The sequence below is a fragment of the Budorcas taxicolor genome, chromosome 19 (assembly GCF_023091745.1).
Source record: "Budorcas taxicolor isolate Tak-1 chromosome 19, Takin1.1, whole genome shotgun sequence".
Classification (NCBI taxonomy): domain Eukaryota; kingdom Metazoa; phylum Chordata; class Mammalia; order Artiodactyla; family Bovidae; genus Budorcas; species Budorcas taxicolor.
Window position 1 is genome coordinate 41,972,226 of NC_068928.1, and position 237,588 is coordinate 42,209,813.

A 237,588-nucleotide genomic window follows, 5' to 3' on the forward strand; every position below is an offset into this window, starting at 1 on the left:
GGAGTGAGCGAGGGGCCGAGGCAGTCGAGACTTGCCGTCGCCTCTCCTTGTGGTTTGCAGAACAGGGAGGAGAGAGAAGCTATATGCAGACAGTGAGCGTGCCTTTCAGTCACAATCTCTCCTATCAGGAGACACGGTCTCAGGAAAACTGAGGACAGCTCGGCCATGGGACACGCGCAGGAACCCCCAGGCTCCGGGCAGCCACTCTCCTGGGCCCCCATTCTCCCCAGCCCGGTGCTAACTGTGCAGTGAGAGCTCTGCCCTTGGCATGCCTGGGGCCGGGCCAGCCGCTCATCTGAACGTGTGTCACTCCCTGCCCCTGGGGTTGCTGGGACCACCAGGGTTGGCACTCAAGGTGCCTGGGTGACAGGGGCAACTAGGCTTTCTTTCCACCTTTCCCCAACACTCCTATCCTCGGTAAGGGGGTGCGGAGGGGGAGGCGGGGATTTTAATCAAATCTTGAGGACATAAGGGGCTAGTACGTCAGGGCTGGTATCCATGGAGGGGTCAGCCTGGTCATCAGAAGCAGAGACAGTCTACCGCCCAGCATAGAAAAATATTGATACATCAGTGTACGAAACTAAGCTAGGGCAAAGAGCAGCTTTTACAAAGTCATCTTCCAATAAATATTTACTACAGAGAAATATTTTCCTTTAACATTAAAATACTGATAAATTCAGAAGTTAATTTTGTAAAAAAAATATTTTCATTTCCCCACATGTATAAAAATAATGTTTTTAGGGCCATTCCCTCCTGGGTGTGGTCAGGCCCTTCTTTTTGAGGGGAGCTGGGGTGACCTTAAGGCTTAAACCCCAAAGCTATACCTGCCTCCCCCTTTGCCCACCTGCCTGCCACAGCCCATTCCTTCCTTCTGGTGTAAAGCTATGGAAGAAATTTTGGACAAAATTATGCTGAGGATTTTTTGTTTTGCTTTGTTTTTGCAGCTTACTAAACTTTCCCAGCAAACCTGCTGACTGTGTTTCCCCAAATTACCCCAATGCTGACACCCAGCACCCTGCCCAGGTGGGCAACACACAGGTCCTGGGTTCAGCCCACACTCTGGCCACCCACTCCCCAAGACACTGGGTGTGGACAGTGAAGGGAAGAGACGTGACCTGTGGTGAGTCAAAGGCACAGGCCCTGATGCAGGGAGAGAGAATTCCAACGTCAAATTGGGCTGAGAAGGGGAAACCGAGAAGTCCTGATTCAGAAACAAAAACACAAGTCAACATCTGCAAAAAGCTATTATCAATGTGCCTTTAGAAAACCTTGCTTGCGCCTCCACCAGCGCAGAGGAGGGCAGGCAGACTGATGGTTGTTCCCGGGGAACAAGGCGACATTTTCAGAGCCCGTGAGCCAGGGCCGGGCCGTTCAATCCGGCCACGGCATAAAGGACATCAACACTGAGAGCACTGGTTATGCGACCCTCGTGTCTTTCCTCTACTTCATCAAACGTGTCTGCACATGTGTACACACACAGGAACTAAGTGGCAATTCCACGGGGCGTGGGAGTGAGCGTGGGAGGCAGAGAACAGAAGATGGGCTACCAGTTATTTAGAAAGCCACTACCCACCGCCAAAGCCACGACTTCCCTTGCCCCAGCCACTTTTCCCATACCGACCCAGGAAAATGGGGCTTGGGGGAGAGGAAAGATGGAGGATTGACCTCCTTCATCACAAGACAGTTTCTATGTTTCAGAAGAAAAGCAGAGACCATCACGGTTATAGATCAATGGCTTGGCAAACACGGTGACACAGATTCACCAGACGGGAGGTGTTTCCACTTCCCTCTGTCCTTCCCTCACTTGAAGAGCCACGTGTCAGAGCCACTGGACCTCAAGACACATGGCCCAGGGTTCATGGAACTAACTGCCATTCTGCACAAGGTTAAAACCACCAGAGCCTCTGTTTGTGGCCCCAGTGCTGTAGCTAAACTCTGGACAGCAAGGAGGAGAAGCAGCACAGCGTGCAATCTCACACTCACACACACACACTCACACGCCCTTCACTGGTGCCACCATGCACAGAAACACTAAAGTCACAACTAGTATTAACACTTCACATTATGAGTATTGTTTCCAAAGAGAAGCGATTCATGGAATTAAAACATCCACAAAAGTAACTCCTCTGGCGAGGATGAAGAAGCTAGAGATGGCGATGGGGCAGGGGGTGGGGCGTCACGACTGTGCGTGGGGGATCCACTGACTGTCCATGGGTCGGCCTAGGAGCTCCTCCACACGCCGCGCCACGTCGATCGTGTCGTCCAGATCGAAGTCACCATCGTTGTCAAGGACGGGGTCGGGGCTTGGGAGGAAAAGAGGAGAGATTGAAGGAAGGAAGAGGTCAGAGGCCAACAAGGAGCAGCAGAGACCACCCTACACCCCACCAGGTGAGCAGCTCAGGCTGCCTGTACCCTTGGCCCAGGCCTGGCAGGCAGCTAGTAAGGTGACCTGAACCCTGGGGCAGAGTCGGCTGCCAGTCGGTTGGACACAGTGACCCAGACTAAAATGCCCAGCCTACCTAGCCTCAACACGGGCTGCCCGCACGTACTTAAAACCCATCTGCTTCGTACACAGAGCCAGAAAAATCTCCACTTTAGAAGAGTGGAGCAGGTGACATTGCCCAACCCTGTTGGATACTACCAATGCCTGTTGGTCAAATCTCTCCCTCCCATCTGGGCACGTGCCTGAGCCTGCCTGGCCGGGGTAGTCTCAGACCCAGACCAGCCCTGGTGTCCTTGCCCATCAGTCCTCTGGGCACCCAGCCTGAGGCTAGGTGCCTAGTTCCTCCCCATGGAGCCCCAGGGGAACACAACCTACTTCTGTGGGTACATGTTATAGTGAGGCTGGGGGCACACGGCTGGGGAGGGAGCCTGGTCCATGTAGGTGGCGCTGCCTCCGGCAGAGTCTGCAGAGGCGCTCACAAACCTGTGGGAGGAAGCGGAGCCTTAGCAAGGGGTAGCGGGGAGGGAGCACTTTTGTGTCTTTCTCGGGTGGGAAAGGACAAAGGACCTACTGAGCCTGGGGCTTTGGCTGTGGGAGCGGGGCCCTGGGTACCAGGTCCCCTCATGACCAAGGCCCAGTTCCCTCCCCAGGGCTGGGCCAGGTATGTGTGTGTGTGTGGGGAGGTGGTGGGGGGTGAGGAGAGCCAGGTGGAGGCGTAGGGAGGACATAAGAGGCCGCAAGAGACCAGCGCTGAACCCGGACACTTACTCAGGGACCACTTGCTTAATCTGTGGCTTCACGTATCCGTCCACTGCTTTAGCTGCCGAGGAGGGAAGATGGTGATGAGAACCAAAGTTCTCAAATGAAATGAAGATGCAGTCTCCCTTAAGAATCCCGTCTTTTCTTAAGATAAGACACAATCACCTCATTTTATCTTAGGATTTGGTACAAGCGTGTCTTTCATTTTTCTCTCATTTTTTTTGGTCTTACAGTGTGGCATGCGGGGTGTTAGTTCCCCAACTCAGGATCGAAACCATAACCCTTGCATTCGGAGCATGGAGTCTTTTAAAATAATTAATTAATTTTGGCTTAGTTGTGGCAAGTGGGATCTAGTTCTTTGTTCAGGGCTCAAACCTGGGGCCCCTCCATCGGGAATGCAGACTCTTAGCCACTGGAGCACCAGGGAAGTCCCACAAGCACATATTTTAATTCATTAGGAAGACCCAAGAGAGGAGAAGCCTCAATACTGACACTGGAAGTTAAGACAGCTTCCAAGTCGGCTTGGATGGGTTAATACATTCTTCAGACCATAAAAAAGGAAAACTTCAATACACATCTAAATCAAGCATTAACTGCACACTCACTGTAAAAAGAAAACACATCTTCAAAAGTTTCAAGCTGCAGATACAGAAGGACTGGCAACAAAGCGAGGACCAACATGGGGAGGTCGCAACTGGACAACTTCTCAATCATACAAGGAAGAACAGTGTCACCACTGGAACTCTAGAGAAACAGCCTCGGGAGGCCCTGACTTCCTTATCACTGGAGGTGTTCACATACAAGGTGGACCAACACTTGCCAGGGGTCATGCGGAAAAATCTAGGTATCAGAAGGGGATCACTCTTACTCAAGGACCCTGGGAGTTACTCTAGCTCTGAGCTTCTACTGTTTGGGGAAATGGAAAGCCACTCTGTCAGGTGTCTGCGTCTTTGTGTGGGTTTCTGTACTTGGGAGTCATGTGACGGCCGTGCCTCCCAGTGGGTGCCGTTTCTGCTGCATGGCTGGTTAGGAAAAAAGCACTCCACAGCATCCTCGCTGGGATGCGGTGGGCTAGGGATCACCCGAGGGGATAAGGCAGAGTTACCTTCTCAAAGGCTGGTTATGGAAATCCAGCTAAGGTCGGTAGTAGGACTGTGATAGTCTGAAGTTGGTGAAGTCCTGTTTCCTGGGTGTGTGAGGAAGGCAACAAGTATGTCTCAAGTCTATTAGACAGCGAAGATTCCGCTGAGGTCAGGAGGATGACTCAGTCTAAGAGACTGAACCGCGCCATGGGTTACACATCGCTTGTTATCCTGACCTGCTTCTTCTGGGGCTTCAAATGTCAGTGGCTGCCTTTTCATAATATCTCATGCTTTTTGTGCTTTACTGTCTACAGAGAATTTTATAGAACGGCAGAAAAGATAAGAAACAAAGAAATGCTATAAAACTAACATTTGAAAACCTAGATTAGCTGGGCTCATAAAAAGAAGCAGTGGCAGGTTTAATCCAAAATACCACCTAAGTCTAAAAATATTTTGGCTTACTTCCCCACCTAGAAATATAACCAGGTGGGAAGGCATGCTACAGAAGGCAGAATCTCTACAGGAAAAAGGTCAACAGATTGGGCTATGTAGAAAATACACATCTTTGCACTTCAGCAAAACAAAACCTAAATGTTAAAAGAACCATGACACAAAGAAAAAATCTCTGCTATATAAGATAAAGGCTTTATTTACTATATAAAGATCCTTGCACGTTATTAAGGAAAAAGGAACTCCAAAAGAAAACTGAACAAGGAATTGGAACGTACAGGAAAAATACAAATGGCCAATAACGTGGAGGCTAAGAAGCACAGGCTAGACTGAGCTGAAACCCTGGCTTGGCCTCTTCCTAGCTGTGAGACCACTGACCAGCTACTTCACTCCTCTGGGCCTCAGCTCCTCAAATGAAACCTGGGGATGGGAACAGTAGCTACTGCACAGGCCTGTTCTGAAGATTAAAAGAGAAACTATTTGAAACGTGCTCAGAAAGTGTCTGGTACTCAAGTAAGCATTTGACAAACATTAGCTGCTATTATTACTTCATTTCTTATCACTATTATTGCCATTACATGAAAAGATGTTTTGAGCTTATAAAGAATCGAAGAAATGAAAAATAAGAACTAAGACCTCATGTGTATGCCCTGACATGTAAGATCTCATGTCAGGCTGGCAAACAGGAAGCTGATGAAGAGATTCTATGCCTGGCAGGAGGAGGATGGAGAAACAGACACTCAGACAGGTGTCTGTGGGAGTGGAAACAGACTCCACTTTCGGCAGGGCAATTCTGGAAAGATGTGTCAAAATGCTTGAAAAGCACCTACCACGTGTCTCAAATTCGACTTTAGGAATCTGTCCTAAGGAAACAAGTTGAAAGAGATGCAGGTACTTGGTTATCTCAATATTAATCATCACAAAAAAACTGTGACCAACTTCAAAGTATCTTAAATAACCAACAGAGAATCGCTGCACAATGAAGTCTAGGCTATTGTTAAAACGATGCTGTTAGTTTATATTTACTGGCCTGTAACTCTGCCTGTGATGTATTTTTCAGTCAAAGAGTAATCAGATCATAAATGATGATGTATGGTATGGCCCAAACCCGCCAGGACCTGGTCCTTCCTGCTGCCCTGGCCCCGCCTCCTGCCATTTCTCCCCTGCTCATCCAGTTCCAGCCCCCCGGGTCCTTGTGAGATTTTCTAAACACGTCAACTTCACTCCCGTCTCAGAGTCTCTGCTCTTGTTCTCCCGGCCTAGAGCGTTCTCTCTTGAGATCTGTGTGCGGCCTCCCCACTTCATTCAGGTTTACTCTGATGATGCCTCCTCAGGGAAGCCTTCTCTGACCACCCGAGTGAACTGCCACCTCTCTTGGACTCCCTATCCCTTCACCTTATTTGTTTTCATAATGGCCATCACTAAATAGATATATTTATTTACTTGTTTATTGTCTTCCTTCTGCTATTAGATTGTAATCCCCACACAGGAAGTACTCAATAAGCCTCTGGTGACTGAATGCAGAAAACCTAGCTATGTGGACTGAAGAACATTTACTAAATTGTTTACATGGATGAGGTAAGACTGTTGTGTGATATCTATTTTCTTTTCTATACTTTTCTGGAAATTTTTACAATAAATACATAATACTTCTATGCTCAGAAAGCAATGAAACCATCTCTGTTTTAAAATACAAAATTTTACCTTCCTAACTTTGTTTGATCTAAACTTGTACATTGTAATACAGTGTAGCTGCTAGAAAAACACTACAGTGGTTCCTCAAAAAATTAAACATATGAATTATCATATAAACCAGTCCTTTCCCTTCTGGGAAAATACTCAAAAGAATTAAAAGCCAGGATACAAACAGACACTTGTTCCCTTCAGTTTGGTATTTGGGGCTGGTGGTGGATATGTTTTTTGTTTGACTAATGAAAACAGCCTGGGATTTATATCTGCCCTGCATAAAGCTCTAACAGCAACAACTGAGTATTAATTGTATAGATTTTCATACAGATAGACAGACACAGACACACTCACATCTAAAACAAAGCCCCAAGTCACAATGAAACCAAATCAGAATGCGAACATTGTTACCAGTGGCAGGCTCGCATGGAACTGGGGTGTAATACTTGGAGTACACTTCATCTTTGGGCCGGTCAGGAAACACGTAGATAAGGTAACTCAGATCTCCCAGGCGGTCAGCCAGGGACCGGATGGAGAAATCTCTGGTGGTAAAAGGCATCAGATTCCAAAACATTCTTTCCTCTAGATCAACAGACAGAATAATCATGGTCTAAATATGACTTCTGAACAGGAAATCTTAAAACCCAAAGAGACTACAAATAAAGCTCTCCATGAAAATTGTCCTAATAAAAATCTCCATTTAAAAATAACCGTGGGTTGTGGATTAAGCAGTTTTAAAAGTCACGGGTACATAAGCAGGTACCACATACCCTACTTCCCTTGAGACCTAATGATCTCAGGCAGTTTCCAGTTCAAACAGTATTCTCTCCCTTCCTACAAAAAACTTGTTTCTGACTCCAGTCCCTGATTCCCTGTACAAAAGCATGTAAGAGAGATAGGAAGTGTGTCCATAGCCAGAGGGTGTGTGAGAGTTATTAAAAGCTATTAAAATCTTTAAGTTACCAAAAACAATTACACTACTCTTGTCTGACTGTGAAGATCAGAGGAAAGAACTAATATTTCTAGATGGAAATGGTCAATAGCCGTGACCCCTTAGCTTAGCATAAACGAAAAATGAAAACAGCATATTATTTCCACTCTAATGACTCCAAACAACAGAGTAATTCTTTACTGAAATAAGCCCAAGGTTGAATAATAAGAAGGCAAAAAGTTCAAAGGTGAAGCAGCTGAGACTTTGGGCAGGATACTGTATTACAAAGGTAGCCATGTCGGGCTGTCCATTTGTGTTTCTCAAAATTAGTGCTTGTGTTTCCCATAATATTCTACACCAGCTGCAGTTGTGTCACGGTTATACACTTGTGCTTCCCGTAATTAGTACTGGCCCCAAGGAATAATAACAAGTACTCCATGAACTGGTGGTTACAGTATAATAATTTCCCAACGTAAGCACCTAACCAGAGACAAGATGTCCTAAAGAGGGAGAGACACTCACGAGAATCAAACTTCCAGGCAATGGTGATGCCACCGATTTCAGAGTCACTGAACCTCAGCAGGAAGGTCCCGTCTGGCTTGTTGATAAGCAGGTCGTGGGCCTGTTGCTTGTTCACGAAACCCAAGATAGCCCTGGATCATAAAGGCCAAAGGAGCAGAAGCAGAGTGTGATGTTTCAATGCAAGAAGGAAGATCTTACCACTCTCCTGCCAACTTAACAAATGACGATTCTCACCCGTCATTCCAATGAGGCTTGAGATGTTTCTTTAGCACTTCCATAACACCGTCAAACCACTGCCAGAAAGTGTAATTCCGTCCGGGTAAATTCTCCTGGTTGGAGAGACAACAGTGAACCCAAGAAGGCAAAAGCCACGCTCAGGGTCTGATTACCTGGATACGCTTTAACTGGACAAATTAAATGGAAAACATCCTCACTGTCAGGATCATACAAATATACACACCTGCCTGAGTTTGACCAAAGGGTCCTACAACCAAAATACAGTGCAGAAAGGAAAAGACGGAAGAAGGGGAAAACACCACGAAGCAATTACCAACACTCAGTGGGCCTGGCCACACACACTTTCCCCTGCATCTGGGCTGACTAGTCCTTTGCTGGTTGTGATTTGTGGCATGTGATGAACAGCAGCAGCACCGCCCAGGAGCTTCTGAGCTCAGGCCTGCTGTGTCCAAGCCTGCCCCTTAACAAGATGCTCCGGGATGCGTAAATGTGAATTGCATCAGATCACACTATGAGGCTGCAGAGAACACTCCATCCTCTGGGTGTTACTGACAATTATCAGCCAAATGCAGTGATCTGATTCTGCTGGAAGGCAGGAGCCGTACTGCAACAGCAAAGACAGACCACGGGGGCCTCCTGCTTCTCCTAGCAAAGCTCCCCTGATCACCAGCAAACCTCTTAGCCAGCTGGTTGGCACATAACCGTTCAAAAAAGACATACTCAGAGACTATGAAATCTCTGAATTAGGACACTTAAAATAAGTGGAGTGGGGGTGTAAGGAAGAGACTGAAGTTCAATTTAAAATCAACTTAAATTTCCTTCATCAGCGTCCTCTTTCTTGGACCAAGGGTTCCATGGGAGTCTGACTTTGTATTACGTATCAAGGAACATCAGAGGGTCAAGGGGACAGAGCCATGGAGCTCTGATCGTCACAAAAGCTTTACTTCTCATGAGTTACGTTACTGTTTGCTTTTCTGTTTCCTTTACAAAGGAGAAAATACACTAGCCGCATGCTAGTCCACCCCATCTGCTTAAATATTCAAGCACGTAATTTTGTACATAAGATGTATGAGGCTGTCCATCTGTTCAGAAGCTTCCTAATATCACGGGCACATCACATTAGAGACACGAGGAGTGAGGGCCTGGTGCAGGGCAGCTCCTGAGGGATCGGGTTTGCAGGGGCTCATCTAACCGCTGCAGGTGGCGCGTCCCTCACCCGGTTGAACTGGGACCAGGACACGGACATGCCGTTGTAGTCCTCGAGGTGGCTGTTGCTGCTGTTGAACAGCTTCTGCGCCAGGAACACCAGGTTCTCCTTGGTCAGGCCCCGGTTGCTCTGCACCTCAGCCTTGAATTTCATGTTGAGCGCCTCGCACAGCTGCGGCCACAGGACTTTGTCGGGCACCGCAAACGGCACCCTGCCCTGAGGGGGAGAGAAGCCAGAAACCTTAGGAGCAAACAGTCGCATGATTTATACCCTTGACGCGCAAGCGAAAAACACCAGGGACTGGATGGAGTTACAAACACTTGTCTGGCTGAGCCTGAGCGTCAACTCAAACTTCCTTGGGGTGTGCAGCTTCATGAAATTCAGAAGGTTCCACCTTATCTTCTTCACACACAGCTGGGAAAGTAACCTCGTGCTTTCTGTGGGGTTCTGTAAGTGAGCTGCTGGATGTCTCGTGTTTCAACGGTCATGAAAAAAGAAAAAAACATGACCAAGGTCTGGCTCTGATACTGGAAATTCAAAGGGAGTCGAGTCTACAAGTCTGGTTCTCTAGGTATATCCTTGCTCTTGACTCCTTCTGCCAAGAACGCTAGCTCAAAGTGAAATAACTTATATGGAAGAGTAGAAACTATGAGCTGACGATTTTACTGAGAAACAGATTAGGCTATAAATTTATTAAAAACTGCTTTCATCCCATTCAGGCACAGTACTTCATTTTATTTCATTATAAATTTTGTTGGAAAAGGCAATTCCTTCACATGATATAAAATTTAAAAAGCACAGAAGGGCATACGGTGAAGTCACTTTCCTATCACTTTCCTATCTGTGTCTGCCAGAAATCTAGTTCCCCTCCCCAAAGCACGTAATCTAGTCTACTGTGTATACTAACAAAGATATTCTATGCCTGTCAGCAAATATGTATAATTTCTTTAGAATATAAACCCCACATATTCTGCATCTCCTTTTTTTCACTTAATACTTTATCTAGAAGACCTCACATTAGCACATAAAGAAAATTTTCATTTTCTTTTGTGGCTGCTAAATATTCTACAGTGTGGAGGAACAATAATACATTTAACCAGATCTCCATTGGTGGACATCTGTGTACCATCCTTAAGTGTTTGGCTATTGTTACAAGCAATGCTGCAGTGTGTTTATGTCATTTCACACATAGGCAAATACATCTGTAGAATAATTCCCACAGGTAGGTATTTGTTCTAAAACAGCATAATGGAGAGGATGGGGAGAAAGGGGAACCCTCCTACAGTGCTGGTGAAAATATAAATTGGTGCAGGCACTATGGAAAACAGTATGGAGGTTCCTTAAGAAAAACTAAAAAGAGTTGCCATAAGATCCAGCAATCCCACTCCTGGGTATATATTGACAGAAAACTCTAATTCAAAAAGATACATGCGGCCCTATGTTCAGAGAAGCGCTATTTACAACAGCCGAGACATGGACACAACCTAAATGTCCACGGAAAGGTGAAGAGATAACGATGTGGTGGACACATACAGTGGAACACTACTCAGCCATTGGTAATGATGCCATCTGTAGCTACATGAATGGACCTAGAGCTCAGCGTACTACGTGAAGTCAGAAAGAGAACGACAAATACCATATGATGCTACTTGCATGCGGGATCGAAAACATGACACAAACTTGTTTACAAAACAGAAACAGACTCACAGAGAAAACAGACTTTAGAAAGGGGAGAGGGAGTTGGAGAGGGATAAATTAGGAGTTTGGGATTAGCAGATGCAAGCTACTATATATAAAACAGATAAACAACAAGGTCCTACTGTATAGCACAGGGAACTATATTCAACATCCTGCAATAAACCATCACAGAAAAGAATATGTGTATATATATGTGTGTATATATATATATGTGTGTGTATATATATATGTATATGTATATATATATAAACACTTTGCTTCAAGAGTGGGAATACCAGACCACCTTAACTGCCTCCTGAGAAATGTGTATGCAGGTCAAGAAACAACAGTTAGAACTGGACATGAAACAACAGAGTGGTTCCAAATTGGGAAAGGTCAAGGCTGTATACTGTCACCCTGCTTATTTAACTTATATGCAGAGTACATCATGTGAAATGCCAGGCTGGATGAAGCACAAGCTGGAATCAAGATTGCCGGGAGAAATATCAATAACCTCAGATACTCAGATGATACCATCCTTGTGGCAGAAAGTGAAGAGGAACGAAAGAGTCTCTTGATGAAAGTAAAAGAGGAGAGTGAAAAAGTTGGCTTAAAATTCAACATTCAAAAAACTTAAGAACATGGCATCCAGTCGCATCACTTCATGGCAAATAGATGGAGAAATAATGGAAACAGTGACAGATTTTATTTTCTTGGGCCCCAAAATCACTGTAGATGGTGACTGCAGCCATGAAATTAAAAGGTGCTTGCTCCTTGGAAGAAAAGCTATAACAAACCTAGACAGCATATTAAAAAGTAGAGACATCACTTTGCCAACAAAGGTCTGGCCAGTCAAAGCTATGGTTTTTCCAGTAGTCATGTATGGATGTGAGAGTTGGACCATAAAGAAAGCTGAGCACCGAAGAACTGATGCTTTTGAATTGTGGTGATGGAGAAGACTCTTGAGAGTCCCTTTGACTGCAAGGAGATTCAACCAGTCAATCCTAAAGGAAATCAGTCCTGAATATTCATTGGAAGCTGAAATTTCAATACTTTGGCCACCTGATGCGAAGAGCTGACTCATTGGAAAAGACCCTGATGCTGGAAAGATTGAAGGCAGGAGGAGAAGGGGACGACAGAGGATGAAATAGTTGGATGGCATCACCAACTCGACAGACATGAGTTTGAGCAATTTCCAGGAGTTGGTGATGGACATGGAAGCCTGGCATGCTGCAGTTCATGGGGTTACAAACAGTCAGACACCATGACTGAGTGACTGAACCGACTGAACACTTTGCTATACATCAGAAACTAACACAACATTGTAAATCAACTATACTTCAATAAAATTTTTTTTTAAAAAATACAGTAAGATGTATACTAGTTATTAACATGACTGAAAATGTTAAAAATGCTTATTTATTTAGATAAGATGCTTCGGGAATGACATATGGCAGGAGATGCCAGAGTTACACAAGGAGTGAGATTTGGGGACAGGCAGGGAGGGAGAAGGCGGTGGCACCCCACTCCAGTACCCTTGCCTGGAAAATCCCATGGACAGAGGAGCCTGGTGGGCTGCAGTCCATGGGGTCGCAAAGAGTCGGACACGACTAAGCGACTTCCCTTTCACTTTTCACTTTCATGCATTGGAGAAGGAAATGGCAACCCACTCCAGTGTTCTTGCCTGGAGAATCCCAGGGATGGGGAAGCCTGGTGGGCTGCCGTCTATGGGGTCGCACAGAGTCAGACACGACTGAAGTGACTTAGCAGCAGCAGCAGGGAGGGAGAGAAGAGCAGATGTGGCAATCCTATCCAGGAGGATCATCACGACAAATGGAGGCAGATTTTTTTTTTTTATTTTTATTTTTTTGTGCCGGGTCTTAGCTGCAGCATGTGGGATCTAGTTCTCTGACCAGGGATCAAACCCAGGACCCCTGCAGTGGGAGCATGGAGTCTTAGCTGCTGGACCACCAGGGAAGTCCCTAAGATATTTTAAAAATTTTTCAATTTTTCCTTGTCTTTTGATTCTCACTTAATCAAATTCTCTCATATATAGATACATTTCTATTCATATATTTATTTATTAAAAAGTCTAGTCAGTTGGTGAATAGTTGTCTTATAGTTTTAATTGATTGCTCCTCCCAAATCCTCTCTTGGATCAATCAAATCCAAGAGAGGATTTGATCAAATTGATCAAATGGATTTGCTCAAATCAAATCAATCAAATCCTCTCTTCGAGCTCCTTAGGTAGATATTTTTTAAAAGCGCCTCAAACGCAGGGTTCATAGCACAAGCATGGCAGAATTTCTGCTAAAAATCTCATCCCTGCAGCAAAAATATTGTTCTCTAAAGAGCCCTGTTGAAAATGCCAAGTCAGACTCTTCACGTTAAGAGCCACATTAGAGAAGGACATACTTTTCTGTCCCAAATAACAAGCATAACCTTTCCTCAGGTTCTTTGGACTAATTTCTACTGGAATTATGCACCACACAGAACTCTGTCTACTGACATGTTTTGAAAATGATCAAGCCAGCCACACACGAGTGGTACCCAGACAGTACTGAGGCGATACATCCGCAGAATCACACTCACTCACTCACACACAGCATCTCATTCTTCCTGAGACTTGGGATGAGTCATAGAGCCAAAATTTGGAAAAGACATGAAATGTCACCCTCAGTCACTGGAGGGATGATGACAGGAAGCAATTTCTAACAGAAAGTGACTTCCTGATAAAGTACACAATCACTAGAAGAAACTGGGGAGTCCCAAACTCCACGCATGGTTTTACCCAGGATTCAAAATAATATTTACAGAGTACTGACTATGTGACAAGCACTTTGTGGATGAATCTTCCAAACACCACTCCAGAGCATTACTCTCCTTGTGTTGCAGACACTCATGGGAAGCTTAGACTCGGAGAGGTCAAGTAAATTTCCTGTGGTCAGAGTGAGGAAATGGTGGGGCCTGAGTTGAAACCCTGGCCATTCTTCCAGCGCCTGCTCATTCTACTTTCTACATGCTCTCCATTCTGCCTCCTAAGGAACACAGCATTTTTTTTTAAGCCTTTTGGTGGGGATAGAGAGACTCAGGACACCAGTGTCAAGGTCTTGAGACCTTCAGGCCCAAGGAATGCACTCACAGGCTCTGCAAAAGCGTTGTCCCAGAGAACGGTGGCCGTCGCATTGTTATCCTGGCTGCCGTGAACAATCACCACCACTGGGAGAGACAGGGTCTGAAAGAGACACAGGGAGGGCTGAGAGCCCACAGCCACATGCTCTGCCCTTCTCTCCTTTTGTTCCCATCATAACACGTGCATCCTCTCTCCAAGTTTCAGTAAATGTCACCCTCAAACACAGAATAGGAACGACTCCAGGAACAACAAGACGTCACATTTGCACAGTCTTAGAAATTTAAGCTATTTTAGCAGAGATATTTCTGCATGACATTTTGAGATTTAGATATTCCTTAGATATTTCTGAAGTATGGAGAAAGTTTCTCGAAGTGAGAGAACAGATAGAAAAGAGAAAGAAGATGGAGACATCTCCGGGAAAAAAATAGCAAGAAACGAATGTCTAAAATTTAACAATAAGTGTGCTCAAATCCATCCTGAGTGGTGTTTCCCTGGGTTCACTCCTACCCGTAATCCTAGCTATTCCATTTCATTATCATGTATTCAAGTCTTAAGAGAATCGAGGAGACAGAGCCCTAAGGATGAGGTCTCCTCACTTTCTATTCGTCAGTAAGCACAAGCAGGTACACCTGACACTAACACAACGTAAGTACACTTCCAAAACAAAAATCAGAAGATATTCTGAGATCAAAACAATTCTTTTGGGATATAAAGTACACAGACACACACCTTGACTTGAAACACCAGCTCGTTTCCACCAACACTGAACTGTGATTCAAACAGGATGGTAAATTTCTCTTCTGTCACCGACTCCGCTCCACGTCGGTCAGATCTCTTAATTCGTTTCAGGGACTGCCAAGGAGAAAGATGAGAGGATAAAGCCCTCAAGCCACTAGAGGGAAAGCCTAGTCTTCCTCTTCTCCCATCCTCACCATGTTCCTGAAGTGGGCGCTGAGGGTGCCTGTGGCCTGGTGGTACTCCATCACACAGCAGTTGTTCAGGATCTCCCCGCTGTAATCACTGCAAGCGAGAGGCAGACTCAACTCTACACCCATACAGAGTCTCAGCACACATGGGCAGCAAATATATTGGGGGTGGGAGCAAATAAAGGAGACTGTCAAACACTTGAGTCATTTAAGAGGAAATGGGGGCTCCGCTGCATAAATGATATAAGAAGTAAACATACATAAAACACATAAGAAGTTTCCTTAGACATATGCCTACTACATCAGAGTTTCTTTACACAAGAACAGCCTTATTCCTTCTCTGAGAGCTGCTGCTGCTGCTAAGTCGCTACAGTCGTGTCCGACTCTGCGACCCCATAGATGGCAGCCCACCAGGCTCCCCCATCCCTGGGATTCTCCAGGCAAGAACACTGGAGTGGGTTGTCATTTCCTTCTCCAATGCATGAAAGTAAAAAGCGAAAGGGAAGTCGCTCAGTCGTATCCGACTCTTAGCGACCCCATGGGCTGCAGTCTACCAGGCTCCTTCGTTCATAGGATTTTCCAGGCAAGAGTACTGGAGTGGGGTGCCATCGCCTTCTCTGTCTCAGAGAGAGGAGAGGCCAGAGAGCTAGTGGTGCTCCTACACAAGAAGGGCCAGGCCTAGACTTGCCAGGAGGTGGGATCCCTTTCCTTCTGTTTCCAGGGCAACGTACTTGCGGGTGTTCTCGTTCTTGAGCAGTGACTTGGCCTGCTGCTCGCTGATGATGGTGGCCTTCACCTGGGGCGGGTTCATGTGCACGTTCAGCTTCCCGCCCACCAGCAGGCGCACGGTGGCCGCGAACTTGGTCTGGGTCTTCAGGACCTGAGGGGGCTGCTTCTCGATGATGAATGTGCTGCGGGGACAGGAGAGACTTCAGGGGACAGGACTCTGGCCCCACCTTCCACGTGGGGAGGCTGCCTTGCACCAGGCTGAGCAGGTGAAGGGAGGGCTTGGGGCACAGTCCACCCTCCCTGGGGGCCACAGTGAGTCAGGGGAGCTGGCGGGAAGGGAGGCAATGAAAGGAACTCAGCAGCTGAAATGAATTGCAGGAGACAAACACCTGTACAGTGTCCACAAGAAATACTGGGCGAGGTCAACAGCAAGAAGCCACAGCAACAAGGGATGCAGAGGGATGGGATGAGGGTGTGAGGCACAAACTGAAGGATTTAAGCCAGAGCTCCCCATCTGCAAAAACCCTGTTGCCCCCCTGCCACCCAGAGCAACCAGATGGGAGCGGGGCGTGGCCAGGAGTCACCTGGTCACCAGGGCTGAGATGATGTCAGTGATGGTGGCGTTGACCTCAGCCAGCATCTCCTCCACGGGGCCGGGGATGGGCAGCTGCTGGCAGAGGTGCTCGGCTCTGCGGATCTGCTGCCGGTTCTGCCAGATGATCTCCGCCAACTTCTCACACCTGAACGCGAGCCCCGGGGCCCAAGGGAAGGACACTGGCTTCACCCCCGTCCTCCAGGCCAGAAGCTGGCAGGCGCCCAGGCGGGGACCAGGCCCACACCCAGCTCCATCCCCAGGAAGGCCTGCCACCCAAGCCACCTCGCCTGTTCCCTGGGCACAGCAGAGATGCCCTGCCTTCCAGAAACCCAGAGAAACACCCAGGAGGAGTGACGCTGACTGGGGTCCAACCAGCCTGAGTGTCACTTTGCCACCTGGCCCCATCCCAGCATCCAAGCCAGTGATGCCCCTCCAAGGGGAGTGGGCACAGGAAAGGATGCCAGCTCAGCATCAAACCAGACCACTGGTGGGATAAGACCTGTGCCCAGACAGAGGGAGCCAGCTGCTCATGCAGACGTGGGCACAAACAGCAGCTGGCAGCACCACCCTGAGCCCCTGCTGCCTGCCCCTCCCTGCCCCCCACCCCTGGTACCAGGACTGTAGCACATCCAGGCTGCCCTCGGGGGGGCCTCCGTTCCCCGCCAGCTGCTGCCGCCGCTTCCACTGGATCAGCTCGTCATCCAGGATGATGGTCTGCTGCTTCCGCAGCAGCTGCAGGGTCTTCTGGTGCTTCTCGGCCAGCTCCTGAGGGTCGGGCGGTGGCTCAGGGGGCCCTTCGGGGCTCTCAGAACAGCCCTGCAGGGCCTCCTCCTCCTAGACTGACTCTGCCCCTCAGGTCCCATGAGGAAGAAGGCCCTGGCCTCATGCCTCACTGGGTCCTGTTCTCCTCCTGGCTCTCTGCCTCCCTCAGGGTCCCCAGGACAGCTCGGGGCGTCACCGCCCCCGGGGAGGGGAGGGACGCTGAGCCCACTCACCACGCGGTACTGCTGCAGCGTCTGGGCCTCGCGCTGCAGCCAGGCCTCCAGGGACACCTGCTTCTGCTGGAGGGCCGTCTCCCGGCTCAGTCGCTCCTGGGGGTTCAGCTGGGCCAGCTGGGCAAACTGAGCTGGAGGAGGGGACAGGACACCATGACCATGACCTCCCCGGTCCAGCCGGGAGCCTATCTGTTCCGGAGGCAAGACCCTCGAAGGGACGTGTCTGACCAGCAGCCGGTCAGGTTCCACAGCAACGGGGCCCAGAGATGAGAAGGCTCTGGCCCCTGTGCCCCGACTCTGAGCTCCCCTCAGGAGGTGGGGAGATGGAAGCCTGGGGACAGGTGAGGAGGAGCCTGCCCTGGCCAACCCCCTACTTAGCCCGCCTCACCCCATGCGTGGTCTGGCTTGGAGCCACCATGTCTGGTCTGAAGTGAACCCCACCCTTCACCAGGTGGGTGAACTTGGGCAAGTCACCCCCCACTCCTATGCCTCAGTTTTCCCATCTGTGAAAGGGGAGCATCATGAGACATCTGCCTCAGCGGCTGCTGGGAGGTTAAATGATGAGACAGAAATGCGCAGGAAGCTGCCCGGCACCACTGGCCCCAGAGGGAAGTCAGTCATGGTTAATGGGTTACATGAGGGGATGAAAGGCAGACGGAGCAGCTCTCAGCCCCAACCTCACGGGCACAGCCTCGTCAGGCTCTGACAGGGCTCTGTCCTGTCTCCCAGGCTCAGCAGCCTCTCCTCAGGGAAGGGGGGTTTCTTCAGGGGGTGAAGGTCCCTAACATGCTTATCCAGGTTGGTCACTGTGAGCTCAGCTGACCAACCAGAAGAGAAACACAGAGAGAGTTGGGGCCACTGGGAACACAAAAGCAGTGAGAGTCTCTCAGGAGAGCGAGGCAGTTTCTCTCCACATCAGCTCTCAGGCAGCTCATCAATGGCAGAATATGTAACCAGGCCTCACTGACTCCTTCTGCAAACAACCTGTGATGAAATACTTAAGACACAGGAAGTAGAGAGGATGATACAAGGAACACCTGTGCATCAAGAAGCCGCTTAAGAAATCAAGCACTTCCATGGTGAAGCACCTGTACCCCTCCCCTGCTGGTAACCCCATCCCTCCCTCCACAGGTAACCACTGTCCCCAGTGCTGGCATCCGACCCTGGCCAATGGCCTTTCTGAACATCTCAGGGGCCTCACTGGGGCTGAGTCTAGAAGACATGACCATCAGTCACAAGTCTTGGTCAAACTCCTGGCAGGCCTCTGCGGGCCATGTCACACGGCCGAGACCCTGTCCTGTGGACACACAAGGCTGGGACAGACTAAAGCAACTCTATTCAAGAGAACTTGGAAATATGGCTCCATTCTGACTGCAGGGGACTGAGCAGGCAAGGAACAGAGCAGAACAATCTGGACAGCCACTCGGAATCCTGCCACCCACAGGGAGACAGTGATAATCCCAACACTGGGACCTGGCTTCCTTATGCAAGTGACCCACTTAAGTCTCTCCTGGCAAATTGCAGAAGCTTCTGGGAAGGACGCCAGGAGACGTGAGGCAATTGTCTGCTCCACTGGAGGGAGCTGAGACTGCCCTCACACAAACAGATCAGTCATCTGTGTTTCTGATGTGTGCACTTGATAAATGAGACTGAACTGACATTGCAGGATGGGGACAAACCCAACCTCACAAGTAGGAAACAGAAAACCCAAGAATAGGATCATCCATTCTGTCAGCCAGTCAATGGCCTTGGGTAGAAATAAGAGCTTGAAATTTCCAAATTTAGGAGGGGGTCAGTCTGGTATGGATGCAGATGGGAGGAAGACATGCCAGGGTCATCCTCTTATCATTCACTCAACACCAGCTCTAACTTGGGCTGTGCCGACCTCAGAGTCCCTTGAACTATAAGGAGATCCAACCAGTCAATCCTAAAGGAAATCAATCCTGAATATTCATTGCAAGGACTGATGCAGAAGCTGAAGGTCCAACACTCTGGTCACCTGATGTGAAAAGCCAACTCATTGGAAAAGACTCTGATGCTGGGAAAGATTGAGGGCAGGAGGAGAAGGGGATGACAGAGAATGAGATGGTTGGATGGCATCACCAACTCGATGGACATGAGTTTGAGCAAGCTCCGAGAGTTGGTGATGGACAGGGAAGCCTGGCGTGCTACAGTTCACAAAGTCCCAAAGAGCTGGACAAGACTTGGTGACTATGACAACACCACCACCACCAACAACAAATCTTAGGGTACAGAGATAAAAGACTGTTTCCTCTCAACAAATTTATATTCTTCCGCAGAAGACAGAAAGAGTAAGTGGTGTTAATACAGTTCTAAGATGGAGCCCACAGGCACGGCAGTAGAGAAGGGCATGGCATGTGCAGGCATATGTGCTTTCACGGCTGGCTGGCTGAGCTGAAGCGTCTCTGAGGTTTTGAGCAGGGCACGTAACCAGGGAGAGCAAACTACAGGGCCACTTCATTTTATCCTGGTGCAATATATTGTACTTCACAGACACTGTGTTCTTTTTTAAATATAAATTGAATGCTTGCAGCAACCTTGTGGCAAGCAAGCAACCCTATTGATGCTGTTATTTCCAACAGCATTGGCTCATTTCTTGTCTCTGTGTCACATTTTGGTAATCCTTGCGCTATTTCAGAGTTTTTCATTATTACTATATTTGCTATGGTGATCTGTGACCAGTGATCTTTGATGTTACTACTACAATTCACTGAAGGTTGGGCTCATTAGCCTTTTTAAAATTAAGGTATGTACTTTTTTTTTTAGACAATGCTATTGCACACTTACTGGACTACAGTGTAGTATACACATATATACGCTGGGAAACCAAAACACTCATGCGAATTGCTTTCCTGCAATATTTACTTTATTGTAGTGGTCTGGAACCAAACGCTTGGCATCCCCCAAGCACCCCTCAATTAAAGTCACACTGCCAAACTCTGAAGGGTCAATAGAGGGTGCTGGTGGGCTCCACACCTTCCAGACTGATTCTGACCAAGGCACCAGCAGGATTTACCCAAGGTAGGGGCTCCTCTGTCTACAGGGCTAACTGAGATGCACGAGTTGCTCTGCCCCAGGACAGCCTGTCTGAATAGCCGAACAAAACAATACTAAATGGCTGCAGAACACAGCTCTCTGTCCCTAATATGCTCATACTGTTCAGAAAGTTTACCATTTCAATAAAGCGCCTGTTTGAAAATGCCTGCCACGTACAAAGTGCATCTGATACTGTTTCCTTACTCTGCGTGCCCCTCCCACAAGAGGAAATGCCTTTCCTCACAGACCAGCAGCTCCTTGGGTGTGGGGGGCCAGAGTGAGACCCCACCTTCTCTCCCAGGACCAGTGCCTGGATTTGCCCCTTCCAAAGCCTCAACCTCCGGCGCTGCCTTCAATGCAAAGTATTCTCTGCTACCTCAGAGAGAGGAAAACGCCTCTAAATGGAGAACTGGTTCTCTTCTAAGCCAACCAGCTTCTTGCCAGTCCTCACTCTGGTCCTCCAGACACGCACCACCCTCCCACACCAGGCTCACCCTGGATCCTCAGGCTCTCCTGATACTGGATGATGAAATACTCTTGAGTCTGCTGCAGCTTCTTCAGCTCATTCTCTGTGTCCTGCGTGACCAGTCGCAGCTCCTCAAATGTCTGGTTGATCTGAAGGTGTTTCTGGGACATGGCATCAGCGAGACTTCCAGCCGGAGAAGTACCCTGGAGACAGAGCAGAGAGACAGAGCAGGTGGCAGTGAGCCGGGCAGAGAGGATGGGAGGAAGCCTCAGGCCTTAGTCCCAGAGAAAGGGCAATGCTCGCACTATAACTGGGCCGAGATGCCAAAGGCTAAATTTTGAGTCAGAGAGCTGCAAATGTTCTCTGTGAGAGTTGGGGCAGAGTGGGAAGACGAGGAGCAACAGGAGGCCGGGTGGACTACGGCATCTTCATGAAGCGCTGCAGAAAGGCTCTGACCTACACACAAGAGACATCTGAGTTCTCTTTGGAGACCAGAACTCAACGTGTCTCAGGAGTTTTCCTACTAATAATGATGACCCCTCATTTCAGAGTCATTCACTGGATGCCAACTGTGCCAGGTGCTGGCGGCACAGCGGGGGACACAGCTGTGTGAACACATGTCATCTGTGTCCTCCCTCAAGACCTCGTGACTGGGCAAAGAGCGTGAATTGTTCAGGGGCGGCGTCCTGGAGACCCCAAGTGAGGTGATGGGCGGGGCACCAACAAGCGCTGTGTGGATCGAGTCATCGACCTGGCCTGGGTGGGTCTACTCCTTCAACACCGGGTTGAGGGGGGCTGAGAAGGGGCTATTCTTAAGCAATCTCACCTGAATATAAGCATGTGTGTGTGAGTTGCTCAGCTGTGTCCAGCTCTTTGTGACCACATGGACTGTAGCTCGCCAGGCTCCTTGGTCCACAGAATTCTCCAGACAAGAACTCTGGAGTGGGTAGCCATTCTCTTCTCCAGGGGATCTTCCTGACCCAGGGATCCAACCCAGGTTTCTCGCAATGTGGGCAGATTCTTTACCAACTGAACCACCAGGGATCCCTACATATCCCTGCCTCTCCTCAAACACTATTCAATTAGGGTTAAATTGTTTTGCACTTGTTCACATTGTTCTGTGGTTGCGATCTCATCAAGGTTACAAGCCAGTCAAGATCAGAGATCAGTTTTCTATTTCCTTTGCGCTCTTAGGACAAGGCTCTGTTTATAGACACCAACAGATGCACCCTGAGAGACCCTGACAAAGCTGGGCCAGAACGAGCTCGGCAGGAAAGGACTCCCAAGCCCGCGGGGCACTCACATTGGTGGCTTCTCGGACCAGCCTCTGCTCATTGTACAGAATGTGGCGAATGCAGCGCACCAGCTCCATGGGGCAGCGGTCGTACGTGTTCTGAAAGAATCCAAGAGCAAACGTCACTTTGTTCTGCTTCATGCTATGGGGCAGAACCTCACCGCAGAGCAGAGGGCCAGACCTCAGGCTGGAGGAGACGCTTGGCAACACAACCATGAGGACTGCTGCTCTTCCAGTGTGAATGGGGACAAGAAAAGCATGCTGTGGGAAACTCAATTACAAGAGGAAGGTAAAATTATTTTATTTCTTGCATCTTAAATTGCTTAAAGTAAGGGAACCATGCATGGAAACAGAATACATTTTTAAAAGGCCGTATCAGAGGAGAAACTGGACACCACCTTGACTGAGCAACCAAAATTACTGCCACCAAGGAGGACAAGGCGGATGCGGTACACCTCTGGATGTGATAGTCTGAGGAGGACACAACATCACTTCTTTCCAATTCTGATCAGGGGTGTGTACCCTGAATCTAATCATGAGGAAATGTCATACAAACCCCAAATAAGGTACATTTTACCTTTAAAAAATAGAGGAGCTGAATTATTTTTAAAATGTCAACGCAATGAAAGACAAAGGGAGACTGACAAATGGTTCCTTAAAGAGAGATGACAACTATATGCAATAAGCGATCTTGAACGTGATCCTGGACTGGAGGGGGAGAAAAATGTCCCAAAGGATGTTAGTAAGTCAGCTGGTAACTGTACTGCAACTACATAAGAGAAGGTTCATATGCTTAGAAAATGGACACTGGAGTGCTTTAGGGACAAAGGGGCATGCTGCATACAACTTTCGAGTGATGAAAAACTGTGTGCACGTCTATGTATGGCGCACCTGGGTGTGTGTGTACATGCAAGTGTGCAGAGGGAGAATGTTGTAAAGCAAATGTTAACAATGCTGAGTCTGAGCATACGTTCTTAGTATCAATCTTGTAACTGTCTATAAATTTGAAATGGTTTTCAAATAAAAGGTTTAAAAATGGCAGCTACAATCACAAAACCAAACAATAAGAACTTTACACGTTGTCACATGTGGCTTGGCAACATGTGAAAGGAGAGAGAGAAAACCTCTGAATGAAGGAAGAGCCCCTGCAGGGAAGAGAATGCAGCGTGGCCTGGGGCTCACATGGAGCGCGGCCCCGAACTCATGCCCACCTGGAGCTGCGTGGCGTAGTGCCCCAGCTTGATCTTCAGTAGGAACCCGTCTTCCCCCACTTGGTGCTCGGCCTTCTTCTGCAACTCCTGCACCAGGCCCTCCAGGAGCTGGGTGGCCTTAATGTTCTCCTGTGGATTATCAAGATCTATTGAGTCCCTAGGGGAAAGAAATTACATACATATGTATACATACATGCATACAGCCTGTATAAATGCAGCCTCAATGCACCATACCTTTTCTGGGGCTCAAGTGACTTCTTTACAATGCTCACTGCAAATTTTAGGCAACTGTCCAATTCAAACTGACTACATAGCTACATAAATCTATTTCCAATCCACTAGTTACCTTAGTGGAAGGTATAGCATATTTTCTTTTTTCTTTGCAGTGGACTGTCCATTCTCCCACTGACTCGCTCTGGTGCTTATGCTATTTGCTTCTAGGAATGAAGGGAAAAGGAAAGTGCTTTGTGTGCTCTGAAGGAAATAAGGACTCTGATAATTTCCTATTTATAGTCACCCCTTCAAGGGTGGAAGGGGGCACAGGGTCAAGAATGCTCTGTGTGTTTTTGCCAGCCTCAACTTGTATGTGTTGCTAATTTCACAGGGAGTATTTCTTCAGTAAAGACAGGTGAGTTAACGGAGTTACTTCTAAGAAGCCCTGGAAATATGATATTAAGACAGATGAAGCCTACAAGTATTCACACAAGGCAGGCATTTGTATCACTAGGTGCAGATTTGGGACATGTAGGCAGGGCTGACTCCTCCAATGAACCAGAAAAATCACTTTACAGGCTTCACAGTAATTCAGAGCCACTTAACTGGTGGCAGGGCTTGGGTGGTCTCCCTCCCTCCCTTCTTCCTCCTCTCTCTTCCTTCCCCCACTCTTCCCCCTCTCCCCATCTCTGACTCTCTTTCTTTTTTTAAACAACTTAATCAACAATTGCTATTGGGCAGTACTGTGTTACTTAACTCTGCTTGCTGAAGAAACCTAACAGCTGTCAGATTGAAATAACATTCATTACTGCTGGTGGGTCTGCAGCGAAACAAGACATCTGGTGATAGCTAAGCAGCTCTGTCATCTCTACACAGCCCTGAAGTTAGGTAGAAACTAATTTCTAACAGGGGCACAGACAGGTACACCAAAGCACTGGTAACATTACTTCATCAACTAACATGCTCGAATCTGCCCTCTTGAGAAGGCAGTAGAGGAAGCCAAAATTTAAATATGCATACTATGTACCAAATATGTCTAAATAAAAGCCTTGAAGGAATGGAGGCAGCCCTGCACCTCTGTTCTGAATGGCAATAATGCTCCTCATCTGAGGAATCCACTCTTCAAAAGAATATTTTGGAGTACAGTTGCTTTAGAATGGTGTGTTTGTGTCTATCGTAGAGCACAGTGAATCAGCTGTATGTATACATACATCCCCTCTTTTTTGGATTTCTTTACCACTGAGGTCACCACAGGTCACTGAGTAGTGAATCCACTCTTGAGAAGAGCCAATCTCCGAGCAAAACTCATGGTAATCAAGTACTACCAGTTCTTGGACTTTAAAACTTAATTCTCTTCCATAAATGTACACACATACATATATATACAGACACACACACACACACACACACACACACACACACACACACACACATATAAACTTTCTTAGCTTAAACATGAAGAACTGAAGATGTTTTACTTAAAATCTTTATATTCTTAAACCCAAAACTGAATAAACTTCAGGTTTTCCTTGACATAAACACAAGACTTTTAACATTCGTTTGATAAGAAGACTACATGGGAAATCTACTAAATGAAATTTTAGATCAACAGAAACTTCCTACTAATGTTTTCCTGAACTCTCCAAATCTTTAAAAGAAAATGAAAATGAAATAGAAAAGCACCAGATGAGGTGCAATTGACATGCTCACATTCAGTACCTTTTTTTTTCCTCACTTAATTGCATGAGGCTGAGATTTTTTTAATTGCCTAGAAAATTGCCTTCCTTTGGTGCGCTCCAGCTTTGGAACAGAAGTCTGCTACTAACACAAGATCGCAATGATTCTGAGGCAACATTACTGATGGGTATACAGCTCGCCTCAAATAGCAACATAAAGGCTGGTTTCTCCTGTTCTCCTGGCCATGATGATGGAGGCCTGAAGTACCCAACGAACATGACAGATCAGCTCCAGACTGGTAACTGGCATGTGCCCAGGCCCTGCTCAGAGCAGCAGACAGCCTGCGGCCTGGCGTGCAACAGCATTGCTGATTATAAGGCTTTGTCAACAGTCTACTGCAATGTACTAATTTTGAAATAATTTAAAAGCGATTCCCTCCCCGGATATATAAACAGTAATTTGAGAAATCAGAAAAATAAACATGGTTATTGAATCTGCCATTAAGAGTAATTATTGTTAACATTTTGGCGTATTATCTTTTAGTCTATATATATATATACAGATTACATATAAATTTGAAGACACCAAAGTCATCGTTAAACTTGTTAATAATACACTTTATTAAATTTTATGCATATGCATACCTTATCTGACCCGTTAAATACTAAACTCTGTGGACAAGGGCTTCAGTGTTTTCATATGAACTCCACTAACTACAACACTGCTAGATACTCAGTTTTGTTGACTTTTTAAAAAATTTTATTTTTAATTTGAGGATAATTACTTTACAATATTGTGATGGTTTCTGTCATACATCAGTATGAATCAGCCATTAGTATACACACGCCCCCTCCCTCTTAAACCTCTCTCCTTCCTACCTCCCTCCCCACCCCACCCTCTCTAGGATGTCACCAGCTTTGGGTTCCCTTGAGTCATACAACAAATTCCCACTGGCTATCTGTTTTACATATGGCAATATATATGTTTCAATGCTATTCTCTGAAATCATCCCACCCTCTCCTTCCCCTGTGTCCAAAAGTCTGTCCTTTGTGTCTCTAGAGAAGTTGTGGTTACATGTACACAATGGAGTATTACTCAGCTATAAAAAGGAACACATTTGAGTCAGTTCTAATAAGGTGGATGAACCCAGAGCCTATTATACACAGTAAAGTAAGCTGGAAAGAGAAAGACAGATACCATATATTAACGTGTATATATGGAATCTAGAAAGATGGTACTGATGTGTTAGTACCATAGTACACAGTACCACAGATGGTACCTATGTATTAACTGTTTTTTATGAGCAGCAATATTATAATGCTTTTATCCAGAATTTATTATTAAAGGAAACAAACCCTATTTTTAAAAAAAAATCCCAGTAGTTATTCCATCTTCTTAAAATTTAAGATAGAATACCTTTTCATGAGTCACATAGCTTTCTTTACAAATGTACAACTTTTAGAGTCTTCATTATGTTATCTTTCTGATAAAACTTCAATATGGTTGTGCCTCACAAAATATGACAGAAAAACCTTTATTCACTTACCAAGCTTGGCTTTCAATCCACTGGGATAAGTAATGGCGCACCTCAATGGGGAAATGCTGACCATACAGTGCTTGCATCTGATGAAGGGCATCTCCTTGGAGCTGCTGGGCTTGTATCCACACAGCCATGGTTTACAATCTGTTAAACAAACAGTGGTTTGCATTGGTTTCCCCGCCCCCCCCCGCCCCCCTTTAAATCCACTAGAGTAAATACTCGATTATAAAGGCTGGCGATAAATGCATTTAAGCCCTTTTTGATAGACTGAAGATTGGTATTCTTAAACTGAATTTTAGCTTCAAAATGCTTTCAAAATGTAGACATTCGGTGCGGCCATGGAAAGGTGTACAACTGGGTCTATGAAGCTCTGACTACAAAATGTACAGAAGCCCTATAATGAAAAATACAAATTCAGCATTAAGGAAAGAACTGCCTATAGTTTTGATATCACAGACATATTCTTTCTTTTACATGTGTTCCAAACTTGAAGTAACAGTAAGCAGCATTTCAACAGTAATGATAAATAAGTAGCACAGGGATTTTGTTAAATAATCACTTATTTTAGATTTCATATTTTTACTTTTAAAACGTGCAATAAAACACACTGCCATTTTGAAAAAGACCCAGTCAAAGAAAAGTGGTAATATCTTATGCATGGATTGAACCCTACGTATTATTACTATTTACCTAAACAGTAATTATTTGCACATCAAAAGAACAGATTTATCTGGAAAATAACCCCAAGGTTCACCTTCTGAGTTACTGCTAAGGAACTTATGAAGCAATGTTCTGTTAAAATTAAAGCATTTAAAAATCTTTCAGACACTGAAAACAATATATTCCAGCTAAGAGTTAGAAACAAAACCCATTATATTCCAATAGTGGGTAGATTTTTAAAACACTCACTTGATTTCAGGAAAACAGTTTTATAAAACTGCCACGATACCTTTTCAGACTCACCTAAGAATTTTTAATTCATTTGGCAGAAACTCTTTGGGGTGAAACCAAACGGTGGCAGCAGCATTACTTTCATGAGCACAGGGGCCTCCCTGCTGGCCCAGTGGTTAAGACTCCACACTTCCACTGCAGGGAGCTTCTGAGTTTGGTCACTGATCAGGAAACTACAATCCCACATGCCAAGTGGCCAAAAAATGTTGTACTTTCACGTACACAAAGGAGACTAAAACTGCATCTTGCTCTAACACTATGATCCACAGTGTGGAGTTTGATACAAGGCAGGGATATCTTGAATCCCTTCCAGAACTATCTGACGACTGATTTGTACAATTCTCCTATTAACCCGTGCTACAGTCAGGGTCTGGTGAATTAGAACTTTGGTTTTGTTGAACATCAGAGACCACACAAGTGTGTTATGAAACAAAAATCCCTTCTCTGTCAGTTGTAGTTGTCCGATCGCATAACACAGAGCTATTTATGGGACAAGTTAGTTAGCCAACAATGAGGTGTGGGGTGGCTGCCAGTTACCTATTTTAGATTTGTGCTATGCTATAGAACATTTGTGCAGTGTACAACTTTAATTAGGGCTTTTGAGCATTAAGGCTGGGATCACTGTAAGATCACCCAAGACATCAAATTCCAGCCTTGAAATTTGATGAAATTTTTCAAATTCTCACTACAAAGAGAAAGACTTGGATAAAACAGTTCTCTCCAGAAGGAATCCCACAGTAAAATCAAACACCCGGAAGACATTTAATTGTACAATATAATTTCTAATCAAATGACTCATCATATCTCAAGATTTTGGAAAACTGGAACAGATACCAAGGCATATTTTTTGGACAAAAGGTAAAGGGATGGATGTCATGGTTGAAGGTGCTTAGACAAGAATGATACAGGAATAAAGAAAATAATTCAGTACTATTAATCTCTCTTAGTGGTAAGGAACTGGAAAGAAGCAGGACCTCCTCATAGCTCTCTTGATGAATATGCGGATGATGCCAACAGATACAAAAATGATCTTGCATCCTGCGTTCATTTACTGAATTGACCCCAGAGACAAAGGAAGGAAAACTGTGGGAAAATGTTTATCTTCAAAATGTTTATCTCCTCAGTCCACCCAAATAAAATAGCAGTCTGCTAACTCTATCCTCTCAGTTCACTTTCTTTTTCTTGGTATCATTTATCACTTCCTGATGCTTTTGAACTGCAGTGCTGGAGAAGACTCTTGAGAGTCCCTTGGACTGCAAGGAGATCCAACCAGTCCCTTCTAAAGGAGATCAGTCCTGGGTGTTCTTTGGAAGGAATGATGCTAAAGCTGAAAGTCCAGTACTTTGGCCACCTCATGCGAAGAGCTGACTCATTGGAAAAGACTCTGATGCTGGGAGGGATTGGGGGCAGGAGGAAAAGGGGACAACAGAGGATGAAATGGCTGGATGGCATCACTGACTCGATGGACATGAGTTTGAGTGAACTCCGCGAGTTGGTGATGGACAGGGAGGCCTGGCGTGCTGCAATTCATGGGGTCGCAAAGAGTCGGACACGACTGAGTGACTGAACTGAACTGAACTGACATTTATTACGTATTTGTTTAATGACTTCCCACTAGGGAGAAAGCACCATGAACACAATGACTTTGTTTTGTCTTATGCTCTTTCTCTTGGGCCTAGAATTGTGCCTGGCAAATAAGCATTCAGAAAATGTGTTGTTGTTGCATAAATAAATGTATATACAGAATTTGGTTAAATCTATCAGCTCTTTCCAAAGTCATCATGGAACGAGATATCAGTATGAAATACCAAGTTAAGAAAATGAAACAGATTCTACACTTTGGGTGAGTCTATATTAATAACGGTCTGCTGCTGCTGCTCAGTCGCTTCAGTCTATCTGTCCCTTAATCACATATGGCACCGCTTGTAATTTTCTCTTTTAGATTTTATTAATTTTTGTCTGTTTTCCCCACTGAATAAGAACCATAAGTGAGCGAGTACCTACTATGCTGGCATGCCATGGAAGTGAAAAGTAGTATGCATTTGTTCAGTAAATAGACACATACCAAATATTTGCTAAATACGTCACAGGTTCTGCTGCCTGAGCATAATTCCAGGAGTCATTACTGTTTTAAGAAAGAAATACTACGCTGATATGCTACATAGGTAGGAATATTATATAAATGTCACACTGTTTTGTTAAGCTTTGTACTAGTTCTTGGTTTTTATAAAAGAGTACAATGCTGTACTCTTGGAAGTTTTCAGAATATTTTTTATGGTTCTAAATATGAACATGCCACAACAGTTACTTTCTAAAATGCCATCTGAAGGATAACAGCTGATAAACATAAGGTGGTAATCTCTTTATTTTGATAAATACAATATACGTTAATTTCACTACAAAAAAAAAATGCTTCGATAGAGCTGGAAAGTACACTTTGCCTACCACTGGCCAAAAATGTAAAATAAAAACACTAAGCAGTACAAATCATCTTTATTTTTAAACTAAGAGTTATTTACACATGGAATATGAGATGACCTACTGAGATTATCATGTAACAATTTAAAATATGCAGTTTAGAAAAAAAAATGACTTCCCCCTACCAACTGTGTTAATAAAGCCTGGACTCTAAGTGGTGCTTTTCTCCATGCACGTCAAAACTTCATACACGTTCTACACACATTATTCGGCTGAGCCTACACCTGGTATCAGCTGACTCCCTGTCCTTTCTCACTAGTGCTCATGCAGCCACTGAACGCTACCCTCCCCCCCACACAGTATAGTGTATGCGTGTATCACACATAGTGACGCTACCCCACACACACAGTAACTGCACGTCTGTCCTCAATACACGCTTTCTTCTGCTTATTTACGGGCAGCTCCATCTTCAATGTGTGATGTTCTGACAAGGGAAGTGGTTTGTATCTCTGGTAAATCACCACCTCTGAAGACTGGGAAATGGATATACAATCTTATTTTTAGCCAAAGATGAGAACTGTTTGAGCTCTGCGAGTTGCACTCTTATTGTTCATAAGCATTCCAAACAACCCCAAACCACCCTGGATACAGAATCTTGCGCTTTCGAAAGCATAAAGTATCTACATGGACCCCATATATATGGATATATCCTAGGAGTCCCAAATACAGCAGACCCACAGGCACTTGAAAAAAAGCGTTTCAAAGTCTAATAGCTCATAATGTTACAGACTTAATGAAAACTGAAGCAAAGACTGTCTGTTTACATAAATTAGACAATATGAGTGGGTGGGATTTAAGGATAATTTTTCCCGATAATAGATATCTTTTTATTAGATGCTTTCCCTTTGAGAAGTAAAACATAAACCTTTGAGGAAAAAAAAATTACTCTCTCTGAAGACCCTAAAATATTGTGGCTAAAGTCATGCTATAGCCAACTGTAGGGGAAGAGAAGGACCACAGAAAGTTCCCCAAGCGTATCTGTCACTTGCAAGAATGAATTCTGGCTTGGGATGAGAGTGGGAGTTTCAAATGAGCACAGGGGGAAATTCCCTGGTGGTCCAGTGGCTGGGACTCCGTGCTCCCAATGCAGGGGGCCTGGGTTCCATCCCTGGTCAGGGAACTAGATCCCCCATGCCATAGCTGAGGCTCCTGCCTTCCACAGTGGAGCCTGGGGGTCTTGTGTGCTGCAACTGAGACTCGGCCTAGTCAAATAAATAAATATTTCAAAAAGTGTGTGCAGGGATTTGGTCTGCCGGATTCACGTGTATAATTCAAGTATTCTGTAAGTCTTCTCCACCCCATCACAACCACTGTTCCATTCCATCCCAGGGCCAAACTCTCTACAATGGAGTTCAAGTTCTGGAGATAATGGCAAGCTCACCTAAATAAAGTTCTACAAAAGATTTAATAACCTTTTAAACCTCTCTGGGCCTCAGTTTCCTTACTTGTAAAATTATGTCTCTCGGGGGTTGTTGTAAGAATGAGTTAACATGGGCAAATGCTTAAAACAGTGCCTGGCTCATAGCAAATGCTCAATCTTATTCTGACTTTGCAACCTTAAACTGATAAAACGGTGTCCTTCTCCCCACCTCCTATTTTAACTCATTTCAAATAAGTACCTTCCGAAAGTCAATCCTCCCACAAAGCGCTCTTGCTGTCTTTCTCCTTAACCAATATCCTGCAGATAAATTTTACCCCCCTGTTAAAAGCCCATCTCTTAATCAATTTCACTGGCACCAGGACTTTCATGGATGAGAACTGATGGAGGCTGGTGGAAAGGCTTTGGGAGAACTGTTTCCTCACCTCTGAACAAAGGAATTAAGAATTGTGAAGGGCAGTGCAGTGAGAGCAAGCCTGTCATAAGTACACTCGACTCCAAAAAGGAACATCCATTCAGATGTGCTTGCTTGGCAGCCGGAGCAAAGCTTTCTCCTATTCCTTCCAAAGAAGGACTCCTACTAATTAAAAGTATGAATTACGAGCAACAAATATCTTGATTCCTCTAATAAATAAACATGAGAAATAAGAATGAAAACTGAATTAAAATAACATTTTATTAGTGTTTTTATCCACCATCCAGATTTATCATTTAATGTCATTTACTGAACACTTGCTGCATTGTTTTACAGCAATGAGGGCTTTTATGAGTCTACTCATACAACCCTCACAAAAACCCTAGGAGGTAGCCCTATTATTGTTCCTACTTTATAGATGAAGAAATTGAGGTTTAGCAAATGAAACAATATTGTAAAATGGTGTAATAACTTCAGAAAACCATCTGGAGGTTCTTCAAAAGGTTAAATATGGAGTTACTATATGACCCAGCAGTTTCACTCCTAGGTATATGCCTAAGAGAAATGAAAACATATGTCTACAAAAACTTGCACACAAATGTTCGTAGCAGCATTATACATAATAGCCAAAAGGCAGAAACAACCCAAATGTCCATCAGTACATGAGTGGATAATAAGGATATGAATGGAGAAATAAAGCAGATAAAATGGAATATTATTCAATAGTAAAAAGGCCTGAAGTACTGAAACATGCTGTAATATGAATAAACCTTGAAAACATGATGCTAAGTAAAAGAAGCCAGATACAAAGGGCCACATATTGCGCATTCCATTTAAAGGAAATGTCAGAAATACGCAAACCCATAGAAACAAAGTAGACAGGCGGTTGCCAAGGGCTAGGGGGATGGGCAGTGACTTTAATAGGTATGGGTTTCTTTTGGGGGTGAAACATTTGCCCCACGTCCCACTCTGCTGAGGTGTACCCTCTGGGCTGGGTCTGGGCAGCCTGGCCCCAGCCTGTACTCCACCACTGCACCATGCTGACTCTGTCCCAGGGACTTGTGGTCGTAGTCTGGCATACTGTGTTTTGTATTTTTCTGCATGTTTGTTATATTTCGTAACTTAACGGAAGAAAATGAGTAAGAAATTAGAATCAGAAACCTAATATTGCAGGGCTCTGATTTGGGCAAAGGCTTGGGCTACTTGGCAGATGAAACAGATGTATAAACATTGCTTGTGATCTGAAAAAGAATATGATCTGGCAAGGAGTTAGGATTCAAAACTGTTAATCATATCAGCACCACTTAGTGACTGAAGGACTTTGGATGCAATATAAACAGCAAGTTCTCTGTTGTTTTTTCCTGCTTTACTGTCAATACATATGTCCAGTGGCAGTGATTACCTAGTAGTAGGAACCTGGAGGGAGAGAAAACTATGAAATAGTGGCAATGAAGGATTAAGACTTTGTTCATACTAAAACTGGCCTAACATCAAGTAAGAAGGTTAGTGTAAAACTATCCCATCTAGAAGCAGGTCAACACTGGAGCCATCTGCTCTTTAAAAACATTTTTTTCTAAACACTACTTTATAAGCCATCGGAAAGGCAATTCTCTAATAAAATCAGATTATTAAACAGATGGGAAGAGAACAGAATGAATAAAAGTATTTGGCTCACAAAGAAACAAACAAGGAAAACTTTGCCAGGCAACACAGAGATGATAAAATTCTGGGAAGACAATCAGTCTTAAATCTTTACGTCACAGTGAAATTACTGCATATTACTTTGGGGAGAGGGGAGGAGGTGGGAGGAGAAGGTCTCCCCCATGCTACACTGGCTCACAGCTTGAACAGCGCCTGTTATCATTATTTCTATGTTGCAATCTATTTAGCAACTTGGACAGCCCGCTTGGGAAGAAGCTACATCAATAACATTTTTCAGGTAACTGAAAACGTTTACTGTAGCCCCCAAACAATGACTGTCTGCATTACAGAAGAGTGAGAAATGATCTGAGGCTGCTACGTAGCCCTATGTCAGTCTCAGAATTTCAAATGCAGGCTTTTAAATTTGTTTATTTAAAAAAATATTCATTTATTTGGCTGCACTGGATCTTCATCGAGGCATGTGGAATCTAGCTTCCTGACCAGGGACCAAACCCAGGCCCCATGCACTGGGAGCAGAGAGTTTTAAATACTGCACCACCAGGGAAGTCCCCCAAATGAGGGTTTATATATGTACCCATTTTATATTGTTAATCGAAACCAACTCATCTTAGACTGTCTTTTGAAAAAGTCAAATCCTTTAGTTCAGGACACAGAAATTCCTCAGCTACTTCAATATACTGAGTTTCTGCACCATTGAGATGAATTATAATCCCTTCCCTTCTGTTCTGAAGTTTTGTTTAAAAGTCAACTTATTAATAAATCTACACATGTTCCTAATATTTTCTGCATTAAAGTTCACAGACTCCCTCTTACCACTGAAAATTATAGTATTAAATTTCCACTTGGGGACTACCTTGGTGGCCCAGTGGCTAAGACTCTGCACTCTCAATGGAGGGGGCCCAGGTTCAACCCCTGGTCAGGGAATCAGATCCCACATACTGCAACTAAGAGTTTGAATGCCACAACTAAAAAGATTCTGCATCCCACAACTAAAAATCCCACATGCCGCAACTAAGACGTGGTGCAGCCAAATAAGAGAAAAAATAAAATAAAAAATTTTCCACTTAGCAAAATTTGCTTTGAAGAACCCTCAGCATGAGGTCAACTCCTAAGGACAATAGTTCAGTAGGATACACAACAGTGAGAAATTAGAAATACTCTAAATGTCCAAAATAAGAGACTGGTTATTAAACTATAATATATTCATCTGATGGAATACAGTGCAACAATTTAAGTGAAATCTAAAGGCTATATTAAAATATAAGGCTGTAGACACATTTTCTAGAAGTAACGGAATACTAAATGAAAAGTGTACACGTTTGCCAGAGGACACATACCAGAGGAAGGTCAGAGAGAACTATAAACAGCCATTACATTTAGGTGAAGAAGTTTTGGTACAATTTTTTGTAACTTTTTTTATCTATTGAATTTTGTTCGAAATGTAAAACCTGAAATGTAAGGTTAATAATTATGGGCAATTGGCACTGCTCCCTACCCCACAGGAGTTAAATATAAACGGATATGCAAAAGACATAGGTAGCAATGCTTCCCATCATGACAGTACCCAGGTTACGGCAGTTTCTTACAAGTTAAGTAGTCTTGAGATTTAAGCAGGGCATGAGATATTTATACGTTTTTTTAAAAGAGAAATACAATTCTATCACTTTCAATATATAGCAACAATGTGTTTTCAAGCAGTGGTTCAAGACTATTAATAGATAAGATTAATTTGTAATTTTAACATCTATTTATATTTTATTTAAATCCTTTATAATACCTTGCATTCATTAACTGTTCATACTATTCTTTTAATAAACCCTAGAAGAAACAAAAAGGTGTTTATGTGGGGAGTATATAAAAAGGGTTAACAAAATTTTGGTAGGTTATGAGCTTATTTAACTTATATGCAGAGTACATCATGAAAATGCTGGACTGGATGAAGCACAAACTGGAATCAAGATTGCCAGGAGAAATATCAAAAACCTCAGCTATGCAGATGACACCACACTCACAGCAGAAAGCGAAGAACTAAAGAGCCTCTTGATGAAAGTGAAAGAGGAGAGTGAAAAAGTTGGCTTAAAATTCAACATTCAGAAAACTAAGATCATGGCATCCAGTCCCATCACTTCATGGCAAATAGATGGGAAAACAGTGGAAACAGTGACAGACTTTATTTCTTTGGGCTACAAAATCACTGCAGATGGTGACTGCAGCCATGAAATTAAAAGACGCTTGCTCCTTGGAAGAAAAGTTATGATCAACCTGGACAGCATATTAAAAAGCAGAGATATTACTTTGCCAATGAAGGTCTGTCTAGTCAAAGCTATGGTTTTCCCAGTAGTCATGTATGGATGTGAGGGACTATAAAGAAAGCTGAGCAACGAAGAATTGATGCTTTTGAACTGTGGTGTTGGAGAAGACTCTTGAGAGTCCCTTGGACTGCAAGGAGATCCAACCAGTCAACCCTAAAGGAAATCAATCCTGAATATTCACTGGAAGGACTATGCTGAAGCTGAAACTCCAATACTTCGGCCACCTGATGTGAAGAACTGACTTATTGGAAAAGACCCTGATGCTGGGAAAGATTGAAGGCAGTAGAAGGGGACAACAGAGAATGAGATCGTTAGATGGCATCACCGACTCAACGGACATGAGTTTGAGTGAACTCCGGCAGTTGGTGATGGACAGGGAGGCCTGGCATGCTGCAGTCCATGGGGCCACAAACAGTCGGACAGAACCGAGCAACTGAACTGAACTGATGAATCTATGGAAATTCATTATACACTATATTTTGTGAGTGTTTGAAAATCTTCATACCAAATCATTCAGAATACCAAAAGAAAAAAAAAGTAAACTAGAACTTAGACCAGGTTGAAGATTATTGATCTCAGAGGGAGTAGAGCTGGAATGTAAAAAGTTTTCTTGTGACTTCTGGAAAAAAAAAGCAAAGAGAAAAGAAAAAAGAGGGTATTTGAGAAAGTCCTATTTCAAGGCAAGAAATAATACATACTTAGATTCATGTTTAGCTCTTATTCGTCTTTGACATGATTAAGCAATGGTCACTGCAAACTTGTGCCAACAGTAAATGGTATGAAATACATAGAAAACCACTGTCAGCAGTGCAAGAATTCCTTTTTAAAAACTCTATTTCCCTTACCCCTAGCAACATACCTGGACACAACTGCCCTAGGTGAAGGCCCTTGACAGTTTAAGGGTAACAATTCAAGGCCTCCGGAAGCAAACAGTTACCTGATCAGCTTCCAGAAAGCCTTAGCCACCAGTTCCTAACTTTACTCCTATTCAAAGGCCAACAGAACTGGAGGAGATCTTCCTTTTTTGTTGATATCAACTTATTTTGTGCCAGAACCTATACCTAAAGCCAAAACAAGGTTTGCACTCCGTTTTGGATTCTTCACTATCTCTAGAAGGTTGAACAGATGAGGCCAGCTTCCAAGAACGGGAAATAAGCACTGCAGGGCCACCTTGCTAAGGAGAGACCAGACGTCAATCTCATGAGGTTACTCTCTGCGCCTTTTTTGTACACTGACACTGATGCTCACTCAACAGTCTTTACTATTAACAGTAAATCTTGGAAAGAGACCAATAATACATTGGGAAAGCATGCCTATAAACTGAACTCAAATTAAATGCAGAAGAATATGGTACCTTGCCCTCTTTTCAGGTAGCTATGTTCTCTGCACTCTACAATAACCATAATCAACTTCACTTCTGTACTTGACGATAAATCCTTTCAGAAAACAAAATTTTGAAACTGAACCTAAATATGTTTGGGTTAAAATGCTGGAAGACTAAAATCTTTTAAGAGAGAAATGTTTCATCAGCTAGTTCCTTTGCCTTAGCAACTTGCCAAGCTAAGTTGCTTTGGTTGTGTCTGACTCTGTGCGGTCCTGTGGTCCATAGTCCACTGGGCTTCTCTGTCCTTGGAATTCTCCAGGCAAGATACTGGAGTGGGTTGCCATGCCCTCCTCCAGGGGTCTTCCCGACCCAGGGATTGAACCCAAGTCTCTTACTTTTACCTGCACTGGCAAGCAGGTTCTTTACTACTAATGCCACTTGGGAAGCCCTTGGCCTGCTCACTGGATGATATGCCAATTTGGAAGCCCAACTGAAGCTTCCTGAAGAAAATGCCAATGTGTGGGGTATAATACTCACTGTGTCTAAGTAAAACAACTCCTGCAGAAAAAGTGGATCCAACAATGGGCAGCAGATATGGTAAGAAGTTAATTCTAATTCTGAGATGAAATGACATTTATTATTATTTTTGAATTGTTTTTCAACTTTTTATTTTACATTGGAGTATAGTGGATTGACAGTGTTGTGATACTTTCAGGTGGACAGTAAAAGGACTCAGCCATACATATACATGTAACCATTCTCTCCCAAACTCCCCTCCCATCCAGGCTGTCACAAAACACTGAGCAGAGTTCCTTGTGCTATACAGTAGGTCCTTGCTGGTTATCCATTTTAAATATAGCAGTCTGTATATGGAAATGACATTAAACTAAGAGCTCATGTTTTAAAAAATAAAAATGGCCTCTCAGGAAAAAAAAGGTGATCCAGTGTAAGAAATAATACTGATATCAAGACATTCAACATCAAGATGAATTAAAACTGAACGCAAAGCAAGTGTCCATAGCATAAACACTGGAACTTGGCAATAAAATACAATTCTCTTTGCTAAAACAAACTACTTTTTCTGGAAACAGATACTCTTTTATCTACTGGCATATCTACACACAGCTCAGCTCCCTGAACCTGAGTACTTGTTCCTGCAACACACACAGCTGCACCGAGAGATGCCCACCTCTTAACTAACAGCTTACGCGCCAAGCCAGCAGCCAGGATAGCGGCAGAACCCTTCTGTGTATATGTTCTTTCACAGGCTGCACTGTTACAGGAAGAAACAAAGAGCAGCGATTTCCTTCCAAAAGGTCAGCTGCCTCAGACAGACCAAACAGAAAGCAGTTAATTCTTGCCAACTTCCCCTCCTGCTTCTGTAGCTAGTACGCAACAGCATTCGGTTTCCAGTAAAGCTCCAGAGAAAAACAAAGCAAATGTGAGACCTAGAACCTATGTAATGTGGTGTCTCACTTGACTAAGTTAAAGACAATAAGATCACATGGAGCTACACTCTTTAAACAGCAGTGGGACTCAGGAACTACCAGATTCCATGCGGACTTCAACACGAGGCTTGGACCCATCCTAGGCTTCATATCAATGCTAATGCTCAAGAAGTCTCCACCTAAAAATAAAGTGGCATTTTGTCTATAATAAATGTGGCCACATACAAGGCCCCTAGTTGACTGATTTAAAAATAAATCTTTAGCTTTCCTCTTCTCTAACTAAAGTCCAATCAGCTATCCAACATGTTAAGGCACTGGCCAGGTTCAGTGCTGACAATCAGCAAACGCACATATACAAGGGAGATATATTTCCTTAGACAAAACATGGTGAAAAGACTGTACAACTAGTAACAAAAGGGGGAAGAAGACAGAAAATATGATCTTAAATCTTTGTTAGGTAGTAACCCTTGATAGTTGTGGAACAATATTAAAGACCCCTCACCCCCAAAGAAACAATATCGCATTCTCACATAGACTTCAAGAGAGCATCTAGGCATTTAACCTTCCCAGAGGCAAAAAAATTAAATCTTTTTAGTTTAAAAGTGAAGAAGAGGGAAGGAAAAAGGAAGACTTTTTGTTTTCTGATCCAGATCGATTCCTGGCTTAGCTAGCTACATCCAGCTTATAAGAAAATGTGATGGGTCCTTCGGAAAGGCTCCTACAAGCATGTCATAGGGCTCTGTGTGGTTTCTAACTCATTAGTTTCAGGTTGTGGTAGCAACACAGACACAAGGCTTTTTGCGAGACAAGCTTTCATAAAGATTCTAGGCTTTGATGATGGAGGGTACATAATCCCACTCTGAGATTACCTCCTTTAAAATGACAGTTTGGAGTTCAAGGAGAAACTTATTAGGTTGTTATATATGCTGAATTAACTATTGCTATCCACACCAGAAACTATCTCATGTTGGAAACAACAAAAACTATTAAGTTTTCAAGACTTTTACATTTAATCAGCAAATCTTAAATAACAAAGGAATTAGCATGGGAAAAGAAAAAATAGGGAGTACTAGCAGCAGCAGTAACAGTAATAAGAGTAACGGTAGTAACATAAGCATTCAAGGAGCTCTTACTACATCATGTATTGTGGTATGCATGTTATATGCACCCTCATTTAATCCTTATGACAATCCTATGAGGCAATAGGATTATTATCCACGTTCTATTTAAGAGGAAGCAGGCTTACAGAAAGTCACTCAGTTGCGTCTGACTCTTTGCAACGCCACGGACTATATAGTCCACCGAATCCTCCAGGCCAGATTACTGCAGTGGGTAGCCACTCCCTTCTCCAGGGGATCTTCCCAACCCAGGTCTCCTGCATTGCAGGCAGATTCTGTACCAGTTGAGCCACAAGGGAAGCCCAAGAATACTACAGTGGGTAGCCTATCCCTTCTCCAGAGGATCTTCCCGACCCAGGAACAGAACCATGGTCTCTTGCATTGCAGGCGGATTCTTTACTGTCTGAGCCACCAGGGAAGTCCATTATCCCCATTCTATTTAAGAGGAAGCAGGCTTAAGAGGTGAAAAATTTGCCCACAGTCCTGCCACAAGTGGAGGAGATGGGATCAGCACTAGGCTGCCCATTTCCAGTGCTCACACTCTCAACCCTTGCTGCTGCTAAGTCACTTCAGTCGTGTCCGACTGTGTGTGACCGCATAGACGGCAGCCCACCAGGCTCCCCCGTCCCTGAGATTCTCCAGGGAAGAACACTGGAGTGGGCTGCCATTTCCTTCTCCAATGCATGAAAGTGAAAAGTGAAAGGGAAGTCGCTCAGTCATGTCTGACTCTTTGCGACCCCAAGGACTCTAGCCCACCAGGCTCCTCTGTCCATGGGATTCTCCAGGCAAGAGTACTGGAGTGGGGTGCCATTGCCTTCTCCCTCAACCCCTGGGCTTTATTTATTAAAAACTTCACCTAATCAAATGAGCTTTTCCTGACTATGATACCTGTGGTTTAAGATTGTTTTATGATAAAAGCTGCAAATTGAATTAACAAAGTGCAACTCACAGATAACAAAAATTATTTGATGATCTCCCAATTTTTAGGACTCCCTTCCCTAAAGGCCTGAGAACATCAGGATGCCAAGCTTTCAAGCAAAGGAAGCCATATTAGGAATCTGGTGGTTCACCTTCACTCTTCTCAATCAAATCAGAAATCAGCCAAAAGCTTTAGATTACAAAAAGGATTGGGAGAATAACGAGAATCGTGCTGGGGGTGGGTGATTTTTCAAAGAGGCCTAAACCTAGATCCTGACCACCGGTGGTCAGAATTAACTTTGTGGGGCTTCCCTAGTGGCTCAGTGGTAAAGAATATGCCTGCCAATGCAGGAGACAGGGGTTTGATCCCTGGTCCGGGAAGATCCCACATACCACAGAACAACTAAGCCTGTGTGTCACAACTATTGAGTCCAGGCTCTAGAGCCTGGGAGCCAGAACTGTTGAAACCTATGTGTCCTAGAACCTATGTGTCTCTTGTGCTCTGCGACGAGAAGCCACCACAATGAGAAGCTTGAGCACTGCAGCTAGAGAGTAGCCCCCGCTCGGCACAACTAGGGAAATGCTCTCACAGCAGCAGAGACCCAGCACAGCCTAAAATGAACAGATACATAAAGCAAAGAATTAACACCGTGACATTTCCTATGAGAAGCAGAGTGGTTACCTTTATTCTATTTGTTCCCAAATTCCTTATTGGGCTTTCATTAGCTGCATTATTATCTCTCACCAATATTTACCAGAGATCCTTCTAAACTCAGGCTATCTACTGGTAGAAACCATTTCTCATTAAAGGGACAATATCACTATTACAGACGTGAAAACAACTCGTGAAATATTCTAGTGGGTAAGATAGGATAGTAAACGATACGAAGTCAGTTACCCCGGTAACTATTTGGAGGATAACTAAACATCAAGTTACCTGACGCTGATGTGCATCTGAAGTTAGACACATGATGTGAATGATAAATTCCTATAATAATTGATAAACCTCACACAAAAAATGCAGAAATGACTGCGTCACTGTGCACAGTGCCCAGTAGATACTAGCTGAACTTTAGGAGATCATTTGGGGTTTACCAAGCCAAGGCATGGAGAGGTGCTCTGATGTGGAAGACCACATCTGAATTTAACAGGGTTGTCCAACTGTGACACCAGGAAATCTGGGACAGGGACACCTGGCAATTCCAGGGCCTTATGAAAGGAGCCTCATACAATCTTTAAAATATTTAGCTAAAACAACAACAACAACAAAAAAACAACACAATGCTTGTATCTTATGCCTTTTATCATTTTGAGCATCTGATTTTTAAAAAAAGATGGAACACTTTGCCTCTCTAGAATTAGAATTTACCCTACTCTGGGCATAAGAACCAAAGCATTTCTGAGTTATCTGTTAGTCACCTACTGGACTGTAAGTTATCCAGGGCAGGAATCATTCATTCATTTTGATTTCCTCAACATCGTACTAGGTACACGGTAGACAGTCAATAACTGTGTTTTAAATTAAATATAATTTTGGTAGACCTCCATCTTACAAAAAAGAACCTAAATTAGGGGAAAAAATGGCAGGTCAGTTATTTCCTTCAAGATGTTATTTTTAACACTGCAGAGGTCATTAACTTGAATCCTTATTACAGGAATAATGGGACTGAATCACACTTTATAGAAACTGTGATGGAGGTTTTGACTCATCACTGGTGCTAACCAAGGTAAATACAATTGCAAGCTGTACCATTCTATCAACATCGTGACAAGTGTGTAAAACAGAGCTAACACCTCCTTGCAGTGATTTCAAAGAGGAGAATTACATGAAATGTGATGATGCTGATATGAGCTGAAATTCCAAAGAAAGCTTCTTCTTTATCCAAACTAAACTTTCTTTCTATTAATTATTTCTCAAGAAAGAAGCTGAATATAATTGGAAAGCTCAAAGTATACCAACAATTCACTCCTTCGGTTACCATGCATACTACCAAATGCAAGCCAGAAAGATTTACTATTGTGACAAAACAAGATCATGAGCTTCTACATCTAGAATGTTCATTAACATTAGAAGGTTGACTCAGGACTAATGGCATCGGTCTGATAGACACTGAACCTTTGCTTTATCACCTGAGAGTCCTTCAACTACAGGACCAAATGCCAACTCAGGGAAATGTTTCAGCAAATACAGCCACCTTTGACTACAGACTATGTTTTAACTCAAGATGTATTTTCATGCAGCAAAGTAAATTTAGCAAATGAAAATATAGTCTTGAATTGCTATGGATGGTCCCTATCCCTGCCAAAAATGACAAGCTGCTTGCTCAAAAGCTGTCAGTAATTAGCAGCTGCTGCTGTAAAGAAAACCAAAGTAGGTGCCAGTAAAAGCATACTGAACTGAAAGAGGTCCCTATAAAGAGGGATGGGGATGCAAGAATCTATTTGTGACTGGCAAACTATAAATACTGGTGATCTAAATTTGGGAGAAGTGGGGACAACGCAATAATGGCAATATACATCTATTCACATTTAAGAAGGAAAGACTGGAAGATTCTCTAAGTGTTCTGAACTTCAGAAATCCCAGGGCCCTGAGGTTACCTGAATTCCATCATGACCATTTCCACCTTTCCAACAGGAGCCAGTCTGGGCGTTGGGTAATTTTTCATTGTTAATACTTCTGTCTCTAGCATACTAACACTTTCATTTGTTGACAACATAAAAACTGAATTTAAAGAAGACCTTTCATAGTCTCATGGCTTTGGCTTATGAGTTCTTATGGTTCTGAATCTGCTGGCCCTTCATTTTACAGACTGAGAAATGGAATCGGAGAAGGCAAGAGTGATCTGCCCAGAGCAATGAGCAGGGGATACAGAGAGAGAACCAACTCTATGTTTGCTGTTTTAAAAGGCTCTAAAACAGTCCTTGGGGATTCCCTGTAGCTCAAATGGTAAAGAATCTGCCTGCAATGCAGGAGATCTGGATTAAATCCCTGCGTCAGGAAGATCCCCTGGAGAAGGGAATGGCAACCCACTCCAGTATTCTTGCCTGGAGAATCCCATGGACAGAGAAGCCTGGTGGGCTACAGTTTATGGGGTCACTAAGAGTCAGACACAACTGAGCGACTAACACTACTATTCACTCTGCCTTAAATGGGAGTAGTGGCCCCAAGGCCCACGGAAAACAGTCCATGGATTAAGATTCTGCTTGAAATCTCGACTGCACGGGTTACTTTTTAAATCATCCTCCAAGATGCTCCCTCTCTCTTCCTCTTTGCTTTCTTGCTAACCAAACCTCCCAGTGTATTTCTCTTTTTTCTCAACAAGTTAGTTTACATCCTCTAAAAAAATAAGAATTTAGTTCTCTTAGAGTCAGACAAGACTGAGCAACTGAACTGAACTGAACTGAACTGAACCCTCTGTTTCCCTGTTCCTCCAGGTAGACTGGTGGAGTTCAGTTCAGTTCAGTTGCTCAGTCGTGTCTGACTCTATGCAACCCCATGGACTGCAGCATGCCAGGCTTCCCTGTCCATTACCAACTTCTGGAGCTTGCTCAAACTCATGTCCATTGAGTCGGTGATGGCATCCAACTATCTCATCCTCTGTTGTCCCCTTCTCCTCCTGCCTTCAATCTTTCCTAGCATCAGGGTCTTTTTAAATGAGTCAGTTCTTGACATCAGGTGGCCAAAGTATTGGAGTTTTAGCTTCAACATCAGTCCTTCCAATGAATATTCAGGACTGATTTCCTTTAGGATTGACTGGTTTGATCTCCTTGCAGTCCAAGGGACTCTCAAGAATCTTCTCCAACACCACAGTTCAAAAGCATCAATTAGGCACTCAGCTTTCTTTGTAGTCCAACTCTCACATCAATACATGATTATTGGAAAAACCATAGTTTTGACTAGACAGATCTTTGTCAGCAAAGTAACATCTCTGCTTTCTAATATGCTGTCTAGGTTTGTCATAGCTTTTCTTCCAAGGAGCAAGCGTCTTTTAAATTTCATGGCTGCAGTCACCATCTGCGGTGATTTTGGAGCCCAAGAAAATAAGGTCTGTCACTGTTTCCATTGTTTCCCCATCTACTTGCCATGAAGTGATGGGACCGGATGCCATGATCTTTGTTTTTGAATGTTGAGCTTTAAGCCAGCTTTTTCACTCTCCTCTTTCACTTTCATCAAGAGGCTCTTTAGTTCCTCTTTGCATTTTTGCCATAAGGGTGGTGTCATCTGCATATCTGAGGTTACTGATATTTCTCCCAGCAATCTTGATTCCAGCTTGTGCTTCATCCAGCCAGCATTCTGCTTGATATACTCTGCATATAAGTTAAATACTCCTTTTCCAATTTGGAACCAGTCCATTGTTCCATGTCTGGTTCTAACTCTTGCTTCTGGACCTGCATACAGATTTCTCAGGAAGCAGGTAAAGTGCACCGTCTGGTATTCCCATCTCTTTAAGAATTCTCCACAGTTTGTTGTGATCCATACAGTCAAAGGCTTTGGCATAGTCAGTGAAGCAGAAGTAGATGTCTTTCTGGAATTCTCTTGCTTTTTCTATGACCCAATGGATGTTGGCAATTTGATCTCTGGTTCCTCTGCCTTTTCTAAACCCAGCTTGAACATCTGGAAGTTCTTGGTTCACATATTGTTGAAGGCTAGCTTGCAGAATTTTGAGCATTACTTTGTTAGTGTGTTAGATGAGTACAACTGTGCAAGAATATGAACATCCTTTAGCATGCCTTTCTTTGGGATTGAAATGAAAACTCCTGTGGCCACTGCTGAGTTTTCCAAGTTTGCTGGCATATTGAGCGCAGCACTTTCACAGGATTATCTTTTAGGATTTGAAATAGCTCAGCTGGAATTCCATCACCTCCACTAGCTTTGTTCATAGTGATGCTTCCTAAGGTCAGCTTGACTTTGCTTTCCAGGATGTCTGGCTCCAGGTAAGTGATCACACCATCGTGTATCTGGGTCATTAAGATCTTTTTTGTATAGTTCTTCTGTGTATTCTTGCCACCTCTTCTTAATGCCTTTTGCTTCTGTTAGGTCCATACCGTTTCTGTCCTTTATCATGCCCATCTTTCCATGAAATGTTCCCTTGGTATCTAATTATCTTGAAGAGATCTCTAGTTTTTCCCATTCTATTGTTTTCCTCTATTTCTTTGCATTGATCACTTAGGAAGGCTTTCTTATCCCTCCTTGCTATCCTTTGGAACTCTGCATTCAGACAGGTATATCTTTCCTCTTCTCCTTTGCCTTTCACTTCTCTTCTTTTCTCAGCTATTTGTAAACCTCCTCAGACAACCATTTTGCCTTTTTGCATTTCCTTTTCTTGGGGATGGTTTTGGTCACTGCCTCCTGTACAATGTCACAAACCTTTGTCCATAGTCCTTCAGGCCCTCTGTCTACCAGATCTAATCCCTTGAATCTATTTGTCACTTCCACTGTATAATCCTAAGGGATTTGATTCAGTCATATATGAATGGTCTAGCGGTTTTCCCTACTTTCTTCAACTTAAGTGTGAATTTTGCAATGAGTTCATAACATGAGCCACAGTCAGCTCCTAGTCTTGTTTTTGCTGACTGCATAGAGCTTCTCTATCTTCGGCTGCAAAGAATATAGTCAATCTGGCTTCGGTATTGACCATCTGGTGATGTCCATATGTAGAATTGTCTCTTGTGTTGTTGGAAGAGGGTGTTTGCCTTTTTTTTGCTATGACTAGTACTGCTAAGATGGTGGAGTAGAAGGGCATGCACTCATCTTCTCCTGTGAGAACTCACTTGCAACTCACTGCTGAACAAACATTGACAGGAGAATGTTGGATCCCACCAAGAAAAGATACCCCACATCCAGGGGCAAAGGAGAAGCCCCAACAAGACAGTCGGAGGGGCGAAACTGTGTTTAGAATCAAAGCCCATACCTGCCAGAGACGCTCAGAGGGCTCAAACAAAACTTGTGTGCACCAGGAACCACGAACCCCACAAGACACTGAGGGAGAGCCACAGCTATTCTACTTACATTTGGATCACAGGGTCAGATTGTCTCTGTGGCACCTACTCAGGAAAATGAGAATGGAAAAGGAAGGAAGAAAGAGACGTTAAGGAGGGATGACAGGCTAGAAAGGAAGAAAAGGGAGAAAGGGAGGGAGGAGGATATAATGAGAATAGAAAAAGAGAGAAAAGTAATGAGGAGGAGCGTGTAATTTCTTAATGAGGCTGCAATCAAACTTCTCACGTCGCTATTGTCCTTGTGCAGAGTTTGTCTTCATGCCCGTATAAACAACGACAACAATGGACCAGTAATTTTCCAGTCCATAATCAGGCCATAAGAAGGAGAACAATTTGCTTTATGAAACAAGGAGAAAGACTAATCTCCAACAGCACTGTCAGTGCAGGTTTATCAGCAAGACTTGGAGGAGCTAAGCCTACAGACATACAGATTAGGAATCACAGCTTATTAAAGCTTCAAAACTTTAATAACCCCCTAACGACATGAAACAAGCTGCTGAATTAACTTGTCTTGGACACTGACAGTGTATGCATCACTTGCTAGGTCTAGGCACAAAGCAAAAACTAACAACAACAACAACAAAAATCAAGGGAAAAAAACTGCCAAGTCTCTAAGCAAAGGGGTCATATTTAAAAAAACAAAAAAGAAATAGGCCAGACACAAAGGGACAAATATTACATGATTCCACTTGCATGAGGTACCTAGAGTAGTCAAACTCATATAGAGATTAAGTAGAATGGTAGTCACCAGAGTCTGGGAGAGTGGGGAAATAGGGAATTATTGCTTAATGGGTATAATTTAGATTTGGGATGATGAAAAATTTCTGGAGATGGATGATAGTGATATCTGTAAGAGGATGTGAATATATTTAATGTCACTGAACAGTATACTTTAAAATAGTTAAAATGGTAATCACACATACAAACACAATTTTTTTAAATGGAGGGGGAAAAGCCAGTTCCTTCCTAGTAAACTAAAATTTCTTCCATCTTAAACTCTGAAATCCAAAGGAAACAAAGAGAATAGACTTTCCTCTCTCTTTTCTTTCCCCAGAGTAATAGACAGAACTTCAGCCCTACTGAGGGTTGAAGAGCTCTCTGTACACACCCTCAACACAGATTAATAGATGGGAATTACGGTACCTTCAACATAAACCAACCTTTACTATCAGAGATGAGGGTCTTCCTGCTATAAACAAAAGTAAGCAGACCGACCCAGTCATAGAAACAGTACTTACTGAGGATCTGTCACATGCCAAGTTCTATTCTAGGTACTGAGGATACAGCAGTGAAAAAAATAGACATGCCTGTTAGCGAACTTAGGTTCTAGTATCTGATATGAAACACTTTAAAGTTTAAATAAATACAGACTATGCTGTGCTTTCTATTTTTCACTTTTAATTCTCTTCTTTTTATTTCTGTTTCAGGAGAAGGGTACCATATCTGATTACCATAACATCTTACAAGTAAATAGCAAAGTCTGTGCATTCAAACCAATACTGGCGGGGTGGGGGTGGGGGTGGGGGGAAACAGTTTTAAAAGCATCTCAACAAAATCAGACAACAAGGGCGATGACTGGTTTTCATGAAAGGCGTGGCAATGGGAAAGCAATTTCTGATAAAGCCAGGACATCTGTTCATCCCTGGTGGAAGCTGATCAACTTTATGGAGCTGTAGGATGTGCGTAACAACGTGGATCTAATCAAGGATTCCACCGTTAAGGTCATTTCAGTATGGTATTAGTCCAGCTTTTTCCCAGGAGACACAGTATTATATAGAGGATAAATTTCATGCTTGTCACAATCAAATCAAATCATTTATCTCTCAGAGACAATTTGCAGATTCAATCTCCACAAGATACTAAAAATACAGAGCACAGAGTTTAAAATTTACAATAGGACTCAAGTTTCTCCTCACCAATGTATAGCAGTGCAAGGTGGCAGGTGGCCTGTAAACATTTGGCTTCTTCTTTTTCCCAAGAAATAAAATATATGTATGATTCTACTATAATAACAAATGCTATTACAGTGAAAATCTAGGTATAATAAAAGTATTTTTAAATATTTGAAAATGCCCTGTTTCTCAACTCAACACAACAATCTTTTTGTTCAATATAATGAATATAATAAATTTTAAGACAAAAGTGTCAGATTTCCCCTTGGAACACTATGATTTTTGTGCACACTCAAACCTTCACCTTTAAGGAAATATTTCAAATATTCTAAAATAGGTTATATTTGGGGAAAAAGGGATTTTTTTTCCTTTATAGAAATAATTCTAAATTTTATTAAGGAATAATTTACAATCAGTAAAGTATACCAGGATGTTTTGAGTTATAATTAACCTACTTTGGACACCATATTAAAGTAAAGGGTTTCCAAAAGGCTGCCTGGGAATAAAAGCTACCAAGTATTTTATTTAACATTAAACAGCCAACCAGGCTTTCCTGTTGGCTCAATGGGCTTCCCAGGTGGTGCCTAGTGGTAGAGAACCCGCCTGCCAATACAGAAATGTGGAGGAAGGCACGGCAACCCACTCCAGTATTCTTGCCTGGAGAATCCTATGAACAGAGAAGGCTAGCGGGCTAGTCTATAGGGCTGCAAGGAGTTGGACGTGACTGAGCATGCAGTGGTAAAGAATCTGCCCGCCAATGCAGGAGACCTGGAGTTCAAGCCCTGATCCAGGAAGGTCCCACATGCCAGGGAGCAACTAAGCCTGTCCGCAACAACTGCTGAGCCTGTACTCTACACCTTGGGAGCCACAACTGCTGAAGACCGAGAGTCCTAGAGCCTGGGTTTCCCAACAAGAAAAGCCGCCGCAGTGAGATGCCCTAGCATTGCAAGGAGAGAGCAGCTCCCGCTCACAGCTGCTACAGAAAAGCCACGCAGCAATAAAGACCCAGCACAGCCCAAAACAGTAAGTAAATAAATAAAGATTATTTAATAAATAAATCAAAAGCCAACTGAATTTGGCTTAGGTGTCAGCTAATGTTCAAAATAGCACAGTTCTATCCATTTCTTCAAAGGTTCTTTCTAGAACCAGGGATCTAAAAAATACCCATTAAGATAAACTAAGAAGGAGGGCCTGAGGATTGGAGGGTCGAGTTGGCCATCTGAAGCTGTTGCTTCAATCTTCCACATATATTAATAGGTGGAGTTATCACCATCTCAGGATGATAACTCAAAATTACTCCCCTCCATAAGATATGTCTTAAGATTAAACTAACATGGTGTGTGTGGGGGGTCTTTTCAAAGGAAAAATTTCATTTGTAACTAGATCTCAAATTTCATGCATCAACTTTATGTACACCATGAAGAGTAACTAAGACCAAAAGATAAGTAAGATTATTTTCCAGGCAAACCTGATGTCTAAAACACACACACACACACACACACACTCTGCTCCCTTGGAAAGCAATGACTTCAGTTCCCTGAGGGTAAGAGACCCTATCTGTATGTGAGCTATATGTAAACTAGATGTTAAAAGTAGGAGACAGCTGGTATTTTATTTTACTTCTTTAGAAGGCCTGTAACTGCACTGTCCAATTATGACAGCTACAAGCCACATATACTATTATTGGGGCACTTCAAATGTGGCTAGTGTCACTGAGGAACTAAATTTTTATTTCATTTCATTTTTAATCAACTCAAATGTTAAACTTAAAAACTGAGGCTCAACTTGGTTACTGGAAGACTTTCAAGTATGTTTGGTTGTTAGAATGACCTCACTATGTGAATCTACTTTATTAACTAAAAGTTTTATGAAATCTGAACATTTCATGTAGTTCTAGTAGAAACTTTGCATCTGAATTTAGATACGCTGTATGTGTAACACATATACCAGATTTTGAAGACTCAGCAGCAAATAAGGAATGTAAAATGTTTCCTTAGTAGTTTATTTTTTTAATTAATTAATTTTGGTGATTCATTCAGGTGAATGAATCATTGAGGGTATTCATTGAGGTGAGTGGGCTGGGTATTCATTGAGGTGAGTAGGCTTTCACTAGCTGCCCCTGGGGCATGTGGGATCTTAGTTCCCCAACCAGGGATGAAACTTGGGTCCCCTGCATTGGGAGGCAGATTCTTAACCACTGGACCACCAGGGAAGTCCCTCTTTAGTTCATATATTGATTACACGGGCTTCCCTGTTAGCTCAGCTGGTAAAGAATACACCTGCAATGAAGGAGACTCGGGTTCGATTTCTGGGTCGGAAAGTTCCCTTGGAGAAGGGATAGGCTACCAACTCCAATATTCTTGGGCTTCCCTGGTGGCTCAGATGGTAAAGAATCCACCCACAATGCAGGAGACCTGGGTTTGATGCCTGGGTTGGGAACGTCCCCTGGAAGTGGACATGGCAACCCACTCCAGTATTCTTGCCTGGAGAATCCCCAAGGTCACAAAGAGTTGGACACGACTGAGCAATTAAGCGTGCAGTGAGTATGTGGTCCTTGTTGAAATAATAACATTTGGGGTATACTGGGTTAAAGAATATATGTTATTAAAATTGGTTTCACCTGTTTCTTTTTGCTTTTTTAAAAGGTTACTCCTAAAATATGACATTTATATTGGACAAGCTTCTTATCTATAACCAAAATATTTCACGTATTCCTATATAACTCTTAACAATTTTCTAGTTCATACTCGTCTTATCAGTAACAATTATAACTCTGCTTCCATGTATTGCTTAGAAGGAAAAAATTTTGAAAGCAACCCTGAGGTTTTAAATTAAAATTTTTAAATATATAATTTTACTATACTTACTGAAATGTTAGCATGAAATGACACTATTTGAATTGAAAGCATTCAGAATATTGTTTTTTAAAATTACATTCTATTACATAATCTCTACAGAAAGATATGTTTAAGAAGACTAAATCTAGTGATTCTTTAATGAAACTACCAGTGATTATCCACCATCTGTTCAAAGAATGTGAAATTAATTTTGAATCATATTAAAAACCTATCCCAATGCACATTCTAAAGGAAATCCATGTGAATTCTCACCTGATTTATTCTCTGAAAAACAATTTTAGTGATCCAAATAAACAATGTGGTATAATAATTAAAACAACATGGTATATTCAGAACCACATTAATCTATGGAACAGGATAGACAAGAAGCAGATCTGAACATATAGAGGATTTAATAAACATTAAGATGGACTTTCCTATCAATGGGGAAAAGAGGAAGCTAATGGGAAGTGGTGGATTTTTCTGGATAACTCGCAAGCGATTTGGAATTGATTTAGGTTGAAACTGTTAACATTTGTGAAACACTCAGCTCAGTGCTCGGCATACAGTGAATGATCAATAATATTGTTACCTTGAGGAAAACTAATAAAGCTACAATCTCACCTCACTTCTTACACAGAAATAGATTCTAGATGGACTGAGCAACTTAATGCAAAAAAATTTAGAACCAGGCTTCCCTGGTGGCTCAGTGGGAAAGACTCCGCCTGCCAACGCAGGAGATACGGGTTCAATCCCTGATTGGAGAAGATTCCACATGCCTCGGAGCAACTAAGCCTGTGAGCCACAATTATTGAGCCTGTGCTCTAAACTGAGCTGCAACTACTGAAGCCCGTGTGCCCGAGTCCATGCTCCACACCAAGAGCAGCCGCCGCAATGAGAAACTCAAGCGCTGCAGCTGGAGAGTAGCCCCCAGTCTCTACAACTAGAGAAAAGGCCTGGCAGCAACGAAGACCCAGAACAGCCAAAAGTAAATACATTAATTGAAAAATTAGAACAATAAAATATTCTAAAAGAAAATACAAATGAAAATTTTACCATTTTGGGGTATAGGTATGGTTTCCTAAGTATGTCTTAATAGCCAGGTCAGAGAAGAAAAGATTTATCAAATTAGACTAGAAAAAAATTTAACAAGTTTGTACTACAAAAAAATAGTATACAAAGTTGAGAGCCAAAAAAAGAAAAAAAAAATGGGAGAAAATAATTTGTAATATGTAAGACAGAAAGATCTCTGAGGAAAACTCAAGCACCTGTAACAGAAAAGACAGGCTAATTATATACAGAGGCAAATCACAAAAAGAAAATAAAATGGCCAGCAAACTTGTGAAGCACTGTCCAGCCGTGGTAGAAATCAAAGAAATACAAACAAATATGGGAGACTAGCAAAGATGGAAAGGTTGCCAACACTTAGTAACCCCCCTTTCACGCACTAGTTACTGGTGGGCATGTCGACTGGGATAGTCTTTTTGGAGGGCAGTCTGGTACTATGACTATCAAATGACTCAGCAACTCCACTTCTATAACTCCACTTCTGAACATTAAGGAGATGGTCCAGTAAATGTGAAAAAAATCCACTCTGCCTAAGGAGCTGTACTACTGTGTTGTTTATAAAAGTGAAAAACTAGAAACAGCTATCAATTATTAATGGATTAACTAAATTATGGTACAGTTATACAATGGAATACACATCTTAAAAATGTTAAAGTATATGGTATCTATTAGTTCTCTGGGGAAACAAGTACCCCTTGAGCTCCCAAATAACAAGGCATGTCTAGAGGTTTGTTTTAACAATAAACTTGGGAGTATTTGTTATTTCTTCTCCATAGTCTCTCATCTCCATTACCTGTGTTAACTGAGAGCTGGCTGTTTACAGCTGAGTTGTAACCTGGGTCCACAAACCTCTTGAAACATATGCAAATCTTTGTGTGTGTGTGTATATTTTACTGGGAAGAGAGTCCATGGATTCATTAGTGCCTCAAAAGGCCCCCTAGTCCACCACTGGTTAAGAACCACTGGAGTATATAGCTTAATGGGCCAAGTTGTTGTCTAACTGTCCTCAAAAGCATATGTGATTGTACAGTGCGTGAGCTCAGCAGTCAGTCAATATTTACTTAGTATTTACTAAGTCTTACCTTGATTGGTAGCCCAATTATCGTAAAAATTTGGAATAGACTTCTTTAAACCCTTTGAAAGTATCTGAAACACACACACATACTCAAACACACGCATATACTCACACACACACAATCCCCAAAAGCTCTCTGGCAGCTAGGAGACAAAAAGTGAATTAGAAAGTTTCAAACAAAATTATAATATTAACTTTTAAAAGAAGTAATTATTTTTCACAGTCATTTGAATCTTACATCCATCTGAGCTCCTTTAAAGAGATAACTAAGATTTAAGGACTTAGAAAAAGACTTATCTTTGTTAGGACAGTCAAGTTCTCAAAATCAAATAAGGACTAGAACACTATCAGGTAATTAGTTCTAAATGAAGAAAGCAATAAATCACTTCATATATTAATTTTAAAATGTTCAATAATTTACTGATGCCATATTATGAAATATATAATACTAAATTTGAGGCCCCAATTTATATAATTTTTACAGTATTTCATGGTTTGGTAAAAATGATTCAGATATTTAAGGGAAGAAAGATTATCTACTGGCCACAATAATATCATAGTGATGCAAAATAGATTACAAGGGAAATCAGCAACTATAAATGAATTGAAACCAAAGGAAAACATAATTTTGGATTAAATGAGATTATCATATTTTCAGGAGGCAGGGGAGGTAAGAAGTGACAAGCAAAAAAGTAATAAAATCAACAGGATTTATTTATGAAGGCATGTTGGGCAATATACGCTTACAGTATTATTTTTAATACACAAAGATAATTATCTTCAAAATACTATCAGATTTCCCTGGTGGTCCAGTGATGAAGACATCACGCTTCCACTACAGGGGGTATAGGTTCGATCTCTGGTCAGGAACTACTAAGATTCCACATGCATCAGGGCCAAAAAGATAAAATAAAAACTTCTACTTAAAAAATAAAAATAAAATAATAATAATTATTATCTTCATGAACTGGAATTAACTACATACGGATTTAGGATTAAAACACACCCAAAGGTACTATATGATCTCTTTTAGGTTTTATTATTCCCAAAACTGACTTAAAATTCTGTTGTTGGAAATTCCATTATAATAAATTACAAGGTACAATCTAAGTTAAGGTAGATTTTTACTGAGTTAAATTTTACATAAAATATGTAGGTGTTATGCTGGGCTCAATAGTACATATTTAAGACTGTAATTTTATTTGCTGCAAAGTGATAAGACCTGGAGAGCTATGTTTCACAATTCTAAAACCTGTAATTTATTTTCATTTTTATTCCTTAAATGCCTTAAAATGTTGAATGCTTTTATACACTAGATTTCATTCCAAATAAACTATTTAATGCAAATTTAATTAAGGCAAAACACAAGTCTCCTGTATTAGCAATGACATATACCCAAAAGAGTCTTTCACCAGAGGTTTCCTTTACCAGATATTCCCAAATGAATATCATAAAAAACACAGAGAAGTCATTAAGCATGACTAATGGAATTACAAGAAAAAGAAATCTATACACCTAGCAACCTTTGCAGGTATCATCATGAATGAGAAAGCAATACAAAAGCAAATGCAGAAAATATATTGAAATAATGTTCAGCATTACTAGAAGTTAAATAAGACCATTTTCTCCCCAAAAGTTGAAAAAACAAACACATACCTTCAGTATGAAATGACTGGCAACCTAGTAGGGCATATACACAAGTAAAATAACAGAATTTCCTTATTATATTTATAAACAGTATTATAATTCTCCACCAGCTTATATATAAAAATATGAAGCACTCCATCAAATATAAGAAACAACTCAATCCTCAAGTTATTTTAACTCTTAAGAATATTAAATACAATAAAATGATTTTAATATCATTCATCAAAAAAAGATATATCATCATGCCAAATATTTAACACAAACATCACAATCTACTTGTTTTTCTGCTCCTAAAAAGGAAACACTAACTGAAAACAAAAACAGGTTTCTCATTCTGAGATAAATCAATATACAGAAGCCATTTAAAAAATAACTTTTTCCCCAACTTTATTGAGATATAACTGACATATAACATTGTGCAAACTTAAGATGCAGATGAAATGATTTGATATAAGTATATATTGCAAAATGATTACCACCATAAGGTTAGTTAACACATCCATCAACTCACATAGTTAACAATTTTTGTTTGGTGAGAACTTTTAGGTCTACTCTCTTAGCAACTTAAAATACACAATATAGTATTGTGTATATAGTAATATAGTCACGATGCTGTAATTTACGTCCCCAGAACTTATTCATCTTAATAACTGGAAATCTGTACCATTTAACCACCCTCATTCATTTCCCCACTGTGCTTGCCTGGCAACCACCAGTCTGCTGTTGCTAGGAGTTCAGTTTTTGTAGATGCCACAAGTAAGTGAGGTCAGATGACAGCATTTTCTTCTGTCTGACTTATTTCACTTAGCATAATGCCCTCAAGGTTCATCCACACTGTCACAATGGATTTCCTTCTTTTTATGGCTAAACAATATTCCATTATTATAGCGCTCTCACATGTTCTTCACCGATTCATTAAAAATAACTTTTTTTTTCTTGTTTACAGAAGTATTTCCTATTTATTGTTGTCGTTGTTTAGTTGCTAAGTTCTGTCCAACTCTTTTGCGACCCCAAGGACTTCAGCATGCCAGGCTTCTCTATCCATGGGATTTTCCAGGCAAGAATACTAGAGTGAGTTGCCATTTCCTTCTTCAGGGTTCCTATTTATTATCACCTATTTATTGTAGAAAAATGGGAAGCTACTAGCAAGTGGATACATACACCCAGAAACCCACAACTCAGAAGAAATCTTTTTTCAGGGCCTATTCTTATGCCGGGCCTATGTATTTCTTTTAGGAGTTATTTCCTAAAAGCCACTGTTTTTATATTTGTCCTGTTGAAATTTACCAATATAACTGGAATATGTTCTGTCCCAACTAGACCTCTTACACTTAAGGAATAAAGCTTCGAAACCATAAATTTTGATGATGTCACATTTCTGGGACAAAATTTAAAATACATGCTTAAGGTAATAAGTTATCTTATGGACCCATTCCTTTAAAATTATGTGTTTAAGCAAAATCAAAGGATTATGCTTCATTACCAATTCAGCATGTTCACTGCAGCCATGTCATTCAGGAAGCCAAACATTTTCTATTTTGTTTTGGTACCTTAAACAGTTAAGGAGGAAGGCCAATCTCTATTACACATTACAACACATTAGTATTTTTACTTGATGTTTAAACTCACTGAAGGATAAACTCATCTTTAAAATCTGCTCACATTCAGGGTTTAATATATCATTACACAATTGAAACAATAACAATAAAATAACAAGGAATATTTGCACTACATCCCTATGCACTCGACCTTCTGTATCTTCTGGAGTAAGACTCTACAAAGTTCAATTCTGACCAGCACTCTCTTACTTTCTACCAGAAACATCACAAATCCTAAAAACACAAATCCACAGGCTGAAGTAACTGTTTCATTATGTAAAGAGCTATATATTTCTGTAGATACCTTGGTTGCTACTTTTTTCAAGCCTAAAAGATGACCAAATGATTTTTAGAAACATGAAACTAAAAGAAAAATAGAATCAGCATTATTTCTGAGAGAATATTTTTGCCTAGTTTAAACCATGAATATATTGTAGAATGCTATATCATGAAGCTGATAAATCCTAATTTTTAGTACTCTAACAGATTAAGTACTCAACAGTTTCTTTTCTTTTTTTCTGCTACAATGATATTTTAAATTTCTCCCAGTTTGGATTTTTTTAAATCTCATTCTTTATAAAAACATATTGATTGCTACCAGCTACAGGCTCTGAATTTTAGACAACACAAAATAGTTTTTCACAAACTTTCTAATTGACTCTCACCTAAAGGCTGGAAACCCCCATTGAAGGCTTTTTAAACTCATCAGACATATACATATATACACTTCAAAAAAAAAGCTTTAATTGTAGGATCTCACTGACACAAACATAAGGAAATTCTGAGTTATGCATACTTCACATTAAGCTTTTTCCACTGACATTGTAGCTTTTGTCGATATTCAAAGAAAATTCAACCCTGGTCAAAGGTGACAGTTTGACAACCCTGGAAGCTAACATCCTCTGTTTATATGAACGAGTTCATACTGTCTGCTCAGGGAAATTAAGTTTTTCTCATCCCTGACTTGATCTCTCAAGTTCAAATCACTACAATTTAGGATTGTGAATTCTGTCTCCAAGATTTAACTTTACAATCCACCTCTAAAAAAAGAGATGAGAGAATAATATAAGCATCAGATATGAAAAGGAATACGTTCTGAGACTCCTTTCTAAGGGCCTTTGCACAACTAAACTAGAAACATATGCAGTAAGTTCAGCTGCCTTAAAAACTATCCCCTCAAATTAAAATTCTTCAGTCTTTCTATTTCAAAAACCACAATTACTGGCTTTAAAACAAGAATAGGACCATAAATCCCTTCAAAATAAAGCTGCAAATAAAATGGGCTGGATACTTGCATTCTCAGTCAACAAACATGCATGTCTCAAACCACACTGACACGGAAGATCCTTTTGTTTGTAAACAGAAGCCAAAGAGACAGCTTATAGCTTTTCCTCTATGATGTACATGGTAACATCAGTAGAAAGGAAACAAAGGACAACTTAAGAGTTAAAATGAAGACTTTCTCTATTTTAATCTAATTTCTATCAGGAATATATGAATTAGTTGTAAAACACCTACCATCGCCTTCATAAACTTAAAAAAATTCCAAACATACATTGAAAATTTTCTATTAAAAAAAGAGACAGAAAGTCCATTTTGGAACACAGAGAACCATAAACCTCTAAAGAAACCAAACGTCTCATTGCAAAGTGACAGTTGCCTGCTCTCCTTCGAAGTGCAGTGGGTAACAATACAGCTTCTGGATTCAGCTTGGCCTGTGTCTAGATCCAGCCCTGCCATTAGCAGCAGTGTGACCTTGGACAAATTACTTAACTTCTCTGTGGCCATTTCTTCCTCTTTCATCTGAGAATAGAACCCACCTCTCTGAGGATCATGAGTTAAAACACGCCAAGAGCTTATAACAGTGTCTGCTTGGCACTCTGTAAGTGAATGGTGTTAGGTATTATTTTTACTATCTTCATTTTTAGGTTTGGGGCATAATTCAAAGTACTTTTAAAGTAATTTTCTGATCACTTTTTGAAAGATAGTATAATAATCATTATGCAAATAATTAGTATACCTTCTCAAATGAGCCCAGGGTAAGTAGAGTTATAGCCCAGAGGGGTAAAGAGTTTTTTTTTTAAAGAGTTTTTCTTTTTTCATACACAAATCTTGGACGTGGCTGTTACTGGTAACTCTGGCTTGATTTCCCATATGCAAAAGAAAATCCCCTATCAGGAAAAGACAAGCAGCATTAGAGAACACTTGGGTTTGTCCTGATCATTGCAGGGTAAAGCCAAAGTCACTTTTACTAGCCTGATGGGCACTGAAAATATTAGTCACCAAATTAATCCCAACAAATAACAATAATTGATTGGCTCACTGATGTATTTCCCCTTGTCTTCCCCAACCTTTCTCTAAGTAGTCAGAAAGGAAAGTTTTCATATTTTCTGAGAATCTCATTATTGCTCTCAAACCATACTCTATATCTTAGTAAAATTAAAAAATGAGTCAGCATAAGCACCTCAAAAAACTAGTAGTGCACAGAATATGGAGATATTTCTCTTCATACTAGAAATAAATCTGGAAAATAATTTTAAAGAGTTCATCAGAATGCCAAAGGTAAAACAAATGGAGAATGAGTGTTGGATTCTGCAAGCTAGTTTCTAAAAAATTATCAATCAATATAAGTATTTTTCATCTTAGTAGTACTATAATACATGAGAAATGGAAGCAATTATTATGAATAAACCCAATGAAGAAAATATCCAGTATGTGACAAACTCATATGACTATGGGGGGCGGGGGTGGGAGGTCAAGACACTCATCAACCTTATTTGCAAATTGTATTATGCATAATCATGCCACACGCTAATATAGTACTGCCTTCAGTGATGTGATCTAAAAGAAAATTTACAAGACAGAAACTGTCCCTAAACTGCAAACATGTTTGAAGGCCAATTTAATCAGGAGTCTATTAAGTCATTACACTTCTTATAATAAAGTTAGTTGAAGGCGAGGAAAAGGCCACTTGGTTCAACTACTGAAACAATACTGTATGTACTTCTTTCAAGGATATTCTTCTCCGCAACACTCCACATAACTCAGAGTCCAACATTTATATTAAAAGTGACCTACCATGTTAATGATTATCCAGGAGGGTCAAGGAAGAGTTTTATGACTGAGGGTGATTCCTCCAAAGTTCTACCATCACCACAGTAAATTTCTCCTTGTTCTTATTTAACTCCTCCATGACATCCTGTACGACTTCTAGGTGAGGTCAGAAAAACTGGTACAGTCACTGCTAGATAGATGGAGTTCCATATCATATAAACCTATGGCAACACCCCCCTTGAAAGCTCTGACAGGCAAAGCTACACATAACATTTTTTCACTCTGTCTTAGTGCTATGCGTTTTCTAGGTACCTGGCAGGAAAACAGAAAGGGGCAGCCCCATTTTTCTGTTACTTGTACCTTTGTTGTGGTAGTTGTTGTCAAGACTTCTTCCAAGGCAGCTAAACCTTGAAGGAAGCTGGGAAGATCTGGGATGTCTTGTCTTTCCAGCTGGGTACTCAGTAGAGCTGTCATGAGGCAGTACGATGGGTCAAAGACAAACCTCATGGCATCTGATGCTCGTCTTTATGCGTATAAAAATGTGACACTACCAAAAGGTTTCCATGTGGACCTAATTTTGAAAATACAAACAGGAAGCACCCCCACCCCAATATTACCATTAAAAAAAAAAAAAGGAAACCAAACCTCAAAGATACCTTCCAAGGAAGTCATGGGTGTGACCAAAACTAACAAAAGTAATAAAACATCATCCAAAACCCTAAAACCACCAAAAGTGAGGGTCTCGTTCAACTAAAAGTCAAATGCCTAAAAATTACTCGTTTCTTTGGTTAGTAAACATAGCCTAGATTTAGATATGTAAAATCCTCTCCAAATGGGCTTAGGTTTTTTAATAGTAAAGGATCACTATTCATAAGAAAACATCCAATGTAAACAGGCTATTTAATTAAAACAAGGACATGACAATTAAGAGAAAGCAAAGTAAAAACATTTTTAATCGCTGTTATCACGATTTAAATGTACAAAATAACTGATCAGTGGAAACTAGATTGTTAAATCTGACTTTCCTATTCCCAGAAATAAGCACAAAACTGTTGTTTCGAACATTGCAGGGGAAAAAAATACTTCCGATCTTAGAACGGTTCTATTAACAAAGCGCAGATGTAAAGAAAAATATTTTCCTTTAAATACCACACAAAATCAGGGACAGTGATACTTTAGAACAAAATTTTAAACATTATTTTTATTAAGAAGTATCAAAGTATTTTGATACTTTATTATGCAGTAAAAGGATATTTTTCTGAAGAGCTCAGTAACCTAGAACTGTCAGATGACTTTTTCAAAGAATAAGTTTCAAAAAAACTAATAAAAAACAGGAGGTTTTCTGCTTCCTTTTGTAGGAATAATGTACACTACACTATTGTACACATAGAATACACAATAATGTACACAATAATGTACACTAGAGTGTAGGTAATCTACACTCTAATAGAAAGGGGAAAATACGTGTCACTGGTGGTCAGAACATCCAGGTATCTATGAAAATTCATGAGATACACACGTTTGTAGGGCACTAGGAGAGTTAAGCTTCCTTGGCTTCCACCTTCAACCTGCAATTTAATCTTGAGCATATTATTTACCTATTTACAACATCATCCTTTTCTAATAGACTACCTCTATCAATTACCTATACAAAAATAAGTCAAAGTAACTACCACAAGCACACTGATTAACCTAAACCTAACCTAATACAAATCACAAATAATTTGAATATGATATGAAATAACTTTAATATAATGATATAACTTGAAACAATTTGACATTAAGTACCCAAAGAGCAACAAACAAATGATACCTTTTCCTAGTCCTGATGTGGGTTTTGCATATGTAAATAAAATTGTTTAAAAAACATCAATCGAGAGCAAGAAAATGAAGATGAAATGAGAAGTTGGGGCATAATAGGAAGTGCTGACCAAAATATTCATGTTGTAACACTCCAAACAATGATAGCTCTTTCTCCCCCTCCCATCATGTATATCATGAAGCACCCGATTAAGAAACACAGCCACCTTAAACTTAACACAATTCATATTAACAGCCTGTGGGCAAACATGTGTATCCTGACTAGTGAGAAGAGGGGGTAATTTATTTAGTTGGGTGTACAGCAAAGATTTTGTGCAGTTTAGCTCCCAGTTGTGCAATAACCAAACTGCTGGTGATAGAAATCAACTCTTTTTTTTTTTTTTTTAATGTTTTGCTTTTTCAAAAAAAGATCTCTCCATTCTCTCCCTGTGTCTCAATCAGGTGCTTGAATTTTCCATCTTCCAAAGGCTACAGAAAACAAGCAATCTACCAGATAACACCAACCTGACCAAAAGTGTGGTGCTGTTTTGGTTAAACTCACAGACATCACAAACTGTCACATAATACATTTCCTTAAAGTCAGCAGCCCCCTTCTCCCCCTTACACTATGAATTCTAACAACTGTGATCTTCCAACAGATGGAAACTGGTACCAACACAAACAAGAACCCTGAAGCCTTGAAATAAAGTCAAGCAATAGAATTCCACCACATTACACTATCAAAACTGATCTAGTCTTCACAGTGTTAGGGAATGAAATTGTTAAAATGACAGGCACGCTAAATAAAGCACATAGTCAATGAACATCAACAATGTGATCAACAAAACGTAAACAAATAATCACAGAAAAACGTTGAGGAAAGAGGCAGAGTTCTATTATCTTTGCTGAACGATAACAAAATTAATTGAGATAATATACTCAACAGCTGAAAGCTTATTATGGCCCAGGCGGCTATCCAACCCCTTTGGAAATCTAAGATACAAGCGGACGATAAACACCATTTGAAGACTGAAAAAGGGACCTAAGCTCAGTTTAATAATTAGGTGATACACTGGCCCTTTCAAGGGGCATTCCCCGAGGGCATTCCAGAGACAATTTATGAAACTGTATTTAGGGAAAGATCTATTACTTCTCGATGCTTCGGGAAGAGCACTGATCTGAGAGTCTTCAGACCGACATTTCAGTTCCTGAAGTTCTGAACAGCTGTGCGAACGGAGCAGGCCGATCCTTCCACGTACCTGGCCTCAGTTTCCTCATTTGTTCAATACAGAAGGCAGCATTACCGCGGGGATCCTTTCCAGCTCTAACATTCTACGACCCACTTTGAGCACTATTTATTTGAATCGACGGTATCAAACACAATGACAGGATCAGAGGGGACAAGAAAAACAAACAAAAAAAGACGTGGCATGGCTCTTTAGGAAAGAGAGGATTGCTATCTCTTTTTGCCCCTAAATTTCCTGTGGTACGCATTAATCTTCCGAAAACTGGCGCTTGTTTTCCAGTCTTCGCCTTTTCCATCATTGCTGGCTACAAGTGTCTGCAAACGCCTCTTGCTCCACACAACTTTTCCTCTTTGATCCGCCTGACCATCTTGCCAGATTCCTTTAGCCTCAGACCAGCTGGGGTGATACAACGGACTACCCTTCCGACACTACATCTCTGCCCCCAACACCAGGAGCACTTTTTAAAAAACTCTTTATCCCCTGCTAGAAAACCAGAACGCGCCGCTTCCCACCGCCACACGCACCAGCCGGGGCTTGGCGGGTCCTGATGGGGGATTCTGCAACCCCCCGCCGCCCCCCGAGCCTGAACGAAACGCTCGTATTTGTTGTCTGGAGTCCTTATAAGGCGCTGTTCCTTGAAGCTTGGCTAAATCCCCCCGCCCCACCGCCCCCCCGCCCCCCGCCGAGCTCATCCCACCCCCTAAGAGTCGCTGATACCTCTCCTGAAATAAGGAGAAACGAGAGGAGCTGGCGGGGGGTAACTGCATCACGGAGGTGTGAGCTGCCGACAGCAGCCCACCCAGACACCCGCGCACGCACGGTCTCTGCCCGCTAACCATCCCGGCCCGCCGCAGCCTCCGCACGACGCCCCTCGCGCGGCCCTCCAGCCTTCGCCCCGCGTGGCTCCCCTCACCCAGCGCGCGGTCCCCGCGGCCGCCCTCCCGGCCCGGGGAGCGATGGCGGCGGCGAGGCCCTGCCGGGCGTCTGGGCGGCCGGGGCGCGGGGCCCCACCCGAGCAAGCTCCCCGGCCTCCCTCCGCGGGCCCCAAGCCTCAGACCGGCCCCGCAGTTCCTACCTCGCTCGGCCCCTCGGGCGCCAGCGGCTGCCTCCTACCCGCTCTCTGGCTCGCCCGCCCGCTCGCTCGCTCCCTCCCTCGGCCGGGCCGCCGCGCGTCGTCGCCTGCGCTCGGTCCCGCCCGGGGTGACGGCTCCGGCCGACGACTCTCCTCGCGCCGGGGCCCACGGGGGCGCGCGCGCCGCTCGCGCGCGGAGGCCCGACCGCGCGCGTCGCCCGCAGCCCCAAGCGCGCCCCGCGCCGGCGCGCGCCGCTTCCTGGTTCCGCCCGGCGCGCGCTCGCGAGCCCCGTGGTCCCTCGCCCCACCTCCTCGGCCGCCCTGGAGGGACCCGGAACCCCCTCCGCGAGTCCTGGGCGAGTGCGGGGGCGCCGGCGCCGCTGGCAGCCCCTCTTCGCGGTGCTGGAGCCGCTTTGCAGCTCGACTCCCGGGCGGGTTCGCGGCCCGCGAGCACATGCTGCTTTGTTTGGGTAGGGTCGGCTGCCCCCTGTTGTGGTCGTGTTGATTGCCCCCCCCCCCCGCCCTGCGGCCCGCCCACCTTGCTTCGCCCCGGCTGGGGCCCGCGTTCTGGGTCCTGTCACTCGCAGGCCGAGGTCAGAAGTCCACTGCTGCCCCATCAATAATTATCCCGGGTTTGCTCCCTGGAGGGCGTTTCCGCCTGGGCTCCTGCCGCTTACCACACGGAGGACAGGCAAGAGGAAAGCCTAAGGGACACAGCAGGAGTTTACGCGACCCTCCATCCGCTGTTCCAGAGTGAATCTATGGGGGCCAGAGGTGTCCGAGATATTTCCCTCTCTGGGGAATCCCACCAGTGGAACTACAGGAGGGACTGTCTATCCAGAGAGAGAATAGAGAGGATCAGCTGTGTAGGATCCAGAAGAAAGGGTCTCTGAGAGCCTTTTCCATGTAATGGGGATGGGGTGCAGTATCTGAGAAGGCAGCCGGAGTCACCCACTCTCCTCTGGCTACATCTCTGGAGCTGGCCGACGGTTTCCCTGGCAACCCTTCAAGGGCCAGCACTAAAGCAAGGCATGTCAGATCTCCAGAAACCCAGCTGCAGCAGCAGAAAGGAGAAGGACCCCCTCCCCCCCACACGCACAGAGCATGTCCCTTCCCTACAGTCTGAAAATCTTCCTGTCCAGAGATGACCACGATCTGCAAGTCCCCACGTCCTCCCATAATCCTACCTTGGCAGCTCTTCCCAGCAGCCTTGCCTTCACCTCCTGAATAACACCAGCCACAGAGATCTTTGCAGCTGATCACCAGCTCTTTCTCCGCCACCCAGGCTACCACTTTTCTCCCACATTCTGGGCCAACACCTGGCACAGTGCTTCTTATGGAGTAGGTACTGAGAGCTTGGAGGCCAGAGCTGGAGGACAGGCTGGAGCAGGAAGCTGGACGGAAGTGCCAGCCCTGAGCTCTCTGGCAACCCCTCTGACAGTTATTGTCCATGAGGTTTCAACACTTAGGCACACCATATCTCTTTCTTGTAAGCTTTTATATACCATTCCCTCTGCCTGGAATGTCCTCCTGCCACTTGATATCTGCCTTTCGGTGACACTTGGTCTAGGCAGTATGCACCTCACCCTCCCTGTTTCCAGCCACACATTTATGCTCGTATTATGGCACCCTCATGCTGAAGGACAATTTCTTGTTTACATACCTTTCTACCCTCAATGACACACAATATCCCATTCACCTTTAAATGCTCCCACGCTGTCCCAGCCCAGAGCAGACACTCAGTAAATATTTGAGGAACAAACCCTACCCTCTAGGAATAGAAATGGAAACCAGGATGACTGCATAGTAATTAACAGCACAGCACAGGTAAAGGTTCTGCCTGCCAATGCAGGAGTTGCAGGTTCAATCCCTGGTCCGGGAAGATCCCACATGCCTTGGAGCAACTAAGCCCATGAGCCACAACTATTGAACCTGTGCTCTAGAGCCCGGGAACTGCAATTACTGAGCCCACGCGCTGCAGCTGCTGAAGCCTGAAAGCTCTAGAGCCTGTGCTCCGCAACAAGAGAAGCCACCACGATGAGACGTCCGAGCACTGCAGCTAGAGAGTAGCCCCTACTCTCTGCAACTACGGAAAAGCCCGTGCAGCAACAAAGATCCAGCACAGCCAAAAATAAATAAATAAAATTATTAAAAAAAAAAATAAAAACACAGAATCTAGAACCAGATTCACCATCAGCGCCTTGAGTTGTGTGACCTGGAGCAAGTTTTCTGTCTTGATTTCCTCATTGTAATATAATAATGGTAATAGGACCTACCTCAAAGCATTGGGGGGAGAATTCAGTGAGTGAGTACATGTAAAGTGCTTCGAATGCTGTAAAGCACTATAGCGCTGTTAACTGTTGTTGTTGTTTTTAAGATTTACACTCCTCTTCCTAGGACTGGTCAAGTCTAGGATTCAGTGCAGTTGCCTTGGCTGTTGTTCACCAGCGTGGAAAGTGCTGGTCTGAATGCTGGGAGGGTGGGGCAGGTATGTTTCTTGACTCTTGCATCTCATAGCACGTCTCTGACTGACCACTAGGCACCAAGCTAGATCTGGCTGGCTGTGTGCACCGACATAGAGGACGGAATGTTCTGGCTACTACCTCTGCAAAACAAGAATGTTGTCAACCCGAGAGAGGGAGGAATGTTCACTACTTACCACTCCCTCCTTTCACTGCAGACGAGGTGAGACCCTACCTGGGTCTCCTGGTTTTCACAGGGCCTCAGGGACATAGACCCCTAAGTTGAGGGGACACCAGACTGACACATGACCCATAGGGAGTCACAGAAACAAAGAAACTGAATGGGAAGCCAGGATCCAGAAAGACCCTACAGAGAGCTCACATAGGAAGCTGCCTGAGACATAGCTGTAGGTGTACAGGTGTTTACTAGTCAAGAGAGTTGGGGGTCTCTCTTAGCCCACCCTGGCCTGACCAAGGAGAGAGAGACTTGAGAGCCTGGAAGTCTGGTGGGCAGCCCCGCTCAGGCATCCTGCCTGCTCTCCACCAGGGACTGACCCCAGCCTCCTCCCCTCACCTGCAGCACCTAGCTTCCACGGAGAACAGCCCCCATGCTTCCCATCCCCGCTCAGCCCTGCCCAACCACAGGGAGATCATGAGGGTATTTTCTGGAAATGTAGTTGAAACCACAACCACAATCCCCTCTAGCCAGAGACCCACGCTCATACGCTCATGTGGCGTCTCTCTCCAGAACTCTCTGTACCTTGGGAGTCGTACTGGTCCTGACCACACAGCAGCCACAAAAGGACACCTGCGGGAACTTTCCTTCTTCCATACCAGAGTGCTTCCTCCCTAGTAAGTCAGTACAGGCCCCTGGAGCCTCAGACACTCACCAAAGACCCCTGGCATCTCCAAGGCCTCAGAATGGAGGTTGATCACAGCCAGTGGTTCATGGTGGGCGGGGATGGGGGCTGGGGCTCTGTTGGTACCAGGGCTTGCTTCTGCCAGAGCACAGACAGCGAAAAGAGCTGAGTTTTACAGTTAGATCTGTTTGCAAATCCCAGCTCTGTCAATCTCACAATTGTGTGACCTTAGTCAAAGTACTTCACTTCTCTGAGGGCCTCAGTTTCCCTCCAATGTGACTCATAGGAGGTGTAAGTTGTGTTTGTAAATGTATAGACATTTTCTGGGAGTATACACAAGACTAAAACTGTAGTTGTCCCTGCGGAAGGGATCCAAGGGACAGGAAAAGAGAGAGACTAACTTTTCATTGTGTGTGTGTGTGCACGTGTGGGCACACACACACACGATCAGTCGTGTCCGACTCTTTGCGACCCCATGGACTGTAGCCCACCAGGCTCCTCTGTCCATGGGATGTTCCAGGCAAGAATACTGGAGCGGGCAGCCATTTCCTACTGGAAGGGATCTTCCTGATCCAGGGACTGAACCTGCGCCTCTTGTGTCTCCTGCATTGGCAGGTGGATTCCTTACCACTGCACCACCTGGGAAGCCCTAACTTTTCACCATTTATCCTTTTAAGTCTTCTGAGTTTTTGTATCATGTCCTGTGCTACCTATTTAAATATGGGGAAGTTGAACATTTTTTTGTTAATAAAAGAAAAAAGTAGAGAGATAGGGTTTGTGAAAGCATCCTGCCTAGCTTGATACATGAGTATTGTCTCCCCACCCCCACCCCCAACCACAGCTCAACCCCAGTCAGCCTGTGGGGCCAAGAGGGAGCTGGCAGGGGAAGCAGTAGTCAGTATGTGGGATGTGGGCAATGGATGTGTGGGTCCATGCAGACCTTGCCACCTGGAGATTCTTACACGCTCCCTGTCTTGCTCCTGTTTGCCTCACCTGTCTAGGCTCCCTTCTAGCCAGAGTTAAAGAGACGGCTCTCTAGAAAGCCCTAGGGGCCCCCACCTCCTCCTGGGACAGGGTCATCATGCCCTTTCCATGCAGAGTCCTGGGGCAGTGCTATCATCCAGAGAGGGTGAGGCTGACACAGAAGAAGGTGCAGAGGGCCATTCCAGCCAGGTAATTTAATGGCTTGGCAGGTGGATTAAGAACTCGAAAGACAGCCCAGCACGGGGCAAAGATGAGGCTACTGTTGGTGTGAGGGGGAAAGCAGGTCAGTAAGACCAGAGCAGGCAGAAGCCAAGGCAGCAGAGGAGAGAGCCTTCGGGATGCTGTGAATCAAGAATCTCCTCGGGTCACGACAGAAAGGACAGGCAAAGTGGTGGGGAGGTGGCGGAGAAGGAGACGCACAGCCCTCTCTCATGTACTGCCCTGAGGGCTCGAGGTCCATACTGGGCTGGCTGAGACACAGGAGATTTCTTGTTGGGCTAGAAGGAGGAGAAGGAAATGGCAACCCACTCCAGTATTCTTGCCTGGAGAATCCCAGGGACAGAGGAGCCTGGTGGGCTGCTGTCTATGGGGTCACACAGAGTCGAACACGACTGAGGTGACTTAGCAGCAACAGCAGAAGGAGGAGAAACTAGCTCAGCGGGAAGAGGGAACTGGTAATCAGTGGGCTTAATAAATGGGAGGGGACTGCCCTAGAGAAAGGGATCAGAGCTTGAGGAAGCCCTATGCTGTGACAGGGACCTTTATTAATCCAGCACATATTTCTGAAACACCGGCTTCTCTGGTGGCTCAGACGGTATAGAATCTGCCTGCAATGCAAGAGACCGGGGTTCAATCCCTGGGTTGGGAAGATCCCCTGAAGAGGGAATGGCTACTCCCTCTAGTATTCTTGCCTGGAGAATCCCATGGACAGAGGAGCCTGGTGGGCTACAGTCCATCGGGCCACAGAGTTGGACACGATGGAGCAACTCACACTCTTTCACAGATTACAAGTCAAGCAGTAAGACACAGCCCTTTAGGCAACTAGTTCAGGCCTTAAGAAGAGGCTTCTGGAGACTTCCCTGATGGTCCAGTGGCTAAGACTCTGTGCTCCCAATGCAAGGGGCCCGGGTTCAATCCCTGGTCAGGGAACTAGATGCCACATGCCACAACTAAGAGTCTGCATGCCTCAGCTAAAGATCCTGTATGCTGCAACTAAGACCCCACACAGCCAAATACATAAATATTAAGAAAGAAAGCAGAGGTTTGCAATACAGGATTGAGGGGCTCAAGGGTGCTGAGGAGAAAATACCTGGCTAAAGTCCCTGAGCACCTACTTGCTATGTGCTCGGCTCTGTGAGTGAGTCTTCATAGCAATTCCGGCAGGTAAGCCTTGCTGTCCTCCTTTTACGAAAGAGGCCGCTCAGCTCAGAGAGGCAGACTCATGTGCCTGGAGTCACACAGCAGAGCCGGGTTTGCTTTACAAAGAAGGAAAGTGGTTTCAGGTCACCCGGTTGCTAGGTTGGCAAAGTTGGGATTTGGAAGCAGATCTAACTCAGCTCTTTTTTTTTTGCTGCCCCCGTTCTGGCAGAAGCAAGCCCTGGCACCGACAGACACCTCCCTTCCCCATCCCGAATCACTGACTGTAACAAACTTCCATTCTGCCGTCTCTGCCTTCCTGTTGAGTGTCGAAGGTCCAAAGTCTTTGTGTTTTCCTCTCTGCCACTGTATGGAAGATGAAGAGGACGTCCCCAGGCAGGAAAGGGAGGAATGACATTCTAGGTAGATGCATTGGAGTTGAGAGGCCAGTGCACTGGGGGAACTGCATGGCTGAAGCCTGGAGCGAAGGGGACACGGGTGCTTGGGGTCCATTCTAGCAGCAAATGAAGACCAGGCCAGTGAGGAGGGGATGGAGCGCTGGACCACCCTTCATTTGGACTTTATACCCACACTGGCTCCTGGCTCTGGGGAGCCGATTTCGGAGGCTGGGAGCAGACAGGGAAGTTATCAGTGGGTTGGTGCCAGCCATAAGTCAAGAACAATGGAAAACAGAGCTGGAGAGAAAGGAACCTCCTCGGGTCATGACAAAAAGGACAGGCAAAGTGGTGGGGAGGTGGCAGAGAAGGAGATGCACAGCCCTCTCTCGTGTACTGCCCTGAGGGCTTGAGGTCCACACTGGACTGGCTGAGACACAAAAGATTTCTTGTTGGGCTAGAAGGAGGAGAAACTAGCTCAGCGGAAGAGGGGACTGGTAATCAGTGGGCTTAAGGATGGGGAGCCAGACCTGACCTGGGGCTGCTCAGGACAGTCACCAGGCCCATCAGCTGCCCATCTCAGTGCCCGTGGCCCACCTCTCCTCTCACCCGCCAGCCTCTCAGCCCTACCCCTGCTGTGAGGAGGGTGGGCTCCTCTCTGGCCTAGGACACGTGTGCTCAGCCCAAATGTTGCACCCCCCTGCTCTCCCTGCCCTGTGAGCTTCTCGCCCAAATCAGGTGGACAGGGCAGCTGGGCAAAGGAAGGCTGACTTCCCCCCTCCCACCCACTGGGTCACCCTCCCCTCACCCCATTCCCAGAAACAGAGGACAGTCACTATGCCTGAGGCTGGAAGGCCTCGTGTTCCCTTGGTGACTTCACTGTAAGTTGACTTCCCTGAAGAGTGGTAGAGGACAGGGGGCAGGGGCAGGAAGCGCGGACCCAGCAGCTCCTTTCCTTCCCCTAACTCACACCGAATTTCTCACGGCGCGTGCGCCCCCTCCTTACGTACCACTCTGTCTTCAGGGACAGGCATGGGCAGCATTTTCACAGTGGGGTACCCGAGTGTGGAAATTCTGGGAGAGGAAGAGACACTGGTCTCAGGGGTGCAGTCTGAGCATGAACCTGTGGCTCCCCCACTTCCAGGAGCCTTAAAGACAGGGGCTGGAGTGGAGGTGGACAGCCCCCTGCAGAGGCACCGTGGGGGTGAAACGGGATGCTTAAGAGCCCATGGACTTCGGCTTCTGCTGTGCCTGCTATGCTGGGGCACGGAGATACTTCCTGGAAGGCCTCCAGCTTTCCTGGGAAGACTCTTCACCCCCCACCTCCCCTCTGGCTCCTGCACAACAGGAACTCTCCTTGAAGAACAGACCTGGAGCAGAGGAGACAAAGGCATCTCTGTACCATCTCCCCCTGCCCCCGGGGACAGTTAGGTCAAGGCGACCTTAAGGTAGGGGCATCAGCAGGGCCCTCTTCACGGCTAACCTGTCTCCAAGGACCAGAAAGAGAACTTGGGATCATTGTTCCCTTCCTATGTGACTCGAACCCACATCCGTATAAGGATGGGGAGCCAGACCTGACTTGGGGCTGCTCAGGACATCAACACAGGGCAGGACCAGCACAGGGATGGACGTGCCACATTTGGTGTCACAAAACAACCATGGGCTGGTGGGTCTTCCCTGGGGGTCCAGTGGTTAAGACTCTGTGCTTCCAATGCAGGGGGCACAAGTCCGATCACTGGTGGGGGAACTAAGATCCCTCATACTGCATGGCCAAAACAAAACAAAACAACCATGGGCTAGAGTGAAGACTACGGCGTGTGCTCAGGGTAGGGAAAGTTTTAAAGGGTTGTATAGGGACAGTGCCCACAGAGCCGAGCAACTTGGATCCCAGTGCCAGCTATGCACTCACTGGCCAGACTGCCGTGGATGGGACGCTGTCCTGGACTAATCAAAGGGGAGGGCTCTGGCTCTGCCTACCTTCAAGGTTGTCACAAAGATCAACTGAGTTGAAGAGTTCAACCAGGTTTGCACACGAGTGTGCCACGGTTCAGTTCAGGATACATGCAGAGCGTGTGAACTACTGGCTCGGCTAGGGATTATTCTGATTCCTATCAAACTATGGCCAGTCTTCTTTTGGGGAATGTATTCCTGTGAGAATTTTTGTTTAAATCCTTCCCCATGTAATGCTGTGACCTGGAGTTGGTGATAAGGGGCAATTAGGGGCAGCAGCCTGGGACCCCAGCTCATCCAAACGCTAGGCAGGCTTTGATCTTTCTGAACCCCACCCCCTATGCCTCAGTTTTCTCCTCTGTCATCTGGGCCCCTAAAACCACCAGCCTGCTTTGCTTTGTGGTGGGAAATAGCAGAGACCAAACCAGCGGACTGAAAGCAGAAAGAAACCCCAAATTTGACATTTCCGGGTAGTTGCATTATCCAGAGCGACCACAGTCACCTCTGCCCCCAACCCAACTCTGACACCCTTCCGTCTTCCACTCTTCTCCGGTTGGCCGTTGCCCATCCTGGGAAAGCGCCAAAGCTCCTCCCCTCCCACTGCATCTCAGAAGGAGAACAGAGGCACAGAGAAAGAGAGAGAGAGAGAATGAATCAAGAGGAGGAGAATCCCAAAGCAAGAGAATGAAAACATGAAACAAAGGACACCCAGATGCAGGGCCTCACAGTGAGAGGCCAAATGGGGAGAGATCCAGAGGTGGGGGAAACCGCTGTTGCCACTGGACACAGGGGAGGAGGGAGGCACTGGGGCACACCCTTTGAGGCCAGTCCCTTCCATTTTGTTCCTGGGCACACCAATGCTAGCTTCTTAGGACCCAGGAGGACCCACCCCCTAGTCAAGCCCAGTCCAGCCCAGCCAAATGTTTGGTGGGTGTGGCTGCCAGCTGGAATAGCAGGCCCTCACAGGCCTTGAGGAGGAAGCTGGAGAGGCGGCTGCCAGGAAGTGGGCGGGCAGGACCCCCACTCTGAAGCCACTCTGCCATCCCACCCTCTCCAGATGCCCAGATGCTGGTGTCTGGCAAGAGTGGTCCTCTGCCTTCTAGATGTGGCTCAGAAGACTTGGAAGCCCAAGGGATCTGCTCCCACTGACTGACCTGCTCACAGTGAGAGGCTAGAGGGCACAGGTGCCATCTCAGACCCAGCCCCTGTGGGGTGACGGGTTTGAATCTGCCACCGACAGCCCTCGTGACACTGACCAAGCCACTTCCCCTCTCCAGCCTCTGTTTCCCCATTCGTAAAATCATCATTACGGTTGTTTCCAGCTCTGACACTTGGCGATCACTCCAGGTGACGCCTTAGCTGTGTGTCGGACCCTCCCCTGCCAAACCCTTTGCACAAAGTAGGGGAAGGAGAGAGAGAGAGGCACTGTGTTTCCTCCCCCCTAGAGCAAGGTTTGCCCCCTCCCTTGAACCCCTTCACAGTTTTCGATTCCTTTCCTCGTGATCCTGCCAACAGAGACTGTGACCACACGTGGAAGTGGGTCGGGGGGAGGTGATCCAGCTTCGGCAGCTTTAAACTTCGTTTTTTTTTTTTTTTTTCTGAAATAAAAGAATGAAAGTGGGGAAGTAATGAGTGGTGAGAAGATGGGGTGGGGGGTGGTGTGGGAAGGAATGGAGAGAAAAGGGCAAATCCAAGAAGGAATTGGGGAGGGAGGGAGAGGAGAATGATTGCCCCCAGGATAGCAGGTCTTGGCCCAGCCAGCTGTGAGTGGGCAGCAGAAGGGCCCCTCCCTTGGTGCTGCCAATACCAGTTGCCAGGCAGAGGGGAGGCCCCAGAGGAGACGGAAGCTGGGGAAAGGGAATGGAAGACTTCCAGGGTAGCCTTGCCCAACTCCCCCAGGGAGCTCTTGGGGAGGGGGCTGTCACCCAGGCCAGGCTAGGAGAAGGTGCTGCCTGTTCCCGCAAGGCCTGTAGTGGTGACCTTGCAAGCATTCGCGTCATCTCTCCCTGGACTTTCTGAAGATAGGACCAGCCTCAGATGTGACCGGGCTGGGGGTGAACGGAGAGGTAGGATCCTGTATGGACCATGGTTTGTGGACTTGGCCCTGTGCCCACTGTGGGACCCTAGGCAAGGCCCCCTCACCCCTCTGGACTCCATTTCTCATCTGCAAAATTTCCAGGGCTTGAAACATTTGACTGCCAGGGTTCTTTCCTGTTTCTGCTGCACAGGGGAGTGCACAGAAAAGTCGTGGAAGGAGGGGCAGGGCAGGGGGGCCTCTAAGTGAGCTGGCAATCTCTGGAATCCCCAGCCCTCCCCCTCAATACCGGCTTTGCCCCTGAGATCACAAAAGCTGTGTCCCCAACCCACACGCGCACGCACACACACACACACACACACACATTAGACTTCTTAAATCTAGAGGCTCAGAAGATGACAAACGCCCGCATCTCCAGCTGCTCCAACTCTTTCCTCCTCCCTTTTGACAGATGAGAAAACTGAGGCCCCGCGCTGGGATTTCCAGAGCCCGGGATTTCCCAGCCCTCCCACTCCCAGCCTCCAGCCACTCCCGCCCCTCTTGCCCAGCACGGTCTGCGGCAGCTCCGCGGGGTCGCCGGCGAGGGCCGGCTGGGACTCCCGGGGGACCCCGCCGTCGGAGCAGCCCCCCGCGCTCGGCGCCGCCCCGCCTCGCCGCTGTGCACTCGCCGGGGAGCCAGCCACCGAGGGCGGAGGCGGGGAGAGAGCGACCGAGCCTGGGAGGGGTGCTGGCAAGAGCTCGCGCGCTGTGTATGGTCTGTCAGAGGCAGCTGACCTTTGAGGAGGAAATCGCTGCTCTCGGCTCCTTCCTGTAGTAACAGCCGCCGCCGCCACCGCCGCCAGGAGCCCCGGCCGGGAGCGAGCGCCGGCCCCGTCGCCGGACCGCCCGGCACGACCAGGTGGGTGGCCCCGGCAGCGCGTCCCCGGCGACGCGCGCCCAGAGGGGGCACCCCGCTGCTGCTGCTGCTGCTGCTGCCGCCCGGGTCCTCGCCCCGCAGGCCCCGGAGCCCGACAGCCGGAGGGGCGCCGGGGACGGTCCCCGGGACCCAGAGGGAGTTTCGGCGACGCGTGGACGAGGGACGCGGGACGCAGATGGAGGGAGGAGGCCGAGGGTGGGCGCCGTCCTCACCCTCGGTGGGCAGGGGGCGCTGTCGGACTGGACAGTGGGAGACGTCGGGGCACAGCGAGGTGCGGGGGGCGCAGCCCGAGAGAGGGAGTGTCTTGTCTCCCCAGCCCTCCCTCCTGAACACCCCAGCCACGTGCCAGCGGTTGCCGAGCCGTCCAGGGGAAACCTTCGGTGCCCTAGCTTTGGGCTGGAATATCCCCGCGTTCCCAGAAACGGAGACTCGGAGTTCGAAGCAGGGTAGGGGGTGTTTGCAGTCCTCCCCAGAGGGCCCGAGGGCCTCCGCCATCAAGCTTCTCTTTCAGTTTCTAGCTGTTCCCCCCACCCCCACCCCGGGAAGCCCCGGTGGGGCGAGGGGAGAGGAAGAGGGGGAGGGCACCTGACTTTCGGGAGCCCCTCCCCAAGCCTCAGCGGGTTCCTCGCTGGAGGGAAGGACGGCCTTCCCCTCCTCACCGTCTTTCTTCCCGCACAGGAAAGCGTGTCTGTGGGAAGGGAGGGGCCTGGCCTGACCGCGGTCCAGGGATGGGTGGGCATGGCAGGGCTGGGGGCAGGCCCAGTCCACGCCTGTGCCGAGAAGGCACCTCCTCAGCGCTCTGCTCACCCTAGGTGAACGGACATGGCGGGCTGGATCCAGGCCCAGCAGCTGCAGGGAGATGCCCTGCGCCAGATGCAGGTGCTATACGGGCAGCACTTCCCCATCGAGGTCCGGCATTACTTGGCGCAGTGGATTGAGAGCCAGCCGTGGTAGGTGCCCCTGCCCGGCGCCTTGCTCTGCGGGTCCCTAACCATCCAGGCCCCTTGGCCTTTACGTCTCCTCTTGGTGGTTTGGGGAGATTCTGATCCTGGCTGTCCCTCCCTGTGTGGAAGGGGTGGTGTCCCAGGGAAAGGGGAACAGGGAAATGGGAGTCTGGGAGGGGAAAGGGGATGTTTCTAGACTCTGATGCCTGTGGAGCTGCAGGGAGCAAGTCTTGTGGGCAGGAGCCTGGGATTTTCCCGTCCTTCCTGGTACCTGACCTCCTCATACGAGGAGGCACCATAGCAGATTTCTCTTTCCTGACTTGCGCTAAGGGATGCCATCGACCTGGACAATCCCCAGGACCGGGCCCAGGCCACCCAGCTCCTGGAGGGCCTGGTGCAGGAGCTGCAAAAGAAGGCAGAGCACCAAGTCGGGGAAGACGGGTTCCTACTGAAGATCAAGCTGGGGCACTACGCCACGCAGCTCCAGGTGGGCGTGAGCTGCAAGCCATCTGCAGGGAAACAGTGTCCGCCTTCTCTTTCCAGCACCAGAACCCCTGGGTTTTTTCCTGGTTTGGCCACTGACTCACTGTATGACCCTGAGCTTATCTGTGCTTCAATTTCCCCCACCCCCTCTTTCTAAATCAGACCTGTCAGATTCCCTTAGCCCTATGACAAAGTAAGAGATGGGGCATGTTTGTCCCCAAGAGAAGGGGGATGGGTGAAAGCACTTTCTGGGTAGATCAGGCAGAAGGGATGGAAGTAGCCCGAGTCAAAATTCTGTTGTGAGAGAAAGGAACACCGACAGATACTAGAAAGGAGGGGGTAGGGCAACCAGACATCCCTCTTAGGGCAAGTGCGTGCGAGAGGAGCAGTGTTGTCCTGGAGCCTTGAATTAAGGGTTTAATGTAAGGTGAGGGTGTGGGAGGAAGGAGTATAGGGGAAAGAGGAAATTTTTGTGGAAATAGGAAAGGGATGTGGATGGTAATCATAGATGAGCGTTTATTGGAACTCACTTGAATTTTTAGAGAGCCTTCTTGAATACAAGCAGTAGGGTGCCAAGGAAATAAAAAGTCCATCCCAAAGAGGGCAGGAAACAGGAGAAACCTGGGGTGTGGGGGGTGTGGGAAGGGAAGTAAAATAGGAACCCAGGGCCAGGACTATAATGGAAAGTACCCTGACCTTGGCATTAGATGCCCCGAGTCTTGAGTCATCTGCTCACTCACTTGTTTGCCCTTGGACAAGTACTCAATCTCTCTGAGCATCAGTATTCTCATCTGTGAAATGAGGATAATGGTTTCTGCTTATGTCATAGGGTTTCTATGATGCACAAGTCAAAGGTGATGGCAGATTGGAAATACTTTGTAACCTGTGGCTTTCTAACGCACTGCGAACCGAATGTGAAGATCTGGGAGGGGAAATCAAGTCAAGGAGAGATAGAGGTTCTAGTGGCAGTTCCTGAGGCTTCCGAGTGGAAGCTGAGACGTAGGCTGGAGGAGAGGAAGGAGTGGGTGGCACTGCAGGGGGCATGGTGGGAGCAGAGGGTGGCCATTGGCAGCCGCTGTTGTATTCTTTCAGAACACGTACGACCGCTGCCCCATGGAGCTGGTGCGCTGCATTCGCCACATTCTGTACAATGAGCAGAGGCTGGTCCGAGAAGCCACCAATGTGAGTGCCCTGTGGGTTTGGGGAAAGATTTTGAGAAGTCCTCCCACCTGCTCTCCTCTCCAGACACAGCTCTGTTTTATAAATACTGGCAAGAGAGAGCACCAAAGAAATAACCTACACGGGCAAGTGTGAGAGGCCGTATTACATGCAGGTGTAGATTGACACCCCCTCCCACACACAAAGCTCCCACTCCCTCGCTCTACTATTTACTAGGTGTGTGACTTGAGCAAGTTACCTCACCTCTCTGAGCCTCCGGTTTTTTTCCTATTATAAATGAGGGTAGTCATAGTATCTACCCTATAGGGCTATTTTGAGGATTAAATGAGATGCCATGTGGGCAAAGGATGTGTGCTGTGTGTTTAATCGCTCAGTCGTGTCTGACTCTTGCAGCCCTGTGGACTGTAGCCTGCCAAGCTCCTCTGTCTATGGAATTTTCCAGGCAAGAATACTGGAGCGGGTTGCCATTTTCTACTCCAGGGGATCTTCCCGACCCAGAGATCAAACCCACATTTCTTGTGTCCCCTGCCTTGGCAGGTGGATTCTTTACCACTGCGCCACCTGGGAAGCCCAGAGCAAAGAACAGACATATACAAATGAAGAGGAGGAAGCCCTAAAAACACACACACATCTGGAAACTCAATCTATGTCCGAGGTGGCATTACAAATCACTAGGGGAAAGATTTGCCATTGAATAAATGAGGCCAGGGGCAAAAGAAGAAATATCGTCTGGTGGGGTCTATGAGGAAAAATGGAGGTCTGTGTCCAGAGAATTAACCTGGGCAAGCTCAGAGAAGCAAGGCCCAGGGAGGCAGAGCAGGGACCTGTTCCCCAGGTTCTGAAATCATAAAGTTCTCGGACATATGCTTGGACAGTGATGCAAATGGTACATTATCCCCAGTAAAGCAAAATGAATTTCATTAAGTGATATCCCTTAGGTAATGGCCACAGAGTAGTGGCCTGAAGCGAAGTCATAGTTATTATTTACTTGCGGTGGACAAGAATTTGATACCACTTGCGGTGGTATCAAGAATTTGAGAGGTCATTCAGTAAACATTTATCGAGGTCCTGCTGTGCGTCTGACACTGGACTAGGGTGGGAGAAACAGATAAAGTCCTGGCCTCCACCTAAAAGGAATTCAGGCTGTGATAGATCTTTAGGACTCTGCTGCTAAGTCAGCTTATATGCAAAAAGGACCCAACTCAGATTGCGGCAGGCTGGCCAGTAGTGGGAAGGGTGTCCAGAGGAAAAAGATGCCTGACTATAATGAGGAAAGAGGGAGGAAGAAGGTGGAGTGAGTTTTCTAGTGAAAAATAGCAGCAGTAGGATTTCCCTGGGGGTCCAGTGGTTAAGGCTTTACCCTCCACTGCAGGAGGCATGGGTTTGATCCCTGGTCGGGGAATTAAGATACCACATACCACAAGGTGCAGCCAAAAATAGAAATAAAGAAAATGCAAAATAAATAAATAGCAACAGTATATATGAGGGCAGGAAGGCACAAGCCATCTTATGACATTTGAAGAATTTTAAGTGTTTAGTGCTACTGGGGAGAAGGGAGCCAACTGGGCAGAAGCCAGGTCACAAAGGGTCAACTGGTACAATTCTTGACTTGGTGCAATTACAGAGCTATCTGTAAACATAGGAATGAGTCCAGTTCCAGTTAAGAAATACCTGCCTACAAGGCAGGTGCTGTTATGGTTGGGGGAAAAATAGTCCTCCAGTCATCAAGCTGTTCTTGGACACCTCTGATGTTCTGGGCCTTGAGGATTTTGTTGTGCACCAAACGGGACAAAGTCTTGGTCCTTAGGGAGCTCACTTTCTAGTGCAGAGAGGCAGACAAGAAGGAACATGCAGGAACATGACACGTTCAGTAGGGCAGTCCTATTTTAATGTAACTCTTCAGAAGAGGTCACTCTGAAAAGGTGCCAATGGAAGTGCCAACCTCAGGAAGATTTAGTGCCAGAATGTTCCAGGGTAATGGAACAAAACATGCAAAGGGCCTGAGGCAGGAACTCCCTGCGTATCCAAGGAACAGAAAGTGGCCAGTGTGGTTGGGCAACAATGGAGCTGGGGGTGGGGTAGGCAGAGGCTCCTGGCTAGGGCCGTGGAGGCTGTGAAGGGAGTTTGGGTTTTATTCTGAGAGCAGTTTACTGGAGAGGCCCTAAAGATTTGGTTGAGGACTGCCCTGGGAGTCCAGTGCTTAAGAATCTACCTGCCCATGGTGGGGACATGGGTTCGATTCCTGGTGCAGGAAGATTCCACATGCCATGGTGCACCTAAGCCCATGGGACACAACTACTGAGCTCTAGAGCTTGTGCTCTGCAACAAGAGAAGCCACTGCAATGAGAAGCCCTTGCACCACAATAGAGAGTAGCCCATGAGCAGTAACAGACCCAGCACAGCCAAAAATAAATAAGTGAGTAAAATTTAAAAAAAGAACACTTGGTTGAAGGAATAGATCCAACCAGGTTAGCTGAATGGCTGGATCCACAAAGCCTTTGTTGATGCCTCCTTGTACCTTCACTTGAGGGTCTTCAGGACTCCACCCATGAGCGGTTCACACTCTTCCCTCAGTCCTCAGGTCTTAGTGAGGACACAGATGACGTGTGTTCACATGGCTTTGTTCCCCATCATGTCCCCAGCATCCAACATCATGGCATGGGATCAGTGAATGATTCTGAAATGAGGGGCCATCATCCTTAGTAGGAAAACTCAGGTAACTCCTGGGATGGGTTGGGTTCTAGTCTCTCCAGAGAGAACTCAGATGGACCTTGTGTGGGATACTCAGATGGAGGTCAGAACTGCAACAGAAGTTTCTACCAGAGTCTGCCAGGTCACCTGTTTCGCCTCCTTTACCCCCTCCACCCCTATTTTGGCAAATGACTCTTCTTCTGACTCAAAGTACCCTTCCTTCTTATTCTAGATTTGGTGTCTGGGGTCTGTAGTATTGGTGGTGTTCCCCAAGGCCTGAGGTTTTTCTCCCATCCTCACTGCCCAGCTCACTGCTGCCTGCACCCTCCCCTGATATGTCTCCAGGGTAATTCTTCTGCTGGGATCCTGGTTGATGCCATGTCCCAGAAACACCTTCAGATTAACCAGACATTTGAGGAGCTGCGACTGGTCACGCAGGACACAGAGAATGAGCTGAAGAAGCTGCAGCAGACTCAAGAGTATTTCATCATCCAGTATCAGGAGAGCCTGAGGATCCAGGGTGAGCCTGGTGTGGGAGGGCGGTGCATGTCTGGAGGACCAGAGTGACACCACTTTGTGAACTCCTGCAGGGTTGGGGCTAGGTCCATGTCTGTCTCCCCAGAGCCTTACCCAAAGCTTGGTCCAAGTAACAGCTCCAGTGATGGAGCCCCTGCTGTGGGCCAGGCTCCAGGCTAAACCCTTATTCAATACAACCTTTACTCAATACGACTGTGTTATTCAATACAACTTTTACCATAGCCCTAAGAATTAAGTGGGGTTTCCCTGGTGGCTCAGATGGTAAAGAATCTGCCTGCAATGCAGGAGACCCAGGTTCGGTTCCTGGGTCGGGAAAATTCCCTGGAGAAGGGAATGGCTTCCCACTCCAGTATTCTTTATTCCTGTTTTGCAAATAATAAAACTGATGTTCAAAGAGAACATGCAGTTTGGTCTGGGCTTCTTGTAAGTTGCAGAACTGGATATTAACTAGAGATATTCATAAAATCCCTATATTTTATTAACCAGTATTCTGTATCTCAGTGAACGAATGAATGAATGTGGACAGAGTGTTCCCCAATCAGAGGGAAAACCTAGGTTGGGAGTCCCCTGGTTGAACCAGGCTGGGGAGAGGTGGAACTCCGGAATGCCCCTTCTTGAGCTTCACTAATAGGAGGTAAAGATGGGAGGAGGACGTGACAGTGGAAAACTCTGCTGTCTCTGAGGTCTATAATTTTCTAGTAGCTGCCATGATTAGGGTGTGGGGAAAAAAAATTAACCCAGAAGGAATTAACCCCACTACGTGTCCTTACGGTACCCTTTGAGGAGCCTTGAAACATGACTCATCTTCCTCTACTTCAAATTGACCCCAGAGCTGTATCACCCCCATCTAAGTGAGAACAGGAAGCCACCTTCTCCTTGTTCTTATTTTTCCGACTTCTTAAGGTAGAACCTTAGGTCATTGATTTTAGACCCTTCTTTTTTCTAATGTATATATTCAGAGCTATTGATTTCCCTCTCATTAATGCTTTAGCTGCATCTCATCTTGGCTATGCTGTATACCATTATCATTCAATTTGAAATATTTTCTAATTTCTTTTCCATTTATTTCACCCATACACTACTCAGACATATATTGTTTAATTTCCAAATATTTGAGTTTTTTCTAGGTGTCATGTCATTATTGATTTCATTTCATGGCTGAGTTCTATTGTTGTCAGAGAGCTTATGCGTATGATCTCCTCTCTTAAGTTTATGAAGACTTGCTCTGTGCCCCAGCATGTGCTCTATCTTGATGAATGTATTTTGTGGTCTTGAAAAGAATGTATGTTCTGAAGTTGTTTCATTTAAAGGTAGCAATAATAAATTCAGTAATGTTAACGTATTTAACATAGTATATAATGTTAACAGAATGAAGTAAAAAAACAAACAAACCGAGAAATCAAGAACATCTATGTTTTCCAAACATACTTTAGTGAGTAGAGTGGCATTGTTTTTTACATTTTTACAAATCTCTTTAATGTTAGGCTTAGTCGGAGAGAGCTGGATCTGGCTTTCAAGCTGTTGTAATATCACATTATCTTATAGCCTCTCGAAAACTCTGCTGTATACTTATAAGTGAATAAAAGAAAAAAAGGCAAATAAAGTCTTATGATTTTATGAAAGTAGTTCTGGCCTTGTGGACCTCCTATAAGGGTTCTAGGAAACCCTCAGGGGTCCCTGGTTCATACTTTGAGAACCACTGATATATATCTTTATTGATTTATTTTTGCCTAATTGCTCCTATAGATAGAGAGGTATCAAGATCTACTGTGTTGTGTAATTCTCCAATTACTTATGTAAATATTTCTTATGTAAATATTTTATGTTTTTGAAGCTTTATTATTAGATGCATATATATTTATGCCATGCTTAGTCGCTCGGTGGATTCACTGGGTCGGGAAGATATCCTGGAGAAGGAAATGGCAACCCACTCCAGTATTCTTGCCTGGAGAATCCCAAGGATGGAGCAGCCTGGTAGGCTACAGTCCATGGGGTGGCAAAGAGTCGGACACGACTGAGCAAATTCGCTCACTTTCACTTTTAGCCTCCCGGTCATATCCAATTCTTTGTGACCTCATGGACTGTAGTCCACCAGGCTTCTCTGTCCATGGGGATTTTCCAGGCAAGAATACTGGAGTAGATTGCTATGCCCTCCTCCAGAGGATCTTCCCAGATCCTGGACCAGATCAGATCAAACGCAGGTCTCCCAGATTGCAGGCGGATTCTTTACTGTCTGAGCCACCAGGGAAGCATATATATTTATAGTTATTTATGCTATGCTGTGCTAAGTCGCTTCAGTCGTGTCCGACTCTGTGCGACCCCAGAGACCCCAGCCCGCTAGGCTCCTCTGTCCCTGGGATTCTCCAGACGAGAATACTGGAGTGGGTTGCCACTTCCTTCTCCAATGCATGAAAGTGAAAAGTGAAAGTGAAGTTGCTCAGTAGTGCCCGACTCTTAGCGACCCCATGGACTGCAGCCTACCAGGCTCCTCCGTCCATGGGATTTTCCAGGCAAGAGTACTGGAGTGGGGTGCCATTGCCTTCTCCGCTAGTTATTTATAATTACTTATAATTAGCATGTCTTCTGATTGATTGACCCCTTAATAATTATGGAATACCTTTCCTGATCTCTGGTATCACTGTTTGTCTGGGATCTATCAGGTATTACTATAACACCTCCAGCCTTTTTATTCTATATTAACACAATGTATTTTTTATTCATGCTTTTTATTAATTTTTTATTTTTAAATTAATTTATTTATTTTAATTGGAGGCTAATTACTTTACAATATTGTAGTGGTTTTTGCCATACATTGACATGAATCAGCCATGGGTGTACACGTGTTCCCCATCCTGAACCCCCCTCCCACCTCCTTCCCCATCCCACCTCCTTCCCCATCCCATCCCTCAGGGTCATCCCAGTGCACCAGCCCTGAGCACCGTCTCATGCATTGAACCTGGACTGGTGATCTGTTTCACATATGATAATATAGATGTTTCAATGCTATTCTCTCAAATCATCCCACCCTTGCCTTCTCCCACAGAGTCCAAAAGACTGTTCTATACATCTGTGTCTCTTTTGCTGTCTCGCATATAAGGTCATCGTTACCATCTTTCTAAATTTGTTAGTATACTGTATTGGTGGTTTTCTTTCTGACTTACTTCACTCTGCATAATAGGCTCCAGTTTCATCCACCTTATTAGAACTGATTCAAATGCATTCTTTTTAATAGCTGAGTAATATTCCATTGTGTATATGTACCACAGCTTTCTTATCCATTTGTTTGCCGATGGACATCTAGGTTGCTTCCATGTCCTGGATATTGTAAATAGTGCTACGACGAACACTGGGGTACACATGTCTCTTTCAATTCTGGTTTCCTCGGTGTGTATGCCCAGCAGTGGGATTGCTGGGTCATATGGCAGTTCTATTTCCAGTTTTTTATTCATGCTTTAAAAAATTCGAAATGTAGACAGCACATAGTTGAGGCTTTTTGTATTTATTCTGAAAATCTCTGCTTTTAATTGAGGTGTTCAGTTTATTAATATTTAATGTAATGTTAAATACCCATCGATTGAGGTCCACATTTTAATATTTATTTTGTTTTGTCCCTTTTTGGTTTTTGTTCCTCTGTTCTTCCTTTTAATTGTTTAAACTTTTAAAGATGCTGTTTTAATTTAACCATTAAGCTTTCCTCCTACCCTACCCTATGGGTGTTTTCTGTATCTTGAGATTAGCCCATTGCCTGAGTCGTAGCAGGCATTGAATAAAAGTTGGGGGGATGATTCGAGAAGGTCTTCATTACATCTGAATCCATCCCAGATTGACGTGAAAGAAAGGATAGCCCTTTTCCAAGATTAGGGAACAGGAGATTTCAGGCTCTTATTTCTACCCAAGGCCACTGACTGGCTGACAGAATGGATGATCCTATTCTTGGGCTTTATGTTTCCTACTTGTGAGGTGGGGTTTCGATTCTGCTTTGTGTTTGTCCCCATCCTGCAATGTCAGTTCAGTCTCATTTATCAAGTGCACACATCAGAAACACAGATGACTGATCTGTTTGTGTGAGGGCAGTCTCAGCTCCCTCCAGTGGAGCAGACAATTGCCTCACGTCTCCTGGCGTCCTTCCCAGAAATTTGCCAGGAGAGACTTAAGTGGGTCACTTGCATAAGGAAGCCAGGTCCCAGTGTTGGGATTATCACTGTCTCCCTGTGGGTGGCAGGATTCCGAGTGGCTGTCCAGATTGTTCTGCTCTGTTCCTTGCCTGCTCAGTCCCCTGCAGTCAGAATGGAGCCATATTTCCAAGTTCTCTTGAATAGAGTTGCTTTAGTCTGTCCCAGCCTTGTGTGTCCATAGGACAGGGTCTCGGCCGTGTGACATGGCCCGCAGAGGCCTGCCAGGAGTTTGACCAAGACTTGTGACTGATGGTCATGTCTTCTAGACTCAGCCCCAGTGAGGGCCCTGAGATGTTCAGAAAGGCCATTGGCCAGGGTCGGATGCCAGCACTGGGGACAGTGGTTACCTGTGGAGGGAGGGATGGGGTTACCAGCAGGGGAGGGGTACAGGTGCTTCACCATGGAAGTGCTTGATTTCTTAAGCGGCTTCTTGATGCACAGGTGTTCCTTGTATCATCCTCTCTACTTCCTGTGTCTTAAGTATTTCATCACAGGTTGTTTGCAGAAGGAGTCAGTGAGGCCTGGTTACATATTCTGCCATTGATGAGCTGCCTGAGAGCTGGTGTGGAGAGAAACTGCCTCGCTCTCCTGAGAGACTCTCACTGCTTTTGTGTTCCCAGTGGCCCCAACTCTCTCTGTGTCTCTCTTCTGGTTGGTCAGCTGAGCTCACAGTGACCAACCTGGATAAGCATGTTAGGGACCTTCACCCCCTGAAGAAACCCCCCTTCCCTGAGGAGAGGCTGCTGAGCCTGGGAGACAGGACAGAGCCCTGTCAGAGCCTGACGAGGCTGTGCCCGTGAGGTTGGGGCTGAGAGCTGCTCCATCTGCCTTTCATCCCCTCATGTAACCCATTAACCATGACTGACTTCCCTCTGGGGCCAGTGGTGCCGGGCAGCTTCCTGAGCATTTTCTGTCTCATCACTTTTTTAATCTCCCAGCAGCCGCTGAGGCAGATGTCTCATGATGCTCCCCTTTCACAGATGGGAAGACTGAGGCATAGCAGAGTGGGGTGACTTGCCCAAGTTCACCCACCTGGTGAAGGGTGGGGTTCACTTCAGACCAGACATGGTGGCTCCAAGCCAGACCACGCATGGCGTGAGGCGGGCTAAGTAGGGGCTTGGCCAGGGCAGGCTCCTCCTCAGCTGTCCCCAGGCTTCCATCTCCCCACTCCCCGAGGGGAGCTCAGAGTCGGGGCACAGGGGCCAGAGCCTTCTCATCTCTGGGCCCCGTTGCTGTGGAACCTGACCGGCTGCTGGTCAGACACGTCCCCTCGAGGGTCTTGCCTCCGGAACAGATAGGCTCCCGGCTGGACCGGGGAGGTCATGGTCATGGTGTCCTGTCCCCTCCTCCAGCTCAGTTTGCCCAGCTGACCCAGCTGAACCCCCAGGAGCGACTGAGCCGGGAGACGGCCCTCCAGCAGAAGCAGGTGTCCCTGGAGGCCTGGCTGCAGCGCGAGGCCCAGACGCTGCAGCAGTACCGCGTGGTGAGTGGGCTCAGCGGCCCTCCCCTCCCCGGGGGCGGTGACGCCCCGAGCTGTCCTGGGGACCCTGAGGGAGGCAGAGAGCCAGGAGGAGAACAGGACCCAGTGAGGCATGAGGCCAGGGCCTTCTTCCTCATGGGACCTGAGGGGCAGAGTCAGTCTAGGAGGAGGAGGCCCTGCAGGGCTGTTCTGAGAGCCCCGAAGGGCCCCCTGAGCCACCGCCCGACCCTCAGGAGCTGGCCGAGAAGCACCAGAAGACCCTGCAGCTGCTGCGGAAGCAGCAGACCATCATCCTGGATGACGAGCTGATCCAGTGGAAGCGGCGGCAGCAGCTGGCGGGGAACGGAGGCCCCCCCGAGGGCAGCCTGGATGTGCTACAGTCCTGGTACCAGGGGTGGGGGGCAGGGAGGGGCAGGCAGCAGGGGCTCAGGGTGGTGCTGCCAGCTGCTGTTTGTGCCCACATCTGCATGAGCAGCTGGCTCCCTCTGTCTGGGCACGGGTCTTATCCCACCAGTGGTCTGGTTTGATGCTGACGCTGGCGTCCTTTCCTGTGCCCACTCCCCTTGGAGGGGCATCACTGGCTTGGATGCTGGGATGGGGCCAGGTGGCAAAGTGACACTCAGGCTGGTTGGACCCCAGTCAGCGTCGCTCCTCCTGGGTGTTCCTCTGGGTTTCTGGAAGGCAGGGCATCTCTGCTGTGCCCAGGGAACAGGCGAGGTGGCTTGGGTGGCAGGCCTTCCTGGGGATGGAGCTGGGTGTGGGCCTGGTCCCCGCCTGGGCGCCTGCCAGCTTCTGGCCTGGAGGACGGGGGTGAAGCCAGTGTCCTTCCCTTGGGCCCCGGGGCTCGCGTTCAGGTGTGAGAAGTTGGCGGAGATCATCTGGCAGAACCGGCAGCAGATCCGCAGAGCCGAGCACCTCTGCCAGCAGCTGCCCATCCCCGGCCCCGTGGAGGAGATGCTGGCTGAGGTCAACGCCACCATCACTGACATCATCTCAGCCCTGGTGACCAGGTGACTCCTGGCCACGCCCCGCTCCCATCTGGTTGCTCTGGGTGGCAGGGGGGCAACAGGGTTTTTGCAGATGGGGAGCTCTGGCTTAAATCCTTCAGTTTGTGCCTCACACCCTCATCCCATCCCTCTGCATCCCTTGTTGCTGTGGTTTCTTGCTGTTGACCTCGCCCAGTATTTCTTGTGGACACTATACAGGTGTTTGTCTCCTGCAATTCATTTCAGCTGCTGAGTTCCTTTCATTGCCTCCCTTCCCGCCAGCTCCCCTGACTCACTGTGGCCCCCAGGGAGGGTGGACTGTGCCCCAAGCCCTCCCTTCACCTGCTCAGCCTGGTGCAAGGCAGCCTCCCCACGTGGAAGGTGGGGCCAGAGTCCTGTCCCCTGAAGTCTCTCCTGTCCCCGCAGCACATTCATCATCGAGAAGCAGCCCCCTCAGGTCCTGAAGACCCAGACTAAGTTCGCGGCCACCGTGCGCCTGCTGGTGGGCGGGAAGCTGAACGTGCACATGAACCCGCCCCAGGTGAAGGCCACCATCATCAGCGAGCAGCAGGCCAAGTCACTGCTCAAGAACGAGAACACCCGCAAGTACGTTGCCCGCTCCTTCATCTGCTCTGTAGCTGGCGTCCCAGGTGACGAGGACACACAGGGCCTCCCACTCTTTGTCTTGCATTGCGAGGTGGTCCCATGTCTCTCCAGCTCACTCTGTCTGTCTGGGGGTCCTCCTCGCCCACAGAGTAAATCAATAAGGATTTCACTATTAGGGTGTCCCAGGACCTGTGCTGAGTGCTGGCACACTGCTGTGATCCACACCGACAGGCTCCATCACGGCCCAACCTTTAGGCTAGCAGGCAGCAGACACGAGAATTGATTACTTGCTGGCACATGACAAGAGAGATGACTGGGGCACCATGAAAGTGGGTCATGGAGGGGGCGGGACAGAATGACAGCTAGTTTCAAGGCTGCGGGATGACTAGGAGGAGATGATGAATGGGCGTGGAAAGGGCAGACGTTCGGGCAGAGAGAACATGGGCCCGTCTCAAGGAGGAGCAGACAAAGGGCGTGGTGGATGGAGAACCCAGGGGTGAGGTCCTGGGATTAGGCCAGGCCACCCGTGAAGGACGTGGGAATGAATGAAGGAGGGCGGGAATGAGTGAGGGGAGAGACTGGGTCCTGAGTACTGAGGCCCACTGTGTGCTCTGGGGCTGGGATGACGAAGATGACGAAGAGTTCTCACTCTCTTATGCCTTTGGGCTGGGAACAAGACAGTCATATACTCTTAAAAATCAGGCAGCGTCAAAAGTCAATAGAGTCTAGACAGAAAATTAAAGCCAAGCAATATCAAAGCGCCTGGATAGATGTCGCAACAGCACATGGATGGCCAAGGAGGGCCTTTCTGAGGATCTATTTGAGTGGAGACCTGGATGAGAAAGTCAAGAATGCAACAGGGGGACTTGCCTGGTGGTCCACTGGTTAAGACTCCACCTTCCAATGCAGGGGGTATGGGTTAGATCCCCGGTTGGGGAACTAAGGTCCTATATGCCTCGGGGTACAGCCAGAACTTTTTAAAAAATTAAAAAATAACAAAGTGTAAAATGCATTACTTAAAAAAAAAGTAACAGGAAGGTAAGTACAGGAGTCCCCAGGCGGCACTGAGCTTGCGTATTCAGCAAACATACAAGATACTGTGGGCTTGCTTGTTCTGAATGAGGGGAGAGGAGCCCATTGAGGCCAGGGCAGGGGTTGATGGCAGGGATCTTGTTAGGGTGAGGTCATGATTTTTATGTCAAGTAGGCTAAAAGCTGCCAAAGGCCCCCATGTCAATCTTGACGCCCAAGGAATTTTAACGTTGGCCCCACCCTTGGGGCTTTGCTCGGATGCTCTCAGGTTGATGAGAAAAGTCAGCCCAGAGGAACGTTCCTAGGGGAGGGGTCAGGGGCTGCTGTGGGGCCTTCAGGAGAAGCTGGGGCCCAGGGTGCATACAGGACAGTGCTCCGGGCCCGGGCCCAGTGGAGATGGGCTCCCCTCTGCTTGGCAGTGAGTGCAGCGGGGAGATCCTGAACAACTGCTGTGTGATGGAGTATCACCAGGCCACAGGCACCCTCAGCGCCCACTTCAGGAACATGGTGAGGACAGGGCCTGGCCCGAGGTGGGAGGTCTGCCCGGAGCTGAGTCCTGAGTCTTTGTAACCTGCCGCGTTCTCCTCGTCCCCTTCTAATCTCCCGCCCTGCAGTCCCTCAAGAGGATCAAGCGAGCCGACCGGCGAGGCGCAGAGTCTGTGACGGAAGAGAAGTTCACGGTCCTGTTTGAGTCTCAATTCAGTGTTGGCAGCAATGAGCTTGTGTTCCAAGTGAAGGTGAGGCCTGGCTCCCCTGTACCCTGCAGGCCACCCAGCTGACTTGGGAAAGCCAGAGACTGGAATCCTTGCATACGCTCAGTCCAGTTACCCCATGATGCTCTCAGAAAACCTAATTTCACTCTGCTGGTGCTTATTTGCTAGATTGTAATCTGGCACCTGGGCTTCCCTGGTGGCTCAGATGGTAAAGAATCCACCTGCAATGTGGGAGACCTGGGTTCGATCCCTAGGTTGGGAAGATCCCCTGTGGGTTAACCTACTCCAATATTCTTACCTGGAGAATCACCATGGACAGAGGAGCCTGGTGGGCTAGAGTTCATGGGGTCCCAAAGAGTAGGACACATCAGAGTGACTGGGCACAGCACAGCAATCTGGCACCCACCCACAGGATTGAGGCAATGGCCAAAAAGAAATGGGCTGTGTTTTTTGTTTATTTCTGCTTTGGTTTTGCTGGAAGGGGCTTGAGGAATGGAGGTCAGGTGCCTCCCCCAAGTGGAGGGCAAGACCAGGGTCATAGGCCCTCATCCGTCATTCCCTGGATTCCCGTAGACCCTGTCCCTTCCCGTGGTTGTCATCGTTCACGGCAGCCAGGACCACAATGCTACCGCCACCGTGCTGTGGGACAATGCCTTTGCTGAGCCGGTGAGTCCCTGCAGGACCCCCACTTCAGCCCTCAGCCCCTCAGAGGTTCCCAGAGTCAGCCCAACCCCAGGGCTCCTGCTGAGTGGTCTTCTCCCACCCTTGGGCCAAACCAGTGGTCAGGGGGCAGCTGGTGCGAGCACCCTGCCCTCAGCACAAGCTCAGCTCTGTCTGGGCTCCGGGTCACGGGACTCAGGTCTCCTAGGTCTGTGAGCTTGGTGCTTGGAATCTGGTCCCTGATCTCTGCTCCCAGGGCCCAGGTCTGGGTCTCTACCCCTATATACCCGTCCCTCTGCCCCTGCCCCCCCTTTCCTTCCATTGTGCTTTTGTCTCCTTTCCTGGATCTTTCTCACTCCCCTCTGCCTCTTGATATCTGTGTGTGTATGTGTGTGTGTAAATACCTCCTACTCCCTCGATCTTTTCCCTTTTCTTCTCTCCCTCTCAGGGCAGGGTGCCGTTTGCGGTGCCTGACAAAGTCCTGTGGCCGCAGCTGTGCGAGGCGCTCAACATGAAATTCAAGGCCGAGGTGCAGAGCAACCGGGGCCTGACCAAGGAGAACCTGTTGTTTCTGGCGCAGAAGCTGTTCAACAGCAGCAGCAGCCACCTCGAGGACTACAACGGCATGTCTGTGTCCTGGTCCCAGTTCAACCGGGTGAGGGACGCGTTGCCTGCTGCCTGCCTGGGACTACCTCCACCCCTCCCTAACCTCACAGACAGGCACCTGGTCCGTGGCCCCCCTCCACCCACAGACCCTTCTCCTACAACCAGGAGATATGGGGGCTGGTACCCCAAGGAGTGCAGACAGCCATGAGACCCGAGGCAGGACTTTGGAAAGAACCCGGAGCTGGAAGTCAGGGTCCCCGGGCTCTGGTCCTAAACATGTTAACTCATTTGCCAGGCCCCTTCCCTTCGCTGCATCGCACTGTTCCCATTTGTAGAATGAAGGGGTTGGGCAGGAATGACATTGGAGGTCTCATCCAGCTTGGACAATTTCTTGCACCTTTGACCCCCTCCATGGGATTGTCCCAGATCCCTGTGTCTGAGAGGATGGGCTTCCCAGGTAGCACTAGTGGTAAAGAACCCGCCTGCCAACGTGGGAGACAAAAGAGACGTGGGTTCGATCCCTGGGTCAGGAAGATCCCCTGGAGGAGGGCATGGCAACCCACTCCACTATTCTTGCCTGGAAAATCCCACGGACAGGAGGCTGGTGGGCTACAGTCCATAGGGTCACAAAGAGCTGGACACAATTGAAGCGACTTGGCACACAGGCGCTGGGTGAGGAACATGGGGGCACCAAGTGTTCCCTGGACCACCTGTGATGACGGGACACAAGCCCTAACCCGGGCTTTCCTGGGCACTCTCAGGAGAACTTGCCCGGCTGGAACTACACCTTCTGGCAGTGGTTCGACGGGGTCATGGAGGTGCTGAAGAAACATCACAAGCCCCACTGGAATGACGGGTGAGGCACGGGGAGTGGGAGGTCAGGGGCTCGGGACAGTGGCTGGTGGCCCAGCAGTGACTCTGTGTGCTCCGTGCACCCAGGGCCATCCTAGGTTTTGTGAACAAGCAACAGGCCCATGACCTGCTCATCAACAAGCCCGACGGTACCTTCTTGTTGCGCTTTAGCGACTCAGAAATTGGGGGCATCACCATTGCCTGGAAGTTTGACTCTCGTGAGTTCCTTGCATTGCCCACACTCCTGCCCCAGTGGCTTTGTTTCTCATTTCCTCATTCCCATTCTCCATCAGGCCTGTATCCTTAGAAGGGGTCCGCTGGGAAAGATGGAAACTGAGCTTTGAGGGTGGGTGGAGTGTTGCTCAAAAACCCAGTCCCTTTCTATTGTTTTCCTCTTGGGAGAACCTAACATCACTACCCCCAACAGCCTCCAGAATTGCTGAGCGAGTCCTTCTTTGTCCTGACCCAGACTTGTTGGTATCTGCTCGCCCGTGGTCACTTCCTTGCCCTGTGCCGAGAACAGGGGTGGGGTTGCAGTGCTGGCTTTTACCTGGATGTCTCTACAAGCCTGGCCCCCAGCCCTACAGCTCCAATCCTCCTCCTGAGGGCGGTGGGTTGTGAAAATAAGCTTGGCCTTTTCACAGCTGACCGTAACCTGTGGAATCTGAAGCCATTCACCACACGGGATTTCTCCATCCGATCCCTGGCCGACCGGTTGGGGGACCTGAACTATCTCATCTACGTGTTTCCCGACCGGCCCAAGGATGAGGTCTTCTCCAAGTACTACACTCCTGTGCTTGGTGCGTCTACCCAACACACCTCCCAACACACTCCCGGGGCTAAGCAGCGAGTGCACCCCAGAAAGAGCCCAGGGGCCATTTCCCCTGTGAGTGTTGGTCCCCGGGATGGCACAAGGCACGTGGCGGGGATTTCAGGGCTCACCACCGAAGAGAGTTTGGAAAGCAGAAACCCCGACCTAGCTTTCCTCCCTGCAAAGCAAAACACTGAGTGGACTCCCTTCTGTGCCCTTGGAGGAGGAGGCGGCTGCAGTGTAGGGGGAGGAGCAGGATCACGCAGACCCACAGATAAAGCAGGGCTCCCATCTTAATCAACTGCCCTCACCCCTCTCCACCCTCAAATCTGCCCTCACAGTTGAGGGTAGGGAGCAAAATGGACAGGTTTTTTTCTCTTCAACCTGGCCCCACTCCATTGGTTGGGTTTGTTCCTCGGTGTGGACTCTGTTTCCTTGGCAGGGGTGGGGACGAGGAGAGAGGAAGCCAAGGGCCAGCAAAGGAAGCGGGAGATGGAATGAGACTGAAATCAGGGGTCTGGGGGGGTCACCTGGTGACTATCAGCAGGTGTTTAACGGGAGTCTGTGGGAAATCTTATCCCTGATGAGCCCCATGGCATTGTGGGGAGTGGGGATGGGGGGGCCGACTGCATAGGGGGGTGTCTACTCCCCGGGGAGCTCCCAGTGACTTTGGTTCTCATCACCATCCCCCCCGGCCCCGCCCCCCCACCCCGCCCACCCCGACCCCCGGCAGCTAAAGCAGTGGACGGATACGTGAAGCCGCAGATCAAGCAAGTGGTCCCTGAGTAAGTGTCCGGGTCCAGCTCTGGTCTCCTGCGGCCTCTTTTCTCCCCGAGCCTCCACCAGGCTCTCCTCACCCCCCACCGCCTCCCCTCCTGTTCCCTCCCCCATCCCACCTGGCCCAGCCCTGGGGAGGGGCACTGGGCGTGGTCACAAGGGGCGGGTACCCAGGGCCCCGCCCCTGCACTCGGTGCCCTAGGCTCAGTGGGCCCGTTGTCCTTCCACACCTGAGAAAGACACGAAGGTGCCCCCGAGCCCCTCCCCGCTGAGGCTCCGCTTCCTCCCACAGGTTTGTGAGCGCCTCTGCAGACTCTGCTGGAAGCAGCGCCACCTACATGGACCAGGCTCCCTCCCCAGCCGTGTGCCCCCAGCCTCACTATAACATGTACCCACAGAAGTAGGTTGTGTTCTCATGCAGCTCCGGGGGGAGGAATTGGGCACCCGGCCTCAGGCTGGGTGCCCAGAGGGCTAATGGGCAAGGACACCAGAGCTCCTCTCCGTCTGAGACCACCCAGGCCAGGTGGGCTTGGGCCTATGCCCAGGTGCAGGGTGGATGAGATCAGCCAACCAGGAGCATAGAGCGTTGTGAAACTACATGTAGCAGGGCCCTTGCTCTGGTGCTGACTAGCTATGTGACCTTGGGAAAATGATTAAGCCTCTCTGATGCTCAGTTTCCTTATCTGTAAAATGGAAGCAAGAATACCTACCATATGGGCCTGGGGTCAGGCTCAAGCAAGAGACTGCAGGTAACGCATTTAGCACAGGTGAGGGTGCTGTCAGGGTTTGATACAGAGTATCTCTGGGTGGTTGGTGGTTCTTAGGAGTCGTGTGGGAACAAGACATGTGGCTCCTCTCTGAAGTTTCCAGAGAAGGGGATTCATTCTCTTTTGAGCCGGGGGTAGCCTGCTGCCATGGGACGACCACAGGCTTGGGAGTCACAAAAACTGGAATTCCAGTCCTTATTCCACCTGCCTTCCAGGTGGCTCTGAACAAGCTTCCTAACATGGTCGAGGCTCAGTTTCTTCCTCTATAAAGTGGAGTAAATACCCATCTTACCAGTGGCTGTGGGGATTGGCATAATGTGGTTGAAAGGCCCAGGTCTTCATAGGTGCTCAGTGTCTGGTGCCTGAGACCTCACGGGCAGAGCTCCTTCACCCAACCACCTCGTTTTACAGAGGAGGGCAGGGACAGGGGAAATGAATTCCCTGAGATCACTCGATGAGCTTGTGAGCAATGAGACTAGAACCGGGGTGTCTTCCAACAAACCAGTGACTGACTGATTCAGCTTGGCGGTGCGGGCATCTAGCCAGAGCAGGTCCTGTTCCCATGAGACTGAATGGGGATCAGGCTGGGCCCTGTCCCCCAGGAGCCTGAGGCTCTGCAGCAGGCCAGCTCCTTCTGATACCCCTCTCCCCCTCCCAGCCCTGACCCGGTGCTTGACCAGGATGGAGAATTCGACCTGGAAGAGACCATGGATGTGGCCCGGCACGTGGAAGAACTCCTCCGCCGCCCAATGGACAGTCTGGACCCCTCTCTCCCCCCGCCCACTGGTCTCTTTACTCCTGCCAGAGGCTCGCTCTCCTGAATGCTTGTTCCAACACTGCACTCCTCTGTGGGAACAATCCCCAGTGTTCAGGGTCCTATTCATTGTGATTTTGTGTTTGTATCTCTGCGCATACTGATGCCTTTGCAGGCAGCCCATGTACACGTGTAGACGTGCGCGCGTTTGTGTACGAGGTGTGCCCACTTCGCCTCCGCAGTCCTAGGTGTGCGGCCGCCTTGTTCTTCTGCGGATGAAGGCATTCCGAGAGTTCACTGGGCCTGTCTGTGTGGGAGAGACCAAGCCGCCTCTGTGGTCCCAGGTACGCCAGGCAGGCAGACCCTATTCCTGCCAGAGCCTTAGTCTGCTCAGCAGCTGTTTGAATGGAATTATTCGCGAAGAGAAAGGAGACAGGTAATTTCTCTAAGCTCAAGTTTTATTCCTGAGTTAGCACCTTCACCTCTCAATTGTGTGCATGGATCTGCTCTGGTACAGTGTTGGTCTTTTGATTCTTCCCCTCAGGAGGGAGATGATGAGTGATATTTTATACCTTATCTTATGAATAGGGACTCCAGAGTTTTTGTGAACTGAGAGCTTATCTAGGCTGTGGTTATGTCCCTAAACACCGCAGAAAGGGGTCTTTTGCCTCGGGCCTGCAGTTCCCTGGCCTCTTGGTCCCCAGCCAGGGGGCTCCGGCTTCATGTCTATAATGCTGCTGCCCACACTCGTGCTCTTCATTTCCCTGACCCCAATCCCATTTCCTCCATCTGGCCCCTGCCTTCTTTCCTTGCCTCGCTGTCTCCAACCTTGCTCACTATGGAAGAAGTTGGGGGATGGGGAGAGAGGTCCAGGGCTTGCAGGGTTGATCCCCTCTCCTGGAAAAAACCTGCAGCAAGAGGCAGCACCAGCGACTTGCTGTGCGCTTGTGGAGTCTGGAGGAGAGAGGGGTAAAAGCTGATGGCGGTCCACTCTGCTGGGAGGGGGAACTTGGAATAGGGCTTCTTCACAATTGCATAACTGACTGTGGTCTGAGAAGGCCCCTCCCTCTGAAGCTGCCGCCCACAGTCAGCCCCAGGGCAGCTGACAGCCGGAGTCCTGGAAGGGGTCCCAAGTTGAAACATCTCTCAAGGAAGGTGGAGACAAGAAGCAGGATTCTTTTGTACTCTGTACATAGGCTACACATTTGTGTAAACAGTTTTTGAATAAAATATTTTTTTTCGTAAATTTGCTGGTAAGGCTCCTGGGTCATGGGGACAGCTGGAGTCCTCTCGCTCCTTTCCTCCTGCATAGCTGGCGCTGTAACTTGTAGCCTAAAGCTACAGGCCTGCTCCCTTTTCTGTGGTTTTTAAGGGCGCCACACTCCACCCCCCTTCCCCGCCCCAATACTTGCAGTGTCTCTCAGAAGACTAAAGAACTTGAGGTGTTGGGGAAAGCCAGGACAGCAATTACTGGGAGCGGGAGCAGGGGAGAACTCTGGTCCCCGCCTGCTGCCCTTATCAGCCGCTGCTATAAGCAGTCTGGAGGGTGGCAGCTGAAGGCCGGGGCCCACCATTCTCAACCCGGCCGGCAACCCCGCTGGATGGACGATGGAGAGCGGGGAGCGCTGCAGGAGCCTCCCCGCAGTCCCTCCTCCCCGGGTCCCTTCCCAGAGACCAGCAGGTGGCACCATTCCACTGCCACTGCTTTTTCAAGCGGTTGATTTGAGGCTGGGACGGTCTCCCCATTTGGTTCCATTGGCACCGAGAGTCCAGGGACTGTCGCCAGGGCCTGGCGGCGGGGGAGCAAGGGCCTACGACAAGGTTTCTACGGGACTAAAAGCAAGGGAAGAGGGGCTCGCAGCCCACCCGGAGAGGCGCAGGAGCCCGGCGCGGGGCTGGCGGGGGTGGGCGGGAGGGGAGGCAGCCGAGGAGCCCGGATCGCATCTAATCTGCAGCCGCATCTCTACCCGGGGAGGCGGCGCGTATCTCCCGCACCCGCTCGTCTCCATGGTGCTCGGCGCCGGGGGCGGGGGAGCCAGGCCAGTGGGCGCCTCGGTCTGTGAGTTATCACCGCCCACGGCCCGGGGCCCATAGCCGAGGCCCGTTGAGTGTTGACAATCGTCCCCATGGAGCGAACTGAAGAGAAAGTGATAATGGAACCAACTGTGGAAGAAGAGGCCTAGGGGGTGGGAGTGTCTGCCCCCCAACCCCCTGAGGTGGCTTATCTGACCCCAGACAGGACACCGCGGCTTGTGAAGGCCCCGGAAGAGAGGGAGGGCGCGGAGAAGAGGGAGGTAGGAAGGGGGAGACAGGAGGCCTCACTCTGCAGCCTTTGTGCACCAGGAGTAGGACCCCTGGCTCCTCCAGGTACCCCTGGGCTAGAGGCTGTAGCTAATGTAAGATGGGGTGTGGGGGAGATGCTCCGTGCTCCAGAGGTGGGCCCCATCAGCTCCAGCATGAGAAGTTAAGACCACCAGCTCAGGAATGGGGTAGCCACCATCTTGCAAGACCCATGCTCAGCCTATGAGGCCCCTCAGAACTGAAGCAGGGGAAGAGGGGCTCCCCTCCCCACCCAGCCAGACACAGAACTGCCATGCTATGGGAGGGTTGCTATATAACTTTTATTTCTGAAAGTTAAAGTAGATACAGCAATATACAAAAAAAAAAAAAAAAAAAAACCCACAACATAATAATAGAAATTTTTACACTATTAAGTAAGTATACATTGGAATTTGAATGCAGTGGCCAGGAGAGCATCTCACAAACCACCCTGTGGGTAGGTTAGGCATCCTTGGGAATCCCTTGGCTGGACAGGGGGCTGGCAGAGAGAATGCAGGCAGGTCCTGGAGGATGGGGTTCTTTAAGGGAGGGTCTCAGCTCCTCTCAGGCCTTTTGCTAATATCAAGGTTAAAACCAGATACTCACACGACCTAAGAGACGGATTTTATGATTTCTGCTCCAGCAAAGCCAGGGTTCTTGCCCCAGGTCCCTCACGTTAAGCTTATTTCCATCTAGAGAGTTGGAGGAGAATCTCTCTGCATTACCTGTCAACCCCTGTTTGTCTTGGAGAGAAGGTCTTATCCCCTTCAAAAATTGGCGAATTTGGGTGTAACGCATAGCATCCCTAGAAACTCTGGTCAACTGAGACAAGGTGGCTGTAGCTGACCCAATCTAGCCGTGCTTCTTGGTCTGAGAGGCCCTGTATCAGAGACCATCCCACATGCTACCTGTGTTCTGAGATGCCCAGTACATGCAGTTGCTCTGCCTAATTGCGGGGCCCCTACGGGGAGGAGACAGTCACCAGTGCTGGGGGAGGTGGGAGCGTACATTCCCTCACACAACTGACGGACCCCAAGCTTATCACTAAGCCTTTGCCCCTGGCTTGACAGACTGGAGAAGTGATTACAGGTGCAGCAGGAAATCTCCAAGAAACTGGGATAAGAACCATATTCCCTGAGCTCAACTAGACCCTTGCCTGGGGGTCTGTAGTCTGACTCACGTTCAACCTGTAAGTGTCTCCCTCTTATCCGAAAAGGTCCCAAGACCAGGTGCATAAAGCAAACAGGATAAGGGATCTTTAGACACTGGAAGGAGCCACCCAGTAGAGGGGCTCAGGTCAATGGGAAAAGGAAGAATTGTCCCGTCCCTTCTAAGACACCCCCCACACCTGGCAACAGGAGAAGCCCAGGGAGAAAGAGAGATCAGGTTGTAAGTGCCCCTCTGCCCAGCCTTACCTACAAACAGGCCAACATGCTAAAGAGGAAAATAAAAACTTTATTTTAAAAAAAAGTCTAAAATATTTAGGGTCTCCTTCAACCTTCCTATTTCAAACCAAAGGCATCTTCAGAAGATATCTTTTAAGGGTTGGATCTAAAATTCATGTCAGGGATTATATAAATTATCGGCCTGAAGAAAGCTGAATATCTGAAGCACCAAGGAGGAAATTAACTTTCTTAAATACAGAGGAAGCTATGCCAAAACAGTCAGTGTCTTTTGCCCTTAAAAAAAAATTACTTAAGATTAAAAAGAAACCTAGGGGCTTTGAAAGTCCTAGCATCTATCTGGACGTTAGCAAGGTTGAAAGTGTGGTGCCAGGAGGATACAGCGACAGGCAGCCCGTGGCATCAGCTTATAGAATAGGCAGAAGGATGCAGCTGGCACCAGGAGGCACTTGACTCACAACGACAACAAGCTGCTGAGAAAGGGGGCCGGGGGCGGGGGAGGAGGACAAAAAAAGATGTTTCCTCTTTCTCCCTCTCACCGCCCCTTCCACATCCCCTGATCACAGTCAAGGAGTGCGTATTCTTATTTGCATGTAGATAAAAGGATATCACCCACATTCATTCATTTCTCTATTTTTAAAAAGTGCCCAGATTGCTGACAGATAGCTAAAGTGAGAGATGAAAAAAAAAAAAAATCTGGAACCGCAAAGCTGGGAGCTGAGTTGATCTGGGCTTGGGCTGTGTAAGGGCTGGTGGGACATGGGTTGGCGCATCCGTCATCTCTCTGCAGCCTCCGTCCTCGGCTCCTCACATGGGGGAGGTAGCGCACTCCGAGGTCAGCTCCATGTCGAACGTGAGGGACTCTGGCAGAGGGGGACACACACGGGGAGAGCCGGTTCAATCGCCTGGGCCCCACAGCAGGCAGGGCACACAGCCCTAGCTTTCTGGGGCATGGAGCTCAGACCACCACTGCCGTCCAGTCTCCTGCCCCTGCCCCTCAGTCATCAAGAAGGGGTAGAGAATCCACCTTCTCTCTCTCCTTCCTATGGGGTCTTGCCTTCTGAAAGGGCACCCACACCTCTCGGCTGTCGCAGAGCTCCAGACTCAGTTCCCTGTGCCCATACAGCAGTTGCCCCCTTGCTATCTACTTTACACGTGGTAAAGGATGTATGGCAATGCCACTCTCTCAGTTCGTCCCACTCTCCCCTTCCCCCGCTGTGTCCAAAGTCTGTTCTGTATGTCTGCCCTGCAAATAGGTTCATCAGTACTGTTTTTCTAGATTCCATGTATATGAAATTATATTCATGTTAATATACAAAACTTGTTTTTCTCTGACTTTCTTCACTCTGTATAACAGGCTCTAGATTTATCTACCTCACTAGAATTGACTCAGATGCATTCTTTTTTATGGGTGAGTCCAGTGCATACACACATATATGTATGTACTTGTGTACAAACCACAACTTCTTTATCTATCCAAATGCTTATGGACATCTAGGGTTGCTTCCATGTCCTGGCTATTGTAAATAGTGCTGCTACAAACACTGGGGTACAAGTGTCTTTTTAAATTATGGTTTTCTCAGGGTATATGCGGGAAGGCAATGGCAACCCACTCCAGTGTTCTTGCCTGGAGAATCCCAGGGACGGTGGAGCCTGGTGGGCTGCCGTCTATGGGGTCCCACAGAGTCAGACACGACTAAAGCCACTTAGCAACAGCAGCAGCAGTAGGATATGTGTCCAGCAGGGGGACTGCAGGGTCATATAGTAGTTGTATCTGCATACTTTTAATGTTTTAATCATAATATACATAGTTTATTTTTTTTTTAATATTATGGGAGCCAACTGGCTTACAGGATCTTAGTTCCCTGACCAAGGGTCGAACCCAGGGTCCCTGCACTGGAAGCTCAAAGTCCTAACCCCTGGACCACCAGGGATGTCGTACATTCCTATTTTACTGATACACAGAAATGCTACTATTTTGAATTTGTTGGGCTAAAGAAAATACATTTGTAAAATTAACCTCACCCGTTCCTTTTCACTGCTTTTTAACCTGGCTCCTAGAAAATTTACACTGGCATGAGGTGTGTATTTCTATAGGCAAGTGCTGCTTGAGAACTCCTTCTGCCCATCTGGGTGCCCCTCGGTTGTTTCTGTACACGGGAGCATCAGCTCAGGGGGACAGTCCAGCAACCGGATACTCACCAAACTGCCCTCCTGCTGAGGGTTCAGCAGCTTCACCATTATTTCCAAACTGCATCAATGAATCTAAAGTGCGGGGGGACATCGGCAGGTCAATGGTATTGCTGCAGGTCGTTCTGTAGGAAAGGGGGAGCAGCAGGAGGGGGAAGGGTCGGGTTGACAAGACACAATGGAGGAAAAAAAAAGAACAAAACACACACACACAAGCCATCAAACTCTGGTCTCCAACAGAAAAAAAATAAAAGCTCAAGCTTTTTAAACACACGAGGTCACTGTGAGTTTAAATGAGTACCGAACATCCTCAGAGGGCTCCAACCCTGCTTCACGAGAGGCCTCTCACCCAGTGTCCGTCCCCAGGGGTAACTGAGGACATTAGAGATGGAGGCAAAATCGGGGAGGGAAGCCACTTACGGTGTCACACAGATGAACTTGGTCTTCAGGTATGGGGCAGCACCTGGGGAGAAGAAAACTCTGCCTTAGCGACTGTGACTCTGGGTCCCGGACAGGGGGAAGCTGGCTGCCTCCCCAGGGCCGATGTGAAACTCACTCAATCCCTGAGCAGAGACAGTCTGAAGGAACCTCCATCTCCCACTGGGCTGCCCTCCCCTTCACTATAGACTCATGTTCCAGCGCTTGCAGCTGGAAGCTCAGTTCTTTCCCTAAAGCTTTTCAGCAGACTCACTCGAGCTCAGATGAGTGCCAGCCTGGTGTTCATTCTTCCCCTAGATGAGGGTGAAGAGTTTCACTGCTTGTATGTGGACTGAGGATTGTAGCCTAGCCTGGTTGTATCTCCTGGATGAGTTCCCCGCAGGCAGGACTGAGCCCACCCAGTCGGGCACCTCGTCCTGCTCAAACACCAAAGTCATGGGGTCTTTATGAAAACACAGAAGTGGCTAATGCAGTTCCAAAGCTGAGGGTGACACCATCTGTTCCCATTAGCACTGATCTGCCTGTTACATCTTTCAGTGAGGGTATTAGTAACCCCCATTAGATAGCTGCATCACAGAGAAGAGCCTCTCCGTGGGGAGAATGTCTCCAGTGTAGTAGAACTGCCTTTGGACCGAGGAGGCTAGGGCCTCGTTACATCTTCAAAACACGCTTCCAGTGCAGCAAGTTTGGGTTCCATCCCTAATCGGGCAACTAAAATCCCAAATACAGTGTGGGGTGGCCCCCAAAAGTTAATTAAAAAATTTTTTTAAATCAACTATATTTACAAGATAATAATAAAATGAGAGGGAGGAGGATGGAGGGGCCCATCTTTGTCATTTGTGATTCTTCTTCTATAGTTAGAAACATGAAGATTTAAGAATTTTAACTGCTAAATGCTTATACCAAGAGGTCAAGGGGCCCCAGAGACACTGGCATGGAATTTGGGGGATTCAGGTGAACAGATCGCTTAGGAAGGGTGGGGTGGGCCAGGAAAAACACGGCTGGAAAGCTTGGGGCTTGCAGAGAAACTGAGGGATCAGAAAGAATGATGACAATCTGAGAAAGGGCACTGCCATCGGAGCTTATTTGGGGCCAAGAAATAGATTAACTCAGTACAGAATCCAAAGAACCCTACTAAGGCAGGGTTCTGCTATCTTATAAATCCATCTGGGCCCAGGCTTGAGGGGAGCTGACTCCAGCTGACTCCCAGACACAAAAGGGTTTTAATTCTCCCAAGTGATCAGTGTTGCTGAGAAAAACAGCTCTGAGATGCCACAGTAGAAGCAAAGGAGAATGAAGATTAAAAGTTGACTTATAGCTCTGTGCAAAGTTGTAAATGTACTTCATCCAATTTGTAAGATAAGAGATCTGTCATTTCTACAGAGGAATCTTTCCCTCAAGCCATGAGGAAATAATGTGAGCTTCTAAGAAAGGAGGAGGGAAGAGTCCTGGGAAGATAAGCCATCTCCTTGAGACAATAAAACCTTCAGGATGGGAACAGAGAGGAAACGGTCAGCTGCTCCACTCTGGAGGAACCCACAGGTCGCCCACTGGCCTCCCCCACACCCCCTGACGCCATCACCAGGCTCCTGCTGCCCCAGGAGACACACAAAGCTCTTGAGTAATTAGTTCTATCTCATGACTGGCATCTTGCCCCTGAGGAAACACTGAGTCCCCAGGCAGGAAAAGGTCTGGCCTCCTGCTCACACAGGAGCGGTGAGGGAGGGTGCAGCCTCACACCAGGAACTTGGACCTTGAAGGCGAAATGAGTCGAGGGCCCAGCACTTGGACCTAATTGCCTTCCGCAGAAGGAACAGGGCAGTGTGACGGGGGCTGATAAACAGATCTCCCAACCGAAGCACAACGTGGAAAGAGAGATAAGTAGCAGACAGGAAATGAGAGTTATGCTCGCTTAGAGTGTGACCAAGACTCAACCCAGAACAAAGGAGAAAGGAAAGTCAGTTGCCAGTGAGCCCCAACTCCCTCTTCCAAGTCTCGATCTGCTCGCCCCCAGAAGTCCCTCACAGGGAATTACTGTGAAAAGACTGTGAAGGGAGCTGGTAGGTTTGTGTGGGGGAACTATTTGTTCAAAACACAGGTTTTTTCCCAAAGCTGTTAGGGTAGGGAGGCTAACTCAAAGAATCGTTTTAAACCCTTGCTGGCTCTATGATTAAGGAAAGTTCAATAAAAACAAAGCATGGCAAATTCCAGTCTCCTTCTCAGGATCTGGCCAGAGAACCACGAGTCTGAGCCCAAGCACCCATGGGAACAGGCTAGAAGGCTCCAGCCTCCATGCTGGTGATGGCACCAGAAAGCGAGGGTTTAGTATGAAAAAAATGTATGTGTAACTTACATAAGCACATGGGCTCGAGTACACTAAAAAAACATCTGAGTTTCAGTAGCTGCACATTCAAAGCACCAAGCCTAGGCCCCTCCCACCAGTTACCGTCTTCCCCTTCAGTCTCCTCTCTCCTGAGAATCTCGCGTGGCTAACACTCATTTCCTCCAGAAAGCCTTTCTTCATCCCACTTGGGCTGCTTACATTGTTCAGTGATGGGGAAAGGAAGCACTCTAGACTGAAGTCTGAGTCGCAAACCTTCCAGCATATGCTTTGCAAGAAGTGCTGTGCTGGCTGGGCATCCTGTTTCTAGAGAATTCCGCCCTCGGTTTCTCTTCGTAGTGTCTTCGGTATGTCTGGGTATGTGTGAGCTGTTTTCCCCTTTAGACCGGTGCCTCCAGTGGGGCAGAGCCTGGTGACTGATTCCTCTCCTCTCTCTAACCCCATCAGCTTCCCCTAAAGGCACTCACTATAAAGTTCTTTCCCAGAAAGAGGAATAAAGATCACCAGACTAGGCTTTCCTGGTGGCTCAATGGTAAAGAATCTGCCTGCCAACGCAGGAGACACAGGTTTGATCCCTGGTCCAGGAAAACTCCATATGCCTCGGAGTAACTAAGCCTGTATGCCACAACCATTGAGCGTGTGGCTCTAGAGCCTGGGAACTGCAACTACCGAGCCCACCTGCTGCAGCCACTGAATCCTGTGTGCCTAGAGCCCATGCTCTGCAACAAGAGAAGCCACTGCAACGAGAAGCCCACGCACTGCACGCAGAGAGTAGCCCCCGCTTGCCCCAACTACAGACAAGCCCATACAGCAGTGAAGACCCAGCACAGCCAAAAATGAAAATAAAGAAAGAAAAACTACAAAAAGAAAATTCCCTAAAAAGAAAGAAAAAAAAAGATCACCAGGTTCTTCAGGCATTTACCTACCTGTCCCCCAAGGATCCTACTCTTTCCCATTTCTCCCCAGAACCAAGTGGCTGTTGTGGAAAATCAACAACTACCTGGGTCAGCTTCGGGATGCTCCTGGCTCTCCGGCCGACAGTACTTTCCGAATGCCTCCTCCTTTGGAATGTCAGGGTAGAGATAGACCAGCGGAGACACCAGGATATTGGTGGCATCCATGATCTTATAGCCCATGATGATTTCAGCAAATGACATGTTGTTCAGCTGCTGCTTGGTGTAAGGTTCCACTGACTGGATCTGGGTCTTGCCTGTCATGGGATATGGGAAGAGAAGACTCAGGTGATCTTAGAGAAGACTGCCTGATTGATTTTCCCTTGAGGGGGAAAGGCTTATACCAACCTAGTGTTCGAGACCCTGAATATTCTGCCCAGTCGTCTGGCGCTGTGGAAATGTTCAGCTGGCTTTGGGAGAAGCTATTCAGCTGGGCCACAAGTAACATACTTGAATAATTACTTTGATAAGATATATGAACAGAGTGGGTAAGAAAGGAGATGAAGAATACAATTTAAATTGCAAATTTCAAAAAAAATTACCAATTTCTAGGCAAATATTAGCCCCCTGATGGAAGCCTCTTGACGAAAGTGAAAGAGGAGAGTGAAAAAGTTGGCTTAAAGCTCAACATTCAGAAAACTAAGATCATGTCATCTGGTCCCATCACTTCATGGGAAACAGATGGGGCAACAGTGGAAACAGTGTCAGACTTTATTTTTTGGGGCTTCAAAATCACTGCAGATGGTGATTGCAGCCATGAAATTAAAAGACGCTTACTCCTTGGAAGGAAAGTTATGACCAACCTAGACAGCATATTCAAAAGCAGAGATATTACTTTGCCAACAAAGGTCCGTCTAGTCAAAGCTATGGTTTTTCCAGTGGTCATGTATGGATGTGAGAGTTGGACTGTGAAGAAAGCTGAGCGCCGAAGAATTGATGCTTTTGAACTGTGGTGTTGGAGAAGACTCTTGAGAGTCCCTTGGACTGCAAGGAGATCCAACCAGTCCATTCTGAAGGAGATCAGTCCTGGGTGTTCTTTGGAAGGAATGATGCTAAAGCTGAAACGCCAGTACTTTGGCCACCTCATGCGAAGAGGTGACTGATTGGAAAAGACTCTGATGCTGGGAGGGAATGGGGGCAGGAGGAGGAGGAGGAGGGGATGACAGAGGATGAGATGGCTGGATGGCCTCACCGATTCGATGGACATGAGTTTGAGTGAACTCCGGGAGTTGGTGATGGACAGGGAGGCCTGGTGTGCTGCAATTCATGGGGTTGCAAAGAGTCAGACACGACTGAGCAACTGAACTGAACTGATTAGCCCCTTGCGGGGAGCAAAATAAAACTGGCAAACCAATCCTCCAGCTGGAAGAATTTAGAGAAGCCAAGTCTTCCCATCTCATAAAAATGATCACCGGGTACCTTCCAAGTCTGAGGCAGGGGAGTGCGAGGCCATCCCCGCCCACAAGGGGGCAGCAGGTGCCTGAAACTAGCAGCAGGCAAGGCCAGCCACAGCCGTGCTGGCCACCAGTTGGGGTGGGGAATCGCTAAGCTTACCGCTGATGTCCTTCTCCACCCAGGTGAAGGTGACTCCTCCTTCTTTGCTGCTTTCACTGAATCTCAACAGGAAGGTGCCTGGGGGCTTAGTGCTCAAGATGGCCCGTTCCCTCTCCTTGCTGATGAAGCCCATTATATACCTGGAGACAGAGAGGAGCAACAGCAAGGTTGGGGCTAAAGGACCTCTGGTATGCAGCCAGCCTGCTGGGAGAGTAGGGGACTTGTCACCCCTGTGTGTTCTGTCAGACACAAGAGTTCCAACCTACCCTTCGTTCCAAAGGGCCAGGATGTACTTTTTCACCAGGTCAATGATGTTGTCCAGCCAGACCCAGAAGGAGAAGCCCTTGCCAGCCATGTTTTCCTGGAGAAAAGAGTAATGAGAAAGCTCAGTTCCCCACCTCCCTGGGCTCTTCCTTTAAGGGGGTGAGGTGCCACCAAAATCCTCAAGCCCATCTACCCTGAGGCAGGTCCTCTTGGCCGCCAGACCAAGAGTCCGGGGCCTTCAGGCCCACTGCCCTCCACAACATCCCCACAGCTAAGTGTCCCTGCCCCCTCCTCCTCCTATGAGGCAGCCTCACGGATGGAGTTCACACGGTGGCTTACTTTGCAAAATTTAGCCCATGTGATCTGACACCCTGAATAGTTCACACCAGGTCCTGAAATGAAAAAAAAAAAAAAAAAAGTCATAGGATTTGCAGTTTTAAATCCAGATCTTTCTTCAAACAGAACACACACACAACTGTCCCACAACATGCCCTGAAACTTGCTCTTCATGTATCTGAATGTTGCCACTGTTGAGTGCATACATATGCACCCCTCCCCACATACCCAATCCCACCGTTTGATGCCCCCTAAGTTGTTGTTCAGCAGAGGTGGTGGGTGATGTATCAAGTCCTTGCTGCCCTTTCTAGCTTTGTGTGGCAGTCTGGGGATCAGCAGAACACACTAAGAAGCTGACAGCTTGAGTTACAGGGTCACGTTTAGTCATGCATGTTCAGGCGCTCAGTCGTGTCTGACTGTAGCCCTACCAGGTTCCTTTCCATGGGATTTCCCAGGCAAGAATACTGGAGTGGGTTATCATTTCCTCCTCCAGGGGATCTTCCCGACCCAAGGGTCAAATCCAAGTCTCCTGCATTGGCAGGTGGATTCTTTACCACTGAGGCACCTGGGGAGCCCATGTTTAGTAGCAGCACAGGACAAAGCATAGATGGCACGTAAAACATTCTAAGACTTTTTCTTCCAGGAAAAAAAAAATAAAAACAAGCTACATTTTCTTGAAGGAAGAAACAGACAGGGATGCCAAGCCTTTAGCTCTAACATACATTTAAAATAACTTCCTAAGGCTGGACAAAGTACCCAGGGAGACAGCCACCAACAGAAAAGAAATCTGCCTCCCGTCTCATAAAAATGATCGCCAGCCGCAAACCTCCGCTGCATCCTGACTCCAGGGCCTGCTGGAGCACACGTACTCTGCCCAGCGCCATGCTCAGTCAACTCTCCTCAATGAACAGCCCCACGGGCCAGATTCCTTTTGCAAGGAGAGCAAAGGGAGGAGAGGTCAAGGGCTGACCTAAGAGCTTCTCCGCCAGCGTCGTCAACTGCTCGATGCTCAGCCCGCGCTTGGTGGTAGAGGAGAACTGCCAGCTCAGCACCTCGGCCACTTGATCCCACGTTCCGATCGGGGGTTTGGTGAAAAAGTTCACGTTCTATTGGAAATGACACATTCGCTCCTTTAGATGAGAGGGTGGCGCCTGCTGGGCGGCACCAAGGAGCAAGGAGCACCGAGGAGCCTCCGGAGACCCCGGGCCCCTGACTCACCTTGGGGTTGTTGGTCAGCATGTTGTACCATAGGATGGATGCCCAGGCGTTGGGCATCTGACAGATGTTGGAGATCACCACCACTGGCAATGAGTGCGTCTGTAGAGGGAGCGGGCAATGATTTGGGGAGGCAGAGGGCCCTTGAGGCTCCAGAAACCTCTTCACCCGCATCTCGCAGGGTTCGGAATAAAAGGAGAGGTCGTGGAGTACACTTGCTGCCAGCCCTCAGGAAGCTGTGGAGCCCGGTCAGCTCGACACCCAGCGTGGAGAGTAGGCTGAACTCAGGGGCTGTCTGAGTATCACCAGGAATTTACAAAGCTGACTCTCACAGTGGACTCACAGTCCACAGACTCCCCATTTATAAAACTTGGAAGGAATTCACAAATTGAAGCTGTGAAAAGAGTGCAAGTTGCTCAGTAGTGTCCAACTCTGCGACTCCATGGCCTATACAGTCCATGGAGTTCTCCAGGCCAGGATACTGGAGTGGGTAGCCTTTCCCTTCTCCAGGGGATCTTCCCAACCCAGGGGAGTCGAACCCAAGTCTCCCGCATTGCTGTATTGAAGCTGTATCTGCCCATTTAATAGAGAGGTCCCAGGAATCAAAGACTAGGGTTCTTGCTTTTTCAGGTGTATCTTTAATTTAAAGATCAAGAAAGTTGGGGAAAGAGCAGGTAAATGCCACGATTGTTTGAAAGACTGTTTTGCCCAAATTGTATAAAGTTGGCTGTAATCAATTCCTAAATACAAGTTTTTACATCAAGTTTGCTGGAACCTGAGTAGACACGTATCTTCTAAGCACTCAGGCAAGATACTAACGAATTCTTGGAGAAAAAGAAGCAAATGTAAACACAGTGCTGAGTAAAGAGTCATCATTCCACCTTCTGGAGTGAAAACCCTGACTAGAAGCCTCATCCTGAACCATCCTGCAGGCAGTTCTACCCAGTTCTGTGCAGAACTCACCTCCAGGTCGATCTTGAGGCCTTGGTGATACACCTCAGTCTCAAAGGTGATCAGGTGCAGCTCCTCGGTCACAATCAGGGAGGCCTACAAGAATGAGAAGGATGCCTTTCCTCAGAGAGGATGGCATTGAGTCCTGGCAGCCTTCACTACACCATCCTGAGGCGCAATCCACCAGGTGGCCATGGATACAACTGGAGCACGTGGTCTTACCAACTCTCCGACTCGCCAGTGCTCTCATCTACAACCTGATCTCTTACCGGCTTTATGATGATACTATGGAGATCCGACTGCTCATGGATAAAATGGGAACAGCATAATGACACAAGAGTGAACACCCCCAGTTTAAGGCAGAGACCATCACCACGGAGGTTCTCTCGGTGCCCTTCCCAACTCCATCCATCCCTGAGCCTCCTACCTCAGAAGTGCCTGCTATTTTGTCTTTTGAGTTTGTCATTTCCTAGCCCTTCTTTATGGTTTTCTTGCATTTATATCTCTAAACAATGTATGTGTTGTTTAATTTGGGGGGGGGAGGGTTGTGAATCTCATACATATGGAAGTATACCCTGTGTCATCTTTTGTGACTCGCTTTTCACACCTATGTAATTGTGTACACCTGCAATTTATCCATTTTCATAGCTGTATAGTATTCCATCACCTGCCTGTACCACAGATCACTGATCCACTCTAGTGCTGTTGACATATGGGTTGCATTTAGGGCTTACAGTTAGGCTGTTAGGACATGAAATGCATGTCTCCTGGCACCAGTCTCCTGGCACCAGCAAAGATTTCTCTACTGTTAAATCCTGAGAGTGGCACTGCTGGTATACAGGGTATGTTCATTTTCATAATGCCCAACTGTTTTTCAAAGTGATTGTAACAATCGATACACCAGCAACATAGTGACTATTTTGAATGAGAATTGTCAGTGAATTATTAGAAATTCCAATTCATATTTTAAAATGTCCTTTCTCTCATTACAAAAGAAATACACATGGTAGACATTCCTCTGGAATTTTGTAATGCAGACATGAATGGCCAAAAAACAGTGAATTTTTAAACAATTATACTAGTATACTACTCAAATTACTTTGCATTTTTTTTCTCAATAAATATGCCACAACCTCACTCTTTAACTGCTGTCAAGTCTTATAGATTCAGTTTGTTTTTTTAAAAGGCCCGCTACATTCTAGAGAAGAGGGTAAGAATGGCTCAAGAGACGAAAAGAATAGGGTGTCACAATTATATAAAAAAAGATTTAAAACCAGTGCTTGGTCACATTTACTTTCTCTTTTTTTAAGTTTATTGTTTTTGGGGGGGGCATATAGTTCGTGGAATCTTAATTTCCCAACCAAGAATTGAACCCAGGCCCATGGCAGTGAAGGCCCTGAGTCTTAACCACTGAATCACCAAGGAATTCCCTTAAGTTTATTCTTAACACTAAGAATCCAAGAATCTGAGTCAATGGGAGACAGAGAAGAAACAAGGCGGGTAAAGAACAAGAGAGTTTGCTGTTTCTCTTTTGGTAAAATGTTTAACTTGGATGTGTTGAAACCCATCCCACCTCAGTGACCAAAAGAGATCATCAAAAGCTGAGACAAGCCGTGTCAGTGCACAGAAGTTGGAAGGGGAATTTGGAAAGTCCCAGCCAAGGCGGAAGGCTCCTTTTCTACCAAATGGGTGTGGGCAAGGGACTTTACTCTCCTTAAAGATGAGCTAACTCTCTGGACAATCAAGGAAATGCACTGAGCCAGAACTCCTCCAAGGCATGTGTGACTACTCATGCGTTGGCTGGCAGTGACTGCAGCTGAAACAGCAGGTAGGCGTCTCCACTTCTGGGCAGTAAGGAGGCTCTTTTTCTTTTCTTTTTATAAAAAGTTTCAATCTTTCGGCTGCAAGGCATGTGAGATCTTAGTTTCCTGACCAGGGATCAAACCCACACCCCCTGCATTGGAAGCGTGGAGTCTTAACCACCAAGGAAGTTCCTAGGGAGGCTCTTTTTCTGTCCCGCTCAGCTACCATCTCTGACAAAACTTACGTCACAATTGGCTCGGCCCCCATTACCGCATCTCTGCTCTCTCAGGGTCTATAAGAAAAGCAAAGAGCATCCTCCGTCAGGTAAGGCTCTCCCCAAGCCCCGCCCCCTGCCAGAGGCCCTGAAGAAAGGGAGCCCAGGCTTTTTCTCCCATGTACCAAATGCTTGAACTCCGCTGAGAGGCTGCCATTGTTAGACTCTTCCATGTTCATCACTTTCGTGTTTGTGCCCAGAATGTTAAATTTCCGGGACCTGAATCACAGGAGGAAAAGACCAACCACATATGTGACCGAATGGCCAGGGACAAAGTTAGATTATACAGAACAGAAGGAAGCCTGTATGCTGAACTTACCCTCTGAGAGCTGCAACATCCCCGGAGTCTCTGTTAAGAACATAAACCAGCATTAATAAAACAGGCCCTGAGTCTCTCTGAAAGTCCACTTTGAACACCTATCATTTACTCAGATGGAAAAACTGCTGTTCTCCTGGGGATTTCTGTCGAGGACTCAATTACATGGTGTATGTGAAATCTAACATCCCTGTACATGCTCAAATAGAAGACACAGCTGGTTCCCCACCCAAGCTCTACTCCCCTCTTCCTAACAGAACCTTGACTCCATCAAGTATCTTTCCCATCCCCACTTCCAGGGGATCCTGCTCACTAAGCCCACAGAACCAAGCATGTGCACAGTGTTGGTCCAGGAGTGAGGCCAGGACCCACACTGTCTCAATCAGACGGGGAAGGAATTCTCCCTCAGGCTAGATTTACATTCTGTAGCTTCAGCTGCACATCAGCAAGGAGACACGTGGCCTTTACTACAAGCAACCATGCTGCAACCCAGAGGGAACCCTAGAATGCCCGTGCTTCTTATGGTGGCAGAGAAGAGAGACGGAAAGTTCTGGATCCTTGGTGACAGGAATTGAGTCACTGATCTCACCACCTGGAACCTGTTCTAACTTTGCATTTCCAGTTATACTGGGTTGCAAATTTCCTTATTACTGAAGCCACACTGGGGTTTCTGTAAAGGTCCACTGTTACCTGCAACTCAGAGTATCTCATCAATATAGCCGGAAATATTCTTCCCAGCGTGTTCCTTGTCTTTTAACTATGTTTTTGAGTATTTCATTTTTTACATAGTCACCATTTCTGTGTTTTCTTTTTAATATTATTTTAGTACTGTTTTAGACGTCCTCCTCCATTGCTATATATCCACATATGCTTTTAGAATTAATAATATCTACTACTTGTTAGATAGTGCATTCCATGGGAGTTCATAGATTAAAATGGATCAACTTTTAAACCATTTATAACATATCTTTCCATACATTACATTTTATGTCTTTCTGGGGCCACTTGGCTTGTGGGACTTTAGTGGTCCAACCAGGGATTGAACCTGGGGCCTCAGCAGTAAAAGCTTGGAGTCTTAACCACTAGACCACGAGGGAACCTCCCATATATCACATTTTAGAACTTAAATCAAGCCCCCGTTATCAGAGTTTTCCCTCATGTGTAGCCTATATTTATTTATTTTATATTCTTTATTTGTATTACAGCTTTGATGTATAATTGATGAATAATAAACTGTACATGTAAAATGCACAAGCTGATGAGGTCTGATAGATGTCACACACCTGTGACACCAGCCCAATCAAGGGACTGAATGTATTCGGCAATCCCTCATCCCCAAGTTTCCCACCTCCCTTATGCAACCCATTCCCCAGGCCCTCACTCCACCCATCCCTGTCTCCAGACAACCAATGATCTGCTTCCGGTCATGACAGATTTACTTACATTTCTAGAATTTTATTTAATTACTCTTTTTTCTTGGTTTGGCTTCTCCCTCTGGGTATATTTATTTTGAGATTTATCTGCGTATTACATATTTTGATACTCTATTTCTTTTTGTTGGTGAGTAGTATTTCCCTTGCATGGATATACCACGAACTCATGGACACCCATCTATCAGTGAAGACTCCTGTACCACCCTTTGTGTGGACATACACTTTCAGTTCTCTTGGATGAACACCTAGGAGTGGAGTGGTTGGGCTGTAGGATAGGGGCAAGTTTAACTTTTCAGGAAACTGCCAAACTGTTCTCCAAAAGTGGTTGCCATTCTACCACCATTACATGACACATTTGCTTATTCATTTAAAAAATCTTAATTAGCCTTTCTCGCTCCCCGGCCATCTTGGCGGCTGCTCTTGGTTGGGGGCGTCCCGCATCTAAGGCAGGAAGATGGTGGCCGCAAAGAAGACGAAGAAGTCACTGGAGTCGATCAACTCTAGGCTCCAGCTGGTTATGAAAAGTGGAAAGTACGTGCTGGGGTACAAACAGACTCTGAAAATGATCAGACAAGGCAAAGCGAAACTGGTCATCCTCGCCAACAACTGCCCAGCCTTGAGGAAATCTGAAATAGAGTATTACGCCATGTTGGCCAAAACTGGTGTCCATCACTACAGTGGCAATAATATTGAATTGGGCACAGCATGTGGAAAATACTACAGAGTATGCACACTGGCTATCATTGATCCAGGTGATTCTGATATTATTAGAAGCATGCCAGAACAGACTGGTGAAAAGTAAATCATGTACAATTTTTCTTTAATAAAACTGGCCAGAGCTTGTTTTAAAAACAAAAAAAAAATAAAAAATAAAAAAAAAAAAATAAAAAATCTTAATTAATTAACTTATTTACTTATTTATTGCCTGTGCTGGGTCTTTGTTGCTGTGCTCAGGCTTTCTGTAGTTGCGGTGAGCAGGGACTACTCTCGAGTTGTAGCTCACAGGCTTAGTTGCCCCTCAGCATGTGGAATCTTCCCAGACCAGGGATCAAACCTGTGTCCCCTGCACTGGAAGGCAGATTCTTAACCCCTGGACCACCAGGGAAGTCCTTGCCTATGCTTTTAAGATACATGTAGAATTTATTCTGATGGTCAGTTTTTTTTAGTGAGAAGGTGATTTTTTTATGCAAATTTATGGTTAAAGTCATTAATTTTTGCTTATTCATTTATGAAACCTATCACCTTCCTCAAGTCCCTGGCTGCATAACTATTTTCTAGTTCATTCTCATGGAATTTCCAGATGAATAATTATATCACCTACATTTTCTCTTTCCTAATGTCTTCAGAGGGTAAGTGCATTTTAATTTTTTAAAAGGTACTGTCAAATTTGGAAGAGGATTCCATTATGTGGTAAAGTGTGGAACAACAACTAAAATCAATTTTCCCATATATTCTCAATTTTACATAATATGCACAAGTTACATTTATAAGTAAAAAAACAAAGAAGAGGGACTTGAGGTCACAGTGGCAATCACAACTCAAATCGCTACCGCCAGCTTCGTGGTTTTGTTCAGGCACGTAAATGACAATGCACAGCAAGGCTTTTGAAAACTTGAAGAAAAAAAAACGAAGATCTCTGAATATAGATAAAGCCTCTAAGTTCACATGATATCTATCAAAGTTCTCGTTTCTCTGTCCCTCATTTGAAGAAAAGGAAGAAAAAAAAGGAGCTAAGATGAAGAGTACTTACTTGTCAATGCACACTTTAATTTTAAGTTGATAATTTAGCTCAGGGAATTTAACCAGCAATCTATGTCAAAAAAAGAAAAAAAAAGAGGAAAAAAGTTTCAGAGCAAAGGAAAAAAAATCCAGTTTTAAAAAACAGCCACTAGGTTCCCCCAGCAACTTCTAGTTGAATCTAAAATTCATAACTCTTCAATTCTAAAGAGATGAGTCATAATTCCAAATTTTTCTTCCTGTCAGTGCTTCCTTTCATTTTAAGTCAAGCATCACCCCCTTCAGGCCAAAAGGGACTGAAAAAAAAAAAAGCCTAAGAACTAAGAACTTGGACAAAGTTGTGAGAGACACACAAAAGGATAATGGAAGCCATATCATGAAAAACATTACAGGAATACATGCTCTGAAATCGGTATTCTTTCTATGAGACCGGAAACCCAACAGCGTACTACCTTTCTGAGGAGGGAAACTTCACTGCAGAAGGGCAAACCCCAGCTTACCTGTTCTGACTTGAATGTGAAAGTAATGCTCTACCTGCAGGTCCCCCACCCACCGGCCCTGTGACCTCTTAGTGTCTATTATCACTAAGCTTTACTCTTCCCCTTCAAATGCTCAGGAAAAAGCAGGCTCAAAGAACAGAAGATAACTGGCATTATTCTGCTCCTTTCGCATGGTAGATGGAGATGCTATGACCTAAGACATTAGGCCTGGAATCAGGAATACAGTGCAACCGAATCATAGGAATATATCCAGGTAACCTCAGAGAGATTCCTGTTCTTTAGCGTTTGACAGGACAATCAAAGAGCAAGTTGATATTACACCAAAAAATTCCCTATCCATCACAGTACTGCCTGTGATGGCTGTAAAGAACAACTGCCCACCACCTTTGTTCTGGCCCTGAGGGTGTCCCTTGATACAACATCCGCCAGAAGAGGAGGTGCCGCAGCCCACCTGACTTTAGTTGTGAACTGGACACCGGTCTTGATGACTAATGGCCGGTCAGGATGCATAGGCATGCAGGGCTGCCGCTCCACCACGAAGGCACTGGAGGGGACAGAGAAAGGCAGTGGGTCACACAAGATGCAGTGGGCTGGTCCCTGTCCCGTTCCTCGGAAGTCGAACAAGCTCTCGTTGAAGAACATTGGTGGGGGAGGTGATGGGGGAAACAGGCAACGGCTCTATGTTACCTTTTCATTAAGTTTCTAAACAGCTCCACGATTCTCTCTTCCAGCATTGGCCGGTGCTGTACAATGGGGTCCCCTTTGTAGCTAACCTTCTGCTGCAGCTCCTCCAGTTTCTTAATTTGTTGGCGGGTCTGAAGCTGAGATTCTGCTAATGAGGTTATCCTGCCAATAAGATAAGGATGTTCTCGGTTACCTAAGTGGTTGTATATAAATGAGCTGGAGAAGGGGAAGGGAATAATACCACAGGTTCTCTCATGCAGTCATCCGACATAAGAAAGGAGCATCTTTTTCATTATGGGACTATATGAGTAGCATAACATTGACCATTTCTAAACACACAGTTCAGTGGCACTAGGTTAGAAAAGGGAAAATTATTTTGCCCTTTTTTTTTTTTTGACCATGCAGCGTAGTTTGCAGGATCCCCACCAGGGATTGAACCCCGGTCCTGGCAGTGAAAGCAGCAAGTCCTAACTTTGGCCTGCCAGAAGGGAACAGCTACCCACTCCAGTATTCCTGCCTAGAGAATTCCATGGACAAGGAGCCTGGCAGGCTACAGTCCATGGGGTCACAAAGAGTTGGACACAACTGAGCAACCTTCATTTCACTTCCTAAAAGTTTACTTTTCAAAGAAGGAGGCAGACACAGAGGAAGACGTGCCAAAACTTACACCACTAGGAGTGAAGTAACCAATGTTAACACATTCGAACACAAAATATGGGATCTGGTGCTCACTTTCGTCAGCCTAACTTGTTTTTGTACCAAATGTGAGTACTGGGGAAACACAGGATATCTGACAGCCCAAAAAGATAGGTTTGAACAGCTCTGTCCCTCACTGTCTATGCAAGCTTGACCAGGTCCCTTCACCCTCGTGGGCCTTGATGCCCCCTTGCCTGAGAGACAGGGTTGAACTGCACGATCCCCAGGAGCCCTCATCTTCCATGGATCACTGGATGTGACATTATGTTTCCAAATATTGATAACATGCATACAGAAAAAGTAGACAGGGAGACAAAGGCTGATTAAGTCTGCCCCCAAGGAGGGAGAATATCAGTGGCTCTCTCCGATGGTCCCCCACTAGTTTAGTAAAGACCCCAAAGAGACAGAGTGGAAGGCAAGGGGTGGAGAAGGACAGCACCAGGACTCCTGAGCTCACAGACTCCCTTCTGGCACCTACTGGGTTGGCCAAAATGTTTGCTTGGTTTTCCCATAAGATGTTATGGAAACATCTCAATACATTCCTAGAACTTGTAAGTTATTTGGTTCCCTGATTAGAAAGCATTTAAAACTGCTTTCAATCAATGAGCAAAGCTCAGGGTTAGTTAGATGAACAAACGGGCATCTCATGTAGAGCTATCCTAAATTTCCAATTTCACGCTCTGTGTATCCTGGGTCAAGGTCAAGTTTCTCCCAGTTTAAGCTGGTACAACATATTGAGTATCGGGGCCTTGGACATCAAGGGGGCTCAATCAAGATTTTCTGAGTGAATCAAAGTAAAAGAAGAGCATATAAAGAATGACCTTACAAATGTGAAATGTATAGATTTCTATCTTTATATGTGTATATATATAATAAACATGTAGATTTCGATCTTTGTATGTATATATATAATAACAGATGTCTGGAGTGACGGTCACCAAATGTTTAACTCTAAGTACCTCTGCATGATTTGATTTTTAAAGTCTTTTCTGCTGTTTATTAACTTTCTGTATTTGAACATTTTTCCCTTATAAAGAGCACATGTCATTTGAGAGTCTTAGAGTAACTAAAATTTAAAATTTAGTCTATATATTTTAAAAAAAACCCAAAACTTTAAATTAGCAAAATATATTTAAAATATAGCAAACATAAATACATTTTCATTTAAAAAATTGTCCAAATAAAGTAAAAAGCTTTAACCCTTAGACTAAATTTGAGTATGTTGAAATCCCCACCCCTGAAATACAGTATGTACATGCTTAGTCACTTCAGTTGTGTCAGACTCTGTACAATCCTATGGACTGTAGCCTGCCAGGCTGCTCTCTCTATGGGATTCTCCAGGCAACAATACTGGAGTGGGTTGCCATGCCCTTCTCTACTGAAATACAGTAGCAACTCTTCATGCAGCTCTGACCATAATTTAGCACAGCTCTCTGAAAAGAAAGGGGAAGCTTCTCTTCTCTGCCATACCAGTTTTCTAGCCGATCTAGGCAGATGTTGGGAGGGCCTCCAATGCAAGCAATCTGTTGTCGCCTCTTCCAGTCTGCCAATTCTTCATCCGTGAGAGTTTTCTGCACATACTCCATTGCTGACAAAAGCCCCGCCAGCTCACTCACGATGCTCTGGTTGGAAACCAAAAAACAAAGTCAGAAAACATTCCCCCAGACCGTCTCTAACCACAGACCGTCTCTCTTTGGTCAATTCCGAGAAGGAACTGATTAGGAAACAGGCAAGTTCTTCCCGGAGATGCCCAATTCCCGAAGGTGAGTGAGCCAGGCATGGGGCGGGGGTCCACCGCTCTTACGCGCCGCATCTGGTCCAGGGCAGTAAGCATCTGTTCCAGCTGCTGCATCTTCTGCCTGGTCACCGACTGGTTGTTTCCATTCAGATCTTGCATGTCTGAGAAGGAAGGAGAACCTCCGTGAGCTGAGCGAATACGCCTAGCGTCAATAACTGGGCTTCCCTTAACTGCCAGCAGCCCCTGAGCGTCCCCTCCCCTGAGTCTGAACTCAGAGTCAAGACGAGCCAGCTCTGAGACTCCAGTAACACAAACTCACTTTATATGGGGGATTTTAATGTCTCTAAAATGCACTTGCCTCCTTGACTCTTGAGAGTTTTATAGTTGAAATCGAAATCATCCTGGAGATTCTCTACCACTTTCATCTTCTGTTCTAGATCCTGTTTCAAACAAACCAACCAAAACAGAAGTAAAAACAAGGACTGCCCTCGGGAGAGAGAAAAGAAAGTTTCTGAGTAGGATTAAAATAAAGCCACAACCTCACAAAAGCTACACATGGGACCCACAGGCCACTGTCCCAAGAAAAGGCTTCCCGCCCAAGACTTGCTTTACCTGGACACGCTTGCGGACGTCCTGCAGGTGCTGCTCCAGCATCTGCTGCTTCTCGGTCACCACGGCGGCTGTGGGGTGATTGGCCTGGCCCCCTTGCTGCCAAGACAGGGAGCATGTGCACATGAAAGCCGGAAATAGCAGGAGAAGAATATCCCTGTCTGGTCTCCATCTCCTCCATGACCCTTCCTGCTTGGCCTGAGCTGCTGCTGCCGCCACTGTGAGGAGAGGAGTGGTCCACGGCACCCACTGCTCTCCAGGGGCTGTCAGCGCAGGCCGAGAAAGCTCTCGCACTTTTCCTTGTGTCCTTGGCTTTTTAACCTCGTGGTGGTTTAGTCGCTAAGTTGTGTCTGACTCTAGTGACTCCATGGACTGTAGCCTGCCAAGTTCTTCTGTCCATGGCATTTCCCAGGCAACAAGACTGGAATGGGTTGCCATTTCCTTCTCCAGGGTATCTTCCTGACCCAGGGATCGAACCCACATCTCCTGCACTGGCAGGCGGATTCTTTACTGATTAAGCCACCAGGGAAGCCATACTATAAACTCACTGTATGTACTGCACTCAGAGACCACATGTTGAGCTAAGACACAGTCCCTACCTTCAAAAAACTCATTCTAGGTAAGGATATATACATATGTGTGTGTGTGTGTATATATATATATATAAAATCAGGACAATTTATGAAAGCAGATGCTGGATGCCTGTTTAAATGTACAGGGGGAGGGGGACTTCCCTGGCAGTCCAGTGGTTAAGTATACACACTTCCACTGCAGAGGCAAGGGTGTGATCCCTGGTTGGGAAACTAAGATCTCGAATGTCATGCGGTACAGCCACAAAAGAAAAAAAAGCATGAAGGTTTTTAACACATTTCGGTAGAATAATAAAATTCCTAATCAAGAGATAGCATCTCGGGGGAGAAGGGAAGGTGCTGGCTGGTGCCTCGAAAAGGCTGAACAGCACATGCGACTTACAAATAAGTTTTGTCAAAGGAATAGGACATTAAAGACCACATAAAAGGTGGAGTGACCAAGTCAGTGTGGCAGAAAAGAGAGTCCAGTTTTCCAAACGAGAACTTTTCAGTGGTCTTTGACTCACACTGAGCTGCCAGATCTTCCTGGCTCTGTATTCTGTAATCTCTCCAATGGATCGCTGGTGCCACTGGCTCCAGTCAAGCCCCAAAGTCGATCCCTTTGCCTCTAGTCTCTCTCACTTCCAATCTGCTCTCTCACACTGCCACCACAAGTCTCCAAAGTAGATTGAAACACGCCACCGTTAGAGGGAACTATTCTCTCCTTTTCCACTGGACCCTGTCCAAGCCCACAGAATATAAACTTCCCTTAGAAGTCCCAGGAAGGCGACCTCCACCCTTACATAACTCTTTTTAGGATGAGTGACTCATCCAATTAGTGAGGTCAGGAGAAAGACTGCCCACACAGAGATCTTTGAAGGCCCAGCCCTTAAGCTGGTGGCTCCCTCTCCCACTCTTGCCTTCCCAGGGCACACCTAGGGCAGAAGCCAGGGCCTGGTTTCTAGAAGTAGTTCTAGAGGCCTATGTGTCTGAGTTCAGGGGGTATCAGCGTGTGGTCTCTAAAGCTCCAAAAGGATGGCTGCAGCAGTGCTGTCCTGCAAACCCAGTCTCTCACCCCAACACCTGACTCAGACAACAGGCATCTACACAACAAGCACCTCCTGTACAGCACAGGGAACTATAATCAACATCTTATAACAACCTATAATGGAAAAGAATCTGAAGACGAAACTGAATTACTCTGCTATACATCTGAAACACTGTAAATCAACTATGCTGCTGCTGCTGCTGCTAAGTCGCTTCAGTCATGTTCAACTCTGTGCGACCCCATAAACGGCAGCCCACCAGGCTCCCCAGTCCCTGGGATTCTCCAGGCAAGAACACTGGAGTGGGTTGCCATTTCCTTCTCCAATGCATGAAAGTGAAAAGTGAAAGTGAAGTTGCTCAGTCGTGTCTGACTAGTAGCAACCCCATGAACTGCAGCCCACCAGGCTCCTCCGTTCATGAGATTTTCTAGGCAAGAGTACTCAAGTGGCTTGCCGTTGCCTTCTCCAGTAAATCAACTATACTTAAATATAAATAAATAGTTTGGGATTGGCAGCTACATTTACAATGGATAACCAACAGGGACATACTGTACAGTGCAAGGAACTCTGTTGAATATGATGTAATAGCTTAAATGGGAAAAGAACTTGAAAAAGGATACATGTATGAAGTGAAAAGTCAAAGTGTTAATTGCTCAGTCATGTCCAACTCTTTGCCACCTCATGGACTATAGCACACCAGGTTCCTCTATCCCTGGAATTATCCAGGCAAGAATATTGGAGTGGTTAGCCATTCTCTTCTCTAGGGGAATCTTCCCAACCCAGGGATTGAACCCGGGTCTCCCTCATTGCAGGCAGATTCTTTACCTTCTGAGCCACCTGAAAAGCCCCATATATATATACATACATACATACATACATATAACTGAATCACTTTTCTGTACTTTGTTAACAATACTCCAATATAAAAATAAGAAGTTTAAAAAAATTTTTAAACACACAAATAAATAAATAAAAATAAAGCCCCTACAGTCATCCATCCAAGTCATGCTTTCCAAGTCCTGTTTACCAACAATAAAGCTGATTGTTCCATCTGGAGTCAACTTCCTGGTCTGTTCCTTTTTCTGGAAAATTTTTTCTGTATATTTTGGCTGCGTCACATGGCATGTGGGATCTTCACTCCCTGACTAGAAATTGAACCAGTGCCCCCTGCACTAGCAGCGAGGAGTCTTAACTACTAGATCACTAAGGAAGTCCTCCCAGGTCTATTTCTAAATTGGTACTGCACTTAAAGAAGGAAAACAGATGTGATCAGTTATCACCCACAGAAACGGTGCCCCACTGCTTCCAGGTATAAGCATCTCAGGCCAGCACAGACAGCTCCCTGTGCTTCAGTCACCGCAAACTCCCCATCCTTCTCTGCACACAGGAGGTTTCCACACTGACTCCCCGCACCCTGTCTACTCAGCCTAACTGTGTGCATGCATGCAAAGTTGCTTCAGTCGTGTCCAACTCTTTGTGACCCTCTGGACTGTAGCCCACCAGGCTCCTCTGTCCATGGAATTCTCCAGGCAAAAATACTGGAGTGGATTGCCATGCCCTCCGCCGGGGGATTGTCCCAGGGATCGAACCCGAGTCTCTTATGTCTCCTGCATTGGCAGGCAGGTTCTTTACCACTAGTGCCACCTCACTCAGACTGGCACACCTGAACTCATTCACTTTCAAACTCAGTACAAATGTTTTTGCTCCATTGTGAAATCTTATTCAACTTCCTGAAGTTCCTCTACGTTCTTCTCACTTGAAGTGTTTGTGCACCTATTACCCAATTAGATAGATGAGCCTTGGGAGACAAGGGACCACATCCCACTAGTCTCCCAGGGCTTTACCCACAAAAGACAGGTGGGAGTATGCCAGACGATGTCAACAGACGAAACAACAGTGAGACCTGGCTTGAGCTAGCTCTGTAGCATGGGGCTGCAAACTTTTTCTCTAAGGGCCACACTGTAAATTTTTTTTGGCTTTGTCGGTTACGCAGTCTCTGTCGTAAATACGCAGCCCTGCCATTGCGGCATGAACAGGGCACAGGTGAACGTGTGGCTGTGTTCCAAAAACACTTCATTTGCAAAAATACACAGCATGGGGTGGGAGGGGGATTGGAAGGAGAGGATGGGATGAATGGAGAGAGTATCAGGGACACATATACACTATCATATGTAAAATGGATAGCCAGTGGGAATTTGCTGTATGACTCAGGGAAGTCAAACTAGGGCTCAGTGACAACCTAGAGGGCTGGGATGGAATGGGAGGTGGGAGGAAAGCTCAAGAGGGAGGGAACATATGTATATTCATGGCTGTTCCATGTTGATGTATGGCAGAAACCAACACAATATTATAATTAGCCTTAAATTTTAAATAAATAAAGAAAAAAACAAACAACACAGCAGGCTGGATTTGGGCCCCGGGTATTGGTTGCCAGCCCCGATCAACACAATTGGGAACATCCTTCGGACACTTCCTGCTTTTCTAACTCCCATGGTAAGCTAGAGCCTCTATCCAAATTGGCTTAAGTTGATTATTTTTATCCTATTGAACAGTAATGCAAACATAAAAGTTCTCCACAAACAGCAAACCCTAGTGATGCACAGACAAGTGCCATCTTCTAAACTCCCTTACTTCAGAGTCTTGAATGATGAGTATTACCCCCTCACCTGCATCTGAGTATACCAGCTTTCTACGTAAAATTCTTCAGTGGAGGGCCCTCCCTGGTGGAACAGGGGTTAAAACTCCATGCTTCCACTGCAGAGGGCACAGGTTGGCTCCCGAGTTAGGGACCTAAGATCCTGCATGCTGTGTGGTACAGCCGAAAAAAAAAATTCTTCAGTGGGTCCCATTTCGCACAGACTTGATGGTAATAATGGCAGCAGCAACAGAAAACAGTTAACATTTATCTTGCATTCATGTGCCAGGTCCTGTTCTATGCATTTTACATGTAGGAATTAATTTAATTCTATGAAGTCAGTACAATTATCTTCCCCAATGCAGGAGAAGAGAGCAGTTTGCCTAAGGTTACACAGCAAGTGGTGGAGCTCTGGGGTTCACATACAGGCAGTCTGGCCCCAAGTCCCCTGTGGCAAAACTGCTCTTCTGAGGCCAAACTGAGGCATGACTAATAGATTTTCATGATATGGCTCTCTGACCACCTTATCTTCCTTTACCCAGTCAGATGCTGAACTTTCTACACTTCTCCCAAGAATACGTATGTTTCTGATTCCGTCTGAACATGATCATCTTTCTGCCTCTCTTTACCATCTGCCTGATGCTCATCTGATAAGCCTCGAGTCTTAGCTCAAACATGACCTCTCCTCTCTCCTCGATGCCTTCTCCAGTTCTCTCAATTAGACTTAGATGTTCTTTCTTCTTTGTTCCTGCTATATTTTTGTCTTTTTTTTTTTTTTAATTATTCATTTGGCTGTGCCTGGTCTTAGTTGCCAGGTGGCACTGGTGGTAAAGAACCTGCCTGCCAAAGCAGGAAATGTAAGAGACGCAGGTTTGATCCCTGGGTCGGGAAGATTCCCTGGAGGGGAGGCACAGCAACCCACTCCAGTATTCTTGCCTGAGAATCTCATGGACAGAGGAGCCTGGTGGGCCACATCCATGGGGTCACAAAGAGTCGGACACGACTGAAGCGACTTGGCACACAGCGTGGTCTCAGTTGCGGCACGCTGGATCTTTTTGTTGTTGTACACAAATGCTCAGTTGCAGTATGTGGGATCTAGTGCCCTGATCAGGGGTTGAACTCGGGCCCCCTGCATTGGGAGCCTGGAGTCTTAGTCACTGGATCACCAGGGAAGTCCCCGTTTTTGTCTTTGAAAAGAAAAAAAAAAATTGCACACTCATGTTCACAGTAGCATTACTCACAATAGCCAAAAGGTAGAAGCTGCCCAAGTGTCCACTGGATAAACACAATGTGATATAACCACACAGTGAATAGTATTCATCCTTTGAAACGAAAGGAATTCTGGATAAACATGCTACAACATGGATAAACCTTAAGGATGTTATGCTAAGAGAAATAAGCCAGTAAAAAAGGGCACACACGGTATGTTACCACTTAAATGAGGTACCTAAGACAGACAAATTCACAGAGACGTCACTTTGCCAACAAAGGTCTGTACAGTCAAAGCTACGGTTATTCCAGCAGTCATGCAGGGATGTGAGAGTTGGACCATAAAGAAGGTTGAGTGCCAAATAATTGATGCTTTTGAACTGTGGTGCTGGAGAAGACTCTTGAGAGCCCCTTGGATAGCAAGGAGATCAAACCAGTCAATCCTAAAGGAAGTCAACCCTGAATTGGAAGGACTGATGATGACGCTCCAATACTTTGGCTACCTGATGTGAAGAGCCGACTTGTTGGAAAAGACCCTGATGCTGGGAAAGATCGAAGGCAGGAGGAGAAGAGGGCAGCAGAGGATGAGATGGCTGAATGGTATCACCAACTCAATGGACATGAGTTTGACAGAGAAGGATACAGAAGCCTGGCATGCTGCAGTCCATGGGGTCGTAAAGGGTTGGACATGACTTAGCAACTGAACAACAGCAACAAAGAACAGTCAAATTCACAGAGACAGAAAGTAGAATGGTGATACCAGGGGGAATGAGAAGTTATTGTTTAATAGGTATAGAATTTTAATTTTGCAAGATAAACAAATTTCTGGACAAGTACGACAATGTGATGAACTTAACACTAATGAAACTATATATTTAAAAATGGTTAAGAAGGTAAATTTCATGTTGTGTGTATGCTACCATAATTTTTTTTAAAGAAGGGAAAAAGAAAAAAATATTCCCCAATTAGAGGTTATTAAAGAAAACACCTCAGGGGAATTTCCTGGTAGTCCAGTGGTTAGGACTTTGTGCTTTCTCTGCAGAGGGTGTGGGTTCAATCCCTGGTTGGGGAAATAAAATCCCACAGGCAGCATGGCCAAAAAAACCAATCAGCCAAATAAACAAAAAAAACCCTCAGGGAAAATAAGAAAGTCTCCTGTAACCAACAATATCAATGCTTTGGCACATATCCTTCTGGGGCTTCCCAGGTGGCTCAGTGGTAAAGAATCTGTCTGTCAATGCAGGAGAGGCGGGTTTGATCCCTGGGTCAGGATGCTGCTCTAGAGAAAGAAATGGCCAACACACTCCAGTTTTCTTGCCTAGGAAATCCCATGGACAGAGGAACCTGGGGGGGCTATAGACCATGGGGTTATAATAACAAATATCCTTCCAGACATTTTTTCACACGTATCAATAACATATGCAGGGGATGGGGGAAAATTAAAATAAAATAAAATAAAAAATAACATATGCATACCATGTAATTTATTTTTCCTGTTATGAAGCTGATCTTCCATTATATCTTCATGTAATGAAATGTTATTGTTACTATTTATGAGACCTACTGATTCTTAAAATATTTACCTTGAACACAATCACCTTTCTGAACTCTTCTTAGTTCTAATAGTTGTGTTGTTTTGTTCCATTTAAAGTTTGTCTGTTACTTTCCAACATTTACACTCCCTTTTTCTGTCTTATTACATTGGCTTGATCTTTCAGAAAAATATCAGTGGCAAGAGGCACCCTCAATCTTGTAACTATTTTAACAATATTACTTTAGTGTCTCACCATTGTGTATCATATTTCTGACAAATTTTCTTTTTTTGTTGTTAATTTCTTTACTTTTTAAAATCTAGAATGGACACTAAATTTTGTCATCTAACAAAAATACAATTTTTCTTCTTTAATTTACTAATTCAATGAATGACATTAACAGACTCCCTAAAACATCCTAACCATTTTAAATTTACTCTGTCTTTTAGGTCTTGATATTAGCATTATTTCAACCTCATAAAATAATTTTTATTTACACTGTAGTTTAGGTCTTGATATTAGCATTATTTCAATCTCATCTCTTTTTCCCCTACACTTTGGAGGAGTTTAATGATAATGGAACAATTTGTACCACAAAGGTTTGTTAAAGCTTCTAAACTATCTGGCCTATTGGGTTTTTTGCTGGGATACAGAGTGTAATTTTTTAAAGTCTTTTTCAATATATTTTTTATGGTTAAATCAACTTTTTTCATCTTTTTAAATATATTTTAATAATTTGTATATTTTTTACTAGCCTCCCAGGTGGTACTAGTGGTAAAGAATCCGCCTCCAATGAAGGAGGCATAGGAGAGAATTCAACCCCTGGATCAGGATGATCCCCTGGAGGGGGGCATAGCAACCTACTCTAGTATTCTTGCCTGGAAAATCTACTGCATTATAAAGTTGTTTGATTTTCTGTTTCACACCACAACCTCCTCTAGAGCAGGGGGTCATAATAACTAGCACACAGTAGGACACACATAGATATATAAGAGATTAGATGATCTAGAGAGATGGATATGACTATCATATATCAATATGTGGTCCCTCAATGGGCCTGTAGGGTCATATAATCTCTATTCCCTAAGTTAACTGTATCTTTAGCTCTAGGGAGGTTATTCTCAAACTTAACAATAAAGAGAAATACATATGAACCTGAATGACTCAATCCCAAACCACCCCCAAGGTGGCTGGCTCCCAAGAAGAGTCCATTGTCATTCTTCCTGGGGCAAGTGTGAACAGTTACAGCGTTTGGGGAAAGCAACCCAGAACTATCTATAAAATTTTATATATTTTACACACACACACACACACACACACACACACACACCCCTTGATCTAACAATCCCACGCCTAGAAATCTATAATAGAGAAAACACAGCATAAATATATTAAGATATATAGGGAGGTACTGCACTAGTCTTTTTCATGGAGGAGAAAAAAAAACAGAATGAAATGAAGTCTATTGAAGGGACAATAATAAATTATGTACTACAGAATATGCAGCAAATATGTACTACAGAATATTATGCAGCAAATAAAATGAGTTAGCTTTAAACTGCTTGACTTAGAAGGATTTACATGATGTAATTAAAAGAATGCAAGATGTGGAAAAGTACACCAATTTAAATATAATGTGTGTGCATGTGTTTCCTATATAGGAGCCTGGAGACAGTTATGAAAGGCTATATTCCAGACTATTAATGTTGGTTTCCTGGGAAGACAAAATGGACAGAGGAGCCAGTGACCTTTCAGTTCTTCTTAAAACTTTCTTCCTTGTAATTTTCTGTAATGTTTTATTAAATAAAGTCTTCCTTAAAAAGGAGAATGCATTTTATATGCTGAGAAAGTTATTTTTACTGTACAAAACCCCCAAACACCCACGATTATGGAGGTCAAAAGGCAAGGACATCTTCGTACACGTGAAGGAAGCACATATTAACAGCGCTTGCTTCTTCCCAGGCCTCACCTGGGCTGCAGTGGCTGCAGTTTGGAGGAGGCGGGACTCTTCCCACAGGCAACGGGCCACAATTCGGGCAATCTCCATTGGCTTCTCAAGGTATCTGCTCTGTAAGTGGGGAGACAAAGAGAATGAAAATCAGCAGCAGCTCAGGAGATGTGGACCGAACTTTGCTAACTTAAAGCTAACTTCCTCAAACTAGGGAAAGTGTTACATTTACTGCATGGAACCACAGAGCATCAGAGCCTGGCTACAGACAGCAGGAGAAGAAGTGATGGAGAAGAAAGGCAATCACGATGAGCAGTACTGCAGTGAGAGTAGGCTTGGTTGTCTGTCTTTGGACAGTGAGTTATCCTGGTCTTACAGGGGGGTGACTTTGTCAAGGAGTATCCAACTACGGTGTCTAAGCCTTTGACACTGAAAAGTAAGAGCCATCTTCCTAGTCATCTGAACTTGTTACAATCATGTTATTAGCATACTAACATAATATAATTAACATAAAAATCACATTATTATTTCAATGAACCAACCAAGTAAACTTCAAGCAATAATACTCAAAGGGCTGGTAACTTCTCCTTGGATTTAAAGTACAAGATAGGTTATTAATTAACCAAGTGAGAAATAAACATTTTCAGGAAAGAAAGCTAAAACCCTTCTCTGCAGGTTCAGTTTCTCCTCACACCTGAAGGAATTGCTTGATTCTTCGCAAATTGTGCTGATAGAGAACATTGGACTCTTGCAGGAAGCGGCTATACTGTTGGTCAATTTCTCCCAAGAGATTATGAAACACCAAAGTTGCATGTGATTCTTTGCTGGCCGCATATGCCCTAGAAAAAGGAAGATAAAGACAAAGAATGATTCTGAAACCTACACACATACACACGCTCACACACGCACAGGCATGCACCCGAAATCACCATCAAGGAGGGAAAAACAAGGCAAACCTGAAGCTTTAACCCACTCACCATTTTAGATACATCTTACTCAGCAATCATAAAAGTCACTGATTTTAAAATTACCAGCAATTATTTTGGATACTATTAAGCGACTGTCATAGTTCTATAGTTATCAAATTTTGAATGATCAGATATGCTGTTTTCCTTTAAATTCTCAGTCAACTCTATGGTCAGATTTTCAGTAGCAAATAACCAATCCCAGGTTAGGATGGCCTATTTCCAACATCTCTGAATTACCTCCCTGGCCCCTCATCAAATTCTGGAAAAACTAGGTCATGGGCCTGAATTAAACCAAAATTAAAAGGTGGATCTGAATACATTAAAGTGAAGGAAAGAGTTGCTGGGATTCTGTACCATTATCTCCTCTATGACCAAGGGTTAGCCTTTCAGTCGTGTCCAACTCTTGCGACCCCACGGAGTGTAGCCTGCCAGGCTCCTCTGTCCATGGAATTCTCCAGGCGAGAATACTAAAGTGGGTTGCCATTTCCCTCTCCAGGTGATCTTCCTGACCCAGGGATACGAAGCCGGGTCTCCTGCATTGCAGGCGATTTCTTTACCATCTAAGCCACCAGGGAACCCCTATCTCCTCTATGACTGAGTCTGTTTCTCTAACTCTGTATCTCTTTTCTTTAATGAAAGAGGAATCAGAAGTACAAACCCAAACCTTTTTTTATCCATGACAATATTCTCATTCAGATTAAAAAAAAATTATCTGTAGCATGTCCCTGAAGCATCAGAACATGCAGAGAATCTCATCAAGCAAATGAAATTAAAATGGGCTTCCCTGGTGGCTCAGATGGTAGAGAATCTGCCTGGAATGCGGGAGGCTTGAGTTCAACCCCTGGGTCGGGAAGGTCCCCTGGAGAAGGGAATGGCAACCCACTCCAGTATTCTTGCCTGGAGAATTCCATGGACAGAGGAGCCTGGCAGGCTACAGCCCATGTGGTCACAAAGTCAGACACGACTGAACCAGTAACAGTTTTTACTTTCAATTTCAAATCTTGCGAAGAACTGACTCATTTGAAAAGACCCTGATGCTGGGAAAGATTGAAGGCAGGAGGAGAAGGGGACAACAGAGGATGAGATGGTTGGATGGCATCACCGACTCAGTAGACATGAGTTTGAGTAAACTCCGGGAGTTGGCGATAGACAGGGAGGCCTAGGGTGGTATAGTCCATGGGGTCACAAAGAGTTGGACATGACTGAGCAACTGAACTGAACCATCAAGCAGGATGTTTCAGCGTGCCAAAAGACAGCTTTCCAGATGCCTTTCTAACGTAAAAATGCTTTTCAGGACTAAAATGACCTCTTTACTTTCCAATCTCTTTTGCCCCATCACCTGCAACTATAAGCTTTAAGATGAAATAGTTAGCAAAGAGTTAAGTTAGAGCAGATCATGTCTCTTGACTCAAACTAAAGCCTAGCAATTTGGGGAGTTTCTTGAGAAGGACTTACCAATCTTGACTCTCGATCCAAGGGGCCAGAAACTGCCGCAGCTCCATGGGGAAGCTGTCACTGTACAGCTGATGGAGCTGCTCCAAGTACCGTGTGTCCAGCTGCTGGAGCTGATTCCATTGGGCCATTCTGCTGGAATCAGGGGTCACAACTGCAAACCAAAGGTTCATATGGTCACTACCAGCCCCAGTAAGAGGAAATGATCTATCCAACATAGGGATCAGGTCTGTGCTTAGGGATAAAAGGTGCTGTGGAAAGGCTCTCACTTGCTCCACCCACTTTAGAACAATACATATGGATTCAAATCTCTACCCCTGGGGCCACATCACAGCTTCTTTCTTCTAAACCAAGATGACAATGTGGGCATGATGCCAAGTTCTAGAATCCATTATCTCCTAGAGGTATGTGAAATTGAGAAACTGCTTCACTTCCAGATTTCATTTCTTCTTATTACACAGACATTATAATTCCCAGCTCTCTGGGCTACTGAAATAATATTTCTAGAGCATTCAGCTCAGTGCTCAGCACACAATAGATGCTCAAAAGATATGAGTTCCTTTCTTTCCAGTTGGCACTCCTTTTAGGTGGACTGGGAGATATGAATACCGTAAACCTGAACTAAGACCAAAATGTGGGATGTGGGTGTTCAGGGAGGACAAAGAGCTAATTCCAAGGCTACGGATTTAGAAACTACCACACTGTTAATCGGTTATACTCCAATATAAAATAAAAAGTTAAAAAGGACTACAGATTTAAACCTACAGCAAGGATCTGCCTGGGGTTCTCCCATTCAAAAAAGAGTAATTATGTTTTTAAAATTTCTCAGTCTGGGGTGAGAAAGAAGAGAAGCTAAAGAAAAGGCATTCGAGTTGTCCCCAGGTTCATGAATACCCCAGAGAAATGTTCAGGAAGGAGAATGCAAGCCAGCTAACCACCTTAAATCCTCTTTCTGAATATCTTGGGTCATTGAAATAGCAATAGAGACCAAGTAATCTTAAGAACTGGGCTTCCCTGGTGGCTCAGACGGTAAAGAATCAGCCTGCAATGCAGGAGATCTGGGTTTGACCCCTGGGTTGGGAAGATTCCCTGGAGAAGGGAATGGCTACTCCAGTATTCTTGCCTGGAGAATTCCAAGGACAGAGGAGCCTGGTGGGCTACAGTCCATGGGGTTGTAAAGAGTTGGACACGATTGAGCGACTAACATAACAACAACCACCTTAAGAAGCTGTAAAGGATAACTACAAGCAGTAGCCAAAGACTAAGGTATGTATAGATCAGAGTATATTGACATGGTTCTCTGGGACAGTGAGAACATTTACTGAGAGATAAAATATATACAAACACATATATAGAGTGTTTGATTTCTCAGAGAGGGCATGAAGAAGCACCTAATTACTGGTCCTTTCATAAAAAGAACTGGGCGGGACTTCACTAGTGGGCAAGTGGCTAGGGGTCCACTCGCCTGCCCATGCAGTAGACACGGGTTCGATCTCTGGTCTGGGAAGATTCCACATGCCAAGGAGCAACTCAAGCTGAACAAACCCAAATTACAGAATTCCAGGGAGCTGTGCTGCTGTTCTCCTCCCCTCTCTTGGGGGGACAGATGCAGCAGACCCCCTTGCTACTACAAAGATACTGTCAATGTATCAAGCTTTCAAGCATATACTCAGGACAGCAGAGGCTGGCCCCACCCAGCAGTCTTTACATTCAACAAATAACTATCTAAGGCAGCATTATCCAGTGAAATGTAATGCAAGCCACACAGGTGATCTTAAATATTCTAGGGGCCATATTTTAAAAAGTAAAAAGAAACAGGTAAAATTAACTTTAAAAATACATTTTCCTTAACCTAAGTCAACCAAAATGTTAGCACCTTAACGTGTGATCATACAAAAATTACTCATGAGATACATTACATTCTTCTTTTCATACAAAGTTTTCTAAATCCAATGTGTGCTTTATACTTACACCACAGATCTAAGGTATTTCCTCACTTAAGTACCAAAGGCTTAAGTTCCACTGGTGAAAACTTCAGTAAAGCAAAGAAATGAGAATGTCAGAATGAGGCACTTGCCCCAATCAGGCTAATTCTTTTTAATAAATAAGCTAAATCTTCCAACAACGTTAGACTAAGTTAAGTTTTCTCACTGCTTGGGGTTTTTATAAAAACCAGTGTCTGAGGCATGTCTCGAACATTTTCAGCTACCATTCCTTTGCAGTCTCCCCCGCCCGCCACCCCCCGCCCAAGCATTGCTCACCCCCAAGACTAACCTGCCACAGTACCAGTGCAAGGCTACCTGGGCAGTCACACGTGTGTGCTAAACAGTGAGGAAGCACATGCTACTGCTGAAGCATTGTGACCGTGCTGAATTTTACTCTCAATAGGAAATCAAAGGCCTCCAACCACTATGAACAACAGTATGCAGGTTCCCTAAAAAACTAAACATAGAACCATCATATGATCCAGTAATCTCACTCCTGGCCGTAGACCCGGACAAAATCTTTACTTCAGAAAGATACACACACCCCAACGCTCACTGCTGCACTCACGGGAGCAACCTAAGTGTCCATCGACAGAGGAATGGATCAAGAAAACATGGCATTTGTGTGTGATACACGCACGCACACACACAATGGAACACAACTCAGCCGTAAAAAGGATGAAATAATGTCATTTGCAGCAACATGGAGGGACCTAGAGATTACCATGCCAAGTGAAGTAAGTCAGACAGAAAAGACAAATATCATACAATATCACTCATGTGGAATTTACCTTTAAAACAATGATACAAATGAGCTTATTTACAAAACAGAAAGACTCACAGATTTCAAAAACAAACATATGGTTACCAAAGAGCAAATGTGGATGAGAGGGATAAATTAGGAGTTTATGATTCACACACACACACTACTATATATAAAATAGATAACCAACAAGGACCTACTGTGTAGCACAGGGAACTCTATTCAATATTCTGTAATAACCTATATGGGAAAAGGATCTGAAAAAGAATGAATATATATATATATAACTGAATCACTGAGCTGAAACTAACACAAAGTTGTAAGTCAACTATATTCCAATAAAATTTAAAAAAGAAAAAAGAAATCAAAGACCATTAGAACACTCTTACAATATTCACATTGGGACCAAGTTAAAATCTGCCTGCCTCCTAGGCTAAAAGCATCAGGATCCGCCTTGTGTTTCTCAGGACATGATTTGCATAGAAATCTGTGTACTAGGCCAATTTATATAGATTTCTGTCTCATGTGAATGTCAAAACTGTAGCTCTACATAATTCAATACAGCAGTCGGTAGCCGAATGTGGTTACTGAGCATTTGAAAATGTGGCTCATTTCAAACCAGACAGGCTGTAAAATACACACTGAGATTTGAAGACTCAGTACAAAAACAAAAGTAAAATATCTCATTAATATAGAAATGTTAATATTCTAGATATACTGGATTAAGTTTTACTATCCTACTATCCTTTTTTTTTTTTTTTCCTTTTGGTTGCTCTGCATGGCTTGCAGGATCTTAGTTCCCAGATCAAACCCAAGCTCCCTGCAGTGAAAGCGCTGAGTCCTAACCATGGGACCACCAGCGAAGTCCCTAAATGAAATACCCCATTAAGATGAATTTTATTTATTTCTTCTTACTTCTTTTACTGTGGCTACTAGAAACTTTAACACTACATACGTGACTTGTATTCTATTTTTGCTGGACACTACTACAGACTATGTAATCCAAAAGCTGTGGTTCTAATAAAGTACTTAAAGACACCTTTTCATAATAAACTCCTGTGTTATAAGTCAATTAAAAAATAGACTAACTGCTGATCGTGGATACAAACACAGAGCCATTAGTCTGATCCTTGAAGGTCCAAATTAAAACTATGAAGCAGCATCCCCTATCCCTGCTCACTGCTGGATTAACCATGGAGTCATGGGCTTCCCTGGTGGCTCTGACAGTGAAGAATCTGCCTGCAACGCAGGAGACTGGGCTTTGACTCCTGAGTCAGGAAGATCCCCTGAGGAAGGGAATGGCTACCCACTCCGATATTCTTGCCTGGAGAATTCCATGGACAGAGGAAGGAGCCTGGCGGGTTACAGTCCATGGGTCGCAAAGAGTCAGAATTGACTAACAGTTTCACTTTTTCACTTTCATGCCTCAATAGTTGCATTTTCAAACTCTTACATCATTAAAAAATTACAAATTGTTGAAAGTTTGCCGACTCATCTCTAATTCATTACTCAGAAGGTTTTTGTTGCTGTTGTTGTTTGGGTTTTAGTTAGTGCTCAGTTCAGTTCAGTTCAATAACTCAGTCCTGTCCAACTCTTGCAACCCCATGGACTGCAGCACGCCAGGCCTCCCTGTCCATCACAACTCCTGGAGTTTACTCCAACTTACGTCTATTGAGTCACTGATGCCATCCAACTATCTCATCCTCTGTTGTCCCCTTCCCCTCCCACCTTCAATCCTTCCCAGCATCAGGGTCTTTTCAAATGAGTCAGCTCATCGTATCAGGTGGCCAAAGTATTGGAGTTTCAGCTTGAACATCAGTCCTTCCAATGAATATTCAGGACTGATTTCCTTTAGGATGGACTGATTGGATCTCCTTGTAGTCCAAGGGACTCTCAAGAGTCTTCTCCAACACCACAGTTCAAAAGCATCAATTCTTCGATGCTCAGCTCTCTTTATAGTCCAACTCTCACATCCATACAGGACTAGCAGAAAAACCATAGCCTTGACTAGACAGACCTTTGTTGGCAAAGTAATGTCTCTGCTTTTAATATGCTGTCTAGGTTGGTCATAACTTTCTGTCTAAGGAGTAAGCATCTTTTAATTTCATGGCTGCAGTCACCATCTGCAGTGATTTTAGTGCTAGTTAGTACAATAACTGGGCTATTTTTTAAACCAGACATGAGCTAACTATTTTATTTTCCATAAAATTAAAAGACCAAAAATGACTAATGTTATGTTCTATGTCTCAGACTAATCAGTGTAGGTAATAGTGTATTAGCTCTCTTCTATTTAAAAAAAAAAATCCTTCTAAAGGAAAGCCAAAGAACAGGTAGTATTTTCAGCAAAGGGTCAAACAGTGATTTCCTTAGCAGCTGCTTAGCTACTAACCATATTTAACTAATAGGAGGCACAGGCCAAGTGTTCTTCATAAGAACTGTGGATCCCCAACGGATCACTAGCCAGGACTTTCCTGGTGGTCCAGTGGTTAAGAATCTGCCTTCTAATGCTGGGGACTTGGGTTTGAGCCCTGGGGCGACTGAGCCCATGAGTTGCAACTAGAGAGAAGCCCAGACACCTCAACAAGACTCCCACGTGCCGTAACTACGACCTGATGCAGCCCGTGGCACGACTAAGACTTGATGCAACCAAATAGATGTTATATAAAGAGAAAGAGCATTAGCCAAATTGTCTAGGAAACCACTGCCAATTAGCTTTGTGGTAACTGTCTTAACTGCAAAAAGTTTTTTTTCAAGTCCACTTTATTCCACAATTTCAATTCTGCTTTTTCGAATTGCAAGTTAATCTGAAGGACTTCACTAAATTCTAGCTAAAGTATTTATCTGTGGAATGATTCTAATTCTAAACGTGACTTAAAAACCACTTTCACTGAACCCCAAATCAGAGAAATTTGCACAACAATGTGAGTGCCCAGTACCACTCCTGGCAGAGGAGAGAAGACAATTCATTCTATACAGTGGCTGGCTTAGGGCAATACATTCTCTAATTCTCTTTAGGTGTGTTTTTTTTTTAAAAAAAACATTTATTTGGCTGTGCTGGGTCTCAGTTGTGGCACAAGGGATCTTTAGTTGCAGGGGCATGTGGAGTCTTAGTTCCGTGGCCAGGAATCAAACCCAGGCCCCCCTGCACTGAGAGGTCGGAGTCTTAGCCATGGGACCACCAGAAAAGTCCCTCTCCAGGACTTAACTCTGTTCAAGGTCCACATATATCAAACGTTAGCAGATGAAGGAAAGGTAAGTTTGATCCTGTTTTCTACAACCGAAGAGAAAAGAACAATAAAAATGAAACAGCAAGTCACCAAAGGCTTTCTGGACTTTTCAGAACAGGAATTTCTCAGCCTCTTGGGGATAATTTACCAACAAGTCAAAAGGCAAACAACCACTTCTAATGGGGAACTTATTACTGTAAAGATCGCTGAAAAGATTCATCCACTAAGTCACAGTTTTCATTTACGTACTTCGATCTAAAGAAACCAAGGGATGTACTGAGAACCACAAGTCAAGACCACTTAAAAAAGGCTTCATTAGATCATTTCATAAAATATATGTTTAAAATTAACACCTGTTCTTTGCATCCATGCACCAGTGGATTTACGACAAGGGGTGAATGAATCGGGGTGAAAGTGAGGAGAGAGAGGAAAACCAGGTGTCTACAAACACCCAGAACATACAGAGATCTAAAGATAGTTTCTGTTCCACCTTGCAGTGCGTCACAAGATTTTTCTTTGGATGTTAGCCATACTCTGTATTAGAAACATCTACCTTTAAAACAGCATATTTATTCATACTTGTATTTTATCTGTTGTCTACACTAAGCTCCTCTTTGCTGTCAGGAAAGGCCCAGTGACTCAGGCAACCCAAGTAAAAAGTAGCATATAAATGGTACTACGGAGAAGGCAATGGCACCCCACTCCAGTACTCTTGCCTGGAAAGTCCAATGGACGCAGGAGCCTGGTGGGCTGCAGTCCATGGGTTGCGAAGAGTCGGACACGACTGAAGGGACTTAGCAGCAGCAGCAGCAAATGGTACTAAGGTCTATAGAAACCAGTCCTTTTGAGAAGACATTTTTACAAGACTATAAAGTAATCATGTTGGGACTTCCTGGCGGACCAGTAGTTAAGACTCTATACTACTTCCAACACAGGCGGCATGGGTTTGACCTCTGACTAGGGAACTCAGATTCCATGTGCTGCATGGTGTGACCAAAAAAATAAAATAATTCAAAATAAGTACACTTGGATAGTAAATATGTGATTTCGTCGCTTACAAATCCAAACAGTCCCTTTATAAAGTTTAAGACTAGATGTTGGGGACTTCCCCAGTGGCACAGTGGATAAGAATCTGCCTGCCAATGCAGAGAACATGGGTTCGATCCCCGACCCGGGAAGATCCCACATGCTGCAGAGCAACTAAGCCTGTGTGTCATAATTACCAAGCCTGCAGTCTACAGCCTGGGAGCTGAAACTGCTGAGCCTGTGTGCTGCAGCACTGAAGTCTGTGAGCCCTCGATCCCATGCTCTGCAACGAGAAGCCCAAGCATCGCAAGGAAGAGTAGCCCCTACTTGCTGTAACTAGAGAAAGCCTCTGAGCAGCCACGACCCAGCACAACCAAAAATAATAGACTAATTTTTTTTTAAAAAGACTAGACATTTGCCTTCACAATAAGATATGTATACAGACACCCAGTTTTGGTTTCCTAAAAAGACAAAATATTAAACACTTGAGTGCCCAATCTGAACTAACCTCACTGTAATAATCAAATATATTCAATTATAGATAACAATAAAATATTTGTTTTAAAGTTAGAAACCAACACTTCCTTGCAAAAAAAAAAAAAAAGGACATTGAGATATAAGAGAATTTGAATTATAGTTCCCTACTAATGTGGGCAAAACTGATTATAAGAAAGAAGTACTACTAAATTACTGGGGAGTAAAGCTTGGAGACGGACACGACTGAATGACCTCACTTTCACTTTTCACTTTCATGCATTGGAGAAGGAAATGGCAACCCACTCCAGTGTTCTTGCCTAAAGAATCCCAGGGACAGGGAGCCTGGTGGGCTGCCATCTGTGGGGTCGCACAGAGTCGGACACGACTGAAGCGACTTAGCAGCAGCAGCAGAGCTTGGAGAAGTGAGGGAAAGAACAGTTTTAATGACACTCTGAAGTACATGCAACCCCCCAAATTCTACTATCCCTCATTCTTCTTATCCAGCTTTATTTATTTGGGCTGTGCTGGGCCTTCCTTGCTGCGACAGGGCTTTCTCTAGTTCAAGCAAGTGGGGGCTACTCTCCAGCTGTGGTGTATGGGTTGCTCATTGCGGTGGCTCCTCTCGTTGCGGTTCTTGGACTCTAGAAAGTGGGCTTCAGTAGTTGCAATGCACAGCCTCAATTGCCACTCAGCAACTAAGCTTAGTTGCTGCTCAGCATGTAGGATCTTCCTGGACCAGGGATCAAACCTGTGTCCCCTGCATTGGCAGGCAGTCTCCAGGGAAGTCCATTATCCCATTTTAATTCTTGGAAAAGTTCAAGACTCTTGTGCTGAGCACATGATTTTTTCTCCATTCCAAATCCTGACATGTGTAAGGTCTTATCACTAGCACTACTTTGGTGTCGTTATCTAATTTAAATCCAGAAACATGGAGAATAAAACGTATCAGGTTTACAGTTAAATGTAAGAGGTGGAGACGACCAGGAATGTGAACAGCGAAAAGGAAGGAAAACCTAGTGCCCTGATCCATGAAGGGCAATTAGGATGTTAAAAGCAAAACCCAAAGCACTAATGATCATCTAGTGCTCAAACAGCTACCTTTGAGAAAAAGATTCTGAAAACTACCAATTCCCAGGGCCTCTTATTATTTCAAATCTAACAGTGCTATGGAAGTAATTTTTTTTAATGTGATGTATTCCCCATACTGCATTTGGGATAGGCACATGTGATCGCGACTATTTCAGATTAAACAATAAGAGCAGAACAAATATATTCTCTCTAAACTGAAAGTAACACAACTAGACGTGCTTTGTCAGTTACTCAATGTGAAGTTCATGGTTAAAGTGGCCTGAGAACAGGTCTGAGCTCCAGATAAAAACCACAACAGAGACCAAATCTGAATGTCACATGGCCTTCCCACTTTGTCACATGACCCCTCCCCCAACCAGACACGCTCCCCTGAAGCTGTGTGGTGTGAAGCCAAGGACCAAGAGACTTGACCTTGGATGGGCCTGGGTGCAAAACCCTGAAGGTCATTTATCAGCTATATGGGAGGAGGAGAACATTATTTGACTACTGAACAGGCTTCGCCTTTAGTAAAATGGAGAAGTAGCCCTCTTTTGAGGGACTGTTCTGTAAGTAATAAGAAAATAGTGGGGACTTCCCTGGTGGTCCAGGGGTTGAGAGTCTGCTTGCCAATGCAGGGAACACAGGTTTTATCCCTGGTTGGGGAAGATTCCACATGCCTCAGAGCAACTAAGCCTGTGTGCCGCAACTACTGGAGCCCCCGAGCCCTAGAGCCTGTGCTCCGCAACTAAAAAAGCGACCGCAATGAGTAGCCCACGCAGCCCAGCTAGCAAACAGCTCCTGCTCCCTGCAACTAGAGAAAAGTCCTCACATAGCAACGAAGATCCAGCACAGCCAAAAATTAATTAATTAAAAGACAAAACAAACAACAAGAAAAAATTAACCACCTTATATTTGGGGGGCCACTCTCGCCTTTAAAAAAAAAATTTTGTATAGCCTCCCTGTCTGTGTTGGGTGTACCTCACAGCTGTATTTTTCCTTCCCCTCATGGCATCCCTTTCATCAGCATTTCATGTGCTAAATACATTTCCTCAATGCCCTGGAAAGAGGAGATTAAATTATCAGACTGTTGTTTCGTTGCTAAGTCGTGTTCGACTCTTTGGGACCCCATGGACTGCAACACACCAGGCGTCCTGTCCTTCACTATCTCTGAGTTTGCTACAACTCCCATCCTTTCAGTTGGTGATGCTCTCTAACCATTTCATCCACTGTCATCAGATTCAGTTCAGTTCAGTCGCTCAGTCGTGTCCAGCTCTTCACCACTCCATGAATCACAGCGCGCCAGGCCTCCCTGTCCATCACCAACTCCCAGAGTTCACTCAAACTCACGTCCATTGAGTCAGTGATGCCATCCAGCCATCTCATCCTCTGTCCTCCCCTTCTCCTCCTGCCCCGAATCCCGCCCAGCATCAGGGTCTTTTCCAGTGAGTCAGCTCTTCACATGAGGTGGCCAAAGTACTGGAGTTTCAGCTTCAGTTCAGCATCAGTCCTTCCAATGAACACCCAAGACTGATCTCCTTCAGAATGGACTGGTTGGATCTCCTTGCAGTTCAAGGGACTCTCAAGAGTCTTCTCCAACACCACAGTTCAAAAGCATCAATTCTTTGGCACTCAGCTTTCTTCACAGTCCAACTCTCACATCCAGACATGACCACAGGAAAAACCATAGCCTTGACTAGATGGACCTTTGTTGGCAAAGTAATGTCTCTGCTTTTGAATATGCTATCTAGGTTGGCCATAACTTTCCTTCCAAGGAGTAAGCATCTTTTAATTTCATGGCTGCAATCACCATCTGCAGTGATTTTGGAGCCCCCCAAAATAAAGTCTGACACTGTTTCCACTGTTTCCCCATCTATTTCCCATGAAGTGATGGGACCAGATGCCATGATCTTAGTTTTCTGAATGTTGAGCTTTAAGCCAACTTTTTCACTCTCCTCTTTCACTTTCATCAAGAGGCTTTTTAGTTCCTCTTCACTTTCTGCCATAAGGGTGGTGTCATCTGCATATCTGAGGTTATTGATATTTCTCCTGGCAATCTTGATTCCAGCTTGTGCTTCTTCCAGCCCAGCGTTTCTCATGATGTACTCTGCATATTAGTCAAATAAGCAGGGTGACAGTATACAGCCTTGACGTACTCCTTTTCCTATTTGGAACCAGTCTGTTTCGTTCCATGTCCAGTTCTAACTGTTGCTTCCTGGCCTGCATATACCTGTTTCAAGAGGCAGGTCAGGTGGTCTGGTATTCCCATCTCTCAGAATTTTCCACAGTTTATGGTGATCCACACAGTCAAAGGCTTTGGCATAGTCAATAAAGCAGAAATAGATGCTTTTCTGGAACTCTCTTGCTTTTTCCAAGATCCAGCGGATGTTGGCAATTTGATCTCTGGTTCCTCTGCCTTTTCTAAAACCAGCTTGAACATCTGGAAGTTCATGGTTCACATATTGCTGAAGCCTGGCTTGGAGAATTTTGAGCATTACTTTACTAGTGTGTGAAATGAGTGCAATTGTGCAGTAGTTTGAGCATTCTATGGCATTGCCTTTCTTTGGGATTGGAATGAAAACTGACCTTTTCCAGTCCTGTGGCCACTGCTGAGTTTTCCAAGTTTGCTGACATATTGAGTGCAGCACTTTCACAGCATCATCTAGCTCCATCACCTCCACTAGCTTTGTTCTTAGTGATGCTTTCTAAGGCCCACTTGACTTCACATTCCAGGATGTCTGGCTCTAGGTGAATGATCACACCATTGTGATTATCTGGGTCATGAGCTCTTTTTTGTACAGTTCTTCTGTGTATTCTTGCCACCTCTTTTTAATATCTTCTGCTTCTGTTAGGTCCATACCATTTCTGTCCTTTATCGAGCCCATCTTTGCATGAAATGTTCCCTTGGTATCTCTAATTTTCTTGAAGAGATCTCTAGTCTTTCCCATTCTGTTGTTTTCCTCTATCTCTGTGCACTGATCGCTGAGGAAGGCTTTCTTCTCTTTCCTTGCTATTCTTTGGAATTCTGCATTCAGATGCTTATATCTTTCCTTTTCTCCTTTGCTTTTCACTTCTCTTCTTTTCACAGCTATTTGTAAGGCCTCGCCAGACAGCCATTTTGCTTTTTGCATTTCTTTTCCATGGGGATGGTCTTGATCCCTGTCTCCTGTACAATGTCACGAACCTCCGTCCATAGCTCATCAGGCACTCTGTCTATCAGATCTAGTCCCTTAAATCTATTTCTCACTTCCACTGTATAATCATTAGGGATTTGATTTAGGTCATACCTGAATGGTCTAGTGATTTTCCCTACTTTCTTCAATTTAAGTCTGAATTTGGCAATAAGGAGTTCATGATCTGAGCCACAGTCAGCTCCCGGTCTTGTTTTTGTTGACTGTATACAGTTTCTCCATCTTTGGTTGCAAAGAATAAAATCAATCTGATTTCGGTGTTGACCATCTGATGATGTCCATGTGTAGAGTCTTCTCTTGTGTTGTTGGAAGAGGGTGTTTGCCATGACCAGTGCGTTCTCTTGGCAGAACTCTATTAGCCTTTGCCCTGCTTCATTCTGTACTCCAAGGCCAAATTTGCCTGTTACTCCAGGTGTTTCTTGACTTCCTACTTTTGCATTCCAGTCCCCTATAATGAAAAGGACATCTTTTTTGGGTGGTAGTTCTAAAAGGTCTTGTAGGTCTTCATAGAACCATTCAGGTTCTTCAGCGTTGAACCATTCAGGTTCTACTGGTTGGGGCATAGGCTTGGATTACTGTGATACTGAATGGTTTGCCTTGGAAACGAACAGAGATCATTCTGTCATTTTTGAGATTGCATCCAAGTACTGCATTTTGGACTCTCTTGTTGACCACGATGGCCACTGCCTTTCTTCTGAGGGATTCCTGCCCACAGTAGTAGATATAATGGTCATCTGAGTTAAATTCACCCATTCCAGTCCATTTTAATTCGCTGATTCCTAGAATGGCAATGTTCACTCTTGCCATCTCCTGTTTGACCACTTCCAATTTGCCTTGATTCATGGACCTGACATTCCAGGTTCCTATGCAATATTACTCTTTACAGCATCAGACCTTACTTCTATCACCAGTCACATCCACAACTGGGTATTGTTTTTGCTTTGGCTCCATCCCTTCATTCTTTCTGGAGTTATTTCTCCACTGATCTCCAGTAGCATATTGGGCACCTACTGACCCGGGGAATTCCCCTTTCAGTATCCTATCATTTTGCCTTTTCATACTGTTCATGGGGTTCTCAAGGCAAGAAAACTGAAGTGGTTTGCCATCCCCTTCTCCAGTGGACCTCATTCTGTCAGACGTCTCCACCATGACCCTTCCGTCTTGGGTGGCCCCACAGGGCATGGCTTAGTTTCACTGAGTTAGACAGGCTGTAGTCCATGTGATCAGATTTCAGCCTCTGTCATCAGATTAGTCCTGTTAAATGATAAGCTCAACTTTCCCTTCTACATAAAATACATGCATTTTAATGGGTCTTTGTAATGTAGCCTGAGGGAGGGAGTTAGTAATGCAGTGATTTGGTGTAAATGAAAGGGAAGAATCAAGAAGAGAGGGTTGGGTGGCACCCTGATCAAATATCTCCATACACAGTTCACCCAAGGCCAACTCCAGGTCCTAAAAAGACTAAAGGTGGAAACACTAAGTGATATCCAAATGAAAGAGAAAGATGAAAAATAAGAACCTTGGTTTAAGAGCAGTCCAAAGAACTAATGATTATTGCTAATATTTATATAGCAACGTCTGCAATGCAGGAGACCCAGGTTTGATCCCTGTGCCAGGAAGATCCCCTGGAGAAGGAAATGGCAACCCACTCCAGTACTCTTGCCTGGAGAATTCCATGGACGGAGGAGCCTGGTGGGATCGCAAAGAGTTGGACACAACTGTGTGACTAACTTTCACTGTGTGCCAGACACTCTTTGACATATATTTATTTACTCATTTCATCCTCATAATCCTGTGAGATAGACACTATTTTTATACCCATTTTACAGAGGAGGAAAATAAAGCACAGAATTTTGTGATTCACCCAAGGTCAGACAGGTAGTAAAGGTATGAAATTGGAACCCCAACCCTAATAAGTTCATTTTCCGAATTCCAGCTCTTAACCACTATGCTACAGTGGGAGTTTCATTGACTTTAAGTGAACCGTGAGTCAATCATAATACGAAGTCAATGTGATCTAATGATATTTTAACAGACATATAAGTTGTCTGAATAAAAGGACTAGTCCAGTTGGCCCATAGTTATATTCTGACTGTATCACAATTTAAATGGTGCACTAGAAAACAAACATATTCCAGGAGGGGCAATCAGGGCGTGAGCAGTCCAAGAACATGAACGTTTCACCCGGGAAGAAGACTTGGGCAGCAGGAAATAAGGTCAGGAGAGAAAAGGATAACCTACGGAATAGTGGCTTTTCAACTACTTGGAGATCTGTACATAAAAGGATAAGTCACTCCAGAATCAGGCTCTGTTTTCCTGTAACATCTACTCCTTGATTCTGCCCTGGTATGCAAAGGTTCCCCACTCTAGCTGTGTGTTCAGCTGCTCAGTCGTATCTGACTCTCTGTGACCCCATGGACTGTAGCCCACCAGGCTCCTCTGTCCATGGGATTCTCCAGGCAAGAACGCTGCTGGTGGTGTGGTGGTGGTCGTTTAGTCACTTAGTTGTGTCAGACTCTTTGCAACCCCATGGACTTGTAGCCCACCAGGCTCCTCTGTCCCTGGAATTCTCCAGGCAGGAATACTGGAGTGGGTTGCCATTTCCCTCTCCCACCCTAGCTACAGAGCAGAATTACGAGGGCAGATATTTTGGTAAATATAAAAAATAAAATAGAGATACCTGGCAACCAAACCAGAAGCCAAATGGGAATTGTTGAGGATGGGAAGGAACCAGGTTTCAATATTCGAAAGCTCCTCAGACGATGCTAAGGTGTGGCCAGATTGAGAACCTCAGAACAAAAGCAGAGATCAGGGCTCACCCAGCAAGCACATCTCAGTTACCTGAAGGGTTCTGAGACACTAGAGGCTGGTCCTTACTCTAAATGTACTGAATAATCAACTCCAAGGATGGGCTCCAGGCAGTTGTAATGAAGCAGAACCCCAAGGAGACCACATAAAGAAACTATGGCATAAGATGAGTGTGGAGAGGCTCTCGGGTAAGCCATTCAAAGAAACAGGAACTCTTGTCCGAAGGGAATGGGGAGGTCAGAAGGATTTTAGGAAGACAAGTAAACAATTCTGTAAGCAGACAGGTTAGGAGGTCTCTACATGGGAAACAGATGGGGAAACAGTGGAAACAGTGTCAGACTTTATTTTGGGGGGCTCCAAAATCACTGCAGATGGTGATTGCAGCCATGAAATTAAAAGACGCTTACTCCTTGGAAGGAAAGTTATGACCAACCTAGATAGCATATTAAAAAGCAGAGATGTTACTTTGTCAACAAAGGTCCGTCTAGTCAAGGCTATGGTTTTTCCAGTAGTTATGTCTGGATGTGAGAGTTGGACTGTGAAGAAAGCTGAGTGCTGAAGAATTGATGCTTTTGAACTGTGGTGTTGCAGAAGACTCTTGAGAGTCCCTTGGACTGCAAGGAGATCCAACCAGTCCATTCTAAAGGAGATCAGTCCTGGGTGTTCTTTGGAAGGAATGATGCTAAAGCTGAAACTCCAATACTTTGGCCACCTCATGCGAAGAGGTGACTGATTGGAAAAGACTCTGATGCTGGGAGGGATTGGGGGCAGGAGGAGAAGGGGACGACAGAGGATGAGATGGCTGGATGGCATCACTGACTCGATGGACGTGAGTCTGAGTGAACTCTGGGAGTTGGTGATGGACAGGGAGGCCTGGCGTGCTGCGATTCATGGGGTCGCAAAGAGTCGGACACGACTGAGCAACTGAACAGAACTGAACTGAACTGAAAGGAGAACCATGAATGGTTTTCTGTCATGCCTCTAAAGAAGGAGAACCAGGAATGATTTTCTTCACGTAAGAGAAGCTATTTTGGCCTAATCCTGTTTGCCCCTGAACAGGTCTCAGTAATTAATGGTCTTAAGGGAACACAGGAGTCCAACAGAGAAAAGGCAAACAATAACAAAGTTGTAAAGCAGAGTCCTAGTTACTCCACAGGGATACGCATAACAATTTACAAGGCCCCCACCCAGGCGAAGGATGGAAGGAAGATGTGGACACTCCTGACTTCAAAAGCCCGGCCTCAGTTGAAGGCTGACCTTTGCCCCAGTTGTATGCTGATATCACTTCTGCTCAAGCCCCTTCATGAATATGCATGTACCCTTAGCTTACAATTCCCCCAGTTTTGCTATTGGGAAGGATTCCCGGTGTTCTCTGTACTTGGGCCTGAGTGAGCACTGTGGACTCGGTAACTTGAACTGGTAACCTCTACGCCGGGCTGCCAGCCTGAGGACAGGAAGAGCCTGGGCTTTTGCTCACCAGTCTGTTCTTCCTTTCACCCCGCAGCATCCAGCAGGGTGCCCAGCTCACAACAGATACTCAGACATATAGTACAAGTAAACCACTGGTATGAATTACAGCTCAGTCAGTGGACTGAAACATATTCTTCCAGGCAAGGACCCTGTATCCAGTAAGAAATATTCTGAGGAGCAGACCAAACTCTTTCAGATTTGCTGTTTGAAAAATTTGAGGATGACCCTTCAGTGACCTTTCAATAAGAGTAAAATTACAGCAACTCCTCCAGTTCAAAAACATTGTCCCACCCAAAATCTTTACACCCACTAAGGTTCCCCAACTCCTCAGCCAACTCTGGCCCCTCCAGCTCCTCTCTTGGGTCTCAAGATGACTTTCAGGATGTCAACTTATCTCCCCTCCAACCTCACCTCCACCCTCCACAGACTGTTCCTTCTTCGCTGACGTTCTTGCCTAAAGTAGTTTTCCCCTTGGCGGCATTGTACGCCCCTTTCCCATCTCCTCCGGAGAACTTAGCCCTGGTCCCTAACCCTACCCAGGGTCCAGTCACTGCTTCAACTCTGAATGCTTACAGCACCTACAAATGCGGCTGAGGCTTTTTCTTGTTTTGATTCCATGTCCTCCATTTGACCCTTACATATCATTCTGATATCAGATTAAGACACCAAATGAGTAGCGCCTTTATAGCCTCCTTGACTCACATTGGCACACACACATAAACACCACCTCCACTGTGAAAGTTCCTACTTAACAGTCACTGATGGCTATAGTGCTGAAAAGCACGCCAACAGTACGGCAACTGCATCTAAGAAAAGACGACTAGTTCTACCCCGAATGACCGGTTACCTAGAATTTGGAGGTTTTTCTAGAGGGAAGCAAAGCATCCTTCCAGTGAATGCAGAGGGACTCACCCTCACAGGAATCAGAGGCAAGCTGCCAACTTTTAGAAACAGGTGTATAGGGACTTCCCTCGTAGTTCAGTGGCCAAGACTCTAAGCTCCCAATGCAGGGGGCTTGGGTTCGATCCCTAATTGGGGAATAAGATCCCATGTGCCACAACCAAGAGTTTGTATGCTGCAGCTAAAGATCCGCCACAGCCAAATAAATATTTTTTTAAGTAAATAAAAACAGGAGTATAGCCTTCAAGAAACACACTGTACATCGGGCAAGTAAATCATCATGTCAAAGTTTCCAGGCTTGAAGCAGCAAAGGGAGAAAGGCCAGTTGCTGGGGTGGGGCAGGGAGAAGCCTGCAGATACTATTATCTTTGGCCAAAGCCCAAATGAAAAGAGTCAAAAAGCATCCACTGATTTAGAATGCTGTGTAATTTGGTAGTATTCTTTTAAGACAGGCAACTGAAATAAAGCAGAGAAAGAGTACCTAAATTTCTGAATCTCAATGTCACAGACTCACAATATAGTTCAACACTTACTGAAGAGAAGGAAGAAGTTTTTCTTTAATTTATTCAGGATACTTTCCCTTAAAGAGATACTAAGTTGATCCTGGACACTTAGCCTGGAGCGCCAGGTATCTGGGGCTGGGAATCCTTATCTGTGGATCCTGTCTTAGAACCTCTTCCTTCAAAGTGACTGTGGTTTGGGGTCAGAACCTCAAATCCAAAAGGGCATTGGGGTGGGTATAAAAAATGGCTCCAAACTCTCTGATACTCCTCCCTTTGAGAGAAGGCGTCTTTGCCCCTTGCCCTTGAATCTGGCTAAGTCCGTGACTGCTCCAACCAATTGAGTAAAACAGCGGTGCTGATTCCCTCGGAAGGCTCATTCTCCAGAACCCAACCAACACCCCGTGACAAGCCCAAGGCGGGAGAGGCCACGCGTGGAGACAGCTGGCGCACAGTCCCGGCTGAGGTCAGCCGCTGATTCGTCCCAGGCAATATGTGAGTGAAGCAGCCTCCCAATGATAACAGTCCCCAGATGTTCCAGTCTTCCCAGCTGAGGCCCCCGACACTGCGGAGCTAAGACCAGCCACCTCTGCCTTACAGATTCCCTGCCCACAGAATTAGTGAGCACAAGATGGTGGGGGCTTTGTGCTACTAAAGTTTCAGTTGGGTTATGGCCCTTGGCAACCAGAACAACACTTCTACTAACACACTGATGGAATGTCATCTTGATAGAGCCCAACTGCCATGAGAAAGGAATTTGTAGGTTTAAAAGGAAAGGCTTTGCTGTTAGAACTACTTTGCTAGTTAATCTCTTCTTTCCCCTATGCTCTCACTTTCTAAATGAGTCATCCAGTCCCGATTTCTTCAAAATAACATCTGGCAATCCGCAAATTTACATCTCCAGCCCTAGCCTCTCCCATGAACTCCAGAACCCTCTGTCTACTCAACATCTCCACTTGGACGTCTAACAAGCATCCCAAATTTAATATACCCTGAACTAACCCTTTCATTAAAAACCTCTCCCAGCCAACTTCTCCTTCAATCTCCCCTATTTTAGCAAATGACACCTCCACTCCTGCACGTGCTCACGCTAAAAACCTTGAATATAAGCCTTGACTCCAATCTCTCTCCTCTTTCCTCCTTTACTTCCTCTTCTTCCTTCTCTTCTATCTCCTCCTCTCTCCATTTCTTGGAGAGTACTTCACAAGGTACAGTGGGTCTGCAGGAGAGCTGGTAATGCTAGAAAGGAAGGGATAACCAGTCCACGTTGAGGGACCAGCATGTGCAAACACAGGGGTGCTTAGAGAACAGAATACAGATCTTCCGGTTAAACATGACCCACAAGCCTACTAAAGCGACAGTAAAGCAGGGGCAATGGGTACAAACCCACAAGGACAAAGAATGGGAAATGAGATGACCATGGACAAAATATGTCAATAAAATTCTAGAATTCAGAAAGTAGAGTGATGTTAACTGACCTAGTACAGCCGAGAAAACTGAACAGTAAGTGTCTGCTGTGTAACACCCCAAAAGCTCCAAGTTGGAGGTGGGAGATATTTGAAGGGAGGGGTGAAAAGTTTGGATAAAAATAGGAGAACTGGTTGAAAACCTGTATGAAGAGCATCTAGACCCCCAGATAACTACCTTTCTCCAAACCCAGAAAGAACACTCATTGCCTGGAGAAAGCTAACTTCCAGACTTGGGGATACCAGGCACGGCTGAGGGTGCACTAAACTGAGACAATGGCAATCAGATGAGAAGCCACATACATCAGCTCCAAGAAGCCTGGCAGTCAGGGCCTCCCCCAGTCACCCCACAGGGAAGCCTAACAAGCAACTAAGACCATTCAACTTCACCTATTAGACTTTTGAAGAAAACTTTCAATATGAGAGAGATGAACAAAAGAAAAGAGGAACTCAGGAATCTGAGAATACTCAGTTTAGTCCAGTCACTCAGTCGTGTCCAACTCTTTGCAACCCCACGGACTGCAGCACATCAGGCCTCTCTGTCCATCACCAACTCCCGGAGTTCACTCAAACTCATGTCCATTGAGTCGGTGATGCCATCCAACCATCTCATCCTCTGTTGTCCCCTTCTCCTCCCACCTTCCATCTTTCCCAGCATCAGGGTCTTTTCCAATGAGTCAGCTCTTTGCATCAGGTGGCCAAAGAATTGGAGTTTCAGCTTCAGAATCTGTCCTTCCAATGAATACTCAGGACTGATTTTTTTTAGGATGGACTGGTTGGATCTCCTTGCAGTCGAAGGGACTTGCAAGAGTCTTCTCCAACACCACAGTTCAGAAGCATCAGTTCTTTGGTGCTCAGCTTTCTTTATGGTCCAACTCTCACATCCATACATGACTACTGGAAAAACCATAGCTTTGACTGGACAGAGTAATGTCTGTTGGCAAAGTAATGTCTCTGCTTTTTAATATGCTGTCTAGGCTGATCATAGCTTTTCTTCCAAAGAGCAAGCATCTTTTAATTTCATGGTTGCAGTCACCATCTGCAGTGATTTTGGAGCCCAAGAAAATAAAGTCTGTCACTGGTTCCAGAGAATTACTAGCAGTATACAAAAACTTCACAAAACTATAAATAACATCCTCAAAGAGACAAGTTATATATGTTAATCAGGAATAAGATAAAAATTAAGATGAACAACTTCCTGGTGAACCAGTGGCTAAGACTCCAAGCTCTCAGTTCAGGGGGCCTGAGTTCAATCCCTGGTCAGGGAACGAGATCCCAGATGCCACAATGAAGATTCCCATGTGTTGCAACTAAGACCTGGTGCAGTCAAATAAATAAGAAAATATTTTTCAATTAAAAAAATGAAGATCAAGATAAAAATGGCAACTGAGAAAGGACTCTTGAAAATGACAGCCAGAATTTAAAATCAAATAGATGGGTTGAAACAACCAAGAAAACTTCCTGGAATAAATCCACAGCAAAAAAGATGGAAAATAATCCACAGCAAAAAAGATGGAAAAGAGAACTCAATCCAATGAATGAAAATAGGCTCGCACTAAGGCATATTCTGTGAAATTTCAGAACAGTGGGAATGAAGAAGTCATACACACTTCCAGAGAAAAGAACCAGGCCTCTTGGAGAGCATAAAAAATCAGAACAGCAGAAGCCTTTCAACACAGGCACTGAAGGATTCAAAGCCAATTGAGCCAGCAATGCCTTCGAGTTGATGAACAAATGATTCAGTGCCCACCCAAACCATCATTTGAGGTGAAGAAAGAATAAAGAGATTTCAGATACTCAACAATTCAGAAAAGTATCTCCCAGGCACCTTTTCCTGATAGTATTTTACTAGAATTTGTGGTTCAGCAAATAAAGCAATCAAGATAGAAAGAGGAAGACATAAGATCTAGGGAAAGGGGAATCCAATATGAAAGACATGTGAAAGGAGACTCAGATTGCAGGATGACTCTCATGAGAGGTGAGAGTTGCCCAGAAAATAACGAACAGATTGTGAATGTGTTTAAGTGTCTGCAGTAAGAGTGCCAGGCATTTAATAGACCTGTTGGAATATCTAGGGAAAGTTAGCAATAGGTATGAGAAAAGTAAATCGATTTTTTATGAAAATAATTTTGAATTTTTTTATTTTATAAAAATTCTTTTTTAAGATAAAAATATTAACTCCAGGGGAAAAAATCTGCATGTGAAAGAAAATGTAATCATGTAACAGTATACTATGCAGCTTACCAGTAAACAATACTTATTTACTTAAAATGCATGATTTAGTGGTTTAACTAAAATGGTTTAAAAATTATGATGATGACGGGACTTCCCTTGTGGTCCTTCCAAGCAGCTAAGACTCCACGCTCCCAAGGAAAGAGTCGGGGTTCGGTCCCTGATGGGAACTAGGTCCCACGTTCCGCACTAAGACCCAGAACAGTCTAATAAATAAATACATATAAATAATTTTTAAAATAAATCAGACTTTTCTGGGAAGCAATACTTAGAAATAAGAGTGGAACAGAAAACCATGATTTTTAATATGTCTTGCGTTAGTCTTTGATTTCTAACTTATTTGTGTGCGTTACTCTACATAAAAATTAAAATTCTGTTCTAACTCATTACAGACCAGGGGATTTTTGCAGAAACTAACACCTGTGGCTGGTAATTTTTCTTCTGACCAGTCAAAACTTAATTCTACCATTCACTAACACTTTGCAGGTTATTACATTCAATGGTTACACCTGACACACCTGTAAAGTCTTCACCAGCACCATGAGTTTCATTTTCACTTTCCGTATCAGAATCACTCAGATTTTTTCGTCTTTTTCTGGGTCTAATAATCACATTGTCTGAATCAGAACTATATTCTGAAGAACTACCATATTCTGAGAGTCCAGTATATATGTTACTCGGATAATCAGAGAAAGTATCTGCATAAAATTCACCGAAAAATTCTTCATTCAAAATTTTGCGATGTGTCATTTAAAAATTTTTTACAGTAATAAACTTGCCTTTGTAATATACAGAAGTTTGGGACAAAAATCTAACAGAGCAAAATGTGGGTGATAACAACAATCAAAAGTTGTACAATGAAGTATAATGAAGCTTTGATCAATTTTAAACTCTAACAACTTTGCACGGTGATGTTAATTGTGTGTGTGTGCGCGCACACACCCGTGCTCAGTCATGTCCAACTCTTTGCAACCCAATGGACTGTAACCCGCCAGGTTCCTCTGTCCATGGAATTTTCCAGGCAAGAATACCGGAGTGGGTTGCCATTTCCTATTCCCAGGGATCTTTCCAACCCAGGGATCAAACTGGTGTCTCCTGCATTAGCAGGCAGGTTCTGTACCACTAGTGCCACTTGAGAAGTCATGATGTTAACTGTATCACTCTCTAAAAACATACTGATACCTCTTCAGTCGATAATGTTTGCTGACTAAAGATGTATTAATATGTCTCTGGTCAATAATGTATTAAAGTGAAATGCTTAGTAAAACGAAACTGACATAATATCATTTTATCTTCTCTCCGAAGGAAGCTACTTACTCAAATCACTCACCCATTCATTCATTTAAAAAAAAAGAAAATTTAAAAAAAAAAACCAACCCTGGGTCTGGAAGCAAAGGCAGAGTATAGGGTGTGGAACAAGACAGACAGGTCTCTGCCCTGGAGATAAAGACAGACAAGTCAACGGGATGATAATTACCTCTTGCGATAAGAGCAATAAAGATGTAGGATAGTGAGTGACTGGGAGTTATAATTTAGATACCACATCTGGAAGGAAGTAAGCTATTTGTTCAGACTCTGTTAAAAATCTCAGATAGGAGTTTCTGGGACAAAAAGGAGTGCAAATTCAAATCTCTAAAATCAACAGCCCTATGCTGAGGAATTCTTTTCAACTTGGCAGATTCCTCGCCTAGAGCAAGACCTGGTCTGCTGCCTAGAGTGGCTGTAAAACAATGGAAATGCCTCCCACCACCACCCCTACTATAGGCTGACTTCCTCTCCCTTATTTTGGGAGATTCTGTTTGATTTTTGCTTCTGAAGATTTCCCTAATTTCCTGGAGAGCTCAGGATATCTAATATTTCTTGGTGGGGTTTTTTTTGGTTTGTTTTTTGGCTTATTTTTCAGCCTCACTGCAGGTAGGATCTTAGTTCCCCGGTTCACTGACCAGGGAGAGAGCAAACCTGTGCCTCCTGGCATTGGAAGTATGAAGTCTTAACCTTTGGGCCACCAGGGAAGTCCCTTCTTGGTGTTTTGAGGGAAGATTTTCAGGGTATCTAGCCTACCATAGAGCAGGAATGGAAGTCAGGACAATACAAATAAAGACTTTTTTTAAACTTGCGAGGTGGAACAGCAGGACTTGATGATTTGAAGAGAAACAGAGGCATGAGAGAAAGTGAAAGCTGCTCAGTTGTGTCCAACTCTTTGCAACCCCCTGTACTGTGTAGTCCATGGGATTCTCTAGGCCAGAATACTGGAGTGGAGTGGGTAGCCGTTCCCTTCTCCAGGAGATCTTCCCAACCCAGGGATCAAACCCAGGTCTCCCGCACTGCAGGCTATTCTTTACCATCTGAGCTACCAGGGAAGCCTGAGAGAAAGGAGGAATTAACGTTATTCCTAAATTTTCGGCTTTTACCGTGGGTTAGTTGCGGATGCCATTTTTTTTAGATGGGGAAAGCTAGGCAGGGAGAAGGGCACAAGCTTGTGGTGAGAAAGCTTAAGAATCATGTTTTTTGGAAGAACGGATAAATTACGAGTACGGGATTAACAGATACACACCACTAAATATAAAATAAACAATAAGGTTTACTGTATAGCATAGGAAACCATACTCAATACCCAGTAATGGTAAAGAATCTAAAAAATACACACACACATAACATATATGATGTTGTTGTTGCAAGCTCAGTCGTGTTTGACCCTTTGGGACCCCATGGACTGCAGCCCATCAGGCTCCCCTATCCAAGGGATTTTCCAGGCAAGAATCCTGGAGTGAGTTGCCATTTCCTCCTCCAGGGGATCCTCCCGACCCCAGGGATGGAACCTGCATCTCCTGCTTCTCCTGCACAGACAGGAAGATTCTCTACCACTGAGCCATCTGGAAAGCATCTATCTATCTATCTACATATATTATTTTTGCCGTATTCCTGAAACTAACACAATATTGTAAATCAACTACTTCAATATAAAAAAAAGACAAAGAACCTACAGTATAGCACAAGGAACTCTACTTGGTGCTCTGAGGTACCCTAACTGGGAAGGAAATCCAAAAAAGGGGGGGTTATATGTATACATACGGCTGACTCACTTTGCTGTATAGCAGAAACTGACATACTAGCATAAAACAACTATACTCCAATAAATAAATATATTTTTTAAAAAGAGGGTTTTTTTTTTTTGGACAGATAAATAGATCAGTATCAGTTCAGTCGCTCAGTTGTGTCTCTTTGCGACCCCATGGACTGCAGCACACCAGGCCTCCCTGTCCATCACCAACTCCCTGAGTTTACCCAAATTCATGTCCATTGAGTCAGTGATACCATTTAACCATCTCATCCTCTGTCCTCCCCTTCTCCTCCTGCCTTTAATCTTTCCCAACATCAGGGTCTTTTCAAATGAGTCAGCTCTTTGCATCAGGTGGACAAAGTACTGGAGTTTCAGCTTCAACATCAGTCCTTCCAATGAACACCCAGGACAGATTTCCTTTAGGATGGACTCATTGGATCTCCTTGCAGTCCAAGGGACTCGCAAGAGTCTTCTCCAACACCACAGTTCAAAAGCATCAATTTTTCTGCACTCAGCTTTCTTTACAGTCCAACTCTCACATCCATACATGACCACTGGAAAAACCAAAGCCTTGACTAGACAGACCTTTGTTGACAAAGTAATGTCTCTACTTTTGAATATACTATCTAGGTTGGTCATAACTTTCCTTCCAAGGAGTCAGCGTTTTTTACTTTCATGGCTGCAATCACCATCTGCAGTGATTTGGGAGCCCAAAAACAAAGTCTGACACTGTTTCCACTGTTTCCCCATCTATTTCCCATGAAGCGATAGGACCAGATGCCATGATCTTAGTTTTCTGAATTTTAAGCCAACTTTTTCACTCTCATTTTTCACTTTCATCAAGAGGCTCTTTAGTTCTTCTTCACTTTCTGCCATAAGGGTGGTGTCATCTGCATATCTGTGGTTATTGATATTTCTCCCAGCAATCTTGATTCCAGCTTGTGCTTCTTCCAGCCCAGCGTTTCTCATGATGTACTCTGCATATACGTTAAATAAGCAGGGTGACAATATACAGCCTTGTCATACTCCTTTTCCTATTTGGAACCAGTCTGTTGTTCCATGTCCAGTTCTAACTGTTGCTTCCTGACCTGCATATAGGTTTCTCAAGAGGCAGGTCAGGTGGTCTGGTATGCCCATCTCTTTCAGAATTTTCTACAGTTTATTGTGATCCACACAGTTAAAGGCTTTGGCATAGTCAATAAAGCAGAAATAGATGTTCTTCTCGAACTCTCTTGCTTTTTCCAAGATCCAGCGGATGCTGGCAGTTTGATCTCTGGTTCCTCTGCCTTTTCTAAAACCACCTTGAACATCTGGAAGTTCACGGTTCACGTATTGCTGAAGCCTGGCTTGGAGAATTTTGAGCATTACTTTACTAGTGTGTGAGATGAGTGCAATTGTGCGGTGGTTTGAGCATTCTTTGGCATGGCCTTTCTTTGGGATTGGAATGAAAACTGACCTTTTCCAGTCCTGTGGCCACTGCTGAGTTTTCCAAATTTGCTGACATATTGAATGCAGCACTTTCAGAGCATCGTCTTTCAGGATTTGAAATATCTCCACTGGAATTCCATCACCTCCACTAGCTTTGTTTGTAGCGATGCTTCCTAAGGCCCACTTGACCTCACATGCCAGGATGTCTGGCTCTAGGTGAGTGATCACACCATTGTGATTACCTGGGTCATGAAAATCTTCTTTGTATAGTTCTTCTGTGTATTCTTGCCACCTTGTCTTAATATCTTCTGCTTCCGTTAGGTCCATACCATTTCTGTCCTTTATTGCACCCATCTTTGTATGAAACGTTCCCTTGGTATCTCTAATTTTCTTGAAGAGATCTCTAGTCTTTCCCATTCTATTAATTGACAATTAAGCATCAATTAAGCATGTCAATTAAGCATCAGGACACAGAAACTGGGAGCCTGGAGACATTTGGGTTGGAGACACATCAGTCATCAGGATGGAGATGATAGTTAAAGCCAAAGTAATGGATAACATAAATTAGGGAGAGGAAATAGAAGAAGATAAAGGAGAGTCCCAGACAGTGGTCTGAAGCACTTCACCACTATTGTTCAGGTAGAGGATGAACCAGGAAAGGCAGCTGGGAAAGACAAGCAAGACTGAAGGAAAACCAGGGGAACATATCACAAAAGCCAAGAGGAGAGAATTTTTTAAAAAAAAGATTTTCAGCTATGTCAACACCACTAAAACTGTGAGCGAGATGGTGACACAGTGACATCCATTCAACCTGGTAATCTTGTGATCCCTGGTGACACTCCTTCCTTTAGTATCTAGCAAACCCACTTCTTGGTATTTACCCAAATGAGTTGAAAACTTACATCTACATAAAACCCTGCACACAAATTATTTATAGCAACTTTATTCATAAGTGCTCAAACCTGGGAACAATTATTATGTCCTTCAATAGGTGAATGCATAAACAATGTGGTACACATAGACAATGGAATATTACTCAGCAATAAAAAGAAATGCACCATCGAGCATTGAAAAGACATGGGGGAATCTGAATCAGAGTTGCCAAGTGAACAAAGGCAAACTGAAATGACTACTTCCAACCAAAAGATATTCTGGAAAAAGACAAAACTATGCAGATAATAAAAAAGATCAGTGGTTGCCAGGGTTTGGGGGAGGGATGAATAGGCAGAGTACAGGGGATCTGCAGGGCAGTGAAACTAGTTTATACGTTGCTCTAACAGTAGATACATGTCATTATACATTTGTCAAAATCTGTAGAATGTATAACACAGTGAATTCTAATGTTAATAACAATGTGTCAATATTGGCTCATCCATGGTAACAAATGTGTCACACTAAGACAAGATGTCAATAATTGGACAAACTAGGAAGCAGAGACAAGATGGTAGAGAGGGGTTCTCTGTACTTTCTGCTCAATTTTTATGCATCCTAAGACTGCTCTTAAATATATAATCTACTAACGTTTTAAATGTATTGAGCTTTATGAAAAATATTTTAAAAGATAAGCTGACCCAACAGAGTTTCAATTGTATTTAAGAAGGACGATGAGCTATCTCCCCAAATTAGACAAGCTTTTCTATGAAATTCTTATCAAAATGCGTAGCATACTTGGAAAAATAGGTGACCTCATTGTACACCATAGTTTAGCATAATTTGGGCAAACTTCAGAGAGCAGCTGATCTTATCCATTAGCATCTACAAAAGAGAAGGTTAAGGAAAAGTCTCAATTACTCATGAAATTAAAATCTGAAAATTTGAGAGACATAGCTTACATCTTACAATGTAAGTGAGAGAGTGGACATGGCTTAGAAAGAACAAGAATAAATACTTAGAAAGATAGTAACTTAGAATTTAGAAACCCTATTTAAGCTTGCATTGGAAGTAGCTTATGATCTAAATACTAAAAATTACACCCAAAAAGAACTTGGCCTGAAACATAAATTCACATTGGATTTTCCAGTCAACCACTCAGCCAAAGAGAACCCTGAGGTTCCAAGATAATGTAACAACTTTATCAAAATGTTAAGTGATCACAAAAGACAGAGATAAAACCAGAACACAAACTTGGGAGTCTTGAAACTCGCAGGCTAGTGGACTCATGGAGTAGCCATCATGGTCAACAAAAGAGTCTGAAATGCAGTACTTGGATGAAATCCCCAAAACGACAGAATGATCTCTGTTCATTTCCAAGGCAAACCATTCAATATCATGGTAATTAAGCCTATGCCCCAACCAGTAACGTTGAAGAAGCTGAAGCTGAACGGTTTTATGAAGACCTACAAGACCTTTTAGAACTAACACCCCCAAAAGATGTCCTTTTCATTATAGGGGACTTAATGCAAAAGTAGGAAGTCAAGAAACATCTGGAGTAACAGGCAAATTTGGCCTTGGAGTACGGAATGAAGCAGGGCAAAGGCTAATAGAGTTTTGCCAAGAGAACGCACTGGTCATAGCAAACACCCTCTTCCAACAACACAAGAGAAGACTCTACACATGGACATCATCAGATAGTCAACACCAAAATCAGATTGATTATATTCTTTGCAGCCAAAGATGGAGAAGCTGTATACAGTCAACAAAAACAAGACCAGGAGCTGACTGTGGCTCAGATCATAAACTCCTTATTGCCAAATTCAGACTTAAATTGAAGAAAGTAGGGAAAATAACTAGACCATTCAGTTCAGTTCAGTTCAGTTACTTAGTCGTGTCTGACTCTTTGTGACCCCATAAATCGCAGCACGCCAGGCCTCCCTGTCCATCACCAACTCCCGCAGTTCACTCAGACTCACGTCTCTCGAGTCAGTGATGCCATCCAGCCATCTCATCCTCTGTCGTCCCCTTCTCCTCCTGCCCCTAATCCCTCCGAGCATCAGAGTCTTTTCTAATTAGTCAACTTTTCGCATGAGGTGGCCAAAGTACTGGAGTTTCAGCTTCAGCATCATTCCTTCCAAAGAACACCCAATACTGATCTCCTTCAGAATGGACTGGTTGGATCTCCTTGCAGCCCAAGGGACTCTCAAGAGTCTTCTCCAACACCACAGTTCAAAGGCATCAATTCTTTGGCACTCAGCTTTCTTCACAGTCCAACTCTCACATCCATACATGACCATAGGAAAAACCATATCCTTGACTAGCCAGACCTTAGTCGGCAAAGTAATGTCTCTGCTTTTTAATATGCTATCTAGGTTGGTCATAACTTTTCTTCCAAGGACAGGTATGACCTAAATCAAATCCCTTATGATTATACAGTGGAAGTGAGAAATAGCTTTAAGAGACTAAATCTGATAGACACAGTGCCTGATGAACTATGGATGGAGGTTCGTGACATTGTACAGGAGACAGGGTAAAGACCATCCCCATGGAAAAGAAATGCAAAAAAGCAAAATGGCTGTCTGGGGAGGCCTTACAAATAGCTGTGAAAAGAAGAGAAGTGAAAAGCAAAGGAGAAAAGGAAAGATATAAGCATCTGAATGCAGAGTTCCAAAGAATAGTAAGAAGAGACAAGAAAGCTTTCCTCAGCGATCAATCCAAAGAAATAGAGGAAAACAACAGAATGGGAAAGACTAGAGATCTCTTCAAGAAAATTAGAGATACCAAGGGAACATTTCATGCAAAGATGGGCTCAATAAAGGACAGAAATGGTATGGACCTAACAGAAGCAGAAGATATTAAAAAGAGGTGGCAAGAATACACAGAAGAACTATACAAAGAAGATCTTCATGACCCAGGTAATCACAATGGTGTAATCACTCACCTAGAGCCAGACATCCTGGAATGTGAGGTCAAGTGGGCCTTAGGAAGCGCCACTACAAACAAAGCTAGTGGAGGTGATGGAATTCCAGTGGAGATATTTCAAATCCTGAAAGACGATGCTCTGAAAGTGCTGCATTCAATATGTCAGCAAATTTGGAAAACTCAGCAGTGGCCACAGGACTGGAAAAGGTCAGTTTTCATTCCAATCCCAAAGAAAGGCCATGCCAAAGAATGCTCAAACCACCGCACAATTGCACTCATCTCACACACTAGTAAAGTAATGCTCAAAATTCTCCAAGCCAGGCTTCAGCAATACGTGAACCGTGAACTTCCAGATGTTCAAGCTGGTTTTAGAAAAGGCAGAGGAACCAGAGATCAAACTGCCAGCATCCGCTGGATCTTGGAAAAAGCAAGAGAGTTCCAGAAAAACATCTATTTCTGCTTTATTGACTATGCCAAAGCCTTTAACTGTGTGGATCACAATAAACTGTAGAAAATTCTGAAAGAGATAGGAATACCACACCACCTGACCTGCCTCTTGAAACAGGTATATGCAGGTCAGGAAGCAACAGTTAGAACTGGACATGGAACAACAGACTGGTTCCAAATAGGAAAAGGAGTACGTCAAGGCTGTATATTGTCACCCTGCTTATTTAACGTATATGCAGAGTACATCATGAGAAACGCTGGGCTGGAAGAAGCACAAGCTGAAATCAAGACTGCAGAAAGAAATATCAATAATGTCAGATATGCAGATGACACCACCCTCGTGGCAGAAAGTGAAGAGGCACTAAAAAGCCTCTTGATGAAAGTGAAAGGAGAGTGAAAAAGTTGGTTTAAAGCTCAACATTCAGAAAACTAAGATCATGGCATCTGGTTCCATCACTTCATGGCAAATAGATGGGGAAACAGTGTCAGACTATCTTTGGGGGCTCCAAAATCACTGCAGATGGTGATTGCAACCATGAAATTAAAAGACGCTGACTCCTTGGAAGGAAAGTTATGGCCAACCTAGATATTATATTCAAAAGCAGAGACATTACTTTGTCAACAAAGATCTGTCTAGTCAAGGCTTTGGTTTTTCCAGTGGTCATGTATGGATGTGAGAGTTGGACTGTGAAGAAAGCTGAACGCTGAAGAATTGATGCTTTTGAACTGTGGTGTTGGAGAAGACTCTTGAGAGTCCCTTGGACTGCAAGGAGATCCAACCAGTCCATTCTGAAGGAGGTCAGTCCTGGGTGTTCATTGGGAGGACTGATGCTAAAGCTGAAACTCCAATACTTTGGCCACCTCATGCAAAGAGTTGACTGATTGGAAAAGACTCTGATGCTGGGAGGGATTGGGGGCAGGAGGAGAAGGGGACGACAGAGGATGAGATGGCTGGATGGCATCACCGACTCAATGGACATGAGTTTGAGTGAACTCCGGGAGTTGGTGATGGACAGGGAGGCCTGGCGTGCTGCGATTCATGTGGTCGCAAAGAGTCGGACACGACTGAGCAACTGAACTGAACTGAGTGGAGACATATGTTTTGAAGTCTTACCTCTGCTGTATTATCTCTGACAAGTAAACTTCTCTTTGAATTTGTAATACAACCAATTATAAGAAGGAAAATGAGAGCTTTACTTATGTTACACATATATACTAACGTTAAAGACATGTCTGAAACAGAACACTTCTTATAGAATTTAAAGACAATTCTTAACCAGAACTGTCTTTAGAAATTAACCCAAGCCTGCAGAAACTATCTTAATATGTTCATGGGTGGCCTATCAATAAAACCAAATCGAACTCTAATTTGGCCAAGCGATTCTTTATTACTATTTATTATGACTATAATCCCCCTTTTATTAATATTCAGATCCACAAATACTAAGAACAAACAGGATAAAAAGAAATCTGCAAAGCATTTTTCCTTGGAAGACCACATGGCTACCATTTACTTTTATCCCCAAAACAATGATTTCTAAACCCTGTGGATATGACTTCATTAATCTGAAGACTTATAACTTCTGAACCTTCAGAGCAGCTTTCTCACACCAAGGACCACCAGTATCAGAACACTGGCTGTTTGTTAAAAATAACCCTAGATCTACTAACCCAGACTCTCTGGAACAGAACCATAGAATCTTTTTTTTCTTTCTTCAACAGCTATTCAAGGAGTTCTTATGCTAAAACCTGTCGATCAGCAGTTCTCAAACTTTTTATTCTCAGGACCCCCTTAAAAATTGAGGATCTGAAGGAACATTTGTTTATGGAGGTATATCAATGTTTACTGTATTACAAACTAAAACTGAAATTTAGAATATATTTATCAATTTATTTAAAAAATAAACCTATTACATAAATAACATCTTTATGAAAAACAACTTATTTTTAAAAAAATTTAGTGGAAAGCGTGACATTGTTAAGGTTTTGGAAGCTTCTCTAATGATTTCTCTAATCTCTGGCTTAGAAGACAGCTGGATTCTCACAGCTCTGTTTTTGCATTCAACCTGTTGCAGTATGTTGTTCTGGTTGAAATGTAGGAAGAAATTTTGGCCTCACACTCACTGGAAAAGAAAGGACAGTATATTAAGAATCTTTGCAGATAACTTTGGACATTATTTAATACTACATCAAAACTTGACAAGTACTAGTTTCTTCAAGGTTAGAGGCAATGTAGATTCTGAAACCATGGCAATGAACTCTTCATACACAGTTACACTAAAATCCATTAGTCTATCTTGCATTTTGAATGGAATGTTTTCATGCATGATTTTGTAATGCCATGCATCAACTATCTGTAAAACACTATTTCAGAGACATGCAGACCTTCAAATACCAACATAATTTATTATAAACTATCACAAAACCACGTTACCAAAAAATTACATGAATACTGAGAAGCTGTCAAACACACAGTAGTAGATATCAGCTTCTCAAACTCTTAATTTCCACTCTAAAGCATCGGCAACAAATAATGTCGGTTGTTTTCCTTGAAGAAAAAGCTTCCCTCCTTTCATTTTTGAGAAAATATCAATATCCCTGTTGGTCTGTCCATCATTCTTTCAAGTAAGAATGGTGCTTCGTGAAAAAAAGCAGCTAGTTTGAGATTACAACTCAATTCCACAAGTGCTATTCCACCAGACTTCTTTGCAGCAGAAGTGCTTTCTGCAGCCCTGCCATTTCACTGCTGCTGTGGGCTGCCGTCTATGAGTCGCTTCAGTCATGTCTGACTGTGCGACCCCATAGATGGCAGCCTACCAGGCTCCCCTCTCCCTGGGATCCTCCAGGCAAGAACACTGGAGTGGGTTGCCATTTCCTTCTCCAATGCATGAAAGTGAAACGTGAAAGTGAAGTCCTGTCCTGCTCTTCACGACCCCATGGACTGCAGCCTACCAGGCTCCTCCATCCGTGGGATTTTCCAGGCAAGAGTACCAGAGTGGGTTGCCATTGCCTTCTCTGGGCCATTTCACTACAGAGTATCAAAAAACCATAAAAAAAAAAGTCATCAAGAGCCGAGAGAGAATGAAATTAATATTGTTTACTGTTTTATCATGGATTCCCCTGAAAGTGCACTGAGTACAAGGACTAATAGTATAAATACAAATGCCAACTAATTAAAAAAATAAAAATAATGTTATAAAAATAGTTTTAATCTCAAAGACCTACCCTGAAAGGATTTCAGAGACCCACTGTGGACCACACTCTGCAAATTGCTACTAGGCAACTCAAACAGAAGGATCAGGGAGCAACCCATCCATGTGTGTGTGCTAAGTCACTTCAGTTATGTCCAACTCTTTGCAACCCTATGGATTGTAGCCTGCCAGGCTCCTCTGTTCATGGGATTCTGTGGGCAAGAATAAGGGAATGGTTCGCCATGCCCTCCTCCAGGGAATATTCCTGACCCATCCAGGAACAATACAAAAACAAAAACTATGTCTTCACTTGCCAAAGGAACAAGGGGAACTTAGACAAAAGTCTGTTGTGATTCAGGGATGGAGTGATTGAGATTAATGGAAGCTGGGTCCTGGTATCATAGGTATATGAACAGTAAGTTTTAAAAATTTGGGGAGTGAAAGTGTGCAACAATTCCTACCTGTGCAAGTGACAGGCACACACTGGAGTTTCATATTTAATGATGTAGCTAGACTTCTCCCCAGAATTAAAGTTTATGTTTAGGGAGTTCCCTGGTAGCCTAGTGGTTAGGATTCCAGTGATTAGGATTCCTAATCCAGTGGCGAGGATTTCCATGACCCGGAGTCAACCCCTGGTCAGGGGAACTAAGATGCTGCAAGCCACACAATGCGGCCAGAAACAAAACAAAGTTTACCTTTAAAGGGGAAAATGTTCACTCTGTCAACTGAAAAGCTACATTTCTAAATAGTGTGTATAGGAGAGCTTCCTGTCTGCCCAGCGGTTATGACTCCATGCTTTCACTGCTGAGGGTGCTAGTTCGATTCCTGCTTGGAGAACTAAGATGCTGCAAGCCACTTGGCACAACCAAAATAAATAAATAAATAAACAGTATGCATGTTATGATTAAAACGTTAAAATTATGAAAGCAAAAGTGAAAGTCACTCAGTCGTGTCCAACTCTTTGCAACCCCATGGACTATACAGCCCATGGAATTGTCCTGACCAGAATACTAGAGTGGGTAGCCTTTCTCTTCTTCAAGGGATCTTCCCAACCTAGGGATTGAACCCAGGTCTCTCGCATTGCAGATGGATTCTTTACCAGCTGAGCAAGCAGCCAGGGAAGCCCACTAAAAGTATACAGGTACAGATTTATTTATCTGTGTCTAAAGACAACTCTTTGCAGCCCCATGGACTGTAGCCTATCAGGCTCCTCCGTCCATGGGATTTTCCAGGCAAGAGTGCTGGAGTGGATTGCCATTTCCTTCCCCAGGGGATCTTCCCGACCCAGGAATCGAACCCGGGTCTCCTGCATTGCAGGCAGACGCTTTACCGTCTGAGCCACCAGGGAAGCCCCAAAGACAAACATGATGATACCTACCACAACATCATTTTGTCTTTAGATTCGCAATCTCTGCCTATCATTAGATGAATTATGACATCCGTAGCCTAGAAGACTACGATGATTCAAAAATGATTTAAAAATAAATAAATTGTAATTTTTTTTCCTCCTCCAAGTTCTTCTATGTGAGATCACAAAACTGAGTATTTCATCCCACCCTAAATGCACACTATATGCATCTTAAAAACATGAGGCAGATATAAACATATTCACATGGAGTATCTTCTAAGATAAACAAAGTGTCTTCAAAAAGATACTGAGTTACAGGTATAATTTGCTACTGTCTGTGGAAGGAAAAAAAAAAGAGAAAGAATAACATGTTTGCCTGTATATCACACATGATCATTCTGGAAAGATAAAGTAAGAAATAGGCACCTAGCTGTCCCTGGGAGAGAGAGTTCAGAGGATAAGATGAAGGGGAGACTTTCCATTTACTGTACTGATTAAACTCCTCCTCCCCCCTAAAATAAGAAAACTAGTCTGGAACTGAAAAACAAAACTGATACATTCTTGCTGAAAATCTGTAGTTCAGACTAGCATTCATCTCTCCTAAGGAAAGGGGAAGCAGGTTCATCCAGAGACTGTACGGATTTTCTGGATGCCCCACTTCTAGTAGCATTCTCCATTACTTGGGAGATAATGGTAAAAGAAAGCCACTCTCTTTGCCAAGTTTAGGGAATCCAGTGGTGGAAGTCATTGGAATCACACAGCTGTATAGGGGGCACTTCTGACCCAGGACACAGTCATTTCTGCAGGATTGTTTTTAAATTAATAAATGACTTTTAAGAGCAATTTTAGGTTCAAACTAAAATTAAGTGGGAAGGACAGAGTTCACCTATCCCCCACCCCTTTCCCCCTATAGGGACAGCCTCCCCTTGCCACTCCCGCCCTATCAACATTCAGCACCACAGCAGTACATTTGAGAAACAGGAATCTTAGATGGCTCCACGAACCTAGGATTCTTCAACATAGTAATCAGGACCATAGGGCGTCCCAGGTGCTTCTATCTACTTATTTATGTACTCGAGTCGAAAGGGTAATAACACACGGAATTAAGAATAAATTTTGATATATATGCATTTGTTCAAATTAAATATGAGGTAATAAAAAAGAACAAATATTGAGATTTGGCTTTGATTATTCCACCTGCCCTGATGCATAAGACAGTGACCACTCTAATTACGTTTTATTTTGGTTACTGTTTCAATAAGTTTTCTTTCTCTAAACCTATTGATAAAAAGAGGCCCAAATACAAGGCTGATTTGTCAGGCAAAGTCAGTCTGAGATTAAATATTTATTGTATCTAAACCACAAGTAGAAAGAAATTCAAAGGCTGACGATTTTAATGCCAACTCAACGCAAGATTGCACTTTGCTTGGTTTAGAGGAGAGGTAATTACACAGCTAACATCTGGGTTTTGAGGTTTTGAGGATGACGTTTGGGTGGACTGGAGGTGGGAGGGGGAGGAAAGAACAAAGGGAAAGTCTCATGATTTTAGCTTCTGTCATAAAAAGTGTTCGCTTAAAAGTAAAAACAAAATGAACATTAGAAAAGAAGCAAAAAACAAGCATTTCAGGAAGCTTTTACTAAGCAGGTGCTCAAAGTCACACTCAGATCCTCCAATTCTAACAAGACGGGGAGGTTAGGCTGCCACAAACTAATAAAATCAATCAACAAAGTGGGAATAACAGTGGGTTCACAGCAGGCCAGGCAGGATTTCCCTAAATCGGGCTCACCCTCAATCATCTCAATCAGTTTTCAGAAATGGCTTCTACAAAAACTACCCAAACATCCCCCTAATAATTTGCACTCCTCCCCCACAATAGGGAAGCCATTTATTTACCAGAAGGTTTACTTTCTCTTTCAAACTCTGCTGGCTTCCTCCCGCCCCACATTCGGCCAACAAACAGCGGCAGGCCTTTTCTCTTCGGCCTTCTCTGACCCCAAACCGGAGAGCTGGTGCAAGAGAATCTGTTTCATGGAGGTGCTGAGTGGCTCTTCTTAAACCACAAGGCTGTTTTGAGTTTTCGTTTGCAAAGGAAAGTTACAGGACAGGAAAGTAAAGCTCGACTCCTCCAATGAAAACACACGCACTCACATAGCACAGATGTGAAAGAACAAATCCCCTCCTGGCCTCATAGGCTTATTCACTCCACTTAGGGTGCAGCCTCACCCCCAAGCTGTGGCCTCATCCCCAAGCTGTGTGCTGGCCCACCTTCCTTGCCTGAGTCCCCCACCCCTCAAACCTTTCGTGTTATCTGTACTTTTTGTATCAAGAACTCCAAGGGACTGTTTACATTCCTAAGTGGCCATAAAAATCTCATGTGTTGAATATTACTTCAAATAAATGGGCCACCATCAGAAGATGTAGAGAGACATCCGTCTGACAAAGGCATCCGTGTAAGCGTGCCCTGTTCCTTTTGCGTGATAGCCTCCATCTCCTCCACCACAGTGTAAATCCCCCTGCTCCCTATTCATTTAGTTTTTTTCCTATTAGGTTAGAAGCTCCTGATTACTCCATCTTTCCTTTGGGACATGAAAGGCTACCGCAGATCATAACTGGTGTGACTTTATAGTTACATACTGTGGTTTTTAATAATAGCAATTATTAGCACTCCACTTTTAGCTATCTCCCAGGTTCTGTGCAAAGTGCTTCACATACGTTATCTTGCTCAATCCTCACAAATCCCTTACAATCGGATCTGGTATCTGCACTTTCTCGACAGAGAAAGTGAAACCCGGAGAAGTTAAAGCAACTGACCCAAGATCTAAGAGGTGCTGGATCTGGGATAAAAGCCCAGGAAGTTTGACCTCATTGCCATTCTTTTGACTCCTATCACAGCTGTGGATCATGAAATCCTCAAACTCACCTCACCCAAACATTTCGACACTACAGTAACAGTTACCTTAGGAAAGCTCATGTTTGATGTAGTTAAAAAGTCAAAGGTCAGGGAAAAGTTCAGTGATTAGGAAAGTCATCTATTCTTAAGGATGGAGGGGGGAAGTTTTAGCAGAAAGGAAACCAGACAATCTAAACTTTACTTTGGGGCCAGGTCTGCCTTTCTTATTACTTTTTCATTAGGCTATTAGAAAGAAATTTGCAATAAATTTGTCCAAGATAAATCGGTAGGTAGAAGCAGCTGCAAAATAGCTGGAGAAACACACACCAAACTAATAAGACATGTATTAAAAAAATACATAGTTTCTATTTCGACAAATTTAAATTTCTTTACAATAGCATGCATTACTTTTATAAACAAGGAAAAAAAAACAATAACATCTGAACCCAATTATTAACAGAAGGGCTGAGAGTCAGCTTCCTTTCTCCTCAGTTCTCCTAAATTAAGAACTTCCACTTATAGCTCCCTGAACACACCACTCTGTTTTAAGCCTCTGCACGCTCATGTTCCCTCAGCCTTGAATACAGCTATTCACCAAGTCAGCTTTGTTGGGAGAATTCCTAATCATCCTATAAAACCCTAATCATGTGTTCCCACGTGAATACCCTTCTATAATAAAGCCTTTCTCTCTCATCCCTAAAAAGAACTGATCTCTTTTATTAGACATTTAATAAAAACTTAGATTTAGCGAGTTCTTACTGTACACCAGGCTTATGCTAAGTATTTTACCAGCATCACCTCCTGGAGTCTTCAATAGCACTAGGAGATATACACTGTTAGCCTCTCCTTTCATAGATAAGAAAACTGAGGTTCAGATTCTGACTAAGAAGTGGCAGATATAGGATCCAATCCCAGATTGTGTTGGACTCCAGAGTCTGACCTTTGAACCACAGTGCTGTCATCTTCCCACCCCTAAGTCCCTACTGACGAAGCACATACCCTGGCCCCTATAATACCACTTCCGGTTCCGTGAAACAGGGACCATACTGCATTATCCTTGGATCCTGCCTAGCATAACTGACTCTCATTACATAAATGCTTGTTGATCTGAACTAAGAGTTGTGATATTAATAATATGATATAGGAAAACTGAACATAATAGAAATCCTTTCTTGCATATGCTATTCCTTTCAAAACCTGGAGTTATTTCAAACAACTCACTACCAAAGTACCATAAAACCATCCTGACAAAACGGCCCCATTGTAACCCAAGGTTCCTTGCAACAAGTGTGTAACAACCACAATGTTAGTTTTTTCACCATAACCAACACAGATTGAGATAGCCCAGGGATGTCATTCTGCTGGATCTCACCAAGGCTGCTCCAGGACACCAGGAGTTCTCTAGGATCTGGACATGTCCTTCGAGTGTTCTTTGGCTGGTTGTCACACACGACCCAAAAGTTAAGGTAAAATTTTTTTTAATATGGAAGACAGAAAATATGAGTGGACATGTATAGCCAGTTAAAAATCCTCATTAAAAAAAAAAAAAAACGCACTTCTGCACTTAATCACACAAATCTGCAAAATCCGGACCCCTCTTTTTGGGTGCTGGTCCAGTTTACACGGTCATCTTCAATGACAACTTCCCTGGGGTGGAGGTCACACATACCCATTTACTTTATACCAATTAACCAAAGTCAGGCATGTAGTAGGCACTCCATAATTAAACATCAATATTTGGCTTCAAAAATCTTTAAACTCCTTGACCTTGCATTCAAGACCTCTTATTCCTCCTCCATTTACTTTGCTAATCTACTAGAATTGGGTCTGTGCTGTATCACCATACCTCCTCACCCCGAATTCTTTACATCAGTCAAATGCCAACCATTATGTGGGTCTCAGATCAAATCTCTCCTCTGGCAAGAAGACTTCTAGACAACTCATAACCTCTCCTCCTTCTGAAGACCTGTAGCGCTTAGTGAAGCACTGTCCAACAGCGAAGCATTCCACTCTGTGATAAGGGAAATGTTCTAAATCTGTGCTATATGTTTTAAAACATGTAACAGTTACCTTGCTGGAAAGGATGGGCTTATAGTCTCACCATCTCTTTGAGGAAATCAAGTTGCATTACATGGATAAGAAATTGATGAAGTTGTCGCAGTAGACTGCAAGGTCTGTGAACAAGGTATCTTGTTCCTCATAACAACTTTCACAAAGGTGTAAAAAGTAAATATTTGTTGATCTGTACATCACCTCTGAGAAAGCCATAAGGTTTAAAGGTGCTGGACTCAGCCTCTGGAATGATGGCCACCACCTCTGCCCTGTCTCACCATCTGAAAGTCATGACATGCAGTGGCAGGAGGAAAGAGTAACCTTCTGGAGATACAAATGACCACTGATTAAGCCACAAGACACTTTGGTTTAAATGACATTTAGGTCATGACTGTCCTTCACCTACAAACCTGCCTCAGTAAATCTCTCTTTCCATTAGCAACTAGCTAAATTCTGATGGTAAATTATGCAGACTAAAAAGTTACCTGAGGGGAAGGAGAGTGAGAGTTTGGGACTGACATGTACACACTGCTATTTTACAAGAGATAATCAAAAAGGACCTTTTGTATAGCACAGGTAATGCCGCTCAATATTCTGTAATAACCTAAACGGGACTCACCTGTTTATTTTAAATATCTCCCTTGGAGTCTTATACGATATTGACGGTCTAGGTATGTGTTAGAATTTCACTGACACTTTTCCCAGTAGGGCCTACAGTCACTCTAAATTAAGACCTAATACTTAAGCATAGATAGTCAAAAGCAAACAAAATATACAGAAGGTACAAGCTCCATCACTATGGTATGTTGCTGCCTGGGCAAGTGTCTCATTCCTTACACCTCAATTTCCTTATCTTCAAAGCAGAGTTAAGGTTACATGAACTATCTACCCTTTGTGGGTCAAGTCATAACTATGGATATTTCTAGATGGCTATTCTTCCCAAAAGAACTACATATAAAGATAGAAGATTTATGAATTTTCTAGTGGTTCTTTGAGGTAGATATGCTAGCAAATATAGAGATTAAGGTCAAGCCTCAGGGACTCCCCTTGTGGTCCAGTGGTTAAGAAATCTGCACATTCAATACAGGGGAGTCAGGTTCAATCCCTGGTGGGGGAACTAAGATCCCACATGCCTCAGGGCAACTGAACCCACACACCACAACTAAGACCCTATCCAGCCATAAATAAATAATAAATACACACAAAAAAAGCCTCTAGCACCTACAATTTCTTTTTTTTTTGGTATTAAAGACTTCTTTCCTCCATCCCACTGTGCAAATGTCACTGCAAAAATTTTACTAGTAGCTCAGCCTGCTACTGCTAAGTCGCTTCAGTCGTGTCCGACTCTGTGCGACCCCATAGACGGCAGCCCACGAGGCTCCCCCATCGCTGGGATTCTCCAGGCAAGAACATTGGAGTGGCTTGCCACTTCCTTCTCCAATGCATGAAAATGAAAAGTAAAAGTGAAGTCGCTCAGTCGAGTCCAACTCTTAGCGACCCCATGGACTGCGGCCCACCAGGCTCCTCCGTCCATGGGATTTTCCAGGCAAGAGTGCTGGAGTGGGGTGCCATTGCTCAGCCTGGCACATGTAACAAGGAAATAAATGTGCTGACTCAGGGAGTACAGACATATTTGATATAAAACATAAAATTGGCTAAATCAAGTCATAACAGTCTAAATCCACATATAAAAGATTGAGATAATTTACAGTTCTGATTTCTTCAAATCAATGCTGTATTAGCTCAGCCAACCAAAAAATTACAACCCACACACAGAATAAATATGCCCTTTATTTATTTAACCAACCAGCAAGGACACATTATATACATTTTTAATAAGAATAAGTGTGTCAATATCATGCATCCACTTGATATAACAGAAAGATGTGGACTAAACATGGAAAAAACCACTCATGTGACGGTTTGAATTAAGCTAACTGAAGTGCAACCACACCCCCAAACACAGGTAAAGTTTGCACACATGGCTTTGCCAAGGCCAGCCTGTCTTTGTTTCTCTCTCCGCATTTACCCAAGATCTTGGCTCTGAGACAGAAAACTCCCACTCTGGATTGGTTCATTCTGTCCTATGCAATTAAGCAACACCACAATCCAGTAAACGCAAGGGCTCAATTATTTATCTTCTGGCCAAGTTTACCAGGTGGTTATAAAAGAACAATGTCAAGGAGGAAAAAGGTTTATTTCTCTTTAGAGCTGGGTTGATGGGGGTTTTATTTGGATTTTTTTTGGAAGAGGGAGAAGGGAAACACGACTTTACCCCAGAAAAAGGCTGGGGGGAGTTTAGAAAGAGTACAAGGCTGTCAATTTCCCTACAGGAAACTTGAATCTTATGCAATAATCCTACCCATAACCAAACAGCCCGCAAGGCTGTAAGGGAAGACACCTATTCCTACCTCCTCCAGGGGGGCACAGCTGGCTCCTAAAGGAGCAGGAACAGGGCAAGGCGGAGGAAGTGGCTCAGCCGGGAGACGCCGGGCCCCGCCGAGGGGCGGGGAGGAGGCGCTTGCCAACCACCCCCCCTCCGTGATCTCCGCCGGCGTGACAGTCGCTCCCGTGGCCGGAACGTCCCCAGAGCCCCAGGGAGCAGGAAGTTGGGGGGCTGTCCCTCGCTCCTGCCCCCCCACCCTAGAGTACCCTCGCCCCACGGTCCTCCCCCTCCAGTCCATTCTCTCTCTTCCTCTGCGTCTCCCCTTTTTCCAAAGAATGAAACTTCCTTCCAGCGCACCCCGTCCCTTCAGAGGTCGGCTCCTGTCATCCCGGGAAACTGTCCCTTCACAGCGACTCTCCGTGTCTCCTCGTATCCCCCTGACGCCACTGAAGTTTCCATTCACTACTCCCCCAAACACCCCAGAAGCTCCCAGGGCGCCCCTCCTCCCCCGGGATGCCCAGGCCTGGAGGCCGTCGGGGGGCAGCCCCACCCTTAAACCCCCTTCACCTGCTGCTCGGGCTGAGGCCCGACTGGCCGGGGCTGCGCTTGCGCCGGGGTGCGGGCCGCGGGGCTCCCTCAGGCCGCGGAGTCTCCTTTGGCAGAAGCGGGGAGAGCGCGGAGCTGGGGTGCTCGTCAGGGATCCGGTTCGGCCTGTCTCCCTCCGCGGCGACGTCGGAACCCCAGGCTCCCCCTCCCCGTCTACGCCGCCGCAGCTCCGGAAACCGCTGAATTACAGCCCCTCCAGCCAATCCCCGCCCAGCCCCCGCTTGGCCTAGGCACGCCGCTCATGTATAATTCATAACATGACCAGTTTTCTCGGCCACCCAGAAGCCCTGCTGAGCATACTCTACATCCGAAGCCCCACCCACTGGCCAATGAAGAGAGCCTCTGGGAGGAAGGGCGGAGCCAATACAAGGCTGGGAACGCCCCTGTCCTGGCTGTTCCGACTCTTAGGGCTCCTCCCTCCGCCACAACTGGGGAAGAACCGAGGCCCTGGGCAGAGGAGCCCGGGGGGAGGGAGGGAAGATGACTGGAATGTCCTGCTGAAAACTCAGCTGAGTTCCTGGCAGTGCGTGACGTCAAGACACTTTAAATGCCCCTGATGCGGCTCCCTTCTGCCTGCTCTCCCTCTTCCCGGCCCTTGGCACCACGTGGGGGCAAGGTTGGGAGCACTTACCACGTGGGAATCAGCCAGTTAGACAGTCCTCAGGTGTCGCCAGATCCTTTAGGGGCCCAACGCCCGAAATGGGTTTCTGGGGACAGCAAAAAGAACATGGGTGACTCCCGCCTGCTTTGAACTTCAGTTTCTGCGTGAGTCGGGACACACACACCCGGAAACATGACGTGGAAATAGAGTAATTACTAGAGTGCGTGGGGAGAAGGTAGTGGATTTAACCCTGCCCTTCGTTCCGTCGCTTCAAGCATCAAAGGCCAACGGCTCGCACATTGGCCGGTTCAAGGGAATAAGGAGACAGTACCAATGAAGAATGACACGTATACACATTGTTTTTATGCGTCTGAGTTGAAATACTTGAAATTGCGTGCCTTTATCTTTTTCGCCTCATCTACTTCGAATGAAAGTTTTACTGCATTAACCAGTAGTTAATAGGAAATGTAGACATTTCACCTCACATAATAGATGTTCTTTGCATTATAGTGGGTGTGTGTAAGACTATTAGGGTTTTTTAAAATAACAGCTATTAGTGTTTGTTTAGTACAAAGAGGTATTAAAGATGAAATCTAAAAAGGGCCTGTTATCTCAACACCCAAATAAACCTTGATGACAGCTTTTTCAATGAAACTAACACATGTTTGTGGTTAGAAAATTCAGACAGTTCAGAAAACGTGAAAATTAAAACTGAAAATATGCCTGCTTCCCCCACCAGTCCTTCTCGCCAAGGATAGCTATTCTTATTAATTTCTGGTGGGAGAATCAATGACTCCTAACCTTTGGGGAATCTGAGAGTTTGTTGGAGACTATGGACTCCAGTCCCAGAAATACACAGCATGACATTTTACTCACAAATTCTTCTGGTTCCCTAGTTTAGACCTTTGGACCACCATATATGCAAATAAAGAGGTGAGAGCATCTATAGCGTAAATGGTAGTGTCTTTCCTGGTGGGGCTGCAAGTTTCCTATTGCTCTCCCATAGACCCAGCCCAGCTTGGAAATTGCTATATTTGTCTGTAGTGTGTGTATGTGTGTGTGACTGCATTTATCTTAATCTTCCCTTCAGGGCAGATCCTCCACCTTCCACCTCACCTAAACTCTGCTTCAGCTGTGCTTTCCCATGCAGTTGACTACCTCCTTAATAACATAGGGGCTGATATTTATATATTTCTTACTGATACACTCTTGTTTCTCACAACAATTATATGTGGCAGAGAGAGGCTATATTATCCACTGATAGGAAATTATGATAGAAATAGTATGATCATCTCAAGATCACAGATACTCAGAGATATACCAGGTGGGTTCAGAGCCAGGTTTTTATTATGTATTATATTTATTACTTTTAAAGTATTATTTCTTTATTGGGCTGCCCTGGGTCTTCGTGGCAAGGTCTTTTTTTCCCTCAGTTGCGGCATGTGAGCTCTTCAGTTGTGGCATGCGGCATCTAGTTCCTTGACCAGGGATGGAGACCAGGGGTCAAACCTGGACCCCGTACACTGGGAGTGCAGCGTTTTAGCCACTGGACCATTCGGGAAGTCCCCAGAGCCAGGTTTTTAGAATCTACATCTCACAACTTTGTTCCATCCACCTGAACCCTGCCCTCCTTCCAGACTCCTCTGCTGACCTTTGTTTCCCTCACTGCCCTCCTCTCAATTCACAGAGAAAATCTACCCCTGAATCTATCTGTTTCACCTATGAAACCTCTCTCCAGTGCAGCCACTGGCCTTTCTCCATACCACAGAGCCCCCCATGGCTTGAAGACAGAAGTTTCTCTCACCTGAGCCAATGCTTTGACCTGAACGCCCTTTTCCAATCTCATCCCCTCCATCTTAAACACCTGAAGCTCCTACACTGACTTTATTACCCTCCTCCAAACAACTTCTGTAACTTTACGCCTCTGCAAATCCCCTTGCCTCCAACTGGAATATCTTCTCTTTCCTCATTCCCTACTGGAAAACTCTTACTCATTCTTCAAAGTCCAGTTCCAGCATCACCTCCTCTGGGCTTTCCAAGACTCTTCCTGGCAAAGCTAATCTCTTCTCCTGGATTCCTTTAACAGGTTATTTCCCCATCTAGTTTAGCATTCTCCACCTTGGACTCCAATGAATCCATTTGTTAGCCTACTTCCTGGTAAATAAAATTAATAATTAACTTTTATAAAACAATCACCGTTTTCTAGGAACTGTGCTAAGCTTTTTACATAGATTATCTCATTTGACCCTCACCAAAACCCAGTGAGGTGGGTACTGTTACATTTCTCATTTTCAGCTAGGCAACTATGGCAGAGAAAGTTGAAAGACTGGTCCAAGGTCCCACAGAGACTACATGCAAACTCAGAATGAGAATCAGGCCTGGCTGCCTCCTTTGTCCATAAGCTTGAAAACATCTCCTCTAAGCTTTTGGTTTCTGGAGACCTGAATCCCTTCATACTCACTTTCATAATTCTAGCATCTAGCCCAGAACTCACCTAAGCCTGAGTTTATGAAATATTAATCAACAAGTGTTGAATAATCATATTAGCAATAGCTAACACGTGGAGTGTTTACTATTGCTATTTACTGCTTCTGAGCTTGTATTATGCAACTCATCTATTAATTCATTTCATCCTTAAAATAGCTCCATGATACTCTGATTTTACAAATTAGAAAAATGAGGCTTACCATAAGGTTGACTTACCCAAGAACAAAGCTGGTAAATGACAGTCAGATTCAAACCCAAGTGTGTTCAGTTGGACAGCCTGAATAGCTGTTCTTCCTTGACTTCATATCAAGGATAAAACTTCCTTTTGGATCTCCAAGGAAGGAAGGACCTAAAGGAGGAGAAAACCTGATGCCTGCACCCTCCGCCCATCAAATAAATAAGGGCAAAGTGCAGAAGTCCAGCCCATTCAAGTCCATAGTGGATGGACATATCTTTATAAACACATCTGCAAATTCTTGGACACTTCTTGCATCTGTAATAAATGTAGAGTCTCATTCCACATAGAATACAATGGCCATGATGCTGCCTGACTTCTGAGGTTAGGTCATAAAAGGTGATACAGGACTACCCTGGTGGTCCAGTGGCTAAGACTCTGTGCTCCCAATGCAAGAGGTCTGGGTTCAATCCCTGGTCAGGGAACTAGATCCCACATACCACAGCTAAGAGTTCGTGAACAGCTAAAGATCTGCAGACTGCAACTAAGATGATCCGACATGCTGACAGAAAACTAAGCCCTGGCACAGCCAAATGAGTAAATAAATATTTTTAAAAATTAAACGGCTATACGGTGTCCACCTGACTCTTTCTCTTGGAACACTCACCCTTGGAACTCAGCCACCACGTTACAGGGAAGCCCACGCAACATGCAGCAACCACCTGAAAGTGTTCTGGCTAACAGTCTGGCTAAGGCCTAGGTGACAGCGAGCACCAACTGTGAGTCAGTCAGACTCCATATGATTCCAGCCCCAGCTTTCAAGCCACCCGGATGGAGGCCAGATGGAGGCCAGATGGAGCAGAAATGAGCTGTTTTTGCTGAGCCTTACCCAAATTACACATTCACAAGCAAAATAAATATTGTCATTGTTTTAAGCTACTAGATTATTTGTTTGGTTTTTCCTTTAATTGAGGTAACTGGTGTATAACTGTTTCATGTGTGCATTTTATTTCTATTTCTTTATAGCCTATAGCATGCATGTGTGTGAAGTTGCTTCAGTCATGTTTGACTCTTTGCGACCCTGTGAACTGCGTCCCGCCAGGCTCCTCTGTCCATGGGATTCTCCAGGAAGAATACTGGAGTGGGTTGCTGTACCCTCCTGCAGGGGATCTTCCCAACCCAGGGACTGAACCAGGATCTCTTACGTCTCTTGTATTGGCAGGCAGCCACTAGCACCACCTGGGAAGCCCCAGCCTATAGCATACTCACCACCAAAAATGTAGTTTCCATCTTTCATCATACAGCTGATGCCCTTTACCCATTTTGCCCTTCCCTCTGGTAATCGCTCCTCTGTTCTCTGTATCTACATGTTTGTTCTTGTTTGATTGGTTCATTTATTCTGTTTCTTTTTTTGTTTTTTATATTTTACGTAGGAGGGAAATCATTTAGTATTTGTCTTTCTCTATCTGATTTATTTCACTTAGCATAATACTCTCAAGGTCCATCCATGTTACACATGGCAAGATTTCATCTTTTTATGGCTGAGTGGTATTCCAGTGTATGTGTGAGTCTGTGTACCATATCTACTTCGTTCATCTATTAATGGGCACTTAGATTGTTCCTACATACTAGCTATTGTACATATGCCACAATTAAAATAGTGGAGCACATATCTTTGTCATTAGTTTTTTTGTATTCTTTGGATAAATACCCAGAAGTAGGATTGCTGGACTATTATTTTAGTTCTGCTCTTAATTTTTTGAGCAACACCATAACTTTTCCTATAATGGAAAATTTACGTTCCTGCCTACACCAATTTACATTCCTGCCAACAACGTGTGCTGCTGCTGCTGCTAAGTCGCTTCAGTCATGTCCAACTCTGCGTGACCCCATAGACTGCAGCCCACCAGGCTCTGCCGTCCCTGGGATTCTCCAGGCAAGAACACTGGAGTGGGTCGCCATTTCCTTTTCCAATGCATGAAAGTGAAAAGTGAAAGTGGAGTCGCTCAGTCGTGTCCGATTCTTCATGACCCTATGGACTGCAGCCTACCAGGCTCCTCCATCCATGGGATTTTCCAAGCAAGAGTACTGGAGTGGGGTGCCATTGCCCTTTTTCTCCCCATCCTTGCCAACACTTGTTATTTTTTGCCTTTTTGATATAACCATGCTAACAGGCATGAGGTGATATTTCATTGTGATTCCAATTTGCACTTCCTGAAGTTAATGATGTTGAACATCTTTCCACAGGCCAGTTTGGTCATCAGTAAGTATATCTTCTTTGGAAAAAAAAGTCTGTTCATCTTCTCTGCCGCTGCTGATGCATCACTTCAGTCATGTCCGACTCTGTGCGACCCCAGAGACGGCAGCCCACCAGACTCCACCATCCCCAGGATTCTCCAGGCAAGAACACTGGAGTGGGTTGCCATTTCCTTCTCCAATGCATCAAAGTGAAAAGTGAAAGTGAGGTCGCTCAGTCGTGTCCGACTCTTAGTGACCCCATGGACTGCAGCCTACCAGGCTCCTCCATCCGTGGGATTTTCCAAGCAAGAGTACTGAAGTGGGGTGCCAGTGCCTTCTCCGTTCATCTTCTCTACTCTTAATTAATTTATTTATTGGTCATGCCACTCAGTTTAAGAGATCTTAATTTCCTGACCAGGGATTGAACCCAGGCCCCCTGCAGTGGAAGTTCGGAGTTCTAATCTTTGGACTACCAGGGAATTAGACTGGATTGTTTGTTTTTGTTATTGTTGAGCTATATGAGTTCTTTCTGTATTCTGGATATTAACCCCTTGGATATATCACTTGGAAACATAGTCTGCCATTCTGTAGGTTGTCAGCTGTCTTTTCATTTTGTTGATGGTTTTCTTTGCTGTGTGGAAGTTTTTAGTTTGTTGCAGTTTCATTTGTTTTTCTTTTTTAAATTTTTATTTATTTTTTAAATTTATACATATTTATTTATTTGGCTGTGCCAGGTCTTAGTTGCAGCATGCAAGATCCTTAGTTTTGGCATGTGAAATCTAGTTCCTTGACCAGGGATCAAACTCAGGCCCCCTGTATTGGAAGCACAGATCCCTAACCATTGGTTTATCAGGGAAGTCCAAATTTTTATTTTTTCGGCCATGCCATAACAGCTTTCGGGATCTTAGTTTCCCAACCAGGGGTTGAACCCACCCAGCAGTGAAAGAGCCCTAACCAAAGGACAGCCAGGAAATTCCCTCATTTGTTTATTTTTGCTTTTGCTTCCCTTGCCTAAGGAGCTATAGCTGGAAAGATATCGCTAAGACTTACATCACAGAGCATATTGCCTATGTTTTCTTCTAGGTGTTTTATGGTTTCTGGTCTTACATTCAAGTCTTTAATCCATTTCAAGTTGATTTTTGTGTATGGTGTGAGACAGTGGTTTAGCTTCATTCTTTTGCATGTGGCTGTACAATTTTCCCAACAACATCTATTGAAGAGACTATCATTTCGCCATTGTGTGTCCTTACTCCTCTGTTGAATATTAGTTGTCCATTTTCGTGTGGGTTTATTTCTGGGCTCTAAATTCTGTTTCATTTATCTAGGTACTGCCAGTATTGTGCTGTTTTGATTACTATGGTTTTGTAATTTATAGTTTGAAATCAGGAAGGATGATACCTCCAGCTTTGTTATTTTTCCCCTCCAGATTGTTAAGCCAGTAAATTTTGGGATGGTTTGTTACTCTTCATATTAGGTAAATTAAGATCCCACATGCTGAGCGGTATGGCCAATAAATATAAATAAGTAGATAAACAAAATCACAGAGAAGGGCAGGTCCATGCAACATGAATTCCTTGGACTTCTACTTTCTGCAAAAATGCTTCTCAGGCATCCTCACGCAAGCAGCTCTCTTCACTCCTATCTGAAAAACAGCCCTCCTTACTCAATATTTTCAAGGCTAAATGTTTTTCCTATGCTGCTTAAAACATCATCCATACCATGTCATTCCCATGTACATGCTAAGTTGCTTCAGTCTGACTTTTTGTGACCCTGCCGACTGCAGCCCTTCAGGCTCCTCTGACCATGGGATTCTTCAGGCAAGAATACTGGAGTGGGTTGCCATGGCCCCCTCCAGGGGATCTTCCTGACCCAGGGATCAAACCCATGTCTCCTGCATTGCAGGCAGGTTCTGAGCCACCAGGAAGCCCTGTCATTCCCATGGGGCTTAGAAAAAAAGGAGTTCTCCTTTCCCATTCCCTCCAAGGCCCCACCTATCCCACCAAATTCTCTTCTGTCCCCTCAATTCCAGCCAGTCCATTGCCACCTCAGGGCCTTTGCATATGCCCTTTTTGTCCTTCTGTAGCTCTGATATGGCTAGTTCCTTCTCACCCTTCTGGTCTCACCTGCTCAGAAAGACCTTGTCTAATTACCTCCACCTAAGGTTGCTCCCAGCAACTTTAGTCTTATCTCTATGTGCTATTTCCTCTGAAACTCTTATCATAATCCTCATTTTATTTATCTAGTTACAGTTTCCTATCTGTCTTCTTCTTTATACTATCCATTCTGGAAAAATGGATTTTGCCTGTTCACTTCGTCCTTGTCTCTCCCTGCAGGACACACAGTGAAAGTGAAAGTGAAGTCGCTCAGTCGTGTCCGACTCTTTGCAACCCGTGGACTGTAGCCCACCAAGCTCCTCCATCCATGGGATTCTCCAGGCAAGAATACTGGAGTGGGTTGCCATTTCCTTCTCCAGGACACACAGTAGGTGCTCAATAAACGCATGGAAGTGCTCTTGGTTCCACCCCTGCCACTGTGGGTTTTATCAGTTCTCCTCTCTCTCTTGAACTTTTCCACTTATTCCTTCCCTTCTGTCTCTGCAGATTCTCTGTCTTTCCCATCTTGACCCTCAAGTAACTCCCACCTTTCCCATCTTGGTCCCCAAGTCCTCACCCCCACTTGCCCCACCAAGGTGGCTTCTGCACTCTCCTCTCCATAGGACAGTCCTCTTGAAGGTCATTAGGGACCCTTTTCTCACCAAATCTTATCTCTTCTTCTGGGTCATTTTATTTAACTTGACTGTAGAATCTGCCAATCATTCCTCTTCCACCCTCCTAGATAGTCTTTCCTCCCCTGACCATCACAATGGTCAACAGAAGCAGTTGCATTAACTAGAGGGCTGATGTGAGCTGAAGTGAGACACAGAGTTTGAATCCTGGCTCTGACACAGAATAAATGGTGCAACCCTGGGCCAGTTCCTTAACCTCTGTAAGTGTCAGCACCCTTATCTTCAATGGGGAACCTAATTCTGACCTCAGGAAGTTTGCATTAAAGGGTTCTTGATTGGAAGATACAAATTAGGTGTATAGCATGACAGATAAGAGCCTGGCTCAGGCAGCCCAGCTACACAGCAGTGTGACCCTGGGTCAGTTGCTTAACCTCTCTGAGCCTGTTTTCTCATCTACAGAACAGAGAATATGAGTGCACCTACCTCATAGGTTGTGAAGATGGAAGAGGATACAGTGTTAGCTATAATCTTACTCAAAAAAAAAAAACCCCACTAAAAAAACAAGAGTAGGGTGGGGGAAACTTATTGGAAAGAATCTGAGATCTCTCCCAGATTCCAATAAAGAGTTGAACAACCACACCTTATAATTCCAGGAACCTCACCACAAGTGGACGTCCCACTAAGCCATTCACTTGTCATGACTTGACTTGAGGCTGCTACTGAAATGTTCAGTCTCTAACCATGGCAATAAGAAGGGTATGTGAAGGTTCCAAATGTTTTGATCGCTGGTGTTTTTTAATGCTACCATTTTAAGCATTCATATACATATATATATATGTAGGCTGTGCTAGGTCTTTGCTGCTGTGCACAGACTTTCTCCAGTTGCGGCATGCGAGAGCTGCTCTAGTTGTGGTGCGCAGGCTTCTTATTGCAGTGGCTTCTCTCGTTGCAGAGCACGGGCTCTTAGTTCGTGGGTCAGTAATTGCAGCTGGTGGGCTCGGTAGTTGTGGCTCACAGACTTAGTTGCCTCTCAGCATGTGGAATCTTCCCAGACTGGGGATCAAACCTGTGTCCCCTGCATTGGCAGGAGGACTCCCAGCCACTGGACCACCGTGGAAGTCCTCAAGCATTCTTTTTCACTTTTTTGTTGTTGTTCATCTGATTGGAATTAAATTTCCAATTTCCTGGCAGCTGTAGGCTCAAAATTCTAAATTGCTGGCAGAGAGGATTTCATTGGTCCAGACAGGCATCTTTGAAAAAGCAAGTTGGACATGGTTATCCAGTAAAAGCAGTTTCCAAAAAAGAAAGTTCTGATTATCCAGTAGAGACAAAGCAGAGGGAGGGAGCAGGGGTTTTCCAAGCAGAAGGACATCAGATAAGCATCAGAATTACCTAAGACAATACCTATGAAAGTGCCCTGCACCCAGTAAGGTGTTCTTCTCCCTCTCCAACCATCCCGCAGTCTACTTCGCTGTTCCCTCCAATCCCATCAACTTCTTAAAGGGTGGCATGCCTGCTTTAATTTTACAATCCATCCTCTTCTCTCCCTAACTCCCCCCTCCCTTGGCTAGCTCATCTGTTCCTAGCACTTCAAAGATCACTTCTCTTCTGATAACTATTTTATGCTGAGTCTTATAAGGTACAAACAAACAACCTTCTCTTCCAGATCCACAGCAACTTCTTCTCTAAAATGACTCCTTCTGTTCTCATCTATAAAATAAGACCCTTTGGGAATTCTCTGGTGGCCTAGTGGTTAGGGCTCCACATTTCCACTGGGTTCAATCCCTGTTTGGGGAGCTAAGATCCTGAAAGCCACGTGGTCAAAATATTAAATAAATAAAGCAAGACTCTTATAGGTTTCAACACTCCATAATTTTTCTTTTTTCTTTTTTTTGGCTGTGCAGCATGCTGCTGCTGCTGAGTCGCTTCAGTTGTGTCTGACTCTGCGTGACCCCATAGATGGCAGCCCACCAGGCTCCCCCGTCCCTGGGATTCTCCAGGCAAGAACACTGGAGTGGGTCGCCATTTCCTTCTCCAATGCAGGAAAGTGAAAAGTGAAAGTGAAGTCGCTCAGTAGTGTCCGACCCTCAGCGACCCCAAGGACTGCAGCCTTCCAGGCTACTCTGTCCATGGGATTTTCCAGGCAAGAGTACTGGAGTGGGGTGCCATTGCCTTCTCCGGCTATGCAGCATATGAGATCTTATTTCCCTGACCAGGGATCAAACCTACGCTCCCTGCAGTGGAAGCACAGAGTCTTAACCACTGAACCTCCATGGAAGTCCCCTCATCATTCCATTAACTGTTCTTCAATCATGTCCTGGAGAAGGCGATGGCACCCCACTCCAGTACTCTTGCCTGGAAAATCCCATGGATGGAGGAGCCTGGAAGTCTGCAGTCCATGGGGTCATGAAGAGTCGGACACGACTGAGTGACATCACTTTCACTTTTCACTTTCATGCGTTGGAGAAGGAAATGGCGACCCACTCCAGTGTTCTTGCCTGGAGAATCCCAGGGACCGTGGAGCCTGGTGGGCTGCCGTCTGTGGGTTTGCACAGAGTCAGACACGGTTGAAGTGACTTAGCAGCAGCAGCAGCAGCAATCATGTCCTCAGTGTTACTGCCTCTTTGCCTTTCCACACACTGCTCCCTTTGCCTGGAGGACTGTGCCTGTCCCCCATCACTACTTTCATTTATTTAACACATACTGAGTATCTACTATGTCAAGAGACCTGTTGGGTCCTGTCTGGCTCACAACGAGTCCTTCTTTCCTAGGAACTGCTTCCTCTACTCCCCATTCATATGCTAGATCCCTTCAGGCATGTCTGTATTTCATGGTCCTATTCTCCCGGTCATAGATGATTAAACCCTGGGTGAGCACATGTTTACTGGCTTAAACAGAGTCTCTCTGCCAGGAATTTGGAATTTGAAACTGAGAGGCACAGAGCCTGGGAGCCCTTCAAGCTGAGTTCCATTAATGTCAGTGCTTTCAAGAGGGCCATCCATCATCTCCCTCTCAAAAGTCCCTGGAGATCCCCTGATTCCTACTCTTCCCAGCCTGACCGCTCAGCAGTTCCTTGGTGTCCATGGGACACCTTGGCAACCTTCCAACATAAGTTCCTTTTTCTGCTTTTGGCCGGTGTTCTTTTGTTATGCTTTCAACCTAATAACATTTACCAATGAAATCATGTATGAGACACTGTTAGGCTCTAACAGTTAGGTTAGGTGTTAACAGTTTGGTGTGAGGTGACACAAAAATCAAGTAAAATATTGTCTCTGCCCTCCAGCAATATGTATTTCAAATCCTACCCTTTGTGAAGGATTGTAACTTAAAAGCCCTCTTCCTCTATAAGTCTCCCCATATTCCCCAAGCAGGGTGAATCTGTTTTCAGTGTATCGTCATTGCATTTTGCTTTACTTCTCTTACTCAATATCTCTTTGAGTTATTTTGAACATCTGCCTCTCCCACTAATTGCAAAATGTTTCAGATCAAGAGCTAGATATATTATATCATGGCTGTTAGCACAATATCACAAATAGATCCATGGGAAGGAACACCTGATTCTTTGTCCACCCATCATCTTCTCTCCTTCCCCTAACAGCGACCCATTTTTCCTTTGGGAAATCAGCTTTCCTTGCTGAGCAGCATGCAAGATCTTAGTTCTCAGACCAGGGATCAAACCCATGCCTCCTGAATTGGGAGCTTGGGGTCTTAACCACCGGACAGGATTTCCCTGGTGGTCCAGCAGTTAAGAATCTGCCTGTCAATCTGCCTGTCCCCTGCCTGCAGGGGACACAATTTCCATCCCTGGCCTGGGAAGACCCCGTATACCACAGAGCAACTAAGCCCGTGCACCCCAACTACTGAACCCTTGCTCCGGAGCCCATAAGCCACAACCACTGAGCCCACATGCTGTAACTATTGAAGCCTGCACACCTAGAGCCCGTGCTTCACAACAAGAGAAGCCACTGTAATGAAAAGCCTGAGCACCACAGCAAAGAACAGCCCTCGTTTGCTGCAACTGGAGAAAGCCAGCGAGCACCAAAGAAGACCCATTACAGCCGAAAATAAATAAATAAATAAAATTTAACCACTGGATCACCATGGAAGTGTCTTCCTCCATGCTCAATTCCATGCTGCAGGTGAGTTCTAGAAATGGTCCATGGCCTAGATTTGGTCAGAGGCACAGTGATTTGAATATGTGACATCTTAGGAGCGTAAATGAAATTCTAGAAAGATTTGGAAAGAAATCCTCTTAACTGGGGTTGTTGAGCTGTCAAGCCATAAGCCTGCAGCTATTGATGGTCATCTTTGCCAACACACGGTGAAAATCTAATTGCTAATGAAAAACACAGCAGAGAAGAGGAGATAGGAAGAGAAATTTCTAGTGATTCCTACATCAGAACTTGCAATCAGACACTCCTGGACCTACCATTGGAAACTTTTTCAATTACCTTAACTCTCTTGACTTTTATTTTCAGCTTTAGTGGGTTTCTTTGTATGTTTGTTTTGTTTCATTTTGGCTTTTTCTGCTGAAGCCAGTCTGAGGTGAGTTTATGACCATTGCAATAAAGTTTTAAAATTCATTCAGCAAATGTTTATTGACATAGAGTCCTATGGGAACCCTGAGAAGGAAATGATCAGTATGACTGGGGAAGAGGTTGGTTCATGAGGGGAGATGGAAAGAGGGAGGCTATTCCAGAGAGAGGTAAGGCCCACAGGCCTGAAAGTATGAGGGCCATTTTTGACCAGCAGACTCCTATAGAGCATATTGAACAGCAGTAAGAACTGAGGCAGGGACCAGACTCTTTAAAAATATATAGATATTTATTTGGCTGTGTTAGGTCTTAGTTGTGGCAGACAGACTCTAGTTGTGGCATGTAAGCCCAGCAGCTGCTGCACATAAGTGCTTAGTTGCTCTGAGGCATGTGGGATCTTAGTTTCCAGACCAGGGATCAAACCCATGTCCCCTGCATTGCAAGGTGGACTCAGTCACAGGACCACCAGGGAAGTCCCATGGGGCCAGACTTTTATGGTATCTTGTGAGCCATGCCAAAGACTTTAACCCTTTGGTCAAAGGAAGACATTTAAACTGGAAAGTATGTTTTCTTTAAAAAAGAAAATCTATGTACCTATATCTACATAAAAATAAACCATATAAATAAGTTTATATCTCTATCTCTACCTGGCATTAACCTGGGGAATAGATTAGAAAGACTCTAAAGGCAGTTCAAATACTGCAGGTGAGAGCAAATGAGGTCTGGACGAGTGTAAGACACTGCAGCTGTCTTCTCCTGCCCCTGAAGAAAGTTACCTCTTGGGATAAGGACTTTGGAAGTACTATTTAGAGACCTGATAACTCAATCTGTAGAGGAACTCCCTTAGATCCCAGGTGTGGACAAAAGATTGCCGCCTGCCATTATCAATAAGGGCTTCCCTGGTGGCTCAGTGGTAAAGAGCCCACCTGCAGTGCCTGTGCAGAGATTCTGGTTTGATCCCTGGGTGGTGCTGAGCAGGGAAGCCTGGCATGCTGTAGCCCATGGGGTCGCAGAGTCAGACACGACTGAGTGACTGAACTAAACTGAACTGGGGAAGGTTCCCTAGAGAATTTTCCTGGAAAATCCCATGGACAGAGAAGCCTGGTGGGCTGTAGTCCATGGGGTCGCAAAAGAGGTGGACACAACTTAGCGACTAAATGAAACAACAATTATCAGTAAACAAAAGATGTTGAATCCAAGTGCCATATTACAGCCACCCTGACAGTGAGTGCTGAGGGAACTCAGGATAGAAGTTAAGATTGCCCACCATTCTGCAGTAAACTGCTGGATCCTCCCCTCCCACCCCCTATACCCACTGCCCTATACCTGAGGAGACTCACAAGGAGAAAACACAGGACACCAGGCCCAGCTGAGGTGCATATCAGTGGAATGAATTTAGTCAGTGCAGACTTTGCACCTTCCCATCCATAAAAAGGGCTTCCCTGGTGGTTCAGACATAAAGAATCTGCATGCAACTCCAGAGAGCTGGGTCTGATTCCTGGGTCGGGAAGATCCCCTGGAGAAGGGAAAGACTACCCACTCCAGTATTCTTGCCTGCAGAATTCCATAACAGAGGAGCCTGGCAGGCTACATACACAGTCCATGGGGTTGCAGAGTAGGATGTGACTGAACAACTAACAATCAACACATAAAGAAGCACTAATTTCATTAACTTGAAATGTTTGGTTTTCTTTAACAATAATCTTCAATGTTCTGACTACCTGGACTTTGTTGCAAAACTGCTTAATATCCTGGCTCCTCCCTCTTGCTTCTTCAGAACAGTTTCTCAGTGTTGTCTGAGATGCTGTGTCCCAGGCTTGAAGCCCTCATAATGTCTGCCAAACAAAACATAACTCTCAGCTTTTAGGTTGTGCTGTTTTTTTTGGTCAACACAGATAATGTTTGATGGGATCCTTCGAGAAACAATACTAGTTTATCGTCTGATTCTAACCCACGGAAATAGTGCTAATGAGGGGTGGGCAAGTTGATGACCAGTTGGTGGAAAAGATGCTTTGTGGGAATGGGACTTTGGAATGTCCATCAAATCCTATTGGTAGGAAGCTATTTCATGAAAGCCTCCTCCTCCCTTTGGCTGCAAGCAAAGAAGAAAAGGAATAATTTCTGACTTAGGCAGAGCTTCTGGAGTTGTGACCCCACACTGTGATGTAAAGGAGGAATGTCATGGAACAGGGGCCAGCAGAAAAGTGGCTCTTCAGAGAATTAGGGCCACTTCTAACAAAATGGTGTCCACAATAGAGCTGGGTAGGGAAGTTACCGCAAAGTAATTTGGTTGGTAGTGAAAGTGTGGTGGACCAGTGAGCAGGATGGCTTACAGAAGCAAAGGGGAAAGGACCAGGAAACTTACTGCTTTGAGTGAGAAAAGTAAACAATGGCCTGGTATCCCAGGGCCCTTCCTGGTTTCCCTCAAGCTCATTACTCCACAGCTGGGGTCCTGACATCATTCCCTGCTTCTCACAGCTGCACTTCTGCATCCCTCAGGAAGGAGGATTCTGAGCGTGCTTCTCCTGGCCGAGGGGAAGTTTCCTGGCTCCCAGGCTCTGGATTTTCATCCTCAGTTTCATTTCTTTTGGAGGAATGCCAACCCTTTCTGGGGGAATTAGAACCCAAGACTGCCGTGCTTGCTGCCGGGGTCAGCAGCAGGGGAGTCCAAAGGAAATGGATGGTTCCTGAGGAAGGACTCAGCTTGTTTGGGGTGGTACTACGAGGCCAGGACACAGCCCCAAAAATGACACTGTCATTTTTGACAATGACACCCCTCCCCAGGTGATTCTGATACTGGCAGAACTCACATGACAGCTTGTTTCCTTTGCTCTAGGAAATCCATAACTTGTGAGCAGGTAGGGCTGGCTGTTCAAGGGGGAAGAGAGGGTATACAGACATGTGGGTATACAGAATGAAAGAGGTGCCCATCCTAGGGCTGTAGGGGGAATGAAATATGCTGTGTGGCTATGACTGGCATCTCTAGCACGCACCAGAATCCTTTTTTCTCTGATATTCAGGCCTGACTTTTCCCCTCCCCTAGGCTGCCTCCCATAAGACGGATTTGGCAGCCTGAATTTGCTGGGGGCAGAGCTCAGGCTGAGTAGAGTAACTGGGTGGGTCTAGAGGGCTAAGGCTCTGAAGGCAGAGAAGCGGTCTAGACACTACAGGATTACAGACATGGTGAAACTGGAGCCAGCGTGCTTGACTTAGAATCCCAGCTCCACCACTTACCACCTATGGGACGTTAGACAAGTTACTCTGTGTGTATGTCTTTCCATTTCTAAGTGGGATAATAACAACGCCCCAGTCCCACGTCCCATCCAGGCAAATGCTGCACGTTTAAGCTAGCAGCATCTCTCTTTTGTTCCCTGGTTCCCTCCTGTTCTCTGGAACTCATCCTATGTAACTGCCTTCAAAGAATACAATCCAACACAGATCCTTTTAGAAAAGCAGGTTTATTGGTCGGGCTGCTCACCAGGACACAGCAACATGAGAGGCTCCCCAGAGCCCACTGGAAACTCTATCTGCCCACAACTCAGGCCCCTTCAGCCCATCAGCACCAAGGAACCTCATCCCACAATCCCCATCCTCCCACAATCCCCATCCTCCCTCAGCTGATGTGTCTCCAACCATTTGGAAGAGAGAAGGGAACCAAGGGTGGGGGGCGGGGAGCAAAGCTTTGTGTTGTATAAAAGGCGTGTCCCCAGACTCCCTTCCTCCAGCCCTTAAAACAATTAGCTGCAATTTTCTAAAATGCAGAGCAGGGAAAATAAGGCAGAGGGGGTGAAGGGAGAAGGAGGGAGCCTTCAGCTCTCCTCTTTGGGCTGTGACTTGGGGGTGAGGGGGGTGTCCTTGCTTCTGACAAGTCTCCTTTATGGGAGAACAACAGGGAGACTGAAGTGTCCTGAGGAGACCCTGATCAGAAGTCAGGCCTTTGAACTGGAAGCAGCACCCCTCTCACCCCAAAGATTCAGGAGAGGAACCCACAAGGCTACAGAGGTCTTGGGATACTTAATGATACTAGCTCTAGGGAAGGATCTTGAGAAGAAACTGCCAGGAGTGAGCCAAGGCCGGGCTGCCCTACACACAGGAATTCCTTACTCTCCTCTCCTCCCCTCCTGCTCTCAACTTGGTGGCCTGGCCTTTAGCATCTGGTCTCTTTCCCATCAGCCTCCCTCCTAACTATAATACCAGCTTTCTGGACCCTGGTGCTGCCCTCTTCTGGGACCCTAATTTTCTGGGCTATGAGAAATGGGCTGCCCCTGGGGGCACCATAACTAGTAGAGGTAAGGGGTAAGGCTTACCTCTCTCTTCTTGGATGATGGATTTCTCGCACTGCCCTCCCTACTACTGAGAACCCCAATAAGATGGGATCCTTGTCCTGTGTTTCTCCTGCTACTAATGAGCATTCTCTTTTCGCCCATTTCCACCTTGTACTATTTTCTGCTTTCCTTCGGAGCCACAGCCATGTGCTCCTGTGTGAAGATGCATAAACATGAAGTGCCCTCCCTCCCTCCCCCAGGGCCCTGCCTGGCTCCAGCCTTCCTTACTGGGACCCTTTGCAGATACAGCCTGTGCTAGACCCTCATGTAGGGTCATGGCTTACTCTGCCCTCTCTCTGACACTGCCCTAGATACTCCCAAAAGCTGCTTTCAAATCCTTCCAGTATGGGATCTCCCGTGTAGGCAAGGGGCCTCTTCAGGATGCACTCTTCCCTTTCATGGTAATTTTGGCTTTGAAGCCGCCAGAGATCAGAATGAGAAAGAAGAGCTCAGTGAACAGGAATGACAGCAGCCGGGTAAGAGTGTGTGTGGGGGGGGGCGGGGAGCGGCGGGGAGAAGGCAGCCTGCCTCAAGCCTGGGTCATCACGGAAACGACAGCAATTTCCTCTAGGATTCCCGACTTGGATCCCCAGGACACGAATCATCGCCCTCTGCATTTCCACCCAGCCTACGCCTACACTGGGGATGTCCACGGTGCAGGCTGCCTCCCCCTCGTCTTAATAACTGTAAGACTTGGAGGGGGTGCTCGTTTTGGGGAGGTGTTCTCAATTTAGAAACGTCTCGGCCCATTTGGGGCAGAGAGAGAGAGAGAGAGAGAATGCGAAAGAGAAAGTTCGTAGAGGGAAAGGAATCGGGGCGGGGGCGGGGAGAGGCGAGGCGGCACGGCCTTCCGGGCACAGCCCCGCGCCCGGCTCAGTCGCTGTCGCTCTTGTCCACCAGCACGGCGTCCGACTCCTCCGTGATCTCCAGCAGCGTGTGCACGTCGGGGCTGCTCCCACGCAGCAGGTCTGCCGCCTCGCCGCGCTCCGCGCCGCCCTCCTCCTCGGCGCCCACCTCCACCATCTCCGTGGCCTTCAGCACCTCCACCTGGCCCTCGCGGATCTTCTTGACGTGGAACGTGAAGGGCGGCACCTTGTAGACCGCGGTCTTGGAGCGCGCGTAGACCACGTGGTCGGGCGTGAAGGACTTACGCAGCTTGTCTCGCGAGGTCTTGAGCTTCTCGCGGCGCTCGGCGGGGACCAGGCGCGTGCCCAGCTTGTTCATGCGCTTCTCCAGGGTGTGCCGCGTCTTCTCCAGGTTCTCCTTTGTCTTGAGGCGGGTCCTCTCCAGGTTTTCGCGCGTGCGCACTTTGGTCTTCTCCATCTTCTCCTTGGAGAAGGCCTTCTTGAAGTCGTCCACGCGCCGCAGGCCGCTGCGCTTGATGCGCTCCGCGCGCGACTCCTCGATGACTTCCTCCACCTCCACCGCCTCGTCCGACGACAGCTCGAGCGCCGCCGCGTCCTCCTCTGGCCGCTCGCCCTCGGCCAGCTCGTCGCCCTCCTTCTCGGGCAGCGTCTCCGACTCTTTCAGCGACTTCCCTATGCTCACTTTGGCCGGCAGTTTCACTTCATCCTAAAGGGAGATCAGAGGGAACAGATGAGGGTGGGGGCAGAGCGGGAGAGTTGGGCGGAGACTTGGGGGGACACTGGGCGAACCTGGGGCCGGGCATTGGCACCCGTGATCCTGGCAAGTGCGTGGTACCTGTGAAATCGGCCTGGACTCCTGCGCTGGTACCCCCAGCGCCTGGCACCGAGCCGAACACTTCGTGAGCACTCAAATATGATACAAGACAACCCACTCTAGTATTCTAGCCTGGAGAATCACCATGAACAGAGGAGCCCGTCGGACTACAGTCCCTGGGGTCGCAAAGAGTTGGACACGACTGAGCGACTAAGCACACATACAGAGCAAAGAGGGAACCGAGCTTCGGATCAGAGTCTGGCCTCTGTTTCCGCACTTCGGTCAAGTATCTCAGCGGCTCTCCAACCCGCTCCTCAAGCCCTGCATCCACCCTTGTTAAACCACTTCTTACCCTTTGCGTCCCAGAGCTCACAATCGAACTTTGGAAATGGGCAGAGCGCCCTCTGGTGCACAGAGCCCCACACTGCCTGAGCTAGGCCCAAAAGGCTTTGGGCCGTTTGTTTGGGTTGAGGGGTGAGCTCACAGCCGATCTCAGGCGACCCCGAGGTAGGGTAACTTGAAAGTAGGTTTACTTTCAAGGGAGCGTGTTTCCCAGACTCCGTATAGTTTCAGAAGAACCAGTATTAGGGAAGGGGAGTTAATGACTTCCCCACTCTCCCCATACGGTTTGGCTCCACCAATGGTCATTCTCCATCCCTATGTAGAAATTGAGGAAAGAGGAGGAAGCTGTCTGGGAGCTGAGAACATGTTTTCTTCCCAACCTGGAGGTTTCTTCTGATTCTGACATCCCTGACTTGGAGTGGAAAGGAGGAATTGTTTTTCTATTCTTGCTTCACCACACAACCCGCCACCCCACCCCCACCCCCCCACCGTCCCCCACCCCAGACAGGAGCTCAAGAGCCAGGAGTAGAATGGCGAGATCCTAGATCTCAGAGCCAGTTCTGGGAAGACCCAGCACCAGCACTGTTTTCTACTCCGGGAAGGTTTTCCAAGATCCTGACTCTGGACCTACATTTCAGAATCTCAGGATCACCTCTCACCAGAAGGTAGGGGAGATTGAGCCCAGAAAGGAAAAGAGGACATAACCCAGAATGGGTTTGTTTTTGGCCCAAAAGACAAAACCCAAAAGTCTCTTTGACCCAGATTCACTTCTGTAGATACATTGTACAAAGGAATGATAGGGAATAGGTTTTCTGAAGATCGTTTCACAGAATTGTAAGAAAACCCCATCTGAGAAAAATGAGGCAACATAAACTGACCCCTCCTATAAACACACACAAACATGTACATATTTGTGTTGGCTGCTTGGTATCTCTGCACCACCTGCTATAGAAATTCCTTCCCCAGCCCCCAGCCTCTTTCCTCTTCCCTCCCATCTACATCCCCACAGAGTTTCCTGGTTTACATTGAAAACTAGGAACACCTCCTCCCAACTTCCTTCCCTCCCTGTCAATATCATTAGCAGGGACAAAGAAGGAATGCTGGCTTCACCTCTTCTCCCAAACTGGGCACCAGCTCTCCTGGGCACCAAGCCATCTCTGGCTCTCATTACTCAACTACACCTCCCAGCAGGCAAGGTGACCTGGGCTCAGGGCATGCTGGGACTTGTAGTCTCTACCTGCCACAGCTGGCTGGGTACTGTCATGGGCATTCTGCAGCATTCTATCCATCCCTCTGCTTCTTATCACTCGCAGAGGCATTGAAGGGATATTTTCCTCACTCTGAGTGTGGGAGGCACCCAGCCAGTCTTAGCAGTCCCTCTGATTCCCAGTTGTACACTTTGGGTCTCCTTTTGCAATCACTTCTCCAACTGCTACCAGAGTCCTCTCTCTTACACAACATTTTAGGACCATCATCTAAACTCCCTGTTACTTCTTCATTCATCTCCACCCAGAATTTACTGGCAGCCCTAGCATCAAAAAATGTCAGCTCTGATTTCTCCTTCACAGCCTCCTAGTCTAAAAATCCACCCACACCACCACAGTTAGGAGGAGAACGCCTCCTTTCACTAAAGCTCAGGCAATGTGGATGAATTCAGGGAAGGATTAAGTGTGATGGGTGGGGAAGAGCCAGGAAACAGTCCCTGCTGCTGGAAAACAGATCCACATTGTCTCTGTGCCCCACCCCGGCATCCCTGATTCTCCCCTCTGCTCTGTCCAACCCCTAAAGCCTGAGCTGGCTGGTTTTCCTGGCCTCTGGCTTCTTAGATAAAGCTTGAATTGTGAACAAGGCTGGAGAGAGAGTTCCAGACTTCTTATAGGCAATCCCATCTTCCTAGTGCCTGATGAGAGGTCTCAAATACAACATCAGGGAGCAATCCCAGTGAGGGGAGGATTTGGAGTTGTCTCTGCCAGACTAGAATGGTGTGTATATATATATATTGCCCTTCATTGTGAGGCTTCCTCTAGAGCGATAGCTTATACCAGAGGAACTGATTTCTTGGTGGAAGGTCAGGGGATAGGGGAAGAAACCATCTGACCTAAGTCTGAGATAATATCCAGTGAATTGGCCCTGGAGAGGGTATACCACTATGACTTTAGCTTTTTCCCTCCATTAATGGATTTTGTCTTTTCTCCCTGTTTCCAAGCCAGGTTTCCCCTATGACTCACAGCTTTGGAGTGCTGTCTTGGGCCCACCCTTTTGGCCTGTTGCTACAACAACCAGCAACAGAATCCCAAAGCACCTCCCCCAACCCTGGGCACAGAGGCCGGGCACCCCTGTCCCACCCCTATTTCCCTGGCAGAGTGGCAAGAAGGGAGAGCTCTGCTTGTTCTGTTTCTATATTTTTATTAAACAAAACCACAGGCTTGGTTTCCAGAGTTAGCTTTAATGACCAGATCTGAACAAAAGCATGCACAGCTTCCATTGTCTCCCCTACCCCGACCCCCCACCAAGCACACACAGCTCCCCAACCCAGGAAAGCACCAGTCTGGGATGAATTTAGAGGAGCCATAAGACAGCTCCCAGCTCCTTCCTCTCCTCTCCCCAACCTCACTATATAAACTTAGGCCCCTCTGCCTTAGGAAGATTTTTATGTGATTTACTCAAGCACCTACTTCGCGCCTGGTCCTTGGCCAGGCACTTCACATTTGTCAGGGAGAAGGGACATGTATGATATGGCTCTGGGTAGGGCCTTTCTTGACTTAGAGCTAGCCAGTTCTGTTCCCAACCACTGCCTGGAATGACCAGAGAAGATACTGGAGAGGTCATTCAGAGACCTGGGGTCTGCTCAGAGAGTGTGTCAGAGGAGGGTGCAGACTAGGGGGCAGGTGAGAGATAGGGAAGTCTAACTCGGGACCTCTACTTTAGGTGTTCAGGACAAGGGGGTGAGAAACACTGAAGGCAGAAGGGACCTTCTTTTCTGCTCTAGCATGACACTATAGCATGTGGGAGGATGTTTCCCCAAAGTGGGTGGAAATTGGTTCTTGGGTACGGTGTTGGGGGAGTCCGGGTATATATAGTATATCTATAGTGTTAAAATTTCATGGGGAAGAGGACAATTAGGAAGAAAATGTCTAAATGTCTAATTCTCCTTAGGAGAATGATCATGTGAAAAAAAAAAAAATGGAGAAACACTGTGCTATAGGTAGGCCAGATCCAGCAAAAGTGTACCCCCTCCTGGCCTCTCTGAGTTGGCAGCTTTTGGGTGCCCTGCCAAAGGCAGGATCTGGCAAACATAAGGGATCTCTTTGCAAAACATTTTCTGAAAAAAAAGAAACTGGAAAAAATAAGTGTAGTTTTCCCCAGCTGCAGGGAGGGGCATGGAAAGGACACAGAACAGACCCCTGGTCTGGGCCTCATGAGTGCCCTCTGTAAAACTGGCCCTCGAGCCAAACTGGCCTGTCCCTGAGGAGGAGGTGGAAGGGGCAGGGGAAGGTCAATCAGAAGCCTGGGCAGGGTTCAGGAGGGAGGGGACACAAGTATACCTATGGCCGATTCGTGCTGAGGTATGGCAAAAACATCACAATATTGTAAAGTAATTGTCCTCCAATTAAATAAGAAAAAAACAGAAGCATGGAAGTTGCAGGCAATCTCATGCAGGCAGCAGTGGGTGCGAATCAGGTATGGTGTCTGGAGCATCTACTATTAACATGGAAGCCAAGAAGTAGAGGAGCGCCCTTTCCCATGACCTCCCACCCGACTGCCTGAACATTCCATAATGCAAGTGTTTGCACAGTACCCGTCACCCACTCACAAGGGGCAGTGGCTTAGAAGAGACTGGCTACTCCAGACTGGCCGCTGCTAAGCAGTGAGCTGGTGGTGGACTGGATTCATGACATGCCATGCCCACGGCCCCACGTGAGCCAGGAGACCCTAAGCACCCCCACCAGCTGTTGGCTCCTCAGGGGTGGGCAGAGGCCCAGTGGGCTCTGGGTAATAGGGCAGGGTCCTAGGCGTCTGGTCAAAGGGTGGGAGGTCAGGCACTGTCTCAGGCTTCAGGTCAAAAGGCTCAGTCTCAGGCAGAAGATCAAAAGGCACGATCTTGGGTGTGGCCCGGTCTGAGGGTGCATTCAGCTTCTTCTTGGGCTAAGATGAGGAAAAGGGGTTTAAGTGGAGCTTGGAGTGGGTGCAGATGGGTGTGGGAGGAGGAGGCCTTGGTTGGCATGCAGAACTGGGGCTGGTGAGTAGAGGGGAGGGGAGCACACAAATATTAGGATGGAAAGGCACCACACTTTCAAGGCTTCATCAAGAGGGCCCTGGAGTGGAAACAGGGGGACAAACCCAGGCCCGTGAATTAATAAGCACAATTTAATCAGAACCCCGTCCCATCATCCCTCTAGAATCTTCCCCAGTCCCATCCTTGGTCTCCTGCCTTCTACCCCGACCCAGCTATGGTCCTGGAATGATGCTATGAGGGGTTGGAGTGGTGGAGGCAAGAGGCTGCTGGGGGCGGGGAAGGAGTTTTCTAAGAGGCCACTTGTTAGACTCCATCTGAGGAGTCTCCAAGGAGGAAAAGAGAAGGTAAACAACTTTACTGTCTTGAGTCAGAGGCAGCTGATCCCAGTTATTCCCCCGGGCAGGGTGGGCACGGGTGCCGCCCCGGATAAGGAGGGCGAGGCACGGACGAGGGACGTCCTGGCTATTTCCCTTTGGCCTAATCCCCACCTCCTGCCTCCCTTCCTACTATCTGCCCCCCCTACCCCGACTCATGGGCTATCAGACACCCAGGAGCACAGAGAAATCAGGATCAAAAACCAAGCTAATTTTGGGCATTCCCTAGTGGTCCAGTGGTTAGGGCTTCTCGCTTCCACTGAAGGGGGCACAGGTTCAATCCCTGATTGGGGAATGAAGATCCTGCATGCCATGTGGCAGGGCCAAAAGGAAAAAAAAAAAAAACAGCTGTTTTAATGACCAATGAGCCTAGGTCCTGAGGCACCCAGCAGCAGCTCCCAACTCTCCTTCCTGAGGGGCTGAGCTGCCGCTCTTGCTCTGGAGTCATGAGAAGTCAGGGGAGAGGACATTTGTGGGCACTGCCAGACTCCAGCGACAACAGTGTTAAGGTGTGCAGCCACAAAACCCAACACAGCAAGTGCCCACCTTCCCTGTAGGATACAGGGAGGAGAGGGGAGTGGCCGGGAGGCTGAGGAGAAAGGAGCCGATGTGGTCCCTGCTGGCTAGAGAGCTCCACTCCAAACACCCTGCACCCTTGCCCTCTACAGCCATTGGGCCAGGTGACCACACATTGCTTCAGCTTCAGCACTATGAGGCTGAGCAGCTATGGCCACCCACCTTAGCCACTCAGCTAACACTGCACACACACCCTCACACACACACACACATTCTCTCACACACCCTCAACACACACACCCTCACACACAAGCACTCACACACACCCTTACACACCTCCACACATACCCCCCACACACGCACCCTCACACACACACACATTCCCTCACACACACCCTCACACACACACACATTCCCTCACACACACCCTCAACACACACCCTCACACACAAGCACTCTCACACACACACCCTTACACACACACCTCCACACATACCTTCACACACACACCCTCACACACACACCTTCACGCATACACATCCTCACAAACACATGTGCCCTCATACACACACACACACACACACACACACACACACTTGTCCCAGTGCCAGAACTGTGCAGCTATCTCCCTCAGAGAATGAAGAAGCCAGGACCCCGATTTCTGCTGCATAGCCCAAGAAAAGAAGGAGGAAGCAAGGAGCAGAGAGTATAGCAGAAGAAGGGGGTACACCTGGGCCCTTGCCTCAGCTTTGACCCCCAAGTGCTTGAGTGGCAATAGGCAAGTGACTTCCCCTCTTGGGACCTCAGCTTCCTCCACTACAAAATGAAACAGCTGAAGTTGACTATCTCCAAAGCATCCTCCAGCTCAAAAAGTCTATAGTGACAGAAAGAACTATTCACAATGGTAGTTCAAAATAATGGAACAAACCACCACTCATCTTTGTGGTTGGTTGCCTAGCAACAATATTCCTTCTCCCTATCAATTGCCCATCTCCTCCTTTTCTGATTTTGACCTTTACAATAGTCAGACTTCACTTTCAAAAAATCAGAGGGAAGAGTATGATTTCCTTTGGTCTTAGGAATACCTCTAAGAATATGCTCCCTGTATTCCAGCGGTAGATTTTTGGATTCTCTGGTGGTTCAGACAGTAAAGAATCTGCCCACAATGAGGGAGACTCGGATTCGATCCCTGGGTCAGGAAGATCCCGTGGAGAAGGGAATGGCAACCAACTCCAATATTCTTGCCTGAAGAATTCAGTGGACAGAGGAGCCTGGCGGGCTACAGTCCATGGGGTTGCAAAGAGTCAGACACAACTGAGCAACTAACACTTGTATCCAGTGACCAAGAAAAACAACCCAAACTTAGCTTTTTGGAGGAAGCGTATGGTAAACACTCTCCACTAGGCCACCAAGGGGTGAGAGGGACCAGAGCCCCAAGTTGGGATGATTTTTTTTTGAGAAAATGTGGGCTTCTTCTGGAACCAGGTAGCCCCGATTTGCTTTGAGTCCAGGGAGGAGCTATAGTCTGGGTTAGGATTTGAGGAGGAGAAGCCAGCAGGCCCTCACGCCAGCCCTGGTGTCCACCCCTTTAATGCCCATGCACCACCTAAACCCTTAAATGCGTCCTGCCCTCAAGCCCTTAGAGCAGATCTGAGGGGTCCAAATGTAGGTCACTAACTGCTTCATCAAAACTACTTCAGAACACATTTATTTCCATTTTAGCCTCCCTTTCTGGATTCTAAAAGAACTCCAATAACATCCAAACTAGGATTGGGTATTAGGATTAGGAGAATTGGCTCCTTAATGAGCACTGTTGCTGCTGCTGTTTGGTCACTAAGCTGTGTCCAACTGTGTTCAACCCTATGGTCTATTGCCCACTAGGTTCCCCTGTCCATGCAAATTTCCAGGCAAGAGTACTAGTTATCTAGTGAAGTCACTCAGTCACGTCCGACTGTTTGCGACCCCATGAACTGCAGCCTGCCAGGCTCCTCTGTCCATGGGATTTCCCAAGCAAGAATACTGGAGTGGGTTGACATTTCTTTCCTGACCCAGGGATTGAACTGGAGTCTCCTGCTTGGCAGGTGGATTGTTTACTGCTGAGCCATCTGGGAAGCCCTCCTTACTGAGCACAGCTGCTCCTATTTGCAAGGGGCTGTAGTTGGCCTGGTCTTCCTAGCAGTTCTTGGTCCACTGACCCCTCAGTTACTAGTAGGATTCACTTCTCTCCCTCACTGGCTGTTGTTGCCTAGTGAGGTGTTGCCTGATAGGATGGGACGCCAAACTGCTGTTTTTGTTTGGGAGACAAGGAGGGAAATGCCAAAGAAGGACAATAATGACTCAGAAGTGAGTTCAAGGTGAGGGCTCTGATATCCTGTGATGGGAGGGGATGAATTTCATGTGTGTGTGTGTGTGTGTGTGTGTGTGTGTGTGTGTGTGAAGGGGAGGGTTGTCAAATACAAACTTAACCTGTGAAATCATTATGCCTAGCAGTTCCCTGAATTTGGGTGGGACCACACAAGGGATTCCCTCTGTTACCCCTCAGGAAAAAGGTGTGGTAAACCAAATGGCCTGATCCCACAGCTGGGGCCTTCCCACCCCTTCCCACCCCTTCACATCTCCCTTTTGCCACATCATCACCTCCCACCTCTGCAGTGGGGAACACCACATCCCCTCCCCAACTGGAAAACTCACATCATCCCAGGGCAGCCTTTCCCCAGATCTCTCTGCCTGGCCACCCAAACATCCTACCCCCTCAGCCCAACTTTATCATAAATGTTGCTGCCCCCAACCTTCCCTATTAGGTCTGCCAAGGCATGAGGCTATTTTTACCTCATTCTCTTCCCAGGCCTGCAGGCCTCAGGGAGGAGCAGCCTCTGCTTTCCTCCAACAGCTGAGTACCCCACCCCCTCACCCCCACCTGGAACATCTGCTCTGTAACTCAGGGAAGTTCTGTGGCCTTGGGCCCCACCCATGTTGCTGGAATTTTTTTTCCCAGAGCTTCACTGTGGGTTGGGACCACTTTAGGTATTAGTTATTTCCCCTGTGGTTTGGGGGCTCAGGGTCTCCAGCTTGAGTCATTCCTTCTACCTCAACCCTCTGTCCCCCACTGGCCTTGATGCAATCAAAGCCACCCTGCAATTAAGACCCCCTCCCCACCATGGATACACAATATACAGATACACAATCTGTGCCACCTGGCTAGAGACAGTAACAGACACACCGTTAGCCTCTGCACAGAAGTCTCTCAGAATCTCCATCTTTGACATAAGGAGGTTTACCTCCAGGCTGAGAACTTTCCCAGGTCCTGTGGTCTGGGACATTTTGAATGAGAAGGGTCAACCATACAAGCCCTTCGTGGCTCCCCTCTCCCACACTAGGTTCGGGAGAGAAGATAGAGGCGGCCCGCTGTCCCAGAGCTCTGCCCTCTTCTCCTTCGTGAGATGAACCCCAGTGCTAGGCAGTTCTCTTAAAAAAATCTCACCCCCCTGCTGCTGCTAAGTTGCTTCAGTTGTGTCCGACTCTGTGCGACCCCATAGATGGCAGCTCACCAGGCTCCGGCGGTCCCTGGGATTCTCCAAGTCAGACTCACCCCATTCTGCTTCCTCGGAGCAGTTAAATTAAGCAGAAACATTTCTGGGCAAATGTTTTCTATCAGTTAGTGCTATATTGGTGGTGGTGGGGGGGCGGTGTTGTAAACTGTTTAAAGGTTGAGTACCTCTTGGGAGGAGTTCCTGGGGGGAAGAGAAAGGGGAGGGCAACCTTGCAGCCTCTGTCCCACCACCTTATTCTCATGAGTGCCAGCTCACTTGTATCTACTGCCCCCGAACTTGCTTGTTTCAATCTGCATTTCTCTTAGCTCCACCACATTGACCAAACCAAAGACCTCGCGGCATCCCTGATGGTCACTCAGAACACAGCTAAGGAGGGCCTCTGAGCTGTCAGTGAAACCACATCTCCTGGACAGAGGCTCTCTCCCTCGGGGGATGTGGGAAATCGGGCCTTCTTTTTTTCCCATTCCCTTCGGTGCGGGGAGGGGAGCGAGGGGACATAGACTAATCCCTCGGCCCCCACGATCGCACCTCCCTGGGGTGAGAACATCAACCAGGCCCGAGGGAAGCAGAAATACGAGGCTGGGCACGTTCCCACCCCACCCAAGATCACCGAGCCCTCGGCTCAGACCCGCCCCTAATGGAATTTGGGCGACAGAGTGGAGAAGAGCAGCGATCCTGAGATGCCCTGGTTTACTTGGGGTTAGGATACAAAAACTCCCATTTTTTTCCAGGCGGGAAGAACGGGGAGAGGTGCAAAGGAAGCAACAAGCTTACTGGGCGGAGCCTGGGGCACGCCAGCCTCCGGCCGCTTGTCCTCCGGCTCCTCGGCCGCCCCCGCAGGCATGCGGGGTGATTCACCGCGCCCCGACCGCGGGGCCGAGGTGGGGGGTGCTGTCGCCTCCCCTCCACCAGCCCCTTCAGGACTCCTCACGCCGCGGGCCACCACCCTCGCGCGGCTGCTTCCAACAGGCGGAGGAGTAGGGGCGCGCCGCGGGTTAGGGTGTCCCTAAAGGCCGAAAGTGCCGGGAGGCGGGAGAGGATCGCGGCGAGGGGCGGCGTGGGCGGCCGAGGCCGATGCGGGGTCTGTGGGGGCGTGCTGGCAGCCGCGTCCCTCGCCCGGCGCAGCCCCCGCGGTGCGTGCCTGAGCCCTGAATCAGCCGCTATATCGGGCGGGCAGCGCCGGAGGCCCCAAACCCGGGCCGCGCCGCCCGTGTCCGTTTACAGCGGGCCCCAGTGGCCGCCAGGCACCCCGGCTCTGCCCAAAACTCCCTCCAAGTAGGAAGACTTTTGACAAGCCAGGTCGGGAGCGATCTGCGGGGCGCAGTGTCCCTGAGTCCAGCCCCCTAACTCGGTTCCGCTACGCGTTGGACACCGGAGGTAGCGGCTGGGTGAGGAGCCGCGGTGTGCACTGCGCGCCCCTCTGAGCGCTCCAGGAGCCAGCCGCCCGCCCACCCACGCCACCCCACCCCACTCCACCCCAGCAGCGCTCGTAGAAAGAGGGTGGATCCCCCGAGCAGGGTCAGGCTGCCGCAAGAGCCGCGCCGCGGGCAGATCTCCCTACCCGGATCCCCGGGCGGGGGACGCCGGGCCTCTGGGCGCGGTCCGCCCGCCAGCTCACCTGGTAGATCATGACTTTAAAGTTGCGGCGCCTCAGCAGCTCGGCCTCGTTGACCTCCAGCTTCTTGATCTGGCCGGCCTGGCGCTCCAGGCTGCCGCGCACGGTCTTCACGTTGACGCTGACCTTGCGCACCTTCTCCAGCAACTTGCTCACGGTGTTGCTCGTGGTGGCGTGCGCCTTGCCCAGCTTGCTCAGCTCGCCTTGGATGCTCTGCACGGCGCCCTCCATCTCCGCCTGCCGCTCCTCCAGCTGAGCTTGGGTCAGTTGGATCTGGTCGACGGCGCCGATGATTTTGTCCAGAAGGCTCAGTACCAGCACGCCGTTCACCTGGTCTGATTTGATCAGCTCCTCAGAGCCGGCCCCCGACGGCTCCTCGGCCGCCGGAGCCCCCATGGTGGAGGACCCCTGGTCCCCGGTGTCGGGGTACCCGGAAAGCGGCTGCTCGATGATGTGGAGCTGGGTGTCCTCCATGGCTGCCCGGAGCCGTGCGGGGCCGGCCGTGTGGAGCTGAAGCGGGAGCGGGAGACCCGGAGAAGAGGAAGAGCGAGAGAAAGCGCGGAGGAAACTCGAGCCACGTCCGTGCGCACCGGGATGGTGGCCAGAACTGTGGGGCGGGGGATCGGTGAGTTCCCCGAATCCCAGGCCAAACCCCGGAGTCTCGTCGCCCATTGGCTGGCCCGACCCCAGAAAGGGAGGGACCGGGGCAGAAGGGGAGACCGATGCTGGAGAAGGAGGGGCAGCCCAGGGGGACCCAAGAGCCGAGCGCCCCACCCTTCCTAGGATGGTTGGAATAGTTGGAACGGGAGACCAGGGCCTCCGCTGGCAGTGGAGGCGGCGGGAGCGGGCCTGGGGCGGAGGAATGTGCGCTTGGGAAGGGAAGCAGGTCCTGGAGTGTCGCTCTGCTTTTCCCTCCCGCTTGTTTTCTCTCACCCGCAAACCCACCTCCGCCTTTTTAAGTTACAGAGCAGGTCGTCAGGTGGGACAGGATATCCTGAAATTACGAGCAAACTGTTGTGTTTGCCGGTGTCCCGTTTTAGAGAGGGAAAGGATCTATGGCTTCCACAGCCTCTTCTAAGGGACCTCTGACTACCCACCCCATCAAGTTACCCAGCACTGTTCGAGAAAGCTGGAGGGGTCCTTTGCGAAGGACGGGAAGAACTTACACGTTAGAGCCACCGTGGTGCTGAGGGGCCTCCAAGCTCCTCTAGGTCCCTCTTAGAATTATCCTAACAGAGGAGGATAAAGATGGACAATAAAATAGAAACTAGAGCTTTTTACTCATCTCTCTCTAAAATCCACCTTTCTCTGTGTTTCTGCATGCCCCAGAGGCCTGGCTGACACTGAGCTCAGAGAGCAGGGCAGGGAGTTCACCCATCTCTCTGGAGCCCAGAGACTATGGCGCTTTGCAGAAATACCAGACCCCACCTCCTCATTTGACAAACGGGAAACAGAGGGTCTGGAGAGGGCAAATGACTTGCCAGGAGGTTTGCCAGCAAGTTCACCTTAGCTTGGAGCTCAAACCAGGTGTCAGGACCCCTCTCTGGCACTTTCCATCTTAGCAGGCTGTATCTTTCACCAGCACAGGGAGGGGCAGATGCTGCCACCCATTTGTGCCACCTGCTTGTCATCTACAAATATATTTCCCACTATGATGGGTACGAAGGAGCAAGCATTTCTGAGCAGGATCAAGAAGTCCAGGAGACAATGCCCATTCTCCCCAGTTTTACTCTCTAGCACAGCACTGGAGCAGTACCAACCCCCTTTCCCCCAGAAAAGCTGCAAACCTTTTCCCTGGTTAGGAAACCAACCTTGGGTTTCCCCAGCTGGATCAATGATGATCTTGGCAAAAGGTCACTTCTCATCTGGCATGCATTATCATTAGGAAGCATGAAAAATTGCCATGCCCTATTAATCCAGTCAGAGAAGCCACCAACCTAGAAAGAAGCTGAGGAACCCACTGTCTGGGATAGCCTGGAATCATCTGGAATAATCCCAGCAGCTATTGAATAGAATATTTCCCCTGACACTTCAGTTGCTGCTTCCACAGAAACAAGTGGCTTTTTTGTCTGAAATTCAAATAGAATGAACTGGTATATAAAATCACATGTATTTATATACTAGAACACAGATTACCTATTGATTTTAGAATTTGACAAAAAATGTGTTATAACACTTTAAGTTCCTTCCACTGAGAATTGACAAGACTTCTGGAGAGAAAGAAGAGTGACAGTAAGGAGACTAAGTGGACCTTCATAAGGTTCTTATTTTTAAAATATTGATTAGCTTTCATAGGTGACACATAAGATACAAATTGCAAATAGCACACAAAGAAATATAGTGAAAAGAAGTTTTCTTTCTATCCCTATCTGAAGCAAACTTAATTTCTGGTTCAGGGGACAACAATTATTATTTTCTTGTGGAATCTTCTCTAGGAAGTCTTTGCACATATATATATATATATCAGCACTTTGCTTTTTGTCAGTTACAAATATATATCTTGGAGACTGTTCAGATCAGTACGAGAGAGGCCTTGTTTTCCAATGTGCATGGGTGTGGTTAGTCGGTAAGTTGTGTCCAATTCCTTGTGACCCCATGGATTGTAGCCCACCAGGCTCCTCTGTCCATGGGATTTTCCAGGCCAGAATACTGGAGTGGGTTGCCATTTCCTTCTCCAGGGGATCTTCCTGACCCAGGGATCGAACTCATTGGCAGGTGGATTCTTTACCACTGAGTCACCTGGGAAGGGTGTACTATACTTATTTAACCAGTTGTCTATCAATGGACATATACAGATTACATTGGGGGATCCTGAAGAGAAGTTTTTGGGGATGATTTGTTTTTGTGGTTGCATGCATAAAAAGAATCAAGTCCATGCCATTCTGACTCTCCCATCAGGAAGGGATTTCTGGTCTTCAAAAAAGAATGTCCATATTTTTTTTATGAGTCAAATTATATCCCAGGGATAGTCTAGTGAATATGTCTCTGACTCATCTGATGGCTCTTTGAGAATTTCGCAGAAAGAGCCCTCGTGCTGCTCGCCTGGATTTGCATCAGACAGGATGCTCTCCGGTTCCTCTTGTTACTAAATGTCAGCTAAATCCAACAGGGGGCGTGCTGAGCCTGGGTGCCCCAGCTCTATTAACACCGGCACTCAGAATGGGAGCCAAACAATCCTTCCCAGAGGAACTTCACTCCGTTTCAGTGAAAATAAGCAGTTTCTCTTCATTTGGAATCGTGTCCGGACTGCCACAGCTTGCATTCAGGGTTGATGCTTTGCATTTTCCATTGCTCACTCTATTTGCTGAAAGGCACACTGTTCCATTGTGTGCTTTCAGCTGGTGAGGCAGTCTGGAAAAGGGATAGAGAGGTGGAAACAAACAACCCTTTGGCCCAGAAAAAGAACACCAGGATGCAACCCTGTCAGCAGCTGGAATCTCACAGCTCTCTCTTGTGTTGCTCTATCCATCCATCTGTTCAGCAAAGTGTGACTACTTGCCAGGAGCCAGCTACCAGGCTGGGGACTTCAAAAAACCCCAGTCCCTCCTGTTCAGAAGCTCATAGCGTAGCAGGGGTGACAGATGCGTGAATAGTTTCTGATACAAAGTGGAAGGTGCTCCAGCAGCTCAGGGAAGGTTGTCCCCACTTCCTGGGAGAGTAGGGAAGGGTTTACAGGGTACAGCCTTCCGTCCCTTTCCACCCCCGCCCTTTCTGCAGGGACATGAGGTGGGGGCTGGGGGAGTAGCCAGGCATTCTCTTATCAAGGTTCTGCCTTAAATCTTACCAGCTTACATTGAGGGAGCACCAACGAGGTGTGAGGGGTGCAACATGCAGTGTGTTCCCTTCCGTTTTGGATACGTGCTGGAGAATCCTAGGGAGACAATGTGCTTCGTTAATTATAAATGATTGGGATGAATGATGAATGATGTGTCTTCACATCGGAGAAACCATCTCGAATGGAAAACCAGTCCTCAGCAGCTGGCTCACAGCTGCCACAGACAGCAGTAATGTTTTTCTCCCTAGACTCATAGGCACAATTCTTGCCCCTCTGACGTATATGAAAAGTGCCTGTAATATTTACATATTTCTCTTCTTCAGAAATGCCTGAGACTTCCTTGGTGGTCCAGTGGTTAAGACTTCCCCTTCCAAAGCAAGGCGTGTGGATTTGATCCCTAGTCAGGGAGCTAAAATCCCACATGCCTCGAGGCCAAAATAAGAACATAAAACAGGAGCAATATTGTAACAGATGCAATGACTTTAAAAATGGCCCACATAAAAAATATCTTTTAAAAAATCCATTCTTTCTTTTCCTTCAAACTTTAATGTATAGGATAAGTTTCCTGAGCTGAGCCAGAAAGCAATGAAAATTGTTTATTAATTACTGCTAAGTCACTTCAGTCGTGTCTGACTCTGTGTGACCCCACAGATGGCAGCCCACCAGGCTCCCCTGTCCCTAGGATTCTCCAGGCAAGAACACTGGAATGGGTCGCCATTTCCTTCTCCAATGCATGAAAGTGAAAAGTGAAAGTGAAGTCGCTCAGTCGTGTCCGACTCTTAGCGACCCCATGGACTGCAGCCCACCAGGCTCCTCCATCCATGGGATTTTCCAGGGAAGAGTACTGGAGTGGGGTGCCATTGCCTTCTCCATTTATTAATTAATTATTGTTTATTTTGTCCCCTCTACCTTCAGCATGCACTGGTCTCTTAACCTAAAAATAAAAAAACACACAGACAAACCAACACTGCAGTCTTAACTGGTTTTCCCTCCCTGACCTTCCAAGGTGGGGTCGGTTCATTTTCTCCCGTTCAGGTTCATTGTTTTCTAAAACTGCATATCCCTTACTCCCAATTCAGTCCTTAAATTTCTTCAGTTAATCCAAAAAGGTGGCTTCCTTTCTACTAAAAGAGCACTTAAAAATCGTGAATAAACTCCGTATTCTACCAATTATCTCTTTTCTAATTTTACTTGAACTCTCCACAACATTTAGCACTAGTGATCCATTTGCCATTAAGACTCTCCCTCTTGACCTTTGTGAAGCTGTATTATTATTATATTTATAATTATACTATTTTATTCATTTATTTTAAATGTTTATTTATTTATCTTTTGGCCATGCTGGGTCTTCATTGCTGCCCAGGCTTTCCCTAGTTGTGGCGAGTAGAGGCTCCTGTAGTTGTAGCGAACAGGCTTCTCATTGCAGTGGCTTCTCTTGCTGTGGAGCATGGGCTCTAGGGCGTGTGAGCTTCAACAATTGTGGCAAATGGCCTTAGTTGCTCTGCAGCCTCTGGAATTTTCCCGACCCCAGGATCGAACCTATGTCCCCTGCATCGGCAGATGGATTCTTAACCACTGCACCGCCAGGGAAGTCCTTATTGTTTTTATTCACAGTATTTCTTGTCCTGTTTGCTTTTTTTTTTTCTTTCTCTCATAGTCTTAAAAAAAAAAAGCTTTTAAAACTAGTTAAAACATTAAAAAACAACAACCAGTAGCTTTATTGAGGTATAGCTCACAGACCATACAATTCACTTACTGAAAGTGTACAGTTTCAATGGTTTTTAGTACATTCACAAAGGTGGTAACCATAATCAATTTTAGAATATTTTCATCACCACTAAAATATGTCACTTAAAAAACAAATCCATACTATGTAGACACTAGATAACTAACGAGACTATACTGTAGAGCACAAGGAACTCTACTTAATGCACGGTGGTGACCTGAATGTGAAAGAAGTCCAAAAGAGAGGGACATTTGTCTATGTGTGGCTGGTTCATTTTGCTGTACAGTAGAAACCATCAGTTCAGTTCAGTTCAGTTCAGTCGCTCAGTCGGGTCCGACTCTTTGCGACCCCATGAGTCACAGCAAGCCAGGCCTCCCTGTCCATCACCATCTCCCGGAGTTCACTCAGATTCATGTCCATCGAGTCAGTGATGCCATCCAGCTATCTCATCCTCTGTCGTCCCCTTCTCCTCCTGCCCCCAATCCCTCCCAGCATCAGAGTCTTTTCCAATCAGTCAACTCTTCGCATGAGGTGGCCAAAGTACTGGAGTTTCAGCTTTAGCATCATTCCTTCCAAAGAAATCCCAGGGTTGATCTCCTTCAGAATGGACTGGTTGGATCTCCTTGCAGTCCAAGGGACTCTCAAGAGTCTTCTCCAACACCACAGTTCAAAAGCATCAATTCTTCGGCGCTCAGCCTTCTTCACAGTCCAACTCTCACATCCATACATGACCACAGGAAAAACCATAGCCTTGACTAGACTGACCTTAGTCGGCAAAGTAATGTCTCTGCTTTTGAATATACTATCTAGGTTGGTCATAACTTTCTTTCCAAGGAGTAAGCGCCTTTTAATTTCATGGCTGCAGTCACCATCTGCAGTGATTTGGGAGCCCCCAAAAATAAAGTCTGACACTGTTTCCACTGTTTCCCCATCTACTTCCCATGAAGTGATGGGACCGGATGCTATGATCTTTGTTTTCTGAATGTTGAGCTTTAAGCCAACTTTTTCACTCTCCTCTTTCACTTTCATCAAGAGGCTTTTAAGTTCCTCTTCACTTTCTGCCGTAAGGGTGGTGTCATCTGCATACCTGAGGTTATTGATATTTCTCCTGGCAATCTTGATTCCAGCTTATGTTTCTTCCAGTCCAGCGTGTCTCCTAAAAGCAACTGTGCTCCAGTAAAATTTTTTAAAAATCTAGAGTTAGTAAAGACAGACTTTATTAGAAAGGATTTTTTACAGGTGAGGAAAGGGACTATAGCAGTCAGGGGTAGGGAGTCTATTGTAATAAAGAGAATGCCATGACTATAAGATCAGCAAGTGTCTTGAGAGGTAGAGAGGGAAGTCAACAAGGCTGGAAAGAAGCAGGATCAGGGAATGGGCTGGAAGGGTGGCATAATGAGAGAACGAGCAAAGAATGCTTTTTTCCTGAAGCCAGCCTGCCAGCCTCTCCGCAGGCCAGGTTGTATGTTGGTTCAGGCTATGGCACCCCACTCCAGTACTCTCACCTGGAAAATCCCATGGACAGAGAAGCCTGGTAGCTACAGTCCATGGGGTTGCAAAGAGTAAGACACGACTGAGCGACTTCACTTTCAGGCTGAGAGTGGGCCAAAAGTCAAGGGCCTGGGAGGAGAGACTTAAGCAAAGTTCTGTTAATAAGCATTTTGTTCCGACTGATCCAAGGGGACAAGCAGTTCGTTTTATTTATTTATTTAATATATTTATTTGGCTGTACCAGATCTTTGTTGCAGCATGTGGCATCCAGTTCCCTGACTGGGGATCAGACTCCGGCTCCCTGCATTGGAAGCTCGGAATCTTAGGCACTGGACCACCAGGGAAGTCCCACCAATGGTTCATTTTAATTATTTATAAGGCAAAGATGGGAACGTAGAAGGTCTTGTTCTTGACACAAATAAACAAGAGGGGCATCAGTGAATCAGAGGGAGAAGGGTGGTTCTTTGCAGACCACAAAAAGGGAGGCAGATTCCTTTAAGCCTCAGTGTTTTCCAGGCTCACAGGACTCGGGTAAAATTAAATATAGTCACCCCAGACCCACGAGCTGTCGCTCCCCAGTCCCTGACAGTCTATTTTCTATTTAAAGATTTGCCTATTCTGGACACATATAAATGGAATCATAGAATACATAGCCCTTTGTGTCCAGCTTCTTTCTTTTATAACATTTCAAAGCTTGACCCTTGTTGTAGCATGTACCAATACTGCATTCCTTTCAATGGCTGAATTAAATCCTATTGTATAGATATGCTACATGTTTGTATGGATGTTTGGACTGTTTCCTTTTTTTTTTTTTGCTGTTATGAATAATTCTATGAAAATTCACGCTATTTTCTTTTCTATTTTTATTGTTATTCTATTTCTATTGTTTTCTATTCTATTTTATTGTTATTTTCTTTTCTATTTCTATCATTGTTGTCAAGTTGCTAGGCCGTGTCCAGTTTTTTGTGACCCCATGGACTGCAGCACGCCAGGCTTTCCTGTCCTTCACTGTTTGCTCAAACTCATGTCCATTATTGTTATGCTATTTTCTTAATGTAGATCTTTTTTCCTTTTTTAAAATATTTATTTATTTGGCTGCACTGGGTCTTAGTTTTGTGGCATGCAGACTCTTAGTGGCAGCATGTGGGACCTAGTTCCCTGACCAGGGATTAAACCCAGGCCCTCCTGCATTTGCAGGGCAGAGTCTTAGCCACTGGACCATCAGGGAAGTCCCTTAATGTAGATGTTTAATGTGGAGTCTGCCTCCAGCCCTCTGTGCTATCCCAGTCACTTTCCCTTTTTTCCCTTTCATCTTCCTCTACGACTCTAAAATCAGTGGTCCTGAAATGGGGAGATAGTAATAATATTTAAAGCCAGTGGCAGAGGCCTCAGCTCATCAGGATGGATGCTGTCATCTATTGTGTTAGAACAGTTGTGGGCCCTGATATGCCAGGCATCACCAGGGGTCCTAAATGTGTTGCTGAATCCCTTTAGGCCAGGCAGACCAGTGGTTATTTTCCAGTATGTCTAAAACTATTTCAATATTTTAACAGTTTTCCTTGGGTTCTGACCTCTCTCCTAAATGCCAGGCTCTCATCTTACACTGCTTACAGCACTGTTTGGGTATGCCGCCATCATCCCAACTCAACACTTATATAGTTTAGCATCTTTCCTCAAAAATCAGAATCCCTCACAATGTTCTGACTTCTGTCCATGTTACCATCATCCTCTCAATCATCAGAGTTTAAGACCTTGGAATTATGTTTAACTTCTCTCTCTCCTTCACCTCCCAAGCCAACAGAAATCCCAAATCCTGCTTGTCCCTTCCCCATAACTCTTTTCCTGTCCTTCTCATTATCTGTCATGCCCAACTCTTTGTGACCCTATGGACTGTAGCCCGCCAGGCTCCTGTGTCCAAGGGATTGTCCAAGCAAGAATACTGGAGTGGGTTGCCATTTCCTTCTCCAGGGAATCTTCCCAACCCAGAGACAGAACTGAGTCTCTTGTGTTTCCTGCATTGGCAGGTGGATTATTTACCCATGAACCACCTGGGAAGCCCTGTGTAGATGTAATACATCTTTATCCATTCCTGTCAATGGACATTTAAGTTGCTTGCATGTCTCGGGTATTGTAAACAGCACTGTGATGAACATCGGGGTGCATGTATTCTTTCAAACTATGTTTTTCTCCAGGTATATACTCATCAGTGGGATTGCTGGATCATATGGTAGCTCTATTTTTAATTTTTTTTTCAGTTCACATGTCATTACTTTATTATTAAAGAGAAACATCTCTTATTATTAAAGAGAAAATTATTTACATGATGAAAGATTTCAGAACTTCAGTGGAATGGGCAGCTTCACATGATGCCATCTCAATAGTGACTTATTTCAGTCAACATATTTCCCAAGAATGTCACCATCTCTAAATAAGAAATAATCCTTGTCATCTAGAACTACTTTGGTGCTTCCATATTCTGGGAGAGAACTGTCTCTCTAACTGATTGAATCTCTCCCCTCTTTCCTTGAGAGCTGAGTCCAAAAGCTACGACTGTTGCTTGGAATACTTTTCCTTGTGATTTTTCTGGAAGCATAATGCCTCCCAGGTGGCATTAGTTGTAATGAACCCACCTGCCAATACAGGAAAAACAAGAGATGTAGGCTTAATCCCTGGGTTGGGAAGAGCTTCTGGAGTAGGAAATGGCAACCTGCTCCAGTATTCTTGCCTGGAACATTCCATGAACAGAGGAGCCTGGTGCACTACAGTCCATGGGGTTAAAAATAGTCAGACGTGACTGAGCATGCGCGTGCGTGCGCACATGCACACACATACACACACATGAGTTTAATCTGAGTTCCCAGCAAGTTAAAGAAAATAAAGCACCCTGACCAAGGTAACAGCAAAACCTTATCCCAGTTCAAGCTGAATTATAATACAGTCCACTTATCCAAAAAATATAGAGTAGGACTCCTGTTAATTTGATATTTGGTTAATTCTAATCTGATTAGAATAGTTACATATAATCTATTAGACTAAGAGAAATCCATGTTGCACTAAACATCTGATGAACAGAATATTTATTCACAGCTCTGTTTCCAAATTGGTGTGTGATTTCAGGTGAATGACTTTCCTTCTCTTAGCTCTTCACCTTTCTTTTAGTTCTTGTTTTTTTCATCTGAAAATGAAAAAATAGGAGTAGATGATTTCTAAGATTCCTTCCATTTCTGACATTCTATGACTGTAAATTCTAATCTCTGATAATTCAGACAACCTTTCGGGATCTTTTGGTACTTTACAAAAAGTTTATTTTGAACATAATTTTCTTTTTTTTTTTTTTGGTACTCCTGGTGGCTTTCAGGATATTAGTTCACCAACCAGGGATCAAACCTGCATGCCCTGCAGTGGAAGCAGTCTTAACTACTGGACCACCAGGGAAGTCCCTGAACATCATTTATTCAGGCAAATATTTAGCAATACCAAGTGCCTATAAATTGCTATTTCTAGTGCTAGGAGTTGGGGAACCAAAGATGGAAAGACATGGTCCCTGCTATCCAGCATTTACAGTGCAACGTGGGAGCTAGATATGTACCCCAACAATTACAATTTGGTGGACTAACTACTGTAAAAGGCAGCATAGCAAGAGTAATGAGAGCACAGGGGAAAAGTGCTAACATTTATGTGACGGACACAGGAGACGTTTCAGAGGAGTTGAGCTGTGACTTGAAGAAGAAATTTGCCAAGCAGGCAAAGGTAGGTGGGGGTTGGGATTCTAAGTCAGAGGAAAGATCTTGGTAAAGGCATGGAAAAATAGCTTATTAAGGCTGAAGGCTAAGGTATTTAGAGGCAGAGAGGCTAAACGTGGGCTAGGCAGGAAACATTGTTCAATTGCAGAGCATCCTGAAATCATGCGAAGATGTTTGGACTTAATCCTAAAAGACACTATTTAAGGACTTTAACCTAAAGAGGGAGAGGAACTGATTTGCATTTTAGAAAGAAAATTGATTTGAGGAAATGTAATTGATAGGACTGGAAAAGGTCAGTTTTCATTCCAATCCCAAACAAGGGCAATGCCAAAGAATATTCAAGCTACTGCATGACTGCACTCATTTCACATGTTAGCAAGATAATGCTCAAAATCCTTCAAGCTAGGCTTCAACAGTATGTGAACCAAGAACTTCCAGTTGTACAAGCTGGATTTAGAAAAGACAAAGGATCCAGACATCAAATTGCCAACATCTGTTGGATCATAGAAAGAGCAAGAGAATTCCAGAGAAACATCTGCTTCATTGACTGTCTAGGTTTGACTTTGACTGTGTGGATCACAACAAACTGTGGAAAATTCTTAAAGAGATGGGAATACCAGACCACCTAACCTGCCTCCTGAGAAACCTGTATGGAGGTCAAGAAGCAACAGTTAGAACCAGACATGTAACAATGGACTGGTTCAAAATTGGGAAAGGACTTTGTCAAGGCTATTGTCAGGATATTGTCACCCTGTTTATTTAACTTCTATGCAGAGTACATCATGAAAAATGCTGGACTGGATGAATCCCAAGCTGATTGGAATCAAGATTTTCAGGAGAAATATTAATAACCTCAGGTACACAGATAACACCACCCTTATGGCAGAAAGTGAAGGATAACTAAAGAGCTTCTTGATGAAGGCGAAAGAGGAGAGTGAAAAAGCTGGCTTAAAACTTAACATTCAGAAAACGAAGATCATGGGTTCTGGTCCCATCACTTCATGGCAAACATATGGGGGAAAAATGGAAATAGTGACAGATTTTATTTTCCTGGGCTTCAAAATCACTGCAGACAGTGACTGCAGCCATGAAATGAAAAGATGCTTACTCCTTGGAAGAAAAGCTATGACAAACCTAGACAGCATATTAAAAAGCAAAGACATTACCTTTGCTGACAAAGGTCTGTCTAGTCAAAGATCCATCTGGTTTTCCAGTAATCATGTACAGATATGAGAGCTGGGCCATAAGGAAGGCTGAGCACTGAAGAATTGATGCTTTCAAACTGTGGTGCTGGAGAAGACTTTTGAGAGTCACCTAAACTGCAAGGAGATCAAACCAGTCATTCCTAAAGGAAATCAGTCCTGAATATTCATTGGAAGGACTGATGCTGAAGCTGAAGCTCCAACTTTGGCCACCTGATGGGAAGAGCTGACTCACTGGAAAAGACCCTGATGTTGTGAAGGATTGAGGGCAGGAGGAGAAGGGACCGACAGAGGATTGGATGGTTCGATGGCATCGTCAACTCAGTGGACTTGAGTTTGAGCAAACTCCAGGAGATAGTGAAGGATAGGGAAGCCCAGTATGCTGCAGGCCATGGGGTCCCAAAGAGTCAACACAACTGAACAACTGAACAGCAACAACTGAGAGTGTGGAAGAGCCTGAAGCTAAAAGCAGGGAGATCTATCAGGAGGCGACTATAAGAGTCCTAGCAAGAGATGATCATTTGAACTAAAGCAGTACCAGTACGTAGAGGAGGAGAGCTGATGGGAGAACTCTGTAGGAGAGAAAATCAGTAGGGCTTGGTGTCTGATTGCATGGAGAAAATGAGGGGAAGGGAGGAGTCTAAAATATTACAATTTTCATTATTTAGAGTAGAGATGTATAAACTATAGAAGACTGGATTATGTATATACTAATCCTATTCTATTCGCTGGAAATCCATTTATTTTTAAACTGAAATATAGTTGTATATTGTTCATACTGTTCACGGGGTTCTCAAGGCAGGAATACTGAAGTGGTTTGCCATTCCCTTCTCCAGTGGGCCACATTTTGAACAGTATGAAAAGGCAAAAAGATAGAACACTGAAAGATGAACTCCCCAGGTTGGTAGGTGCCCAATATGCTACTGAAGATCAGTGGAGAAATACCTCCAGAAAGAATGAAGAGATGGAGCCAAAGAAAAAACAACACTCAGTTGTGGATGTGACTGGTGGAAGCAAGGTCTGATGCTATAAATAGCAATATTGTGTAGGAACCTGGAATGTTAGGTTCATGAATCAAGGCAAATTGGAAGTGATTAAACAGGAGGTGGCAAGAATGAACGTTGGTATTTTAGGAATCAGTGAACTAAAATGGACTGGAATGGGTGAATTTAACTCAGATGACCATTATATCTACTACTGTGGGCAAGAATCCCTTAGAAGAAATGGAGTAGCCATCATAGTCAACAAAAGAGTCTGCAATGAAGTACTTGGATGCAGCCTCAAAAACGATAGAATGATTTGTTTGATCTCTGTTCATTTCCAAGGCAAACCATTCAATATCTCAATAATCCAAGTCTATGCCCCAACCAGTAATGCTGAAGAAGCTGAAGTTGAATGGTTCTATGAAGACCTACAAGACCTTCTAGAATTAATACCCCCAAAAGATGTCCTTTTCATTATAGGGGACTGGAATGCAAAAGTAGGAAGTCAAGAAACACCTGGAGTAACAGGCAAATTTGGCCTTGGAGTACAGAATGAAGCAGGGCAAAGGCTAATAGAGTTCTGCCAAGAGAACGCACTGGTCATAGCAAACACCCTCTTCCAACAACACAAGAGAAGACTCTACACATGGACATCATCAGATAGTCAACACCAAAATCAGATTGATTATATTCTTTGCAGCCAAAGATGGAGAAGCTCTATACAGTCAACAAAAATAAGACCAGGAGCTGACTGTGGCTCAGATCATGGATTCCTTATTGCTAAAATTCAGACTTAAATTGAAGAAAGTCGGGGAAACCACTAGACCATTCAGGTATGACCTAAATCAAATCCCTAATGATTATACAGTGGAAGTGAGAAATAGATTTAAGGGACTAGATCTGATAGAAAGAGTGCGTGATGAACTATGGACGGGGGTTCATGATACTGTACAGGAGACAGGGATCAAGACCATCCCCAAGAAAAAGAAATGCAAAAAAGCCAAACGGCTATCTGAGGAGGCCTTACAAACAGCTGTGAAAAGAAGAGAAGCAAAACGCAAAGGAGAAAAGAAAAGATATACCCATTTGAATGCAGAGTTCCAAAAAATAGCAAGGAGAGATAAGAAAGCCTTCCTCAGTGATCAATGCAAAGAAATCGAGGAAAACAATAGAATGGGAAAGACTAGATAACTCTTCAAGAAAATTAAAGATACCAAGGGAACATTTCATGCAAAGATGGGCTCAATAAAGGACAGAAATGATATGGACCTAACAGAAGCAGAAGATATTAAGATGAGGTGGCAAGAATACACAGAAGAACTGTACAAAAAAGATCTTCACCACCTGGATAACCACGATGGTGTGATCACTCACCTAGAGCCAGACATCCTGGAATGTGAAGTCAAGTGGGCCTTAGGAAGCATCACTACGAACAAAACTGGTGGAGGTGATGGAATTCCAGTGGAGCTATTTCAAATCCTAAAAGATGATGCTGTGAAAATGCTGCATTCAATATGCTAGCAAATTTGGAAAACTCAGCCGTGGCCAGAGGACTGGAAAAGGTCAGTTTTCATTCCAATCCCTAAAAAGGCAATGCCATAGAATGCTCAAACTACCACACAATTGTATTCATCTCACATGCTAGTAAAGTAATGCTCAAAATTCTCCAAGCCAGGCTTCAACAATACATGAACCATGAACTTCCAGATGTTCAAGCTGGTTTTAGAAAAGGCAGAGGAACCAGAGATCAAATTGCCAACATCTGCTGGATCTTGGAAAAAGCAAGAGAGTTCCAGAAAAGCATCTATTTCTGCTTTATTGATTATGTCAAAGCCTTTGACTGTGTGGATCACAATAAACTGTGGAAAATTCTGAAAGAGATGGGAATACCAGACCACCTGACCTGCCTCTTGAGAAACCTATATGCATGTCAGGAAGCAACAGTTAGAACTGGACATGGAACAAAACAGACTGGTTCCAAATAGGAAAAGGAGTACATCAAGGCTGTATATTGTCACCCTGCTTATTTAACTAATATGCAGAGTACATCATGAGAAACGCTGGGCTGGAAGAAGCACAAGCTGGAATCAAGATTGCCAGGAGAAATATCAATAACCTCAGATATGCAGATGACACCACCCTTATGGCAGAAAGTGAAGAAGAACTGAAGAGCCTCTTGATGAAAGTGAAAAAGGAGAGTGCAAAAGTTGGCTTAAAGCTCAACATTCAGAAAACAAGATCATGGCATCCGGTCCTCTCACTTCATGGCAAATAGATAGAGAAAGGGTGGAAGACTTTATTTTGGGGGGCTCCAAAATCACTGCAGATGGTGACTGCAGCCATGAAATAAAAAGAAGCTTACTCCTTGGAAGGAAAGTTATGACCAACCTATTAAAAAGCAGAGACATTACTTTGCCAACAAAGGTCCGTCTAGTCAAGGCTATGGTTTTTCCAGTAGTCATGTATAGATGTGAGAGTTGGACTATAAAGAAAGCTGAGCACCAAAGAATTAATGCTTTTGAACTGTAGTTTTGGAGAAGACTCTTGCGAGTCCCTTGGACTGCAAGGAGATCCAACCACTCCATTCTAAAGGAAATCAGTCCTGGGTGTTCATTGGAAGGACTGATGTTGAAGCTGAAACTCCAATACTTTGGCCACCTGATGCGAAGAGCTGACTCATTTGAAGAGACCCTGATGCTGGGAAAGATTGAGGACAGGAGGAGAAGGGGACGACAGAGGATGAGATAGTTGGACGGCATCACCAACTCAATGGACATGAGTTTGGGTAAACTCCGGGAGTTGGTGATGGACAGGGAGGCCTGGCGTGCTGCAGTCCATGGGGTAGCAAAGAGTCGGACATGACTGAGCGACTGAATTGAACTAAACTGAACTGAAAGTTGTACACAGTATTATGTAAATTTCAGGTGTACATCAGAGTGGCTCAATTTTTAAAGGTTTATATCCATTATTAGTAATTGTAAAATAATGGTTATATTCCCTGTGTTATACAATATATCCTTGTAGCTTATTTTTTTTATACATAGTAGTTTGTAACTCTTAATCCCCAGCCCCTATCTTGCCCCTCCCCACTTCCTTCTCCCCACTGAAAACCACTAGCTTCTTCTCTTTATCTGTGAGTCTTTGTTGTTATATTCACTGTTTTGTTCCATATTTTTAGATTCCACATATAAGTGATATCACACCGGTATTTGTTTTTCTCTGACTTATTTTACTTAGCATAATACCCTCCAAGTTCATCCATGTTGTTGCAAATGGCACAATTTTATCCTTTTTATGGCTGAGTATTATTCCATTGTATATATGTACACCACATCTTATTTATTCATTCATCTGTAGTTGGATACTTAGGTTGCTCCTTTTTTTTGTGGTTCAGTCGCTCAGTCGCATCTGACTCTTTGCGACCCCTCAAACTGGAGCACACCAGGCTTCTCTGTCCATCACTATCTCCAAGTTTGCTCAAACTCAAGTCCAGTTGAGTCAGTGATGCCATCCAACCATCTCATCCTCTGTTGCCCCCTTCTCCCCTTGTCCTCAATTTTTCCCAGCATCAGGGTCTTTTCCAATGAGTCAGCTCTTCGCATCAGGTGGCCAAAGTATTGGAGTTTCAGCTTCAGCATCAGTCTTTCCAATGAATATTCCAGGTTGCTCCTGGAAATGCTTTTAAAAAGAAATTCCTGATGTTACTTTATTTATTAATTAACTAATCTCCTTCTTTCTATAATAGTAAAGTAGTAGAAAAGCACTGTTAATTCCTTTTTCCAGTTATTTGATTTCAGGTAGTATGTTGCTGCTAAGTCACTTCAGTCGTGTCCGACTCTGTGCGACCCCAGAGACGGCAGCCCACCAGGTCCCCTGTCTCTGGGATTCTCCAGGCAAGAACACTAGAGTGGGTTGCCATTTCCTTCTCCAGTGCATGACAGTGAAAAGTGAAAGTGAAGTCGCTCAGTCGTGTCCAACTATTCGCGACCCCATGGACTGCAGCCTACCAGGCTCCTCTGTCCATGGGATTTTCCAGGCAAGAGTACTGGAGTGGGTTGCCATTGCCTTCTCCAAGGTAGTATATTAAATATGTTTAAATTCATGAATTAACAATGATGCCAAACAAGCAAAAAAAAAACCAAACCTCCTCAGAAATCACTGTTGGAAAATACTAGATAACCAACTTATTCTGAAAACTGGAGCTAAATTGAAATAACTAAGGATTTACCCTACCCTTTTTGTTTGAATTGTGCCTTAGGGTAAGCAAGTAGTTGGTGGGGGTAAGGTCTTATTTATAGAATTATTTCAGCTTATACATGAAGAAGGAATGATAGAATTAGAATACCATTGTTTTGTATCCGCTAGTGAAATAATGATCTAGAAAATTATCTTTAATTTTTGGGCTGCAAAATCACTGCAGATGGTGATTGTAGCCATGAAATTAAAAGACGCTTACTCCTTGGAAGGAAAGTTATGACCAATAGATAGCATATTGGAAAGCAGAGACATTACTTTGTCAACAAAGGTCCATCTGGTCAAGGCTATGGTTTTTCCAGTAGTCATGTATGGATGTGAGAGTTGGACTGTGAAGAAGGCTGAGTGCCAAAGAACTGATGCTTTTGAATTGTGGTGTTGGAGAAGACTCTTGAGAGTCCCTTGGACTGCAAGGAGATCCAACCAGTCCATCCTAAAGGAGATCAGTCCAGGGTGTTCTTTGGAAGGAATGATGCTAAAGCTGAAACTCCAATACTTTGGCCACCTCATGCAAAGAGTTGACTCATTGGAAAAGACCTTGATGCTGGGAGGGATTGGGGGCAGGAGGAGAAGGGGACGACAGAGGATGAGATGGTTGGATGGCATCACTGACTCGATGGACATGAGTTTGAGTGAACTCCAGAAGCTGGTGATGGACAGGGAGGCCTGGCGTGCTGCGGTTCACGGGGTCGCAAAGAGTCGGACTCGACTGAGCGACTGAACTGAACTGAACTGAACTGAATGCCTGCTAAAAATATTAGGTGGAGATTGATGTGGCATGGCGTTTATTCACTAAGTCGAGTCCGACTCTTTGTGACCGCATGGACTGTAGCTCACCAGGCTTCTCTGTCCATGGGATTTCCCAGGCAAGAATACTGCAGTGGATTGCTGTTTTCTGCTCCAGGGGATCTTCTCAACCCAGGGATGGAACCTACATCTCCTGCATTGGTAGGCAGATTACTTACAGCTGAGACAGCAGGGAAGCCCAGAGCCTGATGGAGAACTCTTAATTGTGGGAGGCCCCTTATGAGACTAACAACACCTAAGCCCACTCATTAATCTTTTTTTTTGGCAGAGGTGGTGGGGGAGAACAGTCTGTTTCTTCTTTTATTTATGATTTTTTCCATAGTTTTTGTTTGCTTTAATATTTATTTATTTATTTTATTTATTTGGCTGCCCTGGGTCTTAGTTGCAGCAGGAGGGATCTTCAGTCTTCCTTTTGGCATGCGGGATCTAGTTCCCTGACCAGAGAGTGAGCCCAGACCCGTGCATTGAGAGCGCAGTGTCTTAGCTGCCAGACCACCAGGGAAGTCCCATTCTTTTATTTATGGAATAAAGATTCAAGAAAATGCCCCCTCACCCCTCATTCATTAATTATAACATCACAAAACAGGAAAGGACTGGGCTTTCCTAGAGGTTCAGTGGTAAAGAATTTGCCTGCCAATGCAGGAGACACTGGTTCAATCCCTGATTCAGAAGGAACCCACCTGTCCAGGAGCAACTAAGCCTGTGCACCACAACCATTGAGCCCGTGCTCTAGAGCCCAGGAGCCGGAACTGCTGAGCCCATGCTCTGCAGCAAGAGAAGGCACTGCCGTGAGAAGCCCTTGCACTGACACTGAGAGTTGCACCCCAACTCCCCACAACTACAGAAAAGCCTGCACAGCAGTGAGGACCCAGCACAGCAGTGAGGACCCAGCACAGCCAAAATAAACAAATAGTTTTTCTTTTAAAGGGGAAAGGACTGACATTGTGTGTCTGGGGTGTGATGTAATAGGAAGTACACACCAACACTTATGAAGTATTTTTGACAAAAACCAGCAGCAAAACAGTCAAACTTGCATCTGATTGGAACTCCAGATCTAACTTCAAGTTTTCAGAAAAGACGGAGGTCAGGAAAATATATTAAAACAACACTGTTAGAATGCGATAAGCCAAGACCAGAGGTGGGACATTCTACAGGACAAACAACCCAGTTTCTCCAACAGACAAACTGGAGACAGAACGAGGAGCCGGGGAAGAGGAAGAGGTGATGACAAAGAGGGAAAAACACCACATTAAAGGAGACTTCAAAATCTATTTGATAGTACTGAAACAGAGAAGGTCCTTGCCCCCTCCCACCATGTCTTCTGTCTGCCTTTTGTCTGTGGAAAACTTTAATCAAAGAAGTGAGAAATGTGGAAACAAAGGAGATAATAATAACAATGGAGTCATCAAGCATAGTCAAGGAGCTTTAGTTCTTTCTCAAGGGCCACAGATAATATTCTGAGCCAGATTCTGTGAGCCGTCTTACAGATGCCAGGTGGAGAGGCTAACTACATGATGACTGTACCTAGGACACGAGCTGCCACAATTCTGAGAATTGGTCACAAAGAAATGGGGACAAATGGACCCTGGAACTGAAGATGAACTGGACCTAAAACCACCAAGATGATGCTGGTCAGACCACTGATGACCACTTTGAAGATGATTGTTAGAGATGACTGCGCTGTTTCTACGGGTAGCTCCCCAACCCCCACTCTGTCTATAAAAGCTCTTGCCCCACTGGTTGCCGTTGATGGGGGGTGGGAGTCGGCCTTCAGACAGATGTCTGCCACCCTCCCTCCAAACCCTCACTTGCAGCATCCGAAATAAAGCAAACTTTCCTTTCCACCAACCTGGCCTGTTTATCGGCTTTTGAGCAGTAAGCAACCAGACTCACCACACACTCTCGATAACAGTACTGTACTGCATATTTGAAAGTTACTGAGGGACTTCCCTGGAGGTCCCAGCGACTTCCCTAGGGGTCCAGGACTCTGTGCTTCCAATCCAGGGGGCTCAGGTTTGATCCCTGGTCAGGGAACTAAAATCCCACAGGCCACCTGGTGTGACCAAAAAAAAAAAGAAAAGAAGGTTGCTGAGAGTAGATCTCAAAAGTTTCTCTCAAGAAAAAAAAATTCTGTAACTATGTATGGTGATGAATGTTAACTAGACTGTGGAAATAATTTCACAATATATACAAATATCAAATATTATGTTGTATACCTGAAACTAATCTAATGTTGAAAACCTTTTTGAATACCAGTTCTTGACTGGTTCAAGTGCACCAAAGGGTTCTGTGCATTTCTTGAATCAATGGTAGGTCAACCAGATATCTGCCTATACACATGAGAATGCATTTCATCCTCAAAACAAGTTTAGTATTTATTAAATACTTAAAAAACTTATTTTAAAAAATAAGAAAAGAAAAAGTCAGCTAATTACGGTATGGGCTTCCCTTGTGACTCAGACGGTAAAGAATCTGCCTGCAATGAGGGAGACTTGGGTTCGATCTCTGGGTTGGGAAGATTCCCTGGAGAAGGGAAAAGCTACCCACTCCAGTATTCCGGCCTGGAGAATTCCACGGACTGTATAGGCCATGGGGTTGCAAAGAATCAGAGTATATGGACTTTATTTAGATACTGATTCTTTACTAGCTGAGCCATCAGGGAAACCTAAGAATATTGGAGTGGGTAGCCCATCCCTTCCCCAGAGGATCTTCCCAACCCAGGAATCGAACCGGAATCTCCTGCATTGCAGGCAGATTTTTTACCAGCTGAGCTACAAGGGAAGCCCTCATTTGAACACATCGTAAACAAAAACAAAAATGGTTTATGAGGCAATCAGGAAATTTGAACTCTGATTAGGTATCTGCTGACCTCAAGGAATCATTACTAAATTTTAAGATATGATAGTGTCATTGTCACTCCCGTACTCTTGCCTGGAGAATCCCATGGACGGGGGAGCCTGGTGGGCTGCAGTCCATGGGGTCGCTAAGAGTCGGACGCGACTGAGCGACCTCACTTTCATTTTTCACTTTCCTGCATTGGAAAGGGAAATGGCAACCCACTCCAGTGTTCTTGCCTGGAGAATCCCAGGGACGGGGGAGCTTGGTGGGCTGCCATCTAAGGGGTCGCACAGAGTAGGACACGACTGAAGTGACGTAGCAGCAGCAGCAGCAGCAGCAGTGTCATTGTGGTTATGCTTGAAAGATAATCCTTATATTTAAGAGATACACACTGAAGTATTTACGGATGAAATGAGATCACATCTAAGACAGCATTTAAAATAATCCTGAGGGGGGCTTCCCCGGTGGCCTAGTGGTAAAGAATCCACCTGCCATTGTAGAAGCCACCGAAATGAGACACCCTCGCACTACAACTAGAGAGGAGCCCCCGTTTACCGTAACTAGAGAAAAGCCCAAGCAGCAACAAAGACCCAACACAGCCAAAAATAAATACATATAATTATTTTAAAAATAAGAAATAATCCTGAGGGAAGTGGATGGGCCTATACGTGAAATGAGGTGGCCACATATTAATAATTGTTGATGCAAGCAACAGGTGCATAGACAATCTTCATGTTATTCTGTACTGTCATCTACATTTGAACTTTCTCATAATAAATACTAAGGTCGTTTTGAGGATGAAATGCATTCTCTTGTATAAAGGGGCACATATCTGAATGGTTGACCTACCATTGATGGCAAGACATGCACAGAACCTTTTTCCCTTTGGAGCACTTGAACCAGTTAAGAACTCGTATTCAAAAAGATTTTCTGTTAAACCCATGCTGTTGCACACGCTAGTACCCCTCTTCCTTTCAACTTCGCAGCTGGAACAAAATCTAGATCTTTAAAACAAGACACTCTCAATAAAGCACAGTAAGGGTTTAGCAGCTGTGCATTTTTAAGCAAACCATTTCATTTGTGGAATCTGGCTTGTTTCCCAGGAAACGATGTTTCCATTTCACAATGTAACAGAACAGGAAGAGTGTGAACTCTTGTTTGTATGTAGATTCCTTGTGTGCCACTCAGATTTCCACATTTCCATTGTGGTCTGGGTGTGAGAGTCCAGCTGCATGTTGGTGGAATGACTCATTTTTCCACCAAGGCGCAGATTTCTGTGAATCCCAGGGGCCGCTGATTGGTGTGAAAGAGCAGTCAGCACAGACTTGGCTCCTGGATCCGTCCTATGACTTGATTTAAAGTTTTCTGCATGGGCTTAAATTGAAAGAAGCAATTCAGCTATTCAGATAATTCATGCTCCAAAACCTTCAGTGTTTACAAGTGGTTATTAAGAGCAGCTACTTGAGGGACTTCCCCAGAGGACTGGTGGTTAAGATTCTGCCCTTCCCCTGCAGGGGGCATGTGATTTCTGGCCAAGGAACTAATATCCGACATGCTGAAGAGTGCGGTTAAAAAATACAAAAATAAATTAATATTTTAAAAACAGCAGCTACTAGATACAATAAGGAAATACAAAGGTAATAGAAGCAAAATTACATCCTTTGGGTGTTTAGTAATCTCATCAAGGAAATAAATGCACGAGAAGTATAAAGATTTCAAATGAGTCAATGATACCCAATACAAATATATATAAAATATATCCATCAATGTTTCTGAGTCTTAGAATATTAGAGTCAATGAAATAAACTTTACATTTTCAAGCAGGACAAGAAAAAAATTAAACAGAAAATTCTGTCTCCATGTTTGTTTGGGCCTCCTCCCTCCCTAAAGTGCAGTGTGCACCTGTATTATGCATTAACCAGAGCACCTCCAACCATAAAGATGATTTTAACTTCTCAAAAGAACAATGTTCTTTCTCAGCTCCGTAGGGAGTCATGGTGACTTGCTGTTCCACTTTGTAGGTGTTTCCCTGAACTGTGTATCTTTGGTGAACTTTATGTAAAATATCAGTATGTCATTTTGATGTATGATACTTTGTCTCAAAAATATATATAAAGCCTTCAGCTTCTAAGAGGTGGAACATTTCTCCAAGCTTTCTGAGAATCTGCTTTCCCGGGTTATAGTCCTCAGTTTGGCTCAAATAAAATTCCCTTTTTAATTATTAACTGGGTAGTTAATTGATTTTTCATTGATAGAGTGAGCAAAATAGAAAGAGGCTATGTATCTGGAAATTTTTATAATTTACAAAATTTTAAAACTTACAGAAAATTTCTAAGTACAAAAAAGGTTGTATATATTTTTGGAACCATTTGAGAGTAAGTCGGCAACATGATGTCTCATCAACCCCAAATACCTTGTTTCTGTAAACAAGGCCATTCTGATACATAACCACAGAACAGCCATCAAAATCAGGAAATTGATGTCAATACATGCCACCATCTGGTTCTCAGCTACCTATCAAATTTCATTATTTGTCCTAATAGTGTCCTTTATCACTTAGTGATCCAATCTAAGTTCACACTTTGAATTTACTTGTCACCTTTCTTTAGTCTCCATGAATCACAGAAATAGTTCCTCATTTCTCGTTTGACTTTCATAACATTGTCATTTTTTAAGATTACAGGACAATTATTATGCAGAATATTGTTCAGTTTGGGCTTTCTGATGTGCTTTTTTTCCATGATTGGATTTAGGGTTTTAACTTTGGCAGGAAGAGCATGAAAGGGATGCTGTGTTCTTTTCATTGTATCCTGTCAAGTGGTACATGATTTTGATTTGCCCTTTGCTTGTGGTGTTAACCTTGATCAGTTAAGGTGAGGTCCGATTTTCCAATATAAGTGTTAGTCACTCAGTTGTGTCCGACTCTTTGTGACCCTGTGGACTGTGGCCCACCAGGCCCCTCTGTCCCTGGAATTCTCCAGGCAAGAATACTGGAGTGGGTTGCCATTTCCTTCTCCAGATTATAAAGTTAGTCTTTTCTTCTTTGTCATCCATAAGTATTTTGTAGGGTGGTATTTTGAGACTGAGTAAATATTCCATACACCAATTTCACACACAAACCACCAGAACTCATCTAACATGAAGTAGCTTTGCTATCTCTATAACTGTAAAGAAGTTTAATTTGTACTTTAAAATCTAAAAAAAGGAAATATCCAGGTCCAGATGCTTTTAGTGGAAACTCCACTTAACATACAAAGAATTAACACTGACTCTACCCAGTCTTTTTTCAGAAAGGAGAAGAGGAGAGAATCCTTCCTAACCCATTTTATGAGACTGGTATAACCCTAACATAAAAAACCAGACAGACAGTACAAAAGGTAAGCCAATATCCCTCATAAATATACATGTAAATATTCTTAACAAAGTATAAGCAAATAGAATTCAGCAATATGTAAGAAAGAATTATATATATGAGCTGCTGCTGCTGCTGCTAAGTCGCTTCAGTCGTGTCCAACTCTGTGCAACCCCATAGAGGGCAGCCCACCAGGCTCCCCCATCCCTGGGATTCTCTAGGCAAGAATACTGGAGTGGGTTGCCATTTCCTTCTCCAGTGAATGAAAGTGAAAAGTCAAAGTGAGGTCGCTCAGTCATGTCCGACTCTTAGCGACCCCATGGACTGCAGCCTACCAGGCTCCTCCATCCGTGGGATTTTCCAGGCAAGAATACTGGAGTGGCGTGCCATTGCCTTCTCCATATATATGAGCAAGTGTGGTTTATTCCAGGGTTGCAAGGCTGATTCAGTATTCAAAATTCAACCAGTGTAATTCACCAGGTGAACAGGTAAAGAAGAAAAACGACATGACCATCTCAATTGAGGCAGAAAGTACATTTGACAACATTCAACACCTATTCATGACAGAAATTCTCAGAAAACTAAGACTAGAGTGCAATTTCCTCAACTTGATAAAGAACATCTACAAAAACAAAACACTACACAGCTAACAGCATATTTAATGATGAAAGACTGAATTATTTCCCCTGAAGATTGGAAACAAGTCAAGGATATCTGCTTTTATCACACATATTCAAGTCAAGAAAGTACTAGCCAGCATAGTAAGGCAAAAAAAAGGACATAAAAGGGATACAGATTGGAAAAAAAGAAATAAAACTGTACCTTTTGCAGATGGCAGAGTGGTCTATATAGAAAATCCAAGGAATGTATTTTTCAAAACCCTAGAAACAGTACATGAGTTCAGCAAGGTTACAGCATATAAAGTAAACGCATAAGAATCAATTGTATTTCTACACAGCATCAGCAAACACGTGGAAACTGAAATTTAAAATACCATTTATGGGGATTTGCCTGATGGTCCAGTGGCTAAGACTCCATGCTCCCAATGGAGGGGGGCCTGGGTTCGATCCCTGGTCAGGAAGCTAGATCCCATGTGCTGCAACTAAGAGGTCACATGCCAGCAACCAAGAGTTGAAGATCCCACGTGCCACAACTAAGACCTGGCACAACCAAATATATATAATATGTTTAAAACTTTAAAAAAAATGCCATTTATGGGGGTTCCCTGGTGGTTTAATGGTTAGGATTTGGTGTTTTCATTGTTGTGGCCTGGGTTCAATCCCTGGTTGAGGACCTGAAATCCTGAAAGTGAGATGGCCCCCTCAAAAAAGCAAAGCATTTATAGTTGCTAAAAAAATATGAAATATATGTGAAGCCAATAAAACATATATAACAGAATTAGTTTTGTTCATTTATAATTTTTTAAATAAAAGCACCCAGTCTGTTAAAATTTTATTAACATTTATACTTCTAACTGTATATAGTATTTTCATGTTTTACATTTCTTCTATTATCTGTGGTTAAAACCAATTCTCATTCTCATTATATTTTTAGTCTTTCTCTCATCTTACCAGAAGTTTTCCTATTTTTATTAATAGTTTTCCTATTTTATTAATATTAAAAAAAGAACTACCTTTTATGTTTGTTATCTTTTAACAAAGCTTTTATCTTTTATCTTTTTTATTAATTTTGAACTCGTGTACTCTACTTGGGTTTTGTGAAGGTTTTTTGTTTTATGGAGTGCTGGTGTGCTGCGTCTTCTTTGCAGTGCCCAGGCTTTCTCTGACTGTGGTGCAGGGGCTTAGTTGCCCCAAGGCACACGGGATCTTTGTTTCACCACCAGTGATGGAACCCAAGTTCCTGGCATTGGAAGGTGGGATTCTTAACCGCTGGACCACTAGAGAAGTCCCGTGTACTAGGGTATTTTTAAAAAATACATTCCTTGAGATTTTCTACATAGACCACCGTGCTATCTGCACAAAGGCAGAGAGCAGAAAGGCAGAACTTATTAATTCTGCCTTTCTGCTTTATTTGGGTTTATCTTGTTGTGTTTTATAAACATGCTGAGAGGGGAGTGGCCAAGATGGCACAGTAGGAAGATCCTGAGTTCACCTCTTCTCACGGGCAGACCAAAATGATAAACTATTACAGAACAACTGTTGATGAGAAAGACCAGAAGACTAGTAGAAAAGATCTTCCACAGTTAAAGATATAAAGAAAGAATCACAGTGAGACAGGTAGGAGTTATAGGGATAGAATAGGATAGTTATATACAGGTAGTTGTAGAAGTTCCAGTGAACAGTGAAAGTGTTAGTTGCTCAGCCGTGTCTGACTCTTTGTTACCTCATAGACTACAGCCCACCAGGCTCCTCTGTCCATGTAATTCTCCAGGCAAAAATACTGGAGTGAGTAACCATTCCTTTCTCCAGGGGATCTTCCCGACCCAGGATCAAACCCAGGATCGAACCCCAGTCTCCCGCATTGTGGGCAGATTCTTTACAGTCTGAGCACCAGGGAAGCCAACAAGCGACTATAAATAGGGAAACCTAGGGAACTTTGAGAGACCACTGTAAGTTAATGATCGCTCAAGAAAGCTATTGGAACATCATGGAACGAAGCAGGCTTGCTTAACTAGAAAGCCATAAATAAAAGCACAGGATATGCCCCAGGCCATTTGGTGAAAGAATACTGTTACCACCTTTCTGATGATTTGAATAAGTGCTATGATAATCCTAGTTTGACTTCGTAGAGTCAGAAACTCTTCTGCTTGACACAAAAGGAGGAGCTAGTGATATAAGCCTGATGTCTACTCAAAGAAGGTGGTCTTTCCTCCTCTCCCCCACTTTGTCTTCCCTGGTGGCTCAGGGGTTAAAGCGTCTGCCTGCAATTAGGTCCTGGGATGGGAAGATGCCCTGGAGAAGGAAATGGCAACCCACTCCAGTATTCTTGCCTGGAGAATCCCATGGACGGAGGAGCCTGGTAGGCTACAGTCCATGGGGTCGCAAAGAGTTGGACATGACTGATTGACTTCACTTTCACTTTTCCACTTTCCTTTGATTAAAAAATTTTAGCCCACTTAATCCTCGAGGCAGAGCCCACTTGCCCACTTGCATCTCTCATAATCGTCCAATATTAATAAATCTACTTCTTGCCCATTACTTTGCCTCTCACTGAATTCCTTCTGCACTGAGACACAAAGAACCTGAGCCTTCAGAAGTCCAGACACTACGTAAGTGACTCTAATTATGTATACCTATGGCTGATTCATGTTGATGTTTGGCAGAAACCAACAAAACTCTTCAAAGCAATTATCCTTCAATTAAAAAAAAAGAAAAGAAAAGAAAACAGGGAAAAAAAAAAAAAGACCACAGGTTAGAATCCCAGTCAGAGTTTTGGCTGGCTTTGAGTCCTGGTCACATGGGTCGGTTGACGTCTCAGTCTGAGGTGCACTGTTTCAGCAGAGGCAGAGATGCAGTATAGTCAAGACCTGTAGCCCTAGGTGGGTGACCCACAAACGGGAAGATAGCTACAACTGCAGAAGTTCTGTCCAAGGAGCAAGGGATCCAAGCCCCACACTGCACTCTGCAATCTGGAGTTTTCGCACTGGGAAAATGAGCCCCTGGAACTTTGGGCTTTGACGGTCAATGAGCTTACTTTTGGGAGTGCCAGCGGAGTGAGGGAAATAGTCTCCACTTTTAAAGGGTACACACACAACTTCACATGCCATAAGACACAAGGAAGTAGCAGTAGTTTGAAAGCAGCCTGGGCCAGACCCACTGATCCTGGAGAGCCTCCCAGAGAAGTAGGAGGCACCTGAAGCTTACCCTGGGGACATGGATTCTGGCAGCAGCTGCTTGGGGAGCTCAGTCTACCATGCAGACACTGGTGCTGGCAAGAGCCATCTTAGACTCCTCTCTCTAGCTTATTAGTCTCACCCATCAATAAGTAGGTGCCAGCCCCAGGACCCCTGGGCCCTGGCTCTGCCCACCAGTGGGCTGACACCAACTCTGGGACCCCAAGGGTCCTGCAGTAAGAGACTCAAGGACCAAATCCACACACCAGCAAGCTGGCAGTAGCCCAGTATCCCCTGGGCCTCTGCTCCACCCATCAGCAGGCCAACTCCAGGACACTCACCTTAATCCCCTCAGCCAGCTGCTCTGGGATTCAACCCCACTCACCAGAAAGCCAACACCTGGCTCTGCCCACCACTGAGTCAGCACTAGCCCCAGGGCCATGGGGGCCCTGCTGCCAACAGCCTCCTGACCTGGCCCCACCCACCAGCATCTGGCATCTTCTGCACAAGGCAGGCGCTGGCAACCAAGCAGACCAGGGACCAGCCACACCTCCCAGACTGCTCACAGTAGTCAGCCCATTACAACAGAAGGGCTCTCACAGAGCCCACACAGAGGACACACATAGAAGATACAGCTCTGGTGACCAGAAGGGCCCACCTCTCCAAGCTTGGGAAATATAACCAACCTACCAAATACATAGAAATAAAAATAGCGAATTAGGCAAAATGAGGCAACAGAGGAATAGATTCCACATGAAAGAACAAGATAAAACCTCAGAAGAAAAACCAAGTGAAGTGGAGGTAAGCAATCTATCCCATAGAGTTCAAGCTAATGATGACAAAGATGCTCAAAGAATTCAGAAGAAAGGATGAACAAAGTGAGAAGTTAGACATTTTTAACAGAGTTAGATAATATAAAGAATCAAATAGAGCTGAAGAATACAGTAAGGGATTTTTTTAATATATGAGAGGGAATCAACAGTAGATTACATGATAAAGAGAAATGAATCAGTGAACTGGAAGACAGAGCACTGGAAATCTTGTACACTAAACAGAAAAATAGAATTTTTAAGGAATGAGGGCAGATTAAGAGATCTCTGGGACCATGGCAAATGGAGTAACATTCACAGTATAGGGGTCCCAGAAGGAGAAGAGAGCGAAAGGATCTGAGAACACATTTGCTCAATGTTACTAATCATTAGGAAAATGCAAAGCAAAACCACAATGAAATATAATGTGAGAATGGTTATAAAAAAAAAAAGGGAACAGATAACAAGTGTTGGTGAGGATGTGGAGAAAAGAGAACCCTCACACACTGCTGGTGGAAATGTAAATTGGTACAGCCACTCTGGAAAACAGTATGGTGATTCCTCAAAAACTTAAATAGAAACTTCCCTGGTGGTCCAGTGGTTAAGACTTTTCACACTTCCACTGCAGGGGACACAGGTTTGATCCCTGGTCAGGGAACTAAGTCTTCCCTGGTGGCTCAGACAGTAAAGAATCCGCCTGCAATTCAGGAGAGGTGGGTTCAATCCCTGGGTTGGGAAGATCCCCTGGAGAAGAAAATCACAACTCACTCCAGTATTCCTGCCTGGAGAATTCCATGGACAGAGGAGCCTGGCAGGCTACAGTCCATGGAGTCGCAAAGAGTTGGACAGCTGAGCAACCAACACTTTCACTTCACTTTCTTTTCAGGGAACTAAGATCCCAAACACCACATGACGCAACAATAACAAAAAATAGGACTACCATACAGCAATTCCCCTTCCTGATATTTACCTGAAAAAATGCAAACACTAATTAGCAAAGATTGATGCAGAGCGCTGAAGAATTGATGCTTTTGAACTGTGGTGTTGGAGAAGACTCTTGAGAGTCCCTTGGACTGCAAGGAGATCCAACCAGTCCATTCTGAAGGAGATCAGCCCTGGGATTTCTTTGGAGGGAATGATACTAAAGCTGAAACTCCTGTACTTTGGCCACCTCATGCGAAGAGTTGACTCATTGGAAAAGACTCTGATGCTGGGAGGGATTGGGGGCAGGAGGAGAAGGGGACGACAGAGGATGAGATGGCTGGATGGCATCACGGACTCGATGGACGTGAGTCTGAGTGAACTCCGGGAGTTGGTGATGGACAGGGAGGCCTGGCGTGCTGCGATTCATGGGGTCGCAAAGAGTCGGACACGACTGAACTGAACTGATGCACCCCTACATTCATTATGGCATTATTTACAACAGCCAAGATATGGAAGCAATCTAAGTGCCTATCAATAGATAAATGGATAAAGAAGCTGTGAGATAGGTATCAGTGATGTGCTGTGCTGTGCTTAGTCGCTCAGTTGTGTCTGATTCTTCGACCCCAGGGATTGCAGTCCACCAGGCTCCTCTGTCTATGGGGACTCTCCAGGCAAGAATACTGGAGTGGGTTGCCATGCCCTCCTCCAGGGAATCTTCCTAACCCAGGGATTGAACTCAGATCTCCTGCATTGCAGGCAGATTCTTTACTGTCTGAGCCACCAGGGAAGCCCAAGAATACTGGAGTGGGTAGCCTAACCCTTCTCCAAGGGATCTTCCTGACCCAGGAATCGAATCAAGGTCTCCTGCATTGCAGGCAGAATCTTTACCAGCTGAGCTACAATGATATATATATATGCATATTATATATATATATATATCAGCCATAAAAAAGAATGTAACCTTGCCAATTTGACACAACACGGAAGGCCCTAGGAGGTATTATGCTAAGTGAAATAAGTTCAGATGAAGACAAATGCTGTACTATTTCATTGATATGTGTAATCCAAAAATAAAAGAAATGAGCAAACATAATAAAACAGAAACAGTCATAGATACAGAGAACAAACAGGTGGTTTCCAGTGGAGAGGAGGCTGTGAGGAGGAAAGAAAAAGGTGAAGGAGATTAAGAGGTACAAACTCTGGACTGCAAAATAAATGAGTCATGGGTGTGAAATGTAGTGTGGGGAGTATAGTCAACAATGATGTGCTATCTTTCTGTGGTGACACACTGTAACTAGACTTATCATGGTGATCATTTTGAAATACAGTAAACTATCAAACTATTATGTTGTGTAACAGGAACTAACATAGTTATACTTCAAAAACAAACAAACTTATAGAACCACAAAAATAATTTACAGTTACTCGAAGTGGAGCATGGAGAGAGGGGAAATTGGATGAAGACAGTAAAAAGTACAAACTTCCATTTAAAAGATAAATAAGTGTAATGTATAAAAGTTCTTGAAAGTAAATCCTGAGTTCTCATCACAAGGAAAAAAATTTTTTATTCTTTAATTTTGTATCTATATGAGATGTTCACTAAAGTTATTGTGACCATCATTTCATGATGTATGTAAGACAAATCATTATACTGTGTATCTTAAAGAATCTACCTGCCAATCCACCTTCCCCACCTGGGTTGGGAAGATTCCCTGGAGAAGGAAATGGCAACCCACTACAGTATTCTTGCCTGGGAAATCCAGGACAGAATGGACAGAGGAGACTGGTGGGCTACAGTCCGTGGGGTTGCAGAAGAATCTGACGTGACCTGGTGACTAAACAACAATACCTTAAACTTATACAGTGCTGTATGTCAATTTTATCTCAATAAAACTGGAAGGAAAAACATGTCAATTTCATGCTTATTTAACTTACCTTAATTCTTTCTTGCTTAATAAACACATTTAAAGCAATTGTTATTCTGAGTGCAACTTTAGTGATCTCTCATACAATTTCATATGTAGCACTGTCATTAAAAGATTGATCTTCAACTCAGTCTTGAAAGAAACAATTTGCAGAGAAGTGCTGGAATCATTCCCAGTGTAGGCAGAGAACCGACAGGTTCATAGTCTACTCACAGATAACACTTGCTCATTCTTTAAGACAACTCAAATTTCATCTCCTCTGTAAAGATTTCAAAGCATCGTTAGTGATGCCTTTATCAGTGAATCTATAGTACTACCTATATATTACTAATAAAAATCCTTATTGTATTATAGATTCTGTGCTCCTTCAGGATAAGACCCTTGTCCAATTTTCTTTCTTCTTCTTCTTTTTTTTTCTTCAGGATCTTAGTTCTCCAACCAGGGATTGAACTCAGGCCCTCAGCAGTGTGAGCATGGAGTCTTAATCACTGGACCACCAGGGAATTCCTGCCCTATTTTCTATATGTAGGCCTGAATCATATCAAGCACAAAACCTTGTACTGAGTGAAATAATAGAAGAGAGGAATATAGAAGCTGACTGGAAAGCTCCTAAAATTCACTTCCCTTACAGATTTTACTCAAACGCAGTCTTGTCAATAGCTATTCATGTTGCCAGAAAAACTTAAGGGCCCAAAGTATCCTTTCTTTAAACAGAACTAATTGTTCACTTGTATTCAGACTTTCTAAGCAAAAGGAAATTTGTAACGAAAATACAGCTCAAGGCAATATCCATCTGAAGGTTCCCTTTTGGATAACTTTCTGCTTTCCCTAAAAAAAATTTCTCCTCTGAAGACGACACCCTTATTTATTTTCTCTACAAGTTTCCTGCAGGCTCTCTTCCCCACCATTCTCCCTCCTTAAAAATACCACCAAAACTTGGTAAGTTTTTGTAACATAAAAACAACTCCAGTGTAAAGCACAGAAATCTCCAGCCTTAAGTAAGTGCATGATTTGCAAATAACCTTTACCAGTTTGTCACAAGTTAAACTGAATTCCCAGTTTTGCTTGCTTTCTTTCAAACATATGAAGTGTCTATTGAATGCCAGGCACCAAGTTAAGCAATGGCCATACAACAGTTTAGGGTGAATCTATCCCTTGACCATTAAATCAACCAGATTCAATAAATCTACTTGAATTTTCCCCATGTGTTTCTTTACTACAGATCTCACCTCCTTTCTCCAAGTCACTAGAAACTCAATACAGAAACATTTGCCAGGTTTTCCACTTCAGAAATCTTGAACTTGTTGTTTACCTGGGCAAATACTTCTGGTCTAATTTCACAGAGAGGTTTCTCTGCTCTATGTCACTCAATCCTTTCCGCCTTTTCATCTCCACTTTTCTCGGGTTTATTTCTTTAAGAAGCTTCCTTCCATGGCATTCTTCGCTCACACAAGTTAAGAGGCTTCTTGCCTCATGTGTTGGTCACAAGAGTCTTAAGCGTTACATAAAATGTCACATGCCTTAGGTTCATTCACATCCCCTCGTGGATGTATCATTACCAGAGCTAAAGGACATGGACATTCCCTGAGCTTCAAAGGGAGACTCAAGATCTATTATGAATATATGTTAATTTAAAAACTTTTATCTGAAACATTGATGAACTTTGCAAATAATAGCAGAGTCTTTTTTCCTTTGTTTTTGTATCTTGGCCATACTGTGCAGCTTTCGAGATCTTAGTTTTCTGACCAGGGATCAAACCCGCACGCTGGGCAGTGAAGGCGCAGAGTCCTAACCACAGGGCCACCAAGGAATTCGCAAGAAGCTTATCTTAAGGTACTCAGAGTGCAACGACAAAAGTAAGTACATGTTTCTGTGGAAACAAACTGCTAATCAATATTTCAAGAACAATGGTCAAGGTCATGACAGGTTACTTAAAGATTGCGGCAGGAGAAATCTTTCATCCAACACTCAAATCAGATGTTTGGTAGAATAGTTTAGGAATTAGAGTTCATTTTGTTTAATATTATTTATTTATTAGGTTGTGACGGGTCTTAGTCGCAGCGCACAAACTCTTAGCTGCGGCATGCGGGATCTAGGTCCCTAACCAGGAATCGAACCTGGGCCCCCTGCATTGGAAGCATGGAGTCTTAGTCACTGAACCACCAGAAAAGTCCCTAGAGTTCATTTTTATATAAAAGGGAAAAAATTATTTGACTATATACATATAATCATTACACTGTGATACTATCACCTCAAAGAAGGCCGACAAGCAGAATGAACTTTTAAATCAAAATTTTAGCTGCCAGCTGCTTGCACTATCACACAGAGCAAAATTTCCTCCTCAAAACTGGTAAGGCAAGTGCACTGGGTTGAACAGTACTCCCCCCAAATTTATGTCCACCTGGAGCTGGTGAATATGTCCTTACTTAGAAGCAGAGTATTTGTATATGTGGCCAAATTAAGAAGTCATACTGGATTAAGGTGCGCCCTGATCCAATGACTAGTGACCTTATCAGAAGAGGGAAATGTGGGTGCATGTCCAGACACCCAGAAGGTGGAATGCCATGTGAAGATGAAGGCAGCAACTGGGGTGATGCTGCCTTCCCAAGGCAAGGAACCCCAAGGATTAGGAGCAACCACCAGGAGCTGGGTAGAGGGAATGAAGGATTCTTTCTTAGAGCCTTTTGAAATACTGTGGCCCTGTGGATACCCTGATTTCAGACTGCTGTTCTCCAGAACTATGAGAGAGTAGATTTCTGTTGTGTTAGGCCACCCGGTTTGTGGTCATTTGTATGGCAGTTCTAGGAAATTAATACAGGAAGCATATGGCAGACAGAAATACTTCAGCAAATATGTATTTCAAAACATTTGGTTTAACTTTAATACCCTCCTCAAGGCCCCATCTAGGACTTCAGTTGGGTAAGCAAACAGGAGCTGACCTTTCACTGGTGGAAATTCAGAAAATTGTTGTGCATTCATTCAAACTAAGAAAGGAAGAAAGAAAAAAGAGAAAAAAAAAATTTATTTTACTTACTCCAGTACAGTGATAATTCTTTTAAATTTGATCACTGACTCTGGTCTGTCATCTTGCTAGTAGAACTGAATGTTATATAACTATTGCATGGACATTTTCACAGATGCCAAGAAATAATAACTCAGTTTAGACATCCAGAAGTGCACTACTGGCTATGGTCCATATGGAATTGCTCATGTCTTCTAGGGCTGTGTGGTGATAGACTGTTTATATTGGATCTTGTTGCATATATGCTGTACTTGTTCAAGTTACAGAAAGCTGCAAGTACAATGTCTTCCTTTCTTAGAGAAGCATACAAGTTAACTCTAGATAAAATCAATGTAAATGCAGGATTATTCTGGATCAAAACATCTTAGTTCCGGCTAAGTTGATGTATTTACTTATTGTGATGAAAACAAAACCTGAATTTAGTTTGATAGTAGTACTATTTCTGTTCTACTAGTCTTTGCCTTCTCCTCCAAACAAACTTCTATTTATCCTTTAATACCCATCTCAAATGTTGTGTCTTCTTAAAGCCTCCCCCATTGGTAAACAGGATTAGGGAGTTTTCTCTGGGCTTACAAAGACCACTTCAATTGTTGCTATATAGTATATGTTAGCGGTTTGTCTGTCTCTCCTGTTAGGACTGTGAGCCCCTTCTTCCTCTTTGCATTGCCAACATTATGCTTGGTATAAAGCATGCACTTAATAGATGTTTGCTGAAGGAATGATGAAGTTTTGATGACTGAAAGCTATTTATTAAAGTACGCATCATTGAACTTAAAAGAGCGTTTTCCTCATAGGAATGTTCTAATGTAGAATAACTTCAGGAACTATACATGGAATACAAGTATCAGCATTGTTATTGTACTGAACTTGGTGACTCTGCAAAGTTTTCACTGACTTCACACACATTTCCTGATTCTAGTTTCTGTTTGGAGCCTTTCCCTCATATCTCTGTTACAGGAATGCAAGCATCTGTCGTGAGCT

The 237,588-nt window shown here is 45.3% G+C and overlaps 4 protein-coding genes and 1 non-coding gene across 10 annotated transcripts; 2 read left to right on the forward strand and 3 right to left on the reverse strand.

Annotated features, from left to right (window-relative positions):
- Positions 1 to 2,049: 2,049 nt before the first annotated feature.
- Positions 2,050 to 64,271, reverse strand: STAT5B (signal transducer and activator of transcription 5B). Of its 3 annotated transcripts, XM_052657807.1 has the most exons (19): positions 64,128 to 64,271; positions 26,837 to 26,974; positions 23,401 to 23,557; positions 22,199 to 22,288; positions 20,924 to 21,098; positions 17,373 to 17,503; positions 16,991 to 17,142; positions 16,367 to 16,522; positions 15,785 to 15,964; positions 15,060 to 15,147; positions 14,857 to 14,979; positions 14,137 to 14,229; positions 9,327 to 9,533; positions 8,108 to 8,202; positions 7,874 to 8,004; positions 6,832 to 7,002; positions 3,212 to 3,263; positions 2,819 to 2,926; positions 2,050 to 2,303 (listed from the first exon to the last, which is right to left on the reverse strand). In XM_052657807.1, exons 2-19 carry the CDS (start codon positions 26,962 to 26,964, stop codon positions 2,177 to 2,179), a joined length of 2,364 nt encoding a protein of 787 aa, XP_052513767.1. In that variant the 5' UTR covers positions 26,965 to 26,974; positions 64,128 to 64,271; the 3' UTR covers positions 2,050 to 2,176. The 3 variants fall into 3 exon arrangements, with proteins under 3 accessions (XP_052513767.1, XP_052513768.1, XP_052513769.1); XM_052657808.1 differs by lacking the exon at positions 64,128 to 64,271 and having other exon boundaries at positions 23,401 to 23,529; positions 26,837 to 26,971; XM_052657809.1 differs by lacking the exons at positions 26,837 to 26,974; positions 64,128 to 64,271 and adding an exon at positions 23,635 to 23,653 and having other exon boundaries at positions 23,401 to 23,529.
- Positions 64,272 to 69,506: 5,235 nt separating this feature from the next.
- Positions 69,507 to 69,579, forward strand: TRNAG-CCC (transfer RNA glycine (anticodon CCC)). Its single transcript has one exon. It is a non-coding gene; the product is annotated as a tRNA-Gly (tRNA).
- Positions 69,580 to 74,934: 5,355 nt separating this feature from the next.
- Positions 74,935 to 96,380, forward strand: LOC128065012 (signal transducer and activator of transcription 5A). The gene is made up of 20 exons (XM_052658075.1): positions 74,935 to 75,064; positions 75,399 to 75,528; positions 75,895 to 76,032; positions 76,357 to 76,513; positions 77,602 to 77,691; positions 80,725 to 80,899; positions 86,444 to 86,574; positions 86,805 to 86,956; positions 87,426 to 87,581; positions 87,984 to 88,163; positions 89,614 to 89,701; positions 89,809 to 89,931; positions 90,481 to 90,573; positions 91,016 to 91,222; positions 91,935 to 92,029; positions 92,113 to 92,243; positions 92,670 to 92,825; positions 93,570 to 93,621; positions 93,906 to 94,013; positions 95,039 to 96,380. Exons 3-20 carry the CDS (start codon positions 75,905 to 75,907, stop codon positions 95,199 to 95,201), a joined length of 2,385 nt encoding a protein of 794 aa, XP_052514035.1. The 5' UTR covers positions 74,935 to 75,064; positions 75,399 to 75,528; positions 75,895 to 75,904; the 3' UTR covers positions 95,202 to 96,380.
- Positions 96,381 to 97,733: 1,353 nt separating this feature from the next.
- STAT3 (signal transducer and activator of transcription 3) lies at positions 97,734 to 172,746 on the reverse strand. 4 transcript variants are annotated; one of them, XM_052658139.1, is made up of 24 exons: positions 172,524 to 172,746; positions 130,251 to 130,401; positions 128,522 to 128,666; positions 127,849 to 127,947; positions 118,892 to 118,987; positions 118,638 to 118,719; positions 118,346 to 118,440; positions 118,012 to 118,163; positions 115,849 to 116,007; positions 115,613 to 115,705; positions 114,675 to 114,734; positions 111,495 to 111,524; positions 111,301 to 111,394; positions 111,146 to 111,193; positions 109,111 to 109,194; positions 108,151 to 108,249; positions 107,903 to 108,038; positions 106,936 to 106,988; positions 106,599 to 106,693; positions 106,333 to 106,472; positions 104,823 to 105,035; positions 101,467 to 101,509; positions 101,059 to 101,171; positions 97,734 to 99,719 (listed from the first exon to the last, which is right to left on the reverse strand). In XM_052658139.1, exons 2-24 carry the CDS (start codon positions 130,376 to 130,378, stop codon positions 99,664 to 99,666), a joined length of 2,313 nt encoding a protein of 770 aa, XP_052514099.1. In that variant the 5' UTR covers positions 130,379 to 130,401; positions 172,524 to 172,746; the 3' UTR covers positions 97,734 to 99,663. The 4 variants fall into 4 exon arrangements, with proteins under 4 accessions (XP_052514099.1, XP_052514098.1, XP_052514096.1 ...); XM_052658138.1 differs by having other exon boundaries at positions 101,059 to 101,121; positions 104,826 to 105,035; positions 172,524 to 172,656; XM_052658136.1 differs by having other exon boundaries at positions 104,826 to 105,035; positions 172,524 to 172,656.
- A 16,016-nt stretch (positions 172,747 to 188,762) lies between these two features.
- CAVIN1 (caveolae associated protein 1) lies at positions 188,763 to 202,637 on the reverse strand. The gene is made up of 2 exons (XM_052658666.1): positions 201,967 to 202,637; positions 188,763 to 191,220 (listed from the first exon to the last, which is right to left on the reverse strand). The coding sequence occupies exons 1-2, from the start codon at positions 202,633 to 202,635 to the stop codon at positions 190,522 to 190,524; spliced, it is 1,368 nt and encodes a 455-aa protein (XP_052514626.1). The 5' UTR covers positions 202,636 to 202,637; the 3' UTR covers positions 188,763 to 190,521.
- Positions 202,638 to 237,588: the final 34,951 nt, after the last annotated feature.

Excerpts from the sequence above, each read along its gene's own strand:
- CAVIN1 (XM_052658666.1), bottom strand. The coding sequence starts at position 202,635 with ATGGGCGACGAGACTCCGGGGTTTGGCCTGGGATTCGGGGAACTCACC. Across the intron at positions 191,221-201,966 it reads TTAAAGTCATGATCTACCAG|GATGAAGTGAAACTGCCGGC; the intron begins GTGAGCTGGCGG and ends ATCTCCCTTTAG.
- STAT3 (XM_052658139.1), bottom strand. The coding sequence starts at position 130,378 with ATGGCCCAATGGAATCAGCTCCAGCAGCTGGACACACGGTACTTGGAG. Across the intron at positions 108,039-108,150 it reads TGCTGACCAACAACCCCAAG|AACGTGAACTTTTTCACCAA; the intron begins GTGAGTCAGGGG and ends CATTTCCAATAG. Across the intron at positions 101,172-101,466 it reads AAGTTCATCTGTGTGACACC|AACGACCTGCAGCAATACCA; the intron begins GTAAGTGGCTTC and ends CCTTTCCTACAG.
- LOC128065012 (XM_052658075.1), top strand. The coding sequence starts at position 75,905 with ATGGCGGGCTGGATCCAGGCCCAGCAGCTGCAGGGAGATGCCCTGCGC. Across the intron at positions 88,164-89,613 it reads AAGAACGAGAACACCCGCAA|TGAGTGCAGCGGGGAGATCC; the intron begins GTACGTTGCCCG and ends TCTGCTTGGCAG. Across the intron at positions 92,030-92,112 it reads AAGCCCCACTGGAATGACGG|GGCCATCCTAGGTTTTGTGA; the intron begins GTGAGGCACGGG and ends CCGTGCACCCAG.
- STAT5B (XM_052657807.1), bottom strand. The coding sequence starts at position 26,964 with ATGGCTGTGTGGATACAAGCCCAGCAGCTCCAAGGAGATGCCCTTCAT. Across the intron at positions 22,289-23,400 it reads ACTACGCCACGCAGCTCCAG|AACACGTACGACCGCTGCCC; the intron begins GTGGGCATGAGT and ends GGATTCTTTCAG. Across the intron at positions 2,927-3,211 it reads ATTAAGCAAGTGGTCCCTGA|GTTTGTGAGCGCCTCTGCAG; the intron begins GTAAGTGTCCGG and ends TTCCTCCCACAG.